This window comes from Plecotus auritus (assembly GCF_963455305.1).
Source record: "Plecotus auritus genome assembly, chromosome: 4".
Taxonomy (NCBI): domain Eukaryota; kingdom Metazoa; phylum Chordata; class Mammalia; order Chiroptera; family Vespertilionidae; genus Plecotus; species Plecotus auritus.
The window spans coordinates 97,163,762-97,451,278 of NC_137775.1; the positions used below are offsets into that span (position 1 = coordinate 97,163,762).

General features: G+C 47.0%; 5 protein-coding genes across 15 annotated transcripts; 3 read left to right on the plus strand and 2 right to left on the minus strand.

Annotated features, from left to right (window-relative positions):
* The first annotated feature begins 35,113 nt into the window (after nucleotides 1-35,113).
* Nucleotides 35,114-158,212, plus strand: STK38 (serine/threonine kinase 38). 6 transcript variants are annotated; one of them, XR_013960425.1, is made up of 16 exons: nucleotides 35,250-35,402; nucleotides 40,981-41,113; nucleotides 48,401-48,452; nucleotides 49,330-49,452; nucleotides 51,455-51,538; nucleotides 55,732-55,855; nucleotides 57,980-58,134; nucleotides 61,854-61,956; nucleotides 64,280-64,341; nucleotides 70,710-70,827; nucleotides 72,125-72,248; nucleotides 72,445-72,540; nucleotides 73,511-73,605; nucleotides 134,049-134,229; nucleotides 150,263-150,393; nucleotides 157,554-158,209. XR_013960425.1 is itself a non-coding variant. In XM_080664955.1 (14 exons), the coding sequence occupies exons 2-14, from the start codon at nucleotides 40,983-40,985 to the stop codon at nucleotides 74,228-74,230; spliced, it is 1,398 nt and encodes a 465-aa protein (XP_080521081.1). In that variant the 5' UTR covers nucleotides 35,114-35,402; nucleotides 40,981-40,982; the 3' UTR covers nucleotides 74,231-76,072. The 6 variants fall into 6 exon arrangements, 5 of the variants coding, with proteins under 5 accessions (XP_080521081.1, XP_080521083.1, XP_080521079.1 ...); XM_080664955.1 differs by lacking the exons at nucleotides 134,049-134,229; nucleotides 150,263-150,393; nucleotides 157,554-158,209 and adding an exon at nucleotides 74,100-76,072 and having other exon boundaries at nucleotides 35,114-35,402; XM_080664957.1 differs by lacking the exons at nucleotides 134,049-134,229; nucleotides 150,263-150,393; nucleotides 157,554-158,209 and adding an exon at nucleotides 74,100-76,072 and having other exon boundaries at nucleotides 35,219-35,402; nucleotides 40,978-41,113.
* Nucleotides 81,667-108,003, minus strand: KCTD20 (potassium channel tetramerization domain containing 20). The gene is made up of 8 exons (XM_080666100.1): nucleotides 107,853-108,003; nucleotides 97,079-97,281; nucleotides 93,758-94,031; nucleotides 89,664-89,766; nucleotides 89,185-89,305; nucleotides 87,891-88,088; nucleotides 86,375-86,485; nucleotides 81,667-85,031 (listed from the first exon to the last, which is right to left on the minus strand). The coding sequence occupies exons 2-8, from the start codon at nucleotides 97,236-97,238 to the stop codon at nucleotides 84,739-84,741; spliced, it is 1,260 nt and encodes a 419-aa protein (XP_080522226.1). The 5' UTR covers nucleotides 97,239-97,281; nucleotides 107,853-108,003; the 3' UTR covers nucleotides 81,667-84,738.
* Nucleotides 158,213-170,497: 12,285 nt separating the features above from the next.
* Nucleotides 170,498-176,803, plus strand: ETV7 (ETS variant transcription factor 7; the record flags this gene model as incomplete). Its single annotated transcript, XM_080664635.1, has 5 exons — nucleotides 170,498-170,561; nucleotides 170,926-171,051; nucleotides 172,706-172,933; nucleotides 174,998-175,140; nucleotides 176,699-176,803. 5 exons carry the CDS (start codon nucleotides 170,498-170,500, stop codon nucleotides 176,801-176,803), a joined length of 666 nt encoding a protein of 221 aa, XP_080520761.1.
* Nucleotides 176,804-203,092: 26,289 nt separating this feature from the next.
* BNIP5 (BCL2 interacting protein 5) lies at nucleotides 203,093-215,435 on the plus strand (the record flags this gene model as incomplete). Its single annotated transcript, XM_080665023.1, has 11 exons — nucleotides 203,093-203,687; nucleotides 204,618-204,737; nucleotides 206,177-206,241; nucleotides 206,491-206,767; nucleotides 207,940-208,071; nucleotides 209,050-209,111; nucleotides 209,419-209,659; nucleotides 210,489-210,620; nucleotides 211,465-211,529; nucleotides 212,910-213,152; nucleotides 215,400-215,435. 11 exons carry the CDS (start codon nucleotides 203,093-203,095, stop codon nucleotides 215,433-215,435), a joined length of 1,968 nt encoding a protein of 655 aa, XP_080521149.1.
* Nucleotides 215,436-218,682: 3,247 nt separating this feature from the next.
* On the minus strand, nucleotides 218,683-264,138 carry PNPLA1 (patatin like domain 1, omega-hydroxyceramide transacylase). Of its 6 annotated transcripts, none has more exons than XM_080665468.1 (10): nucleotides 263,600-264,138; nucleotides 239,522-239,754; nucleotides 238,410-238,475; nucleotides 237,054-237,263; nucleotides 235,725-235,785; nucleotides 228,983-229,573; nucleotides 225,733-225,811; nucleotides 224,330-224,455; nucleotides 221,171-221,275; nucleotides 218,683-220,471 (listed from the first exon to the last, which is right to left on the minus strand). In XM_080665468.1, the coding sequence occupies exons 1-10, from the start codon at nucleotides 263,802-263,804 to the stop codon at nucleotides 220,462-220,464; spliced, it is 1,686 nt and encodes a 561-aa protein (XP_080521594.1). In that variant the 5' UTR covers nucleotides 263,805-264,138; the 3' UTR covers nucleotides 218,683-220,461. The 6 variants fall into 6 exon arrangements, with proteins under 6 accessions (XP_080521594.1, XP_080521597.1, XP_080521593.1 ...); XM_080665471.1 differs by lacking the exon at nucleotides 263,600-264,138 and adding an exon at nucleotides 239,884-240,128; XM_080665467.1 differs by lacking the exon at nucleotides 218,683-220,471 and having other exon boundaries at nucleotides 220,950-221,275.
* Between the last annotated feature and the right edge of the window lie 23,379 nt (nucleotides 264,139-287,517).

The window sequence follows — 287,517 nt, forward strand, 5'->3', positions numbered from 1 at the left end:
GGATTCTTTTTTTTTTTTTTTTTGACTGTGGATTCTTAAGGGAAAAGATGGCAGTCGAATGGCAGACCTTTCTTGTACCTCCTTCCAGGGCCAGACTGGAAATACAACTAAATTGGGGAACATTCACCCGGAATTACCAACTGAGTTCTAGCTGAGGAGGAGACATGAAGGAAGGGCAGAAAACACCTGGAGACCGGTAGGAAAGGCAAGGTCACAAGACAGCCTGACTCAGCTTTCACAGGCAGCAGGCGGAGAGTGAACAGGGGTCTCTCAGTTACTGGAGGGTCTTCTGCCTGAGAAGATCGAGGCCCGGAACCCAGGCTGGGCTCCACAGCCTGGAGCACCAGAGCTGATACCAGCAGCCCACATCACATCCAGTGTGAAAAGCGGCAGGGCTTCTGGCTGCTTGGGAGCCTGCAGTGGGTTGGAGATAAAACTGGTTTCTTTTGTTTGCTTGCTTTTGTTTTTTAAACCCAGAGCACAGGAGTTTTAGTTGCAGCTACTCACCCGAGGTTTCAGTGGAGGGAGGATGGTGCAGACTGAAGGTGCCTGAGGAGAGGGTGTGATAGAAAGCTTTGCAGGGAGACATGGAAAGGAGGCAGCCAGGAGACCTGCAGTCAGTCACACACCCCAAAACAGAAAAAGGCCATTTTTTCCTGAGAGATACTGGCCCCTTCCAGAAGCCACAGCTCAGAAAAAGGAAAAAACCCTGCCCTAGGTGATACAACCCACCCCCACCCCCCAGCACAGGCCTTCAGCCCCTACTGGCTGTGTCCATTGGTTATGCTCATATGCATGCATACAAGTCCTTTGGTTGATCTCTTACCGCCTCCCCGCCCCCCACTCCCCCTGCCATCCCTCTGAGGTTTGACAGTCTGTTCGATGCTTCTCTGTCTCTGGATCTGTTTTTGTTCATCAGTTTATGTTGTTCATTATATTCCACAAATGAGTGAGATCATGTGATATTTACCTTTCTCCGACTAGCTTATTTTGCTCAGCATAATGCTCTCCACGTCCATCCATGCTGTTACAAATGGTAAAAGTTCCTTCTTTTTTACAGCAGTGTAGTATTCCTCTGTGTAGATGTACCATCGTTTTTTAATCCACTCTTCTGCTGATGGGCACTTGGGCTGTTTCCAGATCTTAGCTATGGTAAATTGTGCTGCTATAAACATAGGGGTGCATATATCCTTTCTGATTGTTGTTTCTGGTTTCTTGGGATATATTCCTAGGAGTGGGATCACTGGATCAAATGGGAGTTTCATTTTTAATTTTTTGAGGAAGCTCCATACTGTTTCCCACAGTGACTGCACCAGTCTGCATTCCCACCAGCAGTGCATGAGGGTTCCCTTTTCTCCACATCCTCGCCAGCACTTGTCGTTTGTTGATTTGTTGATAGACATTCTGGCAGGTGTGAGAAGATATCTCATTGTCGTTTTGATTTGCATCTCTCAGATGATAAGTGACTTTGAGCATTTTTTCATATGCCTCTTGGCCTTCGCTATGTCCTCTTTCAAAAAGTGTCCATTTAGGTCCTTTGTCCACTTTTTGATTGGATTGTTTATCTTCCTTTTGTTAAGTTGTATGAGTTCCCTATAAATTTTGGAGGTTAAACCCTTATCAGATGTAACATTGGCAAATATGTTCTCCCATGCAGTGGGCTCTCTTGTTGTTTTGTTGATGGTTTCTTGACTCTACATAGAGTCATAGAAACTTCTCCAAAGAGGACATACAAATGGCCAAGAGACATTTGAAAAAAATGCTCAACCTGACTAATTATCAGAGAGAAGCAAATTAAAACAACAATGAGGTACCACCTCACACCTGTCAAAATGGCTACCATCAATAAATCAACAAACAAGTGCTGGCGAGGATGTGGAGAAAAGGGAACCCTCGGACACTGCTGATGGGAATGCAGACTGGTGCAGCCATTACGGAAAACAGTATGGAGTTTCCTCAAAAAATTAAAAAAGGAACCGTCATTTGATCTGGTGATCCCACTTCTAGGAATATATCCTAAAAAGCCTGAAACACCAGTCAGAAAGAATATATGCACCCTTATGTTCATAGCAGCATTATTTACTAGTACAATAGCTAAGATCTGGAAACAGCTCAAGTGCCCATTAGTAGATGAGTGGATTAAAAAACAGTGGTACATTTACACCATGGAATACTATGAAGTTGTAAAAAAGAAGCATCTCTTACCCTTTGAGACAGCATGGAGGGCTCTGGAGAGTATTATGCTAAGTGAACTAAGCCAGTCAGAGAAAGACAAGTACCACATGATCTCGCTTAGATGTGAAATATAATGAACAAAATAAATGGATAAACAAAATAGATCCAGAGACACTGAAGCATGCAATAGACTGATGTATTTCAGAGGGAAGGGGTGGATAGGGTGAGATTAATCAAGGAACTTATATGCATAATCCATGGACACAGACAATATTGCTGTGAAGGCCTAGGGAGGGGACAGGATGGAGGGGGTCAATAGGGGGAAAAGGAGGACATTTGTAATACTTTCAACAATAAAGATAAATTAAAAAAAAAATAAAAATAAGCCCTTGCCAGTTTGGCTCAATGGATAGAGTGTCGGCCTGTGGACTGAAGGGTCCCTGGTTCGAATCTGGTCAAGGTCACATGCCTGGGTTGCAGGCTGGATCCCCAGTGTGGGGTGTTCGGGAGGCAGCCAATCAATGATTTTCTCTCATCATGGATGTTTCTATCTCTCCCTCTCTCTTCCTCTCTGAAATCAATAAAAAAAATTTTTTTAAATAAAAACAAGATTGACTGTGAGCTGAGAATTATTGAAGCTGGTAATGGGAACACAGGGCTCATTATACTCTCCTGTCTATTTTTGTTTTACGTTTAAAATTTTTTCATCATTAAAAAGTTAAGACAAGGTGGGAGAAGGATGGAGGAGAGAAGCCACAAGAGAAGAGCAGGAAGAAAAGGAGAAAAAGAATAATTATGTTGCTGATGTCATAATGGTGGAGTATTTTATAGATTACTGGGCATTTACATTCAGTAATTCAGAAGAGACCGCTAGCTCCTAGCTTCTTCCCTAACCCCTTTCCTGTCAGCCACAGATCCCTGCCTGCCTAGAGAGGGAGGCCCAGCTGACACTTAGAAGACAATAAATGTTCATGAAAGCTCTCATTCCCAGCCCTGCCCACACTTGCCCAGAAGCTCTGCAGCCACCGTCTCCACCTTGGACTGAGAGCTGGGAGGGGCTGAGCTCTGTGGCCTGCTGGCTACTGTACCTGGTCTCTTTCCAGCCTACCCTAGCAGGTTTTGATTGCTGCTGAATGCTTGCCACGTATTAAAGAGTGAAATATGCCCAGATAAAGCCTTATTCTCCAGACAACGCTCTATAGCTTGCTTCATGAGTTTTTGTTGTTTGTTTTTAAGGTTAAGGGGCAAGACCAGCAAATGAGCGCTTGCTCATGCTGGTTGTAGTTTATGGTTCTAGTCAGGTTATTTCCTCTTGTTCACCATGTTGTGACCTGGAAAAGTTCTGTCCTCTCAAAGTGTGCCACAGAATCAGAAAGGTTGGGAAACACTGAATCAGCAAAGAGGAATTGTGTACCTAAGGAACACCAGTAAGGCTGTTGGCCATTTTGTTAAAACACAACTATTCTTAACTCTTCCCCTCCCCCAAAAAAACACACTCACAAAACCCCACACAGGTAACAGAGCAATGCCAAAATGACCCATTTTGCAAGCATATAAGTAAAAAATAATATATATCTATATATATGAAAGCCTAAGCGACTGTCACAACCGAAACAACTGTCCGGACGACCTTCCAGACAACCTTCCAGACGAAGTCGGGGCTGCCACCACCCTCTGCGGGGCAATCAATGTTGGGGGGGGCTCCACAATCACCCCGCAGAGTGGTGGCAGTCAGGACTGTGAGGGCTGAGGCAGCCAGGGCTACGAGGGCCGAACCCCTCGCACAAATTTTGTGCATCGGGCCGAGAGAGAGAGAGAAAGAAAGAGAGGGAGAGAGAGAGAGAAAGGTTATATATCAAAATAGCATTTACCTTTAGATGGTCAGATGGTTGAGGATTATTTTTAACTATTTGTTTCTCATGTGGTCTAATTTTCCTTAATTATCCTATATAATAAAGAGCTAATATGCTAATTAGACTGAACAGCAGAATGACCGTCCGGACGGCCATCCGGATGACCTTCTGAACAAAGCTGGGGCTGTGAGGGCCAGTGGAGGTAGTTGGGGCAGGACCAGCATACATATAAGTAAAATGCTTCTTCTAATGCGAGGGCCAGCCGAGGCTTGTGATGGGCTGTGAGGGCGGAACCCCTTGCAGGAATTTTGTGCATTGGGCCTCTAGTCCTATATAATAAAGAGGTAATATGCAAATTGACCATCACTACAACACACAAGATGGCCACCCCCATGTGGACACAAGATGGCTGCCACAAGATGGCCAGCAGGGCAGGGCAGTTGGGAGTACCAGGCCTGCAGGGGAGGGCAGTTGGGGGCAACCAGGCCAGCAGGGGAGGGCAGTTAGGGGTGACCAGGCCTGCAGGGGATGGCAGTTGGGGGGGGGACCAGGCCTGCAGGGGAGGATAGTTAGGGGCGACCAGGCCTGCAGGGGAGGGCAGTTGGGGGGGACCAGGCCTGCAGGGGAGGGCAGTTGGGGGCAACCAGGCAAGCAGGGGAGGGCAGTTAGGGGTGACCAGGCCGGCAGGGGAGGGCAGTTAGAGGCAATCAGGCAGGCAGGGGAGCAGTTAGGCGTCCATCAGGCTGACAGGCGAGTGGTTAGGGGGTGATCAGGCTGGCAGGCAGAAGCGGTTAGGGGCAATCAGGCAGGCAGGCAGGCAAGCGGTTGGGAGCCAGCAGTCCTGGAATGTGAGAGAGGTCCCAGATTGGAGAGTGTGCAGGCTGGGCTGAGGGACACCACCCCCCCCCATGCACAAATTTCATGCACCAGGCCTCTAGTATTTTAATAAAAAATAATAAAAGTTCTTTTTACTGAAGAGCCAGAATACCTAAAATATAATTTGGCTTTAAACTTTCATTTTATTTTTTATATATTATTATTTAAAAATTTTTTTTTTTATTGATTTCAGAAAGGAAGGGAGAGGGAGAGAGAGATAGAAACATCAATGGAGAATCACTGATTGGCTACCTCTTGCACACCCCATACTGGGGATTGAGCCTGCAACCTGGGCATGTGCCCTATTCGGGAATCAAACTGTGATCTCCAGTTACATTGGTCAAAGCTCAATCACTGAGCCATGCCATCCAGGCCGAACTTTCATTTTAAATTGGTCCTCCATTTCCAATAATGCTCAGTTAATTATCTAATTTCTTTCTAGTTTGGGGTATCACATTGATACCATTGCAATTAGCTACTTATTAATAGCTAGAGGCCCAGTGCACGAATTTGTGCATGGGTGGGGTCCCTCAGCCTGGCTGGCAATCAGGGCCAATTGGGGCCATCTCGCCCAGTCCCGATTGGGGCCGATCAGGGCTGCCAGCCGGTGGGGAGGGACCATGGGAGGTTGGCCAGCCACAGGAGGTTGGCTGTGGGAGTGCACTGACCACCAGAGGGCAGCTCCTGCATTGAGCATCTGCCCCCTTGTGGTCAGTGCACATCATAGCAACCGGCCTACCAGTCGCTTAGGCTTTTATATATATAGATAGGGAAGGAGCAAGGGGGAAGGCCAGACATTATAGGCATGTCATTTGGGCAGCTTCACCAGGAAGCTGCAATTTTGCACTCCCCAGGGAATCACCAGCCTATTCCCTGCAAAACACTGGGGTGACATAGGGAAAGTACTTGCCTGTCAATCATACCTGGGGACTGAGATAGTTGGCCAGAATGGGCATGGCCACTGCAAGCATGCAAAAATTTGGGAATACATAATCTCCTAAACAAAAGAGCTCTCTCCCTTGCTGCTCTTGGTGCGCTTGACTAGTGACTCTTGGCTTTCTTGCATTCATCTGTATGGCCCATGGCCATCTGGACCCCACATGCAATGGTCTGATGAACTGCAGTGGGGAAACACAAGCTAAGCTAGCCCCATGCTGGAGTGGACCCAGCTCCAACATGGAAAGAGAACTCTGGACACTGGATCTAATTTGAGCTCTACTAAAGCCCTAGTTACACTTCCTCTATGACTGGACCAATGGAAATGGGACTTTGGAAACCCAGGGGTGAAATTCCACGGAAATAAAGCTTTTTACTATATTTCATCCTTCTATGGGGGCCTCCAGAAATGCTTATTCCAGTGGTACCCCCAAGAACCCCACTTCCATGAGCAACCGGGGTAGACAAGGCCATCTCCTATCCTATAACAACATGACCCTGAAGTTTGTCATTTAGCTGAGAGCATTTGAGAAATTCTACTTCCCTGACACTACCCCCAACCAAATACCTTTCTCCACATGCATCAACCCCCACCACCCCCACCACACACAATAATTTTTCCCCTGTGGTGTCCTCTGGAATGTTCCTGATTTATAAAATGTAATTGTAGCACTTGAAACAAATGGAAACTGGGATACAGAGAGGTTAAGTAACTTGCTCAAGGTCACACTTGTAAGGGATGGAGGTGGGATTCACACCCCAAGTCTGGCTCTGCAGCCTGGTGATAAGTTGAGGTTTGGAAAGCCACAATGCTCAGAAATTGTGGCCACTTGGGAAGACTGCGTTTAGATCTCTGGGGTGTGTGTTTGCTTCTCCAGCTTCCCGCACTCTTCCAGGAACCCCAAAGAACTACACGTTATGTGAATAGATGTCCTTCCTCGCTGTGCCTGGCTCTCTGAGGCGGTTCAAGTTCTTGAGCCTCCTTTTCTGATTTCAGCTTTACCCACTTCCCCCCGTGTGGCCCTGAACTTTAATGCCTTCCTCAGTGTGTTACCTTATTTGGTTCTCAGAGCCACAAAGAGGTCTGGAAAAGGATCCGTGCCAGAATAAAAAAAAAAAAAAAAAAATTGCTTGTGCAGTGACTCAGGCTCACTCTCTGAAAATCACAAACACAGGGAAACAAATTTGGCCTCAAAAGCAATGACCAGAAGCAACTGAAGTGGGTGGAGTGGAGGTGTCAAGATGTCACAATGTTTAGTGTGTGCTTAATTCTGTGTTTTGAAATGAGTTCGTCTTTATTCAGCTCCCCCATGGCTGTCCTTCTTTCTTTCTTTCCTTCTTTCCTCAGTTTCTAGAGTTTATACATCAATCCCAAAATTTTAGGTCGCTGGTGCCAGAGCTATGATAATTTAGCATATGTTTAGATGTAGCTCCTACAATCTTTTAAAGCCAATTCAGTGTCTCTCTTCTCCTCCTCCTCCTCTTCTTCCTCCTCCTCCGCCTCCTCCTCCTCCTCCTCTCTCTCCCTCTGTCTTTAATACTGAAACTCTACGAGGTAGATGTTCTTATTATCTCCATTTTGGGGGTGGGGGTGGGAAAGGGGAGCACAAGAGGTTAAGTCACTTGCCCAAGGTTCCAGAACTCAGAATTACCAGAACCAGTTTAGCCCCTTGCAGTCAGGACACTGGCCACAGACTATACTGCTGCTGAGCCCCCAGGTGTCTGGGGTCCTTAGCACTTGACCTATCCCTTCCTCTGGCAGATCCCTTCCTCTTGCATTTCTGTTCTCTCCCTGCCAGTGTTGGAGTTCCCAGCTCTGACTCCTCATCCTCAGTGCCCTTCAGAGTGCTTCTTCTGTACTGCTCGCTGCTGTGGGGAGGCCTCAGTGTCCCTCCTGCTCTCTGCCTGGCTCCCTGTGTATCTCTCTCCATTCGGGACTTAGGTTCTTTGCTTGATCTTTAACGCAGTGCTTATTCTTGCACTCCTGAGCCATACCGCCCCATACCGCCCCCTTTGCCTGGAGTGCCCTGGCCTGGGTTTCTCAACGTTTGATCCCAGACCTAAGAAATACATGTGACATCACGAACCAGTGCCCATAAGCACATGATCCAATGCTAGGCAGTGTCTAGGCTGTCGCAACAGTGGTTGACAACACCATGTTCATGTTCATGTTAGAATACAGGTGCCAGGTCACACCAGTTAGAATTCTAATCCAGTTTGTGTTTACATCCAGAATAGAGTTATTCCAAATATTTAGCCATAGTTCAGCCTGGACCTTAGGAAATCAAAGCAGCCACAGGAAGGTGGCAAGAAAAGAGACTGGGCGCTGTGGGTGGGGGGAAGACAGGCACAGGGGTCGGGGGCGGGGGTCTCAGAGCAGCAGTTATTTACCAAGGAACACAGAAGTAATAGAACATTTAACAACTGCTACCTCTGCTCTAAAGCCTTCCAGCTGACCACCAGCCCTGTCTACCTCTTAGCTAGTGTCCCTCACCCACGCCACCATCTAAAATAAACTTGTTTTCAGATTCCTGGCTTTACTGCCACTTGCTACTTTCTGCCCCATCCTTGTTTGGAAAAGATCCCCAAGGTCACCCCTAATTAATCCTAATTTCCGAAGGAAAAGTAGCATGCTCAGACAGAAGTCAGTGAGGGGGCTCTCATGGCAAAGGAGTGCATTGCAGGATTGTTGGAACACAGCGTTCAGCTTCCGCCCCACACCAGCAGGGCCGGGCGGCAGCACAGCAGCCTGAGACACTGGTCATGAGGGCCTCGCTGCAAAGGAGGGCGTTAGTGGTGGGGCGAGGACAAGTTTCTCAATAGGCTCTGACCACGGTACTAGGAAGCAGGTGCCCAATGCAGGCATATCAGGACAAGTCTTCAGAGTATCTTGGCAACCGAATCCATTTATTTTAGAAGCAAACTCTTATCAGGTTTCTTGATTTTTGACTGAGATTAAGACCTTGAACAACTTCCTCAAGTTTCACTGTCATATTGTTGGAGAGTGGGAATTTTTGCCCATTCCAGAGAGACCGTGGACTATGCCCCAGATAGAGTTGTCAGTGCTGACACCAGGCCAGGCCTTGAGATACGGTCTCATGGCCCCTTCCCAGCACGTAGGCCTTCTCTCATAGAACACTGTCAGCTTTCTGAAGAATAGGATGACCCTGTAAATAACATGGTCCTCAATGGCATGATCCTGACGTTGCTTAGGAAAAACTGTTTTGTCTTGTGTTACTTGTTCTGCAAAAACAGGATGTGGTAAATGTGCTTAAAAGTGGTCCTGCACAAAGGGTCGGGGCTGCTCTCTGGATTCCCTGCGTGGAGAGAGAGCAGTCGCCGGCTGGCTAATAAAGGCTCCCTAAATTTTAATTTGGTCTGGACTCCAGTGGTCGTTCACTCGCGTTCGCTCCACAACAATATCTTTCATATTGCAAAATGGGAAAACAAGAATGACCTACCTGAATCAAAAAGGTGTGTGAGGATTAAAACAACACCCCTCCTCGCCCCCCTGCCCCCCGTTTAAATTGGCAGTTAAAGGGAAAGAATTTTTATTTAATCCTTACTCGAGAATATGTGTGTGTTTAAAATGATTGATTTTTAGAGAGAAAGGAAAGGAGTGTGTGTGTGTGTGTGTGTGTGAGAGAGAGAGAGAGAGAGAGAGAGAGACAGAGAGAGAGAGAGACAGAGAGACAGAGACAGAGTGAGAGATTTGTTGTTCCACTAATTTATGGGACAACACTGGTTGATTCTTTTTTTAAAAATATATTTTATTGATTTTTTACAGAGAGGAAGGGAGAGGGATAGAGATTAGAAACATTGATGAGAGAAACATCGATCAGCTGCCTCCTGCACACTCCCTACTGGGATTGTGCCCACAACCAAGGTACATGCCCTTGACTGGAATCAAACCTGGGACCCTTCAGTCCACAGGCTGACACTCTATCCACTGAGCCATACCGGTTAGGGCAACACTGGTTGATTCTTGTATGTGCCCTGACAGAGATCAAACTAGCAACCCTAGCATATTGGTACAATGGCTCAGCTACCTGGCAGGCCAAGAATTAAACATGTAATCTCTTTTCCAGTGGGAATTACATTTAGAGTAACTATATAATCTCAGTTGATGAGAATGAGAGAAAGCTCTATTTTACTGAAGAATGCCAGCTAGTCAATGTAAAAATAATGTTAGAAATACAAAAGCATTTTGCAAGCTCTAATGAAATTGATTCAAGCAAGGATTGTCAACTGGTGTTAAAATCATTAGTCAGTCCACCTATTAGAATGGTTGAAATTAAAAAGTCCGGCCATACTAAATGTTGGTGGAGATATGGAGGAATTGGAACTCTCATACAATGCTGGTGGGAATGTAAAATGTACAAACACTTTGGAAAGCAGGTTGGCAATTTCTTAAAAAGTTTAACGTATACCCACCATATGACTCAGCCATTTCACTTCTAGGCATTTACCCCAGAGAAATGAAAGCATATGTCCATACAAAGATTTATACATGAATGTTTGTTTACAGCAGCTTTCTTTGTAATAGCTCAAAAGGGCTCTTTGGGGGAGATTAAGGATGTGATTCATAGATTCCCTCAACCAGTTAAAAAAAATATGTTGGGGGTTCCATTCCCATTCAGGGCACACACAAGAATCAACCAATGAATGCATAAGTAAGTGGAACAACAAGTCAACCTCTCTCTCTCTCTCTCTCTCTCTCTCTCTCTCTCTCTCTCTCTCTCTCATCAATAGATAACATTTAAGAAAGTCAAGCCCTAGCCAGTTTGGCTCAGTGGATAGAGCATTGGTCCCAGGTTTGATTCCAGTCAAGGACACATGCCTGGGTTGCAGGCTCGATCCCAGGTAGGGGGCATGCAGGAAGCAGTCGATCAATGATTCTCTCTCTTCCTTTCTCTCTGAAATCAATAAAAATATATTTTAAAAAAAAGAAAGTAGAGATGGGATTATCTAGAAAAGGTAAGTGGAGAAATGTATCTACTGAAGACCCAAAGGCTCTTGAGAACTTTATACCAGCGGCAACACTGACAGGGACAGAGAAAAGACAAAATGAAAGAAGTCTGTTGAACCCCTTCCCCCCAAAATTCTACAGACTTTAGGAAACAGGCTGATAAAACTACTGAGCTACCTTTATGGAAAAGGAAGGATGCCTTGGAGGATGGAGCCTAGAACCCAGAGAACAGAGCTGAGAGCCAGAGAGGATTATTTGCAGACCTTGAAACCTAATGGCGTTTACCTGACTGGGTTTTGGAATTTGGGGGGGACCAGTGATTCCTTTTTATCTCTGTCTTTTTTCCTGTTTTGAATGGGAATGTCTGTAACTGTTATGCTATGCCAGACCACCACTGCCTTTTGGAACAGAAACTTATTTTCTGTTTTCACAGGTCCACAAATAGAGGGGATGCATTATATCCAAATTCTTACACATCTCTAATTTAGATGATTTCAATGGTGAGAGTTAGATGAGATTTTGGACTTTGAGTTAATGCTTTAATGGGTTGAGACTTTTGGGGATCTTGGAGCAAGGCAAATATATTTTGCATATGAGATGGACATAAATCTTTTGAAGATCCCAGAATAGATTGTGGTAGACAGTATAATGGTCCCCCAAAGATTTCCACATCCTAATTCCTGGAACCTATGAACCTGTATATGTTACGTGGCAAAATGGAATCAAGGTAGCGGATGGAATTAAGGTTGCTAATCAGATGACCTTAAAATAGAGACATTATCCTTGATTATATGGGTGGGCCCAAAGTAATCACAGGGGTCCTTAAAAGTGAAACAGAGAGTCATATGACTATGAAGAATGGCCAGAGCCCTGGCCAGGTAGTTCAGTTGGTTAGAGCATCATCCCGATACGCCAAGGTTGCAGATTTGATCCCCGGTCAGGGCACATACAAGAATCAACCAATGAATGCATAAATAAGTGGAACAACAAGTCTCTCTCTCTCTCCCTCTCTCTCTAAAACCAGTAATAATAATAATAATAAGCCCTAACCAGTTTGGCTCAGTGGATAGAGCGTCAGCCTGCAGACTGAAGGGTCCCAGGTTCATTTCCAGTCAAGGGCATGTACCTTGGTTGTGGGCATATCCCCAGTAGGGGGGGTGCAGGAGGCAGCTGATCAATGTTTCTCTCTCATTGACGTTTCTAGCTCTCTATCCCTCTCCCTTCCTTTCTGTAAAAAATCAATAAAATATATTTAAATAATAATAATAAAGAAACAGAAAATGGAACGTTCTGACAGTTGGCCTGATCTCTCTGAAAGTCAATGTCATGAGAAAAGGATGAGAAGATATTCAGGGCCATAACAACCAGCTCAACGAGCAGTCCTGCACCATTAGTTTCAACAAATCTGCTACAAAGGACATTTATAGGGCAATTTGAATATGGCCTGGAAATTAGATAAAATGAAAGTTTACAAGAATAAAAAGAAAGAGATTGTTGACTAAAAAAGGGTTATAACATAATATGAAGGATCTGATGTGATTTGAATTAAAAAGTATGTGAATAGAAAAAAACTCATATTGATATTCACTAAGATATTAACAGTGGTAATCTCTGGTAAGGGGACAATGATATTTTATTTTTGCCTTCTTGCATTTTCTCCCTTTCTACTCTGCACATGCATTATTTTATAATAACAAAACATTATTTTAAAAACATATAAGGATAACCATGGCTGCTGTGGCTTAGTTGGTTGAAGTGTTGTCCCATGTACCGAAAGGCTTCAAATTTGATTCCTGGTCAGGGCACATACCTAGGTTGCAGGTTTGGTCCCCAGTTGGGGCACATACAAGAGGCAACTAATCAATGTTTCTCTCTCACATTAATGTGATTCATAGATTCCCTCAACCAGTTAAACTTCTCTCTCTTTCTCTCTCAAGTCAATAAACATATCTTTGGTTGAGGATTTTTTTTAGAAAGCATCTATACTAATAAAAGAGTAATATGCTAATTAGACAGTAGACCTTCCAGAGACCTTCCGGACATCCTCCGGACAAAGCCATGGTGGCAGGGCAGAGGGAGAGGCGGTTAGGAGGCAATCAGGCCAGCAGAGGAGAGCAGTTGGGGGATCAGGCCAGCAGGGGAGGGCAGTTAGGAGCAATCAGGCAGGCAGGCAGAGGCAGTTAGGGGTGATCAGGCAGGAAGGCAGAGAGGTTAGGGATGATCAGGCAGGCAGGCAGAGGGGTTAGGGGCAATCAGGCAGGCAGGGATTGGGCCTAAACTGGCAGTCGGACATCCCCCAAGGTGTTCCCGATTGGAGAGGGTGCAGGCTGGGCTGAGGGAAACCCTCCACCCCTTCATGAATTTCGTGCACCAGGTCACTGGTATAAGAATAACGAGACAACAGATAATGCAAATAAAGCATTTGCACTATGTTAGGCACACCTGTGGCTGCTTCACAAGGAGGATCTAGCTAGCCCTGTGATAGTAACTAACAAGGTGCCTGGCACACTTCCAATTACTTTGCCTGTATTCATTCAGAGGTTTCAAAACCTTTTGGATGGTGATTTATGGTGAGAAATACATTTCACAGAGCTATGCAGCACACTCATTCATCTGTTATTACTGTACACAATAATAACAAAGCTTTCAAAAATCAATGACCTACCTTGACTGTGACATCTTACATTAGATTGTATTTCATTAAAAATAATTCTGGTTAACCCATTCAATTGATTTTATGACCCACTAATGGGTATTGGCCCACAATTTGAAAAACCCTTTTAACTCATTTAATACATGCACACACAGACACACACAAACTCCTATGAGGTAGGAACTATTTTTTAAAATATATTTTTATTGATTTCAGAGAGGAAGGGAGAGGGAGAGATAGAAACATCAATGATGAGAGAGAATCATTGATTGGCTGCTTCCTGCATGCCCCCCACCAGGGATCCAGCCCACAACCTGTGCCTGTGCCCTTGAGCAGAATCCAACCCAGGACCCTTCAGTCCGAAGACCAATGCTCTATCCACTGAGCCAAACCAGCTAGGGCAGAACTATTTTTTTTATTATTATTGATTTGAGAGCAAGAGAGAGGGAGAGAGAGAGAAACACCAGTCTGTTGTTCCACTTATTTATGCATTCATTGGTTGATTCTTATATGTGCCCTGACCGGGATGGAACCTGCAAACTTGGCATATGTGGACGATATTCTAACCAACTGAGCTATCCGGCCAGGGCCAGAATTGTTATTGTACTAATTTTTCAGAAGAGAAAATTCTGGTCCAGAGAGGTTAAAGAACTTGCCCATGACACACAGCTGAGGGTGAAGTGGGAGGGCCAGGATCCCAGCCCAGGGAGCCAGCTCCAAAGCCTGGCCTCTGGAGCACTCTCCCGGGGCCTCTCTCACCCCCCAGGCATGTGGTGATAAATGATATCTGCTGGTATATGTCTCTGAGTCTCTGAAGGGGTGATTCAAATAGTATTTCCACAGTACACCCTGTTAAGGTTACTGGAGTGTTCAAGGTTACAGCAGATTTAGGGAGAAGTCATATTTTCTGACTCCTGTATTTCATGATGAACAATAGTTCTGTTTAACAGCATAGACTTCAAAGTCAGATCATTCTGAGTTCCAATACTGGCTCCACACCAGGGACAGATCCAGGTTTTGTGGGGACTCAAGCTTATGCAATTTTGAAAGCACCCCCTCCCAGGAGAGGGATATAGAATTAGGTATAGGGCCTTGAAAGGGGCTCATGTAAGAGAGGGCCTGAGGCTTGGGCTTCATTAGCTTCCTGCTTAATTAGCTTCTATCTGCCCTTCCTTAGCACTTTATTTCTGACAGTTTTTTACTTTCTGAAATGGGGCTAAAAGTTCCTGTTTCTCATGGATGCCAGAAAATCAACTGAAAGAACCTAGTTGAAGGGTCTGGTGCAATGTTCACTGGGTAGGTACTCAATAAGTGATTGTTAATTATTATTATAACTAGAGGCCCGGTGCATGAAAATTCATACACTGGAGGGGGGGGTCCCTCAGCCCGGCCTGCCCCCTCTCACAGTCCAGGAGCCCTCAGGGGCGGGAGGTGACCCGGTGATCAGGGGAAGGCGATGCCTCATCACACCTCTGCTGCTGCCACTGCCGACAGCACAAGCCTCGGCCGGCCCTGGTTACCTGAGCCTCGGGTGGCCATGGGCGGCTGGGCAGCCACCATCTGAGGCTTGCCTGAGCCTCGGGCCAGCCCTTGTGGCTGGGGGGCTGAGGGGACTGGGGGGCTCTGGAGGCAGGCGCACGGAGCGGCTGGGCCTGCCTGGGGGTGGGCCTGGCCTTGCCGTGAGCCTGCCACCCCAGCAGGGCTGAGGGGACTGGGCGCCACCATCTTGTGGCTGTGGGTGCTGCCATCTTTGAGGGCGTGACGGTAAATTAGCATATTCCCTCTTTATTGGCTGTGGGTGCCACCATCTTTGCAATGGGGTGATGGTCAATTAGCATATTCCCTCTTATCTGGCCAGCCCACCCCTATCAGGGCCAATTGGGCCAGGCTGGGGGGGGGGAGGGGATGCAGGCAGTTGGCGGGCCAGCCCCATCCCCTGGTTGAACTCCCGGTCAAACTTCGGTCCAGGGGACAATTTGCATATTAGCCTTTTATTATATAGGATAATGATTAAAAAACAGAGCCTTTCACCCTAGCCAGTTTGGCTTAGTAAATAGAGCATCAGGCTGTGGACTGAAGGGTCCTGGGTTCGATTCCGGTCAAGGGCACATGCCTGGGTTGCGGGCTCGATCCCCAGTGTGGGGTGTGCAGGAGGCAGCTGATCAATGGTTCTCTCTCATCATTGATGTTTCTATCTCTCTCTCCCTCTCCCTTCCTCTCTGAAATCAATAAAAATATAAATAAATAAATAAATAAATAAATAAATAAAATAAAATAAAATAAAATAAAATAAAATAAAATAAAAACAGAGCATTTTGCCTGGCTGTTGTGGTTTAGTGGTTGTGTGTCAACTTGTGAGCTAGGGCGTCACGGTTCGATTCCTGGTCAGGACACATGTCCAGGCTGTGGACTCGATCCCCAGTGGGGGGTGTGCAGGAGATAGGGGTGTGCAGGAGGTAGCTGATCAATGATTTGCTCTCATCATTCATCTTTCTGTCTCTCTCTCCCTCTCCCTTCCTTTCTGAAATCAATAAAAAAATATTTTAAAACAATACCAACAACAACAAAAACACAGAGCATCAATTAGAAGCCAGTTTTTAAGCAGGTTTTGAAATAAGAACATGATATGGAGAAATATAATTTTGTCAGTTAATTTAAGCCTCAGCTCTACAACTCAGCTCTCCCTGGAGTTCAATTATTTTGGTTTCTCCAAAGCTATCTCTCCAAAGAGAAGTCTAAGTAAGGATAAGAAAGCAGAGCATCCAAAAACAAGGGCAGCCGAAACCGGTTTGACTCAGTGGATAGAGCGTCAGCCTGCGGACTGAAGGGTCCCAGGTTCGATTCCGGTCAAGGGCATGTACCTTGGTTGCGGGCACATCTCCAGTGGGAGGTGTGCAGGAGGCAGCTGATCGATGTTTCTCTCTCATCGATGTTTCTAACTCTCTATCCCTCTCCTTTCCTCTCTGTAAAAAATCAATAAAATATATTAAAAAAAGAAAAAAAGATTCAAAAACAAGGGCAGATGGAGAGAGTATCATGGGAGTCATCTGTAGGATCCCCAAAGGCCAGATTTCCATTGTGTGGACATCAACAAGAAGAAAAGATATTTAACCATTTTAAGTTTTTCTCAACCAGCCAAAGGAAGATGGATCTCAAGGTGCATTTTGGTGTTGAGAGAGAAGACAACTAGGTGACTCCATCCAGGTAGTGTCACGTTCTAGTCACCTGCAGGCAGACAATTTGTGCTTGGTTCTGTGGTGTCCTGGGGGATTATAAAAAAGCAGGAGGCCTCTGGAGTCAGCTTTCTGCCCCTGAAGAACCAGCAGTGTTTGCAGAAAAGCATGAGGTCACTGCCTTCCACTTGCATCTTACATGCTCCTCGGAGGGATTGAGATTCTAAAAAAAGGAGGTATATTGATGCTGAGTTCCTTGAAAATAGAATGGAATCTTTCTCAAACATGTGTCTTCTCTTGGTTATCTGTGGGCTTTTTGTTTGGGGTGATGGTGTTGTTTTATTTAGATAACAAACAATAGTTGGGCAAATGTGGGAAGAAAAAGGTCAAAAGATGGTAGGAGGAATTGGATTAATTAGGTAATTAGGCAGATATGTGGGTGATTGTTAACTTTCTTGCTAGCTACATTTAGGCACAAGTACATGTTTTATTTTTCTTACTATTTACAAGTGACTCATACCTTTTGCTATTCAACAGTCACAGGATCTTCACATTCCCCCCTCCCCACTCCCCAGAAATTCCTCTGTGCAATGCCTTCTTTTCTGACTCTCTGGCAAAATTGATTTTTTCCTTCTGCTGTTCCTCTTTATCTACTAAGGACATCAGGTGGTTCCGGATTCATCTATAACCTCCAAACCCATCTTTCCCAGATTCCCTACCAACAGTGTTGTGTCAGGAGACTGCTTTGGAATAGCAGCTGAGGGCTTTTGTCCCCCGGATGTTCTCTTCTCCGTGGCCTTTCCTCTGTTTTTTGTCAAACCTTTGTTGTCTCCACTCAGGGAAGGGTGGCTGCAGCTGAAAGGGGAAAGACCCTTCCAGGCTGGGAGCCAGGCCCCTGTGGGAAACAGAAAGGACTCAGCTGCAAGGACCACTCTCAAAACTTGAAGAGTCCCCGCCCCCCCCCCAGCCAATCCCCCCCCCCCAGCACCTCCGGAGGAGGTCAGGGTCCCTGGGATGAGGAGAAGGACCATGAGAACTCGGGGCCCAGTGAATCCAGGCCCAGAGCTGTGCAGGCTGGGAGTTAGCGCCCGGAGGGGAGGAACGCCCTGATAACTGTTCAGGGGCCTTCAGTGGTTGTTAAGTGAAATATCGTACAAAGAGGCTGTGTGGCCATTACCGGGTCACCCTCAGGGACTGCTGTTTTAATTATTTCCAGTAATCCCTTTGGACAAAGTGTGGAAAAACATAAGTAAGAATCATCATGTGAGGAGAATGGAGGGGCACCAGGACTGTGAGCTCCCAGCACATTCCAGCCGGACCAGCATAACAGACGATATTCAGGAGCAGAGAGCTGCCTTCCCCATATCCTGGCAGCACAAAAAGTCCCTGGAAATTAGATACAGTGCAGGAGGAAAGCCGCAGTGTAGAATGGCCATAGCACAGCTAATTGCAGCCTGTGATAATTACCACTCACACTAAGCACAGGAAGCCTTGTGGACTGGTCTGAGGGGACCGGTAAGAGCTCCATGAGCCGGGACCTGAAGGGCAGGTTCGAGATAACTAGGTGTTTGTGAAGGAAGAAAGAAATTATAGTCCCTGGGCTGGCAATTCCCGGGGCCACCCCGAACCACTTATGAAGTCTTGTCTTGGGGAAAACAGCAAGGAAACAAGGAGAAGGGACTGGTTAATTGCAACAAATAACTCAAGCAATGTGAAGACCATTGGACTAAACAATACAGAAGACACTGGTGTTGACTTTGCCGAGAATGGCTTCAGCAGAGTGTGGGAAGAAAGCACAATTGCAGGAGGCTGAGGTGTACCACGAAGACAGTAAACACAACTGGTTCATGAAATTGGACTGCGAAGGGCAGTAGCAGGAGCTGGACATGGGGTCCAAGGAAGAGGCTTTGACCTTGGGGAGCCTTCGAATATGCACAAATGTTGACAGGAAGCAGCAAGTGGAGAGAGCGCTTAGAAGAGAGAGGACGGGCAGGGGGAACACTCAGTAGCAAAGGACCCCTGAGAAACTAGGAAGTGACGGAAGCCAAAGCCCAGATAGGAACCTGGCCTAAAGAGGAGGAGAAAAGGCTGAGGATGCAGATGTCTGTAGATGTGGTGGTTAGGGCGCTGTCTAGTGGCCTCTGTGAAGTGGGAGGGGAGGAGTCTGCTCATTGGGGTGGGTCGGTTCGTGGGAAAGGTTAGCAAACTCAAAGAATTGAAGAAGGTAGAAAAGATTTGAAATGGCTACTAGCGTGGGTACAAATTCTAGATGTGCAAGAAAAACCTTGTATTTCAGCACTTTTCTTCCTTCCTTTCTTTTTCCTTCCTTCTTTCATTTCTTACTCTTTCTCTCTGTCTTTCTACAAAATTACTTTATCTGAAGGAATGGTACAAAGGAAAGAATTAAGTAGATGTTTTGAAACAGCAGTTGCTTATTTTGATTTTCAGCTCTCATTCCTCTAGGGGGCAGATGCTTCATCTCAGTCAACTCAAGAAGAGATGACAGGCAGAACGGGGAAGCTCCGAGGAGGGCTATGAGCTGAAAACATCAATGTGGAGGTCACGAGAATACAGTCCCGGAGGCAGTGACACGGCTCCGGGAGAGAGATGAGGATGAAAACCCAAATTTGAAATTCCAAAATTTAAAGGCCCAGTAAAGGAAAAAGAATCAGGAAATAGAACTGAGAAGACAGAAAGAAAAGCAGGAGCCCTAACCGGTTTGGCTCAGTGGATAGAGCATCAGCCTGGGGACTGAAGGGTCCTGGGTTCGATCCCGGTCAAGGGCATGTACCTTGGCTGCGGGCACATCCCCAGTAGTGGGTGTGCAGGAGGCAGCTGATCGATGTTTCTCTCTCATTGATGTTTCTAACTCTCCCTCTCCCTTCCTCCCTGTAAAAAACCAATAAAATATATTTAAAAAAAAAAAAAAGAAAGAAAAGCAGGAGAATGTCTTATCACAGAACTAAGGGAAGTGAATATTTTAAGTAAAATAAGAGGTCAATTAGAATTAGTAGTATAAAATATCTGAGGCTGTCACATCTGGGGCATAAAAACAGTGTCAAGTTATAATCATAATCATCGTAATACCTGCTATTTATTCATAGTACCTGATTTGATCATTCAACCAACCCATCAATCAATCATACGTTAACACCATGTGCCAAACTCTGCCAGGGACAGTGTTTCCTCTCCTGGTGCTCATCAGGGCTTCTCAACCTTTCTCACTGTCACACATGAAAACAGGATAGTGTGTGTACGTCCCCGGGGGTGAATGGATGATGAGGCTCCCAGGGCTGCTGGAGCCCCTAGGCGTCACTGAGGGCTGGGAGGTCAACATCTCATTATCCCCTGCCTCTGATCCAAGTTCTTTCTATGCCTATAGTGCTATGACTGCACAGCAGCTTTATTGCTACAAGGGCAGAGCGGGGGACCACCCAGGTAAGAGCTGCTAGTGGTCACCAGGGGACTAGTCAGAGCCTTGGAGAATGAGACGGGTTTCAAAAGCTTGGTGCCAAAAAAGAAAGCTAAATTAGATTGTTCAGTTTCCAGTAATGAGGAGGAGGTAGGGGAGGAAAGAGGAAATGAGGGAGAGAGAGAGAAAGAGAGAGAGAGAGAAAGAGAGAAGCTTGTTCCAAAATTAGGAAGATTAAGCAGCTTTGAGGATCTTGGAGCAGTCTGAGATTCAGTCTTAGTATTTAGGAGGTGAAAACATTGTTTGGCACCCGCGGGTCGGTAGGTGCTGATACTGGCCCTGACTGTGCTCAAAGGGAAACACCCGGTGAGAAAATTGTTTCCTGCAGCAGAGCTCAAGGAACGCAAGACTTCTGGGATCATTGCCACGGGATAAAGGAGCTCACTATTAAAAAGAAGGCCTTTCAGCCCTAACCGGTTTGGCTCAGTGGATAGAGCATCAGCCTGCGGACTGAAGGGTCCCAGGTTCGATTCCGGTCAAGGGCATGTACCTTGGTTGCGGGCACATCCCCAGTGGGAGGTGTGCAGGAGGCAGCTGATTGATGTCTCTCTCTCATCGATGTTTCTAATTCTCTATCCCTCTCCCTTCCTCTCTGTAAAAAATCAATAAAATATATTAAAAAAAAAAGAAGGCCTTTCAGATTAATTAATTTGGGCATATACATTATAGGAAAATTATGCAACCCTTAAAAAAAAAAAAAAAAGAACGAGGCAGTTCTATTTGTCCTGATATGGAAGGATTTCCAAGGTGTTTTTAAAAAATATATTTTTATTGATTTCAGAGAGGAAGGGAGAGGGAGATAGAAACATCAATTATGAGAGAGAATCATTGATTGGCTGCCTCCTGCACACCCCGCACTGTGGATCCAGCCCGAAACCTGAGCATGTGCCCTTGACTGGAATCGAACCTGGGACCCTCTGGTCTGCAGGCCGACGCTCTATCCACTGAGCCAAACCAGCTAGGGCTCCAATGTATTTCTTTCAGTGAAAAGTGCAAGGTGCAAAACAGTGTTTAGAGTGCTATTTTGGAGTGCCATCGATGGATATGTTTGCATATTCAAAGGATAGGGAAGGATATGCAAGGAACTGATGGCAAAGGTGACCTTGGATCAAGGTGGAGTCTTTTTATTTTATGCTCTTTTGAATTTTGTACCAAGCACGAGTATACGAACAGCCACTCCCTCATTTGCTTTGGAAACGTTGACATTTGTATACTGGATTTTCTTAAAGCATGAAATGCCAGAGTCTACAAACCACACCCTGAGTGCTCTCAGTTTGAGGCTACTGACTAAACCAGCCACGCAAGTGTGACTTTCCAAAAGGCCAAACACTGTCAAGAGAGACGGGGTGAGTGGCGGGGGCTTGGTGTAATCGCAACCCCTGAGAAGGTCAGGGAGAAGAGACCCTGGAGAGAGCTGGCCTCTTTATAAATGAGGAAACTAAAGGCCTAAAGGGGAAGGGATTTACTTGCCTAATAAAGAGATCCTGCCATGTGTGTAAATAAGGGAGAACAGTAAGTCTCTGTATCCATATTTGTATAATAAACTCTTCGAGGATATACAAAACATTAATATGAATGGCTATGTGCAGAAGGAAGGTGAGAAGTGGGAGACAGAGATAGAAATGAGATTTTCACTTTGAACCTTTTATAATCCTTGATCTATTTTGTTTTAATCCTCACTGGAAGATATTTTTTCCATTGATTTTTATTTTATTATTATTTTTTAAATTCTTTATTGTTTAAAGTATTACATACAGTATTACATGTCTCCTTTTTCCCCCATTGACCTCTCCCTGGCCACCCCCACCCCCCAACACATGTTCTCACCACCACCCACCCCCCACCCCTGGCCCCGCTAGTGTCTATGTCCATTGGTTATGCTCATATGCATGCATACAAGTCCTTTGGTTGATCTCTTACCCCTCCCCCCCACCCCCTGCCCCTGCCTTCTCTCTGAAGTTTGACAGTCTGTTTGATGCTTCTCTATCTCTGCATCTATTTTTGTTCACCAGTAAATGTTGTTCATTTTTCCATTGATTTTTAGAGAAAGTGGGAGGGAGGGAGGAGAGAGGAGAGAGAAACATTGATGTGAGAGAGACACATTGATTGGTTGCCTCCCGTAAGCGCCTGGTGATTGAACCTGCAACCCATGTACGTTCCTCTGACTGGGAATCCAACCTTCAACCCTTAGGTGTGCAGGCTGATGCTCTAACTACTGAGAAACACTGGCCAGGGAAATCCTTGATCTATTTACTGAACAATACAAACCTATTTTAAAACTAAAAAAATATGTTTTTATTGATTTCAGAGAGAGGAAGGGAGAAGGAGTGAGAGATAGGAACATCAATGATGAGAGAAATCCTGCAAGCCCCCCACACTGGGAATTGAGCCTGCAACCGGGCATGTGCCCTGACTGGGAATCGAACCTTGACCTCCTGGTTCATAGGTCGATAACCACTGAGCAATGCCAGCCAGGCTTAAGAACTTTTTAAAGAGGTGGTCCATGACATCTGCATGAATTACAAATCATATTTCAAGGATGACATCATGGTGCTGTGGGCCTAGAGACATCTGAAGGATCTGGTGTTGAAAGTACAGATCAAATCCTGCTGCTTAAAATGCTACTGGCCGAATTATTTCATCATATTAAAATTTGCTTGAAATGACATGGGCTATGAGCTGGGCTTAGATCTCGTTTTTGATTATGGGTAGATTTGTCAAAATCATGCAGTAACAGCCCATTGCTAGTCTGCAAATTTAGTCATGTAGAGAGGCACCGCCGGGCGGGGGAAAGATCAGTGTACAAGAAGTCAGGGAAACCTAGTTTTCACCAAGCATTGCAACTGAATTCCCCTGTGACTTTGGGCAACCTAATTCCTCTCCTTAAGCCAGTTTTCACACCTGTAAAACTGGGGATTTAGATGAAGTGATCTCTAGGTTCCCTTTTAGCTCTGATGTTACTGGATTTTGAAACAGTTATTAGCAATTTAGAACTAAAGGGGAATTTATGAAATCATTTTTCTTTTTTTAAACAATGAACTTTTATTTATTAACTAGAGGCCCAATGCACAAAAGTCATGCAAGAATAAGCCTTCCTTCCCCCGGCTGCTGGCACTGGCTTCCCTCCGGCCACCGACAGGCACTAAGGACCCAGGCTTCCCTCACAGCCCCAGCTTCATCCAGAAGGATGTCTGGTCTAATTAGCATATTACACTTTTATTACTATAGATTACAATTTTTTCCTTTATTTTATTTTATTCTTTTTTTCATCATTTCAACATTTGCCTCCCCCAGCCCTTCCCCATACCCTTTTCTACTCCCTGTGAGGTCATTTTTCAAAGCCAGGAGATAGTAACTGGCTGTTGGGTCTCCTTTTGCTTATTTGACTTGAAGCTACACAAGAACTAGCAAGTGATTTTTTTTTTTTGGCCCCTTTCTCCTACTATCTAGATCTGTGTTCCTCAGAGCTAGTTTAGGTAAACGTTAATCAATGCTCCATGAAATATCTCTAATACATTTGAGAAATCCTATATAATAAATATACTAGAGGCCCAGTGCACAAATTTGTGCACGGGTGGGGTCCGGCCAGCCCCACCCCTGATAGGGGTGGGGTGGAGCTGATCGGGGGCGAGGCTGGCCAAGGGGAGGGGCCACAGGCAGTTGGCCAGCCGGCCCCACCCCCTGGTCAAACTCCCGGTTGAACTCCTGGTTGAACTCCCAGTCGAGGGGACAATTTGCATATTAGCCTTTTATTATATAGGATTCCTGATGGAGAGTCACAATGCTATTAAAGGTCCTGAGAAGTCCTGCAATAAAAAAAAAATCACAGAGCCTGGCTTGTATTGCTCAGTGGTTGAGCTTCAACCCATGAACCAGGAGGTCACAGTTCGATTCCTGTTCAGGGTATTTGCCTGGATTGCAGGCTCGATCCCCAGTAGGGGGTGTTCAGAAGGCAGTAGATCAATGATTGTCTCTCATCATTGATGTTTCTATCTCTCTCTCCCTCTCCCTTCTCTCTGAAATCAATAAAAACATTTTTTAATTGAAAAAACTCACATAACTTTAACTCAGCATCTTTCAAAATTGTGAATATGCAACACACTGGTGTGTCCTATTACCTCTATTTGGAACAGATGAGATTCACATGCCTTCATTTTTAGGGAATTTATGAGATCAGCTCTCAGCTGGCAGTTAGTATATTTCTGGGGCCTCTGCAAATATGGGAAGATTTAGCACATTCCTAAGGGAGCCCGAGAATCTTGTGACTCATATGCTCTCCACCCCACCAGCTGAAAGAAAACCTTTCATCAGTAGGAGCCCCAGAAATGCCCTGGTTTCACAGAAGATTCCCCTCCCAGCACAAAGAAGGCAGTGGACATTACATCCCCCTCGCTTCTGGCTTTCAGATTTATTTTTGCTTTGAAAACTTTTTTCACTCTTTTTGTTCAGAAATTATAGTTCTCTTTCTCTCCTTGCTCCATGAGGTTTGTATGATTTCCTCTCTCCTAGTATTTTCATTCCCAAAGAGGTAGGTGGGAAAAGTTTATGCATGATTTGGGTGCTGGACCTGCCATGCTTCACATCCTCCATTAGTCTGAGGTTTTTCTCCCTCTATTCCCAAAGAAACATTGACTCATCACACACACACACACACACACACACACACACACACACACACAATCATTTGGGAAAAATTTAATTTAAAATCTGCATTTCTTAAGACTTCTCAATTATTTTGGCCCCATCATTAAGCATTCAGTTTAAAAAAAATAAAAATCTCTAAGCAGGCAAAATTGTGTGATCACCCATCATTGTAATATGTGTTGTCATATCTGTAAGTCTGAAACCAAGAAACAATATGAAAAGCTACTTTTGCATTTTGTATTTTCTTTTCTTTGAGGTTTTCAGGTTTGTAGCCTAAGCATTAGGACAAAAATGATCAGACAGCTGTTGCAGACCCAGCTAATTACACGAATGCTTCCCTGAATAAGCTCTCTTTCTCCTGGCCAGGCTTGTTATTGGCAGTTACCGACAACATGTGCTGTCTGAGCCCCCAGGACCCTGGGAAAGAAATGGAGTTGAGAAGGCTGCTGGAGGAGGTGGGGGAAGTACCCACTGACTCTCCTGTACACTTTGTCTACTCCACCACAGTTTTCTGATGGGTTGTCTTAATTCACCTGGGAACTATTTACTGAAAGCTATGGCTGATATTTAAAGGGAGAGCCATGAAATTATGTGGGAGGGCGACACCAAAGAGAAAGAAACAAAATAAAACACGGAGGCTCTGGCCAGGTAGCTCACTTGGTTAGAGCGTTGCCTCATATAACAAGGCTGTGGGTTTGATCTCTGGTCAGGGCATATACACAAAGCAACCAATGAATGCATCAATGGGTGGAACAACAGATCAATGTCTCTCTCTCTCTCTCAAAATCAATAAAAATAAAAAAACATGGAAAGAAGGGAGTATTTAGGAGGATGAAGAGTGTGATGGTTAATTTCATGTGTCAACTGGGCTAGGCTATGGTGTCCCATTTGGTCAAAAACTAGTCTAGATGCGGCAGTGAAGGTATATTTTAGGTGTGATTAACATTTACAATCACTTGACTTTAAATTAAGCAGCCTAGCCTTTATAATGTGGGCGGGCCTCATTCAATCTGCTGAAGGCCTTAAGAGTGAAGACTGAGTTTCCCAAGGAAGAAGGAATTCTGCCTCAAGATGACACCATGGAAACCCTGCCTGAGTTCCCAGCCTGCTGGCCTATGGTGTAGATTTCAGACTCAGGACTGAGCTTCCAGCCGGCTAGCCTGCTTTGCTGATTTTGGCCTTCCTAGCCCCCACAATCGTGTGAGCCAGTTCCTTAAAACAAACCAATTTTGTGGGGGTGGAAAAACACACACACCAACTTCTCTCTCTTCCTATTGGTTCTGTTTCTCTGGAGAACCCGAACATAGAAAGCTCCAGAAGGATGACCTACAGAAAAAAAATGGAGCTGGAGAAACCAAGATGGTGGCATAGGTAAGCACCTAAACTGCTTCCTCGCACAACAATTTCAAAACTACAACTAAAAGACAGAACAGACATCATCCAGAACCACAGGAAGGCTGGCTGAGTGGAAATTCTACAACTAGAAGGAAAGAGGAAAGCTCACTAGGAATCAGAGGAGCGGCAAAGGAGGGCTGAGGTATGGAGACGAGCACAGAGAGGAAGGGCAACTGAGTGCCTGGCTGACTTTCTCTGGCGGGAGGGGGAAGGAAGCCCCTGAATGCACTGAACCCCAGTTTCAACTGCACTGAAACCCAGTTCCGGGCGAGACCCTGTGGACCCAGGCTCATACAGGGGGAGTCTGGACTGTCAGGTAGAGAGAAAGGCACACAGAGACTCAGAGACTCGGAGACCCGGGGGAGCCGTGGCAGGTCTGGAGGCGGCAGAGCAAGCTGAATGCGGAGGTTGCTGCAGGCATTCCCTAGCGGAAGGGAGTCGGAAGCTCCTGACTGCACTGAACCCTAGTTCCGACTGCACTGAACCCCAGTTCTGGGCAAGCCCCTGGGGACCCACGCTCTTACAGGGGGAATCTGGACTGTCAAGCGGAAACTCAGGGGAGTCGCTGAAGGCAGAGGTCTGGAGGTGTGCGCTCAAGGGCAGGGCTGACGGGAAGCTCCGTCCTGAGACTCCACCCCATCCAAGCTGAGCACAGAGGCTTTTGCAATTTTGCAAGTCTAATCCTATAAGGCTGTCTCCAGCACCGAACTTCTCCCAGCGTAGACACAGCTGATCCTCAAAGCCAACTGGCCTGGAGGTCTATTCCTCCCAGTGATACCAACAACAATCAAGACTTAACTACAACAAGGCTGTACACACAGTCCACAAAGGGGTGCACCAAGAGTGTCCACCTCAGGTTAACTGGGGAGGCCGACCCACTGGGCCATATAGGAAACCTAGCACACAAAGCTACCCTACCAACTCAGGGAAGCAGTGAAAATGCGGAGGCAAAGAAACAGATCACAAATGAAAGAAATGGAGGAAAACAAACGACTGGATATAGAATTCAAAACCAGGGTTATAAGGCTTTTCAAGAATTTCCTAGAAAAGGCCGATAAATTTAGCGAGACCCTTGAGGATATGAAAAAGGACCAACTAGAAATTAAACATACACTGACTGAAATAAAAAATATTATACAGAGACCCAACAGCAGACTAGAGGAACACAAGAATCAAGTCAAAGATTTGAAAAACAAAGAAGCAAAAAACACTCAACCGGAAAAGCAAAAAGAAAAAAGAATCCAAAAAGTTGAAGATAGTGTAAGAAGCCTCTGGGACAACTTCAAGCGTACCAACATCAGAATTATGGGGGTGCCAGAGAAGAGAGAGAGCAAGATACTAAAAACCTATTTGAAGAAATAATGACCGAAAACTTCCCCCACCTGGTGAAAGAAATAGACTTACAAGTCCAGGAAGTGCATAGAACCCCAAACAAGAGGAATCCAAAGAGGACCACACCAAGACACATCATAATTAAAATGCCAAGGGCAAAAGACAAAGAGAGAATATTAAAAGCAGCAAGAGAAAAACTGGGAAGGCTCCAAGGAGAAGATCAGGTTTGAACTGAGCTTTAGAGGGAGGTAAGGGGAAAGCAGAAAGAACATTGCTTTTGGAGTCAGAAAATGGGGTTCACTACTTCACTACTAGCTTACTAATTGTGAGAAGTCAGGCAATCATTGTGATTCTCTGAGTGTTACTTTATCTGTAAAAAGTCATCCTAAATTGGACAGAGAAAGACAAATGCTGTATGATTTCACTTACATGTGGACTGTAAAAAACAATACAAATGAGTAAACAAAACAAAACAGAAACAAACTCATACAGAGAACAAACTGATGTTGCCAGAGTGGACAGGGGTTGGGAATGCATGAAAAGGTGAAGGCGGGGGCGATTAAGAAGTACAAACTGCCAGTTATAAATTAAGTCATGAGGATGTAATGTACAGCATAGGGAATCCTATCTAATCTAATAAAAGAGTAATATGCAAATTGACCGTACCCCACTACGCCCACCAGCCACGCCCACCAGCCAATCAGGAGGGAATATGCAAATAAACCCAACCAAGATGGCTGTAACCACAGAGAGCAGGAGGGAGGCTTGGGTTTCCCCGGCAATGGAGGAAGCCAACCTTTCCTCCTGCCCTTGCCAGCCCAGGCCTCCACTCAATGCTACAATGTTTCAATTATAGAAGATAAATAAATCCCAACAGAAATGGTGGCAGCCACGGAGCTGGAGAGAGCAGGAGGCTAGGGTTGCCCGCGGCAATGGAGGAAGCCGAGCTTCTGCAGCCCTGACCTGCTTTGGCCTCTGCTTAAGGCTACAAAGTTTCAATTATAGAAGATAAATAAATCCCAACAGAAATGGCTGCTGCCATGGAGTGAGCAGAAGGCTTGGCTCCACTCCAGGCTACAAAGTTTCAATTGTAGAAGATAAATAAATCCAAGATACCAGGGCCTCCGCTGGGTCGCTGGGGGGTGTGGCCAGCCTGCAAACAACCACAGGCCCCTCATCCAGGCCGCCCCATGCCCCAAGGGAACCCCCACTCAGATCCGGGACACCCTTCAGGGCAAACCAGCTGGCCCCCACCCGTGCACCAGACCTCTATCCTATCTAATAAAAGAGTAATATGCAGCCCTAACTGGTTTGGCTCAGTGCATAGAGCGTCGGCCTGTGGACTCAAGGGTCCCAGGTTCGATTCCAGTCAAGAGCATGTACCTTGGTTGCAGGCACATCCCCAGTAGGGGGTGTGCAAGAGGCAGCTGATTGATGTTTCTCTCTCATCAATGTTTCTAACTCTCTCTCTCCCTTCCTTTCTGTAAAAAATCAATAAAATATATTTTAAAAAAAGAGAGTAATATGCAGATTGACCATCACTCCAACACACAAGATGGCTGCCCCCATGTGGTCAAAGATCCTGCCCCAATGTGGACACAAGATGGCCAACACAAGATGGCCAGCAGGGAAGGGCAGTCGGGAGGAACCAGGCCTGCAAGGGAGGGCAGTTGTGGGCGATCAGGCCAGCATGGGAGGGCAGTTGGGAGGGACCAGGCCTGCAAGGGAGGGCAGTTGGGGGTGACCAGGCTGGCAGAGGAGGGAAGTTGGGGGTGACTGGGTCTGCAGGGAAGGGCAGTTGGGGGGGACCCAGGCCTGCAGGGGAGAGCAGTTGGGGGGACCAGGCATGCAGGGAAGGCTAGTTAGGGGTGACCAGGCCTTCAGGGGAAGGCAGTTAGGGGTGACCAGGCCTGCAGGGGAGGGCAGTTAGGGCTAAACAGGCTGGCAGGGGAGAAGTTAGGCATCAATCAGGCTGGCAGGGGAGTGGTTAGGGGGTGATCAGGCTGGCAGGCAGAAGTGGTTAGGGGCAATCAGGAAGGCAAGCAGGCGAGCAGTTGGGAGCCAGCAGTCCTGGATTGTGAGAGGGATGTCTGACTGCGTGTTTAGGCCCGATCCCACCAGGATCGGGCCTAAACGGGCAGTCGGACATCCCTCGAGGGGTCCCAGATTGGAGAGGGTGCAGGCTGGGCTGAGGAACGCCCCTCCCCCCCCCCCCGGTTCACGAATTTCATGCACTGGGCCTCTAATCTATATATATAACAGGCTAATATGCTAAGTGTCCCTCCAACCATCAGGGGGAAGACGCTCAACGCAGGAGCTGCTGTGATGCACACTGACCATTTACAAAGAAACGGCACCATAGACCTGGCGCTGACAAAGCATCACTCGGCTTCCCCCAAGTGGGTCACAGGTCCCGCCACCACCCTGGAGCAACAGCCCAACAAATCACAGCCAACGCTGCCAAGACCCCATGGTGCAAAATGCGGCCCACAGCCCAGCCCAGCCTGGAAATGGTCACTGTGGGCACTGGGTAATGACATCACGTAGCAATGCCCAGCTTCCTCACCCTAGCGTCTAGCTTCCTTGGAGTTTCTTCAGCCCAGGAACTAGATTTGCTTTATAGCTAGGTGCAAACATTTTACACTTTAACCAAATATCTGTGAAGCATTTTCCTGTGCCTCATCTCATTTGATCCTCACAGAAGTCCTGGAGTAGGTAGATAGGAGACTCAGGAGACTTGGTGGAATCCTATTTTCTTTTCATTAGCCGGAAAATGGAGATTTAGAAAGTTTAGAAACTTGACTGAAAAGAAGAAATGGTAGACCTTGAAAATGACTTCAGGTTTTCTCACTGCACAGAATGTAGTCAAACACTGCTGCAGTTAAATATTTTATCCTATGTTCTCCCTGCATGATCTACAATAATTATCTGCTTCATGTTGATATTTACTGCTATGTTGCTGACAATTACCTGAAAGAGAAGTTGAGGTGCTTCACTGGGCTGGAAAAAGCTTAGCTAAATCAGAAAGCAGATCTAATTAAGCAAGTTTATCTATATATATAAAGCTCTCGCTGGTGCCAATCACATGCGTGTGTTTCCATCTGTCATTGTCGATTGTGAATTTAGTTGACACTTCTATTATAGAGAAAGGGCGAATAGCGATATTAAAATATATCTTCTAATTAATTTCCTTTCAATGTGCATGAATTCATGCACTGGGCCTCTAGTCTATATATATAAAAGCCTGAGCAACCGAACGTCTGGTTGACCGGTTGCTATGACATGCACCACCAGGGAGCAGGCACTCAACGCAGGAGCTGCCCCCTGGTGGTCATTGAGCTCCCACAGCCAACCTCCTCCAGCCCCTCCCCCTAGCTGGCTGGCCAACCGCCGGCGGCCCCGATTGGCCAGATGGCCGGCCAGGCTGAGGGACCCCACCCATGCACGAATTTGTGCACTGGGCCTCTAGTATAGTCAATAATATTGTAATAACTGTGTATGGTGACAGATGGTTACTAGACTTATTGTGATAATCATTTCGTAAGGTATATACTAGTAAATATCCAATGACTACATTGTACACCTGAAACTAATACATGTCAACTATAATTTTAAAATAAAATTTAAAAATTGAATGTAAAAAAACAATCACCTAAAAAACTCATCTGTGTACTTGCCTAAGAGCTGTGAGGATCAACTGAGATAAAAATGAGTGAAAGCCGTTTGTACACTGCAAAGCTCTAGGCAAACATCCTGCACTGTTATTAAGTCGTTAAGGATGTCTAGAACTTTGACAAAAGGCATTGAGGGAGAAGGGCCTCTGGGCAGAGAGAATGAAAGGTGAGGTAATTTGTGTGTGAGACTAGACAAAAGGAAATGGGGCTTTGAAGTTTAGAAAGATCAAAGCAGCCCTGGCCAGGTTGCTCAGTTGGTTAGAGCATTGATTATATACAACAAATTAATGTTTCTCTCTCTCTAGAATCAATTAAAAAAAAAGATGAAAGTAGTCAAGGGAGGCCTATGTTTTTAAGACCATTACGGAAACAAAGCCTGGGATCCCAAGCTTGAAGGGTAAAACCAAGACCTATGGTCTTACAGTTGAGAGAGAGAGAGAGAGCCATAAAATCACAAAACACCCTAATGAATGACTTGCACACAGAATTCTTTCCCTCCCCAGATTGCCTCTTTGAAGGCCAGCAGAGACCCTCTTTGTTTGCAGGAGCCTGACACTTACTGGTTTAGGACAGCTCCTTTCTCAAGGAATGAGTACCCAAAGGCTAGGTAAACTTGGGACCTCTTAACCCCAAAGGGTGGTACAGACTAAGTGGTTGAGTAGCCTTGAAAAGTAGGCTCTTCTGTGCGCACTAGGTCACCCTCCCCATAGCCCTGTGAGAGCTCGCCTGACCCCCCCCCCAATAAGGAATGTTAATCATTACTTTAAGGAAGAGCAGGTGGGATCAATGGCTCCAGTGGACCTTGCTCCAGTGTGCGAAAAATCAGGGAGGGGCGAGGTATAGACTACACAGGTTTTAAAATTTCACAGAACTATAGTTGGGCCCTAACCAGTTTGGCTCAGTGGATAGAGCAATGGCCTGAGGACTGAAGGATCCCAGGTTTGATTCTGGCCAAGGGCATGTACCTTGGTTGCAGGCACATCCCTAGTAGGGGGTGTGCAGGAGGCAGCTGATGGATGTTTCTATCTTATCGATGTTTCTAACTCTCGATCCCTCTCCCTTCCTCTCTGTAAAAAAATCAAGAAATTTATTAAAAAAACAAAAAAGAGGGGGAGAAACCAAGATGGCGGCATAGGTAAACACCTAAACTGCTGCCTCGCACAACAATTTCAAAACTACAACTAAAAGATAGAACGGACACCATCCAGAACCACAGGAAAGCTGGCTGAGTGAAAATTCTACAACTAGAAGGAAAGAGAAAAGCTCACAGAGAATTGGAGGTACGGCAAAGGGTCTTTGTGCACGCAGAGAGGAAGGGCGGCTGAGAGCCTGGCTGACTTTCTCTGGCGGAAGGGGGAACGAAGCCCCCGACCACACTGAGCCCCAGTTCTGACTGCACTGGACCCCAGTTCCAGGCAAGCCCCTGGGGACCCATGCTCTTGTGGGGGGAGTCTGGACTCTCGGGCGGAGACTCCGGAGCCGGGGAAGGCGGAGGACTGAAAGCGCGCGCATGCCAGTGCGCACAAAGGCTGCGGAGGTTGCCACAGACTTTCCCTAGTGGAAGAGAGTCAGAGGCTCCTGACTGCACTGAGCCCCAGTTCTGACTGCAGTGAACCCCAGTTCCAGGCGAGCCCCTGGGGACCCACGCTCTTGTGGGGGGAGTCTGGACTCTCGGGCGGAGACTCGGGAGCCGGGAAGGCAGAGGTCTGAAAGCGCGCACGTGTGCGCAAGGGCAAGGCTGACGGGAAGCCAAGACTAAGACTCCACCCCATCCAAGCTGAGCACAGAGGCTATTGCAATTTGGCAAGTCTAATCCTATAAGGCTGTCTCCAGTACCGAACTTCTCCCAGCATAGACACAGCTGATCCTTACAGCCAACTGGCCTGGAGGTCAATTCTTCCCAGTGATACCAACAACAATCAAGACTTAATTACAACAAGGCTGTACACACAGTCCACAAAGGGGTGCACCAAGAGTGTCCACCTCAGGTTAACTGGGGAGGCAGACCCACTGGGCCATATTGGAAACCTAGCACACAAATCTACCTTACCAACTCAGGGAAGCAGTGAAAATGCGGCGTCAAAGAAACAGATCACAAATGAAAGAAATGGAGGAAAACAAACGACTGGATATAGAATTCAAAACCACGGTTATAAGGCTTTTTAAGAATATCCTAGAAAAGGCCGATAAATATAACGAGACCCTCGAAGATATGAAAAAGGACCAACTAGAAATTAAACATACACTGACTGAAATAAAAAATATTATACAGAGACCCAAAAACAGACAAGAGGAACACAAAAATCAAGTCAAAGAATTGAAATACAAAGAAGCAAAAAACACTCAACCGAAAAAGCAAAAAGCAAAAAAAAAAATTCAAAAAGTTGAAGATAATGTAAGAAGACTCTGGGACAACTTCAAGCGTACCAACATCAGAATTATGGGGGTGCCAGAAGAAGAGAGCGAGCAAGATACTGAAAACCTATTTGAAGAAATAATGACCGAAAACTTCCCCCACCTGGTGAAAGAAATAGACTTACAAGTCCAGGAAGCGTACAGAACCCCAAACAAAAGGAATCCAAAGAGGACCACACCAAGACACATCATAATTAAAATGCCAAGAGCAAAAGACAAAGAGAGAATATTAAAAGCAGCAAGAGAAAAACAGTTAATTACCTACAAGAGAGCACCCATACGACTGTCAGCTGACTTCTCAACAGAAACTATGCAGGCCAGATGGGAGTGGCAAGAAATATTCAAAGTGATGAATAGCAAGAACCTACAACCAAGATTACTCTACCCAGCAAAGCTATCATTCAGAATTGAAGGTCAGATAAAGAGCTTCACAGATAAAAAAAAGCTGAAGGAGTTCATCACCACCAAACCAGTATTATATGAAATGCTGAAAGGTATTCTTTAAGAAGAGGAAGAAGAAAAAAGTAAAGATAAAAATTAGGAACAACAAATACATATCTCTCAACAAGTGAACCTAAAAATCAAGTGAATTAAAAACCTGAGGAACAGAATAATCTGGTGAATATAATAGAATCAGGGGCATAGAAAGGGAGTGGACTGATAATTCTCAGGGGGAAAGGGGTATGGGGGGGTTCATGAAGAGACTGGACAAAAATCATACACCCATGGATGAGGACAGTGGGGGGGAGGTAAGGGCAGAAGGTGGGGTGGGAACTGGGTGGAGGGGAGCTATGGGGGGAAAAAGGAGAAATAATTGTAATAATCTGAATAAAGATTTATTTTTTTAAAAAACAAAACAAAACACACACACACACACAAAAAAGAACTACAGTTGGGCACAGGCATGCGCACATATACTCGCAGAAATGAGTGCATGCCAAACTGGCTAAATTAGAATAAGGGCTGTAATCTAGTTAATTGTATCGGTCTAGTTCAGCCGTGGGCAAACTACGGCCCGGGGGCCGGATCCGGCCCATTTGGCTGTTCTATCTGGCCCGTGGAGCCGAAAGAGCGGAGGGTTCTCTTGCTCTACCCTCCGCTCCTTTACTTTGAATTTATATTAGTTCACACAAACACTCCATCCATGCTTTTGTTCCAGCCCTCCCGTCCAGTTTAAGAACCCATTGTGGCCCTCGAGTCAAAAAGTTTGCCCACCCCTGGAGTTAATTGTATTGTGCCAATGTCAATTTCCTGGTTTTGATAGTGTAGTTTAGTTATGTAAGATGTTGAAGGAAGCTGGGTGGGTGATGGGTATAAGGGACCTCTTTGTAATTAATTTTGCAACTTCTTGTGTGTCTAATTATTTCAAAATAAAAAGTGAAAAATCAAAACACAAAACCCAAAGGGAACCCCCGCCTCTCGCAACGGCCCAGCCACCCGGGGAGCGCCCTCCAACGCCCACTTCTGCCCGCACCGTCGCGCCTGTACCCGCAGGCGCGGAGGGCGTGGGGTGGGTGGGGCTGCGCATGCGCAGTCCTGAATCCCCGCCGCGTCTCCGGGAAGTCGCGCGTGCGCAGTCTCGGCCCCGGGCCGCTCCCCCTGACCCTCTCTGCGCCCGGACCGGCCGCCTTGGCCCCTCCGCGCTGCCGTCTTTTCCGGCAGTTGGGGCGCTTCCTGTTGTTCTCACCCGCAACCGCCCCTGGTCCTCTACCACAGAGCACCTCCGCCGTCCCCTCCCCTCCGCGGGCCGGCTGGCTGCAGCCCTGTCCGCGCGACCAGACCTCGGCGTCTGCGGCTGTCTGTCCGCCGCCAGCCCAGCCTCCCTCGGGGCTCTGGTGAGTGTCCTGCTGCCGCTGCCTTCAGCCCTTCCCAGGCTTTTCCCTTCACCTCTTCTTCCCCGACTCTTTGGGACTCTCCTCTTCCCGCCTGCGCCCTCCTTCCAGCCCGGTCCCCCCGTCGCCGAGGCTCCACGTCGGTCCTCTCCACGGTTCCCAGTCCCGGCTCCCGCCCCGTCTTCTCTCCTTCGTATGCAGTCGGGGCGGGGAGCCAGGCTCTCCTTTCCGTGTTGCCAGCTTTGTCTGCTCGCTGCCATCTGTCTTGTCCGGGGTCTCGCTCATTACCAATCTTCACCTCCGTTTCTCTTTCCTGGAGCATAAGGACCTGAGAGCTGTGGCGCGAGGCAGAAATGTCGAAAGCCCACCGTAGGGTGTGGTACCTTTGAGCCCGCTCCATTCCCCATGGTCAGTCTTTGGGTACTGGGGTTCAGATAACCTTAACATCGCAGGGAAATTTAGTGAGGACTCTTCTTTTAAGAAGAGAGAAAGAAAGGAAAGTTGGTAAGGACTTAGAGGAAAGTCTTTGTCAGAGTGTGCAGAACGGCCCATAGACAGACCAGATCTCCCAGTTGCACTTTGAATCGATTACAAGAGGCAAAGAGAAACTTTTTCTTTTTGGAATGTGCAGAGGAAGGCTGGGTAAGGTAGACCCTGCGCTTTCTCTCCCTTGCAGTTCACCTTGGCTCTGAGTTAGAACTAGCCAGGCAGTAGATGTGGTTTCCCTGAACATGAAACAACCATCACAATTGCAGGCTCCGCTCTGCCCCCAACATTAGCTATCAGCTTGCTCGGAAGAGGATGGGAGCTCTCTCCTCCAGCTCCGTAGAGGAAACCATTCCCCACCACACATATTCTCGACTCCTGGTAATGGACATAAACGATGGCTATTTTCCTAGTAAACTTTTAAAAAGTATATTTTTATTAATTTCAGAGAGGAAGGGAGAGGGAGAGACAGAAATATCAATGATGAGAGAACCATTGATTTGCCGCCTCTGGCACACCCTCCCACTGGGAATCGAACTGCCACTTCCTGGTTCACAGGTGGACCCTCAACCACTGAGCCACACCAGTCCCTAGTAAACTTTTTATAAGGTGCTCACCAAGTGCATAGTGTTGCACCTGAGATGGGGGGAGGATACTAAAAATAGTAGAGGACAGGATGCTTGCTTTCCAGTGGCTTACAGTTTAGTAAGAGAAATTAGATAGGTGACTCTTAAGGAATGGTCTTAGCCCCAATGTTGTATTTATAGAGATAGTTCTACCATTGTAAAGTCAATCAGGTATAAATCTCTATATTGAGTCAAACAATGGTTTTCATTTGATCTCCATTCATTCATTCATATCCTCATCCGAGTTTTTTTTTTCCATTGATTTTTTTTTTCTTTAGAGATAGTGGAGGAGGGGGGAGGGGGAAAGAGTGAAACATAGATCTGAGAGAGACATATCAATTGGTCGCCTCCCCCGTGTGCTCTGACCAGGGTCCGGAATGGAACCTGAAACCCTGGTAGGTGCCCTTGACAGGGAATTGAGCCTGAGACCCTTCAGCGCATGGCCAAAGCTCTAACCACTGACAACACTGGCCAGGGCAGGAGAAAGTTTTGAAGAAAGATCAAAGGGAAGGCCAATGCAACCTTTGCCTTGCATTGGAGACTGTATGTGAAGGTAGAAAACCATTCTGCTGGAAAATTTGTTGGCCTTACTACATAAACATCTTTGAGTGAATTTAATTTAATTTGATCTTTTAAGAAGTTTAGTAAGTCATGACATCCACTTAAATGAGTCAAAACAACCCCCCCCCCCAGTTTTTATATACTCATCAATGTAAATGTAATTTTGTTCTTTTAGCTTTATTGACAACTGAAAAATTACTTAGTTGCTCAACTGACATTTATTAGGTAGATTCCACCTATTATATGGAAGGTAACTGTTTGTCTCAGGCTTAAACACTCTCTAGTTTTATTTTTTTAAGTTTGAAGTAATTTCAGTTGTTAAAATATATAAAGGATCTCCAGAAGTTTAAAGACAAGGAAGGAGTGGGGAAGGAGTGGAGTACAAAGTGCTCACTTGCTTCAGACTTGTTTTTAAATCTGGTTTTTAAATTTCTTCACCAAACTTAGAGTGCATGTGGTTTTCATTGTGGGTGGAGAGAGGATAGGGGCTGACAAATAAGGAACCACACCCAAAACCAAACAGTTTTTTTTAAAAAATCCTCACCCAAGGACATTTTTCACTGATTTTGACAGAGGGGAAGAGAGAGAAAGAGAAAAACATTGATGTGAGAGAAGTATAAATCCGTTGCCTCTCCCACTTAAGTGCCCTGAGCGGCAGGGGAAGGAACCTGCAATCCAGATATGTTCCCTGATGCAGAATCAAACCCGAGACCTTGCTAGTGCATTACTATCTGAGCCACACTGGCCAGGGCCAAACACAGGTGTTTTTTGTTGTTTTTTTTTTTTTGTGTGTGTGTGTATGTGTTTTTAAAAATATATATTTTTATTGATTTTTTTTTTTTTTTTTTTTTAAAGAGGAAGGGAGAAGGATAGAGAGATAGAAACATCTATGAGAGAGGAAGTCATTGATCGGCTGCCTCCTGCACAGCTCCCTCTGGGCATTGAGCTTGCACCCTGGGCATGTGCCCTGACCGGGAATAGAATCGGTGACCTCTTGGTTCCTGGATCGATGCTGAACCATTGAGCCACACCAGCTGGGTTTTTGTGTGTTTTTAGATTCTAATATCCTATAAACACTTGAGTTTGCTTTGGTATTAACAGAAACGTCCCATAAAAAAATATAACATCTATATATATAAAAGCCTAAGCGACCATTACAACCGAACGACCAGTTAACCAGTCGCTATGACGTGCACTGACCACCAGGGGGCAGATGCTCAACACAGGAGCTGCCCCCTGGTGGTCAATGTGCTCCCACAGCCAACCTCCTGTGGACCCTCCCCCCAGCTGGCCAAACTCCCACGGCCCCGCCCCCTGCCCGGCCGGGCCCCAATCAGGGGGCCGGCTGGCCAACTTCCCGGGGTCCCTCCCCCCAGCTGCCTGGCCCCCTGATAGGCCTTGATCACCGGCCAGGCTGAGGGGCCCCACCCGTGCAGGAATTCATGCACTGGGCCTCTAGTTTTATAGTAAGGTAGAGCTGAGTTCAGTGTCTGAATTTGTACTGATCATTTTGGCACATCATGAATCAAAATGTTTGACTCTGAAGTAGAGCCTTGATTTTGAACCTCTTTGCTCTGAAGGGATTATTCTTTGTTTTTTCCCCCTGAGTATACTATCTAATAAAAGAGTAATATGCAAATTGACCATCACTCCAACACACAAGATGGCTGCCCCCATGTGGTCAAAGATGGCTGCCCCCATGTGGACACAAGATGTCCGCGACAAGATGGCCAGCAGGGGAGGACAGTTGGGAGGGACCAGGTCTACAAGGGAGGGCAGTTGTGGGTGATCAGGCCAGCAGGTGAGGGCAGTTGGGAGGGACCAGGCCTGCAAGGGAGAGCAGTTGGGGGCTATCAAGCCTGCAGGGGAGGGCAGTTAGGGGTGACCAGGCTGGCAGAGGAGGGAAGTTGGGGGTGACTGGGCCTGCAGGGAAGGGCAGTTGTGGGGGACCCAGGCCTGCAGGGGAGAGCAGTTGGGGGGACCAGGCCTGCAGGGGAGGTCAGTTAGGGGCAATCAGGCTGGCAGGGGAGCAGTTAGGCATCAATCAGGCTGGCAGGGGAATGGTTAGGGGGTGATCAGGCTGGCAGGCAGAAGCGGTTAGGGGCAATAGGAAGGCAAGCAGGCAAGCAGTTGGGAGCCAGCAGTCCTGGATTGTGAGAGGGATGTCCAACTGCCCATTTAGGCCCGATCCCTTGAGGGGTCCCAGATTGGAGAGGGTGCAGGCTGGGCTGAGGGACACCCCCCCCCCCCCCCGTGCACATATTTTGTGCACCGGGCCTCTAGTATTTTATAAAACTGTTTAATGTTGTCTTTTTTCTTAGTAATAACAAGTATTTGCACATTCCTTAAAAGCCTTAGTTTGATCTACAAAGCAAAAAAGCTACTGAGTATTAAGGGGAGAACCTTGAGAAAACTTTTCATCAAATGCACTACCTTTAAAAGTGGACCTTAGCCTCTCATTTTTTAGCTTTATTTTGGGATGAAAACACTGACTTAGAGTCAGGTTGCATGGGAGGAAGACATGATAAGGATAAAATATAAACATTTTTGCCAGTGCTGGAGCAAGTCAAGGTCAGCGAGCAATCTGGCCAAGTGTGACAATATAGGTTGGCAAAAATTTCCGAGGGGAAATGAGATTTAAATTTAGGGAAAAATGTTCTATCAGCTATTTAAACTGTTAGTATTGGCTTTGTCATATGTAAAACTAGGACCTTAGGGTGCCTTTTTTTTTTTTTTTTTTTTTTTTGGTATTTTCCAGTCACTAAAATTATGGTTTAGCTTTTTTCTTTGTAATATTGTTTCCATCATAGGTCTTTGTTTTAACTAGTAAATTCAAATATATAGTAAATATTTATCAAATAGACATATCAGAGTGCATACTAGTATATACCTATAGATGAGCATTTTAGTCAGATTTTTTTAAACTGTAGAAATTGTAAATTTAAAAGTTATTGGTAACTTAATGGTAATAGTACATAGTCATTGAAGAAAATGTGGAAAGCATAAACAATAAAAGATCTATTGTATTGAGATGGAAAAATTTTGTTTTGTAACATATTCTTTTCTCTTGGATTGAAAACATTTCCCCTGACATTAAACATTTGAACATATTTTATTTATTTTAAATATGTTTTTATTGATTTTAGAGGGTAGGGGAGAGGGAAAGATAGAAACATCAATGATGAGACTCATTGATCCTCTGCCTCCTGCATGCTCCCTATTGGGGATTGAGCCCACAAACAGAGCATGTGCCCTGACAGGGAATCAAACCGTGACCTCCTGGTTCATGGGTAGATGCTGAACCACTGAGCCATGCTGCTGGGCTGAACATATTTTAATTTTCTGCATATTATTTCATTATATGACTTATTATAATGTAATCATTTCTGTTTTTGGATATTCAAGTTATCTGTATTTCTAGTTTTCCTTTGTTTACAATGCTGCCTCGAACTCTCTTGTGTATGAATCTTACGGGTCTTGATTTCTCCAAGGTAGCTTCCTAGATGGCAAAGAATTACACTGTCTATAATATATATTCTTAATTTACACATATGGTATTGTGATCATGTTTTCTTTTTAAAAATGCAAAACTGTTTTAAAGATATATTGATGCCACTTTTCGGTACAAATGATGGCACAGTGAACATCCTCTGTAATGTACATCCTTGTGGATGCTACCTTAAGAGCTGTGTGACAATTTCTCTAGGTCTTTTACCTAGGGATGGTATTTCTGGGTCATGGGACATTAGTATATACTTATTTTCACCAAGTATTTGTCTGGCTTTTGTTATTTACTTGTTTGTCCTCAATAAAAGTACGAATTTACATTCCTACCTATAAGGTAGGAGAGCACATAATTGGTAGATTCTAATTCCAAGATGAAAACCTCTTTTCTTTGTTTCTAGCAGCCATGGCAATGACCGGGTCAACACCTTGCTCGTCCATGAGTAATCACACAAAAGAAAGGGTGACAATGACCAAAGTGACGCTGGAGAATTTTTATAGCAATCTTATCGCTCAACATGAAGAACGAGAAATGAGGTAAAGAATTTTAAGAAAATTGTGTTATGTTTTTGGCATTGACATCTGGTATCATAAAGCACCTTCGTAATATTGTTGAAAGGAGACAAGAATAACAGCAGCCATGTTTATAGCCTATCCCATTACAGTAGAATGACAGTGCTATTGATTTCCAAAGCCCTTGCTATTATAACCCACTCATTTCTACTACTAAGTCAATAACTCAATATTCCATGGTAGGATAAAACAATTAATTGGGCCAAATCCTTGGAGTTCATTAAGGCAGTGTGATGTAATGGAAAGAGCAGCTCTTATGTAGTCAGACTTGGGATTATAATCCTGCCTTTATCATGTAGTAGGCTGTATGAGGTTGGAACAAGTTCCTTTGTCTGTGTATCAGTTTCCCCATTTGGAAAATGGGGATTAGACTTAACATATGTGAGTACCTACCATAGTGCTTCACACATAATAATCACTTAGTTAATGGTGGTAGTAGCAGCTATTGTTACTGATCTGGTGTATATTATTCATGTAGTAACTCATAATTACAGTTTATTCCCAGTATTTTATTATGAAAATATTTAGAAGTGTAGATAAGTTTAAAGAATTGTACAGTGGATACCCATAAATACATCATCTAGATTCTGCAATTAATTGTAGTTTAAAAAAATAATTTGTTGTTTTACCATAAATCCATGTATCCATTCCTCTATCCATTCATTAATCTATGTTAATTTTTTTGCTGTACATGTTTCAGATGTCAGTATATTTTACTTCTGTATATTTCTGCTTGTATAGGAACTAGAGTTCAATATTTTAAGGGAATAAAATTTGCATGCAATGAAATGTACAATCTTAAGGCTTACCATTCAATGAGTTTCGACAAATGCATACTAGTACACCTGTATAACTTAAACCTCTGTCAAGACATAAACCATTGCCATTGTACCTGAAAGTTCGTTCACTCCTGGGATGTTCCTTCATCCCCCAGGAACCATTGCTAACTTTGTTTCTACCATTGATGGTCTTGCCTGTTCCATCAAATGGAACATGTTAATAGGTCCATAGAGTAAGTGCTCATTTGAGTAAGGCATCCTTTGTTCATCCTGATGTTTTCAAGGTACATTCATGTTGCTATTGTGTCAGTAGTTTGTTCCTTTATATTGCTGAGTACCGTTCTGTTTTTTTACTTTACCTCAGTTTGTTTATACATTCTGTTGATAAACACCTGGGCTTTTCTCAGTTTTTTGCTATTTTGAATAAGTTTCTATGCACATTTGTTATAGATCTTTTTGCGAACATTTGTTTTCAGTTCCTGGGTAAATTTAGGAGTGGAGTTGCTGAGTCATAAACATATGTAGGCACATGTTTAGTTTTATAAGAAATTGCTAGACCTTTTTCCAAAATATTACCAACAGTTTATGAGAGTTCTAGTTGCTTTACATTTTTGCTAACATTTGTGTTCTCAGTCTTTTAACTTATAACTGTTCTTGTGGATGTTTAGTGGTATCTCACTGTTGTTTTAATTGCATTTCCCTGATGATTAATGATGCTGAACATTTTTCAGTGTGCTTTTGGCCATTTGTATATTTTCTTGTGAAGTGTTTATTCACATTTTTGACCATAGAGTTGCAGGGAGTTCTTTATATATCCTAGATACTGCCCCTTGGTTATATATAAGTTTTGCAAATAGTTTCTTCCAGTCTGTGACTTTCCAGTTCATTTTCTTAATGATATCTTTAGGTGAGCAGAAGTTTTCAATATTGGCATTTTTTTCTTTTGTAGTTATTACATTCTGTGACCTCTAAGAAACCTTTGCCTACACCCAAGTCATAAGGATGTCCTATGTCCTATGTTTTCTTCTGGAAGTTTTATGGATTTAGTTTTTACATTTAGTACTATGATCCATCTTGAATTAATAAGTGTGTGATATGAAATAGGAATTGAGATGAATTTTTTTTGCATATAGATATCCAGTTATTTTAGCACTATTTGTTGCAAAGATTATTTTTCTCCCCATTAGATTGTTTTGACACTTGTTGAAAATTAAAACCATATAAGTGTCTATCTATTTCTAGGCTCTCTATTCTGTTTCATTGTTCTATTTACCCCTATGCCAGTATCACACTGTCTTGATTACTGTAACCTTGTGGTAAGTTTTGAAGTCAGTAGTGTAAGTACTCAACTTAGTTCTTTTTTTTTTCTTTTTTTCAAGATTGAATTGGATATTTTAGTTTCTTTATATTTCCATATAAATTTTAGAATCATTCATTTGAGAGAGAGAGAAAGGAACATCGACTTGTTGTTCTACTTATTTATGAATTCCTTGGTTGATTCTTGTATGTGTCCTGACCAAGGATCAAAACCGAAACCTTGGCAAATCAGGACGATGCTTTAACCAACTGAGCCACCCAGCCAGGGTCATTAAATACACACATAAGCCTTAGCCAGTTTGGTACTGTGGCTAGAATGTCGGCCTGAGGACTGAAAGGTCCTGGGTTCAGTTCTGGTCAGGGGCATGTACCTCCGTTGTAGGTTCCATCCCTGGCCCTGGTGGGGTGTGTTTAGGAAGCAAACAATCGATGTATATCTCTCACATAGATGTTTCTCTTTCTCTGTCTCTCCCCCTACCTTCCACTCTCTCTAAAATCAATGGAAAAATATCCTTGGATGAGGATTAACAAAAAATAAATAAATACACACATAGATGGAAAGACTAATACAGTGAACCACCATATAGTCATCCTCAGATTCAGTAATTATCAAGACTTCACTAAATTTGTTTCATCAATATTTTATTTTTTCTTGTTATTGTGTTTTAAAGCAAATTTCAAACATCTGCCACTTCAATCCTGTGTACTTCAGTATGCATCTGGAAAAATATGGCCATTTTCTTGTATAATCATAATGCCACCACGAATCTAACAAAGTCCAGTAATTCCATGGTATCATCTCACAGAGGATGTCAAGCCTCCTTTCAGGCTGTGCTTGTCATTTTGTTGTCTTCTAGGTCTTTGTTGACTTGGCCCCAGTAAATCATTACCAGAGATTATTCTGTATGATAGGCCTTTTCTGGATATACTAGGGGCCCAGTGCATGAATTCATGCTCCTTGAAAGGAACTGTATGCTGTGAGGCTGCGGTGGGCACAAGGGCGGGGCCCATCCTCTGCACCCCTGCCTGGCCCCTCCTGCCGCAGTCCCTGGTCTTCTGTCTGCCGGTAGCCCCACTCGTGCCACCTCCGCTCCCACATGCTGATGGCGCAGGGAGATTGGGGCCAGTGTCAGCAGTGGATGTGAGCGGGGCTATCGCTGGCAGCAGGTGCAAGAGGCGGCTGCTGGCCCCGGTCGCCCCTCAGGAGCAGGAGGAGGTGGAGAAGCCCTGAGGGGTGATTGGAGCCAGCAGCTGCTGCTTGCACCTGCTGACAGCGCCAAGCAATCAGGGCCGGCACTGGGCATCAGAAGCGGGTGCGAGTGGTGGGCGGGACCACGGTGCACAGGAGCAAAGAATTTTCAGTAACCACCAGAGGCTTGCCCCAATGACAGCAACCGGCACCTTGCCTTGGTCTGGCACCCCCACTCACCTGCTCCATCATCCCGCCATGGCCAAACACCATGTATCATGCTCTGCCCCCTGCTGTCAACGCCTGCCATGTTCTGCGCATACCCCCTGGTGGTCAGCGCATGTCATAGCAATCGGTTGTTCCACCGTTAGATCTATCTGCATATTAGGGTTTTATATATATACTAGAGGCCAGGTGCACGAAATTTGTGCATGGTGCGGGGGTGTGTCCCTCAGCCCAGACTGCACCCTCTCCAATCTGGGACTGCTGGCTCCCAACTGCTTGCCTGCCTCATTGCCCCTAACTGCTTCTGCCTGCCAGCCTGATCACCCCCTAACTATTCCCCTGCCAGCCTGATCGACGCCTAACTGCCCTCCCTGCTGGCCTGGTCCCCCTCCAACTGCCCTCCCCTACAGGCCTAGTTCCCCCCAACTGCCCTCCCCTGCTGGCCTGGTCGCCCCCAACTGCTCTCCCCTGCAGGCCTGGTCCCCCTCCAACTGCCCTCCCCTACAGGCCTAGTTCCCCCCAACTGCCCTCCCCTGCAGGCCTAGTCCCCCCCAACTGCCCTCCCCTGCTGGCCTGGTTGCCCCCAACTGCCCTCCCCTGCAGGCCTGATCCCCCCGCCCCCAACTGCCCTCCCCTGCAGGCCTGGTTGCTCCCAACTGCCCTCCCCTGCCGGCCTGGTCACCCCTAACTGCCCTCCCTTGCCGGCCATCTTGTGGCGGCCATCTTGTGTCCACATGGGGGCAGCCATCTTTGACCACATGGGGGCGACCATATTGTGTGTTGGAGTGATGGTCAATTTGCATATTACTCTTTTATTAGATGGGATAGATTCTCTAATGAAAGAATCTGATTGTGTTCAAGGGATTGATTCTGACAACTTGACTCTCAGTCAGGTGTTCTGAAACCAATTTAATTACACTTGTAATAAAGCTGTGGAAAACATCTCAGCTTGAATTTAGATTTAAAATATAGTCAGACCTTGTATGCATATATGCATATCCCATGGACACAGACAATAGGGTGCTGAAAGCCTGGGGCGGGGGCAGGCTGGAGGGGATCAGTGGGGGGAAAAAGGGACATATGTAATACTTTCAACAATAAAGAAGTATTAAAAAAAAAAAAAAACAGGTAAAAATCCCAGAATAAAATATAGTCAGAAGGCCCTGGCCAGGGAGCTCAGTTGGTTAGAGCATCATCCCAATTTGCTAAGATTGAGGGCTTGATCCCTAGTCAGCGCACATACAAGAATCAACCAATGAATGCATAAATAAGTGGAACAACAAATTAATGTTTCCCCTTCTCTCTCCCTCCCTCCTTTTCTTTCTTTTTTTTTTTTTTAATATATTTTATTAATTTTTTACAGAGAAGCAGGGAGAGGGATAGAGAGTTAGAAACATCGATGAGAGAGAAACATCAATCAGCTGCCTCCTGCACACCCCCTACTGGGGATGTGCCCACAACCAAGGTACATGCCCTTGACCGGAATCGAACCTGGGACCCTTCAGTCCGCAGGCTGATGCTCTATCCACTGAGCCAAACCGGTTTCGGCCCCTCCCTCCTTTTCTCTCTCGCTCTCTATTTTATTTTATTTTTTGCTTCTCTATCTTATTTTTTGGTTAATCCTCACCCGAGGATATTTTTCCATTGATTTTTTTTTTTTTTTTTTTTTAGAGAGAGAGAGAGTGGAAGGGAGGGGGAGAGACAGAGAGAGAGAAACATCAATGTGAGAGAGACATAGATTGGTTGCCTCCTGCATGCACCCTAACTAGGGCTAGGGGTCCTCTCTCTCTCTCTCTCTCTCAATAAATGTTTTAAAAATTAAAAATAAACTATAGTCAGAAGGAGCTGTCTTTGTGACACACATTGTGTGATGGCACTTTTGACTTCTAGCCCAGTCTGGTGTGGTCATTCAGAAAACATGTAGTTGGAAGATATGATAATATTTGACACTCAAGCCACAAAAAGAGCTGAACATGGTTGAGTTCTTATAGTTCTTGTTATTGATTGTTTGATTCTTATTCTTCTCTACTTCAACTATTTAACCACTGAAATGCAATTAATTTACATTCCTGAAACTACCAGTAGTACAGCCTTCTAACTCCAATACATGAGCACACATAGATACATATCCCCAGATGTCCTCGGAACTGGAAGAAGAAAAGTGGGACAGTAGTCATGCAGATTCTTACTTCTTCCCATCAGGGGCAGAGTAGATCTTTTTACTTCCTGAGTGTTTAGACACAAATTCTTACTCATCATCTGATCCTGTGGGTTTGTAATATGATTTCTAACAATATATTCATTTAAACTAAATATTATTATTGTAATGCATATTCATTGACCAAAAGGAAACTCATTGTCCATGTTCCTCTTCTGTGTTTCTTACCTTGGTTAGTGGCATCATTGTCCTCCCACACGAGTTCTAAGACTTTTCCCTTGACATCTATTGCCCGTTGGTCATCTTTGCAATAGCCCTGTTCACTTCCTTCTAGGTTTCCAGTCCTAGTTCCAGATCTTTACTGCACAGCTGAATCCTTACAATAGCTTTTAATTGCCTGTCTGTCAGTGTTTTTCCTGCTAGTCCATTAGCTCATTACCGCTGGTTGCCATTCTACAATAGAAATCTCATCACATCACTCCTTTGTGCACAAGCCTTTGTCAATTCTTAGTTGTCTGCAGACTAAGAGCCAGGCACGCAGAAGTGATGTGTGCCTCAGCCACGCTAAACTACATGCTATTACTTCATGTACCCTGTACTCTTACTCTTCTTTGCCCTGCTCACATTGCCTGTCTTCTGGAATGCTAAGTGGTGGAGGGGAGATCCCAGCCCATGTGCTTTCATTGATTATGCTGAATAAGTAAAGGTTATAGGGAATTGGTTGTAAGGAAGTTTTAATTGTTTCTTTTGGTTTTATCAAATCAGTATTAAAATAGATAAAAATATTCTTGAATACAGTTTCCAAATTTAGTACTCCAAGGATTTAGAATTCTTAAGGTTTTTCCCTCCCTTTTTATTGAATTTATTGGGGTGACATTGATTAACAAAATTATATAGGTTTCAGGTGCACAATTCCACAACACATCATCTGTATACTGTATTGTGTGTTCACCACCCCAAGTCAAATCTCTGCCCATCTCCATTTATCCTCCCCATACCCTTCTCTACCTTCCTCCATTCCCCCTTTCCCCCAGCAGTCACCACCCTATTGTTGTCTCAATGAGTTTTTTCTCTCTTTTTGGGGGCTTTTTTGCTCAATCTCTCCCCTCTCACCTCTCAGTTCCTCTCCTCCCTCCCCCACCCGCCAATTACCTTCCTTGAATATCCAAATTCTGCATTTTACCTTTGTTATTTATTATTCTTTGTGGCAAGGAGGAGGAAGAAGCTGTGAAAATAAAGGAAGTAGATATCAGGGAGAGGGAGAGAAACACCCTGATATGAGGTTATCAAACACCAGCTGTTTGTGGTTTGTTAAGGAGGAAATACAGTTCTGACAGGAGAAAAAAGAGAGAGAACTTTTCATTTCGAAATAAGATTGTTGCATTAACATCTTATACAGTCTGTTTCAAAATGATGAACTAATGAGTGGGAATCTTTTCACTTGTCTTAGTAACTGTAATTTGTTACTTTAATGAGATCTTTTAAGATTTACCTGTTTTTGTCATAAAAATAATTCTTACGTTTGTATAGACTTACCAGAAAATTACATTCAAATATTATTTCACATCTTTATTTATTTTTAGACAAAAGAAGTTAGAAAAAGTGATGGAAGAAGAAGGCCTAAAGGATGAAGAGGTAATTAAAATCAGAATTTTTTTCTCTTGAAACTCAGCATGGCAGGTTATATCTTGTTCAGCAAATTGTTAGTTTTAGCGCACGGGTAAGACTCTGGCTCAGCAACAGAACCTTAGGCGGCTGGTGTGCTTCTGGATGGAGGTATTCATGCAGAGGGAGAAGTTAATTAGTAAGCAGTCAGGAGATGAACTTCTCCAGGTACAGTCATAGCAGATCAATTAGAATTAATTTAGAATTCCAAGAAAAGGAAGAGATGAAACCAAATTAAAATGTTAAAAAGCAAAGTATAGCATACTTACAGAAATCATTAAAAAGGCTCCATAGAAGTGGGACAACCCTTTCCTCTAATGCCTCAGATGTGGTGGGGGAAAATACAGTTAATAACTGTGCAAGGAACTGAAATGGCAGCGGAAATGCTTTCAAAAGTAGGAATAAATTACAGAACCCAGGAAAATGGTGAAAAATACCCCAGACTTACAGAGATAATAGAAAACTAGATCGCAAAATGAACGGCAATGTGTAAAAATCCTAGAGGGAAATTAAAAACACACACACTTTTATACAACAAAGGTTAAAGGAAAATGTTGGTGATCCCTCCTTCATTAGAAAGGTTAGAATAGTGGATTGCTGTGAGGTTGGTGAGGAGTCCTGAGAGGAAGCACCCACTATCTGTTCGGTGTGGTGTGGTTTTGTTTCTGAAGGCTGGGAAGGGAGAAGGGAGCAGTGAGCATCCTTTTGTGGTGCTTTCATGGGTGAGAAGATTATGCTTAGTCTGGTGTGGTTCTGGTTTCCAGATGGGTAAAGTCACAAATATGACTTCATTGCAGAATTTCAATTCCTCCCCTCCAACCCCTCTCCCCCTTTATTTCGACATTAGAAACGACTCAGGCGATCAGCTCATGCTCGGAAGGAAACAGAGTTTCTTCGTTTGAAGAGAACAAGACTTGGATTGGAAGATTTTGAGTCCTTAAAAGTAATAGGCAGAGGAGCATTTGGTGAGGTAAAAACCCCACAGCTACAGCTACTTATCCAATGCAAAAAGCCCACAGCTCCTCAAAGCTTCTAATATGCCATGAGCTCATGACTGTTGATATAACTGAAATATGGGGTAAATGGGTCCAGCATGTCTGCCCCACACCCTCACGGCTCTGTCTGCCTCCTCTTCCCCGCTCCTCTGACCCAGCTCTCAGATTGTTCTTCTCTGATGATGTTGATGTTTTAAATATTGATATAGGAGAGTTGAAAGGTAGAAGGGAACCAATACTTATTAATATACTGTGTTTTTCTCCTATAATCATGGCAATAACTCATAGGTGACTCAGAGGGGATATAGGTTGCAGTGTCACAGTGCCATTGACACTGCAATATATATCCAGTGGTACCAGAAGTCAGCCCAAGTTTCCTGATTTTAAAGCTCTTGTTTTTCCCAGTATGTAACACATCACCTCTCCAGGAGTGAGCTAAAAGCATATCTTCACCCTTTATTTTTTCCTGCCAGACTGGTACAGCTCTAAAGAGATGGCCCTGAGGGACAGGATTTGTAGAAATGAGTTATATCGAGAGTGGTAAAGAGTTGAGAGAATTTGTAGCTTTGTCCCAGTTGGTCTTTTTATTTTTTTATTTTTATTTTTTTTATTGTTTGAAGTATTACAAATAGTAGTACATATGTCTCCTTTTTTTTTTTCCCCCTGTCCCAGTTGGTCTTGCAGTTGCATCCTGCTTGGTCACAAGAGCAGTCTGGTGGGGAGGGTGTGCATGAGCCCATGCAACATCATTCCCATTAATGGAAAACATCCAGAGTGCCAGTTTCATTATCTATAATAATAAAAGTGTAATATGCTAATTAGACCAGACATCCTTCCGGAAAGCCTTCCCAATGAAGCTGGGGCTGCGAGGGAAGCCCGGGTCCTGGGTGCCAGAGGGAAGCCGGTGCCGGTTCCCGGGGGAAGGAAGGCCTATTCTTGTACGAATTTCATGCATCGGGCCTCTAGTCTTTGTATAAAAGGTATGGAAACCCCGTACCTCGGGGAAATGTTAGTGTATATTCTAAAGCACAGGTGGAAGAGTAAATTGATCCCTCAGCATTCAGAATCCCTGCTGGCCCTTAAGAGAGGGAAACGGACAGTACCACCTCTAAATTGCTTTCTGCTCAGTGAGGAAGGGACATGGGGCTCAAGCAGGAAAACAAAGATGCAGGGAGAAGAAAACATACATGTGTTGGGAGAGGAAGGGAAGGATGTGCAGGGAATTGACAAGAAGTTTTTTGGGGGGGTTGTAGACTATTAATTTTCTTTTCATAGATTTATTTATTCTCTCTAAAAATCATTGGAAAATTAAGAAGAGAAAGGAAAACAGCATAAAACCCCATTTCTCTAGTTATACATTTTAGTTTTTTTCCTTCAAGACATTTTTCCTACGCATGAGCTTTTGCTATTGTTTTAAATGTTGCTGTAATCACTTACTTAGGTTTTCTGAGCTGACTGCATGACATGAGCCACGGGTTTAATGAGTCCTTAAGTTCGAAAGTGAGGGTTCTGGGTTAGATTGTTTTGTTCTACTAGGGAGCCAAAGCAGATGCTTCTAGCACTGACTTCACTGGGTGTAAAATAATCTATTTTGGAACTTCAAAAAGCATCTTATTTTGCTTTGTTCTTGCTAGTTGCTTAAATTAAAATTGTTATACTTTTTGCCCTACTGGCATGGCTCAGTGGTTGAGCGTCGACCTATGAACCAGGAGATCATGGTTCGATTCCCAGTCAGGGCACATACATACCCAGGTTGCGGGCTCAATCCCTAGTGTGGGGGCATGCAGGAGGCAGCTAATCAATGATTCTCTCTCATCATTGATGTTTCTATCTCTCTCTCCCTCTCTGAAATCAATGAAAATACATTTAAAAAATATTTTTATACTTTTTCAGTTTAAGTATTACTTCCTATAACACATGAAAGCATTAGCTTGGCATTGTGAACTTCTAACTTGGCATTCTTTTAATAACTTTTAGGTTCGGCTTGTTCAGAAGAAAGATACAGGGCATGTGTATGCAATGAAAATACTCCGTAAAGCAGATATGCTTGAAAAAGAGCAGGTAAAGCACAATTGTAGTTGGGATTTTAGTTAGCTGATGACCTTTTGTCTCCTAAAACTGTTCTTTTTGCTTATTTGAAATGTATATTCTGATTACAGTTTTCTTTAGCTCTGTCATGTATGAATATATGTAGAGTATTACTTTTTTTAAATCAACAAAGAAGTAGTAGTTACATATATTTTAAAAGTACAAATAATGTTTCTACGTTATATGCAATCTTTTAAAAGTTGAAAGCCTATTAGAGAAGCACCTGCTCTCTGTGAATCCCAGTTGATCAAAAGTTGTCTTTGTCATGAGCCTATTTTGAGGTTACACTTGATGTGGTGGTGTGTTTCTTACTGAAAGCTGAGAGAGAGAAACTGTATATACACCTTGGGACTGAGGCTTAGGCGTTAGAATTTGGGATTTGCCATCTCAGTGTGACTTAGTGTACTTTATTCTGTACTGACACCAAAGTTGGGTCCTCTGAGTAGCTTATCATCACCTAAAAGAGCACAGTCTTCTTTCTGAATGAATTTGATAAAATATGTAAATGGCAGAGCAGTGTAGATTCTTTATTCATGAATAAGAACACTTTCTAAAGCCTAAACCTACTTTGCAAATAGATTTATAAGATACATAAGTAGTTTATGCAAAATAAATTTTAAATATTGGTCAGTGTATTAAGAAAGAGATAGCAGACATTCTGTAAATCTAGTTTAAGTTAGCTGGTTGTTCAACAACAGATTATGGGGGTGATGCCTGCAGATATCCTGTAAAAGGCCCGATGCTACAGGAGGACAAGGAGAGCTCTGGACACAGAGCCCAAGAGCAGGGATGGAGGCTGGCCCCACTCAGCCCTTTCTGCCTCTTGAGAGGAGGTACAGTCACTGAGGCTTCATTTAAATCCCAGCTCGACACTTGGAATTTATATTTTCTCTTTAATTTTCATGTTACCCAGAAGCTTTAGACTCCCAGGAATTTCGATTGAGAGTATCAAATACCCTGGCATAAGTCTTCAGACACTATAATTTATGCTAACACCAACCTATTAAAAATGCACACACCCTATTTATACTATATTACCTAAAAATTTGTGTGTGGTCAGGCTGAGGGCACTGAAAGAGTGTCAGTTGATCCTGAAAAGGAAACTGTAAAACTCTATTGATTAGTCAATATATTTTGTATTTCACAAGTACATTTTATTTTTACCAGACATGTTTCCCATACGTTTATCCAAGGCTCAAAACCCTACTTTATCAAATAATTCACATTCAGTTAACATTGTAAAGAAAACACATCATATTCTCAGTTGTTAGTCCTTCATAGCATGTACCAGTTCCATAGCCTGGTGACAGAGATGATCTGGACACTGTAAACCATTTTCTCAAAGACTATGCCATCTTCAGAATTAAATCCTAAAGTGTTTCTAAATGAAAGTAAAGAAAATGTTGGTTAGAATTAGGATTTGAGTCCATCTTGCCGTTGGACCTAACTCCCTAAGGTTTGACCTCAGTGTGGTCAGTTAAAGTTATGGGCCCAGGCTCTCCCTGGTTAGCCATCGTGAAGGAGGAGCAACTGGTTATGCTGGGTTGGAGTGGAAGTAGACCAGTGCAAGTCCATCACTTTTGAGTGTGGCTGACAAAGTTTAGGTTCAGAGCTTAACTTTGTGCAGGCAGGTAGGTGCCTTATTCAGAGAAAAAGTTTTTTGTTTGCTTTTACCAAACTGAGCAAGAATTAAAGCTGCCCACTGAGAATTCAGGTTGTTATTCTGTCCCACAGGATGGACATTTTTGCTACCTGGGAAATAAATATTAAAGGATAAGAGACCAGCATTTAGCTAGTTTCTTCATGTTTCTCTTCCAGCACAAAAGGAAATCCTCCAATTATGACGCCAATCTAGTGTTAGGATCAGACAAAAGACTGACTTGTATCTCTGCTTTCCTAGTGCCCAGGGTAGCATCTCATTAAATATTTAAGGAACAGGGGAAGGGGAACCTCTGGTGGGAGTTGCACCTCTGGCTCTTATGTCCCTTACCCTATATCCACCTGACTCCACTCCTAGATCTTGAGGTTCCCAGCTGCTGATTCAGCCCCAGGAGAGAAGGGTAAGGTGAGCTCACAGTGACTGTAGCTTTCCCCGTGACACCCAGGGGATGTTGTAGTCACCATTCTGTCCTCCAAGACGAGCGGCTCTCTGCAGTAGGGAGTAGCCTTAGCAGGAGCCAGGGGAAGCAGAGGCAGGTGAGGACCGCCTTGTGTAGTCTTTGTGTCTGGTAATGACCGTGTCGAAGCACGGCTGCTGTTCAGCAAGTGGCATTCGTGTTTTCTAAAAGCGTTGGTCCTGTATGAAGGCTGAGTAAAGGCAGTAGCTTTACTGGGCTTTGTCATGATTCATAGCACTGTTCCTTATCACCCTGTGTTCCATTTTCCCACCCTCATGCTGCAAGTGAGATGTAAAAATGTATGTTTTCTGCTATTTAAAAATGTCTCAAACAATTTTAGTAGCAATTGAAAACTCAAATAGTAAGTAAACTCAATTGCCTCAGGCCCGTGGGAGTTAGCAGGGAAGAAGGAGGCAGGAGAGGTGTAAGACAGGAGAGAGAGGTAGGATTTGTGTCCATAGGGAAGAGTGCCTGGCTTTGCTAACGACATTCCAATAAAACAAACAAGCATATAGAACACTGTACCAAACAAAGCAACACCCATGGGCTGAGTTTGCCAACAGGAGTGCGGTTTGCGAACCGATACATCTTAGCCTATGAACATACTGTAAACCCAAGCCCTGTTAAGACCAAAATGTCTCTTCAAGGATTGGACTGGGTTTAATAAATTTAAATCTTATTCAACCCAACTTTGCATCTTGCGATACTTATATAAGAGGAGAGGGGGTGGGGTTTGATAATATGCAACACTGTTTTAATTACTATTCTATGTTAAAATTAGATAAGGGAAATTTCATAATAAAACATTATTTTAATGAATTCCAATTCTCCCAAACCTTCGGCAACTTAGTTTCCTTAGCTAGATATTTCAGTAAGAGTAGAAAATGGGAAATGTCATAAATTTGAACCTAAAACTTTTCTGAGGTGTTCTCATATTTCAGTTCAGTAAATTTATTGAGCACATCCTGTGTGTATAGCAGTGACCTAAATGCTGTGGTATCACAGTATTCTAGAATTGTCAGCCAGGGCACCATCATTGAAGATACCTTTGCATACCTGAGCCAGGACTTGTTTAGAGAGTCTCATCTTGAGACTTAACTTTGTCATAAAAGATCACATTAGTCGCCCCCTTATCTGCAGTTTCACTTTCCGTGGTTTCAGTTATCTGTGGTCAACTGTGGTCTGAAAACATTAAATGGAAAATTCCAGAAGTAAACACTTTATACATTTTAAATTGAGCACCGTTCTGAGTAGTATGATGAAATCATGCACCATCCTGCTCCATCTGCCTCGGAGATGAATCATCCCTTTGCTCAGTGTATCTACGCTGTGCTGTTAGTCATTTAGTAGCCATCTCGGTGATCAGACTGACTGATGTGGCATAGCGGGGCTTGTATAATGGCCCTAAAGCATAAGAGTAGTGATGCTGGCAAGTCAGGTATGCCAAAGAGAAGCCGTAAAGCGCTTCCTTTAAGTGAAAAGGTGAGTACAGTACAATAGGATATTTGGTGAGAGAGACCATATTCACATAAGTTTTATCACAGATATTGTTATAATTGTTCTATTTTATGATTAGTTATTGTTATTAATCTCTTACTGTGCCTAATTTACAAATTAAGTTTTATCATAAGTATGAAAGCATAGTATATATAAGGTTCCATGCTATCCTCGGTTTCAGGCATCCACTGGGGGTCTTGGAAAGTATCCCTCTCCGGTAAGGAGGGACTACTGTATTAGAACAAAAAGATGCAAAATAATAGTAATTTTAACTAATCAGAGGGTTGATTTTTAGCACTGTTAAAGTTGCCATTTGCATTACAGCCATTCATTTTGCCATTTTTAAAAACTTTCATCACTTAATTTTTCATTATCGAATATCTTCAAGTCAAATGTTGTTAATTTTGAGTTAGTAGGTTTGCCTAAGTATAAATGAGATCTTTTGCATCATCACAATTTAATACTCAAAATAGTATTTAAATTGTTTAAACAAATATACAGTCTAATAAAGCAGAGCAAGTCTTGTCATTAATCAAATGCATATACCTCCAGGTTGGCCACATTCGTGCGGAGCGTGACATTCTAGTGGAGGCAGACAGTTTGTGGGTTGTGAAAATGTTCTATAGTTTTCAGGATAAGCTAAACCTCTACCTAATCATGGAGTTCCTGCCTGGAGGTAATTACTTGATGATGAAAGGTCATTTTTCCTTTTTGTTCTGTGGTTTTCTTTCTCACCTCAATTAACCCTCCTTTCTAATCCGTGCTCACAAAGTTACTTTCTCTATCTTTTTTAGGTCTGTAAAGGAAGTCAGTAACCTGTCTTGTGCTGGGTGCCTTTCTACAGTTCTTAGTGCCATAAAAGTAACCTCATTCATTCTCATGATTTCAGATGGACATTTCTTTCTTTTTCTTCTAAATATATAGGAATAAACTAGGGACTCTGCCTGTTCTCCTGTCAATGGGAATCATGTCTAATCAGTTACCTAAGTGACAAAATTGAAACTATAACATTCTTTGCTTCAATTCTTTTGTTTCCTTTTCTATAACTTATATTAATTAGGAGTGAATTTCTCATTACTTGTATTAGTAGCCAGCATCAATTTCTCATTTCTGAAATTTTAAGTTTTATGTAAACTCAGCATGTGTATCTCCTAAGGCTGCTCCAAACAAACCCAGAACAGGATATACCATTTCTTCTGGGAAACACAGTCTGTTCCCAGAGAGCAGATGAACTGTGAGCAAACTGTTGTGGAAAAAAGAAAAGTTTTTCTTTTTTTGGTTCTACAGTAAAGCAACTATTGTGGTGTAACATTTTGGTCTTATGACAACCTTTAGTTAGATCTAGGGTCATCAGCAATTTTTTTATTAACAATTGATGAAGATTAGAAAGACTGATAGCATGAGGAGAAACTTTATTATTTAGATGCCAATTGTTAAATAGTCACCAGCCCCTGGACATGTGCTCCTCAGACCTTACCTGCACCATCTTCCCTAGCCTCCCATGTCTCCTGGACCCTGCCCTTTGCACTGGGTGGAGCTGGCCTACAGAACCATAGACCATCTGGCCTGAGCTCTCTGATCTGGACAGGCTGGCCCAGGTGAGGCCATTGGCTTCTCTCCTGGGCCAGTGTAAGGCCATGGCGGCTACCTTAGAGCTGGACTGAGGACGCTGTCCCTGTGCCACTAGTGTGTCCCCAGATTGAATGTGTGGCTGCCAGGAGTGAGTAGGGATTCATATTTTTCAAATCTTGGGTTAAAAAAGAGAGCATTTTAATAAAAGGTTTGATTATTTTTGTCTGGGGGTAAAATATCCACTTTTCTCTAAGAATATGAAGTTCCCCAAAAGTTATAAATGAAATTAAATTTAAAAAGCAGCATGATGCTCTGTTAACATCAGGTTTCTTTCTCTTTTCCCTATTTTCTAACATAGACTGCTTTTATGAGATCTAAACTGAACCTTTCCTGTTTCTCTAAGTTTTAACTACTTATATATGTTTGCTTTGCTTTTGTCTAATGGTTGAGTTAGGATCAGAATCTATGTTTTGCCATTTTATGTTGCTGGTATTAAGCAGAAAGAATTAAATTTTGACTTTGCAGAAAACAAGGAGGTTACCTTTAATTGCTGAACTATTGATGCTGTGTTGTAAAAATTGCATAAAGCATGTTAGTGTATATTTAAATACAATAAAACACTGGACGAAAAAACCACACTGATCTTGGGAGATGTTGCACTTTGGGAAGGCAACTCTCACACGGTCTCTATGGAGCATGTTCCAACTTATCTTTAGCTTCTGCGGACTAGCACTTTGCTTCCTTTGAAAGTAGAAATTGGAGAGCTTGTTTTCAGCCTCCCCAGTGTTTACCTTGTTCGGCATTTCAGTCTCTCTCTGTAACAATGGCAATACAACCCATGTGGAAATGCCATTTGGTCCTAGGTATAGAGAAGCTTGCAGATATTTGTGCAAAGTTAAAAGTGAAGTAGCTTTTATTCCCAGTTCAAAAATTTATCGTAAGCAAATTTACTTTTTAATGTGAGAGAAATTTTCTTTTTCTCTCAAAGTAAAGTGGAAACCATAGCTCAGTGGTAAGCATCAGTTAGCTTAGGTGGAAGTGCTATGCTCCCGTGGCTGTGAATTTTACCTTTAGAAACTACTTCCTATTTCTGCCCATAGTGGTAGTGTGTGTCAGGCTCTGGAACACAGCAGAGGCCTTATGTTGGCAGATAGGAGGGCAGGCACACCTGAAAACTGGCTTACTCATGTGCTGTGTGTGTGGTGGTTTTGTATCTTCTTGTTTACAGGGGACATGATGACCCTCCTGATGAAAAAAGATACTTTGACAGAGGAGGAGACTCAGTTTTATATAGCAGAGACAGTGTTAGCCATAGACTCCATTCACCAGCTTGGATTCATCCACAGAGACATCAAACCAGACAACCTTCTCCTGGACAGCAAGGTACCATGAGGGATGGGGCGGGTGGGTAGCAGCATGACCCAGGTGTATTTACCAATCTGAGCAGCCTCTGCTTTAACACCTGCACTGCCCGTGGTAATCACTGTAGGGAAGCTGTGGAGCTGTGAACTACCTTGTACATTTCTCGCTTTCGCTCTTTTAAAATACATTTTTATTTCAGAGAGGAAGGGGAAGAGAGAGAGAGAGAAAGAGAGGGGGAGAGAGAGAGAGAAACAACAATGATACAATGATGAGAGAGAATCATTGATCATCTGCCTCCTGCACACCCCCTACTGGGGATCAAGCCTGCAACCCAGACATGTGCCTGACTGGGAATTGAACTATGACCTCCTGGTTCATAGGTTGACATTCAACCACTGAGCCACACCAGCTGGGCCTCTTTTTTAAAAAACACACACAAAAAAAAAACAGGTAAGTTTGCTGTTACCTCCTTTCTCTGAAAGGTTCATGATTCTATAATTTTTTTAAAGAATTTTATTTATTGATTTGAGAGAGAGAAACATGGATTTGTTGTCCCACTTATATATGCATTCATTGGTTGATTTATTTTTTTAAATATATTTTATTGATTTTTTACAGAGAGGAAGGGAGAAGGATAGAGAGTTAGAAACATCGATGAGAGAGAAACATCGATTCAGCTGCCTCCTGCACATTCCCTACTGGGAATGTGCCTGCAACCAAGGTACATGCCCTTGACCAGAATCGAACCTGAGACCCTTCAGTCCACCGGCCGACTCTCTATCCACTGAGCCAAACCGGTTAGGGCTGGTTGATTCTTGTATGTGCCTTGACTGGGGATTGAACCCACAACCTTGGCATATTGGGATGATGCTCTAACCAACTGAGCTACTCGGCCAGGGCATGATTCTGTTATTTGATTTAATGTTCGTTTTAAAAATAAAGGACATTTTGAAAATGATTAAGAGTAAAATTGATTTAAAGCGTTATTTTGTAATAAAGCCAAAGATCACCATCTTTCCTCAGCAAATATTTATATTGATGCATCACTTACTGAGAACCCTCTGTTGGGCAGCCTCATCAGTTGGGGCACCCAGCCACAAACCAGGAAGTAAAGCACAACAGCAGCCACCACAACACTTGGTCACAAAGTTTAGGTTCCAGATCTTATGCCCTCTGCTTAAAGAGGCTGCTCAGCCCCTGTAATGGCCTTTTTATATTTATCCTTAGACATGCAAATGAGCTTCGTTGCTTGGTTCTTAAGCTCACAGCAAATCCTCAGAGAACCCCCTGTGCTGGGTGGTTGCTGGGTCCTCCTTGGAAGTCTCTCCACCTCTGGGCCTCACCTATAAAGTGAACATATTGATCAAGAGACGCTCCGAAGTTCCTTCCATTCTGTTACATGTAATTGTTTCCTTTTAAGTAGAAAAGTAAATTTGTAACTTCCTTGCTGTGCAAAAAACATGAATTTTTTTCTTTAAAAACCTTTATCTTTCTGTTTCAAGAGGGCAGGAGATTTGTCAGATAATTTATTCTGGTTAATAGCTCTTTCTTCATTATAAGAATAATGCACATACACAGTAGGAATTTGAGCAATACAGAGAGTTACAAAGAAGAAAAATACTAATAATCTCATCGTTCAAAGATAAGCACTGTTTTGGTATATAGCTTCAATATCTTTTCTGTTTGTGTCAATAATTGTTGTACAATTAGATCCTCAAAGTAAATAGCTTGGTATTCTTGGTATTTAAAATGCTAATGTATATGAGAATATTTTTCTGTGTCATTAAGTCCAGATATGTTTTTAATAAGGCACTGGCCCTACTTTGTGGTCTTGGGTTCACAGGCACTGGTCCTGTACCCCAGATGCCTTAGTGCTGACGTAGTTGTACCCTGTAGTCTATGTTCATGTTCAGCAAACAGTGAAGGCTAAATCTTAGGGACTCAATCTAGCTGAGGAGGAATGGGGGACCCTGCTAGGGGCACATTTGCTCTCTGTAATATGCTAGACTAGACTTGTAGAATAAATGTTCTCACAAGCAAGCTCATTTGTGTGTTCAGCCATATAGTTTGTTGAAGTGAAAATGTAGCTGTTTTGAGTTTCTGCTCTATACTAAGAATAGCTACAGAATTCCCTGAAAATGTAGGCTTGCATAACATTTGCTCCAGGCACTGTTCTTTAAGACACACTCCTTTCTTAGAGGTGTCCAGGTAAAACATGTAATTATGAGAACTACAAATTAAACTCTGTTCCTTGACTTGTAGAACAAGTTATTTACAGATCTGAAAACAAAGATATCAGGTTAATAGGCTCAAAGCTGTCTTTGGCAGTTTAACACACACACACACACACACACACCACACAGCCAAACCTATTGGGGTTTATTTCTACCACCCCCCCCCCCCCCCCCCCGCCGCCACTGATTTCAGAGAGGAAGGGAGAGGGAGAGAAAGACAGAAACATCAATGAAGAGAGAGAATCATTGACTGGTTGCCTCCTGCACGCCCCACACTTGGGATTGAGCCAGCAATCCAGGCAAGTGTCCTGATGGAATGGAACGGTGACCTGATTCAAGGTGGACACCCAACCCCTGAGCCATGCCAGCCGGGCGCTAATGGGGTTTCTTTAAAAACAAAACAAAATAGAACCTGATCCTCTGAGCAGGGCTGCTGTAGCCTTGTCCCTTGGGAAATTTTATGTTAGGGCCTGAAGGAAGGTGGTATCAATGACCACACGAGTTGAAGTCATCGGGGCTCAAACGGCCATGCCACTTCTAAGTGTGTGACCTTGAGCAGCACAGATCCCTGAGCATCAGGATTCCCTCCCCTATTTTTGGTTTTACCTCCTCTACTTAAAATTTAACCACTCTCAAGAACACCTACCTCTTTCTTAGGGCTAGTTATGTGCCAGGCACCAAGTTAGGAGACTTGTATGCATTAATTCTCATCGTTCCTGCCAGGCAGATGTCATTGTCCCCCTTTTCAGATGGATCAGAGGTTGCAGAGGTGAGCTAATCCTGGTCTGCGGAGAAAGAGCGTGTTGATTTCTGGTTTGGGTTCTGCCATGTCACCAGCAAGCCGTTTAACAACTCTGAGTCTGAGAGTGTTGCCCCAGAGTTATGAATGAGACAGCACCGGGTGCTTGTAGTCCACATTGCAGTGAGAGGGAAGAATTGGGGGTGAAGTGAGCAACAGTATGAGGGGGATATTAGGTAAGCAGTGATGTACTAAGTCATTTGAGTATTATCTGTAAACATTAAAAATGGTAATTTCTAAGACTATATATATATATATATATATATATATATATATATCTGAAGTAAAATTATCTTTAGATGCTATGGAGGGTTCAGCTATATTTAAAAGTTCATATTTAGACAGAAATAAAGACAATATGCAAAATTGAAAATACTTTTTTTAAAACAATGTATTTTTATTGATTTCAGAGAGGACGGAAGAGGGAGAGAGAGATAGAAACATCAATGATGAGAGAGAATCATTGATCAACTGTCTCCTGCAAGCCCCCCACTGGGGATCAAGCCCACAACCCAGGCATGTGCCCTTGACCGGAATTGCACCTTGGGACCTTTCAGTTTGCAGGCCGATGCTCTATCCACTGAGCCAAACTGGCTAGGGCTGAAAATACTTTTATTAGTGTAATAGAACTTGGGGTGATCTTACGAAGATACTGTGTTTCACATCCATGAATGCTCATCCTTTACCTGGTCTCTTCTTTCCCATAGGGCCATGTGAAACTTTCTGATTTTGGCCTTTGCACAGGCCTGAAAAAAGCACACAGGACAGAATTTTATAGGAATTTGAACCACAGCCTTCCCAGTGATTTCAGTAAGTGTTAACAGTGATGTTAGCCTTTTTATTCCTTACCTGGGCCTAGTAGAGCTGGTCCCCTGGTAACCAGAATATGCTGGACAGATTAGGAGAGTCTCCCTTTGAGTCTTTTTCTTATTTGTATCATCACCTGAGAATATTTTTCCATTGCCTTTTTAGAGAGAGTGGAAGAGAGAGGGAAAGACGGAGAGAAACATTGATGTGAGAGAAACACATCGATTGGTTGCCTCCTATACATGTCCTGACCAGGGCCCGACCAGTGAAGAGCCTGCAACCAAGGTACATGCCCTTGACTGGAATCAAACCCGGGACCATTCATGCCACAAGCCGATGCTCTATCCACTGAGCAAAACTAGCTAGGGCCCTTTGAGTCTTTAGAGAGTTAAATGATTTGCAGAGAAGTGAGGCCAGAGAAGTGCCCCCAAATGTGTTAAGACGGATGTCGTAAAGAGCTTGCCGTGGAGCTCTACTGAGAAGGTTCCTGGGGAGGAATTTGGGGCAGTAGAGGAAAAAGTCCTGGGAACAATTCCTACATGCTTCTTTCTGTCGTGGCGGAAAGAAATTTATCCTTATGAGTGTTACTTTCACTATCAATCAAACCACTGAAATTATATAGTAAAATTACAGTTCAGATTAGAGAGCTTATCCTATCTAATAAAAGAGTAATATGCAAATTAACCATCACTCTGCTACACCCACAAGCCACACCCACCAGCCAATCAGGAGTGAGTATGCATATTAACCAAACCAAGATGGTTGTGCCACCCAGAGAGCAGGAGGGAGGCTTGGGTTTCCCCGGTGATGGAGGAAGCCAAGCTTTCTGCACACCCTGGCTGGCCCAGGCCTGCACTCCAGGCTACAAAGTTTCAATTATAGAAGATAAATAAATCCCAACAGAATTGGCGGCAGCCATGGAGCTGGAGAGAGCAGGAGGCTAGGGTTGCCCCCGGCGATGGAGGAAGCCAAGCTTCTGAAGCCCTGGCATGCCTTGGCCTCTGCTTAAGGCTACAAAGTTTCAATTATAGAAGATAAATAAATCCCAACAGAAATGGCTGCCGTCACAGAGTGAGCAGAGGGCTTGGCTGCGCTCCAGGCTACAAAGTTTCAGTTGTAAAAGATAAATCCCAGATCCCAGGGGCTCCGCTTGGTTCGCCGGGTGGCGTGGTCAGCCTGCAAACAACCACAGGCCCCTCATCCAGGCCGCCCCACGCCCCAAGGGAACCCCCACCCTGATCCGGGACACCCTTCAGGGCAAACCAGCTCATCCCCACCCATGCACCAGGCCTCTATCCTATCTAATAAAAGAGTAATATGCAGATTGACCATCACTCCAACACACAAGATGGCTGCCCCCATATGGTCAAAGATCCTGCCCCCATGTGGACACAAGATGGCCAGCAGGGGAGGGCAGTTGGGAGGGACCAGGCCTGCAAGGGAGGGCAGTTGGGGGTGATCAAGCCTGCAGGAGAGGGCAGTTAGGGGTGACCAGGCCGGCAGAGGAGGGAAATTGGGGGTGACTGGGCCTGCAGGGAAGGGCATTTGGGGGGGACCCAGGCCTGCAGTGGAGAGCATTTGTGGGGGACCAGGCCTGCAGGGGAGGGCAGTTAGGCATCAATCAGGCTGGCAGGGGAGTGGTTAGGGGGTGATCAGGCTGGCAGGCAGAAGCGGTTAGGGGCAATCCGGAAGGCAGGCAGGTGAGCAGTTGGGAGCCAGCAGTCCTGGATTGTGAGAGGGATGTCCGACTGCCCGTTTAGGCCTGATCCCACCAGGATCGGGCCTAAACGGGCAGTCGGACATGTTTAGGCCTGATCCCACCAGGATCGGGCCTAAACGGGCAGTCGGACATCCCTCAAGGGGTCCCAGATTGGAGAGGGTGCAGGCTGGGCTGAGGGACATCCCCCTGTGCACGAATTTTGTGCACTGGGCCTCTAGTATCAAATAATGTATTATAAACCTAGGAGTCTCTGATTAACAATTACTGCTCTTGGAAATTTGATGGTAATTTTGAGAAATTGTAAATGTTTTAGGTCTATTTTGGGACCTTTTTTCTGATGCAACTGAATTTCTGGTAATTCTGATGAAATTCCCTGTAGTTCTGATCAAGGCTTTCCTGTGTTCTCTGTAGCCACATGATCCATATGGAAGTGCTGTTTGATCTCATTGTGTGATTCTTTGAACAAATGCTTGCTGGGAAATGTGTCATCCAAAGTTACTGATGTGTTGGCAGACTTTAGGGCTGATGTGGTTTGAACCAGAGCCTAAAAAAGTAGTAAACATTCCTGTCTGAACTTCGAATAGAACTTTTTTTCTCTACTTTTAGCTTTCCAGAACATGAATTCCAAAAGGAAAGCAGAAACCTGGAAAAGAAATAGACGTCAGCTAGTAAGTAATCTCTGTAGCTTCTTAAATGCTACAAGCCAAGTATGAATATGTTAAAATTTGCACATAAATTTGCATTTGATAAGTTTTTGCCACACATCTCTCCCATGCTTTTAAGATGACCTAACAGCGTGCTGTTGTTATGTCAGTAGCACCAAAGTTGTCATTTGGAAGCAGATGCTACTAGGTTGTTTTGGTTGTGTCATTTTCAGTGGATGACCTCATTCTGACCTTTTACATTGGTGACAACCCCTCTCTTTCCTGTCCCACCATTTCTCTATTTTTATGATGGTAAAGGGGTCATATTTAAGCTCCAGGTCTCTCAAAATGAAACTAAGCACATATATCTATCTACCCAGAGCTTTAAGACAATAATGGTTCACAAACTTCTAAAATTTTGATTAACTTCAGCAAGTCATTACTCCTCAATTTACCTGCCCCACCCTTTTCTATTTTGTGGTTGAAAAAAGAACCAGGTGTTAAAAATTGGAGAGAAATTTAAGGGAAATGCTTATTACTTTATAGATATTTGAGCAAATACACATAAAATTATGTGCCACAAGCTTAAAAAATAACATTGGATTTATCTTGATAGTATGTAGGAATTTATTTAAGTAATACAAATTCACCAGTGAAATATTGCTATCTAGCAAGCTTTTATTCTGATTGATTGGTTTATACTTGAAGTGCAATTGGTTTATACTTGAAGTGTACATGTCCTGCTGTCTAGTTATTGGGAATTAATAGAAATGTGTATCACTGCATACTTAGGCTTTGCTAGAACTGCAGCAAATGAAGTTGGCGATGGTAGAGCTTGAACTAAAAGCTGACCATTAGAAAGCAAGAGCAGCAGCAATGGAAAGCTGTGACTAACTCGGAGTGAGGATCATGCGCATATTACCTAGACATGGTGGCACTTCTGCTTGTGACGTATACAGATACAGTAGTCGCTTGGCAGGTGTGCTGAATGCTGGTTTTCAGCCACATTTCTTGGTAAAATACTGAATTAGAGTTCTCTATAGTGTTTTTAATGACTTACTTAGTAGGTCACTAAGTAAGTAGCTGTTCTGTCATGTGAAAATGGAAGCCTGTAGAATTGTTTAAGAAAGAATCAAAGGAAGGCTTGCTTTTTCTTTTCTTTTTTTAACTTACTTGAGGCCCATATGTGGGCTCAGACTATGCTGAGTATTATGATTTTTATGTTAAACCTGGGCCCTGGGAGAGGCAATAACTTAACCCAAACACTTCTGGAGATACTGTAACTGAAATTAATCTTTGATAATCAGGGATAGTTAGTGACATCGTAGTCTCTTTTGCTTAGGAACTCTGATAGTCTTTAAATGTCTGAATCCTGTGTGAGGTTAAAAACTGTTTCCATAGCTTGGAGAGGGCTAGGGAATGTTGGAACAGATCTGGCCAGGTGCTTCTGTTGTGTCTCTCCATAGAGCAGATCTTAACTCGGCTGCACATCAGGATCACCTGGAACTTCAGAACATCCTGATGTCTGGGTACACCCCCAGAGATTCTGATTGGCTTGGTTTCAGGTATATAGTTTGGGTATCTCATTTTTAAAAGGACTCTGGGTGATTCTACTGTGCAGTAAAGGTTGAGACCCTCTAAGGAAGAGACTATTTCTTAACAATAGCTTCTGCATTATTGGGACATTGACATTTACCTATGTTTTGGAAGCTAACAAAAGGTAAGGAATCTTCTTTGATTTTTAATTTTTTAAAATAAAAGCAAGCCAATATTTAACCTTTGGCCACTATACTAATATTTATTTTTGGAGTAATTAAGCTTAAGTGCCTTAAATTATTCTTGTACTTTGAGACAGGCTTTATGCTCTTTGACACGCACAAAGGTCATGTCAGCTTGCTAGGAACCACTTACAGGTCTATAAGGAAGGGGAATCTCACTGTTGCTGTATTTGGAATTCACTGTCCTTTAATAGTTTAAAATGTTTTGTAGTTTTTTAAAATCTTAGTAAACTAAGGTTCTCATGCTGTGATTAATGTTCAGACCTTTTTATTTTATCTATGGTAGAAATGGAAATATATTAAAGTCATCCTCATATTATCAATTTTGATAACTTGAAGAAAATAAAACCACTTCTCAGTCTTCGAAAGGTCCGTTAACCCTGTGCTTTTGACCTTTCATAGGCGATCCCATTCAGCCAGAACCAAACAGGAGGTTAATATTAGTTAATGCTTAATGTAGATTTACTGCTCTAGGTTAAGCCTATCATATTGTTCACCCACCCTATTACTGTTGTTTCTTTTTCTTTTTAAAAATCTTTATTGTTGACATATTACATATGTCCCCTTTCCCCCACTCCCATTGACCCCTTGTAGCCCGCTCCTGCCCCAGGCCTTCACCACCTTATCTGTGTCCAAGGGTTATGCATATATGCAGACAAGTTCCCACCCACCCACCCTGCCTTCCATCTGGGATTCCATCTTGTTACTTTTCAGTCCATTGAGAATCACTGAATAAAGTAGAGGTTAAGGATCACTCCTTGGCTGCTTAAATTGTATTGTAATGTTTTAAATAGCTATGTGGTCTTGGGTAACCTTAGGCCTAGTAACTGATTAGGAAATAGGTCTGAGTCAGTTTAAGTTATTAACCACAGAGGTAAGAGTTGAAGTGCATCTAGGCATCCGATCTTTGCCAATTTACTTATTTTTTTAAAAATATATTTTATTGATATTTTACAGAGAGGAAGGGAGAGGAAGAGAGAGTTAGAAACATCGATGAGAGAGAAACATCGATCATCTGCCTCTTGCACACCCCCTACTGGGGATGTGCCGCAACCAAGGTACATGCCCTTGACCGGAATTGAACCCGGGACCCTTCAGTCCAGAGGCCGACGCTCTATCCACTGAGCCAAACCGGTTAGGGCAATTTACTTATTTTTTTAGTGCAGAAGTTATTGAAGTGTTTGAGTAGGAAATGAAATTGCTTTATTTCCCCCAAAATCCTAAATGAAATAATAAGTTGGAACATGTCGTGTTTGAAAATGACTATTAACCGACAAAGCTCTTAAAAGTGCAGCTCTAATTAACACTAAAAATACCCAGAGAACAAAAAGAAAAAGGATATAGATTTGAGGTATTAAGAGCTTAGTATGGAGGACACCTTAGTATGGAAAACAGACAAAAGTTTGGGAAATGGGCACTCCCTCGACTAGTTTGTTAAACGGAGGGTGAGCTCCTGAGGCTGGATTCTAGTCCCGAGGGAGAACGCTGCGTACATCACAGGGTTGTGCCTGCTGTTGGCTGTATTTTATAACTCAGGAGTCTTTTAATGCCTTAGTATCTTGAAGAAATTCTTTTCCTATGGCAATAGATCTCTGGTTTCATAATAGAAATCTTTGAACAAATAAGGTTTACTTAATATTCAGCTTCGCTGGAATAAATCTAGTTTCTAAATTGAAGGGTTTATTCTTGGGGCCCAATCCATGTTTCAGACTTGAAGCTTTAAAACAAAATAAAATTGGCATTTATGTTATTTAATATGTGTAGTTAAAGAAAATACTGTGCAATTATGTATGTGGAAAAAGTGGATTTCTGTCTTACAGTATACACAAAATAAATTGTAGATGAAAAGTAAAACTTTGACCATTTTAGAAGCAAATACTTATAATATCTTTAGAACCTCAGAATAAAGGATTTCTCAAATATAAAAGAAGTACAAATAATAAAGAAAAGTGTGTTTTATTTTACTACTTATAAAAACACACCCAACTTTCTGTATGTTGAAAGACATAAATGAGAAGGTAAGTCATGTGGTCCAACTACTTTGGAATTGTCCTGCAGTTCATGTGCATATCCTACAACCCAGCAATTCCACCCCTAGTCGTGTGCCTTGGAGAAAATCTTGTCCCTGTCAACCAGGAGATACGCCAAAGAATGTTTATTGCATTTTCATAATAGCAAAAAAACACACCCCAAAACACGGAAATTACTCAGTGGTTCCTGTCCATCTACAGGAAAATGGTTACATTCTGGAATAGAATATTTTACAGCAGTGAAAATAATTGAACTACAGTTACATGTGACATCATGGATCAATTTTAGAAACAAAACATTCAGAGGACAAATCAAATAGCAGAAGGCTGCATGTAGAATGATGCTGTTTTTACAAAGCTCAGAAACAAAGCTAAAAAAGATTTAGAGAGACCTGTGGCAAAGTTAAATTTCTTTTTAAAAGCAGAGGAATGATAAACATAAAATTGAGCATATAGGGTTTGGGAGAGCCTGAGGATGGGGTGAAATGGGATGGGATGGGATGGGAGGAGTATATGTTTAGTTTCAATGGTATTGGTAATATTTTGGTTCTTCAGTTGAACTCATATTTGTTTTCATTTTTATGCTTTATAATTTAATAATTACACATTTTTGATATGTGACAAATATTGCTTCATTTAAAAAAATCAATAAGTGATAAAGCCTCCAACTGGGAGAAGATATTTGCAATATGTGAAACTATAAAGGATTAATGTCCTGAATCAGGATTAATGCCCTGGATTTATTTTAAAAATTCCTCTGAATCAATAAGAAAAAAGATAATGCAACTAAAAAAAACCTGATGGGCAAAGGATCTGAACTCCAAGGAATTCACAGAAAAAAAAGACCTGAATGGCTAATTAACATAGGAATATGCATCAACCTTACTGAAAATAAGGGAAATGCAAATTAAAACAGTGTGATCCTATATCATATTCATCAGATTGGTAAAAATTAAAAAGTTCAACAGAGCCAAGTATGGGTGAGATATGGAACATCAGGAGCTCCTCCCCCCTGGGGGCGGTTAAATAGGCATAGCCGCACGGAAGGACAATTGGAAGACGGCTAATTAGGTAGAAGACAGTGATACTATTTCTCTTACATTCTCAAATGCCCAGGAAGTGATACAAGAATGTTCATTCAGGTGTTTTTGTTATAGTGAAACATTGGAAGCAATATAAGTATCCATTTACTGGAGAATGAATTAAAAAACATTTGTGTAATGAAAAAGTATCCAGTAGTAAAATGAGTGAAAGAATTATGTGAATTAATCTCGTGTATAATTGAGTAAAACAAGCAAGCCTTGTAAAATAATACAGATCAGTATGAACCTTTTACTAAAAGTTGAAATATACAGGAAGTAGTATGTCATTTACGTGAATATTCACACCAGCATAGCAAGCAATTTCAGGGTGGCTTTAACTGCAGTGAGGGAGGGACCGGGGATCTGGCTTTAGTCTTTCTTTAGTTTCACTTTTTTAAAAAAAGACAAATGATCTAAAACAAATATGGCAGCTTATTTAACCTCTCTTTAATATGGGCAATGGTTACATGTGTGTTGTTTTGTTTCTGTATGTTTGCAGTATTTCACAATAAATACTTTTTAAAAACAACACAGCTGTACTTTTTAATGTTGGAAGTTATATAATAGAAAGCACCTCAAGTGGAGCCTTCCAACTGGTCCACGCTCCAGCGCTGAGCACCCTGGGAGGCGCTGCTGTGCTCCCCCAGGACTGCAGTCTGGGGCATGAGACGAGATTCCTTGCATTTACAAACACTCCTCTAGCAGCTAGTCATATAAATAGTTCAGTTTGGTAAATAGACATTTATAAACCTTTGACCTACAGGATATACCTTTAGCGTTTAATAATAAACTTCCCTTTATGGTTTTCTCAAATCAAAGAATGGATATAGTGGAAAGAGGGATGGTTTGGAGCAAGAGAATTTCCAAACTGCACTTGCCACTTAACTCGTTTTGAGACCTTGGGCAAAGCCATTTGGGGCGTCAGATTTTTTTTTAATCTGCAAAGTTGGATTAATAAAGTCCTAAAGTCCTCTTTGCTAAGTTTTGTCAGGACTAAATAGTCCCATAAGCATATAAGAAGTAAAGAACCTGGCACTTCCTGGCTGCTCAGTAAATTATGACGAGTTGTCATGACAGGCACTAGTAGGCTTTGGGTCCCTCACCTCACTGACAGCTTTATTGTTCATTTTGGAAGTGCTCTGGCAAATCAGGTTTGCCATTAAGCAGCGAGGCCTTGCTGTGTGTTTAGTTTGTGGGTAGCTGTAGACCGGGGGTGGGGAACTTTTTTCTGCCAAGGGCCATTGGATATTTATAACATCATTTGCGGGCCATACAAAATGATCAGCTTAAAAATTAGCCTGCTGTATTTGGTAAAACATTTAATTAACTCACCCCTAATGCCTTGGCAGGCCCAGACCAAATGATTTCATGGGCCTTATGTGGCCTGTGGGCCGACGTTCCCCTCCCCTGCCCTAGATGGTGCTGGGGCCTCTGGTCTGTAGAACAGAACTCTGGCACCCTCCTGCCTGCTGGGCCTCCCTGACGTGTGGTACGTGTTTCAGGCCTTCTCTACAGTAGGGACGCCTGACTACATTGCTCCCGAGGTGTTCATGCAGACCGGGTACAACAAGCTCTGTGACTGGTGGTCGCTTGGCGTGATCATGTATGAGATGCTCATCGGTAAGTTGTATGCTTTCAGTTGGCTTTTTCTGTGTGGCCAGGAAGGAGTCCTACAGTGATAATAAACTCCCATTTCAATTTGAGGTTGATCTGAGTTCTCTTCTCCCCTCCCCATCTTTCAAAGTAGTTTCCCAATTAGAAAACTCTTGGCCAAAAAATGCAACCTACTGTATTTGCTGGCACAGTGATACCCTGTGGTTGCTTTGCTGATCATTTATCATGTTTTTCTTCTGCTTTTTCATCCTCTCCATCTAGCAGCTCTTTCAGTCACTGGCATTTATTAAACATTCATTGTATGCAGAGCTTTACCTGGGTAGTGCCTCACACACTCTTTACTTCCTATTTGCTGTCCCCTTCGTCTCTCGAGGTCTTCAAAGCATGGAACTCTCTGATCTCTCTCCCTCCTATTCAGATAGTATGTCTCCTTTAGGGGACACATCAGGGGGTGGCCCCATGCCCGAGAGCACTAGGAGAGTCAGTATGTCTGTGGTGGCACTGAGTGTGTCTGTGTCTGGACAGCAGGCGTGGCCTCTGTCTGACTGTGTTGTCTCCAGGAGCATTAGATGGAGGCCTGTGGAGTGGATGTCACGTGTGGAGGGCAGGTAGAGGAGTATGTGTGTGAGGATTTATCTTCGTGCCTGTGGTTCTCAAAGTGGGGTGGTGATCTCTCAAAACCCATGCTTTTTTCTTATTCTGCTTGTTTGGATGTTCTTGGAATGGAGTGGTTTCTTTTTTTCTTTTTTTAAAATCCTTACCTGAGGATATGTTTATTGATTTTAGAGAGAGGAAAGGAGAGGGAGGGAGAGAAACATTGATGTGAGAGAGAAACATTGATTGGTTGCCTCCTGTACACTCCCTGACTGGGACAGAAACCGCACCCTAGGTATGTGCCCTGACCAGGAATTAAATCTGAAACCATTTGGTGCTTGGGGCGATGCTCCAACCAACTTAGCCACCCAGCCAGGGTGAGGTGTTTCTTAATAACGTTGTTTCATCCTTTCCTTTCTTCTTTGGGCACAGTGGTTCCCACATCTGTAACTCTACTTCTTTCTTTTTCTAGATCCAGTTATTAGCTGGCTCCCTAGTGGTTCCAAGAGTACAACTTTACTTTGGGTTTAGGAGTTCGGGGAAGATAAAAAGTTGTTTAGGTGCTTTCTGGGATGAGTGGAAATCCTGTCCATGTCATGGAGGGAAGGACATAACAAGATCATTAAAGATATATAGAATTCTATTAAGGAGAATAATCTCATATTCAACGCTCTGCGATGTAAAAGCTCCAGGTTCCTTTTTATTACAGGCTACCCACCTTTCTGTTCTGAGACCCCTCAAGAGACATATAAGAAGGTGATGAACTGGAAAGAAACTCTGACTTTCCCTCCAGAAGTTCCTATCTCTGAGAAAGCCAAGGATCTGATTTTGAGGTATCGGTCAGAGAACATCTCCCCCACCCCCACCCAGGCTTTTTGACATCAGTGAATCCATTTTTTACATCTTTCATGATTTCCTGGGTTTGCACCCTGCTTCCTCCTATTTCTCCTTTTGAAAGGGGGAGGTTATCCCTTTTCTTTTTCAAAAGAAACTACATGAGGTATGCTGAAAGGCCTCTGTCTTTTCCAGATTCTGCTGTGAATGGGAACATAGGATTGGAGCCCCTGGAGTTGAGGAAATCAAAAGTAATTCTTTTTTTGAAGGTGTTGACTGGGAACATATCAGGTATATCCATATAAAAACTTTAGGATTATTTTAGAAATTCTGTAGTTAGCTTAATACTAAGTTGGAAGCACCATTATTGGCAAACCAAGTAAGAGAAGAGATCATTTTAGAAATTCAGGGTATTTCCCTGATTTAAGTTTATGCTGAGGACTGGGAATTGGAGCTTCCTGTTAGCCCTGAGTCATAGGATATGTTAAAGCCAGCAGTTACTTCCAAAGTGAAGTGAACTTTGGGTTCCATGGTGAAGGGAACATCTAAGAAGTGTATTGTCCTTGCTTTTACCTGGAGCACTCCAACCTCTCTGGGGACCACCAGCGTGACCGTCCCTGCCCGAGGGTAGGGACTGCCTCTGGGAGATGGAGGAGGAAGAAGGAGTGGAAGGACTGGGCAGGAAGTGGCCAGAGGGGATGGAGGGAGGGGGAGAGTGTCTGGTTTGTGGAGCACTCCCTGCCTAGCGGGAGCCTGCGCAGCCTGCCGTGGGCCCAGGCCCAGGCCGCTCAGCGTTTGCGGTTGCTGAACAGAAGGTGAAGAAGTTGTCATCTGTTTCATGACTGTGTTCTGACTTGCATCCTTGTGATTTTTACCATTGCCTCCTTTGTGCCGCCTCCTCGTTGGCATCTCGGATGGACGGGCAGAGCCCTACAGGAGGGGACTCTCCGAGGCCCAGGCGCCCTTTCTAGCAGGCAGGGCAGGTCGTCAGGGGGAGTGCATAGCTTGGACTTTAATTTCTCCTTAGTGTTCTTTCTAGCAATGAATAATTGTTATTATAGTTTTCATTGTGATTTATTTTGTTTGGCTGTAGTCAGTTGGCGTGGTTGGTCCGTGGTCAGAAGCTTTTCAGAGAAAATGAGTGCTGCCTGCCAGGGGATAGTCTTCTGCGCCAGATCCGGGTCTTCTCTGCGGAAGGCTGATTAGTTATGACCCATTTGATTACTAACTATAGTAATTTTGGCATGTCTGTTCTTGGCAGAGAGAGACCTGCTGCAATATCTATTGAAATCAAAAGCATTGACGATACCTCAAACTTCGATGAGTTTCCAGAATCTGATATTCTTAAGCCAACAGGTAATACCACCAATTCTCCCTACTGCTGCCTTACAAGTGCATTATTTCCCCCCAGTTTTGGGGTGATGTTTACAGATCAGGGTAGAGGACGTGGAGAGGAACTTCAGGTCTTCGGGTTCTTGGTAAGTATTTCCGGTGCTGTGCTGGGTAGCAGCGAGACCTTGTCACGTGGAAGATGGATACACGCTCCTGGGCTTAGCCTGCCCAGTGGGTGGTTCAGTCACAAGGGTCTGCTCTCTTGTTGCTGTTTATTACAGTAAAGGTTGGGTGACCTGGAATGACAGAAATGGGAAAATAAACCGCTTTAAATATATGTGGAAAAAATAAGGTTCAAGGAACATATAGGCAAGCAAATGTAGAAAATTCACACTGAGTGAAAAATAGCCTTTTCCCAGATAGAAAACTGGTATGTTCTTCAGAACGTCATGTCTTCAGTACCCAGTGGGCTATCAGGTAAGGCAGGGAGTCAACTCTCACATCTATTTCTTTCCCAGTGGCAACAAGTAATCACCCTGAGACTGACTACAAGAACAAGGACTGGGTCTTCATCAATTACACATACAAGCGCTTTGAGGGCCTGACTGCGCGGGGGGCAATACCTTCCTACATGAAAGCAGCAAAATAGTGCCCTTGGATGGAACCCTACGTGGAGCAGAGTTCTGTGTACAACATCACGGTATTCCTCTCACACACTTTTGAAAGAGCTTCCAAGAAGCTTATGGAACCCACCCGTATGTCCTGGAAACTTGCCTGAAATGTGACAGTGAGTGGATTCTCTTCATAGTACATCTGAAGCTGTAGAACAAAGCCAGCCAGTTCCACCACGTCAGCCATAAGCAGCTTCTTCAGAAGTGTCACGAGCCAATTTGATAGATTTTTTTTAAAAAAACAACAACACTTGAGTTTTCCTAAGTTCATCAGAATAAAGGGGAAAAAACAGCCATCATCCAACATTATTGAAACTAACGTATACTTACTGAATATCCGCCAATCCCCATGATTTGTGATATGCTTTCTGCCAAGCCCACCAAGTATTTCCTTTACAGCTAAAAGTTCCACAGTACTAAGGAAATAAAGCAATAAGGAAAGCCTCAGCAGCCAGCATTCTGCTGAAGAAAATGATCCTCCATCCTGTGAGGGGTGATGGTAGTTTCTCCCCAGACAAGAGGCTTTTATAGTCTCCATTCGTGGTGCACTTTATTTATGGTACTAGGATACAGACTCAGTCCATTGATGTATATCCTCCCACCATCTGAAATACTCATGCTGCTTTTTGGAGTGTTGATGGGGGAATACCAGCTTGATCCATTGTTGCTCTTCGAAGGCCCCCAAAGCCATTGGGCATTGCCACAGAGTCCAGGTCACATGGAAAAACCTCATTTTCTCTTCTCGGCTAGCTCAGAAAATCCCTGAGTCGGATGTTGCCGTGGATCAGCAATACCCACAAGTGCTGCCAACAGGAACTTGGCTTATTCCTGGGAACACAGCAAGGAAAGCCAGGCACAGGCAGGAGCCTGGAACCCTCTTGGCTGAGGTGCTGCTCCCACGAGTCTCCAGAACCTGCTTGGAAGTGGGAAGGAGCCAGCCCAGTGGGAAGTGCAAGAGCCAGCCTCAGATCTTTGTCACGTTCACTCCTCAGTCCTTGGTGCAACTCAACTGTGTTTTGTCTTCTCTCTTGGTATTTCTTCTCTCCCATCTTTAAGTACCATTTTGCCTTGGAATCATGATTACAGATATTTCCTTTGCAGATGCCTTCCTGGGGGATGTTCCTCTCCACCCTACAGGGTGGCCTGCAGCTTGGGCTGAGCAGGCCCCTGCTGTGGCATTCTCTCATGAGACACCCTCGGAACTTTAGCACAAAGTGCCTTCTCTTTTACAGCTGCCACCACCTTTAGAGGAAGTTTGCTGTGTCAGAAAATTGTGGAGGCTCCATATTAATGCATTATTACTTTTTAAAATTTTAATAACTTTGAAAGCATCATTTGCACCTGGGTGGTAACTTTACCTGTGCAGAGCATCCTAGCCCAGCTGCAGCAGGGGGGACTGCTTCCTGCCAGTCTTGATGTTATTAATATCAGCTTTGAAAGGAAAGTATGTCCTAGCTTAGCCATTCAGAAAAGAAAAATGGAATTCAAAGTTACAGTAGTAAATGAAATTGCTTTGGGTTTTCATGTTTTAGAGAAAGAAAAAAGAATTATAAGGAAGTATTAACTCTGGATGAAGGTAATGTGTCTGCCCCTAATCTTTCATTCATGGTCTGTTAGTGAAAAGGAAGTAAAGGAAATTCTTTTGTGTAACTTTGTAGTTTCTTTGTATTACCAAATAGTTGGGGTGTTGACCCCCATGTGTTTTGCAAGAGTATGTGGTAAGCATGGGTAAGGAGTGGTGATTGTGTTGGGGAGTGGCGGGAGATAATTTGTTTTTTGGGGAAATGTCCACTTTTTAAACTTTTGAATAAACTGTGTGGAAAAATCAGTGTAATGTGTTCTAACTCAGATATGGCTTCCAATTCAAAGAGGCAGAATGCTAACTGCATTGCCGTCTGTAGACCGGGTGCTTTTCTGTCTCAGGGAAGCTGCGGCTGCATCTTCTGAATTGCTGTCCGTACAAAGAGACTGTCTTCTCTTGGCCCCACGCATGTTCTTTCTACCTGATTCTGTGTCACAGGGCAGTGGGCTCTCCCCTGGCATTAAGGCCAAGGGGAGTCCTTTCTGACAAAGTGCTCTCAACTGGTGAAGCCTTTGTACAACTGTTTACAGCTCAGTCCCATTTATTTTCCCCAGCCTGGGGTTGACCAGGAATCTCAAAAGCTCTCAAGGCAGGACTTCTCAGCCCCCATGTCCACCAGAGCAGGGTTCTGTTTCCAGATCATGTGTAGTTGGGTCCCACTTACCCCTTCTCTAGGTTAGAGAAGGAAGCCTGAGAAAGAGGCAGAAGGAAGGGACCAAAACCAGGGTCAGACCTGCAGGCAGAGGGAAGCTAAATGCAGTTAGAATGTGTACTGTCTTTCCAAGGCTCGTTGTAGACATGTTGGGATTGGCTCAGTATTGGTTCTGTTCACAGATTATTCTGTTTCCTACTTTCTTTTAAAATATATATATATTTTTATTGATTTCAGAGAGGAAGAGAGAGGGAGAGAGAGATACATCAATGATGAGAATCATTGATCGGCTGCCTCTTGCATGCCCCCACACTGGGGATTGAGCCTGCAACCTGGGCATGTGCCCTGACCAGGAATCAACCCGTGACCTCCTGGTTCATAGGTCGATGCTCAAGCACTGAGCCATGCCAGCCGGACACCTATTGCTTTGTAGAATTACTTTCAAAAATAACATACAGGCAAATTCCTTTGGGATTAATATTCAAGGTCTGAATAGTAGATTGCTAATTTTAAAACTCACCTATATGGCATAATAGGATTCCTCTGCTACTTATTACTAATACTTTTTCTCTGAATTGTTTCCTTGAAAAGCATATTTCCTGGATCACCTTCTCCTGTCTGTCTCCTGAGCCTTTGTGTGTAACCTAATGGTGTTTTCAGAACTCAAAAGGATTCAGTGAATGGTCTTTTCCTTTGCTAGGTAGCATACATTTTCCTCGAATTATCTATCAAAGCCAATACTGACTTAAAACTAACCTCCACATGCTTGTTCGGGCATATTTTCAGAGAAAAACATCTTGCCCAAATAACATTTAAGCACCATAATATACGGAGTTCAATACCAGGCACTGGGACAAGGGAGTGAGTGCTGTGTGGTTCTGAACTGCACATCAATGTGGGAAGAATTCCCACCAAGTGGCTAACAATGCAGCATCAGTTGTAAAGTTAGTATTTTAGTGGCGATTTAACAATACTCTTAAACCAACCCGAAGTTGCTGGGAAGCTTAGGGATGCTCCTGGAGATGTTTGCAAACAGCAGTGATTTGGCAGGGAGGAGTGAGCTGTCCAGGATGTTGGCGGCAGGAAGGTATGGTCTTGTGCTGTGGTAGAGGCACGGAGTTGAGTAATTACTGCTTTATGAAGAACACTGCAGTCACTTTTGTTATGTCATTTCCCTCTCCCACTTCAACCCACTCCAGTCTGGTGCCTCTTCCTTGTGTGAAATGTTAGTATTAATTATCCCATGTATAAACCATGCTGGTATTTTTATTATTCCTGTGGTTAATGGGGTCCTGCCATACCCATTGGCTTTTTTTTTTTTAATAAATCTTTATTCAGATTACAATTATTTCTCCTTTTTCCCCCCATAGCTCCCCTCCACCCAGTTCCCACCCCACCTTCTGCCCTTACCTCCCCCCCACTGTCCTCATCCATAGGTGTATGATTTTTGTCCAGTCACTTCATGAACCCCCCCCATACCCCTTTCCCCCTGAGAATTATCAGTCCACTCCCTTTCTATGCCCCTGATTCTATTATATTCACCAGATTATTCTGTTCCTCAGGTTTTTAATTCACTTGATTTTTAGGTTCACTTGTTGATAGATATGTATTTGTTGTTCATAATTTTTCTCTTTACTCTTTTCTTCTTCCTCTTCTTTAAGAATACCTTTCAGCATTTCATATAATACTGGTTTGGTGGTGATGAACTCCTTTAGCTTTTTCTTATCTGTGAAGCTCTTTATCTTCCCTTCAATTCTGAATGATAGCTTTGCTGGGTAGAGTAATCTTGGTTGTAGGTTCTTGCTATTCATCACATTGAAAATTTCTTGCCACTCCCATCTGGCCTGCATAGTTTCTGTTGAGAAGTCAGCTGACAGTCGTATGGGTGCTCCCTTGTAGGTAATTAACTGTTTTTCTCTTGCTGCTTTTAATATTCTCTCTTTGTCTTTTGCTCTTGGCATTTTAATTATAATGTGTCTTGGTGTGGTCCTCTTTGGATTCCTTTTGTTTGGGGTTCTGTGCGCTTCCTGGACTTGTAAGTCTATTTCTTTCACCAGGTGGGGGAAGTTTTCGGTCATTATTTCTTCAAATAGGTTTTCAGTATCTTGCTCTCTCTCTTCTTCTGGCACCCCCATAATTCTGATGTTGGTACGCTTGAAGTTGTCCCAGAGTCTTCTTACACTATCTTCAACTTTTTGGATTTTTTTTTTTTTTGCTTTTTGCTTTTTCGGTTGAGTGTTTTTTGCTTCTTTGTGTTTCAATTCTTTGACTTGATTTTTGTGTTCCTCTTGTCTGTTTTTGGGTCTCTGTATAATATTTTTTATTTCAGTCAGTGTATGTTTAATTTCTAGTTGGTCCTTTTTCATATCTTCGAGGGTCTCGTTATATTTATCGGCCTTTTCTAGGATATTCTTAAAAAGCCTTATAACCGTGGTTTTGAATTCTATATCCAGTCGTTAGTTTTCCTCCATTTCTTTCGTTTGTGATCTGATTCTTTGACGCCGCATTTTCACTGCTTCCCTGAGTTGGTAAGGTAGATTTGTGTGCTAGGTTTCCAATATGGCCCAGTGGGTCTGCCTCCCCAGTTAACCTGAGGTGGACACTCTTGGTGCACCCCTTTGTGGACTGTGTGTACAGCCTTGTTGTAATTAAGTCTTGATTGTTGTTGGTATCACTGGGAAGAATTGACCTCCAGGCCAGTTGGCTGTAAGGATCAGCTGTGTCTATGCTGGGAGAAGTTCGGTGCTGGAGACAGCCTTATAGGATTAGACTTGCCAAATTGCAATAGCCTCTGTGCTCAGCTTGGATGGGGTGGAGTCTCAGTCTTGGCTTCCTGTCAGCCTTACCCTTGCGCGCACGTGCGCGCCTTCAGACCTCCACCTTCCCTGGCTCCCGAGTCTCTGCCCGAGAGTCCAGACTCCCCCCACAAGAGCGTGGGTCCCCAGGGGCTCGCCTGGAACTGGGGTTCAGTGCAGTCAGGAACCTCCCACTCCCTTCCACTAGGGAAAGCCTGTGGCAACCTCCGCAGCCTTTGTGCGCACTGGCGCGCGCGCGCACTTTCAGTCCTCCGCCTTCCCCGGCTCCCGAGTCTCCACCCGAGAGTCCAGACTCCCCCCACAAGAGCGTGGGTCCCCAGGGGCTCGCCTGGAACCGGGGTTCAGTGCAGTCAGAACTGGGGCCCAGTGGAGTCAGGAACCTCCGACTCCCTTCCACTAGGGAAAGCCTGTGGCAACCTCCGCAGCCTTTGTGCGCACTGGCGTGCGCGCGCGCGCACTTTCAGTCCTCCGCCTTCCCCGGCTCCGGAGTCTCCGCCCGAGAGTCCAGGCTCCCCCCACAAGAACGTGGGTCCCCAGGGGCTCGCCTGGAACTGGGGTTCAGTGCAGTCAGAACTGGGGTTCAGTGCGGTCGGGGGCTTCCTTCCCCCTTCCGCCAGAGAAAGTCAGCCAGGCTCTCAGCCGCCCTTCCTCTCTGCGCGCACAAAGACCCTTTGCCGTACCTCCAATTCTCTGTGAGCTTTTCTCTTTCTTTCTAGTTGTAGAATTTTCACTCAGCCAGCTTTCCTGTGGTTCTGGATGGTGTCCGTTCTGTCTTTTAGTTGTAGTTTTGAAATTGTTGTGTGAGGCAGCAGTTTAGGTGCTTACCTATGCCGCCATCTTGGTTTCTCCTCCCCATTGGCTTCTTGACTCTTTATCTTACTTGATCAGCCTGCTGCACTACACTGTTAACTTTAAAAACAGCTCCCACCTCTCCAACTTCCGTCTTGTAGTTCCTCTGCCAGCACTTAAATGCTGGTGCTCTTCAGAGCAATGACTTTTGCCCTCTTTTCACTCGTGATCTTTAGGCCATCTGCCCCATACTGCGGCTTCAACTACCATGTTTTTGTGGTGGTCTTCGAAGTGACGAGCCTACCTAGACCACTCCCCAGATTGCCTGGTCTCATGGAGCCAAGTGCCTACTAGAAATGCCATTTGGATGGCCTTCTCCAGGCTCAGGCCAAGGCTGTCCAAGACTCCTCCTGCCTCCATAGCCTTTTTTCTAGTTCAATCTACTCAGCTATCTAAGCCAGAAACTTCTTACATGCCTCCCAACAGTAAGCATGCCCAGGTCCGGAGCATGGCCACCATCCTACCAGTGCCTTCCTCACTCCGTGCTGAACACATTGCAGTGATCTCGAAGTGACATTTGCCGGGTCCTTCTTTCAAGCCTGTCATCCTCCCTGCTGCCAAAGAAATTCTCCTAAATTTTAAGTCTGACCATGTCTTTCTGCATGAAACCTTGAGGGCTCCCATCCCAATACACCGTTGTCTGAGGTCTGTCTTTACTCACCACACCCACTTCCCTGATGACAGTAAGCAATTATGTCATCTTTGCTTACAGTTGAGTTGGCTTAGCTCCTCCCCTCATACTCATGGATCCAAAACAACTTGTATTCATCCTTCACAATTTGGTTCATGGGTCACCTCTAGAATTCTCATGACCTCTACCCTCAGTCAAAACTGGCTACTCCATCATTATGGGACTCCTGAGTGACCTGGACTGTATACCGATGTCTTCTCCATGTGATCGTAAAAGCCCCTTGATGGGAGGAACCGTGTCCTAGTCAGGGTGTCCCTGTGGCCCAGCAGTGCTCGGCACAGAACATATTCTGCAGGCCATGTTTACAGAGCATGTTCTTAACCTCTGAGCTGATAAAGGCAGGCCTGCTAGGGAGGCACAGGCTTGCTTTAGCACCCCTGAAATTCAGTGTCACCAGCAGTAGGCTCCCAGGCTAACTGAGCTAGGGGCCTCAGTAGACACCAGCCCTGAGTAGGGCTAAAGATGAGAAAGGGGCTCTACTATGATGTCTCCAAGGGACCTTTCACTGATGCTGTGGTTCCTCACTTGCTTAAACCCAAACTAGGACATCAAAGTTTGCGTCCTCTTTCAAACTTACATTTGACTTTGCGAGGTCCTGCTTAGTTGTACTTGAGGGTTCGAGGGGTTTCGAATGCAAGTTAACCAGGAACTAGAGAAGGGAGACCATTAGGGCTCTGGAACCTAGATGTACAAACAGCAGGGTGGGAAATACACAGGCCTGAGGTAAGCCCACAGCTGCTGTAGGAAAGGAGACTGGGCGGCCGGTGCTGCTCCTTTCGGTCCCTTTTTAAACCTAGTTTTATTTTCTGCCAAAAGAACATGGACACAAATTATAATATTTTATTTTAAAAAAAGCATCCCAAATATAGGGTTTCGTAAACACTGGTAGGTAAACATGTGCAACTTTAAATACAAAGTAAAGAGGCAAAACTAAAGGCATTTTGCCTTTAAGAGAGAACGTCCTACAGTGGTGGTCCCACCCAGAGCACGACTGTGGCTCCATCTTCCACGAAGGCATCAGGTTTGCTTTCTGAACTCACTATGCCCTCTAACAATTTCATGATGACATTAAATAGATTACTCGAACCCCTTAACTTTCTATTTTCACCAGATAAAGAAGGCTCCATGTCACACTTCGACAGTGTGAAAGAAAGCCTGTGTTCTGGTTGGTTTTACTTACACAAGGATCTGTTGGAACACTATGCAAATATAGCTATCCTTCCTGGGCTTATTCCACAGGATTTCCTTAGACTGTGTACATTAATTATCACGTCGTTCTCTTGGGATTTTAGTTGAAAATATTGGCTATATTGTGTGCAGTAAATCCAGCTGCTTTACCTTTTGCTGTCATTCTTTCAGCCTGAGAAATCGTTAATATCACATTTTAACACTGTTCCTTGCCCAGTACTCTCCAAGTCTCAATGGCAAATGTTTCCTACTCAACTATACGTGATATGATGCAGACAGGAACTGATTCTAAACTTCAAATGCAGGTTCATCTTGGCTTGCTGAGATACCTCTGAGTAAGACAGTCTGGGTAAAACTATCTCATGAAAATGTTTCTGTATAAATCACCTGGCTTACTTATTTAGGCACTTAGAAGAAAACACCAAACCTGAGTCCTACCTTTTGTATTAGAAATACCTCTTGCCCAGGTGGCCAGTAACTGATTCTACAACCCAGCCTGCGTTGGCTGAGAGGTCCTGCCACAGCAGAATGTCCTGGCCCTAGAAACAGCAGCTCTGACTGAGGGGAACCACCAAATTATAATGATGCCGAGCTCCCGGCTGGGAGGACGTGGCGTGCAGGAGAAGCCTCCCGCTCAGCTTCTTCCTCAGTCACCACCACCTGGTGACACTGGCAGATTTACCTCCCCAGATTTTCCATGGCGTTGGGGCCAAAAGTACATTAACCCAATTTGGGGAAAGAAGATAATAGTTCTTAAAAGTCAGAATAAATTAATCATTTATATAGAAAAAAAATGTTCACTACATGCCGTACTTTCGTAGCTGGCTTTCCAACTAAGCAAAGGACTAGAGTATCAGCGTGTTGACACTTACTAAATGTTACCAATACATTAGCTGTGTAATGGAAGTTATACATATACCACAGACTGCACAGTCAATGCAAATTTCCTTTGTGATGACATGGAAGTCAACTGAAAAGTAAAAGAAGCACCATTAAACAATACTGGGCTGGTCAACTACTAGTGGGCATGAATGTATACTGGTAAGGTCATAGCCAAACCTGACCTCAAATATGAGCCAACAGTTTCACAGAAATGAAACTACCTACTGGCCATAAGCCTTACAAATGGATGCCAATGGTAATCAGAACTCTGCAGTTGGGGGGTGGTTCAGTTTAACCCCAATTACTTTTCAGAGGAAGAGAACATTGATTTCCACTGTGATGCTGACCACATGCAGAGAATACACTTACTAGAAGATACTTGCTCTTCAAGCCTGGAAAGAGCAGCTTTCAACGCCCATCCAACTTCACCCTTGCAGGACTGTGACTAGCATGGTCAAAGCAGAATCAAGCAGCTTGCCCTATAGCATCTATGGGAAAGGAATTTAAGAAAGCCAGTCACGCTCTTAAAGAACTCGAAAACTATGTGCCTCTCTGTAAGTTGTGATGAGTAAATACCCCGAGCAGGTGACTGGAAGGCCAGCCTGTAGCACAAAAGGGGAGATGATCCCATGACACATCTGGCTCTAGCCATGGGGACACTGGGGAAGGCGGTTCAGTGCTGGGGAGGGTGATCTGGTTGTCACACACTGTGCATTAACACGCAGTGACAGAGCAAACAATTTCTAGGTCTCATTTCCCTTCAACTCATCCTTCCTTCGGGGATGATATTAATATGGTTTCTTACTCAGTGTGAGCAGCTGATAGGCTATTTCAAAATGAAAATATCCTGGTATCCAAAGAAATTCCCTAAGCATGAAAGGAATACACAAAGAAGAATCCTGTACTGGGACAAAGCCTGAGCAGGTAATGCTTCCCCACCCAGCTTTCCCCCAAATGTCCCCTCACTGGAGCTCTTACAAGTCTTCCTGTTGAGAAACTGAGCCCTTGTGAGAAATGTCTGCTCACATCTAGAGCCTTTATGTCATATCTAAGGTCGCCCATCCACATCCACAGCAACATGCTGCTCCTGGGTGAAGACCTATGGCTTCTCACCAATTCCAAGCCAGGACAATCAAAGTGGCCCCATCTGGAGAGGTTCTTCTACTTGAGTTTCCTTCTAAATGAATGATCTAAACACCATGATGCTAGGGTTCCATAAACACTGTTATGCCACTTTCCTTCCTGTCACGGAATCCATGTGGTTTTGGATTGTTCTTGCATTAATGAAAAAACAAAACTGAATTTTACCGCCTAAGAGTTTCCTTCTAGACATTTTGAATACGAGCCTAGTTCTTCCCTGATGCAATCTGGGCACAGATGCTACTAGAAATGGCATCTTCATCAACCTCTAATGAGTATGCCATTAGTTCTATTTTAGAAGATAGAGGCTGTCTCCTTTAAGTTTGGTCCCTTTGCTGCTAAGTGATGTGCCTGGTATAAAACAAAACACACAAAAGCCAAGACACAGCATAAAGAATCAGAACTGCTTTGCCGAATGAGGCAACAGGAGTCTTGACTTCCTTTTCTGCTTTGCAGTTATGCAAAGGCTCAGTGAACAGCACCAGACCTAAAATTTCAAGTTACCAGGGCTGCTGCAAAGCTGGGAGCTTCATTACCAGTGAGTGCTTTCTCATCCCCTGCGGAGGTGCAGATATACTGAAAAGGACGCACGTTAATTATGGGAGAAAGGAAAAGGATGGGGAGAACTGGCTTTCGGCAGCCCAGACAGACAAACGCTTCGCAGAGAGGTGGACCCACAGCTGGCCTTAATCCTGAAAGTCGTTAGAAGCCATCTGAGAAAGTGGGGCATTTAGCCGGTCAAGTTCATCCACTTGGGGCGGGTGATGCATCAATATCTCCTGGTCCTCTAAGACATCTTCTCCAGCAGCTACCAGATTAGTGAGGGACTTGCTCCGAACACATTGGAAGTCCACATGGCGACTCTTTCCTTCTTCCTTTTCCCATGACATCTGGATAAAAGGACGCTGCACATAATTATAGATGACTTCAGATCGGCCACCAGGTCTTCTCTTAATTTTTTCTTTACAGGTAGGGTAACCTGAAACAGAAAAAGACCGTTCTCATGACTTCAGCGAATGCTCACTCTGGCTTTCATACTTCCTTACCACATCAATTTCCTCCCAAATCCAAAGACAAAGCATGAAAATTACAGGGGAAGCGACCAGCCTCTGACCATGTCCTCCCAGCCCCAATCACCTACACGCTCTATTCCCTCCTGCTCAGTTAGTCGGTCTTATCCCCAGAAGGGAAGTAACAAAAATTCTATCCCTTCTAATGGAAGTGGGAGAGAAACCTCTTATTAATTTCAGATGCCTTTAGTTCAAGGGTGCGGAACATCCAGTCAGCGGGCCATATAAGGCCTGCAAAATCATTTGGTTTGGTCCTGCCAGGGCAACCGCAGGCAGAACCTGAAATTCAGTAAAGCTAGGAGTTTTTTTCATAGCAACATACATTTATATTAAGTGAATTATATTAAGTGAATGATGTTACAAATACCCAAATGGCCTTTGGCAGAAAAAAGGTTCGCCACTCCTGCTTTAGTTACCGGCAACAACACTACAGAATGAAACTCCTGCTAGGGCATGGCTACTCCACCCTCTAATTCTACTGCTTAGAGGGCACACTGTATGAGAACTAGTTAAGGGAATGTGGAATGTTCAGCCTAAAGAAAAAAACAGAGATGCTGCCTAAGGTATCTGAAAGGCTGTCACATGGAAATGAGAGAAATCTTATTATGTGGAAGAATGTTCTGATGGTAGAGCACCCTGATGTGCTGCTGTGGGAAATGGAGTGATCCCTATCACCCTGTCCCTGAGGTTTCCAAAGAGACAAGGGAAGTACAAGAGGTTTAATAGATGATCTCAAAAATTTCTTCCAACTTTAAATTCTAACCTAATTCAGACACAATGAAGGCCTGATGGGTTCTATGGGCAAGACTGAGACAATAAGAGTAGCAAAACATGAGTCCAAGTCCCGTGGAGGAGAGACCAGGATGGCCTCCAAGGGTTTTCAGAAGGACCCTTCCAGATCCCAGAAAGATCCTCACCAAGACTGCTGGCAGAACGGCTCTCCCCTTGGTGAGCCCTGAGACCTGCTCCATTTACCCCCAGAGGCCTTAGCCCTCACTGCTCTCTTTATACTAAGGCAGGAAATTGGAACTTATTCCTGCAGCTGCTTTAAAGCATTTTCAACTGGAAATAAAGTGAAAAGGAAACATAAGGACAAAACAAAAATAAAGATCCTTGAAACCTGGGTAGAAATGTAGTTTTCATATGTCCACTGTCTAGGTCCTCTGGAAGTTTTAAGGACATAAACTATGACCATAGTTGCAGGCTACCTCCATAAGCTATGCAAGCTGAATACTGACTGGGATGTTTTTACCTTCAATTCCAATGCGTATGTTTTTCAGGCCCCGTTCCTTTAATACTGTTTTAGCAACATCCCGATTCTCAATATACTTGAAGAATCTGTAGAGCTTAGAACTATAAAGAACTGTGGGAAAAATAAAAAACAAAAGATCTGGAGTTAGTTATGGAGCAAAGACTCCATAAGAGGAAGGAGATGAGCTAACAGAATCAGACTAATGAAAGTTGTATTTCTTTTGGCCCTGATGCCAAAAAAATTCACATCGATCACAGATAAATAGGATATGGAAGGCCTTTCTGGGTAGGACATAAAACCTAGAAGCCATAAAAGAAAAGTTGATACACTCAACTACATAAAAATACATCTCTACTTAGTCAAAACCACTATTAAAGCTAAAAAGACAATCAACTGAAATATTTGCAACTCATATTACAAAGGGCTAACTTCCTTAATAAATAGGTCACAAATAGAGATTACACAAATCTCTAAGTAAAAGACTAACAATCCAATTTTGTAATGGGCTAAAGGAAAAAATACAGTTTAACAGGAAATTAAAATGGTTCTTAAAAATTAAGATGGTCAGTCTCATTCATGAAATGAGAAATGAAAACCAAAACTCAAACAGCAAATATAAAACTTTAGTAAAACACTGTGCAGAAAACAAACCTTCTTAATGTTTTATGAGTGTACATTGACTCAACCTTTATGGAGGATAATTTACCAACATGTATCAAAATTATAAAAGCACAAAGCTTTTGACAGAAATTTTATTTCTAGGAATATTATTCTACAGAGATATGCATGTGTGAAAAGATTGTTTTAAAAAGGATATTCACGGACCATTTGAGATCTTGCTCCCTGGCATATGTCTTCAGTTTGACTCAAATAAACTCATAAAAATTCAAATAAATAAATAAATAAATAAATAAATAGCTATTCACTGCAGCATCATTTATAATTTATACCTTAAATGTCCATCAACAGGGCTGGTTAAATCAGTTATGGCACAATCATGCAATGGAATACTATACAGCTATAAACAAGAGCATGGAGGCTTTTAATATAAGAAATTGTATAGAATAGTCTGTATTCTATACAGTATCATTTGAAAGAAAGGAAAAACATGTGCTTATGTATGTGCATTGAAAATGTCTGGAAGAAACTGAGGAGGAAAATTGGATTGATGAGGCAGAGGTGGGAACAAGACTTCTCTACGTACATCCTTTTGTACTTTTTGAATTCTGTATTATCAATTCAAAAGGATTTAAAAATGAAGAATGACACCACCATTTAACATGCTACCTCAGAACTGACACAGTACCAGGCACCAGCAGTAGCATGGAAGGTATAACATTCACTATGTTCCACAGCATAACAGTTAGATCTGCATCACTACACTGAACTGACCATCCAGGCGAGTGTGCTCATCACTGGCTCAACAGTGATATTCACGTTGGTTCTAGCATCTAGCTGCTATTCTGGGTAGCGTGTTTCTTGCAAAAAACATCTACATCATGCAGGTGGCTCCTACTTTGGGAATATTCCTCTCCCATGGGTGGGGGGTGGTCTTCATCCCAGTCCACAGAATCCTCATCTGTCAGCACAACGATGTGGCACTCTCGCTCCCCTTTCTTGGCACAGCCCACCATGATGGGCAGGATCAGTTCTTCGAGGTAGTGATCAAACTGCTTGTGAGCACCGTCATTAGATAGTTCATGCAATAAAGCACCTAAGGAGAGAAACTGCAGGTGAGCATCCTCTCTGCCCAGGTGCAAACTAGTATGTTACTAGAGTGAAAAAGATTATCGGGTAATAGCTGTTATCATTGATAGGGTCCAGAGAAGTGACCCACTTGAAGGCAGAGACTGTTTCCTGCTTCAAGGTGGTAATTAAGCTGATTTTGTTAGATGTGTTTCACATTCTACCATGCTTCCCTTTGCTCATGCTTAATAATCCCTGAGCATTCTGATCAATGAACGTTTTGTTGAACATATAGTGTCATATCATAAACATTAATTCTACAAGAGATAGAACCATCAATTGGGGATGACTCTGTAGTACCGCTTCTGAAGATCCTCTAGACCCCAATTTCATGGAGTTAAGAGTACACAGAAGAAGAAGAATCTGAAGTTTGGAGACACCAAGGGACTTGCTCTAAGTATATACTAGACCCAGTAGAGAATCCACAAGTCCAGAGAACTTCATGGAGTCTGCAGGGAAATGTATCATGAACTTCAAAGAACAATTTAAAAATAATTTCAGGGAGCCTAGTAGGTAATGATAAGAGCATGGGGTTTGTAGTCAGACAATCAGTTCTAATTTCAGCTTTTAATGCTTAGAGCTTTGAACAAGCTAACTTCTCAGTCTCATTTGTTAAATGGGGTTATCACCCATCTTTTAGGATTATAGGATTTATACCAAGTTCACATCTATAAAGCAAGCACTTAACAAACACTAAGTTAATGATAATGATAAATATAATTGTTAAGAATCCAGCCGATTTATGCTGTTTAACTTTCCTAGTGAGACTTCCCACAGATCTGAGAATCAGTATCCTTATTGTTAAAAAGGCTGAGACACCAAGGTCCCAAGAAGGGAAGGAATTAGCTTGGTGATTCACGGGCCAAACTAGGTTTAAAGCCCACTACACATTCTCTTGTTTATTGCACGTCCTCAAAATGCTTTGAAGCGTGAGAGGGAACGGGACAGTAACACCTCTCTGCCCCTGCAGATGATTCTCCACCCGTACTTGAGAATCTCTGGTTAGCAGTAAAAAAATGCCGATCAATTACAGGCAAACTAAGTTCAGCTGCTCCTGTACTTACTCAGATCTTGACATCGGATAGTGTTGAAGTCAAAGTTAATGCAGAGATAATCACACGTATCTCTAAGATCTGGGATAGAGATGCCATCAGGACAATTGATGATACCAGTTTTGTAATAATCCTGTAAATAGATTAGGAGGAAGAAATGTAGGTAAAGAACAAGATGAAAAATTACCTCTTCAACACCTATTCATTGCTGGTTCTGTTAAAGTGATGGGTTACTAGCACTGTTACCAAGTTGGTTGATTCACTAAATGGTAAAGTGGCTCCTGGATGTCCTGACATGGTAAATCACAACTTGATACCTGATTGAGCTCATACAGCAAGAATACTTAAGTTACAGGAATAAAAAGTAAAGCGGGAAAGTCCGTCACTGGAAACTGGAGACCCTTAAGTCAGTAACACAGCCTGGTGGACTCTCAGGACTTCTGATCATGCGGGCCCACGGAAGAGGATATAACAAAAAGGCTCCTGCGCACCAGCACCGTTCGAAAGACAGTTGCGCTGATTCCTTCGGCAATCTCATACTCCCCCTTCTCGTTGGGCCGTGTGAAGTTGTACTCTCTTCCTGGTCCAAACATTCTGAAAGACAGCAGGCAACAACGTGACCTTCTCCAGCAGGATTCTCACTCTCTCCTAGTGTAAGTTAACAGAGCACTGGGACCCAGCCCCCATGACGTACTCAAGTCTTAGGAAATGCCCTTCAGACTGGGAAAGAAGGCAGCGTTGCTTTCAGCGAGGGGCATGAAGCAAGCCCTGGGAAAGTGTCTGGAGCATGTGAGGGCTGCCTCTCCTGCGCTCCCACTGCCGGGAATCTGCCTGTGTATGTGCCAGGCAGCTCAGAGAGACAGTGTCTCATGCTCCTGGTCTTTCCTATTCCTTTCCCTCCTCTATCAGCATTTACCTACCTGGAATGCCAATTCTCAATATTCCTGAATTCTGCTTTTCAACCTCTAATCTGATAGATGAATCTGTATTAATAGGTACAGATATGTTAATGCTTCCCCTTTCCTGGTACATTTCAATGGTGGAGCTCTGGGAGGAAAATGCCCTTCTTCAAGCCAAGGAGTAACTCTAAGGGAATTTCAGGTCCAGTAGAAAAGGAGGGTAGGCATTAGGCTCAGCAGTTTGACATATTTCAGAGAGGCAGGCCTGCTCTGGACATGAACTCAGAGGTCATGAGGGTCTGAGAAGGAGGTTGCTTTTCTGATTCACCTTTTCCCAGTCTTCCTCCTCCTCTCAGATACCATCCAGGAAAACTGGCCCCATGACTATGACTCCTGCAGCATCTGGGATGGGAAGTGAACACAAGGGCGGGCAGATAGTTGCTAGCTGCAGCAGCCTGACTTGAGTTCTCAGTGGGGACGCACTGCTGTTTCCTTCCTTAACCTGCTGGGAAGTCCTGCTGCTCAACTGCTCAAAATCGTTCACCTCCACTCTGAATTGGCTACTTTTAAAGGTCTGAAAAAGACTCCATTCCACATGCTTTCCAAATCACTAGACCATACATAAGAAATCCATCTTGGTAAAAACTGTCTTCAAAGAATGCTGACATTTTTCTGGACCATTCTGGCTAAAATCTAGCTGAGACAGGTATGAATCAAGAGTGAACAAATGCAATATGATCCCCTACCATCAGCAGGACCTAGTTCTCCAATAGTGGCATGGATTTGCATTAGTCCATTCTTGATCTCTCAACTTGTCCCCTCTGTGGGCTAGCGGTCCACATCTGTAAGCACAATGGCTGGGCTTACGAATACTGTTATGTAGCCACAGGACAACAAACCTAAGTAACTCTCAGAATTCATGACCTTGGCACTCAACTGATGAACCATTTAGATAAAGAAATCCGACTCTCTTCTTCTTGGGACAACCCATTCCTAGAATCAAAGAACCACTGTTAGCCAAGAATCTATTACCCAGATAATGCTTGCCTTCTTCTCTTTATCACCACTTTCAGAGGAAACCTACCTCAGCCAGCTTGCCCCGAGGAACACAGGAACACTGTGGGCGGGGGGGGGGGGGGGGGGGGGGTGGCTGGCGGCAGGACATTAATGGTGGTGATACCAAGACTGAGCACAGGAAGTCAAGTCTGATAAAATACAGGGCCAATTTAGAAAATGATTTAATGTTCTCATTTAATCTTAATTCAGATGTTTGAGAAATATATAGGTTTGGTTTTGGTTAAAAATGGCTCACCATAAATTTGTATGTATATGTTCAAGTAAACACATATTTGAATAGCTGGATCCCATTTGTCCTAAGATTCAGGAAAATTAGTGTAGTCACTCTGGTTTCTAATTCAGTTCAAATTAGTTCAATATCCTGAAGTTAAATCTTTAAATAACATCTACTTCTAAGTAGATAAAAATCCTTAAAAGTCAAATGTGTGTGTACACACACACATTATTATTATTTTACTCTGATCCTGTTTGCTACTCCTCATGTTAAGGTCTATGACTGCCAGAAAGAGGTCTCCTAACTTCCAGCCCAGGCTCCAAGAGCACGTGTGGACAGTGCTCCTTTGGGCAGGCTCTTTCCATTCCCGAAATTCTAACCCTGAAAAGCTGGGGCAGTGGGCAGTGAGAGGAGGATAAGACTATAGTCTGAATGAAACATGAAGAATAAAGAAACAACAGTAAAACCAGATGTATAGATTCAGTTTCAGAAAACAAGTAGTGATGGAGGCATCAGAAAATGACAGTAAAACATCTATTTCCAAGCATAACTGGCAATAGACGGCAGGCAAAATACTGCTTTTCAGTGAAATGGCTTTGTTATGTCCTGTGAAACCTTTGTCTAATTCTATCCTATCTAATAAAAGAGTAATATGCAAATTAACCATCACTCCGCTACACTCACAAGCCACGCCCACCAGCCAATCAGGAACGAATATGCAAATAAACCCAACCAAGATGGCTACTGCCACAGAGAGCAGGAGAGAGGCATGGGTTTCCCCGGCAATGGAGGAAGCCAAGCTTTCCGCCTGCCCTTGCCGGCATAGGCCTCCAATCAAGGCTACAAAGTTTCAATGATAGAAGATACATAAATCCAAACAGAAATAGCTGCAGCCACGGAGCTGGAAAGAGCAGGAGGCTAGGGTTGCCCGCGGCGATGGAGGAAGCTAAGCTTCTGCAGCCCTGGCCGGCCCAGGCCTCCGCTTAAGGCTACAAAGTTTCAATAATAGAAGATACATAAATCCCCCCCAAAATGGCTGCTGCCATGGAGCAAGCAGAAGGCTTGGCTCCGCTCCAGGCTAAAAAGTTTCAATTGTAGAAGATAAATAAACCCCAGATACCAGGGCCTCTGCTTGGGTTGCCAGGGGGCATGACCGGCCTGCAAACCACCACAGGCCCCTCGCCCAGGTCGCCTCACGCCCCAAGGGAACACCCACCCTGATCCGGGACACCCTACAGGGTAAACCAGCTGGCCCCCTCCCATGCACCAGGCCTCTATCCTAGCTAATAAAAGAGTAATATGCAGATTGACCATCACTCCAACACACAAGATGGCTGCCCCCATGTGGTCAAAGATCCTGCCATGTGGACACAAGATGGCCACCACAAGATGGCCAGCAGGGGAGGGCAGTTGGGAGGGACCAGTTCTCCAAGAGATGGTAGTTGTGGGCGATCAGGCCAGCAGGGGAGGGCAGTTAGGGGTGAGCAAACCGGCAGAGGAGGGAAGTTGGGGCAACCAGGCCTGCAGGGAAAGGCAGTTGGGAGGGACCCAGGCCTGCAGGGGAGAGCAGTTGGGGGGGACCAGGCCTGCAGGGGAGGGCAGTTAGGGGTGACCAGGCCTGCAGGGGAGGGCAGTTAGGGGCAAACAGGCTGGCAGAAGAGCAGTTAGGCATCAATCAGGCTGGCAGGGGAGTGGTTAGGGGGTGATCAGGCTGGCAGGCAGAAGCGGTTAGGGGCAATCAGGAAGGCAGGCAGGCGAGCAGTTGGGAGCCAGCAGTCCTGGATTGTGAGAGGGATGTCCGACTGCCCGTTTAGGCCCCAGCCTGTGGGATAGGGCCTAAACGGGCAGTCGGACATTCCTCGAGGGGTCCCAGATTGGAGAGGATGCAGGCTGGGCTGAGGGACACCACCCCCCCGCCCCGTGCACGAATTTCGTGCACTGGGCCTCTAGTTTTTTTTTTTTATAAAAAGGCAAAAGACGAAAGAAAGATGAACTCAATTTACAGCTCTCACTTTATCCCAGTATCTTTGACTCGGAGAACTCAGAAAACATTGCTTTTGGGAGGTTATACAAATTGTGAATAAAATAAATTAAGTATCTGACTTCCATTTTAGAGTGAGAGGAATACAGAATGAGATTTAACAGATTATTTCTCACAGTTCTGGCTGCACTCCCTTCTTTTGTTCACTATACTGGCTTTATAAATAAAATACCCAGCCCTCTAAATTACCAACACATGTACGTTTTGTACCAGCTTGCCCTCCATCTCACCAAAGGAGGAAGGCAGAAAATCAGCAATGTAATGCTTTTCATTTTCACGTCTAAAGCAAAATAAACAGCAGGTATTCCAGTCATAGAAACAGAGTGCATTTAGAAGGGAAGTATCATCAATTACCTTCCCAACATGGTATCCGGGTGAGCAGTGAAAATTTGTGGATTCACCACAAAACGTGTGCCGTCTACAAGAAGTGTCACTTTCTCTGGTGCCTGGGAATGAACATTACTGCCAAAGCCCATAGTGCTGTTTCCAAATCGTTCTGGAGCAATAAAAGGTTCATAGCTCCGTTTATTCCCACTTGGGAAGCAAGAGCCTTTGCTGTCTTCGGGAAGTGGCATTATGTGAGGGAACTGGAGACTTGCTGGCTGAGAGGCATAGTCCAGTGAAAGGTCTAAAAGATACAAACAAACCAAAATAACTCAATCGCAAAAGCCTTGGGGGGAAAATAAACCGTTTTCTTTAAAAAACAATGAAAGATTAAACAAAAACTCCATAGATGTTTAGGGGCAAACAGGCAAAAACTCTTGCCTAGAGCAAGTAAAGAAAAAATATAACAAGAGACTTACATTGGATTCCCCTGAGCTTTTTTCAACTCATGCCAAGTGCATGTGTGTGTGGGGAGGGGGGATAAAGGCAGTAATATCCACATTTCAAAATAAAATGATTAAAAACTTTAAAAGTAAACTTCGATATGGTTTAAAAAAATTAAAACACTAGACAACTTTCTGTGGAAAACCAGCAATCCCCTGCCACACCCCATGGCTGCCCCAGTATTGTCAGTATTGTTCCACAGAAGCAGTAACTTTTTACTTCTGTTTTCACTTCTCCAAATAATACTTATATTTCCTGTGTTTTATTTGTGCTACCTCTGGTGTGCCAAAACAATTTACTTTCTACATTTTTTAAAACGTTTCCAAATTTTATTTTCCAGAAAGACAATGATAGAGTCTATTGTCTAATGCATCACTTTTCCTAGAAGTCACAGAAAAATGCATTTTCACTATGCAAAGGAGCATCCTAGCATCACCAACACCACTTCTGAACAGGCAGGTCTTGGTATCAGCTGCAAAATTCCCATGCAAATGGCCTTGGATTAGGATTCATGCTCAGTTATTCTATCACCAAAAAGCTATTTTCTTTAAGTAATTTATTTTTCTAAACCTGGTTCATCATCTCTAAAATGAGAATAACGTTCATTCCACCTACCTCACAGGATTGACTAGCAACTGAAAGAATGTGAGAGCACTTAATAACGAACAATACCACATCATGCAAGAAACTTAAGATGGAATTAATGAACTCTGGGTGTACACAGGAGATAGGGAATGAGACTTAACAGATTATTTCTCATAATTCTGGCTGCAAGGAGCCAGTGCTTACAAAAGGATTCCCAGAGGATGCTCTTATTTTTTATTTATCTTTATTTTTTGTTAATCCTCACATGAGGATATTCCCCCCCCCCGCCCATTGCTTTTCAGAGAGAGTGGAAGGGAAGGGGAGAGAGTGAATGAGAGGAGGGGAGGGGAAAGACACATCGACTGGTTGACTCCTGCATGCAGCCCAACTGGGATGGGAAGCAAACCTGCAACCCAGGTACATGCCCTTGACCAGGAATTGAACCCTCAACCCTTCATTTCCCGTGTCAGTGCTCTAACCATTTAGCAACACTGGCCAGGGCTCAGAGGATGCTCCAATAGGTAGTTTTCCTATTTTATTTTAATATAAAAATATTTTTAATAAAAAATTTCAAATATACCAAAGCATAGAGTTAATACCACATGTATATGCCATTACTTCGATTTGGCAAGCTTAGTTAACATTTTTCTCTCCTTCTTCAAACTGTTTTTGGAAAGAAATAAAATATTATAGATACAACTGAATTTCTCATTCCCACCCTTCCTATATTTTAAATTTGCATACAATATTTCATGAACATGATTACTGCCCATGACCTTTGGGGAATTGGTCTGATTACCGCCCCCCTAACCCCTCCTCCACTTGTTTCTGGAGAAAAGGAAACCAAAATCTAGACCGAAAACCAATTTAGGGTTTACATCCTACAGCTTCTGCAGGACATAAATTTTCAATGTGGCCCTGATTTTGCATACCAAGAGCTAAGTCCCACACAATCCACAGGCAGGTTTGTAGCAAGAAACACCTTAATCACCAAACAGGCTTTCACACTGGCAGTGCCATACTTAAAAATGAAAGTAGGCATCTAAATCACTAATTCAGTTCTCTAGAAAGCTTGATTTGCCCCCAGCAATGAAGCAATTAAATTAGGTCGATTTCTGAAGGATGCCTCAGGTTCCATCCTTAAAACAGGTGAGCAGGAAGAGACTCACTGCACAACTTCTCTCTAATGGTGCACTCTAGGGAGCAGTGACTCCGCTTGTCTATCAGCTGATATATATACAATAGCAGAGCCTGATGCAAAAGACACAGGTTCAAATCTCAGTCCCCCACATCCTAACAGTGCGAACCCGAGCAAGTTACCCACATTTCGTCATTTTTAAAAGGAGGACTAATCTAAGCAGGGATTGGCAAACTTTCTGTCGAGACCCAAAAAGTAAATATTTTAGGCTTAGTGGGTCAGTCTCTACCATTGTAGCAAGAAAGCAGCCATAGACAATATGTAAACAAATGGGCATGATGGCTGTATTTCAAAATTTTATCGACAAAAATAGGCAGTAGTACAGATTTGACCACAGTCTGCCACTCTTGATCTAAAGGGATGTATGTAAACTTCCTAGCACAGTGAGTGCTCAATAAGTGGTGATTGCTATTATTGTTGCTACTGTTTTTATTTAAAAGTTAAAAAGACCCCGGTCGGTATGGGCCAATGGTTGAGCATATAGACCCATGGACCAGGAGTTCCCCGGTTCCACTCCCAATGGAGCACATGCCTGGGTTGCAGGCTCCATCCCCAGTGGGGGGCGTGCGGGAGGCAGCCGATCAGTTTCTTTTTCATTGATGTCTCTGTCTCTCTATACCTCTCCCTCCCTCTCTCTCTAAAATCAAAAGAGAAAAAAGTTTACAAGACCCTTTGCATCCATTAACTCTAATATTCTAGCCTTGTGAAGTCAGAAGAATACTATATCCTTGTTTCCTAGATTAAGAAAGCAGGGCTCAGAAAGATTAAGAATCTTTCCCATGGTTACAACTGATAAGTAGCAGAGCTAGAATTTGAATGGTCTTTTGCTTGCAAACCCATGACTGTTTTTCTCCCACCATTATGCCTAAATTAGATGTTCTAGATTTATTGAATAAGTGGAGATTTTCTGTGATGGTTAGCTTTATGTAATTGTGAAAGGTAAGCTAAGCCAATTAACTGGATATCTTATTTATAAAGATTAAGAACATTTATATCTTCTGGGCAGAGTGGATGCTCAGGTGTCAGAAAGCCCTCTACATTAAGCCAATATCTAGTCTCCGTACCATCACTCCTGGGAGTTAGCGGATAAGCAAGATTTTGAAGACCAGAAGAAGTCAGGCTATTAGTTTCTTTTTCTTGGGCTGCAGCTGAGGTTTCATCCATCAGGCAGCTGGCCTCCTGCAGCAATAACCTGTCACTCTCACTGCCACGATGAACATTCATCCTTGGACTCTATGCTGATCTGTCCACTTGATCAGAAAAAAACCTGCAAGACAGGAATATGCATGGTTTAGAACTCTCTCAAAACAGGTTTCCAAGGACTTCCAAGGCATGAAAGCCAAACTAGAGAACTGACAGGCAGCTCTCATTCTTGTTCTGAGAACAAATGACATCTTAAACATCTCTGTGATTTATATTGAGAGGAATTGGCTGATTTAAATGGTCTGTTGAGAAACCTGTTATTAGAGAATAATGTTAAGCTTTATCCACAGACAGGCATTGAATGCACTCACTGACTTTGCCCACATTCATGATTAATTCCACATATTAAATGGTGGTATTTATACTACAGAGACATAGGAGGGCAAGAGTCCAATTGATCACTTAAAGAAAACCTGCCATATATTTTTAAAAATTGAGACACACATACTCCTGCAACGGTGAAGCACAAAGTAATGCAAAACAATCACAACGATAATGCTAGCATGAGAGCTGAAACTAGACGTCACCCGCACTAAAAAAAGTTCTCGCACTTTCTGTTAATTATGCTCAATCCCCAAGACCCACCTCAAAATTACACCAAGATGTCACTGGACACAAGGCTAACTCCCCCCTCAGCAGTGCACTATCATCATGAATAACACCTACTGGCAAATGCCACGTGCAAGGTATTCGCCAATGAGGCAGAATAGAGACAGGAGGCTTTATACCTTTCCTCCAGGTAGTCATGCCTGGCAGCCCTTCTCCTTGGGGGCTGTCCAACTACTGAAAACATTCCTGAAGTTCACCCTACCCAGTACTTTCACCATTTATACTCTACTAATTTCCACTTGTTTTGGTGGAAGAATCATCTTACATCACCAGCAATTTTTATGCATATGGATTGCAGGCTAACACCAATTTAGGAAGAAGTTTGGTCACGAAGGGCAGTAACATGTTTTAATACTCTGAATTTCCCTGACATGCAAGTATGTAGAGGTGCCAATAAATATTTGTATTGTGAATTGAATTCTTCCTTTCATAGCTTGTATTAATACATTTTTTAGCATAAAGTTGATTGATCAGTTAGTCCTTGTTTTAACTTGGATGAAATATAAAAATGAACACTTTGGAAAGATGAATCAATACATGTGCCTGAAAACAAACTGTTTTAAAGAAGAGATACTTTCAGTTGATGAAATCTTTTCAGACAATGGTTCTTATAACATTAGGCAAATTGAGCCAATAGATGAATGTTCTGACAGAAAACTTGGTATGCGGGTACAGCTTTTTTAGGATTAACCTTTCTTAAAGAAAAAGCATATTTACTAGTACACACAAAAAATGCAGCCACTTAAAATTTATCCTGGAGATTGGTAAAGTCAAAGTCAAACAGAACCACTACTGCTCTCAAGTTCGCTTCAGAAGATGCCAAAATCAGGTCTATAGAACAGGGTAAAGAATAGCCATGGAACTGGAAAGCACATTTCTTACCAACATTGAAAGATCAAAAAAGGATTTGCTTCTTTAAGCTTAACTGGTTTGAACTACAATGTTTCACTCAACCTATAGCTGCTGCTTCTCAACTCTTCACTAACTGCTCAAGAACCAAGTTCAAACTTCTCTTTGTTGCTCTCAAAAGATCTCTTGCACCAAAATATAAGCTTGAATAAACCTATCTCTTGAAAATTTGCAGTGTAGACTGCTTGTATATGTTACTTCATTTATTCCTTATAATGTGTGAAAAATAATTTCATTGTAATGGACTAGAATAAAAATACATTCTTCCTATTTTATAGTACTGAAGCTCAAAACTCAGTTTAACTTGTATACAGTCAATTAATGAATATAAAGATACTAGAGGCCCGATGCACAAAATTCGTGCAAGAGTAGGCATTCGCAGCCCCAGCTGCCTCGGCCCTCGCAGCCCCGGCTTTGTCTGGAAGGTCATCCGGACGGTTGTTACGCTGTTCGGCCGTTTGGTCACTTTGCATATTATACTTTTATTATTATAAACATTTGGAATTAGCAGGGTAGATATCACCAATGAGGGAAAAGAAAGTTAACTTGTTGAGCATTAACAAGCATTTTATTTGTATTTAGTTCATTTTTATTACAAATAATACATGAGTATTCCCTTTCTTAAAAAGGACCCTTTGATCATCATCCCCAACCCTAGTCACTTCTCCAAGTGACTATACCTGGTTGGTATAAACCCTTTTAGACTTTATAAAAATATATTGATATTACACAGATATACTGTTAAAAGCATACTGCTTTTAAACAAACTATAGTCTATATGCATCTCCCATTCTGTAATATTTCTCTAAATTAATGTTTTTGAGATCCATTCATGTTGGAAGAGCATGATCTAGTTCATGCCCCTTTCAACTGCTATATAATATTCTATGAGCCTAGTCTACCTATGAATATTTAAGTTGACCTTACTTAACTATTACAAACAATGCTTCCAAGAACAAGATCAGAGTGTACTATGAAACTCCAAGTCAGGATCCAGTTTTCAGTTTTCCCAACTGGATTTGGTTTCAGAACTCAGTTTTTCAAGAAACTGTCTCAGGATTTATGCTTTAAGAAATAACCTAACCCTAATGTACATTTCCCAAAGTCCACTATGAATGAATTCCTCTATAATCCTAGCATGACCGAACAAAACTCTCTTAACCTATGAAACCTAAAAAGTAAACAGCCTAACACCAAATTGTTCAACATACACCAGAGCAGCCAAGTTAAACTTAATAAATAGTAGGGGTGTATTTTCCTTCCAGGATGGGTGTCTTATTCAACTCTGAATGTATATTTTCATTGTCTACTATGGTTCAATTCTGTAACCATCCCTCAAATGAATCTTGGTCCTCAGAACATATCTAAGGGAAAAAGAAAAAAGAGGGGGAAAAAGAAAAGAACTGAGCAAAGTACTTCAACAATATAGTTCTCTATTGCTACAACACTATTTTTGGCCAACAGTCCTAAAAGTCAAATACAAGAAGCAAAGGATCATGACATCCCTGGCACACCTAACAGTAACTGGAGAGACTGCTTCAGAACACAACTAGGAGTTAGAAATATATTAATGAAACTGTATAGCTAAGAAGCAAGCCAGCTCAAGCTTCACCTCCACATCTCACATAAAAGCATTTTATACACTCTAAAGAGCTACACAAATATACTTATTTATTTCACAGGCCTCCTATGAAGGCCCAAATTTTAAGTCTTAGTTTTGCTGACCCGAAACAGCAAGACATTTAGCATCATAATCTCCCCATCTTGGAAAATTTACATGCAATTTTTGCTAGTGGAATTATCTCCACATATTCCTTGCACCTAAAAACAGGACACACTGGTTTTTCTCTAGAACATTGTCATCTTGAGTATTAATCCAAAATAATCTCTAGATAACAAGTGTATTTTCTTTCTACTTGCAATTTCCTCTATTTCTGAAGAAGATAACAAGATCACTGTTCCATTAAGTTCAATATCTTGCCATTGAACTATTCAGATTTTAAAAATCCAGATGGAATGGGGTTGGGGACAATTAAACTTAACATGGATGCATTTCAAAAGCATTATGCTTTCAGACTGTTATGGTATAGCATCTGATCTTTTACTTCAGGGCCAAGTCTCCTCTCTGTCAGAGCTCGGTGGTGAAGATGTGGTAGAATGCCATAGAAATTGGTAAATAAACAACTCACCCTTCATCTATAATTCATAATTAAATTCAGAAAGTAATTATATCTTTGCCAAATCTTCATTTCAGATACAAATCCTAGTCCTTTTTCAGTCTGCTGTTATGTGAAAACAACTACATTTCTTTTACTACTCTAATGGCCTATTGACTTTGGTCTAGTATGCAGAGCAATGAGAACCCTGCTAATGCTTTCTATTAGAGGTGAACAGATTCCATTTTGCTTCACATATGCTCTCTGGTGATACACAGGATTTCTGGTTAAAAGGGTTCCTGAAAATAGAGGGAGGGAGAGACAACAGAGGTGATAGAATACAATCTAAAATGTCTACATGATCACCTTTTAGGATATTACTAACTGATAGCTAAGAGGCTACCATCTTCAAAATGTACTCTGGGTGCGTGTGTTTAGATATTTATATCTACCTAACTATATCTATCTCGCTATATGTAGTTCATGTATTATTGTTATTTTTGTTAATCCTCCCCCGAGGATATTTTCCCATTGATTTTTAGAGAGAGTGGAAGGGAGGAGGAGAAACAAAGAGAAACATCAATGTGAGAGATCTATAGATATTTTAAAAAATCCAACTCTGCTGAAGCTTTTCTGTCACGTTTCTATTCTCTCCCTTTGCATGTGCAGCCCTAATGTTCCAGTCTCAGAAGAAATTCTGTCTTCTGACTATTTAAGGCCTTCTGATTTTCCTTTTTCCAGATTATTTCTAAAAATATTGAGTAAGACCACTCCAGGATTAAGCCCATACAAACTTTATTCTTAACATTTCTAAATCTTGGAGCTTTCCTATTTTATATCCCCAAACCCCCAGTAACTTAGTTGTTTGACTCTGTAAAGAGAGAAACCCTTGTAAGTAAGTTATTTCCACTGGGTCCTCCCTTCCCACATACTTGCCGTCTTCCTCAAAGAACTCTGGCAGAATGGTGAGACATAACTACTTCCTATAGATTTCTTGCTACATTTCTCCCCCAAGTCTGATCTTCCATTATGGCTCCACCTTTTATAACTCTGGCCCTGGGCAGGTTCCTAAGTCTCTCTGTGTCTCAACTTGCTCACTTGTAAGAGAGGATAAACCACACAGGTTGTTCTAAGAATTAAATGAGTTAATACATTTGAAGTGCTCAGTATGATGCCTGGTATACAGCACTCAATAAATGTTGATTATTGTTATTATTCCTGAACCACAGAGTCTACAAAGATCTCTTACAAACCTAATAGTATTTGTTACTAAAACTACCCCAGGAGAGATATTTTCATTATCTTCACTTTACTGCTGGGGAAAAAAAAAAAAAAAAAGGCTTTAGAGAGGTTAGCAACTTGCCCCAAATCACACTCTAGCTAAGAGGCAAAGATAGATTCAAAATTTAGGTCCTTGGATTATTATATTCTTTCCAACCAATCCCACTGCTTCCCCCAAACCATGTTGCCTTATTGATTGTAGGAATTATTCCTTCTATTACTTGTCAGAGATGAAAGAAAAAACCAGTAGTTTCCAGGGTCATTATTGCTGAAGTTCTTATCAAGTAGGAGTTACGGTAGTGATACAAGAATCCTGTGATAGATGGTTTTATTTTTCCATACATAAAAATAGCATTTTTTTTTTTTTACTGCTTATAAAAGTAATATGTGCTAACAGAAAAAAATTCAGTCAACATAGAAAGATATAAATACTTTAAAAATCAATAGCGTGTGGTGAAACCTTTGCATGCATATTTTTGGGCATCTACCCTATTATATCCTTGGAATAAACTAGAACTAAAACTGCTATGGAGAAAGGTATATATACTACCAGCTTATCCTTTACAAATGTACCAATTTACACTTCTTCCAGCAGCATGGAGTATCCACTCTCCAGAATTCTTGCTAGCAGTGTTTCAGTCTTCCTTATTTTTGCTAATCTGATAAGTGAAATATTATCTCATTCTAATGTGGTCATTTAAAAAGCCATTCCTTTTCAGCAATACTTCCAAAATTTCACCTTTGAGAGCTTTAGAAGTTTTGAGTGGGTGGGGAAAAAGCCCACGCCAGGTGGATATTAGGTAATAGCCGTGATTTATTCCCATCAAGTTTGTCAGGCTTGACTAGAATCACTGGATGTTTCCCAGGACATGCTCACATCTCCCTGAAAGTCTGCGAGATGACAATATGATGATGACAGGGCCACCCAGTAGACTGAAGCAAAGCAGGTTCTGGCTTTGGCTTTGTTATTAACTAGCCAAGTCACCAAGAAAATGTCCTTTAAACTTCAGTGTTTTAAGCATAAAAATGGGATGATATCTACCACTACAAAGTTAAGACAATCCTTTCTCAAATAGAATATATAGGAAAGCCCTCAAAAAGCTGTATCAAAGACATGAGATGAATTTGGGTATGTGAATCTCCCTTGTATGATTACTTAGCATTTATTTGACTCTTTAAATTCATCACGCTCCTCCTCCACTTTTGAATATATTTTTTATGTTCTGATTATTGTATGGTTTTCCTGATTTCAGCTATCTTTCTCATTCTGATTTGGTGAAATTACACACTGCATTGCTTTTGGAGTTCTTTGAATTATTTTTTGCCTCAATTGCCTAACTTTTCATTTGCACCTGACTTTCTGTGTCTTTCCATTCTTCCCTCTGGAAAATGCCATATTCTTTCTCTTCTCCTACCAAACTGTCTATTCTTTTAGCTTTTTTACTGCTGTCAAATTTTAAACAACAAAGACAAATGATAATCCTGCACTGGGTGGTAACATGCTCACTGTTCCTGGCAGAAAACACTGAAAAGACAAAAATCAATCCTAACTCCTCTTCCTAACTTTCTTAATATAAATAAAAACATATATTTCTTTTATCTTTGCAATTTGAAATTCTGCTGTAAATACTATTTTGTATTCCAGCATACAATGAACATGGTTGTATGTCAATAATCACAGCCTTACATCATTTTCAATGGTACGTAATATTCCATTGTATGGTTATATCAAATTTAACTCAATCCACTTCATAGTTACTTTTTCAAAATTTAAACTTTAACCCACATAGAGTTTATTTTGGCATTTAGCATGAGGTAAAGATTTAACAAAATTAAAACGGTTAACCAACTAACTGCTTTAACAATATATTCTGCAGAGTCCATTCCCCCCCCCCCAACACAGTGGTTGAGATGTCAATTTTCTCAAATACTAACATATAATATATGCTTACTCTGATTTTTAAACCCTGTTCCACTGAGCCATCTACTCTGTGTTAATGTCATGCATAATTGTAATTTAACATCTTCCCATTGTTTTTCTATGTCACTTATCTAGAAGTTCTAAGTTTTAAGTTGCCAATAGAGAAATTTTTTCTTCTAATATTTAAAATTGTCTTAACTACTCATTTATACTTTTCTTTTGCAATGAATAACACCAGCTTTATCAGTTTTGGAATTCTTGTGATAACTCTCATAGAACATTAAACTTAATGAAGATGGCCAAAACCGGTTTGGCTCAGTGGATAGAGCATCAGCCTGCGGACTGAAAGGTCCCAGGTTCGATTCCGGTCAAGGGCACGTAACTTGGTTGCGGGCACATCCCCAGTAGGAGGTGTGCAGGAGGCAGCTGATCGATGCTTCTCTCTCATAGATGTTTCTAACTCTCTATCCCTCTTCCTTCCTCACTGTAAAAAAATCAATAAAATATATTAAAAAACAAACAAACAAACAAAAAAAAAACAACTTAATGAAGATGGCAACTGCACACATTCAGATCCCATGTACTAGTTTATGACCCAGAATGCAGTTCTGTTTGTTCCAACTCTTACTATACGGAAGTAAAAATTTCCTTTACTTAAAAATATTACTGTCATAACTCATTCCAGTGAAATGTTAACAAAAATATGTGTGGATAATTTAAACTATTAATACTAGAGAAATTTTGATATTTACTGTTAAGACAGCATTTAATCAAAATTTTAATTCAAGAAGTAAAATGTAAATTTACTTCACCTATATTAACTTACATACATTATATACTTTAAAGATAAATTATATTTCTAGATTAATATCGCAGCTATGCAGAAGACTTTTTTTCTGTGCAGAAAAAGAACTCATGGTACTGCATTTCTTGAATACTGGTCAAGGTTACCACACATGCCTTCCTTACATACTCTCCCTGTGAGCCTAAGCATCTGTATAATTAACCCCGAGTAAAGATCAATCTCCTCTCCTAAACCCTTTCTCTTGTTTCTTTTTCTTTTCAAACAACTGATACTGTAAGTGTTTTTCCATTTGCATTACTAAAAGGGAAGCTATATTTAACCATAAGCTACCCTGCCTCCCATATTTACCAGCAAGTGCTGTGGGACCAGATCACCTGGGTTGGTTCTTAATTCCACCACTTTCTAGCTGTGTTAATCAGGGCACATGACTAACTTCTCTGAGCCTCAATTTTCTTACCTGTAAATTAAGAATAATAATAGTATCTATTTGGGAGAACTATTTTAAAAATTATAAAGACTTCACATAAAGCAGTCTTTGGCATATGTCTCCAACAGAGATACCTAATAACTTTGGTAAGGACAACAATATAGTTATGTGACGTCAAAAGATTCTGGACATTGCTTAAACATCTAATATAATAAAAATTCACCAATGTACTTATCTTAACCTTTACTGAATCTTTAAAAAGAAATCTCTTGGGATTATAACTACCTATTTGCTCTTATTTTTCCTTTTACTACTTTTTTTCAAGCTTAAGAGTTCCGTATTTTAGTACTCCAACTCTTCATGATTTATATAGCTCCATTTTTTCCAAATAATACTGCTTTTATAGACATGTGGAAGTCTTTCCATTTTCCTCATCTCCTTATAACTTAACTTCCTGGACCTTTCCATTTTTGAAGCATTTTTCTGGAGATGACTTAGTGGAGCCAGGAGTACTCATTCTGCCATCTATGTCCTCTCTCAGATTCTTCTGAAAGACTAGAGCATTGCACTAGATATATTTGTAATAGGTTTCTCTTAGCCTCATCTTTCCATGACTCTGGGTATTCCAACTAGAAATCATTCATTTTCCAACAACTTCCCTACACTTTCTACTCCGGTTAGGCAAGGAGGTGCGGGCGTGTTCAGACTTGAGCGCAGAGAATGATGTGATAACCAGGAAGCCCAGGACCATGGAAGGCAACACATGATGCTTTGTGTATCAATAGAAAAAGATGGATTAATAAGAGAAATCAGACACCACAAAGATACCAAAGACAGGAAAATGGTCAGAAACACACAGCCTAGTAACTTTAACCTCCTCCCAACACATCTATTTGAAGAGGGACTAAGAAACAGAAAGAGCTTTTAGCAGCAGAGGTGATCCTCAAGGGAGCCATGTAACAGCGCCATCTTTGCAATGTTGTAGCTACAATGGCCTGCTACAGTGCTTTGCACAAAATAGGCATTACTGGAAGTATTTGATAACTGAACGGAAAGCCCTTATAAGTGCTACTGGTACTGCTACATACCAGGAAATCTGAGAGCTCAAGGCCATGGGAATTACATGGCACTGGCTGCCCTGGTTCTAAGGGAAGGAGACTGGGCTAGTTGAAGGGGGTGTAGCAATTGGGTGTGTTGATACTGAATAGCCCCCAGAAGGAAAAAGGACAGATCTATGGACACTGGCTACCTCTAAACTACCAAGGCAATATTAGAAATATGTATGAAGTCATTTCCTACCCTCGTGTCAGAGTCCAAGAAAACACTATCTTTTTAGAAGTTTCCTTCCGGTCAGGGCTTCCAGGCTAGTTAGGGGGCAGGGGAGAGGAAATCAACAAAGGGGTAAGGGAGCTGGGCGGTCCGAGACATTCCCAGGCCGGCCCTCCGGTGGCGTTTCTCCAAGCGTGGTCCCTGGATCACCAGTACCAGACCAAGAGGGTACTTGCGTAAAAGCATACTCGGGGACCCATCCCAGATCTCTAGTCGGATTTCTGGGAGTGGTACTGGCATTTTTAAGGAGCAACCTTATGTTTGAGAAGCACTGCGCCAGGATTTGGGGGGTGGGGAGCAGTTGAGAGGGAAGCTCTTTGATTCTAGATTCATCATATTTCACTAATATTATACAACACTTTGTTTTGGGAACCATTAAAAAAAACCCTCCATTTCTCAGGTAGTAGCCAACAGAGGCACAATTAGAGGGCTTGGAACACACATTTTCACAAACTGGTCAACAGTTCCTCTGCAGCCTTGTTTATCCTGTTATTTTGCTGGCTGGTTTGTTTATAAACAAATCGTTTCAATCCAGAAATTTTCAGGAAGAATCACAAACTCCAAAACAGAAGAGGTTTTTTGATAGTGCAGAGCTAGGCTTGTAAACCTGAAGACACTGTCTGCTATAAAAAGTAAGGTTTTATGTAAAAGGAAATGACCGATTAAGGCTCTCCCAGCTCTTTTGCAGGCAGAGCCACTGTGAAAGCTGGTTTTTTGTGGGTGACAGAGAAGGAAGGCGGAAGCCAGGGTGAGAGCGAGCAGAATGCGCTCTGCTCCAGTTTGGGAGGAAGTCCGACCAACTACATAATTCTTAATGAATTCAATTAATTGCCAGAAAGAAATCGTGTCTGCAAATGCTCTAACAATAAACACCTCGAAGTTCTCGTCATTTCTGGCGGGATAAAAACACCAAAGGCCTGCAGGAAACACACAAGTTACACTTCCGCGGTCCACGACTGTGTTTACTATTTCCACGCAGGTGACCCCTCCCCGGGTTGTCAGCCCTCACCCTTGGCACGGGGACGGGCGCCCGGAACCCGTCTGCCGACATCTTTCCCGGCGAGGATTTTGGTACCGCGTGGGGGTCGGACCAGGCGGACTTCCGCCGAGCGGCGTCCTGAGGTGACGCCCTCCACCCACCCCAACCACCCACCCGGACACAAAGGCAAATCTTGGGGCCCTGGCCGCCGCCACTTACCTGTCGTTCCCCGCCTCGTTCCGGCGCCGACCCGAATCCGCCCGGGAGGCGAGGCGCGCGCACTCCGCGCCGCGAGGAGCTGCGGCGGGGACCGGCCGTGCCGCAGGGCGCGCGCCCCCTGCCCTGGCCGGCGCGGCCACGCGGCTGAATCACCCGGCGCTTCACGTTAAGAGTCCCCTCGGCGCGCGGGGCACGCTGGGAAAGCCGGACGCGGGCCGTAGCCTCGGCCCCACGCTGCGGGTGGCCCCTTTCCTTCCCTACACGCCCACCCGCCTGAGAAAGGACGCTCTCACGCCCGCACAGCCGGGGTGGATTCCATTTCTGAGCTCCGGATAGCTTCTTTCAATTATTAAAGATATAAAACGGAAAAGGTAGTAGTTACCTGAGTTGTAAAATAAACTCGCGCCGCCCCAGGACAACTGATGCTTATAGAAAATTGTGGAGCCCGGATCTCTCCATAGTTTTGAGGAAAGGAAGTGGTAAGAACAAAGGAATTGTTTAAACACGTTTTGCTTGGAAACCCCTATCCTGGGTATGCATTCTGACCAAAAGAAGGGGGAAAAACACATTTTTTTTTCTCAAACCTGAGTGTAATGAAACTAAATGCTATAGCAAACAAAGTTGAATTACAAATTTTAAATGAACTGGAAGCAAATTATTGGAAAACTGGTTGTTACGAGAAAAATATTTTAACATTCAAAAACATCTAGGTATGACCCTATAAAACTAATGCTAGAAAACATAAAAGGGAAGAAATAGCAACAATCCCTAATTTGATCTTAGAGGTCTAGAGGTCATTCCCCATTTCTACTCTTTCACTTCACTTTAAATGACTGTAAAGTATCCAGTATTGTGTTTGAATCAGGATGGGTAGCTTATGCTGCTGATTAGTAAAATAAACAATTGGAGTGTTAATAGGATTCACACTTCACAACCAAAGTAAAACGGAGGATTATTCAAACGAATGCCTTTATTTCCATTTGTATAACGTACACAGTGTTATGCCCTTCAAGTAAAAAGGAAGAAGGGGGGGGGGGAACACCCCTTCTAATGTTCTTGCAAGAATACTTATTTCAAAATCTTTTCTGGAAAAGTTGCTCTCTGCAGATTTGTAATATGCAAAAATCTGATCCAAAGGTTGGAGAACCAGGTGAACTACTGTCTTTTAATTAATAGTTAAGACTAACTGTTCTACTTTTGTTTGTAATTTTATATAGTGAATGAATAGCATACCAGACATGATACTTTTTTTTTGTTGAGTAGACATCAAGGAGATGGAGTATAACATGTATATTCACAGAAAGCACAGGTGTATGCTGATTTTTATCATTTTATTCCTATTAGTGCATCTCCAAAACCTGAATCTCTCAGATGTACTTATATCTGAAACTGAAACCCTTCCTAAAGTCAGTTGTCTTAATGGCCAATCCATCTCATTAACTGTTATTTAAGTCTCCTTAAATATAACACCTATTAACAGTAATTATTACAAAGTACTTTCCCCAGTATTTTACATCACTTAAATTTCTCAACAACTCTGGGAGATGGATTTGATTACTCAGATTCACAAATGAGGAAAGCAAGACATAAAGTATCTAAGGTCACTAGACTACTAAGTGGTGCTGAAGAACTGAGAACCCAAATCATCTGACTCCAACGTTCTTGCTGGACTTCCCGGAGGTGTGGCCCTTCCACCTAACTGCATCCAGGTAAAATGAGCACCCCAGGAGGCATCTTAAATGCCTTCAGCTGTTAAGCCAAATAAGCAATTTAAGGTTGACTCTAAGAATGGAAATATTTTTAAAACAATAGCTGTTATCAAGGATCTAATAAGAAACTAATTATTTCTACATACTACAGCATATGTGCAGTAGTAAGCATAAAAACAACCCAAAAATCCCAATATTTTTAAACTCTCAAAGTAATTACACTTGCAATTTTTAAACTAAATGTTTGGTTTAGTTGTATGATCTCTAGATCACTGCAGACATATCAAATGAGACTGTTTGAAAGAATAATCATTTTCATTTGAAATCCAAATTGTGCTCAGATATAGATGGAAATAATTATTTAATTTCTGACTTTCTAGAGGGAAGCCAGCCAGAAGCCTGCATACTGAACCCAAATAGATTCAGAAGAATCCCTTTTCACTTCCATCAGTTCATCTTTGTTAACAATTTCTTCATGAAAGTCACAAAGGCTTACTACCAGCAGCAAACAGACTGGACCTTGAATACACGTTCAACCAGAGAATCAAGAATTTTAAGTTTCTTAGTGGCTTGAATTTACTATGGTATCTTCATTAATATACATCTGCTTTACAAACAAATTCAGTGTGCCTCTTAATCTCATTTATAAGGAATGTCTCATATGCAAATTAGTAGCCACAGTTCAACGTTTAAGAACCCAAGAAAACTACGTAGATGATGATGGTGGGATCGCTCCTCTAAAGGAACTTTAAAAAGTTAAGTTTGGTTATTTGGGTAACGAAATAAGAGATAAAGGGAAGTGAATCTACGTAAAAGCATTCCACTATTATGTAAAAGAGAAATGATAGAAGATCCCAATTTTGCAGCCTCCCGTGAATCAGTAGATGTAGGCATTGTACATCAACATTTTCAAAGATCAGAGAGAGAACTAGACATTCTGTGCCTCTTGAGGGACAACCATGCTACCACCTAAAATACTGCTGATGGAATGAAACCCGAATCTCATCTAGACTTGCAATCCATCAGCCAGTTTGTAGGAAACAGGGAGAGAGGAGCATGTTGAACTGCACCATGAACATGCAATTTGCAAAGTCCTGTCTATGGAAGACTGCAGGTCAAAAGGCCTCTTCTCTTTAAAAGATAAACTGTAAAATTAAAAAAAAAAAACAACCTTAAAAGATATGTAAAAAAATTTTAAGCGTGTGTATGTGTGTGGGGGTCAGAGACTATATTGTCCTGGGGTGGACATTTGGGTGGTAAAGCCATTAAAGAAAAAGGGAAGTGAAAGGAATTGTAGCGCTATGAAAGTTAGGTAATGTTACTTATTAGGTGGTAGTGGTAGGGAAGCAGTTTTGATTGAGAAGGGACACGTGAAAGGGGCTTCTAAGGAAGGGTAGTGAAGTTTTGTTTCTTGACCTGGTGGTAGTTACAAGGGTGTTTGCCTTTAAAAAGTTCGCTAAGGCAAACATTTCCTTTGTTTTATTTTATAATAAAAAGATTTCAAAGGAAAAAGTTTGGAGGGTGAGGCCAGTCCTACCTAAGAGCATAAATATATTTTCTCCACACAGAGCTATTTGCAAATATATCCATTTGGTTTCCTGGGACAATATTAAGGTTAAATTACTTTAAAAAGAAAAAATAAATGCTTTAAAAAGAGCAAATCCTTTGAAAGATATTCCACATTGTAATACAATTTGGGAATTTTATTTAGCTACTAGAGGCCCAATGCACGAAATTCATGCAAGGGGCTCGGCCCTCACAGCCGCAGCAGCTTGCCTCAGCCCTCACAGCCCCAGCTTCGTCTGGAAGGCTGTCCGGAAGGTCGTTTGGCTGTCCAGTCTAATTAGCATATTATGCTTTTATTATTATAGATTCTGTCTTTTTTTTTTAGAAACTAAGGGACAAGTAGGTAGTAGAGAGGAAAGCTAAAATGGAATGATGAAAGATAAGGAGACAAGAATAGTTACTTGGAACTTAATGGTTAAATTTCAGTAGCGATCAGGAAAGTAACCCATAAACATTTCCCATTGAGACTTTGATGAGGGCATGAGCTCCCCCACTTTCCCCACCTGCATGCCAGGACAATGTCTCAGGATGGAATGACTTTTTAAAAGTACATAGAATGCTCAGCTTGGAATTCAAGAATCAAATGCACCTCTGTAAATGGTAGTCCTGGGGGCAGTCAGCATGGGGAAGTCAGGAAATGTGGAAGTATGCTGCCATAGGCTCGGCAGCAAGGGTGTAAACTGATAATATGTTTATCTCTCCTTCCTCCTGTTACCAGTTTACAAACAGACTCTGACCTTCCCAGCCCATGCCCCAGCGCTGCCGGCTCAGGTTGCCTGTTTGTGAACACACAAGTCTCATTTTTGAACCCAATGCCGGAAAGTTTTACTAAGAATTCTGGGAAGCTTTTTTTGTGTGTGTTTTTTTAAATGATATATTTTTATTGATTTCAGAGAGGAAGGGAGAGGGAGCGAGAGATAGAAACATCAATGATGAGTGAGAATCATTGATTGGCTGCCTCCTGCACACCCCCCCATCCCGAAACCTAGGCATGTGCCCTGGCCAGGAATTGAACTGTGACACTCAACCACTGAGCCACACTGGCCGGGCTGGGAACTTTTTTTAATATATGAATTTAAAATAAGCTGCACTTGAAAAAAAATAGACAAGCCCCAAAATATGTATTCTTTATACTAGGATTTCAACAGTGGACTATGGGCTTACGATGAAATGGGCTCTAGTCACCCACTGAGCCACTGCAGACAACCAGGAGATTATGTTACCTTGTTCACATCACACCTCCTCCTTTCCCCAAACTTTCAATAATTGAGAAAAGCCAAATCTATTTACCAAAGCATGTGTCCTGGCCCCTTACATCCACTCTTTGAGACATCCTATATAATAAAAGGCTAATATGCAAATAGACCAAACAGCAGAACAACCGAAAAACCGGTTGCTATGACATGCGCTGACCACCAAGGGGCATGCGCAGAACATGGTGAGCATAGGCAGCAGGTGGCAGAGCGCAGAACATGGCAGGTGTTGGCTATGGCAGGATGGTAGAGTAGGTGAGCGGGGGCACCAGACCAAGGCGGGGCACCAGTCACTGTCATCATGGTGAGCCTCTGGTGGTTACTGAAAATTCTTTGCTCACACATACCATGGTCCCGCCCAGTGCTCACACCTGCTGCTAGCACCTGGCACCAGTCCTGATTGCTTGGTGCCGTCAGTGGGTGTGAGTGGCTGCTGCTGGCCCTAATCGCCCCTGAGGGCTTCTCCACCTCCCTGTGCTCCTGAGGGGTGATCGAGGCAGCAGCTGCCACTCATATCAACTGATGGCGCCCACCCCACTTGCACCCACTGCTGGCACCAACCCCAATCCCTCTGCGACAACAGCGGGTGCGAACAGGGCCAGCGCTGTCAGTGCGTGGGAGTGGTGGTGTCAGGAACAAGGATGCCAGCAGACAGGGGACTGGGGAGCGTAGGCGGGAGGGTCTGGGCGGGGGTGCAGAGGATGGGCCCAGACCCGCCCCTGTGCCCAACACAGCCTCACAGCCCACAATTTCTTTGAAGGTGCACAAATTTGTGCATTGGGCCCCTAGTTTTAATAAGCATCCCCATTGATTCTAGAGAAGGTCCAGAGAAAACACTTTTAAAACATTAAGATAGCAAGAGTGTAAGATAGCATGTAAATTAAATATATTCAGGACTTTAAAATGCCAAGGATAATTAGAGAAACTTGGTCTTCATTCATTTTTATTGTGACTTTACCCTTAGCTTCTCTGTAACTACCTTCCTTCAGACCTCTGCTCAAATATTATCTTCTTAGTGAATCCTTCCTGATATATATAATTGTAATCATTCACTTCCCAGCCTCTCCTACTCAGTGTGACTTACTTTAGATCATAGCACAGATGACCATCCAGCATCCTATTTAAAGAGTAATATGCAAATTGATCATACCTCCACCACACCCACAAGCCACGCCCACCAGCCAATCAGGAGCAAGTATGCAAATTAACCCAACCAAGATGGCTGCAGCCACAGAGCGAGCAGGAGGCTTGGGTTTCCCCAGTAATGGAGGAAGCCAAGCTTTCCGCCTGCCCTGGCCAACCCAGGCCTCCGCTCAAGGCTACAAAGTTTCAATTATAGAAGATAAATAAATCCCAACAAAAATGGTGGCAGCCATGGAGCAAGCAGGAGGCTTGGCTTCAGTAAGGCTACAAAGTTTCAATTATAGAAGATAAATAAATCCCGGATACCAGGGCCTCCACTTGGGTTTCTGGGGGGCATGGCCAGACTGCAAACCACCATAGGCCCCTCACCCAGGCCGCCCCATGCCCCAAGGGAACCCCCACCCTGATCTGGGACACCCTTCAGGGCAAACCAGCTGGCCCCCACCTGTACACAAGGCCTCGATCCTATCTAATAAAAGAGTAATATGCAAATTGACCATCACTCCAACACACAAGATTGCTGCCCCCATGTGGTCAAAGATGGCTGCTCCCATGTGGACACAAGATGGCCAGCAGGGGAGGGCAGTTGGGAGGGACCAGGCCTGCAAGGGAGGGCAGTTGTGGGTGATCAAGCCTGCAGGGGAGGGCAGTTAGGGGTGACCAGGCTGGCAGAGGAGGGAAGTTGGGGGCGACTGGGCCTGCAGGGAAAGGCAGTTGGGAGGGCCCCAGGCCTGCAGGGGAGAGCAGTTGGGGGTGACCAGGCCTGCAGGGGAGGGCAGTTAGGGGTGACCAGGCCTGCAGGGGAGGGCAGTTAGGGGCAAACAGGATGGCAGGGGAGCAGTTAGGCATCAATCAGGCTGGCAGGGGAGTGGTTAGGGGGTGATCAGGCTGGCAGGCAGAAGTGGTTAGGGGCAATCAGGAAGGCAGGCAGGCGAGCAGTTGGGAGTCAGCAGTCCTGGATTGTGAGAGGGATGTCCGACTGCCCGTTTAGGCCCGATCCTACCAGGATTGGGCCTAAATGGGCAGTCGGACATCCATCGAGGGGTCCCAGATTGGAGAGGGTGAAGGCTGGGCTGAGGGACACACACCCCTGTGAACGAATTTCGTGCACCGGTCCTCTAGTTTAATAATGAAAAGCAAAGAATGGGAACTAGCAAGTTCAGAAAGGTTTCTCTGAGTGACCAGTGTTCTCCTTGCTCATTTGGAGTTGTGATGCCTTCTTGGAAATAAGTCAGCGTCTGCGAATGTACAAGGCACCTAAAAAGGAAATATAAAAACATGAAGTGGTATCACATTCATACGGCAGTATGATGTAGTGAAAAAAAAATTGGAAAAAGAGCCAAATGACCTTGGTGTAAGGTCATTTCACCACTTACTGACAGAGCAAGCCATGAGTAAGCTTGGGTTTCTTAATCTGTAAGATAATAACTGACCTATCTTTGCTATGAGGTTGTTATGAGGAAGAAAACATAATCAAAATTATGTAAAAGCATTTTCTAACCTCAAAGCACTAGAGATATGTAAGGTACTGTTAGTATTAATGTTATGTACACACTCCATGCAAACCAATATTATCTTTAAAAGGAACACCCAAAGACTTTTTTTATGAGCTAAAACTGCCCTCTTAATGTCATCTATAAGTTGTATATTAAAATATACTAGTTTCCTTAACATTTATTATGCAGTTTAAATGAATATAAAAACATGTTACAGTGATTAAATATTTTCAATATTTTTTCCTTTTATCCATAATCACTGATAACAATAGAGTTACTATGTTAGAGAGAATTTGACATCTTTTCTTAAGGGGACATTTGGTTCTCTATTAAATGTGTTCTTTTTAGTGATTTTTAAAAATGGTACAGTAAGTAATTGTCCTCAAAGATTCTTATTCTTAAAAGGTTGCCAAACACACACACACACACACACACACACACACACTCCTAGGCTAGATCTGGAAGGAATTGCTAACGGTCCTTCCTTATTTGCTCTTTGATTTTTAATCATATGAGAGCAACATCTGAACAAGGTTGAAGAAAGCAATTTCAGGAAGTTCCTCTTTTTGCTCTGAATCTCTATCGCACATAACACCTAAGTTTCACTAGTAATTTGGGTTGTTCTCTCTTGCTCTTTATTTATTATTAGAGGCCCGGTGCATGAAATTCATGCACGGGGGGTGTGTCCCTCAGCTGAGCCTGCATCCTCTCCTATCTGGGACCCCTCGAGGGATGTTCGACTGTCTGTTTAGGCCCGATCCTACTGAGCAGTCGGACATCCCTCTCACAATCCAGGACTGCTGGCTCCCAACTGCTCGCCTGCCTGCCTTCCTGATTGCCCCTAACCGCTTCTGCCTGCCAGTCTGATCACCCCCTAACCACTCCCCTGCCAGTCTGATTGATGCCTAACTGCTCCCTTGCCAGCCCGATTGCCCCTAACTGTCCTCCCCTGAAGGCCTGGTCACCCCTAACTGCCCGCCTCTGCCGACCCGGTCACCCCTAACTGCCCTCCCCTGCCAGCCTTATCGCCCCTAACTGCTTTCCCCTGCTGGTCTGGTCCCCCCCAACTTCCCTCCCCTGCAGGCCTGGGTCCCCTCAAACTGCCCTCCCCTGCAGGCTTAATCGCCCCCAACTGCCCTCCCTTGCAGGCCTGGTCCCTCCCAACTGTCCTCCCCTGCTGGTCTGATTGCCCACAATTGCCCTCCCTTGCAGGCCTGGTCCCTCCCAACTGCCCTCCCCTACTGGACATCTTGTGGCAGCCATCTTGTGTCCACATGTGGGTAGCCATTTTTGACCACATGGGGGCAGCCATCTTGTGTGTTGGAGTGACAGTCAATTTGCATATTACTCTTTTATTAGATAGGACTAGAGACCCGGTGCACGAAATTTGTGCACTGGGGGGTGGGTGGGGTTCCCTCAGCCCAGCCTGCACCCTCTTACAGCCCGGGAGCACTCGGGTGAGTTGGACATCCTTAGCACTGCCATGGAGACGGGAGAGGCTTCCGCCACCGCCGCTGTGCTCACCAGCTGTGAGCCCAGCTCAGGGCTTCTGGCTGAGTGGTGCTCCCCTTGTGGGAGCACACTGACCACCAGGGGGCAGCTCCTGTGTTGAGCATCTGCCTCCTGGTGGTTACTGCATGTCATAGTGACTGGTTGTTCCGCCGTTCGGTCGATTTGCATATTAGCTTCTTATTATGTAGGATCTTTTATTTCTAGAAGTTCCAATTTGCTCTTTTTTTTTAACTTTATATATATTTTTATTTATTTCAGAGAGAAAGGGAGAGGGAAAGAGATAGAAGCATCAATAATGAGGGAGAATCATTGATTGACTGCCTCCTGAATGCCCCCCACTGGCGATCAAGCCAGCAACCCAGGCATATGCCTTTGACTGGAATCGAACCCGGGATCCTTCAGTCCACAGGCCGACGCTCTATCCACTGAGCCAAACCAGCTAGGGCACACTTAGCTCTTTTCTATATCTTCTATTTATCTCATTATGTTCATGCTTTCCTTTAAGTTCCTCAACTTATTTATAATAGCTGTGTAAAATTCTTTTCTGCTTTCGATCATTATTGTGTTTTTTAGTCTATATTTCCTGATTTTGATTCCCACTTTCCTGTTTTTCCCCAGTAATTGCTAAGTGTCTAAATTTGTTGTTCTTTTAAAGAGCAGCTTTACTTGGAAGATAGTTAAATTGCCTACAGATCAGCTTTCAAGACTTGAATGTAAGCTCTGTTGGTATGGACTTACGATGGCCTTTAATCTAGGCTTATTTAGCCTTAATATCAAGGCATGGCCCTTCTGGGATCTGTATTAACTGTACCAGATGTTCAAAAAGGTCTCATTACTGTGTGGGATAAGAACTCTACCATCTCTCAATTCTTTGTTAGTGCTGGGACTTGTTTAGCCTATAGTTTCCTAGTAGTTTGTTCTGTTCTCAGTAATTGTTCTTTGACCAACCACTTGAAATCTCATTCTAAGTATGCAGGGCACAGTATGCAGCTAGAGACTCAATGAGACCCCATGCAGATGTTCGGGGCTCTTTATCTGGGCAATGCCTTCTCTCTGATACACTGGCCCACAAAGTCCAGCCACTGCAGCCTCCCTGATCCCCGATCTGTTTCCCCAACTCAGTGAGCCCACCATGCTCTGTTTAGAATCCCCTTCCATGTACTGTGTATGAGCCAGAAAGTTTCTCCAGGCAGAAAATCAGGGACATACATAGTAGGACTCTCTCCCTTTGTTTCTCTTCTCTCAGTGATCAAAATTCTGCATTGCCTGTTGTCCAATGTTTGCAAACAGATGTTTCATAGACTTTGTCCAGTTCTTTCTTTATTTACAATGAAGAAAGGCACCCGGGACCCTGGCTTGCCTTGCAGCCCCAGCTTCGTCCGGAAGGATGTCCAGAAGGACGTCTGGTCTAATTAGCATATCATGCTTTTATTATTATAGATCAATGGAGGTGGCCCCCTAAGATGCTGAAAATTAGTAGATGTTCTGCCTTGGGGTAGAAATCATATACTTAGAACTTGACTTTGAGAAGGAGTCAGGTGGGAGAAGACTGGACAGGGATTAAGGAGGTATGGCATCAGTACCAGCCTGGCCACCTTTGGGTCAGTCATTAATCACCTTTCTGTCTCATTTCTTTTTATCTAAAAATTAGGAAGTTTGGACCAAATGATAGCTGTCATTTGTTAACTGCCTTCTGTATGGTAGTGTTGAAAGAGAAACTGAGGCATATTAAATATATTAAGAGTTTATTTGAGCAAAAGTCAATTTGAGTAGGACAGCATCCAATCTAGCAGAAAGAAAGGTCTGAGGAGCTGTACAGAATGAAAGACTTTTATAGGCAGAAGGGAGGGCGAACAGGGAAGTTATCCTGGCAAAAAAGCCGGTTAGTTATTGCAAAATTACTTTTTCCTGTAGGGATGGCAGGAGTCTCTATCTGTCAGATTACCTAACTTGTGCTCATCAGGTGGCCAGGCTGATTGGTTTAAGATTCTGTCTCTGGGAGACTCCAAACTGTAGTTAAGTCTCTGTTTGCTGATGTGGGCCTAAGTATAAGCGACATCATTTTGGGCCTCTTGTCTTATTTTTAACAGTAGGCAGGTGCTAGCTCTACTTCTCCGAGTAGCCTGGCAAGATAGGCCTTGTTAGTCCCATATTACAGATATAGAAATCGACTCAAATAGGTAAAGTTATCATTTTAGGTCACATTAAGTGAACGCCATAGAACTATTTCAGTGTTGCAATTCTAGGATTCCATAGAGAGGAAATCCACCCTTTGGGCTTATGTTTCCCTTTTAGAAGTTATGTTTAGGATTCACTTATAAAAGGCCAAATGTGGAAAGAGCCTTTAAGATCATTAGTGCCAAGGTTTTCACTTGTTAAGGGATCTAAAGTCCAAATAGGATAAATGACCACCCCACAGCTTCGATATAGTTTCTCTTACAGTATTGCCCAAAATGCTCATTGTAACCAGATTCTACCTGCATAGAAACATATATAGAAAGTTGGATCAAGAAGTGGTATTTGGCCTGGCCCCCAAAGCTTCCTAAAGACGACCTTGGTTCTGTGTGCAAATACTGTCCATCCAAATAAGTAGAATGTCCAAAACTGGAAGGTCACAGGAGGACCTTCCTTTTCTTTGGAAGGTGTAAAATAAGGGTGGTGAAACTTTTCCACCCAGAACACTGAAAAGTCAAAGGAGATTCACACATAATTAAAAATCAACTTAATTTAGCTTTTAGTGTGTTATTAAAATAGTTCTTTAAAATTAAGCACAAATATAGATACATTTTTACATTATAAAATTATTTAAACACTAAAAACGGATAATTTCTGTAAACAATAAACTTGCAATGAACATAATATGTAAGTATTTATTATGGTAGCGAAGGGGGAGAATCCCATGGAAGGAGAGAAGAAAGGAAGGGGGAAGCAATACCAAATTAAAGGGAAAAAGGAGATGAAAAAAAGGAGAGAAACATGGGAAGAAAAAAGTTAGAGTTGGGGAGAAGGAAAAGAAAAGAGAATCACAAGGAAGAGTTGCGGGGCGGGGGCGGGGGGTGGGGAGGAGTCGGAGGGAGAGAAACTGGGTGTGGTCAAGAAAAGTTGGAAACTGGTCTTAGAAGTGAGAGGAACACTGAGAACAAAGGAGAATCACAGTGGAAGCCTGGAGAGATGAGTTAAGGGAGTTTATTTTTTCGTTCAACAAACATTTATTCCCCACCCACTGTTGCAAGGCACTCTGATAAATTAAGGTCCTGGGAGAAAAAAATATGCTGCAAGAAGAGTTAATGATTTCATTTCTTTAGATACCTTAAAAAATGAGAATGAAAAGTAATTTATGCTCATTTAGGAACTTTGAAAAATAGTGGAATAAAGAATCTCTAATCCTCTTTCTCTGGGTGAAAGAGGAGAGGAAAAAAGGATCTTAATTCTAGGTTATTGACATGTTACTGCTCTTTCTGGTGCTCAGTTTAAAGGGCTGCAGCCACCCAGGGACACCCCTTCTCCCAGGATGCAGAGGTGTAAAGGAGCAAACAGAAACCCACCAGCCTCCTCAGGCCTCGGCTTGGAACTTGCACTGCCACTCCTGTCCCAGCTCATGAAGCCACTGCAGAGATGTGGGTGCAGGTGAAGAAATGGCCAACAACCATGTCCCTAATTGTATATCAGATAAAAAGCATAACTGTCTAAGTAAACATAAATTTAAATCTGTATTTTTACCTCTTCTGGGACAGAACAAGAACCTTAGAACACTTTGAAAGTCACTTTTTAAAACAAATATATTGCCACACCTCTTTTATCCTGGAATGACATGTATGGAACCACATACAAATTCAGTTTAAAAATCTGTATAATGCCCTTCTCATAGAGGAGAATGAAAATGAAGGTGATTTATAATCCTATCTAATAAAGAGGTAATATGCAAATTGACCATCACTCCAACACACAAGATGCTGCCCCCATGTGGTCAAAGATGGCTGCCCCCATGTGGACACAAGATGGCCACCACAAGATGGCCGTCAGGGGAGGGCAGTTGGGGGGGACCAGGCCTGCAGGGGAGGGCAGTTGGGGGTGACCAGGCCTGCAGGGGAGGGCAGTTGGGGGTGACCAGGCCTGCAGGGGAGGGCAGTTGGGGGCGACCAGGTTGGCAAGGGAAGGCAGTTAGGGGTGACCAGGCTATCAGGGGAGCAATTAGGGGTGACCAGGCTGGCAGGGGAGCAGTTAGGCATCGATCAGGCTGGCAGGGGAGTGGTTAGGGGGTGATCAGGCTGGCAGGCAGAAGTGGTTAGGGGCAATTAGGCAAGCAGGCAGGCGAGTGGTTGGGAGCCAGCAGTCCTGGATTGTGAGAGGGGTCCCAGATTGGAGAGCGTGCAGGCTCGGCTGAGGGACACCCCCCCTCCATGCACGAATTTCATGCACCAGGCCTCTAGTAGTTACCATAAAACAATATGTATCTCAGTATGTTAAAACTCAGGCATAATACAAAGTGATGATTCAATTAAGTAGTCATTTGCTTGCACCTATACGTGGATCACTGTGAATGTGAAGACCACAAATACTGTATGTTAAGGTATGTTAAAGTAGTTTTCTAATATAATAAACAAATCTTGGTAGAGTTGAAAAAAACAACAATAAAAGTGTAAGTTTCTCTTGATTTCTTGATTTACACTGTAGATGAATTCCTAGAAAATCCAGTGTATATAAAATTCATACAAAAAAAATCTTTGTGTTTATACATGTGAAACAGATTTAAATTCTACACTCAGATTTTTTCCCCAATTTTTATTTATTGATTTGAGAGAGAGAGAGACATTGATAGACATGTTATTCCACATATTCTTGCATTCACTTGATTCTTGTATGTGCCCTGACTGGGGATTGAACCCGAAACCTTGACATATGGAAACAACACTCACACCAACTGAGCTACCTTGCCAGGGCGGATTTAAAAAAGTAAAAATAAAAATAAATATATCTATCTTTATTGGTTTCAGAGAGGAAGGGAGAGGGAGATAGAAACCTCAATGATGACAGAATCATTGACTAGCTGCCTCCTGCACACCCCACACTGGGGATTGAGCCTGCAACCCGGGCATGTGCCCTGACCGGGAACGGAACCGTGACCTCCTGGTTCATAGGTCGACACTCAACCACTGAGTCACACCAGCCAGGCAGGGTTGTTTTTTTTTTGCCTACATGAATATTCAGAGGAACAGCACAAAGTTATATAGGATGTAGTACAATTTCGGGGGGGGGGGGGCAGAACCTTGACAGGTAGTACCTTGCTATAGGAGTAGGTCTAGGTTACCTTGTTGTACCTATTTAATCTGAATATGCCCCCCTATTAATATAACCATACAAATGCACTACAGCGTTTTCAACAACACCCTCTGTTATTCAACAGCACTGAGGTACTGTCACCACTCTCAGGGAAGCTCACTTACATGTCCTGTACCAATAAGTTTTTGCTTATATTATAACCTAGCACAGTGCCTGGCACACAGTAGGAATTTAATAAAGATGTCTTTAGTGAGTGAACACAAGGGTGTGCTTTGTACTTACACATCTTTCATCTTCTCTACGATAATGACTCACAAATTTAAATTTCCAGTCCTGATCTCTCTTCTGAACTCCAGCTTTGTTCTGGCAAATGCTCACTTATCATCTCCACTGGAATATATCCAACTCCTCATTTCCTGCCACCACACTGCTCTCCCAAGTAAAAGCCACTACCAAACAAAGCCACTACCAAACAATATTCTATGCCGGTATTTTCTGGTTCAGTTAATGCCACAGTAATCTACTTATTTGCTCATAAACCTGGGTATTATCCATGATCATTCTGTTATCATCCCCTTTTCTAACCAATCAATTCTAGTTCTTCAGTCTTTTCAAATGTATACACTTTTCTCCATCTCCAGTGCTACCACCCTAGCGGACTGCTAAATTACTATAATGGCCTCTTGCTTGCTTCCAAACCATCCTCCATCATCCAAAGTGATCTTTTTCAACCGCATGAAAAAGGACATAGAAAACATAAAAAAAGGACCAGCCAGAAGTGAAGAATGCCATATCAGAGTAATCTTTTAAAATAGGAATCTGGTCCTGTCACTCTCCTGTTTAAATCCCTTAAATGATTTTTCACATCTTTTAGGATAAAATGTAAACCCTCAACAGGGCATACATATAACATCCTGTATGATTTGGCCCCTGCCTATGTACTTTTTCTTATTTTGTGCTTACCCACTATTCTTCAGTCACACTGGCTTTCTTTTCCTTTGTTTCTTTTTATTTAAATTAATTTTTATTTTTTTTAAACTGATCTAAACACATAATTTAGAAGCCAATCATTGCTAAATAGTTTATCACAAAAACTCCCCTCCCTCACCCACCCCTCACCCAGATCCCTGCCTTCATCTCTATTGGTTCACTCTTCTTGGTAGAGTCCCTCCCTTCTCCAGTAGTTTCATGAGAAAGGGGGCTAATTTTTTTTAGATGTTGCAGGAAAATAGGGCTTATCCTAGTCTCACTTGCTGATTTAAATAGCTCTGTAGTCCTAGATTAGAAAACATTTTCTCTCAAGATTTCAAAGGTTCTGTTGTCTTCTAGCGTCAGTAGTTCTGCTGAGTCTGTTTTAGTTCATTTTCTTTTTTCAATCTGGAAGTTTTTAGGTTTGAAATTTCACTGATGTTTGAAATTTCAAGACGTGTGTGAACCTTGGCATAGTTCTTTTCATTTGTCATTCTGGGAACTCAGTGGCCTTTTCATTCTGGAGACATGTTTTTTATTTTAGGAAGTTTTCTCTCATTTATTTATATGGCAATTTCTTTTCTAAAGCTTTTGTGGTTTTTTCTTTCCTTTTTTCCCCCTGGACTTACTATTATTTAGGCATTCTGCCTTCTATATCTTCTAGTCTTATCCTTTTCTCCTATTTTCCACATGTTCGTATTCTACACGTGAGTTTTTATTTTATTTTATTTTTTAAAATATATTTTATTGATTTTTTACAGAGGAGAAGGGAGAGGGATAGAGAGGTAGAAACATCGATAAGAGAGAAACATCGATCAGCTGCCTCCTGCACATCTCCTATTGGGGATGTGCCCGCAACCAAGGTACATGCCCTTGACCGGAATCGAACCTGGGACCTTTCAGTCCACAGGCTGATGCTCTATCCACTGAGCCAAACTGGTTAGGGCTACACATGAGTTTTTAAAAACATCTTCAGGGATGGTTTTCAACCGCATAAAAGTTCCATTCAAAAGTTAATCTTCTAAGCTGTTAAAAAAAAGAATAAAGAGAAAATTATAACAATTATTTATTTATTTTTAATCCTCTCTCAAGGATATTTTTACCATTGATTTTTAGAGAGAGTGAAAGGGAAGGAGAGATAGAGAGGGAGGGAAGGAGAGAGGGAGAGAGGGAGGGAGATAAGGAGGGAGAGTGAGAGAGGAAAGAAGGGAGGAAGGAGAGGGAGGAACCTTGATGTGAGAGAGACACATGGATTAGTTGCCTTCCAAATGAGCCCCAACTGAGGCTGGGGATAGAAGCTGTAACACAGGTATGTGCCCTTGACCAGAATCGAACAGAAGACCCGTTGGTGTGTGAGCCGATGCTCTGAACACTATGCCACACTGAACAAGAAAATTATAAGATTTTTGCTGATACATTTTATTATTTTAGTTAAAAGTAGTACATTTTAGCCCTGACCATGGTGCTCAATTGGCTGGAGCGTCATCCTATAAATCAAAAGGTCACGGGTTCAATTCCTGGTCAGGAAGCAACCAATAGATGTTTCTCTCTCTTCCTCTCCCTTCCTTTCTCTCTAAACAAACAAACAAGCAAATAAACAAACATATCCTGGGTGAGGATTTTTTTAAAAAGTAGCAAATTTTAGCAATTAATTGAAAAGGTGCCTTTGCCATGTAACTAAATACAAATCTTTTCAAACCAAAATATTTTATTTCTCTTTTACATACCTTCATTGTCCAACTGACAAACCTTTTCAAGTAGATATTTATAGTAAGCCTAATAAACTTATAAATACTAGTGATTATTAATTCTCTTATGTCAAATTCTCTTGGATTTTACTTGGCCTTTATACACCCAAATCACTCCACCAAAACTAAGGAGGATTTCAGTTATACCATTAATTATTTTTTTTATCGGATTAGAGCCTATAATAGCTACCTCACTTGATTAGATTAAACCAATTTATTTACTGCTTCATTCCATTTTGAATTCTTTTCAAAACAGGCCACAATTCTTGCAGACATTAACATTAAATCCTATAAAATCTTAGATATCTCTCATGACTCCCCCCCGCCAAGTTTTTATTATAAAAAATTTCAAACTAAGGAAAGTTGAAGGTATAGTATATTCAACATTAGTATACCTACTACTAAGATGCAATAATAACCAACATTTTGACATATTTGCTTTTTTTATAGCTTTTTATTATGAACTATTTCAAATATAAAGTGAAGTTGAGAGAAATACTATGATCAAAACTATTCATTTAGCCCTGGCCAGATAGCTCACCTGGTTAGAGTGTCATCCCAATATGCCAAGGTTGGGGTTTGATCCCCGGTCAGGGCACATACAAGAATCAACCAATGAATGCATGAATAAGCAGAACAACAAACTGATGTGTTTCTCTCTCAAAATCAGGGGTCCTCAAACTACGGCCCGCGGGCCACATGCGGCCCGCCGGGTGCCGCTGCCTGTCCTGCTTAGCAGCCGACTCATCCTGGGCCCGCAGTGCGCATAGGAATTTGTTCACAGTTTTTTTTTTTAAACTATAGTCCAGCCCTCCAACGGTCTGAAGGACAGTGAACTGGACCCCTGTTTAAAAAGTTTGAGGACCCCTGCTCAAAATCAATTTTATTTAAACACTATTTAGATTAAACACTTTAAAGTTGTGATCATTTTCCTATGTTTGCTTTATTTATTTAACTATTTTGCTGACCTATTTGAAACTAAGTGACAGACAACATGACATTTTACCGCAACATTCTTCAAAAAATAAAGCCCTAAAAATTAGGATATTCCTTGTATGCCTATAATAATAGCATTATTAGCCTAGAAAGGTAACAATAATTCCTTAATCCCATTTTCTTAGAGCGTTCCCCCCCCCCCCCCTTAAAAAACAAAACAGGATCCAAAGTTGACATATTGTCTTTGGTTGTTTTATCTCTTTAGCTTCTTTTATTCCAATCTCCGCATCTGCCCACCAGTTTATCCCCCTATAATACTAAATTTTTAAAGAGATCAGGCCAGTTATCTTATAGAATGTTCTCATGACTTTTTCTGACTTAAAACAATTCCAAGTTTATTCTTGGAGGATTTCATTGTCTTTATCTTTCAATATATAATTTTTTACTGAATTTTAATTAGTTATACTATTTGTAATTTCCAACTGCTCTTTCTTGCTGTTAGGTTTTTCCTTCTTTTAGCATCTTGATCTTGTTTCATGGATACAGTATTTCTCTGATGATACTTTAGTTTTGTTTTGTTTTTTAAGTATTTTTATGCTCCCTGCATTATTTCTGTTTCCTATGATTCCTTCCCCCCACCTCCATTCTTACATGTTGGAGTGTGTGTGTGTGTGTTTTAATTTTTTCATGTTGAAGGTTTTCCATCAATATCTGGTGATTTTTATTCATTCATATTTTGAGTGATGTCCTAAAAGCCTAGGAAAATCTCTGAGTGTGTTTGAATATTGTCAATTGAAGGTAATCGCTGCATGCTTTTCCTATGGGAACTCCTAAATGTCAGTATGTGTGGCTCATTTTTTCTGGCATGGTTCATTTTCTCCTGAGAAGTGCCCTTTATTTTCTGCTAGAGAGCAGACTGGGCTTCGCGTTCTGTAACTGAGCAGCAGAAGAGGCCTGCGGGCGTTGGGGGGTGGGGGGTGGTGCTGGATGCTTTTTCCATTTTAGATTTACTCTCTCTTCTCAGTAAGATGTCTCACTCCCACTCTGATCTATGCCTGGTGTCTCACATCTAGAACTCCTTTGATTTACTTTCTCCAGAGGTGACATTTCCTGTTTCCGATGGAGGGATATGTAATAGCCTGATTATATCAGGTGGCGTGGGGAGGGGAGGATCTGACCACTTAATAAACAGCTTTTCAAACAAACCCCCCTATTCAATACACTCCTCGCATCCCACTGCTCCAGCTTTCCTCTGCGCTGAACCTGCTTCTGAGTCCCCGAGTCTTTCCGGGGCTCCAGTGTGACCTGCCTTGCTTCTCCTTGGTTTCTCTACGCACTTAGGTTTGACCTTCCTTGCGTCTACCAAGTTCTTTACCATCCTCCATCATTTTCTATTTTCATGCATTGTGGTCTGGAGTGACTCCTAGTGCAGTAAAAATGGAATTTGTGTTTCTTGTTTTTCTTTTCCTACTTGTTATTTTTGGAGCAAAGACCTCGGCTGTCTTGAATTAGAAGGCCCTCGCTGTTATTTTTGTTCTTCAAAAGCCTTGAATTCCATACTGAGCTTGAGCTTTTGTACTCAGTGTTCCAGCTCTCTGAGATACCCTTTCACTTCCTCGACTTCCCTCCTGGCCAATTCCAAGTCATCTTAATGTCTCAGCTTACACATCATTTCTAGATGAGCCCTTCTATACTACCTCACCTAGTTAGGTCCACTCCCCATGATATATTCTAACACCTACCACCACTCTAACTAAGTATATATGCCTATTTCCCCTGCTAGACAGTCACCGCCGTGAGGGAAGGGACTATTTCTATCTTGTTGACTGCTATAGCCCAGTGTCTAGTGCATAGGGATGGAGAACCTTTTTTCTGCCAAGGGCCATTTAGATATTTATATCATCAGTGGGCCATACAAAATTATCACTTTAAAAATTAGCCTTCTATTTTGGTCAAACATTTAATTATCTCACCTCTAATGCCTTGGCAGGGCCAGACCAAATGACTTCGCATGGCCTGCGGGCTGGATGTTCCCCACCCCTGCCGTAGAGAGTCAATATATATTTTTCATTGTTAATCAATATATATTGCTCACTATCAAGATTTATATCTTAGAATATAGTTGCTACCACCAATAAGTAGTTATTTAGAATTCAACAATTCTAGTTATTATTATTGTCATGGATACATTATCTATATAAAACCCTAATATGCAAATCAACCGAACAGCAGAACAACCAGTTGCAATGACATGCACTGACCACCAGAGGGCAGACACTCAACGCAGGAGCTGCCCCCTGGTGGTCAGTGTGCTCCCACAGTGGGAGCACCACTCAGCTAGAAGCCGGGCTCATAGCTGGCGAGCACACAGCTGGTGAGCGCAGTCGTGGTGGTGGGAGCCTCTCCAGCCTCTGTGGCAGCGCAAGGAGCAGCAATCCAAGCAGTAAGGAGCGAGCAGGTGGGTAAGGAGCGAGCAGGCCGGTGGCTAGAAGCAAGGGGTCCCAGATCGTGAGAGGGCACAGGTCGGGCTGAGGGACCCCCACCCCCACCCCGTACATGAATTTCGTGCACCGGGCCTCTAGTACTATAATATGGACTCTTATCTATCTCCAAATTTATTTTACAATGAACACATTTATGTACTCAGATTAATATAGTGTATACATTTTCTATTATTGCTGTAACAAATTACAACAGACTGAGGGACCTAAAACAACACAAATGTATTATCTTACAGTTCTGGAAGTCAGAAGTCTAAAATGGGTTGGCAGGGTTGCATTCCTCAGTTTCCTTGCCTTTTCTAGCTTCAGATTGCCCACATTCCTTGGCTCACAGAGCCTTTCTCACATCACTTTGACCTTTTCTTCCGCTGTTACACTCTGTCTCTGAGTCTGACCCTCTTGCCTCCCTCTTCTAAGGACCCATATGATTAGGTTGGGCCCAGATAATCCAGTATAATCTCTGCTTCTACAGCCTTAATTTAATCACATCTGCACACCTATTTTGCCACATAAGGTAAAATATTCCTAAATCCTGGAGATAAGGATGTGGACATCTTTGGAGGGCCATTATTCAGCCAGTTCACACAGTACAATATGAATCTATAGATGAATTAATTGCTGAAAGAAATGATAAAAACTTCACTCAAATATTATAAACTTTATATTAGAGCAACCTCTAAACAAATAGATAAAAATAACTTTGTTAAGTGAAAAATACAGTCTATATATTGGAACAATAAGACAAGATAACAGCCCTTGCCAGTTTTTCAGTGGTTAGAGCCTCGGCCTGTGGACTGAAGAGTCTCGGGTTCAATTGCGGTCAAGGGCACATACCTCGGTTGCAGGCTCGATTCCTGGACCCAGTTGGGGCGCATGTGGGAGTAACTAGTTGATGTGTCTCTCTCACATATATGTTTCTCTCTCTCTCTCCCCCCTCCCTCCTTTCCACTCTCTCTAAAAAATCAATGAAAAAATATCCTCAGGTAAGGATTAACAACAACAAAAAGACAAGATAGCTAATGGAAACCAATGATTGTTAAATAGACCATAGCTCAATGGTTGCTTAGGCTTCCACATGCAAATCCATTATCTTTTTTTCCCCCCTGAACCCTAGGATTTCCTGGTGTTTTCAGGTAGGTTCACCATTTCCTAAAGGCAATTATCCAATAATACTAATAATTAACAACTACATAAAGAAATATTTTAGTACATATATTTAAAAATAAATTTTAGGTGGCTGTGGGAATGCAGACTGGTGCAGTCTCTGTGGAAAACAGTATGGAGTTTCCTAAAAAAAATTAAAAATGGAACTGCCATTTGACCCAGTGATCTCACTTCTAGGAATATATCCTAGGAAACCAGAAACACCAATCAGAAAGAATATATGCACCCCTATGTTTACAGCACCGAAATTTACAATAGCTAAGATTTGGAAACAGCCCAAGTGCCCATCAGCAGATGAGTGGATAAAAAGCTGTGGTACATCTACACAATAGAATACTACGCTGTGGTAAAAAGGAAGAAACTCTTACCCTTGGAGACAGCATGGAGGGAGCTGGAGAGTATCATGCTAAGTGAAATAAGCCAGTCAGAGAAAGACAAGTATCATATGATCTCACTCATATGTGGACTCTAATGAAAAAATAAACTGAATAATAAACAAACAAAATAGATCTGGAGACATATAAGCATAGGAAAGACTTTCAAACCTTAGAGAGAAGGCAGGGGAGGGTGGGTGGGAAGAGATCAACAAAGAACTTCTATGCATATATGCATACCCATGGACACAGACAATAGGGTGGTGAGGGCCTGAGGTCAATGGGGATGGGGGGGAAAAGGGAACATACGTAATACTTCCTTTAAAAAAATATATAAATATATGTATATACATATATTTTTATTGATTTCAGAGAGGAAGGGAGAGGGAGAGAGAGATAGAAAAATCAATACTTTCAACAATAAAGATGAAAAAAATAAAAATAAATTTTAGGTGAAAAATATAATTAGCATTGATTATTTTTTTCAATAAATACCTCTTAACATTCGGCAAAATTGTTTGGGAAAATTATAATAAAAACCTATTTGGGGAAAATCAAGTCCAACATTCTTTTTTTTTTTTTTTTTTTTTTTTAAATAAATCTTTATTCAGATTATTACAATTATTTCTCCTTTTTTACCCCATAGCTCCCCTCCACCCCTTTCCCACCCCACCTTCTGCCCTTACCTCCCCCCCACTGTCCTCATCCATAGGTGTATAATTTTTGTCCATTCTCTTCATGAACCCCCCCATACCCCTTTCCCCCTGAGAATTATCAGCCCACTCCCTTTCTATGCCCCTGATTCTATTATATTCACCAGATTATTCTGCTCCTCAGGTTTTTAATTCACTTGATTTTTAGGTTGGCTTGTTGATAGATATGTATTTGTTGTTCATAATTTTTTCTCTTTACTTTTTTCTTCTTCCTCTTCTTTAAGAATACCTTTCAGCATTTCATATAGTACTGGTTTGGTGGTGATGAACTCCTTCAGCTTTTTCTTATCTGTGAAGCTCTTTATCTGCCCTTCAATTCTGAATGATAGCTTTGCTGGGTAGAGTAATCTTGGTTGTAGGTTCTTGCTATTCATCACATTGAAAATTTCTTGCCACTCCCGTCTGGCCTGCATAGTTTCTGTTGAGAAGTCAGCTGACAGTCGTATGGGTGCTCCCTTGTAGGTAATTAACTGTTTTTCTCTTGCTGCTTTTAATATTCTCTCTTTGTCTTTTGCTCTTGGCATTTTAATTATGATGTGTCTTGGTGTGGTCCTCTTTGGATTCCTTTTGTTTGGGGTTCTGTGGGCTTCCTGGACTTGTAAGTCTATTTCTTTCACCAGGTGGGGGAAGTTTTCGGTCATTATTTCTTCAAATAGGTTTTCAGTATCTTGCTCTCTCTCTTCTTCTGGCACCCCCATAATTCTGATGTTGGTACGCTTGAAGTTGTCCCAGAGTCTTCTTACATTATCTTCAACTTTTTGGATTTTTTTTTTTTGCTTTTTACTTTTTCGGTTGAGTGTTTTTTGCTTCTTTGTATTTCAATTCTTTGACTTGATTCTTGTGTTCCTCTATTCTGTTTCTGGGTCTCTGTATAATATTTTTTATTTCAGTCAGTGTATGTTTAATTTCTAGTTGGTCCTTTTTCATATCTTCGAGGGTCTCGTTATATTTATCGGCCTTTTCTAGGATATTATTAAAAAGTCTTATAATGGTGGTTTTGAATTCTATATCCAGTCGTTTGTTTTCCTCCATTTCTTTCGTTTGTGATCTGATTCTTTGACCCCGCATTTTCACTGAATCCCTGAGTTGGTAAGGTAGATATTTGTGCTAGGTTTCCAATATGGCCCAGTGGGTCTGCTTCCCCAGTTAACCTGAGGTGGACACTCTTGGTGCACCCCTTTGTGGACTGTGTGTACAGCCTTGTTGTAATTAAGTCTTTATTGTTGTTGGTATCACTGGGAAGAATTGACCTCCGGGCCAGTTGGCTGTAAGGATCAGCTGTGTCTATGCTGGGAGAAGCCCGGTGCTGGAGACAGCCTTATAGGATTAGACTTGCCAAATTGCAATAGCCTCTGTGCTCAGCTTGGATGGGGTGGAGTCTCAGTCTTGGCTTCCTGTCAGCCCCGCCCCTGCGCGCATGTGCGCTTTCAGTCCTCCGCCTTCCCCAGCTCGAGTCTCCGCCTGAGAGTCCAGACTCCCCCCACAAGAGCGTGGGTCCCCAGGGGCTCGCCTGGAACTGGGGTTCACTGCAGTCAGAACTGGGGCTCGGTGCAGTCAGAATCCTCTGACTCCCCTCCACTAGGGAAAGCCTGTGGCAACCCCCGCAGCCTTTGTGCGCACCAGCGCGGCGCGTGTGCGCACTTTCAGTCCTCCGCCTTCCCCGGCTCCCGAGTCTCCGCCCGAGAGTCCAGACTCCCCCTACAAGAGCGTGGGTCCCCAGGGGCTCGCCTGGAACCGGGGTTCACTGCAGTCAGAACTGGGGCTCAGTCAGGATCCTCTGACTCCCTTTCACTAGGGAAAGCCTATGGCTACCTCCGCAGCCTTTGTGCGCACTGGCCCGTGTGCGCCTTCAGACTTCTGCCTTTCCCAGCTCGCGGTCCGAGGTTTCCTTCCCCCTTCCGCCAGAGGAAGTCAGCCAAGCTCTCAGCCGCCCTTCCTCTCTGCGCGCACAAAGCCCCTTTGCCGTACCTCCAATTCTCTGTGAGCTTTTCTCCTTCCTTCTAGTTGTAGAATTTTCACTCAGCCTGCTTTCCTGTGGTTCTGGATGGTGTCCGTTCTGTCTTTTAGTTGTAGTTTTGAAATTGTTGTGCGAGGCAGCAGTTTAGGTGTTTACCTATGCCGCCATCTTGGTTTCTCCCCTCAAGTCCAACATTCTTGATCATTTATTTTAAAAGGCCGTGGTTAGATATTTTCTATTCTGTTATCTAGCAATGCCATCTGAATAGTACAAAGTGACAGTTTCACATGGGCTGATGCTGTCAGCTGGCTCTTTCAGATAAGAACTTCACCTGGTAATTGCATTTTGATTATCACCGTTGCCCATTTAGTAATTTAATAATTTTTTTTTCAGGGCTGATCTGGCTCCGATGCATTAGCTGGAGAGCATCCCCTTTTCTTAATGGAAAGTTTACTTGAAAAATCAAATTAAGGCCAGAAAGTTGCCTGATGAGTATAGTTAAAATGTCAGGCTGTCCAAGGCACCAACAATGCCAAGAAACTCACAACCCTTCATCCCATAGTTCCCTCTTTCCCCTAATCTGGCCCAAATTGCAATAATCACAATATTGAAGTAGCATACTACACTGGAAAATGTGGCACATTTGAAAAATGATGAGTCAGAATTCTATCTGAGGATTTCCCTTGTCTTGGCTTGTATAGCTGAGATAGCTGCTTATTGCCTTTCTCTCAATCTTTTTAATTCTTGCTTCTTCCTCCAAAGCTGACATACAGCCTTACTGTATATACTATCTAATATAGCAGTCACTAGCCACATGTAGCTACTGAGCGTCTGAAATGTGGCCAACCCAAATGGAGATGTAGTGTAAGTGTAAAATACATATGAGATTTAGAAGACTTACTTTAATGAGAATATAAGATATTTCATTAATAATGTTTATATTGATTACCTGTTGAAATGACTTTTGGATTTATTTTGGGATATATTTGGGTAAAACACTATATTATTAAAATGAATTTTGCCTTTCTTTAACTTTTTTAAATGTAGCTACTAGAAAAGTTAAAATTACACATGTGATTCATTTATTTTTGTAAAAAATATATCTTTATTGATTTCAGAGCAAAAGGGAGAGGGGGAAAGAGAGAAAAATCAGTGATGAGAGATAATCATTGGGCAGCTGCCTCCTGCACACCCCCTACCTGGGATTGAGCCTGTAACCGGGTCAAAGCCCTCCCTTGACCGGAATCAAACCTGGGACCCTTCAGTCCACAGGCCAACGTACTATCCACCAAGCCAAATCAGCTAGGGCTGATTCATGTACTTTTATTGGCTAGCACTGATCTAAGGCTCCCCAAACCCTCTCCTGTTACCTTCTTCAGTTGTTCTTTATGGTCCGGCCTCTCATCCATTTCTTTTCTTTCCAGTAACTGCTTAGATTTAGAAGGTAAAATAGAAAGTTGAACTCTGTGGCAAGCCCTAAAGTCAAGAGAATTAAGGGCCCTGGAAGGGTAGATCAGTTGATAAGAGCATCGTCCAGATACACCATTTTGGGTTCTCTTTTTCTGTGTTTACTGATTTAGACTGTTCCATTGAGGGAACGTGGCTATTGAAAGATGAAGAAAAACTGCTGGGAGATGAGGATGTGGGATGGTGGGATGGTGTTGCAGATCTAAAGGCCAAGCAACACAGGGAGATGTTTATCTAAGTTGAAAAAGACCTCAGAGATCACCCTGTTCCATCTTTCACCCAAAATCCATAACCCTTTTATATATGGAATAAAGCTGCTTTGTATTTTTAGAACGTCAATATTCATCTAACATATCAAATATATTCTGAGAAACGGGGGAAATCCTCTGAAAATATATTTTTCAACAGGGAAAAAACATGAAGAAGAAAAAAATTAATGCCATTGTTTGTGAACCTAAAGAACTCCTGAATCCCTCTCCCAAAGTAACAAATTGTTGCAAATCACTGTGTGTGAAATACAGTTTTCAGAAGGAATGCATGACCAGACTTGCCAGCAACCAGCCAGTTTCAGCCATGTCAAGGAACCCAGGTAAGATATTTATATTAAACCAAAAGAAATATTCTACTTAGCATGTATTTTTCTTGGTATTGAGGACACAAATTTGGGCATTAAATAGATCACTTAAACATTAACTGTAAGAAGACAGTGGTAAATCTATTAATCAAAGTTGTATGTGCTAAACTGACTTCGCTCTTTGCTTCATGGTATTGATTTTTTTAGTTTCTGTTAGCCCTGAATCACTGATGTGACAACTAATTAAGATGACCCCAAAGCAATTTAAATAGATCAAGTTTATCTTTTTAGAAAAACTTGTCTTTAAACTTGACCTGCTAATGTCTGCATTCTTAAGGTAAGAAAAATTCAGATTAGATTCCTTCTTGATTTGCCAGTACAGGAAAGAATTGAAGGAAAGATAAACTTGAAATTTTGTTTTGCAAAAATGTATAATTCCTAAATGTCTCAGACTGATGGCAAACTAGTCTTATGTTCTGAACATCATTAAAGTGTTGGTGTCAAATTTATGGGTTTTTAGACTTTTGGATTAAAATATGCTAGACACATGAAAGGTAGTAAAACTAATCTCAAACTATTCTCCAATTTTAAAAGAATCACATGCCACTGAGAAAGTGGAAATTTCAAGCATTGTGACAATCTCTGGCCCCCATATCAAAAACGAAGTCCATTTTCCAGAAAGAACTCAATTGACTTAAATGCTGAACTTTCATCTGTGCAGGTGACAACAATTCTCAAAGCCTGAGGCTCTGTTGCCTGTCAACATATTTTTAATTGAGATGTAATTCATACACGAAAGTTCAGCCTTTTAAAGCGCACGACTCAATAGTTTTTAGTATATTCACAAAGTTGTGCAATCATTCCTATTCTAGAACATAATTTATTGTAAACCTTTCCCGGGATTTCACACTCACTACACCGCTTGATCCTCACAGATTCCTGTAAAGCTGGGAACCTTCCGAGGTGCCAGTGGACGGTTGCCACATTTACCCCAAACGCTTTCCTAATTAGTTTCACCTCACAAGGAGAAACCGGGTGAAGAAGTGATAATGCTACTACCTTTGGCTTATGCAGCAACACCTGCAGCCTAATCTACACGTTTGTTTTCGTGCCTAGAACTCTCGTTGTACTCCGTAGGTCAAATCTTTTTTGTGTCGGGCATCTTAGTTTGGCGGGCGGGTCCCCCAGCCTCCCATTTCTCTGCTCATTATTCCTGGCCCCGGAGGCCGCAGCGCGTTTCTCGCTCAGGTTTCATGATCTCCCAGAAGAAAGGGGGGGGGGGGGGGTGTGCAGGCTGTAAGGGGGGGGGGGCGTGAGCGGGACACGGAGTTATTTAGGCGTCGAGAACGCCGAAGCTGGGGAAATAGGAGGCGCCCAGTGGCGCATTCCGTAATCTGGCCTCCCGCTCCCCTCGGGGGTGCCCCGTCCCCCTTGGGGGGTCTCACGCTCTCTTCCGAATCTCGCGGGAGCCCCGCGCACCGCGGCAGCGCCCGAGACCACCTCCGGCCGTACTCGTTCCCCATTGGCCACAGCTGGCCCACGTGACCGCTAGACCCCGGCGCCCGGCGGAGCGCGGGCTTTCCCCACTGGGAGCCAAGAGCTGGAGGCGTGAGGGCTGTGGGGGATGCGGGGGTTCCCTTTCCGGCAACCTTAAAACCAAAGCCCCCAGTACTGTCCCAGATGAAACTCTTAGTGAGAAACTGATTATCCAGAAGGCCCCCATCGCCTCAGCGGCTTTGCCGCACAGACTGAAAATGGAAATCACAAGCCATTATTGGCCGGAAAGGGGCTTGTGAAATCAGACTGTGTCTGATACTTTGGGGAAGTCTACATGTCTGAGCAACTCTTGGGGGAAAGAAAGCAGAACGTTTGTATGAGGAACTTAAAGCCACGGTTTCTTAGAAAAGTCGAGGGAAGTCCAGAGAAACCATCCTGATTTGTCATTTAAGGGAAATTAGAAACTCTTGGGAAAACGAAAATGAGTAAAAGCAAAAAGAGATTTTGGCCACCGATAAAAATGTAATAACTTATTCGTGTGAAAGGGAAGAATTTTAAAAAGCCGTATCTCTCTATACTTATATGTGTACGTATGTATGTGCATAACTAGTATAGAAGGGGTATATGATTGTAGAATCTGTAGAGTCCCGCGACTCAGCTGCTTTCTTCCTTGCAGAGGCTCGGATGCTCACTTTGCCTCTTTCTTCTCCTAAGGCTCACCAACTCTCCCGCTCCTCCTCTAGGAAACATTCTCTTTTTTCATTCATTCCAAAGCGTACTAGGGCCTCCTCTATTCCAGGCACTGTGCTCGGTCCTGGGTCGACAACCGCGAGCAACGTAGTCACAGCCCCTTCCCCCCTGGAGCTACAGGCTGATCAAGGAGGCAGACAGCAGTGGTGGCACAGACCCATGTTCTAAGAGGTCCAGATGCTATCCGGCGGTTTGACCTAGCAGGGAGGTCAGAGAGGGCTTCCCCGGACCCACACCTGAAGGGGCGAAGGGGAGTGGGAGTTGCAGGCAGCGGGGACAGCTTGGGCAGAGGCTTGCTGGCAGCCTCTCCCTTTCCGTCGACTGCCTGTCTCAGCCATCCCCACTGTACACACATTAGCCTGCCTCTTAGTCTCAGAACACACACTTTCCTCTCTCAACCCAAGTTCTTAGGAAGTAACTTGTAACCTGTAATTATCGCTATAGACAATGTTTTATCCAGTAGGCAAGTATACTTATATATACATCTAATATGCATTATCATTTATGTTTTACATATTAAAAACATGCAGTGATTACAACAAAACGTAGAATATGTATCTCAATAACAGTAAAAGAACAATAGATATTCAAAGTGCTGAGAGATCACATTATTTTGGAAGTCTCAAAAAGGCATCTAAGAGACAGCAATTATAATAAACGAGTTATTACTTCTAAATGGCCTGCAACAGTGGCTGACAGACTGTAAGAGCTGTCTAAGTGTTTGCTTAAAAATACATTTTCATGGTTGGAAAACTAAAGATTATGAAAAAGCATTAGTGAAAACTCTCTCCGGCATTTTTGTCTCCCATTTGCTCAGTTCCCACCATCATCACTCCCTATCATAGGCAACCATTGTCTTTATATCCTTGGATATCCTTCTGGAGGTTTTTTTGTTTGTTTGTTTTTTTTAATCAATTTGGAACAACTGTGAATATAGATTTTTATACTCCCACTTTTTAGGCAAAAGGTAGACTATTAAGTAGACTGTTCTTGCTTGCTTTCTCACTTAGTATGATTTGGAGATCTTTCGACATTAATTTTTAGAGAGCGTCCTCATTCTTACTTTTTAAAAACATTTTTATTGCTTTTTAGGGAGAGGAAGGGGGAAAGAGAAACATGGATGGTTGCCTCCCTTATGGTTGCCTCCCTTACCAGCCCTGACCTGGGCTTGAATCCAAAGCCTAAGTATGTGCTCCGACCGGGGATTGAACCCAAAACCTTTTAGTGTCTGGGACAACACTCCAACCAACCCAGCCACCCATGTTTCATTGTATGGATACACCATCACTTATTTAAATAGTTTCCTATTGATGTATATTTGGGTTGTTTACAACAAATAACCTTGAATGTATTTGCATTTGTAAAATTGGGTAAATACATACATTGCCCCCTAGAGAGGCTGTACCAATTTACACTCTCACCACTAATTGTGAGCGTCTCTCCAGGCTCTATGCCAAGACTTTAAAACACATGAATGTGCATTATTGTTGCCATTTTGCAACTTTAAGTGAAAGGAGAGCTGTTTTCAAAACAAACTAAAAGGTAGGGCTGTTCTTAGGTGAATTTACAGAGTAGCCAACTTCTCATCTGTTACTCTCTTCTCTGCTGCAGTCTCTCCACCCCCCTTCTGCAGCTGCTTGTTTACAATCACAATCAACACTGTCTTTTGAGTACCTTCTATGTGTAGGGAACTGAGTTCGGCCCTAGAGTTCTGAAATAGATACATGTCCTCACGGTTTCATCCTTTGCTTGGTCAGACATGCACAAACTACGAATAGTTATTATGTTGAGTTCCAGAAAGCAAAACACACCAATTGCTTGAGGCACCCTCAGTCCTTTGTTGCATCCCAGCTCCAGCTACTTTCTTCTCTGCCCCACTTGTAATCCATCTTCCTAATGCAAATAATGTACTAGATTTGTATTTCCCAGGTGACTACTAGTTAATCACTTAACTGGTTGCAAATCATTATTCATTTGATTGGCACAAGCAGGGCTGGCCCTAAACTCTTTTTGAAATAGGTGACATTTGTTTGGAGGGTCTCCCTACTTGGTTCTCTCTTCTCTCTGGCACCTTCTCTCCTGGGTGAGTTTTCAGCCCTCACTGGTGCACTCGCCTTTTCTCAGGTAACTGTCAAATAATCCTTGCTGGAGTGTTAAGTAATCATTAATGTGTCATTTCAAAATGGCTTGAGGTGAGATAGTATGTGTCTGTTTCAAGAGCCTCTTGAAAACAAGGATAGAAACCGAAATGATAGGCAGTAAAACCGGTTGCAATTTTGGTCAAAGGGCCATATATCTCACCTACTAGTTAAGCCGCTTATTTAGGGGCTTAGCCTTGGCTGAGGTGGATTAATGCATTGAGACCTTGTTCCTTCCTGTCCTCTCCCTCCTACTCTTTACTCTGTTGTAGGGTCCAGGAGCTCGGGGGACCATCGCCCTCAGAGTTAACTTTCAAACTCAGCAGGCAGCCCTGGCTCAGTGGCATCTGGTGGTCGGAGAGGGGGTGCTGTGAAGTGGGTTGCCCTTAGGCACTCTTCCCAATGTCTTCTCCCAGTCAGCTTGTAACCTGGCTGTCCTGACCCCCCTCCCCCAGTGTAAAAGTTTGTTTTTCCCCCAACTGTATCAACTTGCATAAGTGGTTGCCCTTTCCACTCAGATTGCAGCGGTTCTTGCTAGTTGTTCAGTGTATTTAAAAGTGTGGATTCAGGTAATGATGCTGCTTTTGTGTTGCATTAAAAAATTTAATCAAAACAACTTACATGTTCATGGAAATATGAACTGGAGAGCTTATGATGAAAAGGGTCTAAAGCAGCGCCTGGCACCTAGAAGGGCTTCTATAAATATTTGTCGTATGAATGAATGAATGAATGAATGAATGAATGAATGCAAGGCCAGTATTTGGCCTCTCCCTTTCACCCCCACCTCATCCCACTGTCCCATTCCTAGAAGGGCAACTCTTTAATTGGCTGTGTTTTCCAGTTTTCTGGGTCAGTGGTTCTCAGCCCTGGCTGTGTGTTAGAAGCACCTGGGGAGCTTTTAAAAAATAGCTACATGTTGTTTGATTTCCAGACCAACAAAATTGTCTTTTTAAATTTATTTTATTTTTTATTTTTAGGTCTCTAAGCTGATAGTCATGTGCAGCAGTGTTGGCAACAACTTGTTTTATTGCTCTTCATTTATTGATGTCATCCATCGTTTCCTTGGCATGACAGTGAAGTTTAGCTTATATTATACCCTCTCTTTCATGTTTGATAGTTAAATTATTCTTTTAATATTTCCGCTTTTTGGCTTTGTTAACTTAAATAATTTAAACTTCTATTTTTTATTTCATATATTTTCAGCAATATCACATGACCCAGCATTTTATATAGTGAAGATACTAACGTCCCTGCTTTCTTCTTACTCAGCCTACCACAGCCTGCTGTTGGTCTTGTTTATCTTTTAATTTTTCTGTGGCCAAAGTTGTTAATATTTGCATTCTGCCCTCCAGTCACAACCAACTCCCCCGTACTTTGTCCATCAGTTGATTCTAAAGTTAAAAACCAATAACCCTGGCTTACATTGTTGTATCTATGTAAATATTTCTAACATCAAGTCCAGTAGTAGTAGCTAAGACATATAATGTAGGGCTTTTTGTAAAACCAGGCACTTTATGAATATCACTGTTTAATAGTTATAAGAATATTAAATTCCCTTTTAACAAATGAGGAAACTGAGGCACAAAGAAGTGAAGTAACTTCCCTAAGAACAGGCAATTAGAAAGAAATTGAGCAAGACTTGACCTTCCCTTATGGGAGGATAGGGTACATTTTTCTTTTCTTTAGGTACAAGTTTAGTCCCCTTGCCAGCTGGAAAGACAATGCACATCAAGGTCAAATACATTGTTTCCCCTCTTTTTTTGAGGGGGTGATGGTTGTCTTTAGCTCCTGTTATACAACTCCCATCAGTTTTCTTTCTTCCATTCCTGTTAGTGACTAATTTCAGCCTCTTCGGCATCCCCTTCTGTCTCAGCAGAGGCCTCATTTTCTGCCATGTATGGAGTTGATGTCATCATGGGCAACATGTGGATCTCATTCCCCTTTGCTCCAGACTTCCTGTGTGAGCATCACACCTTGTCTCCTATCCTATCACAAAGAAAGGGGGGCCCCTCTTGTCAAAGCTCATCCTTCCACGTGTTTTCATTCTTTTATTTCCTCACCAGAGGAATGTTTTTATTGATTTTTAGAGGGAGAAGAAGGGAGAGATAGAGAGATAGCGGTACAGAGATAGATAGATAGATGATAGAGATGTGAGAGAGAAACATCGATATATTGCCTCCCATACATGCCCTGACCAGGGATGGAAGTGTTATTATCAGTGATCAGTGGAAGTGGGCTTCTTGATGTGCCGCTGGAATGAGAATTTCCGGAGCCCCCCCCCCCCGCCCCCGCCCACCTCCCTGCCCGGGAGGATGAGGTGTTGTAGAAAGCTTTGTTTCTGTGGAATTACACCCCTGAGTTTCCAAGGCCCCATTTCCCTTTGTCCCACCAAGGAGGAAGTTCCATTTTGCCTTCAGCAGGGCTAAGATCAAAGCCAGTGTCCAGAGTTTCCGCTCCATGGTAGGGCAGAGTCCAGCTTGGTTTGTGTTTCCCATTGCAGTTTGTCAGTCCGTTGCGTGTGGGGTCCACGGGGCTGTGGGCCATGGGCTGTGGAGGGAACACGGGCAGGAGCAAAGCCAAAGGGACCAGAGAGACAAGAGCGAGAGAAAACAAACCCACAACCTAGGTACGTGCCTGACCGGGAATCGAACCTGCAGCCTTCTGGTGTATGAGACGATGCTCCAACCAATTGGGCCTCCCGGCGAGGGCTGTTCTCATTCTTGTTCCTCCTTAACCTCTGAGACTTTGCCTCAACAATTTGACTTACACTATCTTCTACTCTTCATTATTCCTGCTCTAATTTCGCTCCACCTACAAACCTGCTCAAGGCTCTCAACTTGGGAAGTTCCTCCTCTTGCTACAGCCTTTCTCTCTCATTCCTTCATCTGCACCTCTCAGAGGAGTCTACACTTGTGGTGCCACACCTGGTCTGGTAGCTCAGATCCACACTCACTGCCCTGCAAACCTTCTTTTACCCTTCCAGGACCGAATTCAATCCCGGTGACGCCAGCAATCTTCTTTAAAGGATCCGTTTGCCCCTGCTAAGAGACTTGGGTCTTCCCGAGATTGACTAGCAATCCTGCAAGGTTTAAATAAATTACTTTGAAATTGTTATTCAGATTAGGTATTGTTAGGAATTAATAATGTTTGATTATGAGAGGGCATCTCCTTCGAGAGGCGGCCACTACGGCTGATTTTGTATTTGAAAGATTTAAATATTCAGAGTGATTGAATTTGAAGCACTAGCTAACGCCCTCCTAACAGAAGCCACTTTCCTCAACTACAAGCAGAGGCCCACATGACGCCTGGAGGGCTGGGCAGGTGGTTTGTCTCCGAAACAGGAGGAACGCGTTTCCAGTCTGGAAGCAGAGGGTCCTGCCTATGGGGCGGGGGGGGGGGGGGGGAACTTCTAGGACCCTTGTCCTCAGTTCTGTCCACCTTTTGCATCATATTCCAAAAGTAAAAGGTCGTGCAAACTCCCTTAACGCTCTGGGACTAGGGGTGGTGGCTACCAGCAATAAAGACTGTATGCCTCGGAATGATTTTCCCGGAGAATAATCACCTCCCAGTAAACAAGGGATTTAAGCTGCGATTGCTTAAATTATGCCTACTCCTATAGGTCAAATGCCGCTGAGATTTAACACAGATGAATATCGTTTTAGAAAAAAACACGTAAAAACAATTTCTTCAGTTTAAACGTAAACCACATTTTAATTTGCTTCACATATGGACCATAAATTTCCTGTGTGACCTTTTATTGTTTTCTGGATTGTCTCTTTGCCTTTGTAGTTTCCCCAAATTTTCAACCATACTGTCTCTTCTATCAAATCTCCCATCCTTGGGGCTTCCCATCCACAGCTGTTCTGCGCTCCCGTCTGGCTGCTCTCTAGGCCTATTGCACCATTACCACCTGGGGACTCCCCTTCACGTGGGTTGGATCCACCTTTTGCTAAATCTCCCGTCTTTTTTTCTTGGTTTAGTTATACCCTGTTTACTATGTTTTACTGGAATGCTTCCTCAAAAGACTTCCTAAGAAATTGTGTGTGGGAGAAAAACGTTCCGAGTCCATGCATATCTGCAAATGTCTTTATTCACATCTCCCATGCTATTGAGAGTGTAGCTGGGCATAAAATTCTAGTTTAAAAATAATTTTTAGAGGCTATTAATTGTTTTATTATTACTATCTTTCTAGTATCCATTGTTGATGGGAAGTCAGCTGCCCAACTAATCTGTGTTCTTCTTTGGAGATATTTAGCATCTCCTTATGCTTGGAGTTTTGAAATTTCAATATGTTCTAGAGGTGAAGTTTTTATTTCCCTGTTTGTTGTCCTAAAAAATTGGTGGGGATTTTTTTTTAATGGACTTTTATTTATTTTTATTTTTTTAAAACATATTTTATTGATTTTTTACAGAGAGGAAGGGAGAGGGATAGAGAGTTAGAAACATTGATGAGAGAGGGATATCGATCAGCTGCCTCCTGCACACCTCCCACTGGGGATGTGCCCGCAACCAAGGTACATGCCCTTGACCGGAATCGAACCCGGGACCCTTCAGTCCGCAGGCCGACGCTCTATCCACTGAGCCAAACCGGTTAGGGCTTTAATGGACTTTTTAATTTGAAGTTTGGTGTCCTTCAGGTCTGGGAGGCTGTCCTAGGCTGCTCTGATAACTTCCTGTTTTCTCTCTTTCTGGGATGCCTATGAATCAAATGCTGGTCTTTCCATATTGGTACTCTATATCACTTGTCTTTTCTCTCATATTTTTTCTGAGTGATTTCCTTGACTTCATTTTTGCAAGACATCAATTGTATTTTTAATTTTGGCAATTATATTTGGTAAATCTGAAAGAATCTGCTCTAGGATTATTCTTTTTCTCAGCACATCCTTTTTTGTTTCATGGATGTGATATTTTCTTAAATCTATCTAAACATATACATTAGAATTTGCACACATTCTCTTCTGTTCCTGAATTTTGTATGAAATCTTCAGGATTACTGTTTTGTTTATCTGGCATTTCTTTTTCTGTGGTTCTTATCAATTGCCTGGCGATATTTTGTTATTTTAAAGAAATATGGACTGGGTAGCTGGTGAGGTTTTTGCTGCTGTGTGAGCAGCACTGTTTTCTCGGGTGGGACAGTAGCTAACATTTAAATACTGTTTATCCAGGCTCCAGGCACTGTCCTGTGCAGGCTAAACACATCAACTCAGTCATCTCAACAACCCCTCTATGAGGCAGTTACCATGGTTTTTCATTAAGTTTAATTTTTCAGCAATTGTAAGATGTACCATTATTTTGTTTACTACTAAAAAAGGCAGTTAAAATATGATATATCACAGGTTATAAATCACATTCTGACATTGGAGGCATTAAAAAACCATAGATGCCGAAACCGGTTTGGCTCAGTAGATAGGGCGTCGGCCTGCGGACTGAAGGGTCCTGGGTTCGATTCCGGTCAAGGGCATGTACCTTGGTTGCGGGCACATCCCCAGTGGGAGGTGTGCAGGAGGCAGCTGATCGATGTTTCTCTCTCATCGATGTTTCTAGCTCTCTATCCCTCTCCCTTCCTCTCTCTGTGAAATATCAATAAAATATATTTTAAAAACAACAACATAGAATTGATTAAATAACACATCACTATTCACATTTTACAGTTGAAACCGAGGCTTAGAGAGATTAAATAACTTGCCCCAGGTCATCTAGTTTTATATGTAGAAGGTTTTACATTTGAACCCAAGTGATCTGGCTTCAGAATTTTACCGTTGTGCCTGTGCCTCTCCAGGCTCCCAGGTGAGCGGGGACATGCACAGGAGGGCTCTGAGTTGGGGAGGAAAAGCTTTGGGGAGGTGAGTTAGGGGGCTAGCTTTCTGGCCACAGGTTCCTCAAATACCAGAACAAAGAGACATGTAATATGAGGTAGCAGCGTTCATAAAGAAGCTTCAGCTTCCTCCCTAAGATTTATTCTCTTCTACTAGAAAAGAGTGGTCTGGGTTTGATTGATTGTTTGATTGCCTGATATCTGTGCTGGTTGTAGTGGGCTGGGGTGTCCAGGGCACCACGTGGTGCAGTTGATCCCCATCAGACCTCCAGTGAATGGCATGTCTCCCTCTCCCAGCCTCTCGGTCTTGGTGGGTAGACCCGCTTCCAGCCTCCAGACCCACTGGGGTAGGTTCTTGGTGCTTCCTCTGCCTGGCTCATTTGACCATATTTTGTCTCATCTCCCTCTGCCTTTCACAAACGTGTGCAGACCTCTCACCTGCTGTTGACTTTGCCTTCCATTCTCTTCATTGTTGTGGTTTCATTCTTTTTTACTATTTGGTGGGGTTTTGGAGGGATTAGGAGGAATGGAGAGGCCACTGCTTGTCTCAGACTTGAGCCAGAAGTCCCTAGATTTCTCTTTCTTTTTGAAAAAATATTTTTTCATTGATTTCAGAGAGGAAGAGAGAGAGATAGAAACATCAATGATTAGAGAGAATCATTGATCGGCTGCCTCCTGCATGGGGGCTCCCTAACAGGGGTGGAGCCTGAGACACAGGCACATGCCCTGACTGGGAATCAAACTGTGACCTCCTGGTTCATAGGTCGATGCTCACCAACTGAGCCACACCAGCCGGCGAACACAATCAAGAATATAAAAGGATGGCCACCAATGAGAAAACAAAACATTTGTATTATATCTGGCAGTGGAAAAGCACTTAAAAAAACCTTGAGAGCATGTTTGCTGAAAAGTTTCTCTAGATGCAACCAAAGGGACGGCCACGTCACAGAATTCTCAATGTACAACAATATTTTTTAAAGTTCAATGCATTGAGGTTTAATTTATTTTATGAAGGAATTACTAGTATTCTTACAAAATGATTGATCATGAGATTTTTCCAAATTCCCCACTAGACCATTTGGACTGTGGTTTTATATGCAGACCTTTGTGTGTGTATGTGTATATATATATATATATATATATATATATATATATATATATTCACACAATTTTCTAGCATAAAATGAGATACTTTTCCCCTCTGGATATTAAAAATTCAATACTTGGAAACAAATACAGAATTTTGCTTTTTTATTTCATCCATTTTAATGATCTTATCACAAGATTTCCGTTTCAATATATGATCACTTTAGAGCTTTGATTTAATGATTTATTTGCTGTTATAATATTTCTTAGAGTATGGTGGCATAGCTATTTTATTGCATAAATGTCTATAGGACAGGCACACCAAGTCTCGTTAGCCAGCAGATACTGCTATGTGGAGACTAAGCATAACAGAGCTCAATCCATTTGCATTCAACTTATGTTAGGAATGGATTAATGATCAGAACCAAAAATACAAGACACTGTAGTATCAGGAACTTAATTTTTAAATTTTACTTGCAGAGTCTGTTCTGAGGTCGATTTATAGCCTACACAATTTTATCAACATTGGACAGTTCTGGACAATGGTAATTAATATAGTATTTGTGATTATTTGTTTGGTTGCAGGGAGGATGCTTATGAAAAAGAACTGAACTTGGAGGGTTCAGGTTCTGAACCCCTGAGGCAGCTGTGGGGACCTTCCTTCTTTCCTTTTTCTGAATCTTGGTTTCTTTCTGAGTATCTGCTCTGTTTCTATCAGCCAGTTTCCCCTGCCTCTCCTTTAAATGTTTCCTTCCCCTTCATAATTTTCACTTGCAAATGACTTTGACTTATTCTGGACCCAACATAATCTGTGGCATTCCAGTCCCGCTGCGAACTCTGAGTCTACATGGAACAGAGAGGAAGCTGACAGGGACAGAGAGGACGATGCCTGCTCAGATGTCCTCTAGGTGCCTTCAATTTATGAATGAACTCAACATTTGTTTTTTTCTTCCTACACACCTCCTCTGCCTTCCATATCTGTGCTCCCCTGACCCCCATTCTCTGTATAGGCTGATGTGCCATCACCCTTCCAGTCTGCAGAGCTAGAAAAGTGGGAGTTTCCCTCACCCTTCTCATCTAATTTATTACCAAATTCCAGATGATTATGCTTCCTAAATGTTTGTTGGAGCTGTTCTCACCATCCCACCCTTGCTAGTACTGCTTTAGTTCATACCTGGGTTTAAATTCTGCCTTTCACACTCATATCGACTTTCCATCCCTAGACAAGCTACTCGACCATTTTCTAAGCCACTGGTCTTTAAACTTGGCTGCAAACGGGAACCTTGAAAAAGAATACTGATGCTTGGTCCAACTCCCAAGACAGTGATTTCATTGGAATGGACTGAGGCTTGAGCATTTGGGAGTTTTAAAAGCACCCTCCCTCACCCCTGTCAAGGATTCCAAGGTGGAGCCAAGATTGAGGAGCACTCTGTAAACCAGAGCTCTCTCACCGGTAATGCATGGGTGAAAAATGACCCCCCAGGGCTATTGTGAGGGAACAGTCAGTAAAGTCATGCATGTATGGTCTGTCCTGTGGTAAGGTGTCACCTCAGGCAACACCGTATCAGCTCTTCTCAGGACTTTGCAGTCGCTTCTAAACACACTCCCTGCCAATCTTACCATTCTCCACTCTGACCCCAGGAGGAATAGCTAGAAAGCAAATCTGATCATATCATTTCCTGCTTAAAACCCTTCAGTGGGCTCTTGCTCTACTGAACACAGTCCAAGCCTCTTATTGTGCCTTCATGAGTTTGCCCTTGTTGACACTATTCGCTTTGTTTCCCATCACTCCCTGCCAATAGCACTACCTAGAGTCTATGCACAAAACCTCACTGTCTGTCAACCCCATACCGCTGCCCATGTGATCCTCTGCCTGGAATGTTCTGTGTGCCACTCCCTCCCAGCTGGCTCTGGCCCCCATATCTCTCTTCTTTTCTGGCTAATTCTAATGCCTATTTACCCTTTGTCCTTCTGATATCATCTCCATTGGGATGTCTTCCCTGACCTCTGTGTAGAACCTATTCTTTTATTTTTATAAATATACTTTTATTGATTTCAGAGAAGAAGGGAGAGGGAGAGAGAGATGGAAACATCAATGATGAGAGAGAATCATTGATCGGCTGCCTCTTGCACTTCCCCTACTGGGGATCGAGCCCACAATCCAGACATGTGCCCTGAGTGGGAAATGAACCGTGATCTCCTGGTTGACGCTCAACCTCTGAGCCACACTGGCTGGGCTGCAGACCCTGTTCTTACTATAGCATGTTGAACTGTAGTGTGTCTCTCCTACTTTTTGAAGACAGGGCTTATTCTCTGAAAAATCAAAGTCCTCAAATTTTACTGGAACAAAAAAAAGTTTAATGCAAAACTTGCTGTACTTATGAAGCCATTCTTGTGTCTACTTTAGCCCAGATTTATTTCCTTCTCTGTCCTAAAGCACTTGGGAATTGTTTCATCCCTAACCAGTGTGTTGTGAGCAACTTCAGGAGAGGAAACCTTGCCTTTTTATTTTTTACTAGAGGCCCAGTGCATGAAATTTGTGCACTGGTAGGGTCCCTAGTGGCTGCTGGCTGCCAGCTGGGGCCTCACTCCCTTCCCCGGCCGGCCCCACCCCATGGTCAAACTCCAGGAGGAGTCCCCTGGTTGAGGGGACAGTTTGCATGCTACACTTTTATTATATAGGACTAGAGGCCTGGTGCACGAAATTCATGCACAGGGGAGGGGGATGTCCCTCAGCCCAACCTGCACCCTCTCCAATCTGGGACCCCTCGAGGGATGTCCGACTGCCCGTTTAGGCCCGATCCCAACTGCTTGCCTGCCTGCCTTCCTGATTGCCCCTAACCGCTTCTGCCTGCCAGCCTGATCACCCCCTAACCACTCCCCTGCCAGCCTGATTGATGCCTAACTGCTCCCCTGCCAGCCTGTTTGCCCCTAACTGCCCTCCTCTGCAGGCCTGGTCACCCCTAACTGCCCTCCCCTGCAGACCTGGTCCCCCCCAACTGCCCTCCCCTTCAGACCTGGTCCCCCCCAACTGCTCTCCCCTGCATGCCTGGGTTCCCCCCAACTGCCCTCCCCTGCAGGCCTGGTCCCCCCCAACTGCTCTTCCCTGCAAGCCTGGGTCCCCCCAACTGCCCTCCCCTGCAGGCCTGGTCACCCCTAACTACCCTCCCGCACAGGCCTGGTCCCCCCCAACTGCCTTTCCCTGCAGGCCTGGTCGCCCCCAACTTCCCTCCTCTGCCAGCTTGGCCACCCCTAACTGCCCTCCCCTGCAGGCTTGATCGCCCCCAACTGCCCTCCCTTGCAGGCCTGGTCCCTCCCAACTGCCCTCCCCTGCTGGCCATCTTGTGGTGTCCATCTCATGTCCACATGGGGGCAGGATCTTTGACCACATGGGGGCAGCCATCTTGTGTGTTGGAGTGATGGTCAATCTGCATATTACTCTTTTATTAGATAGGGTAGAGGCCTGGTGCACAGGTGGGGGCCAGCTGGTTTGCCCTGAAGGGTGTCCCGGATCAGGGTGGGGGTTCCGTTGGGGCGTGGGGTGGCCTGGGCGAGGGGCCTGTCGTGGTTTGCAGGCCGGCCACGCCCCCTGGCGATCCAAGCGGAGGCCCTGGTATCTGGGGTTTATTTACCTTCTACAATTGAAACTTTGTAGCCTGGAGCGGAGTCAAGCCTTCTGCTTGCTCCGTTGAGGCAGCCATTTTTTGGGGGATTTATGTATCTTCTATAATTGAAACTTTGCAGCCTTAAGCAGAGGCCTGGGCTGGCCAGGGTGTGCGGAAAGCTTGGCTTCCTCCATCGCCAGGGGCAACCCTAGCCTCCTGCTCTTTCCAGCTCCGTGGCTGCCGCCATTTCTGTTTGGGTTTATGTATCTTCTATCATTGAAACTTTGTAGCCTTGAGTGGAGGCCTAGGCCAGCAAGGGCAGGCGGAAAGCTTGGCTCCCTCTATTGCCGGGGAAACCCAAGCCTCCCTCCTGCTCTCTGTGGCATAGCCATCTTGGTTGGGTTTATTTGCATATACTTTCCTGATTGGCTGGTGGGCGTGGCTGGTGGGTGTAGCAGAGTGATGGTTAATTTGCATATTACTCTTTTATTAGATAGAATAAGTTCCCCAGAGCACCCAGCACAGTAGTTTACTCATAATGCTGCTTAAAAACACCCATTGGTTGCTGGAAGCAAGTAGGGTTTGGAAGAGCTCATTCAAGGATCATGGGTTAAAAAAAGGAAAAATCTACTTTATAAAAAAATTGTGAAGATCCAGATCTATCCCATACAGTGACTACTAATCACATTTGTTTTTTGAGCACATGAAATGTAGGCAATGACATTAAGGAACTAAATTTTAAGTTTTATTTACTTTTATTTAATTTAAAAAAACTGATACTTGATTTAATTGTTGGTAAACTTTCAAGTGTGTTTGGGACAAGTTGGATATATGAACCTACTTTTTAAAATGTGAACTTCATGAAATCTAAATGCAGATCAAGGTTTTCCAATGAAAAGTTAGCTTCTGAATTCAGATGTGTTGTAAGAATAAATTAACACTAGATTTCAAAGACCAGAATTGAACCCGTGACCCTTTGGTGCGTGGGCTGACACTCTAACCACTGAGCACACTGGCCAGGGCATGTTTTTGATAATCATTATGATGATGGGTTTTCATCCCTCTCATTGTCTAAGACGCTTTTTAGTAACTAGTGGTAAGTAATTTCACAGACACTTAATGGAATATCTCTTTTGAACTCTCTTCTCTTAATGCAGATCACAATTCACCTTCTCAGCCTAAGGAAAATAGCCTTGGCCAGAACCATCATCAGGAGGAAACAATCCACCAGTTGGCCATGCAGCTGAAGAACATTGGAGACAGCGTTGATCATTGGATGGCTCAAGAGGTGAGGCCTCTGTTTCTCCAGGAAGCGTTGGCAGGAAGGAGAAAAAGCAGGCAGAACAATGGCTGCTAAGTGGCTGGGATGCCCAGAATTAGCAGAACACATGGATTAGTAATGTCTGGATTACCAAGCATTCAATCTGAAAATTGTGAATCTGACTCAAGGTCAGTATTTGACCTCACACTTGCTGCTCAAACTGTGGTCCATGGACTAGGAGCCTCAGCATCACTTAGCAGATGGCCATATGTGCAAGATCCCAGCCCACATGCTGGAATCACCATCTTCCTTTTTGTTGTTGTTAATCTTCACCTGAGGATATCTTTTTCCATTGTTTTTCAGAGAGAGTAGAACGGGGGGCGGGGGGGGGGGTAGGGCAGGAAGATAGAGAGAGAAACATTGATGTGAGAGAGCCACATTGACTGGTTGCATCCCACAAGTACCCCAAATAGGTGCGAGGAGTGAACCTGCAATCAATGTATGTGCCCTTGATCAGGAATAGAACCCACAACCCTTTGGTGTGCAGGCCGACACTCTAACTATTGAGCACACTGGCCAGGGCACCATCTAATTTTTTGCACAGGGGATTTGTGTGCACATTAACGTGTGAGAGACTTGGCTGCACACCCTTAAAGTAGGATGTCTTTTGGAATCACTTAATGGAATCTTAAGAATTATAGATGCCGGCCTGACTGGCTTGGCTCAGTGGTTGAGCATTGACTTAGGAACGAGGAGGCCACGGTTCGACTCCCAGTCAGGGCACATGCCTGGGTTGCGGGCTTGATCCCGAGGAGGCAGCCAGAGATTCTCTCTCATCATTGATGTTTCTATCTCTCCCTCTCCCTTCCTCTCTGAAATCAATAAAAATATTTTAAAATCCTATGTATAAAAGGCTAATATGCAAATAGACTGAACAGTGGAACAACCAAACAACCGAACCACCAGTCACTATGACATGCACTGACCACCAGGGGGTGTGTGCAGAACATGCCGAGCATTGGCTGTGGCGGGATGGTGGAGCAGGTGAGCAGGGGTGCCAGACCAAGGCGGGGCGCCAGCCGCGGTCATTGGGGTGAGCCTCTAGTGGTTACTGAAAATTCTTTGCTTCCGTGTGCTGTGGTCCCATCCAGCGCTCACACCTACTGCTGGCATTGGCCCTGCTCGCACCCACTGCCAGTGTCAGCCCTGCTTGCACCCACAGCTGGCGCTTGAGTCGCTGCTCACACACACTGCCGGTGGCCGGCACCAGTCCCGATCACTCGGTGCTATCAGTGGGTGTGAGCAGCGGCTGCTGGCCCTGATTGCCCTGAGGGCTTCTCCATCTCCCCCTGCTCCTGAGGGGCGATCAGGGGCAGCAACCACTGCTCGCACCCGCTGACGGCGCCGGCCCCACTCACACTGCTGCTGGCACCAGCCCCAGTTGCTCTGTGCCGTCAGCAGGTGTGAGTGGGACTGGTGCCATCAGCACGTGGGAGTGGCGGCGGCAGGAGCGGGGCTGCTGGCAGACAGGGGGGGCCATGGCGGGAAGGGCTGGGCGGGGGCGCAGAGGATGGGCCAAGATCCGCCCCTGTGCCTACCGCAGCCTCAAAGCCCACAGTTCCTTTCAAGGTGCACAAATTTGTGCACTGGGCCCCTAGTGTGTGTGTGTGTATAAAAGAATTACAGATGCCTAGGCCCACCTTGAGAGATTCTGATTTAATTGGCATGAGGTGTGGCCTGGGCACCAGGCATTTTAAAAGCTCCCCTTGTAAACTGAACGGCTCAGTCAGGGAGGACAACCTCTGCCTTAGACTGTACTAATCCTCCTGAACCAACCCCGAGGTATGATCTACAGTAAGCCCCACTCTCATTGATCTCTTAGTTTCTCTTGATTATAAGAGGTATTGGGGGAAACAGGAAAGAATAATGATTGCCATTTGAAATCTTAGGGGTAATGAAATTCACAGCCAACTTAGTTTTCCTCAGAACCACCTGGAGTTGGCAGCAGAGAGAGAATGATCACGTGGGCTCTGGGATAGGAAGGGTGGCTGCCCCTCGGGCCCAACTTCTTGCCCTTCGCTTCACCTCTCCTGTGAGGATTCTTCTCATCACTGCTGCTGCCACTGCACTGGCTCAGGGAGCGCCATGTCTTCTTTCATGTTCTGGTCCAAATGTGGACAGTGTACAGCTTTTCCCTCAAATAAAACATTCCGAGACAAAACATGAATGGGAGGCTCCAACAACAACACTACTAAAAGCAAGAAGGAAACAAAGATGAAATAAACATAGACAGTCAAATAAGCCATTTGATAGACTGATTTCATTAAGGCAAATATTTATTGGACACCTACTATACGCCAGCCAACTGACCCACACTGGCTAGGGCTGTATTAGTTTATTTAATTCTTACAAACACCAACGAAGCTGGGAGTATTACTGTTCTCACATTTCAAATGAGGAAATTAATGACCAGAAGTCAAGTAACTTCTCCTAGGTTACACAGCTGGTAAGTCTCAGAATTAGGACCTGAACCACGTCTGCTGGTTCCAAAACACATGCACCACCCCAATACGATCTCTACTATTCGCCCCCTTTCCTCCCAGGAGTCACCTCTTTTTTACATCTGGACCCAAAAGCCTGAGGCACAGAGAGAGGGCGAGTGCCTTCTGACCTCCATCCATTTTCTGTGTAGGACCCCTTTCAGAGAAGACCTCACCCCACAGCCTCACTCTCTGGCTGCACTGGACAGCCGTGTCCCAGTACCACACCAAAAGCTTAATGTACATAGAAGGGATACTCTCATGGACCCCTGCTCACCGAACCTTCACCTGTGGTCTAAGGGGTTAAAAGTGCTGGCTTTAGGGTCCCAGTACTGGATCCAAAGTATGGCTCACCACGGTTCACTGTGTCTCCTCTGTAACTTGGAGGTTACGCCAGCACCTGCCTCATACATACGGCTGTTGTGAAAATTAAATGAGAGAATCTATGTAAGTCACTTAGAACAGAGCCTGGCCCACAGAAAATGACCAATTAATGTTATCTAAACCAAAAAATTAACCTGCTTTTTGCCTTTGCCCTTCCAGTATTTGGAGTTGAATATCTCTTTACTGTGTGTCTTTTCTTACAGCATACCCATGCTATTTGTCTTCTCCCTTCTAGGCTAGTTTCTTCTGTAGGAACGTTTTCACTTTTCCTTCTAGGAAATTCCTTAGTTCAACTTCCCTGCTTCTTGATCAGCTAATTTTGAATACTCATGGGTCCTGCTAATATTTTTCTCTGAATGGGACAGACCAGGGTGGGCCACAACGAGCCTCCTTTTCCATGTTGCCTCCTTTTTCTTTACCTTTTGTAATTTACTTATAAGTCTTAAATTTGCCTCTGCAGCTGCATAAATCAGTGGTTGGCAAACTGCGGCTCACGAGCCACATGTGGCTCTTTGGCCCCTTGAGTGTGGCTCTTCCACAAAATACCACGGCCTGGGCGAGTCTATTTTGAAGAAGTGGTGTTATAAGAAGTTGAAGTTTAAAAAATTTGGCTCTCAAAAGAAATTTCAGTCGTTGTACTGTTGATATTTGGCTCTGTTGACTAATGAGTTTGCCGACCACTGGCATAAATCAACACTGAATGGCCCCAGCTTTTCTTTCTGTTTTATGTGTAGCACATGTCAGTACTTCTTTTTATTGCTGAATAATATTCCATTGTCTGTATACACTGAGTGGCCAGGTTATTACGATCTCTGAATGCATAATAATCTGGCCACTCACTATATCCTATATAATAAAAGGCTAATATGCAAATTGTCCCCTTGACCAGGAGTTCGACCAGCAGGCAGGCCAGACAACTGCCCATGTCCCCTCCCCCTGGCCAGGCTGGCCGGACCCCACCCATGCACGAATTCATGCACCAGGCCTCATATATATATATATATATATATATATATATATATATATATATATATATATATATACTGAGTGGCCAGATTATTATGCGTTCAGAGAGCATAATAATCTGGCCACTCAGTGTAGATCACATTGTGCTTATTTAGTCACCTGGGGATGGATATTTGGGTTGTTTCCACTTTTGGGTTATTATGAAGAATGATGCTTTGAACATGTGTGTATGTGTTTTTGTGTAGAATATGTTTTCAGTTCTTTTGGGTACATTCCTAGGCATGGAATTGCTGTGCTAGATGCGAATTCTATGTTTAACGGTTGGAGGAGCATCCAGACTGTTTCCCAACGTGACTGACCTACTTTATATTCCCAGGAGCAGCACACAGGTTCCAGTCTCTCCTCATCCTCCTCAACACTTGTTATTAACTGTCTTTTTGGTTATAGCCCGCTTGGTGGGTGTGTGGAGTTATCTCATTCTGGTGTTGATTTGCACTTCCCTGCTGGCTAATGTGTATCTTTTCAAGTGCGTATTGGTCATTTGTGTATCTCCTTGGAGAAATGTTTATTCAGATCCTTTGCCCATTTAAAAAATTGGGTTGTCTCTTATTGAATTGTAGGAGTTCTTTACTAGTATACATTCTAGATGTAAATTCCTTATAAGAAATACTATTTGCAAATGTTTTCTCCTAGTCTGTAGGCTGTCTTTTCACTTCCTGGGTGCTATTCTTTGAAAAACAAAAATTTTTTAATTTAAGGAAGTTCAATTTTCTTTCGTTTCTAGTGCTTTTGGCATCTTGTCTGAGAAATCATTGTCTAATCTAAAGTCATGAAGATTTACACCCATGTTTTCTTCTAAGAGATTTTTAGTTTTAGCTCTTAAATTTAGGTCTCTGATCTATTAGGAGTTAACTTCTGTATGTGGTGTGAGTTAAAAGTCCATCTTTAACCTTTTGCATGTGGGTATCCAGTCGTCCCAGCACCGGTTGTTGAAGACCATTCTTTCCCTGGCACTCATGTTGAAACCAATGGCCTGTAAATGGGGCGTTTATCTCTGGACTCTCAGTTCTCTTCCATCGATCCATATTCTATCCTTCTGCCTGCCCTAGCTCTTCTTGCAGGATTTTACAAACTGGGCTTTGACCTAGACCTTTAAAGATCTCTTGTCCTGTACCACAAAATTGCATTTTAGAACACTTTTAAATAGACCACATCATATTGTTAAAATAATTTTAGAAATGTCTTCTAAGTTTGGTTCTAAAATGCTGGAGCCGTTACTCTGCTGCTTCCAGGCTTAAATCCAGCAACTTCAACAGAATTCCAAACCTGGCACGGTTCATTCCCTTTACGGGTAGTCATTGTGCATCCACCTTTTGCACTCTGTTCGATCAAGTGGTCACACTGACCCGCCAGGTCCCTTCCCGCTCTTGATATTTAAAGAAACTTTCATTCTGCCTTCGGAACGCCGAGCAAGGAGCTCAGCAGGCCATGCTTTGTCTGCTGAACCGACTGCCCTTGAACTGCCACACATCTGCTCTCTTGTTCTTTTCACCGAAGCAAGCATTCTGTACTTTCAAATAGGCCTGGTCCTCAAAATAACATGTTTTGCTATTGAGTTATATAGGGTTTTGATTCAAGGAACTGTTTTTTGTTGTTGTTTTGTTCTGTTTTAAATCCAGGGCATGTCGTTTTCCTAGATATAAAGTATGTTTTATAATAGTCTTCCCATCACTTTTAGGATATTAAATGTTTCTCTACAGGAAGGACTCTTCCCTTCTGGGTTCTAGAAACTGCACCCTCCATGTCCCTATAGGCCTAGGAGTGGCACCAACTCTGTGGTTGCCAGCCCTCGGTACTGTACCGCCCCTGTGGCCCCTACCCACTGTGTAGATCACCTTCTTATTTAAACCACCCTCAATTATCCTAATTTGAGGTGCCACCTGTTTTCTCTGGGACCCTTACTAATACAGTAATGCATAGGGAACTTCTTAGTTTGTTAGAAAGCAGGGAGGGAAACTAACATTTATTAAACAACTAGAGGCCCAGGGCACAACATTCATGCACTGGGGAGGTGGGGGGATCCCTCAGCCTAGCCTGTGCCCTCTTGCAGTCTGGGACCCCTCGGGGGATGTATGACTGCCAGCTTAGGCCCACTCCCCATGGGCCTAAGCCAGCAGTCAGACATCCCCCAGGGGGTCCTTAGCGCTGCTGTGGAGGTGGGAGAGGCTCCCGCCACTGCTGCTGCGTTCACCAGCCATGAGCCTGGCTTCTGGCTGAGCAGTGCTCCCCCTGTGGGAGCACACTGACCACCAGGGAGAAGCTCCTGTGTTGAGCGTCTGCTCCCTGGCGGTCAGTGCGCATCATAGCAACCGGTCGTTGTGCCATTTGGTCGATTTGCATATTAGGGTTTTATTATATAGGATTTCTTTCAGGTATTCTTTGAGAAAACACTCTCAGAGGGCAGAGGGAAAACAGCTTTTCCTTTCATTTAATTCTCACAGGAACCCTATCAATTCGTGGTTCAGCTGTTTCAAGAGAAGCAGCTGAGGCTCAGAGAGATCTGGTCACCTATCCCAGCATCTGGCTCAGCCCTCACTTTCTTGTCTGCCTGGCTGGAAGGACATTCATTCAGCTTCCTAACAGATATAAATTATAAAAGAGAAAAATCCTTTAGTGGTTCCCCGTTACTGTCAGGACAAAGTCTAAAGTCCTTAACCTGCCGCTAATGATTTATTATTCATTCAGTCAGTCAGCTAATGGATACTGAGTACCTGGTGTGTTGGGCTGTTCCCAGACTGCAGACAGGGCCATGATCCAGACAGACACACTCCCTGAGATCAGGGAGCTTATATTCTCAACGGAGACAAGTTATAAATAAATAAAGTATATAGCTTATCAGACAGTCATAAATATTTTGGAGAAAAATAAAGCAAGGAAGGGGATAAGGTGTGTTAAGGGTTTACACCCATCTGAGTCCCATCAGTTCTTCCAACCCCAAAGCAAGCTTCCTTTCTTCTCTGAGAGGACGAAGAAAGTGCTCTGGGAAGTCAGAGGAGGCGGTTATCAGCCCTGAAAAGAGGGTCCCCATTTGCTGGGGGTTAAGATGGAAGAACAGGTGCAGGGGAGAGCTCCTGAGTGGTGCGGAGGGTGTGGGCATCATTCACCCCCAAGGTAGTCAGTCTCCTGCAGCTCGTACACCTCATAAAGCGTGCTCTTGGTATTGATTGAATTAATATTAATACTGAATTTCCAACTTTTGCCTTAAAAAAACAACAACCCTCTCTCTCTTTTAAACAGAATCTTCATTGGGAAGGCAGAGAGGCACTGGCTCACATTGTCGTGGTTTTCCATGCGGGAGGTCACGCGCTGCTGCGCTTTCTCTGGAACAACCATTGGATGTAAGAGGAACGTACACGTCAGGCTCTGCTGTCCTCCTGCGCTGAGAACGAGTCCCTGCACAGGTGGGAGGAAGCCCCTCCTCCGCTCCCTCTGTTTTTACCCGTCGCTGTTGGTTTATGCGGCTTCGTTGGAGAGCTGCAGACTCACTGACCATTTGCCTGTTCAGAGCAATGTCTGTGCGATGTCTGCGAGTGCCTCACCTCGTGGTAGAGCCGCAGGTGCACTCAGGAGGCGCTGGGAGGGTCCCTGGAGCATCTCCTTCCCTGAGGGAACCTGAGCCTCATCCTCAAACCAGAGGTTACAGAAATGAACGCTTCTCCTGGGCCCTCCCTGGGTACCCCAGCCAGCTGTTGGCCCCACTCTGGGTGCCCATGTCCAGATCCGCAGCGCCCCATTCTTCTCATTCCTTTCTGTCCACCTCATGCTCCCTGTCTCCCCCCTTTTAGAAGCATTACGGGTATTAAGGAAGTTTGTTGTTATAAATTATAAGTTCTGTATATGTTTGAGTTATTTGTTATTTAAAAATGAAATAAATATTGTTATTTTATTGATGCATGAAACATCTTCACATATGTCTTTTGTGAGAAAGGGATTCCACTTATTCCTGTTCACCTGGGTTCATAATTTCATAGACTTTATTTTTTAAAATATATTTTTATTAATTTCAGAGAGGAAGGGAGAGGGAGAGAGAGATAGAAACATCAATAATGATCATTGATTGGCTGCCTCCTGCATGTCCCCTACTGGGGATAGAGCCTACAACCCGGGAATGTGCCCTTGACCAGAATCAAACCTGGGCCCCTCATTCCGCAGGCCGACACTCTATCCACTGAGCCAAACCAGCCAGGGCTATAGACTTTAGATCTTATACAGCATCCACTTTGTCCTTCCGAAGGGAAACGCCCGCATTTTTTTAGTCTGCCTCATGCAGCGCCTACTTTTTCCATCATCACCGTGGTTTTGGCTTGCTGACATGGAACAGATCCTGAACTTCTTTCTCTTTTTTACTATTCTGAACAGGTATGTAATCAGATGGTTAAACATGAAAACAATATTAAAAAGTTTGTAATGAAAACGCTTCCTCTTATTTTCTATCTTGAATCTCAATTGTTTGTTTGTTACACATCCTTCCAGATACCACACACACACCACATACACCATACACATGCATCACACACACACACACACACCACACACACACACCACACACACCACACTCACACACACCACATACACACACACCACACACACACCACACACACCACACACACACACACTACACACACACCACACTCACACCCACCACACACACACCCACAAACACACACACCCCCATAAACACACACACCACACACACCACACACACACACACACACACACACACACGGCAGTGTGCAATTCTGTGGTGACTGTGCTAGATCATGCCCCTGCCTCCCTGGGGTGGGGCCACTCTGTACATCCAATGGAGTGCCTGAGCCTCTCCAGCAGATGATGCTATTAAACTTTTGGATTTTTGTTAAGTTAATGGGTGGAAATGGTATTTCAGAGAAGCTTTAACCTGCACGGCTTTTATTAACGAGTGAATCTGCGCATCTTTTCCTGTGTTCAGGGGCCACTGGCCTTTTGTTTCCTGTGGACTGCCGATCACACCCTTCGCTCATGCTCCTTTGTATTCCGGCCTCGTTCTTACTGGCGCTAGGAGCTCATGTCATGCGGTGCTAAGCCTTCGTACCACGGCACCCACCCCTCCGGCGGTCAGCAGAAGGTTGTTAAGGCTTCCTCCCTCCTTTTCTTCCGGGGGATGTTGGTTTGCTTTAGTGCTTACAACCTCTCTGTTTCCCCTCAAGACCCAGGGAGCTGAGGCAGGTGCGCATCACCCCCGGAGCAGCCAGAGGCCTGGGGATAGGTGCCAGTCGGTCCGCTGAGCTCTGAGGTCCGGGTCAGGGGAGCACCACGCCAGCTCTGCTGGTGGTGCCCAGGGCCAGGGTCTGGGGCTCTGCCAGCCAAGTGGCAGGCAGACAAAGTCACCCACCCCCAGGGGAAGCACCTGGTCCTGATGGACAGCTGGAGCGGCCCCCTCCTATCCATCTGCGAAGACGCACAAGACCGATGTGAAGTTGGTCTGCCTTAGTCCCCAGCCCAGGACCAGGGGTCCCTCAGCTCCCCAGAACTGGCAGAACCCCACTTTCATCCCCCTGGGAGCCAAGGCCAGGCTGCCCACAGGCTGTCCACCATGGAGGATGCGAGCGGTACCAACGCCTCCCGCGGAACCGAGCGCCGAGCCCTGCTCCCGCGGGGCCGCCCCTGCCCTCCCCCAGCCCCGCCAGGGGGAGTGGAAGCCGGATCCGCTCTTTCGTTTTCGTTTTCTGGAAGGATAGCGATTACCGGGGCGCCCCGCGAGCCTGCTCCCCGGATCGAGCGCACACTACCCGGCGCGTCTGGAAAGTGATTTCCTCCCACGGAGGAAACCAAGGCATTCCATTCCGTTTTCCAGCCAAGCCTGGGATTGGGGAAGGGAGCGCCAGGCAGCGCGGGCTGTGGAGCGCTGGGGAAGGACAGCGGGCTTCCACGCCTCCACCTGTAATGCAGGTAAGAGCCTGGCGCTGAGCACGCAGCCACCTGCCCCCATCCGCTCTCCACCACCTCATTTCCATACTCATTTTATCAGACCTTCCTTTCCTGGCTGGAATCTCACTTTCCAACACATTCACAACCCTCACCATCCATCCTACTGCCCCTCACTCTCCCCGCCTCACTCACCTCCAGCCCCCCACTCCTCTGCGTGCTCTCCCTCTTCCCTTCTCCTCAGCCATACATCAACCAGGTCTAACGTCTCTGGAAGTTTCTGCACAAGCCAGACCCTCACAGCTGGCCCTCGCAGCCACCGCAGGGCCTCTCTCCGTAGCAGCCCCTCTCCGTTTGCCGTATTTCCCTGGGAGCCTCGGACCGTGCCAGGGGAGCTGGGCCCCCTCCCACCTCCCAGGCCTTTCTCTGCCCCCCTCTCTCCAAGCCCATTTCCATATCTGTGAGTATCACACTCCTCCTGGTCCCTCCTTCAAGGCCAGAGCTCTCACTCAGCAGCTCCGGTGGGCCTTCCCCCCACAGCGGTACCCGGCCTGGACTTCCCATCCTCTTGCTTGGAAGAGGGTGGAGGAGAAAACTAGGATCTTCCTGGAAGTCCTGGGCCAGCTCTAGGCTGAGAGCCCCCTCCAGCCTGGCAAGCCCCCACTGCCTCTGAGGCTGGGTTACCTGAGAGACGGCACCAGCTGGGGCAGGATGGGGGCAGGGAAATGAATGGGAACTACCCCAAAAGGTGATGTTGAACCCGTCTCTGTAGTGACCAAGGCTTGCAGTTTGCTTTGCTGGCTCAAGTCCACAGTCTCTTACTGCAGATTGCCCTCCCCAGACACCAGAGATGACTGTGACCTCCTGAAGGGCCTAGAGGGAGAAGTGACTTGGTTTCACTTTCACTTTTTAGGCGACGGCACCTGTGACTGGGCATGAGCCCCAAGGAGCCTCCTGTTTCTACAAAGCCCTGCCACTTTGCTTTTTCTTTCTTTTTTAAAAAATATAATTTTATTGATTTCAGAGAGGAAGGGAAAGGGAGAGAGAGAGAGAAACATCAATGATGAGAAAGAATCATTGATTGGCTGCCTCCTGCAAGCCTCCTACTGGGGATCAAGCCCACACCTGGGGCATGTGCCCTTGACCAGAATCGAACCTGGGACCCTTCAGTCGCAGGCCGACGCTCTATCCACTGAGCCAAACCAGCCAGGGCCTCTTTTCATTCCCTCATCCTGAGGAGTGAGCCACAGCATCCCTGGGGACTAGGCCGATTGAAAATTGTAAAGATACAGATATCCCTGCTGGGACTCTGGGGTTCAGAAATGTAGCCTGTCTTTTTCTCTGTTGAAAATAGCATTTCATTGTTTGTTTATTCTGATTTAAGGCCTTTTTATCCTGGCCCCTCAGGTTCCCACTGAGTATTACTAGGCCTCCAGATTTCCAGCTTATAAGTCAGGCCCAGGCCTTCTGGTGGGTTAGTCAAGGCACGGAAAGCATACTGGGAACGATGCGTTTCTCAAGCGTCCACTGTGCACAGGATGTTAAGGGCATCGAGTGAAGACACACATGGTCCCACCTCCATGACACATGTGGAGATGGATGCTCCTTCCCTTTGAAAAAGTTCTTCACGCACTTTGGGATGCGGAGCCTACACAAGGGCGCCCACCTCAGACTGCCTGGGTTTCTCCTCTCTAGGAGGGAGCACTGGCCAGTTCTCCCGTGAGCCCCATGGCAGCCACGCCACCTCCCGGCACCCAGGCCCAGGCCAGATGTGACGGCTACGTGGACCTGCTGGGCAAGCGGGGCATCTGCAAGCTGCCAGGAAGACTCCGTGAGTAGAGGGGAGGAGAAAGGGTCATGCTTACAAAGGACATACATGCAATGCAGGGACTTTTCTTATTTAAGGATTTGATGTCCCTGCCTTTGCTGTGGGTTTCTTTATTCCTTGGCGAGGACCGAGGAGGTAAATGTGAATCCTCCCTGCAGAGAACACAGCTTACGTGACCAAGCTTGGGGACGCCAGTCTCCTCACTGGGAAGATGAGGGTTGGGGTCCGATGAGCAATTGGGTCCCTTTCAGCTTAAAGACAAAGAGTTGGGGACGTTGCCAGTGAGGGAGCCAGACAGGGCTAAACAGTGGCCAGTTGTATGTATATAGGATCCTGTTTTAAATAATTGCATTTACTTTTTGTTACAAAAGTAGCATCTGCTTATTATAAAAAATTGGGAAATGAGCAAGAAGCATAAGAATATATATAGGACAGTCACATCCACCCAGAAATACATGGGAAATGTATTTGCTGCGTCCTTTCATTCCATTCTCTGGGCGCTGCTCCTGCCTGAGGAAACTCAGAACCGCCGAGCAGGCTGTGGACCAACATTATTTACGCCTGAATTTCCAATCGCAGAGCTGAGAGGGAGAAAAGCTAAGCACACGTTGAGGCTCACACCGCTCTCCATGTCAGGGCTGATAATCTCCTAAGAGATGTTTAAATGCACTTCCTACACCGTGGGAATCACGGAGAGTCGTCTGGCTGAGGCGGGCGGGCTCTTCGATGGGGCGGGGGGCGGGGCAGCTATGGGGAGGGCCGTCTGGCCATGTCTTGCTCAGCTGGCCCAGGGCGGGAACACTGCTTTGTGGGTTCCACACCCCTCTGATTTCCTGGCCACGGAGTGCTTTCTAGGCGCTGCCAGGACTGAGCAGGATGTGGGGTAGGATTTCACAGGCTTGGGAAGACCCAGCTGCCCACCCAAGTCCTCTGCCTCTGCTGCCTGCCATGTGTAATGGGGAACAGAGCCTAACTTTCCAGGTGGGAGGGCAGGTGGGGACCGAGGCCTGGGCGCACGTGGGCAGGAGAGGAGCCCCGGGTGTGGAGGAGGCTCTGGTGCCTGGAGCAGTGGTGGAGGGACGTGGCGCTGTGTTTGGGGAGAAGGGGGGTGGGGCTCTGTGAGGAACCTCCGTTGTTTCACTTTGTTCAGATGCCAACCCTGACCCGTAGCTTGGGCTCAGGGCTGCTCCAGGGAGATATTTGGCAACAGTGGCATGGAGTTTTGGGCTCCATTCCCAGCCCAAGCCATGGTGATGGGAAGCAGGCCCGGGGGACAGACCTGAAGACCCCGAGTGTTGCTGCTGAGCAGGACCTGGGAGGCCACCTGATCCAGTCCCTCATGGCAGCTGAGGACACTGAGCCTCAGCAGACGGCTTCCCTGCAGGGCCCCCCCTCCCCCGCCCCTCTGATTGTCCCCCAGGGCCTCCTGGTATTCAAAGGCCACTCCCACCCCTGGCTCAGCAAGTCCTAGGATGTCAAAGCTGGTAGAGACCCCAGATGTCACCTCAGGAAACTCCCTCATTTCCAAATAAGGAAACCAAGGCCCAGGAGATTTGTTCTGCCCAAGGTCAAGTGCTCTTCAGTCCCTGCCTCCCATTGTGCCTAGCTCAAGGTTACTGGGTGAGAGGGTGCAGAAGTGGGCACTTAGCCAGGTTCGTCTCCGCCTTGGTAAGTGCAGTTATGCTCGTCTTTTCACTTTTTGAAGCCCCTTCGGTGGGGCCCCTGTGGGACTCGGCGTGTCTCCCTGCACATTTCCAGGGGCAGGAGTCTCCCCCCCCCCCCCCGCCCCCTCCTGATCAGCCTGGTGACTCAGCTCAGAGCACAGGCTCACGTGACCTGTGGTGAGCGCCTGCGGCACTAGGCCTGCCGCCCTGGGTTAGATTCTCTAGAAGACCCCGAATGCTTCACAGAGGAGCGGGAATTCAGTGTCCTCTCAGGCCATCAGCACTGCAGGCACAATGGGGACCTCTCGGGACAATGAGAGCACACCCCGAGCTATCCCAGCCAGGGAGAAGGACGCTGAGTCTCCATCCACTCCCTTCTCATCCTGATGGGATGGCGGCTGCCTCCAGGGGGATGGGCCTCCCCCCCCCCCCCCCCCGCCACTTCCCCCTCCACCCCCTCCCCCGCCCCAGCTTTTCAAGCTGCCCTGACACATGCTGAGTCAGGTGCAGAGTAGAAGCGAGCCGAGGGCCATGGCTGGGGCACAGCACCTTCTGTATCTCTCACCATAGATTTCGTGACTCATACTTCCTTCTAAAAATATCAGCCAGCACAATCTAGCCCTTAGTAAAGATCTAACAGTCTTCAAAGACAGGGTACACGAAATGACTCATTTTCCTGTCAGCAGCATCCCATGTAAGCAAACTGCAGACACCTTATGAGGGTTTGACCTTTCAGCCGCCGGGTGATGTCAGCCCGATGCTTACATTTCTGGAAATTGGGTTTCTATCGCTGGGCATCTCTCTGACATTCATTCCCAGTCACCAGCCCATTCCCCGCTCCCCTCCGCTTCCACTGCCATCAGCAGGGCTGATTTGTCTCCGCAGGAAGGTGAACAAACAACAAACCTGCACAGAGCCCTGGGCCGGGCCTGCAGCTCACTGCGGTCATCTGCCTGATGAGATGTGTGGCGAGCAGTGGGAAGTCCACTCCCGGACCACAGATGTCCTGACAGGGCACGGGCTGGGCGGAGGGATGCGGTTCACAGGGCTCCAGGAGTGACCTCAGCTCATAAAAGGACACTCAAGGCTGTGCAGTGGGGAGAGAGGAGTGTCCCCTGTCAGGTCAGCCCGAGGCCGGGGTCAGGAGCAATGAGGGCGGTGCCAGCCCTGTGACCACGTGCAGGCCCAGCTGAGGCACAGGGGAGCGAGTCTGGGAGGAAGTGATGCCACCTCCAGGGACGGCTGGGGGATTTTGAGAGCAGGCAGTTTTGACGTGATCAGCAGCACAGCCTCCCCCCCAACACCCCCCCCCCCTCACTGATGACAGAGCAACGGAGAATCCTTGAGCGAATCTGCCAATGGTCAGGCGGGGCCTCAACCAGGACCCTCCGGTCTTGGTCCCGAGCCTCCTATCTCCAGGAGCTCAGTGCTGGAGAGAAGCTCTGTGAACTCCCACTGCCGAATGGAGAGGGATCGAGACTTCCTTGTGTTTGACATTGACTTTCAAGCTCCTAGTTGTGGCTCAGCCACAGGAAGAGGCAGAGCGCCACCTCCGATGTTCAGGTGCCACAGGCAGATGGTGGCATCTCTCTGCAGCTCCCTGGCCGGGAACGAGGGACAGGGCCCTCGGGCTCCAGCAGTTCTCACGCCCCTGCCCAAGCTCCCATCCTCTGCGTACAGGGGGTCCTGGGCGCTTGTGTTGATGGACACGGCTCTAACACTGGCTCCCCGGTCCTCGAGCGGGGCTTTCACACTTTAATGTGCTTGTGGGTCCCCTGGGCTCGGTGCGTCTCAGCTGGGCCTGGCTCCTGCATCTCGAATAAACTCCCAGTGCTGCTGCCGCCGCTGCGGGATGTGCATCCGAGGACCGTGTCACACAGCTCAGTCCTAACAGTGGTTTTCAAAGCGCTTGCCAAGGCTCACCGAGGAGGTGGAAGGGATGCTGTGGGAAGAGAGACCCGGTTGGGTGGGGCTGGGGAGCTGGGGAGGGGGTTGGTCAGGATGATCAGAGGCCTTTTTGGCCCTCCCTGATTTGCTCAGCTCCCTCATTTACATGTTTATTGAGCATCTACTGTGTGGCAGGCATTGCTCTTGGTGCTGGAGAGACAGAAATGGCTGAGATGGACAAAGTCTGCCTCATGGAGCTGACGTTCTAGTCAGGGTCCAGCGACTCCATGAGGAAAAACTAAGCTGTGTAAGGGCAGTGAGGGCCATACAGCTCGGGTTGGGGGAGCCCCCATGTCCAGCCCTGTGTGCAGGTGGGGTGGGAGTGTTGACTCTTCCAGGAGGCACCCGAGCCCTCCCACCATGTGCTGGACAGGCAGCTCCTCTGGGGGCCCAGCCAGCGGGGTCTCTGTTCAGATCTGTCCAGGAACTGGGAGCCGGCCAAGCTGGGAACTCCCAGTGAGCAAATCTTGGGGCAGGGAGAGGAAGGGATACCTGGCTGGAGTCTCGAGAGACAAAGATGGCTGGAGGGAGGGAACGGAAAACAGTGGATCACTGCGAGAGAGGGAGGGAGAAGCCGAGAGGGGGAGAAGCCGTGGTCTGGTCTGCAGGTGGGGCCCCCTTGGTTAGGTAGACTGGGAGGGAGACCCGTTAGGCCCATCCAGCCACTAGGTCAGGGGCCTTCTGGGGAAGTCGGCAGCTGAGATAATGCACCAGCACCTGCTGAGCTCTCAGTGTGCAGGCCCTGTGCCCAGCATTTCACACGTGTGGCCTCGTCTAACACTGAGAGCTGCGTTGTCTGGAAGGCGTGTGCCACATGCCCGATGCCGGGCTTTAAGTGGATTCTCTCGGAGTCCTCCCGACCGTCCTGCGTGGCTCATGCCGTTTGTTCTTGCTTTGGTTGCTGACGGCCGGTCCAGATGAGGAAACTGGGACACAGTCATTTAGGTCCGATCGCTGACAGCTGGCCTGGCACCATCATCGGTACTTTTTGTTTTCACTTTTACTTTTTTTTAGGTATAGCTTACGTGCTGTCAAGTGTACTAATCGCAAGTGTACATGAGTATTTATGTATACATACACCGCGTAGCCACCATGTGCATTCCGCTCTAGACCGTTTCCGGGGCCTCCTCCCAGTCATGCCCCCCGGAGGGCGAGCACCCTGGTTTCCCTCCCTGGAGGAGCTCTGTCTATTCTTGCTCAGTTTTACGTCTGGCTTCCTTCCCAGCGTAGCATCTGTAAGCTTTATCCACGTGTCCTGAGGAGAATTCGGTTGTACTTTCTGGTTCATTACCAAGCGGCGTTTATTGCAGGACAATATCACAGACTGATCGTCTCTTCTCTGGCTGGTGGCATGTGGGATGTTTCCAGTTCTCGTCTATTGTGGACGGAGCCATGGTGGACATTTGCATGTGTGTCTTTCAGTGAATGCGGTCACCGTGTCTCTTGGGTCTTTCCTTAGGAGTGGAAACGCTGGGCTCCTAACCTCTGCAGCACCCGGCAGCCCAGAGAGGCAGTGCTATTATCCCACTTCACAGAGCGGGAGACTGAGGCTGAGAGAGGTTGAGCGCTGACTTGGCTAGTAAGGGGCTGAGCTGGAACCCAAACCCTGAGTTTGAGGATTTGGCCCCAAGGTCGGTGGCTGACCCACTGCTTGGAACCTGGTCCTTTCCCAGGCGCCAGTCCTATTCGAAAGCCTTTGACCTTAGTGATCTTTGAAGACACGGGGAACAAGAAGGCCCCGCTTTTTTAAAAAAATAAATTTTTTATTGATTTCAGAGAGAAAGGGAGAGGGAGAGAGAGAGATGAAACTTCAATGATGAGAGAGAATCATCAATCGGCTGCCTCCTGCACGCCCCCCACTGGGGATCGAGCCCGCAACCCGGGCGTGTGCCCTGACCGGGAATCAAACCGTGACCTCCTGGTTCATAGATCCACACTCAACCACTGAGCCATGCCAGCCGGGCAGGTTCCTCTTCTTGATCACTGGAGGGGAGGTGCTGGCAGCAACGGGATGAAAGGCGAGGGTAGGCGTGAGCACGACATACTGAGAGCAAAACCAGATCACACTCCAGCCAGGTGACAGGCTCCAAGGTCTCAGGAGCTGCTGCGGGCGGTGTGTGACCGCAGGGTCCCTGGGAGACAGCTTGGGCAGTCTACTGCCCAGCTCTGTGGACCCGAGCAGGACCATGTGTGTGGCCGAGAATGTCTGCAAGTTCAGGTGTCCCCTCTTACTGTAGTTGTAGTTCTTTTCATGGAGGCAGAACAACCGGGCGGGGGTGCAGAGACGGGTGAGGAAGGTGGGGGAGGAGTGGAATCCATCCTCATGCTCTGGCCAAACACAGGAAAACGGGCCCCTCTGACTCAGGAATCATAGTTTTGAATTTTCAGACTGACAGCCTCAAATATCATGAACTAGGCAATGTTGCAAAAAATGCAATTGCCAGTTGGCTCCGGAGCCCGGCAGCCCTGACCGGCTGTGTGGCCTGGCTGGGCACCTCCTGCGTGCCGCCACCTCGGCCCCGAGTCTCACCCACCAGCTTCTCGTGGCGCACTCTGTCCCCCAGGCTGACCCCGCCGAGGCTCTCCATTCCCATTCCCACCAGCGAGGCTCTTGCTCCGTGCACTCCTGCCAGGGGTGGGTGTCACTAAAACGGCTTCTCGTCCTTCTTCGGTTGCACCTGGCCCTGACGTCTAGTGGGTAGAGGCCAGGGAGCTGCTAAACCTTCTGCAAGCTCTGGACAGGCCCACACGGGAATTCTCAGGCCCAGAGCATCGAGAGTGCTAAGCAGTCCGGCTCCCCTGGGAACCGAGCTAAGATGTTTTGTCTTAAAAGAAGTTAGAGGAGACTCTCTTGACCTACGATGGGCATTAGCCTTTTATTCGTGATTTGCAAGTATTTTCCCGAAATCGGTCCTCTGTTAGCTTGGTTTCTCTTTGCCACACATACAAAAATGGATGTAGTCAAATATGTCCTTCACTTTTATTACAGCCTCTGGGCTTCCTGTCATGGTTGAGGTTTTCATTAGTCCTTATCATCGGTGGGGGGAGGGTCCAAATATATTTTCCACACGGAGAGGCAGTTGTGGCTTTAGCATATCTTAAATGAACTATCCTTTCCCACCGGATTAAAGCCCTGCCTCTGTCCTATTTTACTTTGCACACACACCCTGCCCCCCGGCTCCCCCTTCCTTTCCAATGATTGTCAGTCTAGTTCATTCAATTCCATCACATCTTGATTACATGACTTTGTGGTATGTGTACCAAAGGTCACTTGTCACCTCTATTCGTTTTTTCTCCCTTAAATAACTTTTTGGTCCATTTCAGACATTTCTTCTTCCTTCTTACTCACGCTTAGTTCCCAAAATAAGGAAAGGAAAGCCTCTCTGTCCGTCCGTCCATCCGTCCCCACTGGGCCGCGTTGCCGCCGACTGGGATTGTTATTAGACAGCCCTGCCGGCCTCGCGCTGTGCCCTGCCCCCAGCAGTGCTTGTTTGATGTTGGCTGAATGAAGGAACGAGTAGGTGATGCACATTCTTCTTTTTCTTTTTAACATGAAAACTACTTTTATCTCTTCTGTTGTTTTGGGAGCAGGCAGTCAGAGGCTGGCTCCGTCTTTGTCCCTGCTGGGGGTGGAGGGTCGGGGGGTGGCGTTGGACAGTTGCTTCTCTCCTCTGCCGCGGTTTTCTTACCGGCACACTGGACCCGGTGAGCCCCAAGCTCCCCCACTCCCATGGCCGGGGTGCTAGAGGGACAAAGGAGGAAACTCCAGGTGGGCTCATCACGGGGCACAGTGCCGGACCCAGCACTTTCGGGGGCCCATGAAAATATGCCAATTTCTTTTGAAATCAGAAGAAAAAAACTTTTAGGTAGAAGAAAATGTTTTAATAATAACAGCATACTCACCTTATGCCAATGCAGCCATAAAATATGGTAAACATTTTTAGTGGAGGAAGGGGCCCGAGAGAGCCGTGCTGTGCTGTGGGCCTGCTGAACAGCCCCGTCAGGGAGGCAGTGACGCCTCAGGCAGCCTGGCCAAGGCAGGCCAGATGGCGGGGGATAAGAGAGGGCAGCTGCTTGCTGGGGGCTGCCAGGGAGGAGACACCCGAACTGAAGGTTGGGGAGACTCCTCTGCCCCCTGGCTGTACCCTGAGCAAACCCAGATCTGAGCTGTCTCCACGGAGGGGACAAGAATAGCCACACAGACCTGATTCTGCCCGGCGGGGCCTCATGCTACTGTGTTGCTTACCCTCTGGGAGCCTCAGTTTCCTTATTTGGAAAACAGTGATACTAACACCTTCTTTGTGGGGCTGGTTGGTCATTCATAACATCATTCAGTACGTGTTTATCGAGCACCTGCTATGTTCAGGCCCTGTCCTGGAATACATGCAGCGTGCACACAGTGCCTGGCACAGAGCAGGTCCTCATTGCACATTTGTTGAATGAATAATTGGAACACAGGCTGGGGTGGCGGGTTGGGGGTACCACAAATAAATAAGTGAATACATAAAAAGTACATAGATGATGATCAACATGTAAAGTGCAATTACAAAGAAGGCAAGGTGCCAGGAAGGGGAAGAACAGGACACAATGACAGAGACAATGACAGGGTGTGGGAGTAGGACACCTGCTCAGATAAGTGTTCAGGGTGGGCTTCTTGAAGGAGGTGACATTTAAGTGAGGGCCCCGCTCTGCCCGCGCCGGTGCCTGCCGGCCCCCAGCCCGCGTCCTGTGCCGCAGGGATCCAGCCCGCGCTCTGGAGCCGCGAGGACGTGCTGCACTGGCTGCGCTGGGCCGAGCACGAGTACTCCCTGCAGCGCACCCGGGAGCGTGGCTTCGAGATGAACGGCCGCGCGCTCTGCATCCTCACCAAGGACGACTTCCGGCTCCGCGCGCCCGGCTCAGGTCTGGAAACTCACTGGCTTTCTCTAAACCCCTGGAAGGCCACGTAGGCCCTGGCGTTGGTTGGAAGATCATGCTCACTCCCAGCACCGCGGCCGCCCCTCTTTCCATAAATGTCTGCCAGGCGGTTCCCAGCCAGAGCTGGCCTGCAGCGAAGGACTCCGTTTGGCTGTTGTTTTCAGAGCCGCAGGCAGGCAGGCGTCTGTCCTGCCTGAGCACTGTCCCCTCCCAGCCCCGGTGGCCCTGTCTCCCCCGCCATCTCCATCAGCGTGAAGCCTATGCAGGACATGCCCCCAAGAGGCAGGTGGCTGCAGGGAATGAGGCCAGCCCACGCAGCCTGGTCAGCAGCCCGTCCCGCCCGCCCCAGGTGACGTCCTGTATGAGCTGCTCCAGTACATCAGGACCCAGCGGCAAGCCCTGGTGTGTGGCCCGTTCTTCGGAAGGGCCTGCTGGCAGAAGATGCCCCGTGGGCACTGCCCCTGCCCCCTGGAAGGTGAGGTGCTCTCCTCATTGCTCTGCCTCCTTGCCGGCCAGGGGCTGCTTGCACAGTGTCCCTGTTTCTTTTTCTCCTGATCATTCTTGTCGGTCTCCAGGGACCTGAACTTAGGGATGACCCCATCCACTCACTGTGACCTCTTGCAGCCTCCCCCCAGTGGGTTACCCTCTTCCCCGAACTCCTCCCTTGGCTTCTAGGACACCCCACTGGTCACTGCACCTCAGGCTCCTGGTTCCTAAACGTTGTGGTTCCCAGGGCTTAGGGGGCCTCTTCCCTATCTACATGCAGACCTGGGTGGGCTCCCCTAGTCTCGGGTGCGAAACACCATCTAGTGCCCATGACTCCCATGTACACCCGGAACTCTCTGAACTCCAGACTTGAGCACCCACACTGCCTGCCCCACCCCCACTGGGATGTCCACTCCAACAGCAGCTCAACTCCTAAAGCAAACACCCGACTCCTGCCTCCCCCCGAGTCTTCCTGCCTCCTTCCAACTGCTCTGGCCAGAATGCTGGATGCCATCTTTGATTGCTTTCTTTCTCTCCCAACCTTGAACCTCCTCCCCGGTCTCCTTGCTTCTACTCTTGATGTCCTATGATCTGTTCTCAACAGACCAGCTGGAGAGAATCATTACTTGGGTCATGTGACTTCTCTGCTCAGAATCTTCCAATGGCTCCCTCCTCGCTTGGAGTCAAGGCTACAGTCCTTACACTGACCTCCTGACCCTCTGCCGTCCTCTGCCGCCCCTTTCCTCCTTGCTCACGCTGCTCCAGCCACACTGCCGCAGGGCCTTCGCACTCATTGTTCCCTTTGCCTGGCATTCCCTCTCTAGGTGCCAACAGAGCCCACTCCTCTACCTCCTCAGGTGTCTGCTCAAGTGCCAGCATGTCCGGGAGGCCTGACCAGCATGCATCTGCACCTTGCCCAGGGTTTCCTACCTGCCTCCTGGTGCTTTATTTTCACACACCCCCATATTACATACTGTTTCGATCCCCTTTTTTATTTTAATCATCTATCTCCTTTCACCCCCAACTAGAATGTAAGCTCCTGAGGTGGGCTTCTTGGGGTTCAGTGATATGTCCCCAAACAGGGGTCCTCAAACTTTTTAAACAGGTGGCCAGTTTACTGTCCCTCAGACCGTTGGAGGGCTGGACTATAGTTTAAAAAAAAAACTACGAACAAATTCCTGTGCGCACTGCGGGCCTGGGACGAGTCGGCTGCTAAGCAGGACAGGCAGCAGCACCCGGCGGGCCAAATAAATGTCCTTGGTGGGCCGCATGTGGCCCGCGGGCCGTAGCTTGAGGACGCCTGTAATTTAGAACAATGCTGGCTCATAGGTTCTCAATCAATGTTGATTGGGTGGATGGAGAAGACACTGAGATGCAGGGCACCTGGGCTCTGGCCTGGCTCGCCACCGCTTGGCGTTGTGAACAGTCTTACAGGTGCGGGAATAGGTCTGAGCGATGAGTTACTTGTCTGGAGCTGGGGTTAGCACGGGGCTGTCTGGTCCTCACCCACGCCCTCTGGCACCAGGGCTAGACGCAGGGAGACCGTCAGTAGTGCTGCCCCTCGGGTTCCCGGGCATGCCCTGAAGGAGGCCTGGGCTGGGAGGCTCTGTCCCGCAAAATCAACGGTGCACATTTGCTTGCAGAGGGGACCAGGCCCCCTCAGGTGGCCCGGAGAGGCCTCCTGCAGTGGCCACCTGACCTGGAGCTTACCAACTCCTGGAGCCACCTGGATGCCCCTGGCCTGGCCAGGTGGCCCCCCGGCAGGGAGGAGTCCCTCAGCTCACCTCACTATGGGGAGCTCAGCTGCAGGGCAGAGGGAGTCTGCTCCTCCCCCACGAGGCCGCAGGCCCCCGTCGACGGCAGGATCGCAGGTGGGTAGGGGCTGTGTTATGGGGGATGAGAGGGTCTGTGAGGATGGGCATTAGAAAGGTGCTCTGGCTTTGATCTGGGAGATGAGAGGTCTGTCTGTGCTGGGTGGTAGGGGTGTGGGGTGACTATCCTGTGTGCTGGCCACCTCTGGCCACAGGGAGCAGTGCCGCCCGGGATTGCCAAGCCCAACCCATCTCTAGAGCAGAGACAGTTAAGCCAGTTACAGTCAGACAGTTGGTCAGGTTAGCATCAAAAACCTTACTTATTTTTAGGGGGATGAGAAAAGATAAACCAAAGAACTTATATACTTATATGCATAGCCCATGGACACGGGCAATAGGGTGGTGAAGATCGGGGGTGGGGGTGAGTAGGGGCTGGGAGGAGGGGGGTAAAGGGCAGAAATTGGGAGATATCTGTAATACTATCAACAATAAGACTATATTTTAAAAAAACCCTATTTTAAATAGTTGAGCACTTACTATGTGCCAGGCATGGCTCTTTATTTAATCCCACAACAGCCCTTGAGGTTGGTATCATTATTAGCAACAGTCACAGACAAGGAAAAGGAGGCACAGAAAGGCTGAGTGACTTTCCCATGTTTGCACAGCTGTGAGTGGCAGAGTTGGGATGTGAAGCAGGCTGTCTGGCTCCAGAGCCTGAGCCTACAGGTGATACGCTTCCATTTTACACTTGTTAAAGGATTGACTAATAGACAGGCAAGCAGACAGACTGACTGATAAGCACCAAAGGGTGTTTTCTAGCCATAGTGGGGCCACTATACTTAATCTAAGACACCACTGAGGCAGAAGAAGCATGGCTTCTGGGTTGGAAATGACTGGGAATCACTGAAACAAATTATTTTATTTAAAAATATATACTAGAGGCCTGGTGCACAAATTCATGCACCAGTGGGGTCCCTTGGACTACCCTGCAGGATTGGGCTGAAACTGGCTCTCCGACATCCCCCGAAGGGTCCCGGATTGCGAGAGGGTGCAGACCAGGCTGAGGGACCCCACTGGTGCACAATCTGGGCTGGGGAGGGACTGCAAGAGGGCTCCAGGGCGTGTCCAGCCCATCTCGCTCAGTCCTGATCAGCGAGACCCCAGCAGCAAGCTAACCTACCAGTTGGAGCATCTGCCCACTGGTGGTCAGTGCACGTCATAGTGAGCACTTGAGCAGCCTTAGCATATCATTAGCATATTATGCTTTGATTGGTTGAACTGACAACCAGACGACTGGACACTTAGCATATTAGGCTTTTATTATATAGGATTTTTATGGATTTCAGAGAGGAAGGGAGAGGAAGAGAGGAGAGATAGAAACATCAATGATGAGAATCATTGATTGGCTGCCTCCTGCACTCCCCCTACTGGGGATCAAGCCTGCAATCCGGCATGTGCCCTGACCTGGAATCGAACTGTGACCTCCTGATTCATAGGTCGACGCTCAACCTCTGAGCCACAGTGGCCAGACCACAATTATTTGATTTTTAAAATAATAATGGCTTAACGTTCTTTGAGCACTTACTCTGTGCCAGGCAGTGTGCTAAGGTTTTATTTTGTTTTATCTGTTGTGTTATTTCATGCTCCCATCAGGCCCTGTGAGGCCCAGGTGGTGGGACTGGAGCTCCAGTGCTCCCGAGCTCCCTCTGCTGCTTGCCCTCCGCAAAGGCACATGGGTGTCCTGAATTTGCCTTAAGATGAGAGTGGATGTTGGCACCTGATTTAACAGTCCAGGGGGCTGAGTGACGGGGCCAGGGGCAGAAGGGACCTGGAAGCCGCCTGCCCCAGGGAAGGGCCCTGGCTTTGGTGTCTGCAGAGCTGGGTTAGACCCTGCCTGCCTCTCTGAGCCCATTGCCTCATCTCTTCCTGGGGATAAAGTTAACACCCCTAGAGTTAGTGTGATTGAATGAGACAATGAGTAATGGCCCCCCAGTTCTGTTAATACCGTCGTCGTCTCCATCCTCCTGTACGCTGGGGCCCCAGCCTTGAGGGCCCAGAGCGCCTTCCTAATGGCTGTCCTCACAGTGCCAGGAAAGCCGCCTGCACCCCTGTGCTCCATTGCAGACTGCCGGCTGCTGTGGGACTACGTGTACCAGCTGCTTTCTGACACCAGGTACCAGTCCGTCATCAGGTGGGAAGACGAGAACGCCAGGATCTTCCGAGTTGTGGATCCCAACGGGCTCGCCAGACTCTGGGGAAACCACAAGGTGAGCCTCAGCCAGTGGGCGGGATGGCCTCAGCTTACCCAGAAGCAACCGGGCAGGGGTCAGAGTGGACCCCTCAGCACTAGGGCACAGTCCTTAACTGGGGGGCTTCACCAGCAGCTCCAGAAAGTGTTGGGGTCCTTTTACTTTGGGAGGTCCTGAAGGACAGACAGCTGCTTCCTGAGGAGGGGACTGTCCCTGGAACTTGGGATCTTGCCTTCTAACCGCTTGGTCCCACCTTTGCTTAGCATGGGGACCTTTCAAAGTACGTTTACATGAGTTGCCCATCGGATGCCGTGGGGTGGGTGTGCGAGATGGGAAACGGGTTCCCTGGGGAAAGCCGGGGCAGAAGCCAGGTCTTGGGCCCTGCAGAAGCATCTGCCGTCCGGGCTGGAAAGGCCCGGGAAGGGCTGAGACCAGCATTCTCAGCGCGAGGAGTGCCCACACCTAAATGGATATCTGCAGGGGATTCTAGGCACTAAGTACTTATTTTAGTAAGAATTAGGATTACAAAATCTATCATGTCAGTCTCATGATTTACAGTGGTGATACAAAGCAAGTGTCCTTGTCTATAAATTAATCCACTTAAATGAAAAGTGAGTCTTTTAAAGAAAACTATTAATAATAATAACAATAATTTGCAATATGTAGCGTTTCTTAAAAGGGTATAACATTTGATTGGCAGGCACTGCTCTGAGGGTTATACTTTACTAACTCATTTATTTACTCCTCACAACAGCCACGTGAGGGTAGGTAGATATCAGATGGGGAAACTGAGGTATGGCTTGGTTTATCAACTTGTCCAGGAGTCTGCAGCCAGGAGGTGGCAGAGCAGGGACTTGAACTCAGACTGCAGCTCTGTGCTCCTCTCTATCTTGTGCCTCTCAATACGGCCGGTGGCTGGAAGGGTGCAAATGACTGAAGTTTGGATGTGCTTCTTTGGCCCAACCCCTGCATAGTACAGGGGAGAAACTGAGGCTCAGAGAGTAGAAGTTCATTTAATGAGCACAGCCTACATGCCAAGCACGATGCTAAGTATTCTCACGGATTAGCAATTTCATCCTTGCCACAAACCTGTGAGATGGATGTTCTTGTCCCCATGTCATAGCCGGGCACACGGGCTCAGAGAGGTAACGAAACTCATCAAGGGCACAAGCTGCCAAGGGCACAAGTTGGGGTTTAAATTGACACCGAAGCCCAGCCGCTTTGCCCGGCTCTGCACTGCCCACCCCGCGGAGAGAGGAAAACGTAGCCTGGCCGAAGTCACTTGGCCCCTTGCCAGGCTGTGTCTATGATTGCGTTGCCAACTACGTGTATATTATTTGTTACTGCTTGTGACATTAGCTTTTTAAAAGCAACACGTGACTCGCTCCTGCCCCCTGTTATCAGCCAGGCAGATGAGAGAACCGCCCCAATGTGTCTTCCCCACCTGCCCTTGCCTTTCTCCTTCCAAACTCAAGAGAAATCTCTCAGAACCCTGGCTGCTCCCTTCCAGGCGTGGGACCGAGGCCTGGAAGGAGCAGGTGGGGAGTGAGGGTGATGTGGCTGCTTTGCCTTCCAGAACCGCGTGAACATGACCTACGAGAAGATGTCGCGTGCCCTGCGCCACTACTACAAGCTGAACATCATCAGGAAGGAGCCGGGGCAGAAGCTCCTGTTCAGGTGAGCAGCCTGGGCCGCGGGGCCTGGGAGGCGGGCCGGCGCTGGGTGGGAGGAAGGCCCGTGGCTGGGCAGCGGCTGACTGCCTGGGGCCTGACTCCAGGTTCCTGAAGCTGCCCGGGAAGACGGCCCAGGACCAGGGCAGCCGCCCGGAGCAGCTGCAGAGCCGGGAGCAGGGCCAGGCGGGCTTCAAGGTGGACGTGCTGCCAGTCTCTCCGTGAGGGCACGACCCAGGCCCTGGGCACGATGGGACAGAGAGCGAGTCTCTCATGAGGGCAGCGAGCTGCACGCCTCTGCCAGCCTCCCCAGGAGCAGGGATCCCCGGCCGGTGCACTTCAGGGGACCTGCTGTCGGGGACCTCAAAGCTGCCTGAGGACCTGAGCTGTGAGGACTGGGAGGCTCGCCCAGGACATGGTGGGCAGCACTCTCTGCGTGGGGCAGCCCTGGGCCAAGCGGGGCCACAGGCATGAGCTCTCCCTGCCTTGCCCCTGGCTACCTGCCCAGCGAGGGAGGGGTGGCCGGGCGCTGAGAGCATCCAGCCCCATGCCTCCAGGTCACAGCAGGGAGCGGCCCTCGGCTTCGGCTCGCTCATCAAGGGCGCGTGCCGTGAAAGCCGTCCGCAGGGCTCCTCTGTGGACGGACGAAAGGATTGTTGCTCGGTCAACCTTTGTGATAATGACAACGATGGCACCTGGCGTTTAAGTGCTCACTGTGCAGGGCCTTGCGCTCAGGGTCCCACCTACATGTCATCTCGTTCAGTTCCCACGCCACCCGTGAGGTTGTAAGATCTGGACACAGGCAGACCAGCAGAGCGGGGATGTCCCCCGAACCCAGTGCTGCTGTTTCCTGTCAGTAACTCTGAGGGTCTCGGGCGGGCATGAGGCCTTGGCCCTGCCTCTCTGCCTGCGTCTCCGCGGACAATCCCTGTCCTCAGTGCTGAGTCCTTTGGTGACTGCGCCTTTGCCTGCCAGGTGGCTTTGGGCAAGTTGTTCCACCTCAGGCCCCGCAGGTTTCTCATCTGTAAGGTGTGGCGCTGCCCTGGCTGACCCTCAGGATAGCGGGAAGCTTCCGTAAGACAATACCTGTGAGTCCCAGCGGGTGCCTGCTCCGAAGCGCTTACTCCACCTCAGCTAAGTCAGCTCTGCCAACCCAGAGCTGCTCTAAGCACAAGAAGGCTTCTGACCTGCTGGGCCAGCCTCCCTCCCTGCAGCCCCTGTCCCGGCTGGGCTCCTGGGGGTCGGAGCCTCCCCCTGCACCGGAAAGCGAAGGGAGCATTTTCACTTCATCAAAAACAGAACTTGGATCTGCATCTTCTTCCTTGGGAGGAGGAAACCACCGAGCCTCTTGCCTCCAGCAGGTCAGAAAGCCCTTCTGCTGAACCTGAGTCACCACAGGAGGCAGTCGTCAGGCTTCTTGGACTTTGGGACTCAAAGCTGTGACCGCTCACGAGCAGGGAAACTCGCTCACGCTCAAGAGCAGGGGCTCTGACAGTTCCACCCCCCAAAGGGCTAGGCAGGGGGTCTTGCCCCTCCCATCTTCCCTGGGACTGTTCTGTCTCCTTGACTCTGGCCCAGGAAGTACTCACGCCCCATAGCCTTTCTCATCACCCCCAACCAGAACTGCATACCTGGAGCGGGAGGGATTCCCCCAACCTCTCCCTTTATAGATAACACAACTGAGGCCAGAGATGGGGGTGACTTGCCCAAGGTCACAGAGTCCAGCAGCCTGTTGCCCCTCATGTTGCCTCATTTCTTCTGGTCTCACATCTTTTTCATGGGCCCAAGATGCAGAGGTTTAGACAAGAGGATGGAGTCACAGGCCACTTCCTGCAGTTAGGATGCTGACATTGGTCTGCTGGTGTGTCAGTGGTTGAAAACACCTGCATGTCCTAGGGGCTGTGTCTTCATCCAGCCATGACTCTCACCCCACACTGGGACTCTTGGGGCCAGGAGTGGGCCCTGGGCTTGGGCAGCACTTACCACCCCAGGCCCCAGATCCCTGGACTCTCCACTCAGCCCTGTGCTCAGCTCCACCCTCTCCCCATCTCCCCAGGCCCAGTAGGCTGTGCTCAGTGAGGAACACCTGGTGCAGGAACAGGGATTCTCCAGCCCTTCCTTCCAGGGGCAGTAACTGAGCACCTGCTATGTACCTGGCATCAGGCGAGGCTCTGGGTTTACCTCCACTTTTTACAAATTAGATTCCTGAAAGGTCGTGGGTCACTGACAACACATGTCAAAGGGGACTTCCTCAGACATAATCTTAACAAGCAGAAAGTTCATTCTCATGGTTTGATAAAGTAGACGGTTGTATCCTTTTTTGGGGCCAGATTACATGAATGTCAACAGTAAATAAAGAGTTTATGAAAAAAGTGGTATATTAAGAAGTTTGTGAAATAAATTATACAAGTCACTGTCTCCATCCAGTCAAGCCATTTACAGCATTAACCCTTGCACTTCGCCTTGACACAGATTCTTTATTATTATTATTATTACTAGAGGCCTGGTGCACGAAATTCATGCACTGGCGGGGGGGGTGTCCTTCAGCCCAGCCTGCACCCTCTCCAATCTGGGACTGCTGGCTCCTAGCCACTCACCTGCCTGCCTGCCTGATTGCCCCCTAACTGCTCCCCTGTCGGCCCAGTTGACACCTAACTGCTCCTCTGAGGGCCTGATCGCCCCCAACTGCCCACCCCTGCAGGCCTGGTTGCTCCCAACTGCCCTCCCCTGATGGCCATTTTGTGACAATGTGGGGGTGGCCATCTTGTGATGACGTGGGGCGACCATCTTGTGACGATGTGGGGCGGCCATCTTGTGATGCGAGGGCGTGAGGGTCAATTTGCATATTACCTCTATTATATAGGATTATTTTTAAAATTTTATTTTTCAATTACAGTGATATTCAGTATTATTTTGTATTAGTTCCAGGTGTTCAGCATAGTGGTCGACAATCGTACACTCTGCAAAGTATTCCAGTGCCCACCTGGCACCAGGCCTAGTTATTACAGTATAATTGATACTGATTCCCTGTGCTGCACTTCACATCCCCATGACTGTTCTGTAACTACGACTTGTGCTTCTTAATCCCCTCACCTTTTTCACGCAGCCTCCCAAGCCCCCCCCCCCCCTCTGGCAACCGGCGCTCTGTTCTCTGTATCTCTGAGCACAACACAGAGAAAGTCTTTTTCCCTCACAAAGAAGCTCAGACAGCCCCCCTCCAGCTTTATTGGGATATGACTGACACAGAACACTGTGGAAGGTTAAGGTGTACCATGAGCAGCACTTCCTCCCATCCGGGGCCTGCCAGGTCAGGGGCTCCGTACAGGAAGCCGGGCCAATGCTGTGACACTCGCTGTCCTTCCCATGCCGGATGCTAGTGGTGCCAGCCTTCGTGACTCCTTCCCCTGGTCGCTCCCCATGTGTTTTCTACTCAAGTGCTCTCTCAGTGCTTTCAGAGGTGCGCAGGGAAAACACGTACGTTTCAGAGCGAGGGCTGGGGCCTGCAGAACACCCCACATCTGAGGTAGATGCAGAGGTGCTGGCTAGGCAGGGCCTGGCCACTCCTGGGACCCCTGGCTCTGCGGCCACTGGGACTGCCCCTGGCTAGGGGGAAGAGTTTAAAGTGGGTTGTCCTGAAGTCTGTGCATATTTTAAACATAATCTTAATTTTTTAAATTCCAAAATCCTTGTAAGTTACTGGCTCATGGGGTGGGGGCATACAGAGGAGAGCAGGCCCTGCGCTGGCTGGTGGAGGCAGCACAGCTGATGCAGGCCCGGGAGAGGCAGAGAGGCATCCCGGTCCTGGTGACAAAGTGGCATGGTGCATTCGGATTCGGGTTGGCAGGTGCCAGGGAAAGCATCCCTAAGGAGGAGCATCCAGGCTGCTCTGCCCTCCCCCTTCCTTTGGGAGGGGTGAGGTGTGGGGTTGTGGCAGGTGGTGGGTCTCCCCATCACGAGGGGCCAAGGAAGGGCAGGTGCGGGGACCAGGAGGGGCCGATGGTGGAGGCTGGTCCCTGAGGGGTGAAGGGCTCCTGAGGTTTGTGCTTGCGGGCCTGGCTCCCCAAGTCAGGGCTGGGATCTCCCATGGGAGAGGAGGAGCCTTTAGGGAGAGGGACCCGTGAGGAGCAGCAGGAGGAGACCCAGCAGCCCTACCTGCACATCCCCACGTCACGGGGCAGCTGCTCTGGGGGAAAACCTCGGAGAGCAGTGGGGCGCCCAGCAGCTGTGTTGGAGAGCCGGGCCAGGCCTGTGCTGCAGGCTCCCTGCGCCTTCCCCAGAGCCTGGCTGCCCTGACGCCCAGGTCTAGGCGTGGGGTGATTGCAATCAGGCCCTTTCCTCAGAAAGACATGAAGCCGGAAGGAGGACTGGTGGGAGGAGCAGCTGGCCTGGCCAGGCTCAGGCAGGCAGGGCAGGGTGCCCTCAGGCCCGGTCAGTGTGGGAGCGGCAGCACCCTCTAACCTCAGCTGCGCCCCAGGCCCTCTGGGCTCTCAGTGCTGTTGTTTTCACTCAAATGAAGCAAACTCAGTGAGGAAATGCTCACGCACGAAGCTCACCGTGCTCTCCTGGCAGTGCAAAGGCCTTCAACGACAGCAAATGACACAATCTACACTAATAAAAAAGAAAGATGCAAATTGACTGTACCTCTGAGACGCCCACCAGCCAATCAGGAGTGTGTATGCAAATTAACCCAACAAAGATGGAGGGTTAATTTGCATATGCAGGTGCAGAGCGAAGACTGAAGGCTCTGGCCCAAGCAAAGACTGAAGACTGAAGACGACTGAAGACTGAAGACTGAAGACTGAAGACTGAAGAGGCTTGGCTTCTCCGCTGTGGCCGGATCGAAGGCCTGGGTCCCGGGTGCTGGGGCGAAACCGGTGCCGGCAGCCAGGGGAAGGAAGGCCTGTTGCACGAATCTTCATGCAACGGGCATCTAGTAAGATAATAAACACAGATGACAGTATAATGAAAACATGCACTATGGTAGACAGAATCTTTCAGAATCTGATGTCCATGGGGCAAAAACTAGGAGAGGTTTTTTGGGGAGTCATTTTTGGGGTTGTGGGTGTGGTTCGCTGGAAGCTCCTGCAGAACTGAACACGTTGGGAACTTTTACTTCTGGACAAAGACAGCTCGGGGTCACCACCCCCCCATGCCTCTTCCCATCCTGCCCCCCCCCCCCCTCCCCGTACAGAGACGAACAGGAGGAGCAAACGAGCCTTCTGCCCTCCTCCATCCGGAATGAAGTTAGGGAAGGATGTGTCCCTTCTGATCCCAAGGCACGGCTCAGCAACCCGCGTCCCGTTAACAAACCCTCCCTGTGTAGCCTCTCTGACACCTGCTGGTGCCTGCCCAGTGCAGGGCCCGGCTGAGCTCTCACAAACTGCAGCTCCTCCTGACACTGTTAGGGGCTCTACTCTGGCTTCACAGCCCCGGTTTCTGAGGACACCGGTGCTTCGTTCCATGGAAGGGTCTGTAGTTTAAAACTGTGTCCACCAGGTGGCGCAAAGCCTCCTGTGTTGGCGTTGGGACTGCTGTCTGCCCACAGTGCCTGCTCTGTGACGGAGCATGCCTGCCTCTACTAGGATGTGAGTACTACTCTCCAACTCAGGCAAACTCCATAAATAGACATGCAGCCACGGCTTGAACACCTCCAGTGACAGGGAGCTCACCACCTCTGGGGGCAGGTAAATAGCATCAGTAAGGGTGGAACTGAAGGCACCAGAAAGCCACCTGATGTCACCCTTCCTCTCCCACCCACAGGCCAGTGGTTTCTGAAATGCCTGTCTTCCAAGCCCCTCTGCTGGGAATAACTTACCTCCTTTTCACTGTATCTCTGAGTAGCTTATCTACTTTCTGAGCAGAGGCCCCAACGAGACCTTTTATTTATTTTTTATTGAGTTTATTGGGGTGACATTGGTTAATAAAATTATATAGGTTTCAGGTGTGCAATTCTATAATACATCGTCTGCATATCATATTGTGTGTTCACCGCCCCAAGTCAAGTCTCCTTCCATCACATTTATCCATGAGTAATATCCCACTGTATGAATGTACCACAGCTGTTTATCCACTCATCTACTGATGGGCACTTGGGCTGCCTCCAAATCTTGGCATTGTAAATTACTCTTCAATGTATCCAATATATTCTTGATTTTTTTAAGAGAGAGAGCAAAACATAGACTTATTGTTCCACTTATTCATGCATTCATTGGTTGGTATTTTTATGTGTCCTGACTGGGGATGGAAACCAAAACCTTGGCGTTTTGGGACGATGCTCTAACCAACTGAGCTACCCTGCCAGGGTGCATACATTCTTTTGAATCTTTTGATTCTAAATCATTTTTAGATTTTGGAGAAAACTCCATACTGTCTTCCACAGTGGCTGCACCAGTCTGCATTCCCACCAGCAGTGCACGAGGGTTCCCTTTTCTCCACATCCTCGCCAGCACTTGTTTGTTGATTTATTGATGGTGGCCATTCTGACAGGTGTGAGGAGATGCCTCCTTGTGGTTTGAATCTGCATGTGCCAGTGAGACTTTGCACAGGTCTGGGACCCAGGCCAAGGGTGTGATGAGCCTCTCCACGCCCGTCCCCCACGCAGCCCCTGGTTAGGACTCAGGCCTGAGGCTCCCTCCGTTCCCTGGTGACTTAGCGAAGCCGGACTTCTGGGCCTCAGTTTGCATATCTGGGAAGTAAGGAGCAGCGCCCTCTGCCCTGTGTGCCACATTAAGTTACTGAGAACCTTCAAATAAAGTAATGTGTGCATTTATCTAACAAATATTTATTTAGCGTCTACTACAGGGTGGGGCAAAAGTAGGTCTACTGTTGTTCCAATGGGAAACAACACAATAATAAATGATAATACAAGACTAAACTGTTTGTGTACTCACAGCTGCAGTCCTGCTTTGCCCCACCCTGTATATGCCAGGCAGTGTTCTAGAAACTGGGGAATACAGCAGTAACCCAGTCAGATAAATAAACAATACGTGACGGCATACGTGCCAGGAAGAAAAATAGGAGTCATGTGACGGGGCCAGTGTCAAATGGAGCTGCCAGAGATGTGAGAAGCATGTGAGAGCAGGAGCAAGTCACCTTCACCCGCATCAGTCCCCCGTGCAGTCCGTCTGCCCCTTCTACTTGGCTGTGGCGCCTGCCTGAGATAGCACTATGGTTATGTGCGATCAAGTGCGATCGTAATTGGGCATGAATAATGCAGGCAGGAGGCTGGAGGGAGTCCAACTTGGCCAGGAGCCACCCCCCTCTACACCTGTCCTTTTCCGTGGAGGAGCCACAAGCTAAGACCAAGGAGATCATAGTCTGAACAGACCTCAACACTCCAACGTGAGGGCGTGCCGTGTGTTGTTGAAAGTGCTCCAGCTGGAAAGCCCCAGAATTCCACGTGTGACTCTTGAAATTCCAGCAGTCTGGTCAGAGAGGGATTCCCCTTGGTCATGTGATCGCACTCTCCAGCCGGTGACCTGCTCAGGCTCTCACCCTGTGGGGTAGGGTGGGGTGGGGTGGGTTGGGGTGGGGGGATGCACATCAGATGCTCAGGGGGCAGGTGCCTGGGGGTGGGGCTGGACATGGTGTGTGAATCTCCAGAGATTCTGAAGCCCCTGCTAAGGAACTTTCCTCCCACCAGCCTCCTGGGCATGGCGAGCTGACCTGCCGTAGGGATGGGACTCTGAAGATCAGAGTTGCCAGGGGAGCCGAGGGCTGGCACCCAGCTCCCAGCCAGACCACCTCCCAGCTCTGAGACCTGCCCACAAAGCTCTAGTGATTTGCAGAAAAGAAAATAGTTATGTTCTCCTGGCTGAACAGTGAATAAATAATTCACCAACTTGGGTCTTGTTTAGCCACCAAAAATCAATCAATCAGTAAAGGGAGGAGGTCTGAGTTAGACTCACAGCAGAAGGTCCCAAAGAAATATGTAACAAAAGATGTGGCACAACCACACCTTTATTTTGGGCCAGAAAGTGCCTTTCTGATAACACAGCCGCCTGGGCATGAGGGAGACATGCCCGGGTGGAAATCGAGCTCCTTCTGAGGAAGCCACTCCGCTGACACTGTGCCTGCTGCAGGGTGGAGGTGACCCCTGCATGGCCACGCTGCCCCCTGCAGACAGCACCTCCCCTTCACGGGACAGACGTGTTTCCCAGCCCTGCCAGGCTTGTTGGTGGGCGGGACGGGGTCCCCTCCAAGAAGTCACTCGGGGACCCAGGCTGGTGAGGGTGGTGGGGGCACTACTCGGCCCTTCCTGTGGTTCCCATGTGCCCCTCCAGCCACTGGTGGGGCAGAGACAACAGAGAGGATTGGGAAGGTGTTTACACGGGCCGGACTTCGTTTACAGGGGCAGGCAGCCATCGTTTCTGCCCACATTTCGTTGCCAGAATCAGGAGCTGGAATCCCAGCTATGTTTGTGCTCCTTTGGAAAGACCTGCCATCCTTATTCATACCCCTGTCCGTGGCCAGGAGGCGGCCTGCGTGGATCACACCAGCGGACTCCCTCGTCTTGTGCTTCTGGGGGTTGTCAACGAGGAGAGTGTGGCCAAGCACCCCCAGCCCCGTCCTGCCTTGCCGCTGCCATGGTTGGCTCTGTTCCTGAACAGCAGGGCCGGTTTCTGTCACCGCCCTTGCCTACAGTTGCTCCCTCCGAGCTGTGTCCCTGCTCCTCCCCTTGTCCATTCAGGCACCGGGGCGGCAGCTCCCAGCGCTGCTGGCCGGGAAACTGCACCCTCACTTGTTTTCCCTGCGCCCTGCACCCAGCCTGTAAACTGCCGCGTTATTACTGTGCACGTGCTCAGCATGCGTGAGCCATCGTCTCCTGCTGGGACCAATGCCCACGGGCACACAGACACGCAGAGGCAGGCCAGGAGCCGGGCCTGGGAGCCCCACCTGGGCACACGCTCCCCACAGTGTGGAAGGGACTTGCAGTCACAGCTGGTTGTCTCTGCCCCATTCACTCTGACCTCTGCTTTTTGGCCTCTTTGTCCAGGCGGTTTGTGTGGCCTTGGGCAATGTCTTTTCTCTGCACCCCCTTTTCTCATCTGTAAAATGAGGGGCTGGGCATCAGTTGCCCCTCCAGCTGCAGATGGCACCTCAGTTGCCCTGAGATACTTGGCTCCTTACTGAACTCCCGGGCAGCTTTCTCGTCCTGTCTCCAAAGGAGAGGCAGCCCCACACCCCAGCGGTCACCAACCTTTCGGACCTCACGGACCCCCAGCTTTGCCTAAGGTTTCCTTACTCCATTGCCTGCCACGTATCCTCTCCCAGCTTCATCTTCTGGATGGAGCTGTGTCCCCTCCAATTCCTGTGTTGAAGGCCTAACCCCCCAGCACTTGAGAATGTGACTGTATTTGGAGATAAGGCCTTTAAAGAGGTGATTTAGCTAAAACAAGGCCATTAAGTGTGGGCCCTACTCCAGCTGGACGAGTGTCTTATCAAAAGAGGAGATTAGGACACGAGAGCACCAGGAGTAGGTATGCACACAGAGGAAGGACCATGTGAGGACACAGCCAGAGAGAGAGGCTTCAGAAGAAACTGAACACCTTCGACTTGAACTTCCAGCCTCCAGAATGGTGAGAAAGTACATTTCTGGTGGTAAGCCACCCAGTCTCTGGAACTTTGTTCTGGCAGCCGCAGCAGATGAATATGCCCTGCACTGGGTTCTAGCCCTGCAAGGCTTCCCTGTGGTATGACTCAGTACTTCGATAAATTAACTTGTGACGAGGTTTTAATGGAGGTGACAGAGTCCCTCAGATTTCCCTCAGTAACATATCTGTACTTCAATCTTCAATGCCCACCTAAGAGAGATTGGCAATGAGGTAATACAGGTATCAGCCCAGTACCTGTCTTGACATCCTGCTAGTGTTTGATTTTGCCTCTGGGAGTGGCTCCCCTCCCACTCATCAGTCTTCTGTCCTTGGCAATGGTGAAGGGCCCTATAACCTAGGCAGGGCCGCTGACAGCAGCCCATTCCCCCGAACACAGCCATTGGTCCAGAGATGGCATATGACCTAGGACAGGCCAATCAGAGTACTTCCCTGGGGTTTTTCTAACTGGATCTGGCAGGGAAGTTATCCCCAAGCTGTGGGTGGCCATGCCCTCTGTCATGAGGGGTGCCAGAGAAGCAGGAAGGTGGGGTGAGGTCCCAACAGGGTCTGGTCTCCTAGTTCCAGTTGTTGGAATTTCTGAGCTGTCCTGATCCCCATGGATCTCCCTTCAATTTTTGACAACCCCAACCACTTTCTAACAAAGGTCTTCTCACTTAAGGTGGTCTGAGTTGGGGTTTTGTCTTATGTGAATGAGAAAGCTTTGACTATATTTTGAGAAGGAGCTACAATTTTTAGTCGAAGGATTATTTGGAACCCTTCAAGGTCACTTCCGGGGCCCACCACCTCTCTCTACCCTAGGGGGTGAGTTCCCCATCACTAAAGGTTTTCAAGAGAAGAGAGGATGTCCATCAGGAAGGATCAGAGGGAGTCCACTACATGGGAGCTCAAGAGGTTTAACTGGGTGGCATCGAAGGTCCTCAGTAATAATCACTGGCCCCTGCCTAGCCAGTGTGACTCAGTTGTTGAGCGTCAACCCATGAACCAGGAGGTCATGGTTCGATTCCCTGTTGGGGCACATGCCCGGGTTGTGGGCTCAATCCCCAGTAGGGGCCACGCAGGAGGCACCTAATCAATGTTCTCTCCTCTCTCTCTCTCTCTCTCCCCCTCCCTCTTTCTCTCTCTGAAATCAATATAAACATTTTTTTAAAAATCACTGGCCCCACTGTGTACAGCCTCCTCCTGCTGGGGATTAGAGGCCTGGTGTTTGAATATGGTTCTGGTTTTCTCACACAGGCAGGTCCAAGCGTTTATGAGCATCACAGTAAGACACCATATTCATAAGGGAAAGACATAATCACGACATCACCTCAATAGACACAAAAGAAGTGCTTGACAAAGTCCAAATGCTTTTATGATGAAAATAACCAAAAAGATTTTAAGAAAACTTCCCCAACCTGATAAACCTTGCTAAAAAGAAATAAGAGGCATCCAGATTGTTCCTCGGCAACAGGATATTGTATATAAAAAGTCCTAAGGAAAGCAGTCTATTTGAACCAATGGGTGAGTTCAGCCAGGTTGCAGGATACAAAATTAATCTACAGAAGCCTATTGTACTTCTATACATTAACAATGAACAATCTGAAAATGAAATTTAAAAACAATTCTATTTACAATAGTATCAAAAATCAAAATACTTAGGAATAAACTTAAAACAAAGAACAAAAACTATACTCTGAAAACTGCAAGCATTGTTGAAGGAAATTAAAGAAGCTCTAAATAAATGTACAGACATCCCGTGTTCATGTAACAGAAGAATTAATATTGTTAAGATGGCAACACTTTTCAAACTGATCTACAGATTCAGTGCAATCCCTATCAAAATTCCAACTTCTTTCTGTTCAGAAATAGAAATCCCTATCAAAATTCCAACTTCTTTCTGTTCAGAAACAGAAAAGCTAGTCCTAATACTTATAAGATTGCAAATGACCCTGAACAGCCAAAGCAACCTTGAAAATAAAAAAAAGTTGGAGGACCGACATTTCCCAATGTCAAAGCTTGCTGCAAAGCTATAGTAATCAGAACAAGTGGGACTGGCATAGGATAGACATATAGATTGATAAAATAAAATTGAGAATTCTGAGATAAAACCATATATCTATGGCAATTGATTTTTATTTATTTCTGCCTTTTGTACTTTTCATGTTTTCTTGAATCAGGGATGAGGTACCTGATTAAAGTGTTATAGGAAGCATGATTCATTGCCCTTTGTCTAGACTTTTCTTTTGTATCTTGAATGGCTCAGTCAAGATAAGTATTTGTAAGCTGTACCAGTCTGGTTCAGTTGGAGGAAACAGAAACGTCATCAGCTAATTTTAACAGAAAAGGAGTCAAGGGTGTACAGAGTCATTGGAAGGGTTGGAGGAGTGGGTTCAAGTGGTACCTCAAGGAATATTCTAGAACACCACCACCAGACAGCAGGGGGCCACCCTTGCTCCATGGAGAGGTGCCCACATGCTGGAACGCTGCTGAAAAATACACAGCTTCTCTTGACCTTGCTTGTCCCAGCAAGGTGGTCTGAGTTGGGGTTTTGTCTTATGGGGAAGAGGGCCCCATCTCATTGCTCCTCCCCCTTCTTGGGCCAGAACATCTACTTCTCAGATCCAAGTTCTCATCTGAAACTCTAGCTGCAAAGAAGTCTGGGAAGTTTTCTTTTCAGCTTTCCAGTCCCTGAGAAAGAGGAAGGGACCCAACCCTCGGAGAAGGCTAGCATGGATGTGCATGGGGTCAATCCATCAAGACTGCCTCCTATGTCAAGATTTTTCTTAAAAATATATTTTCATTGATTCCCAGAGAGGAAGGGAGAGGGAGAGAGAGATTCAATATCAATGATGAGAGAGAATCATTGACCAGCTGCTTCCTGCACGCCCCACACTGGGGATGGAGCCTGCAACCCCAGTGCCCTAACCAGGAATTGAACTGTGCCCTCCTGGTTCATAGGTCGACGCTCAACCACTGAGCCACCCCAGCCGGGCGTTGTCAGGATTTTAACATTGAATTTGGTTCAATACTTACTTGAGCTAAACAGCTGATGATCTTTTTCTTTGTATGAAATTTATTTCTGCAGTGTGAGATGACTTTTCCACCCTTTGTGGAGTCTAGAAATTTACCTCTGAAGCCGTGTCTGTGGGCCAAGCCCTGGGAACATGGAGAAGGGGTTTCCTTTGAGGAGTCCTCGCGTTGAACGCCAGGTGCTTTCCCATTGGCCAATGCTGAAGTGAATAATCACTTTCTCTACCGGGAGTGAGAAGCTCCTGTGTGTATAGTAAGCACGGGCTTCCATGTATTCTCTGGAGCATAACGAGCACTTCCTGGAGGAAACAATATACTTGATAAGCTAAATATTTTTTTCAAGAAAGAACCAGCTGCTCAAGAACAAACTCAGAGGCCAGGAAGCATTTGAGAAGTTGCTTACCTTCACTGATAACAAAGAAAGGCACATCAAAATAAGAATGGCTCCTCTGGTCCTGCAAGGAACCGGCTCTGTCGTGGCCACTGTGGGACCCACAGACCACAGCTGGAGGTTAGAGGGGCAAACTTTTGGAAGGGAATTGAAATGTCTCCCCTGCAGCCCAGCCACTCTGTTTCTAAGAATACACCTCCCAGAAACGTTCTCCTATGCACAAAAAACAATACATTTATAGAGATGCTTCCTGAAGCACTGGGTTACGGTTAGAAAATCCTGGGGAAAATCCGAACGTCTGGCAGGGGGTTAGATAAATAAATACAAGGGAGGCTCTGCAGCAACGTAGTCGATCTGCAGGTCCTGATGCGGAAGGACATGTGGACACCCTCGAAGGGGCAGGGCTGGGGACTCTGGACCCTTTGCCAAGTGGTGATGCCACCTTGTCTGTGGACATTTGGAACTGGGAAAACCGTGATTCAGACAACATGGCCCAGCAAGGCTTAGGTCGATGTTGTTCTATAAGATCATTTATGTAAATTATATCAAGGAACTAGGCTAAAGGTGTGGGATGGTGTCTAGTCTTCATGTTTTCCATTGTCAGGAGAATTTTACTTAACTTTCCGTGCCCCTGGCTGTCCTAATCGTCAACCACCCCTGGTTTAAAGAGGCGGCCTCGCTGCGGACCAGCTGGTTTGGGTGCACCTCCTCGCCCCTCCTCACCCGTCTATCTAAGCCAGTGGTTCTCAACCTTCCTAATGCCGTGACCCTTTAATACAGTTCCTCATGTTGTGGTGACCCCCAACCATAACATTATTTTCGTTGCTACTTCATAACTGTAATTTCGCTGCTGTTATGAATCGTAATGTAAATATCTGTGTTTTCCGATGGTCTTAGGCTCCACAGCAGCGGCTCTCAGCCTGAGGTGAGGCAAGGTCCACTCCAGCTTTGAAAGCTTCCAGGACGAAGGTCACCAGCAGAAGGCCGAGAAGCCAGCGTTGGTAAAATGCCATTTTCTCGATGTCGCTTTGCATGGGAAGCACGGGGCGCGGTGACGTCCCTCCTGGGTACTGACTGTCTCTTGGAGTTGGAAGCCTTCCACCACCTCAGTTAAGGAAACTCTTCACGGCTTGGAAGGGAAGGGACTCCCCTGCTCTTCGGTAACAGCCCCCTGAAGACAGTCTTTATTGTGGGACCAACACAAGGACATAAACATAAAAGAAAGGAAGAGCGAACTATGGCCCCGTGTATGCTGAGCTCCCACCTGTGGGAACGATGATGATGATAAGTGATGTTATGCTGTTTCTATGAAAAGGACCCAGAGGAGCTTGTTCAGAACAGGGACAGTCTCCCAGGTGTGGGTGCTGTGGAGCACCCATGTTTCCCGCCACACAGGCGTGTACATTGCGGTGCAGCAGAACAACCCAGTGGGCTTGCCTGTCTGTCCGCAGATAAGACGGGACCTTCCAAGTCCTGGGTCCCTGATGGAGTGACCTTACTTACCCACCAGAGGACCGTCACGCTGCGCAAAGGCCCCCCTCTCCCCTGCACAGGCTCCTCCTGCCACCCGGTCACATTCCCGGGGTCTCGGTGGTCAGCGGGCCCGCCTCCACGGCCACCTGTGGGCAACTTGTGCGGTGGAGACCTGGTCCCACCCTGGACTCGGAAGGATGGCCGTCACTCCGGGCAGAAAAGGCCTGAGCAACGCCCCAGGAATCTACCTGCTTCAGTTTCCTCCATACGGGCCCTGCGGTTCATTTCAAAGGTTAATTAGTGTCTCTTTTACTGCATTTGATTTGTTTATTTTTTTAGGGCCAGGAAGGGAATGCTTTGCAAGTTACATGCACCCCTGCTCCTGGACAGTCCCCGGCAGTGCAGCGGGTGCTCCTGAGCGCTTCCTCCAGCAGGAGGGGGTATCCCAGGGCGTCCCTGACTCACAGGACAGGGGCACCCACAGCTGAGCCGGGTGGGGCGCCAGTCCCCGACACCCACCCTGCTGAACGGCTATGTGGGAAACCGTGTGTACTAGTTTCCTGTCTGTGACAAATTACCGTAAACAGGGGCTTCAGACAACAGACATTTAGTCTTTCTCTTCTCAGGTGGCAGAGGTGCAAACGCAAGATGCTGGCGGGTCGGTGCCCTCGGGGGTTCTGGGGGAGTCCAGGCCGCCTTTCTCCTGGATGTCACACTGCGCAGCCTCGGCGCCCCTGGTGCAGGTGCTTCCCTCCAGCCTCTGCCTGTGTTTCCCCGGCGTCCTCCCTCTGCGTGTCTCCAGCGGGCTCCGTCTCCTGCCTGCCTCCTGCGAGGACATCTGCCCTTGGACTCAGGGCCCTCTAAACCCAGGATGGTCTTACCACGAGGCCCTTAATCTAATTACCTCTGCAAAGACCTTTTTCAAACAAAGTCACATTTAGATCCTGGGGGTTCAGCCTTGGCCCTATTGTTCTGGGGTCATTCATCAGCCCACTGCAGGGAGGGGCCAGGGGACTGAGTCCAGCGCAGCTCTAGCTAGTCACAGCACGTTGCACATCTCTGTGTCTGATCATTTGCATAGCCCATATCTGTGACAGGTCAGCGGACTTAGCTGCAGCCTGCCCCTGAGACCTGGCTGGAAGATGGGTGTGATGAAACCCACATTTGCAGGAGAAACCGATGCTCGATGGAAGGAGGAGTAGAGGGGAACTTGGGGCAGGTGGTCCACCCCCAGGAACGTGCAGGCAACCAGTCCCGGGTAATTTGTCTCCAGTTTCCCAGGGTTACTTTCATTCCCTAAATAATAGTTTGGATATTATTTAAGATAAATAATATTTTTATTATGAAAAAGAAATGTTCTTCGCTGCCTGGTTTGAAAGCCTGCCATCAGGGTTGCATACAGGAATGGTCAGTTTTGGTTAAGCATATTGGCAGGGTTCCCTGACAGTAACAGTTCCTTAATCTTGATTTCTGAAAACACTGTCTGTGGATGCTGGCTACGTCACTTAATGTGCTTTCCAGTTTGATTTACCCTTGATTTTAAGAAATGCTGTTATATTACTGCTCTAGGTGATCCCGCTATACCCAGAGAGGGACCCGAAACACCCAAGCACGTGACTCTAAGATAACCAAATATTTCATGACGTGTGGAATTTATATGAAATTCAAATTCAGTGCCCATCAATAGAGTTTTGTGGGAAGACCGCCTCACTCATTTGTTTACACGTGATCTATGGCTGTGTTCTCACTCCAGCAACAGAATTAAGTAGTGGCAACAGAGGTCATATGGCCCACAGAGCTGAAAATATTGCCGTCTGTCCCCTTACATAAAAGCTTTGCTTTTGACCCCTGGCATGAATGATTCAATCAACAAGCGGTTATGGAGAACCTACTAATGAAGGGCGTGATCTTCTGGTTCCCCTGGGAGTTTAATGTCCTGCAGGGAGACAGTCACCACCCGGAGTGACAAGTGCTAGGAGGGGGATCAGGAGGACAAGCAGAGGCCTCTGAGCCACACTGGGAAATCAGGGAAAGCTGCTCAGAGGCGGTGACGTCCCAGCAGAGACCTAAAGAGTGAGAAGGAGCTGGCATGTGCAAATGGGTGAGGGAGGTTAGAGATGGCAGAAGAATATTCTGGGGCAGGAAGAATGTTCTAGCCAGTTTGGCTCAGTGGATAGAGTGTGTTGGCCTGTGGACTGAAAGGTCACAAGTCCGGTTCCAATCAAGGGCATATACCTTGTTTGCAGGCTTGATCCCGGGCCCCGGCCCCCTGGGCATGTGTGGGAGCCAAACAATCAATGTGTCTCTCTCACATCAATGTTTCTCTCTCTGTCTCTCCCCCTCCCTTCTATGCTCTCTAAAAATCAATGGGAAAATAACCTCAGGTGAGGATTAACAACAATAACAACAACAAGAAAGAATGTTCTAGGCAAAGAAAACAGCATATCTAATGACCAGAGGTAGCATGGGTTGTTGGAGGAACTGGGAGATGTTTGCATTATGGTTTGCATTATAGGGTTATTTGTAGATAACTCAAGTTTAGTTTGCACGTGAATAAATAATGGCCTATATAAGCGCTCTTGGTGGGGTGGTATAAGCAAGGAGGGGGGGGGGTTAAATATTGATTGATTCACTTCCTCCTTCATTCAATCATTTATTTATTCATTCATTCAATGAGAATTTATTGAGCACCTTCTGAGTGCTGAGCACTGGGCTAAGGATACGGAGGTCCTGCAGCTTCTCATGGTCTAGTGAGGAAAACAGAGACATAATCTCCACAGTATGAGAACTGCCCACACTGCATGGCAGGGAGGACCCACTCCATTCTAACCCTCTTCCCCTGGCTACCTAATCATTTTCCCAGCCTGCCTTGCAGCTGCTGGTGACATATAACCAGTTTTAACCAATAAGACAGGAGAGATCTGCTGAGAAAAGTCTGGGAAAACTCTTCAGATGAAGGTAAAGCCACAGGACTCCATCGCGCTGCCCCTCTTGCTGCCTTTGAACGGGGTTGTGATGGTGACAGAGGGGTCTGGGCAGCCGTCTGTGCTCATGAGGAGATGAGCATCAGCACAAGACTGGTTCTTGTTGGCCTCATCGGGCTGCTTCCCCCAACCTGGAGCTGCCTACCTTCAGGGACCCCTGTAGGATGAGACCATTACACGTCATTATAACATAAGTTCTCAGCTGGGAGGAGTTCACCCTCCATGGAACATTGGGCAATGTCTGCAGACATTTTTGGGTTTCACTACTGGCATCTGGTGGACAGAAGCCAGGGATGATGCTAAACATCCTAAACTACACAGGCCAGGCCACATAATGAATAATTATCTGGTCCAAAATGTCAACAGAGCCAATGTGAGACACCCCGGCTTCAGCCATTGCCGACCAAGTGCTGTCCTTATTCACACAGACAGCTGAGAGCCTGGCCCGAGCCCTGCAGGGTGAGCAGACCAATGTCCTCCTTGGGGCACAGGAAAGAGGAGGGCAGGGATTATTCCAGCTGGTCTTACTCATGCAACACTGTTAGGCTTGGACCAAGTTTTGTGGGCCCCAGGCCCTCAGGTGAGACCTAAGTGTGGGCTCCTCTAAACCTGATGCTGCCACTGCCCGCATGCCTAATATGTGCCTTGGGATGGTGTTCATGAGACTTGCCTCCTAGAAGTTTCCTAGCAATCCTGCAAGGTTGATATCATTTATTCCCATTGTACAGCTGTGAAAACTGAGGTCCAGATGAACAATGGAGTGCCATGGCTAATGACGTCTTAACCTGCCATTTAGCAGTGTCAATTAAGCATTTTATTTTATCTTTTTGAACATCACTTTCCAAATCTGAAGAATAAAACAATATCTACTTTATAATTATTATGGGAGTGAAAATAGAAAATGCATGTAAAAGCTCTTGGTATAGGGCCTGATAGAGTAAACACTTCACAAATGACTGTTGTTGTTAAACTATCACTAGTGTGCCCGCTGGGGTGAGGAGCTGGGGACAGTGCAGCTCTGGCCAATGTCAAAGCTGCTAGCTATCATGATGGTCACTGAGTGTCCACTTGCCATGGGGACCCGGGAACTACTGAGGGAGGGGGAGGTTCTGGGAGCCACCGGCGGGACAGGAAAAGTCGCCGAGGCAGGAGAGTGTGGACGGGGATTGAGATTCATTGAGCACGTTGGGCACGAGACCTAAATTCAGTCATCTGGCACAGGAACCAGAAGAACGTCTGAGACTCCCTTCTGGCCAGACAGCTCTTCAGGCGGCCCCTTGGTGGAAGCCCGTACACAGGGTGGGGGCTGGACCTTGAGCTGGTGGATCCAAGCAGAGGGTGTGGCCCTGGGAAGGAGGCCTGTTCTCCTACTTGCTCTTTGCTCCTGGGAGTCATGACGCGTGCTAATTTCCATTATGCAAATTGTCTTGCTAGAATGGAGGCAGACTTCTGGGAAATGGGGTTCCAACCTCAGAGGGGTTCGAGTGTCTCTTGTGAAAATTCTCCCTCTCTTAAATATATCACTGGCAAGTGCCCACCCATGGCTCCTGAGACGGGGCCTTCTCTTAAACTGATGCCTTCATTTCCACTCAAGACCAAGTTTATCCTCTATGCCCCCATGTTGCACACCCAGGTCACCCAAGGGGGTAAACAGTCTTTCTAAACAAACACACAGGCTCTCAGGGAAAGAACGTCTCCATTTTGTGAACATGCCACCGTTTGCTCAATGTGTTGTTACTGGACGTTTGAGCAGTTTCAAGTGTTTGGGTTTGGGGCTGTTATAAACAGTGCTGATCTATTGCTCTCATAAATGTTGGTTTGGGGGCGTGCGCATGTGTTTCGGTCCTGTGTGTATCCAGGAGTGAAATGCTGGCTCGTGGGTACGTGTCTGCTCAGCTTTGGCAGATGTTGCCACTCCATTTTCCCGCGTGTCTGCACCCCCTGCACGCCCACTAGCGGGGGAGCATTCTGTCGCCCCACATCCCCTTCTACAGTTGGTATTGTCAGTCTGAGAATTTACCACGACAGCGCCACACAGCGGCGTGGCGGATCTCATAAACATGAAATATAGTGGGGGCGGGGCAGACATAGAAGAAAACAGTCTGATTCCCATCTGTATACAACCCGAAACGGGAAAAATAACCTACACGTTTACAAGTCAGGAGAACAGTGCCCCGAGGAGCGCTGGGGCTGTGGTACAGGGAGTGCGTCATTACTTAGTCCGGGCGCCAGGGACTCAGGTTTCTTTATTCCCTTTGTGGGAATTCATCAGGCTGTGTACTGACGACTTGTGCACTTTTATATGTCAGGCTTAAGTAAAAATTTTTAAAAAAGATGTTCTCTCAATCTTCCTCTCACCCGTCTGTGGCCTTTCCCATAGCACCTGGCTAGGAACCGTCCCGTCCATGCCCTGGTGGCCCGGGGACCTGTGCAAACTGCGCAGGCGCACTCAGCAGGGCCTGCGGTTGGTCTCGGGCTCTGCTGTCTGTCTTGAAATTCTTCACACCTTCTGAACAGGGCCCTTCGTTTTGTTTGGCTCCGGGCTGCACACACATCAGCAGCCAGCCCTGGCCATAGGCCACGCGTGTCTCCACAGATCCCTGCCCAAGGCTTGGTTTTTTTTTTGTTGTTTTTTTTTAATATATGTTATTGATTTTAGAGAGGAAGGAAGAGGGAGAGAGAGATAGAAACATCAATGATGAGAGAGAATCATTGATTGGCTGCCTCCTGCACACGCCCTACTGGGGATCAAGCCCGCAACCCAGGCATGTGCCCTTGGCTGGAATCAAACCTGGGACCCTTCAGTCCGCAGGCCAATGCTCTATCCACTGAGCCAAACCAGCTAGGGCCCGAGGCTTGGTTTTTGACAGGCACGGAGGCCAGGGCCAGGTGGCCCCTCTGCCTGGTAAGAGAAGGTGCCCAGTGCCCACGACGGCCCCAGGATGTACTAGCCCAAGAGCCATGACGGGACTTAGAAAAAGCCTGGCACTTGGTACATTTTCTTCTTTTCTTTCAAATACAATACATAGCTATGTGTTTTTATAATATAAACAGGAGGAGTCAGGGTTTTTTGGTTAATCCTCACCAGAGGATATTTTTTCCATTGGTTTTTAGGGAGAGTGGATTTGGGAAACTTGTCCCTTATCAACTCCTTCTGAGTTTCCTCTCCAGGTCAAAGAATGTATGCGTTCCATTCAGCGGCCTTTCTCTCTAGATCCTTCTTTCTTTGGTGTGCTTCAGAGTGGGGTGTGGAGATGATAAAACCGCGGCCTCCTTCTTCCCCATGACCTGTGCTTCCCATAAGGGCTTGTTTTTCACTCCGAGCATTGGCCTCTGGCCAGGCAGGGCCGTGTTCTGAGCGTTGGTTTCTGGTTGGGTTTGAGTGTAATGAGGAAGTTGTCAGGCGAAACTGTTTTCCAGAGTGGCTGAGGTAAGCCTCCTATCTCCGTGGAGCGGGAAGCAGCCTGGGACGGGACAGGGCGGCGTAGTGGGTGGCCACTGGATCAGGGGCCATGAGCTCAGCTATATATGACCGTGACCGAGCATCTCTGAGACACTCGGGGGACTGGCGGCGGCGGCAGCAGCAGCAGCAGCAGCATCAGCAGCATCCTCTCCCTGGGGAAGCTGGGCCCATCATCCCTCATTGGATACAACTTCTGGCAGACGGGGCGGTGCTTCTCAGCGGCCCCATCCAGAGCCCTCTGGTCCAAGGGACAGGAGTGACTTCGTGGTCCAAGGTTGGTTGAATGATACTCTCTCCTTAGGGGCTGGAGCAGTGGGTGGGTTTCTTGGGGTTCTGAAAAGAGTATAGACCCAGAAGGCAAACCCTGAGTCCAGTCCCAATATTGCCTCTAGGTGGCTGGGCCTCCCTGGGCCCCGTTTCTTCATCTCTGTGAGAGAGCAGGGCTCAGTGACGAGATCTCAATCCGGTTTCCTGCGAGGAGCTCTGAACTAACTGGGACCTATAAGCTCTGAACCCAAGTCAAGGAACTTCACTTTCTTGGGCCTCAGCTCCTCATTTGCAAAATCGGTGGTGCTCCACACTTCACTGACTTTACGTGAAGATGCAGAGTAAAGGGAAACTCCCCATCGGTGGGAGGTGATACTATCATCTATGGCTGGACTAAGGTTTAGATGTTAAGGTTTTTGGAAGTTGGTCCAAGAACAGGGACATCTTCTGCTGCCCTGACTGGAGTTGGAGGGGGATCATCTAACATCTGGGAGCTGGGCCTGGGAGCAAGACGGGTCCAGTGTTGAGGGGAGAGGAGACCACCTTGTCCCCCACAAGACTCAGGCCAGGGGAGGTTGAGTGTCTCCCCAGGAGGCCCCCGCTCCCTGCATGTGGGAGGTGTGACCTGTGATGGACTAGCACTGTTGAGAGAGCCCAGGTTGAAGGCTTTGAGCTTGGAAGAGAATGGCTTTCGCCAAGGGGCTTGGAGTGCCCATGGGCTGCCTGTGCTGAAAGGAAAGCTCAGGGTGCAGCCCTTGACCCTCCAGCCCACTGACCGGCTTCCTGCCCGGTGTCTGTGCGCCCCGCCCGGAGGTGACCGTCTCTGCCTCTGGCGCATAAGTGTGTGTGGGTCACAGTGGGTGTGGGCAGACATCCTTCTCTCCCTCGTGTGAAACAGACCTTCGCTCACCTCTCAGGCCGTCTGGACGCGTCTCCATTTACTGGAGGCCCCTTGGCGTAGGAGACAGAATGAAGAAGTTAGAATCCAGAAAAATGGGTGCAAGCTCCACTCTCTCTGATTCCCAGCAGAGGCGGGGGCGGGGGGCGCCTTGGGCAAGTCTCTTAGCCCTTCGGAGCCTCCGTTCCCCTCGCAGCCCATCTGATTGACAGGCATGGCCGGGGCGGGGGGTGGGGGGGGTGCGGGGTGGGACTGAGATGTGTAGATGAGAGGCTTTCTGGGTGCCCGGCGCTGGCCATGCCTGTGCCGCCTGAGTGTCATTCATTCATTCCCCAAGCACCAAGGGCCTCTAGGCCGTGTGGGCGCTGCGGGAACCACGCGGCTCCGTCCTCTCTCTGGGACTTGGAGTTTGGGAGGGCAGACGGCACACAGATGCTCAGATAATTACTCCTGGCATGTGGGTCGGGGAGAATACAAGGTGCTCTGAATCCCTATAGGTTTGCGGTGTGTGTGCGTGTTCCTGTGACACGCGAGGGTCTGAGCCCATGCGGGCTGTGGCAGAGAGCACAGGAATTTCTTCCTCATGGTTCTGGAAGTGGAAGATTGAGGGCGAGGTGCGGCAGGTTCAGTGTTTGGTGAAGGTTTCCTGGTTCATAGACAGTCAGCCACCTGCTCTCGGTGCCCCCACGTGGCGGGAGCGGCAAGGGAGCCCCGGCGTCTTCATGAGGGACGCTGACCTGGTTCAGGAGGCTGTGCTCCTGGCCTAATCACCCCCCAGAGGCCCCGCCTCCTAACACCATCACTTGGGGCCTTAGGAGTCAACAATGAATTGGGGGCACAGATGTTCAGTCTACAGCAGTGAGCGTCCGTGGGTGCTGGCTCCGGCCCACACGTGTGTGCCATACTCACGGTGCTGGCTATTGGTTAAATTCTATCGTGTGGCGTCCAGGGTGGAGAGGCAGGGCAAAGGGGTCTGTGAAACAGTGCCCGGCACCCGAGCAGTGACAGAGTCCCCAGCGGGTAAGTGAGGGACGGGATAGAGAGGAGGTCATTGTATACTCAGGTAACCAGAAGCAGCAGCAGGCTCGGGGAACTCGCAGACTCCGCTCCGGCTCCGCAGTCACTCGCGCCAGCTGTGCGCTCTCTGGGGTGTTGGGATGTGTCACGTCTGACCTGAGGTCCCGTGACCAGCAGATCACTTGGGCGTTTCTGAGCAGACTGGACTTTGCTCTGAAACCACTCTCTGCCAAGGTGATAAACACGTTTACAGGAGCGGCTGGGTTTCCGTGCAGTGAGGGGGTGCTGTGTCTCGGGGGGACTGGCTGGAAGCACGTCCTCCTGAACACCCAGGCTGCATGGGGTGGTCCCCTAGGCAAAGTGGGGGCACAGAACAAGGAACAGAGAATGAAGAGAACGTCTCGCTCAGAGGGACTCTGGACAGACAGTGCTTACAGCTCTGAGTCTGAAGGGTCTCCTTTCCGCTCCCATAGAACTTGGTGTGTGGGAGGGCAAACACAGTCTTCTCTGGGCCTAGTCTGAGGACACCTGGGTGGGTGGGTTTGCCCTCCAGCCACATTCTCTTAACCCCAGCCTAATGCTCAGCATTGGGGTTTTAAAGAGGAGGAGCCGGGAAAGGTGGGTGGGGACCCTGGCTGAGCCAGTCAGCTGCCCAGAGAGGAAGGAGTTTGCAGAAGGCAGGGTGTGGGCTGTAGCCAGTGCTGCAGCGCCTCAATGGAGGAGGGGAGGGAAAAGTCCCTGGATTTGGAACGAAGAGGCCTTGGGAGACCCTGGAGTCTCTCCTCACTGGGAAGCGCTCTTGCATGGCTAAGGCCGCACATCGCACATCGAGGTCCTGCCCTCCCTGCCTCTGGGGCTGCAGCCCGCCTCCCCTACCCCGCCTGCCTCTGGGCTCAGAGCACTGCTGTGCCGGGAGGGGCGGCCAGAGCAAGGCCATCTTCCTGAGAAACCTTGTTGCCCGCGAGGCACTGGTGCTCTGATTGGAAGGAGCAGTGTGGCCTTCGAATGGGGCAGGAGGACACTGAGACCAAAGATTCCCTAGCAACGACAGGCTTTGAAAAGACCCCTGCCCCTCATTTCCATTAGCTCAGGTGGGGTGCTCAGCCCTCCGTGCCACAGGCCCCTCAGCCAAGTCAGCGCAGGAAGGGGAGGGGCTGAGCCGACAAGGGCGTCCTGTATGTCTGGCTGGTTCTGTGGTTTTCTCTGCCAACTCCGTCCAACTGCCCTGAGCACAGGAACACGCAGGAAAACCAGAGAGGGCCTTGACACCATTCAGTCAATGTTTCTGGCTCAGCTTGCTTAGATTTTAAAATCAAATAGAGCTTCGACCTGCCTTTTCCATCTCTTTGGACCATGTGTTACTGAAGCGAGAGCAGGTCAGCGGAAGAGGGTTACTGCCATCGCCACTCACCTCCCACCCGGCCCCTTGTAGACCAGAGCGTTCTCTTGAAGGGGCCTCCTGCCTCTTGTTCATCATTACTTCCCAAGCCCTGAGCATGATTCCTGGTACATAGTAGGTGCTTATTAAGTGTTTGTGGAAAGAAATGAACGAGAAGAAAGAAAGCTATTTTCTTCTATGACTTCTTATCCCACCTACTGTGTATCTTGAGAGCACAGCCCTGAGGCAGGCCCGAGGCTTTCGGAAAGTTAGTCTGCGCCTCACACAGGGCACAGCCATGCAATGCGAAAGGTTTTTGTGTAACGCAGACGCTCCATTTAAGGGCTATTAAACAATAAATCAAACCTTCCAAATTGCCTGGGAGGAGCGGGTCCTGGCTTCCACGCGACTGCATTCCGGGGGAGAATGGGAGGGCCTCGGCTGTAAGATGGGGCGGGTCCGAGGCGTTTATTGTGGCACCTCACACCCCATGTATCGTACAGTTTGCTGTTACACGTTTTGTGTTACACGTTTATTCATTTGTGTCGTAAACAGTTATTGAGGGTTCCTGATGCCGGGCACAAGGCCTAGCACAGCAGACAAAGGGGCGGGAGAGAGACTCAGACAAACAATTAAACCTCCAGTGACAGGTAAGGGAGAGGACGTACTAATGGGGGGGGGAGCGGTGCAGAGGGAGGATCTCTATGGGAAGGTGACATTGGAGCAGAGCCTGAAGGAAGCGAGGGACATGATAAGGCTGTCTAGGGCAGTGGTCGGCAAACTCATTAGTCAACAGAGCCAAATATCAACAGTACAACGATTGAAATTTCTTTTGAGAGCTGAAAACCGACTTCTGCGCATGGGCCACGAAGTTTCAATTGCACTGTATGTGCGCGCCCGCACGTGGTATTTTGTGGAAGAGCCACACTCAAGGGGCCAAAGAGCCGCATGTGGCTTGCGAGCTGCAGTTTGCCGACCACTGGTCTAGGGGAAGAAAGTTCTAGAAAGAGGGGACAGCCCGTGTGAGGGCCCGAGGCAGAGCGGGCCTGAGGGATGGAGAGCAGGGCTGGGTGACTGGCGTGAGTGAGTGAGAGGTGACTGGGGGAATGAGACCAGTCAGGGTGTTGCCAGCCACTGTAGGGCCTCTGAGCCGAAGGGGCGCCGTTGGAGGCAGGAGAGTGGCCTGCTGTAGCAGGTGCTGGAAACCAAGAGGACAGAGGGGGGCAGGAGAGCAGCGAGGAGGTGGCTGAAATAGTCCCGCTGAGCGGAGGAGGCGGCGAGGAGCCTGGGTGGGTTGAGGCCTGGCCATGGTTGAAAGTGCAGCCAGCAGGCTGTGCTGGTGGGCGGATGTGGGGAGTGAGCGAGAAAGGAGACGGGCGACTTCACATCTTTGTCTTGAGCAACTGGAGGAACTCAGCTGCCATTTGCTGAGCTGTCTGGTGAAACACTCTTAGCCTGTGGGTAGATGGGCAGGTGCTGGTCCAGTTCAGATGAGAGCACTGAGCTGCCGGGGGGAGGGGGAGGACCACAGTGAGATCTGGGGCATGACCTCCTGTGCCTCAGCTTCCTCCTCTGGGAAATGGAGACAGTACCCCGCTTCCTCCCAGGGGTGTTGAAGAATGAAAGTGGGATGACAGCTTTGAGAGCTGAGGCCGTTGGCGTTCGGGGCAGGGGTGGGGGGTTGGATGCTGAAGCCGCTGGTGTTTGGGGCGGGGATGGATGGCACTGGGCGGCATGCAGCCCCCGGCAAGCCCCCGCAGGCCTGGCAGGCCTCTCCTAGGAGCTGTTTGTCTTGGTTGCAGCGCGATGGAGCTTCCGCAGGGCCCGGGAAAGCCTCCCTCACAGAGGAGAGCCCGGTCCTGGGACAGGTCGCAGAAGCCCAGGAAGGACCCCGAGTCCCGGGAAGGCCAGTACCTCTCCCTGCCCGCCACGCCCCCCAGGCGGGCCTCTGCGGGGAGGGCCCGCGATGGCAGCCAGCACCTCCACAGCCCAGGGTCTCCGGAGGCTCCGGGCGCCGAGGCCCTCAGCCTGGAGGCGGCCAGGGAGTTCCTCCCCAGCGAGCAGGGGCCTCCGCGGGACAAGAAGGACAAGGCCCAGAGTCGGAGCCAGCAGGGGTGGCTGAAGACGGTGCTGAACTTCTTCCTGAGGACAGGCCCCGAGGAAGCCAAGGACAAGGCCGGCAGGAGGGCCAGGGCGAAGGAGGGCCTGCCCCCGCCCGCAGAAACCTCGGAGCCTGCGCCCAGGAAGAAAGCCCACGACAAGAAGGCCGGCCGCAAGAAGCATGGCCACAGGAAGCACGGTGATGGGGACGCCAAGGGGGCCCCAGGCCAGGAAGCCGGAGGCCGGGAGACGGCCGCTGCCTGGCGCTCCCAGGAGGCCGACCTGGGCCCAGGACCCAGAGGTGAGCAGACCTGCCCGTTTCTGTGGTAACCCCATTGCCCCCCCCCCCCCCCCAGGGCTAGGGTGCTCTAAGTGGCTCCTCCAACCTCTCAGCAGAGGGGACAGACGGAAAGGTGGGACAGCTGTCAGGAACCCCAGCCCTGGGAGCTCCCTCAGACCTGCTCCACCGCCAACCAGCCGTGTGGCCTGGGGCGGCCCCTTTCCTCTCTGAGCCTTAATTTTTTTCATCGATAAAGTGGAGATGATGAGAGTTGCTGTGTCATGGGGTGGCCGTGGCCCAGAGCTGGCAGGCAGAAAGTGCTCCATAATGATAGCTGTTCCTGTGAAGTGCTCTTGTTTGAGGAACATGGACCAGGGAGGCCGGGAGGGAGGCGAGGGTGGACGCCCCACCCTCCGCACTAGTCCACAGCTGAGCACTGGGGGGTGTCAGGGAAGTGGCAGGGCCAGAGCTAGGGGCTGGGTGTAGACGCGGCTCCATCAGGAGAAACGCGCTGTGTGATCTTGAGCAGGTTGCTGCCCCTCTCTGGAGCCTTTGATTCCTCATTTGTAAAATGAGGGAGCGGTCCAGAGGTGCCTTCCTTTCCTGACTCCAGCTCCTGGAGTTGAGTGCCCCCCAGGCATCTGGAGGGGAGGGCTCTGCCCTGCAGCATCCCAAAGTCGCCATGTTTTGTGGGGAGAAGAGATGCAGGGAGACCCAGGATGCTTTGGGAGCAGGGGAAGGAGGTCTGGGTTGAGGCAGCCTCTTTTCAAATGGAAACCTTGTTGGGTTTCTGGTTTTTGGTTAGGCCCAGAGCTGGCTACAGCAGGGCCCTCCTGCTGGGAATTCGGAGCTGTTTCCTTGTGCCCATTAACAACGTCAGGCGAATGTCACTGACATGCCCCTCTCCCCCCCACACACACCTCCCCACACTTGCTTCTGTCTTCACTCCAGGCGGGGAGGATGCTGATCCCCACCAGTCCGTGCGCATCGAAGGCCAGGATGCTGGGGCCTCGGAGCCTTCTTCCCAAGCCCCGGGCCCCTTGACGGAGGAGAAGCTCCAGAAGCTTGACCGTGAGTCAGACTCGACTGTCCTCTGGCCGCAGCTGGGGACTGCCTGGGGGACGGCTAGGCCTTGGTTGCTCTCTGGCTGCACTGATCTGCCCCCTGGGGCTTCTGGCCACACTTACTTTAGGGAGTCACAGGAATTAGAACGGCTGCTGGCAAATACTCCTGCTTATGTGCTAATGAGCATGGGACTCTTTGTTATTCTCTTTAAACTTATAAAAGGAATTTAGAAGAGAGGAAGATAGAATTTATGCATATATTTAAATATATCAAAGAGTGGACAGAATAGTTCTATGCACACTCATATACTCACAGTTGTTAACAGTTGGCCATATTTGCTGTGTGTGTGTACTTTCATTGCTGAACCATTTTAAGTAAAATAATGCTTCATCCTTAAATACTCGAGCACAGGTCCGCAAGAAATAAGGACAGTCTCACACACAACCACACCCCTGGTATTGCCCCTAATAAAATCAATGCTGCTCCATTAATCTACTTCCCTGTACAGAATGGGCATATTTTTAAAGCTATGAAACAGGAGATCTCCGTCCATCAAAGGATAAGTAAAAGGCATTCAGCTGGTCATTGTGCCAGATGTTTATTTTACATGCTAACTGTTTCTCACCTGAGAGGGAATCAGCAGGTAGACAGTCCGGGAGTAAAAGCCAAGCAGGGTTTCTAAATGAGAACGAAATTAGGGGGAGCGGGTGGGGGGGAAAGAGAGTCTGCGGACACCCTGGGACCAGCTGTCAGCTAGCAGGGGCCACTGTGGGCACGCTGTGCTTGCAGAGTGGCCGGGGCAGCAAAGAAGACCCTTGAGGTTTCTCGTGGCTTCTCTGCAAAGACTGGGTAGTGTGGTTGATGCATCAACTCGGCAGGCTGTCTGTCTTGTGGGCTGCAGTCCCTTCATCCTCTGACCCCACCTGAGGCCAGGCCCGCACCATTTCAACCGTTTCTCCGATGGTATTTTGCAGGTTGGGAGGTCAGCGTTAGCCTTGAAAACTATTTCCAAGCACAGCTCATCATTTGATAGCTTGACATCCTTCTGAGGGGAAGCAGAACAGGGATTATGATCCACATTTCACAGGGAGAGATGAAGGCCCAGAGAGATTAAGAAATGTACCCAAGGTTGCACAGCTTGCTCAGCCCAAAGCAGATATTCACAGATCTGTGAGTTCTGAGGAAATAGCAGGGCACCAGGTGAACGTCTGAAGGACTGAAATGTCATGCCTTGGCCTAGTATCCCTCCCCCGTGGACCTCCCAGCCTCTCTCAGAAGGATCAGCCCTGGGATGTGGTGCTTCCGGCACTTCTGAGGCCTAAGGAGCTGTTTTAGGGGTCCCCATTTAAAACAGAAGGCCCATGTTGGTCTCAAAGTCCAGCACAGTCATTAGGAAGCATTCTCTGTGCATCTAGAAAGATTCACTGTAATCCACTCTCTTCCAGAGGATGCAATCATTCAGATGATAGTGCAGCTGCTCCGAGACGTGGGAGACGAGTGGGATGAAGAGGTGAGGAGCCAAGGAGAGGTGGAGGTCCCCGGGGGGATGCTTCCTCCCCCTCCTCCTCATGCTCCCACTCCCCCTCTTCTTCACTCTCTCCTCCCCCTCTCCCCCTTCTCCTCCTTCTACCTGCCCTACCTGCCCTCCAGGCCTCCCAGCCCCCCTGCTCTGGACTCTGTCACCCCCTTGCCTGGGGACACCCTGTAGCCCTTGGTTGCTATTGAGTTGCTTCTCAGGGAGCTCTCCTCTCTCCTCAAGGTCAGGGACCTGGCCCAGTTTCTCGCATGCCCGCTACAACTTCAAGGCTCTCAGCGAGAAGTGGCTCCACAAAACCCAGCCCCAGCCGTCAGGAAGAAATCCCAGGAGAGAAAGTCTAACCTCAAGAGATCCTCTTCTCATAAGAAGCATGGCTCTGAGGAGCCCAGGAGAGCGGGGGCTGTAGATGCTTCCAGCCCAGAGTCCCGGCCGTCCAAGAGGCCCAGCTTTCTATACCTGTGTGTTGGGGGCCATCGGGCCTCCATCTCCAGCAGCGTTGGTGAGCAGGCTCACGGTTACCATAGCAACACTGTGGCTGCCTCCAGCTCTGGAAGCTTCCCCAGGGCTGGAGTTGGCCATGAAGAGCAGCCAGCTCAGTTGACCTTTGCTCTTCCCTGAGCAACATTGGAAGGAGAAGGATAGGGAGGAGAGGGGTGTCAGCGGGCCACCTCCACACACCAGATCTCCCTGCCTAGGCAACCCGGTGAAGCCCCCATTGGGAATTGTATTCAGGGACCCCCATTGTCCTCATCTCTGCACCTCAGCTTCCACACCCTGGCAGTGGGGAGCTGTGCAGGTCGGAGGAAACTGGGAGGCGGGAGACCTGGGTTCTGAGCTGTACTTCCTATGTCGTTCTCCAACTTCGTGCCTCAGTCTCCTCGCCTGTAAAATAGGACACCTACCCACTGTGTGTCTAGACCAGTGGTCGGCAAACCGCAGCTCTTTGGCCCCTTGAGTGTGGCTTGGCGTTAGAACCACTTCTTCAAAATAGACTCGCCCAGGCTGAAAACCGACTTCTGCACATGGGCCACGAAGTTTCAATCGCACCTGTATGTGCGCGCCCACACGTGGTATTTTGTAGAAGAGCTACACTCAAAGGGCCAAAGAGCCGCATGTGGCTTGCGAGCCGCGGTTTGCCGACCACTGGTCTATACTCAATGAGCCCTCGGCCATTTTCTTACCTCCATTTTACAGATGAGGGAACTGATCGTTAGGGTGGTAAAACAGTGTTCAAGATCATGGCCCGTCAATGATGGAGCCAGAGACAGAGGGAGAAGGATCTCCTGGGTGTCAAGGGGGAGCAGCCTAGCAGGTCGCCCTGGCCAGGGTAATTTTCATTTTAAAAAGGAGGGGCAATGCTTTGTACCAAAGAGTGGGTTTTCCTGCAGGGGATTCTGGCCTGAAGTGCCGACTCATTCTACGCACTTATTCTCCAACTAGTGGATCAAGCCAAGCTGGGGGAGGGGAGGGAGGCGAGGGAGCAAAGCCCAGGAAGTCAGGGGTTCACGTGCAAGGCCCTGCCAGCAGCTCACCTCCACCCTGGCTCACTCCCCCGGCTCACTCCCCTGTGATCTGGCCACAGAGTGTACGGTGGAGGCTCTGTAGTATCTGTGCAGTAGGTAACAGCCTCGAACTAACAAAACACACTCACCATTTCATTTTGCTTCTCAGACTTGGAAGAACCTGAAGTCCAAGAGACCTCGTCTGCAGACTGTGGGGGTCCAAGTCCCTTCGAGCTTTCCACCCACGCAGGAAGCCGGGAACCCGGAGAGGACTTGCAGCCTGACAAAGCCTCGGAGTGCAGTCAGTACCCCGCGCCTTTTCTCCCGGGTCCCTTCTCAACGGCTCTTCCACCTGCAGAAGAGAAACTGAACCAGAGAGGCAGAGACCTGTCCTGACTTCTGAGTGCGGCAGACGCCCAGCCACACTGTGGTCACCCCTCTGTCTGAGCCTCTGCTGTGAAACGCCCTCCTTGCGGTGGGGGCGGAAGGGAGGGCGCATAAGGCACTTCGAGGAAGCCATTGGCTCACAGCACGTGCTGGGTAGACGGTGTGATTTAGGGCCTGGGTTTGAATTTGGGTTCTGACCTCTTCCAGCCGCATTAACTTGGACAAGTTGCTTCTTCTCTGGCCGCAGTTTCCTCATCAGTATAATGGGGATAATAATAGTACCAACCACATAGAGCTGTCAGACGCACTAAAGGAATGGATGCCGATGCAGCATTGAGAGCAGTGCCCCTTAGCAGCTAATAAGTATTAGCTGTCATTTGTTGTGATCACTATTGTTGAGGCTGTTCAGAGCCGCAGGAGAAGCAAAGAGGATAGGAAGGGGTAAGAAGCTCAACAAATGGTAGCTGCCCTCTCGATTATTACTGTTTCGTCACTGGTGGGGCCGAGCTTAGAATCAGAATCCTGTCAGTTCTGGGTGTTGAAGATCCTCATAAAGACCTGCTCCCACCCCCTCTGCCTTGTTTGCTTTTCACCAAAAAAATGTGCCTGGAAGGGGAATGGGGAGGGGCCCAGGGCCGTTTTCCTGTTTTCCTCACACCTCTAGGTCCTCCCTGGGGAATGATCACCACTATGTCCCCTTGAAACTGGCTCTGCCTCGGGCCCCGCCTGAGGGATCTGTGAATCCCTGTGGGTCAGGACTGGGACAGCCGCAAATGCAAGCTCCTTAGCACCTAGGAGACCGGAGAATCACCCACCCAGGGCCTTAGGAAATGAAGACTGACCCACACTCTGTCTGCACTGGAGTGTAAGCAACCACTCTGTTCTTTTTTAGAAGAATTTATCCAGAAGATCATCGCCCTCCTCCAAGATGCAGAGGAGCAGGAGGGAGAGAAGGTGAGGAGGACGTTCCCCGCCTAGACCCTGACCCTCACTATGGACCGGGTCCCTGCCTGGCATCATCGCTTCCCTGCCCTCCCCCAGCTCTACATCCTGCCAGAGCCCTGCTCGGCCTCTCCTTCCCTGACACTGCAGGACTCCCTCTCCCCACCTGAGCATCAGTGGCTCTTCTCTTTGGGCCACACACACCCTCTGGTCCGCAGTGGGACTCTTTGTTTCAGGGGATGCTGGTCTCTTTTCCCAGCTCACTTGCCGTTTCCTCAAAGTCAAGGGCCTGACTCGGTCTCTCTCGTCTCACCTGCAGCAGCTCCAAGTCCAGGAGCCAGAGGTGGCCTTAGAAAACCCGGCCCCACCCTGCAGGAAGAAATCCCAAGAGAAAAAGTCGAGTTTCCGAAAAGCCTTTTCTCATAAGAAGCATGGCTCCAAGGAGCCCAAGAGAGCGGGGGCTGCAGGTGCCGCCAGCCCCGAGTCCCGGCGACCCAGGAGGCCCAGCCATCTGCCCCTGTGTGTCGGGGGCCATCGGCCCTCCATCTCCAGCAGCGTTGGTGAGTAGGCCTGCTGTTGTCATGGTAACAGAGGCTGCCTCTGACCCCTGGCTTCCTCCAGGGCAGGGGCTAGCCAGCTGTGTGGCCTCTGGTTCAGTCTTGACTTTTGCTCTCTGCTCTGAACAGAGTGGGAAGGTGCGGGAGGACCATAGGGAAGAGAGTGGGGCAGGTTGCTGGCAGGACCCACCACTCCCCACACTCCCCGCATCCCACACACGCACTCCAGCATCTGAAAGCAGAGGTGGTAGGAGAGCAGTGCCTCTGTGCATTAGGCAAGTGCGCCCGCATCACCGGGACAGCTAATGCCGAAGCACAGGCCGAGGTCTGATGAAGGAGGACACGCCCGGGGCTGTCTTTCGCTGCTCTGGTGTGAGGACTGCTGGCACGCAGTGATTACCTGACCTCTGGAGTGACACTCCATGCCACGCGCACACAGAGTATCTCATTTAACCAGCTCACCACCTGTGAGGCCAGTCTTTCTACTCCCATTGGACAGATGGAGAAAGTGAGGTTCCCACAGGCTAAGGGACTGCAGGGTTACAGGGAAAGTGCGTCCACCTGGTGGGACCTGTTGGCAGGCCTGCTTGTTTCCCTCCCGGGCAGAGAGGAGGTCGAGGGGGTGGTGTGAGAAAGAAAGATCTCGGGAGCGGGCAGGTAGAGTCCCGTGAACTCCTCTGAAGTGGGCCCAGGGGGTGGGGCTCAGCCAGGAGCCTGGAACAGCAGGGCCCCACTCCTGCCAGTGCCTGTGGACACTACTGTCAGCCCTGGGTGCAGTGACATGTTTGAGGACTTGGTGCAAACACATTCACACCAGCTCCTTTTGCCCCAGATCCGGAGGGTCCCGAGTTCCGGGAGTCTTCGCCTGCAGAAGGGGGACGAGTTGGATCCTCAGAATCACCCTCCCAGGCCAGAAGCCACGAGTCAGAAGGGAGACCTCTGCCGGACGGAGCGTGTGAATCTAGTTAGTACCACCTGCTCTCACCTGGGACGGTGCCCGTGGACTTACCAGGCTGAGCCCGAGTCGGGAACTGGAGGGCAGCTGGCAAATACCCAGGAGACTGGAAGGCAGGGGGGTAGGGTAGCCTTTCAGCTGGGGCTGCCGGGGCAGAGTTGGAGACTGCGAGCCTTCTTCAGGCAGAGGACACCAGTCCATTCTAAGGGATGTAACTTCACCCCACCCCACCCCATTGGTGTGCTCGAAGGTTTAATTAATTCCTAGCTTGCTCTGGGTCCCATAGGGAGAGGTGTACTGGCAAGCAGGCTGGGCGGGGGCGCAGGGGGGGGTGCGCGGGGGAGGGGTGGTGTTCAGAAGGGAAGCCCGAGCTGCAGCCTTTGCAGATTTCTGTGGTATAAATATCCCCACTGTGGCCAATTTCAACTGTTGCAGTTGGTAACCAGGGCCCACACCCTCCCCGACCATTTGCAATGAGCCCTTGGGATGAGCAGCCCTGCACACTGCTGCTTATAGCCTGGCCCATGGGGACGTTCCCTGCTCCATCCGTAGCCAGGAAGTCCCCCTCCCCCTTTCTGGTCCCAGCTCCCATTCCTGACCCTGCTGCTCTGAAGCCTGGGTGAGGGACATCCGAGGGCTCAGCTTTCATATCTGTCAAGTGGTTGCGGGTGAAGTGTGGCAGCCCAAAGTCCCTTCTGTTTCCATAAAGCAACCAGGCCCAGCTCTTAGGCCCAGCACTAGCTCGGGGAAGACGCTCTCTGCCCTTCACGACTAATCTGTGCTGTGTGTTAGACACAGTCGTCTGTAAGCCACATGTGACGGCAGAACGTGCCAATTCTTCTTTATCTTCCAGAGGAGCTGGTCATCCAGCAGCTGGTGGCGCTCCTCCCAGGAGTGGACGGCCATTTGGGGGAGCAGGTAAGAGCACTCAGTCCCTCCCCACCCCACAAGGCCAACCCCGGGGCCTCATCAACCCATGGCTGAGACCTGAGTTCACCCCCATCTTTGTGTCTGGGTGACCTTGGGCGTGTCCCTTAACCTCTCTGAGCCTCACTTTCCTCTTTTGCAAACTGGGGGACAAATACCCACTTAGTAAAGTTTAGTGCATACATAGAAAGTGCCACACACGTAGCAGATGAGATACAGGTTAGTTTAAAATAATAGAAAGCTCGTGGGGCTCCCTGCCAGCCCGGACCACCCCATCCAAGTCCTCCCTGAAGCTCAGCTCAAGTCCCACCTCCCGGGAAGCCTCCTTCGAGTCTGGATGGACTTGATTGGGGGACGTCCTGGCACACCCTCAGCACCTGTATGACCTCCAGTTCGTTCAGGCTTTCAGATGTGCCTCCCCTGCTAGACAGCCTCTATGGACGGTTCCCTGCCCTGGAAACCTCAGTCTCCTCGGAGAGACACACACAGATCGCTCACTGGGGGTCATTGGGTGGGAGGGCAGGTCCAGATGAGTGAGTCGTGTGGCGGATGCTGTAGGTACCTGACCTTACCGTGTAGCCTGGCCCAACTGCCCTCGGCCAGCACCTGCATCCTTTTGCCTGAGGACTGGCCCCCAGAGCCACTTTGCCACCCACGTGGTAGGTTAGAATGAACACCCTCCACCTCACCAGGAGCTGTCCTCAACCAATGGCTGATGGGAGCTGGTGGGTACACACCCCAGCCCCTCGCAGGGTTGGGGTAGGGCAGAACTTGGAGGAACTGGTTTCTTGAGTGCCGGAGGGGACTGCGTGGCTGCTCTCCCATCCGGCCCCAGCTCTTCATTTCCCATCAGTGTTTCCCCGGATCACTTCCCGCATAAGAGGTCTGCACCCCGGACCTTGTCTCTGCGCCGCCTTGGGGCGGGGGGGGGGGGGGGGGGTGGCCTAAGACATTTAGGTAGTAAGAGGAGGAGGCTTAGGGTGGGAACTAAAATTCATCAACACTAGGCCGGCACAACATTTTGCATAAACCACCTCATCAACGCCTCCCCAGATAATCAGGGCGGGGCCATCACCCTTCCATTTTCTACAGACCAAGCAGAGGCTCTGAGAGCTCACACAGCCTGAGGTGAGGTTAAACCGAGCTGTCCGGCCCAAGCACCTGCCCCTTCCCCCAGGTTGTCCTGCTGTTTGCAGCTGGACCTTGCAGACAGATTCTGAGCGGCTGTGGTGGCGGAGGAATGGAACCCGGGAGCTTATCCCAGAGACAATGAGGCGGCCCGGCCTGGCTGCACGGAGTTGAGGGCTAGGCCATGGGTGGGAGGGTCGCCTGCCAGCAGCACTGATGGCCTGCCTTCATTTCTGCTTCCAGATCAGGCGACACCCCAGCCTTAAGAAGTTTTTTTACCAGCTCCCAGACTCGTCCCTCAGAAAGCTGGCGGAAACTCTGCGCAGACAGGGTACCCGCTCCCCTGTGCCCCGCAGAGGCCTCTCGGAGAGGCCTTACCAGTTTGCCTTCGACTTGGCCAACAAGTTTGCTGGCAGCAATGGTCACACCGCCCTCAGCCTGATGGGTCTGCGCTACCCCCAGCTCCCGCACACGGAGGCCCACCAGGTGAGACAGGGCGATGTGGCGCAAGTGACGGAAAGGTTGACAAGGTCGGGGTCACGACAGGATCTACTCACTGTCCCCTCCCTCACTGCCTAGTTCAGGACTTTTGGGGTCCAGCTGAAATGCCACCTCCTTGCTGAGGCCTTCTGAGACAGGGTTACACCACGGTGACCTTTTTCTTTCCCCAAACCCTCACTGGTTTTACTTGATAATTAGCATCTTCTTTATTTGGCTCCGGTCTCTAACTGTGTGCATATCCATACTTTTTGTTAAAGGAATTCATCTTTTTTTTAAAATATGTTTTTTAAAGTATATTTTTATTGATTTCAGAGAGGGAGAGAGAGAGAGAAACATTAATGATGAGAATCATTGATTGGCTGCCTCCTGCACGCCCCCTATTGGGGATCGAGCCCACAACCTGGGCAGGTGCCCTTGACTGGAGTCGAACCCAGGACCTTCAGTCCTCGGGCCAATGCTCTATCCACTGAGCTAAACCAGCTAGGGCTTTAAATATGTTTTTATTGACTTTAGAGAGAGAGGAAGGGAGAGAGAGATAGAAACATTGATGAGAGAGAAACATTGATGATCAGCTGCCTCCTGCACGTCCCCTACTGGAGATCGAGCCTGCAACCCAGACATGTGCCCTGCCTGGGAATCAAATGGCGACTTGGTGGAAGGGACAACACTCAACCAACTGAGCCACACCGGCCGGGTCACTTTCATGCTTTTTGATATCAGCATGGGATATGGGACTGGCTGCTATCTTAGCTTACCCTCTTACTATTCCATGGGTTCTGCTGCGTGGCTTCCCAATCTGAGACTATCATAAAATTGAAATAACGAAGCAGGGTAAGATTGCATATCAAACAAGGGCTGGAGGACTGAGGACTGGGAGGCACTCCTTCACAGGCCTGGGTCCTTGATTAGGAGCCTCTCCCCTGCCCCACGCTCACTCTTCTGATTGCCTCATGCTCCCCCCTCCCCCAAGACTCTGAGATTTCCATTTAGAAATAATAGTCACCACTGATTTTTTAAAGTCTGAGTTTTCACATGTATTCTGGAGGACTCAGATAAACAGTTTCCCCCACTCCTTTCAAATCCACTTAAATAACCTGCTTATAAACACTGGACCCAGATCTGTAGAGCAGAAGCTACTGAATGAGGGTGTGACTTTAAAGGAAAGAAATGTTGTTTGTTGGTGTTGGACACACAGAACCAGAACTTCTACATCCTAATGCCCGCCCACCCCCCACCCCCCGGGAAACCGGAGCGTCATAGCAATGTTGTCACCATCACTCAAACACTCTGTCTTCCTCTCCTGGAATTATATACCCTTGGAAGCCATGTGCTAAGTCTTACAAGCTACAAATATTTGCTGCTTGTTATTCAAATGCTCTGCCCAACATTGGCTTGTTCTCCCGGTGAAAACTCCTTGTGACTTCACACCTCTCCTTTCTCAGCCTTACTGTCTTCTCCCGAGAATGGGGATATTACAGGTCATTTGCCCTCTAAGATGGCCTGGGTAATAGTTTATAGAGCGATCTGAGTTCTTTGTGGAAGATGTTAGAAACATCAGTTCTGACATCCTCAGTAGCCCTAATTCCATCCTCTGGTTTTATCATTTGTTCACTCATTCATTCATCCACTTATCCATTCAACCAGTAGATAGTGTGCAAGGTGCTGTGAGGGCCTGTGGGAGGTTCTGCTAGGGCAGTGGTCGGCAAACTCATTAGTCAACAGAGCCAAATATCAACAGTACAACGATTGAAATTTCTTTTGAGAGCCGAAAACCGACTTCTGCGCATGGGCCATGAAGTTTCGCAATGTACGTGCGCGCCTGCACGTGGTATTTTGTGGAAGAGCCACACTCAAGGGGCCAAAGAGCCGCATGTGGCTTGCGAGCCGCAGTTTGCCGACCACTGTGCTAGTGGAAAAGACAGACTGATCCCTGCTGACAAAGTTAAATATCAATTAAATGCCAAATTAGTGGTAACTGAGGCCAATAAAGCAAGTTGGCTCTGGGAGACTTCCAGGAGGTGGCAGGCATTGATTTTTACTTTCGAGAACGGAGAGACTGGAGATGGGGAGAAAGGACCAGGAGGACACTGTGGGCAGAAGGTACTGTGTGAGCAGAGACCCAGAGGGGCAGCTGGTATGGTGTGTTGATGAGTTAAGGGACGTCTATTGTTATCAGAGTGGAACCCACAATAATTGGGCTCTGGCTAACACCCATGTTCTTTTTCTCCTCAGAACATCACAAGTCTTGACTTCCAAAGTCCAGATTGAAAGATGTGCCTTGCACTCAAGTGCCCTTGAACTAGCCAAACAATTGGTGGCTTTAGCCAGGAGACCCTGAAGATGCTCCAGGATTGTCCCAATCTGCTGCTTCCCAGACATGACTGCAGACAGAGGACAGCCATTCCGTGTCCTCACATCGCCGTGGGCTTGAGACTGAGAACGCACGACGCATTCTCCCACAGAACGAGAGGCAGACACACCATGCTGGGAGAAATAGTGCTGGACTGGGAGTTAGGAGACGCCGGGCTTCAACTGCTGACCCACTTCAAACTTGCTGCAAGGCCCTGTATGTCCCTGTCCTCTCAGACCTTGGATTCTGGGTGGAGGTGACCCACTGTGTCCCTTCTGGTTCTGTGTTCCGAAATCTGTCTAAAGAGGGGTGGTGAGTGCTTTTACGCTGCGGCTAAACATAGCCTCCCCACTGAGTTGGAGGCACTCACCAAGTGAATGAATGAATGAGTTAATGAATGGACAAAAAGGCAGAGAACTCCTAAGATCCAGGCAGCTTGTCAGGCATTCCTGGAGGCCTTGCTCCTCAGCTGAAATTGTACAACCAGCGGTTCTGTCTCTACGCTGTGGGGTGGGGGGAAGTGGAGGAGCCACCTCGACAAGCACTGGACTGGAGTCTGCATGCTGGGGACAACCCTGGTGCCGACTTGTGCCCTTGAGTGTCTCCTGCTTTTCACTTTCATTTAAGAGTTACCAAGTCCTTAATCTTATTATTATTATTATTATTTTTGCTGGCATGTATTTTATTGATCCACAGAGCTAAAAATATGGCCACTATCATCTAGAACACCCGCTGACATTTTTTCAGATGCTAGTTTTAAATGGGTCTTAGTTTCCAAAGTACATTTAACCTCTCACCAGAGCATCCACATGCATTTAGACAGATGTGCCTCTATGTACGACACATCACTTATTCAGTTGACAGGGCCCTCAGGGACTTGTAGACGCCGCCCAGGAGCTCTGCAGGCCAGATAGGGAAGACCTATGTCTCAGACCTTCCAGCCCTGCGTCCTGTAATTCTACAGGCAGAGCAAGGAAGCCGACGCCTGGCAGCTCTCCCATCTCATGGGCGTTTGCCGAGAGTGAGAGAGAAGTGAATGTGAAGGATCTGAAGATGACACAGTGCCGTGTCCACTATGTCATCGTCAGATATTATTGTTAGAGCCACAGTGTGGTGGTTTTCAGGAAATGGGGAGGGTTCCAGCTGGCTCACCATGGGCTGCACGGCACGCTGCTCAGGGGCACCTGGCCCAGGAAGTGCCAGCCACCTCTGGGCACTGCACATTTGTAGATTTATGAGGACAATTTTCCAGCTCACGCAGGGTCTTGTTTTTGTCCAAAGGTGAAGTGTGGGCCGTCAGGGGCTCTGTCTTCTACACAACTGAACAGTTTCAACAGGTTGGCCCCAGGGAACATTTCCTCCTGCCATCCCCTACATGCACGCCCGCAGGGCTGTGACCACAGCCTGATCAGTGCCCGGAGCACCGGCCACAGGGGAGGGCTGCTAACACCTGGATGGCAAACTCAGTCTTGTCAATCCTGAGCACCAGGGGGTGGGGCTGGGGTGGAGAAGCCCCAGGCAGAGAGGCCTTGGGTGTTCAGATGGGACTGACCCCAAACCTGAGGCAAAGTTTAGGAATCGCAACTAATCACATTCTGAAAGTCATTTCTTGTTATTGCTGCTAAGAAGGAGGTGGGGGTGGTGAGCTATTTATGGGTTTATTTTAGGTGGTGTGGAGGCAAACAGCACCAAATGTGAAGGATGGGAATCCGTTTTAAATGGGGGTCAGGAACCTTCCGTTCGTAGTTTCTTATCTGGAAAGATGCTCTTTAAGCTGTATGAGTATTTGGTATGAGCTCCTGATGCTGGCATCTGTCTCATTTTTACACTGTGTTATTTGGACAAATAAAGAAACAACTTGCACTGCGGTCTCAGGTGGATCATTCACAGTGGAGACAAGACTGGGGTCCACGGGCCGCATCCAGGCCCATCATGTGCCTGCAAGGCTATGGGGTTCAGCCTCCTTGTCCAGCCTGGGACCCTGTCTGGACGCTTCCCAGGTGTCCCATCCTTGGGTGCCACCTTGCTGAGGCAGTGACAAAAGTGCTCCGGGCTGGGCCTCGGGCGGGAGAGGCTGCACACAGGCTGAGGACCTTGGAGACAAGACACTTGCCCTCCAGGCCTGACATTCTACACCTCTGTGGCTCTCAGGGTGACAGTTCATTGTTACGTCCAGGAAAATGTGGGCCAGTCCTCATTCTCAATCATCTGTTTTATCTGTCCTTAAATTCTGGTGCCCAAAGTCTGTCACTCAGAACCAGAATAGAAGTGGCAGAACCCAGTGCCTGGTTTGGGTCTGGAAATGTGGTCTCCATTGGAAGGCATCGAAGGCCTCCTTTCCCAGCTCAGATCACATGGGAGTTCTGTCCGTGGCTGCTGGGGAAGGCGACCCTGTTGTGCGGTGGCTTGTGTTCTTTTCAAACCACATTTCCATTCCCCGAGCCCGGATGCTCATGGGAATGCTCTGTGGAGGGAGAGGGCAGTACTAGTATCCTAAGGCTCAGAGTGGGCGGTGCCTAGTTCAAGGTCACACAGCCAACTGCAGACAGACAGGCCAGGACCCAGCTCCGAGAACCCCTGTTTTAATGCCCCCCTTACTGTCTAATCCAGAGGTCGCCAACCTTATGGACCTCTAACCCATTAACTCATCTATCAAACGAGCATTTTTCAAGCACTTACCATGTGCCAGGGCTGATGTAAAAGACACAATCCCGCCCTCGGGATGCTAATGGACCTCACTGGCTATGGGACTTCTGTGCCATTGGGAATACAGGATGGTGGACACCGTATGAGGGTGGGCCTCCCTCAATTCAGACCACGGAGGTTTGCAAGAGCCCTGCAGGGCACGGGAGACCCTGCTGCTTTGAAGGCTTTTAAAGGTGGGCAAGTAACATCAGGACATAATTAACCTAATTTCTCACCCGAGCAGTCAGGAGGCTAAGCAGGTGAGTCAGAGATAACGGGGTCAGAGGAGGACTGGTCGAGTTCGGGGTGTTAGCCGGTCACAGAGAGGGCCACACCACCGCTGTCATTCTGATTCGCTTGTTTGGAAAACCAAAGTATGCTGGCCTTGGCCTTGGCACCAGAGAGACCTCCCAGTTTCAAAGGAGGGTGACTGGCTTCAAAAAAAAATCCATTCTTGTGTTTTTTATTGTTTTTGTTTTTAAAAGAATAAAAAGGAGAAAGGAACTAATTAGCACGCAAAAATATGGTGGCCCTTTTGAATTTCAGATATATAAAAAAAAATAATTGCAATATTGGGAACATACTTATACTAAATAAATATTCATTATTTATCTGAAATGCAAATTTAACAAAGCTTCCAGTGTTTTATCTGGCAACACTGAAAGAAACTATTGCAAGAAGAATTCTCTTGATTACCTCAAAATGGGGGAAAAGGAAATCAAGCAAAATGAAGGAAATATACAAGGGGACTTACTGGTACTTGTAACGATAGCATGAGAGCAGCTGGGCTCTGCATCCGGGCTTTGAGCTAAGACAGCAGGTACCACCCTGTGCAGTTCTCCCTTGCACACTAGGGACATGCTCTCCTGGGCTGTGCACACGGGCCCTCCCTCCCCCACCCAAGGCTCAGGCCTCTGGGCCCAGCCATCTGCACAGGAAAGGCCTGCAGGGAGGCTGGGTTCCCAGAACCAGGCGCTCCCTGGGCCACAGAGCCAGGCAGGCAGGGGTCCAAGCACACCTGAGATTTGACTCTGCTCAGGCCTCTCCAAGGCACATCCGGGTCTTCCAGGCAGAAGCTTCTGAGGGGTCTCACGCAGACTCGTATTCCCCAACGTGGTCCCAGTTACACACAGGCTCCACCAGGGCCTCCTTCCATATGGCCCCCGTCCCCCACGGCTAAATCTGCTCCGTCCTCCTGGTGCCCAGCCCCGGTCAGGACCACCTCCCACCCAGCCTCTGGGTTTGGGGGCCTGTTAGGCAAACGCACCTGAGGCTTTGGACAGCCTGGGCTTCCTCACGGGCCCGGCGGGGCTGGAGGTCACGCCACCCGGGGCTGGAGGGGCTCGTTTTTCAGGACAGGCTGGGGAAACTGAGGCTGAAGGTGTGTTTCTTGTGGAACATTTCACTTCGCTGTGAGTTGTGGAATCTGCCCTCATTCAGGCTGGGGGAGGGGAGGACGTCTGGCCCATTTCCTCTACAGCCACTGACTCAGGGAGGCCAAAGCCACCAGCCCCACTTGCTGGTCCCCAGTCCCCGGAGCCCAGGAGGCTGCTGCCGCCTCAGCTCCATCGGGGGTTCCAGTGGCGGTCGAGGCGGAGGCCAGTGCACATAGAGCCTTTAGGTGGCTGTGTGAATGAAAAACAAAACTCAAGAACTTGGTTTCTTGACCCCACAGGAAACAGGGAAGTGTCCATGGCTCAGCCCTGCTGGACCCTCCAGAGTTTTGCACCGCGGACTAGATCTTGCAGCTGGGACCCATCTGGCCCAAGCTGGGGCTGGGGTGGGAGCAAGGTCCCGGGCCCTCCAGCAGGGGGGCTACGCTGCATGCTCCCCAGTTCCCGTCCTTGTCCGCCCGTCTGTCCAGAGCAGGATAGTGGAAGCTGAGAGGATGTTAAGACAAGAAGGTGCTCGCCCGGGGGAAGCAGGACCCTCTATACCAGGGGTGGGCAAACTTTTTGACTCGAGGGCCACAATGGGTTCTTAAACTGGACCGGAGGGCCGGAACAAAAGCATGGATGGAGTGTTTGTGTGAACTAATATAAATTCAAAGTAAAGGAGGGGAGGGGAGAGCAAGAGAACCCTCCGCTCTTTCGGCTCCGCGGGCCGTAGTTTGCCCACGACTGCAGTCTATACCAACAGGCTTGATAGTGAGTGTCACCCTGGTCCCCAAAAGGCCAAGGGCGAGGGGACAGCATCTGAGAACAGTGGGGAGAAGGCTCGGCTGGGTTCGTCAGGTTCTCTCCCGTTCTCTCTCTCGGCTCACAACTTCCTGGAAAAAGGACACAGATTCATCATTGCTAAGTCCCTCACCTCCGACTTCCCCTCCCCGACTCCCACTGAGAACATTCTCACAGCGTCATGCCCTTGGGCGTCCTGGGCACGTGGCCAGGCCACACCGTAGCCGCCTGACGCGTCCAAATGGAAACTCTCCCTTTACATCCAAAGCCAGTTAGAAGGTCACTTCGTTATACAAGGTCTTTTGCAAATGGAGATGCCACTTGCAGAACAGGAGTCACTAGCGTGTTTGAAACAGCCCTGCGTTTACAAAAGTCCCGTTAATATTTGGGTTTTCCGGAAGGGGAAGAGGCAGAGGCCCTGCACGCTGTCCAAGGACACACTGCCAACACAGGCGTAGGCACTGCGCCAGCCTTATGTCACATTCTATTGTGCTGCTTCCCATGCCATTTACACCGATCTGTCGCTTTGTGTCACTCATACAGATTTCTAGCAGTTAGCAGTCAATTGTTCTAACAAAGCAGTGTATTATGACAACCTTCCGGCAGCTGGCAGTCAAGTTCTCATGGAAGGGAAGATGTTTTCTTAGTGCACAGGCATTACATGGGCTAGTGTTGGCCTTGACTGCGGGAGGTGAGGGGGACTGGGTTGAGTGTGCTCAGGGGTCACCACAGCATCCTGGGACAGGGCAGGCTGTGTCTGGCCCCCAGGGACACCCTGGGGAGTTCCACACCTCGGGCTGCTGCATTCCTGGATCCCGCTGGGGTGAGGCCTGTAGGTGACCCACACAGTCTTGGGAGTGGAGACCACAGAGAAGTCGAGTGGGCAGGGAGCAGACCTGGGTGTGAGAAGCCAAGGAAGCACATGTGAGGAGAAAGAAGACAAAAATTGGGGATGGGAAGACCTGAGTTCCAAACGCTCCTCTACCTGCTGTGTGACCCTGGGCAAGTCACTTGCCCTCTCTGGGACACTGCAGGAAGAGACCCGCTGAGCTCCCTTGGAGAAATGCTGGGTGTGAGTGTGCCTATTCCTGGACACTTTTCCGATCTGACTGTGTCATTCTGGTGTTTAGACCTTGTGATGACTCCCCAGCGCCACAGGCAAAGCCCAACCTCCTCAGCACAGCACCCTGCCCCGCCACGTCTCCTGTGCACCTCCGCGTGCACTTCCAGGCCTCTCCCTGCCCGAATGGAGAAACAGGACTAGACCCTGCGACTTCCGACTCTGACTCCAGCTCTGGTGGCTACCCTGGGTGGTCAACACCTGGTGACAGACACCTGGATGCGGATCCGAGCTCTGCCACCTACCAGCTGGGTGACTTTGAGGATGTTACTTAACCTCTCGGCACCTCAGTGCTAGAACATAATAACTGCCATATAAATTTTAGCTGTTATTACTACATTCACATTTGAACAGGTGGAAATTCCATAGTAACTCAAAGGAGAGGCTCTCAAGTGGTGGAAATCTGGGGAGTCTGACAGACTTGGTAGCAATTAGGAAAATCTGAGTAGCAAGTAGCAAGATGGACCTCTTCCCATTTCACTTGCAGCCTGCAGGCAGACTCTCCATTTCTCCTCTTTCCACTTGGAGGCCAGCTACACAACCCGAGTGAAATGACCACTGAACTCTACTGGAGAACAGACAAGGCCAGCAGAGGAAAACTATGCTGATACATGTATCTGGCCATGCTCAGAGAAGGACAGTTCTGGCAAAACTGCTGGTCCGTGCCCTAACCGGTTTGGCTCAGTGGATAGAGTGTCGGCCTGCGGACTGAAAGGTCCCAGATTTGATTCTGGTCAGGGGCATGTACCTTGGTTGCGGGCCCATACCCAGTAGGGAGTGTGCAGGAGGCAGCTGATCGATGTTTCTCTCTGATCGATGTTTCTAACTCTCTAACCCTCTCCCTTCCTCTCTGTAAAAAAATCAATAAAATACATTAAAACAAAACAAACCAACAAACAAAAACCTGCTGGTCCTGGGATGAAAGGGCCAGGGAGCAGGCTTGACCCCAGCCTGTGGCCTGAGTAGAGCTATTCCATCCAACCCATAGGCCCAGAAAGAGAAAAACCAACGTTTGCTTTGTAATGCATTGAGATCTGGGGTCGGTTGTTTGTTATGCAGCATTATCATAGCCCCAATAACTGACTAATACAACTGCATCATAGTGTGTATGGAACACCCCCACCGTAGCTTTCATTCTAGCCTCTCTCGTTTTTGGTGGGAGGAATATCAGCTGGGGACCAGGAGCTCACACAGGATTGGCCCATGGGTGTGACAGTGTCCCTGTGATTCTAGGTTGGGAGAAAATGAGCAGATCATGCCTTCTTCTCTATGCCTGACATTTTTGAGCTTCTCTTTTCTGCGCCCTACCCTGGTCTCTGAAGCTCAGAGCAGGAAAGCTGTGTCGGATTACTTAAGCCCAATTGGTGAACTGCCTCCAGGCAGTTTCATAACCTGTTCTGTAAAGGAGCATTGCAGACAGAACAGCACGTGGGACCCACCGACCACAGAGTCTCTGTTGTTTTCTTTGTCTTATCCCAGCCCGCTTTTTCATAAAGCACCTTGATTCCTAGAAGTTCGTCAACCAAGCAGCTCTGGCTGAACTGCATAGTTCCCACTGCTCTGACGTGTGGGGAGAGGCCTCCCGGGAATCAAGGACCCCAGTCTGGGCTGGCTCCCAGATGGCACTCCCACGCCTCCTGCAGACCTGCCCACATGCTCATGACCTGAGCTTCTAGGGACAGAGATGTAGACACTCAAGGTCAGGGAAGTCTTGGAGTTGGACACCAAGGAACAGAGTGAGACTCCCAGGCTGCACTGACCCAGTGGCCACCAGGGGCCGCCAGCTGCTTGCTGGGTCCTGAATCCTCCCTGCCCAACCAGAGGGTGCCTGGGGGTCTGCCCGCTTCCTGTGGCAGTTCTGAGAACCTCCTCCCCACAATACTGCTTCCCACAACCCACCAGGTTCCTACCCGCCCCAATCCCTCTGCCTACCCAGGGACCCCTCCCAGGACAGGAGCAACCTGGAAGGATGTCCCTTAGAATGATTTGGGATTTTTTTTTTCTAAGCAATAAACGCTTGAAGAAAATTAAATGGCAGCACAGGCCTGTTCCTTTCAGAAAATACTTGGATAATCCAGCAAAGTAATTACAGGTGATACCAGCTTGGTTTGTGTTTGAGGCTGGTGTGCAGAATTTGCCAGTGTGTATGTATGGACACACGTGCCTGAAAGAGAAGCTTGGTAAAAAAAAATGAAGGCTTGGTTTCTATGGGGCTCATAGTTCGTCAGATCAGTAGGTTTTATTCTTGTCTTTGGCCTGAAGTTCCAAGTTCAGGAGAAACTCTTGAAAGTTGGAGATTGAGTTTAATTCACCTTTGACTTCCCCAGAGCCCAGGAGAGTGCTGGGCACTTATTGGGTGCTCCGTAAATGTCGATCAATTAAATCAATGACAATATAATATAGTCAAGAAGCTATGAGAAGCCGGCCTATGCAGGCGACGGCTTTTAGCTGTAGGGTGGGAACAGTTAGGAGCTCTACATGTTGAGGATCACGTGGGCATCGACCTGTCTAGTTTGGTTTCCTAGTGGAGTTCTATCCAGGAGCTGAGAGGTAGCTGCTCCACCTCCGGAGTTATATAACCTCGGCGTCTGCTGGTTATTGGCTGCTGCTGCACATCTTGCTCCCTTCGAAGCAATGTACATAGTTGACTTCACTAAACGCTCACTGAGTGAGACCGTGGCAGATTGTGGATCTCATGTTGGGTGCATCCTATTCCAAAGCCCAGCTCCTAACCCCACTCCTGACCCCTCTCCAGCCCTGTAATCTTCCTGCAGCCCGTGCCCCATGCCGCTCCTGCCCGTGGGATGTAAGAAACGTTAGCCATGCTCACTGCACTTTGCTGCCTGGCTTTTTGGATCGTGGATGTCTCGGGAAGCCTCTTCTGGTGCCACTTGTCTTTGGTTTGTTCTTATTGAATGCCTTGTTCACGCAGCTGGAGTCTCCGGCAGGGCTCGCCCTGGGCAGAGAGAGGCGGTAGCGGTTTGTTAGTGACCGTCCTGCGTCCCCCTGTCAGGGCCCTGCTCCAGCTGAGGAGGTGTCAGACACACCAGAGCGTGGCTCTCGGCCTGGGAGCGTCAGAGTTCCCAGCGGCCTTTATTTTATAATCAATTAATATTTGTCTGAGTAACATGCCAGCTAGTTAACAGAAACTTTTATATGGTTATATGTCAATGCAATAAAGGGTAAATCATGTGAACAAAATGCATAATTTATGCCCAAGCACAAAATTATTAAATGTATGCAAACTCTGCCCTGGCCAGTTTGGCTCAGTGGATAGAGTGTCAGCCTGCGGACTGAGCGGTCCCGGGTTCAATTCTGGTCAAGGGCATATGCCCGGGTTGCAGGCTCCATCCCCAGTAGGGGGTATGCAGAAGGCAGCCAATCAATGATTCTCTCTCATCATTGATGTTTCTGTCTCTCTCTCCCTCTCCCTTCCTCTTTGACATCAATAAAAATATATTTAAAAAAATTTATGCAGTCATTCAAAAAGCTGTATAATTGAAATTACCCTGGGAGAAGGAATCAGGTCTGTTTTAATGTGTTTGCTACGACATGATATGGAGGGGCAGCATGGAAAGTAAGGGGCCTGCTCTCCCAACCCCTGTGGCTGTGGCCAGAGAAGCCCAGCCACCACCAGAGCTGCCCAGCAGCAGGGAGGGGTGAGGCCGGGGAAAGACCCCCAGTCCACCCTCTGACATCCTGCTGGTGCCTTGCCCTGGCTTGCCCACTGTGAGGGAGCCCAGGAGCTTAAAAACATAGAGATCCCCAGACCGCCTCGGAACGACTGCAAAGATAAACATGGAGACATGTGACACGACCCCGACCGTTGATGTATATCATAAGAAAGGTTTTCTGGGGCCCATCCACAACACAGGAACGTTAGCCCCCTTATCATGCTGCAGCAATGATGTGGGTGAAGGGAGGCCCTCAATTCATAACGTGCAGAGGCTGCTGGGGCTGGGATGCAGCACGCCTGCTTGCTCTCTTGAGTGGAGCCGTCACCAGTGTCCCTCTGCACGTGAGGAGGTGCATGCCCAGTGCGCGGAGCAGGGAGCTGAGGAGAATGGCCCGACCGTGAATAAGGCCCCTCCCACACATTGTCCCACTGAGCGGACAGAGAGGGTGGTGCTCTGCAACCACACAAACTGGAAAGGGTCCCAGGTACCGAGGTGGACGTGTCCCTTAACTCCCCCACCAAAGGGAGAACGCCTTCTCAGCGGAGGGGAAACGTACACGGCGTCCGGCCTGCTGCTGGTCTCCTTCACGTTCGCCAGAGACACCATGCTTTGCGGATTCAAAGAGGCCAGAGGAACTGCAGCCAAAAGGAAAAATGCAGGAGACAGAAGTGAGATGGCGTGGGGGAGGGGTGCTTAGTCTTTTTTTAATTTTTTTTTTGTCACCCATCACTTCACTGTCATGCTGCTCAGCCAATAGGAGGCAGGACATTTCGTGCACAGCGCAAAGGCAGGGGAATTTTCCCATGCAAAAGCTACTGTCTGTACAGTATTTTGTAGGTTACAAAGCATTTCCATCTATATTTCCTCATTCAGGGCAGGCTTGCCTGTCTCCTCCCTTTCCCCGTTTTAAAGAAAGACACAGTGAAATGATATGACCAAGTTTTAGACAGGAGCCGAGGGAAGACCAAACCCTTCTCTAACCCCAAAAGTTGATAAGGGGTCCCTAAATCTTAAAACATGAAAAACAAAACAAATCTGTCTCCATTTCTATTTTACTTTTTTTAAAAAATTATATTTTTACTGATTTCAGAGAGGAAGGGAGAGAGAGAAACATCACTGATCAGAGAGAATCACTGATTGGCTGCCTCCTGCACGCCCCCTACTGGGGATCCAGCCCACAACTTGGGCATGTGCCCTTGACTGGAATCGAACCTGGGACCTTCAGTCTGCAGGCCGACGCCCTATCCACTGAGCCAAACCGGCTGCGGCCATTTTACTTTTTGCCAGTTTTCCTCTTTTGTCCTGAACTACCTGGGCCATTGTGTCTTCCTCATTTTTTGTTAGTGTGAACCTGGAAATTGACGAGGTGCTAGGTAGTGCTGCCCAGTGGTTAACAGCGTGACATCGGAAGTGTTTAGTCTTTTTTGATATAACAATCGGAAGTAAGCGAGAGTGTTTGAAAAGAACAGCGAACTGTCTCGTTCTCAAATTCTCACCTGTGGGACCAAAATCTTACTGTGGCCTTGACCGCGATGCAGTGGAAGGCTGAGGCTGACCCTCCATGTACCATCATAACGTCCCTCACGCAGAGCAGCGTGCGAGGGAAAGAGCCAGAAAAACCCACAGGGGCCCGGACCTTCCATCACCGGTTCCATGTACTGCTTTTCTCATTTTTTTAAATAAAAAACATTAATAGTTTTATGACTATGCTCTGAAGTAAGGGCACTGCATGTTTTCAGAGTATGGGGAGATATAAAATGTGAAGATTAACATATAATAATATAATACATGTAACTAAAGATAACAGGGAATCTATTTAGATTCCCGTACCTGAAGTTCTTTCATTTGGGGGCCTGGTGGATATCTCAAATCTATTAGCAGTTCCTTTGTTGGGGGATTTTCCTACAGCTTCTGGCAACACCCCACCCCCTGCCACATGGCCCTCACTGTAGGACTGACAACACTGAACCGGGGAGATTCCTCCCTGCCCAACTCCCACCGCTGGCTTAGGGTGTCACAGCGGCTCGGCGGAGGCAACACAGGGGTCTCGCCTTAGCACGACTGAATGAAGGGCTGTCCTGTGCACTGTAGGATGTTCAGCAGCATCTGGCCTCCAGGCATTGCCAACGTCTCCTGGGGGTAATCGCCCCAGTTGAGAACCACTGGGCTCTCTGTACCTCTGCCCACCCCCAGGAGGAGTGAGGATGCCTGGGATGGCTCAGGCACCTGTGGATGGCTACCTTTAGGCACAGGTGTGGTATACAAATAAATGCATTTTATTTAACAGGAAATAAGAGAGCATGTGAAACACCTTCACCAATTTTCTGACTTTTAATATCTTTACATTTTTTCTCATTGCTAATCTGTGCTACTGTTTACCCTAATACTATGGAAGTTTGGCTGCTGGACCATAAGGATCCTTCATCCCATGATCTGGGCCCTGTCCTTTTGCCCCCCTGACCATCCATCGCGGCCAAGCCGGTATCCTCTTTATCCCAAATGTACTTTGCACTTTCCTGCTTTGCACCTGAGCTTCTAGAATAAACAAAACCTGACCTGTTCATTTCATTCCGTCCAATCCCATCCCACAGACCAGGATGGTCAATATCCCGCCCATGTCAACCCACCTGTCATCTCCCAGAGCCTTCCTCCCTCCCCCGAGAGCAGTGATCTTATTCTCCAGGAACACCCGCAATAGGTCTAGAACCTAATCATGTATCTTGTATTTTGAGTTGGTTTCCCGCCATCCCCTCTGGCGGAGGGGAGACTCCCCGAGGCGAGGAAGTGAGAACTGCTCCTCTTTGCAGCCCCTAGAATGGCGCTTCTCAAACTATCTGCAGCAAAGAGCCAGTTTTTTAAAAAATCTTATTTACAACCCACATAGACTAGGGCAGTGGTCGGCAAACTCATTAGTCAACAGAGCCAAATATCAACAGTACAACGATTGAAATTTCTTTTGAGAGCCAAATTTTTAAAACTTAAACTTCTTCTAACACCACTTCTTCAAAATAGACTCGCCCAGGCCATGGTATTTTGTGGGAGAGCCACACTCAAGGGGCCAAAGAGCCGCATGTGGCTCGCGAGCTGCAGTTTGCCCACCACGGGACTAGTGTGTTTGTGGGATGAGGGAAGCCCTTCCCCGCCATGGCTCCGTCTCATTGCCACCAGGAGTGGGGAACATCCAGCCGAGGGCCTTACACGGCCCGAGAAATCACTTGGTCTGGCCCTGCCAAGACATTAATTAAATGTTTGACCAAACATAGCAGGTTCATTTTTAAGTGATAATTTTGAATGGCCTGCGAATGATGTGATAAATATCCAAATGGCCGTTGGCAGAAAAAAGGTTCCCCACCCCACCCCGCTACACATTTCTAAACGCTTCTCTCAATTTCCGTGCCCATTTCATTGTGATCTAGTGACAGCTAGTTAGGAGACCGGCAGTGTCCACAGACCACCCTTTGAGTAGCACCGTCCTGGACACAAGAGCATTTACCAGGAAGCAGTCCCAGAGGAAAGCAGCCAGGGAGCCACTTGAGGCCTTGAAGGAAGGACAACTGGCCCCACCCCCAGAGTCTGCCACTTAGCGGGTATGTGGTAGGGCCTGAACATTCTCATTGCTGCTGCTTGGAAACCTCACTTGGAGACTCACTGGGCTACAGAAATGAACAACTCTCAGGTACACTGCCCCCTTGTGGCTGCCTGCCCTCGGAAGCAATGGTGTGGGCCACCATGTTGTCATATACTTGCTAAAGGGTTGCAGACAAGAGGAAACCTTGAGGAGCCCTGAGAAGCCAGAGGGTCCCTACCTTGGGGCTGTGCTGAGCCCAGCTCCTCCACCGGTGGCTGTGCAGGTGATGTCGAAGAACATCGAGGCCACGTGTGAGGTGCCCCCCCAGCTGAAGGCCCCGGACGTGGCCTGAGTGACAGAGATGGCTGGGAGGGTGGGGACTCGGGTGGTGATTCAGTCAGTTGTACCTGCTTCTGTGGTGACACAGGTGACAGACCAGGTGTTGAGCTGGGCGGTGAGGGCACAGCTGGGAGTGATACAGGTGGCAAGTCAGCTGGAGAGCATGATGATGAAGAGCCCAGTGTCGATGCAGGCGACTGCTCAGATGAAGAGACAGGTGGTGAAGCGGGTGACTCCACAGGCCACTCCTGTGTGGATTCAGGTGTCTGTATAGGTGGGGACACAAGTGGACCATGGCCACCGCTTTCTTGCTCTTTGGGATCCCATTGTGTGGGAAGCTGCGTGGATTCTTCCAGACGGGCCTGCTCTGATTGGAGGCTTGGCTTACTCTGTTCCGGGCACTCGTTGCCAAGGGCGAGTTCTATCTGGCAGTACACTTCTACCCGGGGGAAAATCACCCTCTTGGAGGGAGAATTGAGGTAAGCAGCATCTAGGAAAAACAAGCATGGGTCACAGGTGGCATTTCTAACCTCTGACATCAGCGTGGTGTTTGCAAAGAATGCTTTTCCAAGTTACTGTCATAAATAGGATTATGTCTCACCAGTGGCCTTTCTTTACTTACTTGGATTGACATTGAGTATTTGTCTGTGGATTAATCCACATATTCAGTGGATATTTATTGAGCATCTCTGTGTGCCAGGCACTATACCTGGCACTGAGGAGGTGAAGGAGACAGAAACAGGTGTGATGGTTCCTCCCCTGGAGCTTACAGCCCTGGGTGGGGACAGGCCCTGACCACCCAAATAATCTCAAGTTTTAATCAAGACAAGTGATAGGCAGGGGAGGAACATGGCACTAGGAGAGAAGGAGGCAGGAAGGACTTAACTGTGGCTGGAGCCTGGGGGGGGGGGGGGGGTGGGCACTGTGGCTGGGGATGGGACTGAGGTTCAGGGACCAGATCGCTCAAGGGCTGGTAGGCAGCACTGAGGACTCTTAATTTCCATGGAGACCATGAAGACTTCTAGGCAGGGAGGGGCCCACCTGACTCTGGCTTTGACAAGGTCACTGTGGCTGTGGTGTGGAAACTCACTGACAAGGGCATAGGGGGCCAGGGAAACCTGTCAGGTTGCTGCGGAGAGGTGTGTGGGGCTTGTGCCTGGAAGAAGGTAGAAGGAAGTAGAAGTTCTGTTTAGGAGGTAAGTGGATGAGGATTGGTGAGGGATTGATCGGGGGCTGAGGGGAGGTAGGTGGCTCACACAGTCTAATGGATGCTGGCGCTGTCTGCTGAGAATAGGCCATGGGAGGGATAGGCCAGTGGGGAGGGAGGAGAGCTTAGGTTAGGAGCTTGTTTTGGGACATGTTGAATTTAGGGGGCCTTGGAGATGCCCAAGGAGAGACAAGTGGGCAGTGTGCATGTGGATTTGGATCCCAGAGACGAGAAGGGTGTTAGAGATACATATGTATTGGGAGCCCACCCGGGCAGTCACTGGGGCTGTGATGGTGGCTGTGCAGGAGACTCCCAGGGAGGGAAAGCAGAGTGAGAAGAGGGGGCCAGGATTGAGGCAGACAAGTAGAGGGGCCCAGGGCAAGTTGTCTAAAACAGGCAAAACTGGGTAGATTCCAAAGCTGCTCATCAGAGGAATCGCAGCCTAGGAGAAAATATTTACAAATAGTATTCCTGACAAAGGGCATTTATCTAGAATTCGTTAATGCTCTTACATGAGAAACAAGCAATTCCGTTTTTTAAATGGGCCAAGAGCCAACTGCAAGAGCTCCCAATGGCCAAAGCTGGGACAATTTGAGTAAAAAATTAGAGTTGAATAATAACCCAAAGTATAAAATAAGTGCCCAGGAGTTCATACATAAACCAACAAACGATTGCGTAAGTGACGCAGGCAAGACCCATCTCCCACGCAGAAGCAGCCCACACACTATGTGGACGTCCGGACCTTCAGGGTGTGGAGAAGGGCTCCTGGCCTTTTCCGTGTGAGCTATGCGTAGACCTCCTTCCGGAAAGCAGTGCGTGGGAAGAGGAGAAGAGTGACGTCACAAGGGGAGCCTCGCAAGCAGCGCTACAGCCAGGTGACCACGGTCACACCATCAGTGACCTGTCGGGTGGACGGCAGGCGCCCTTGATAGAACGTGCTGAGAACGGCACTTTGCCTCTTCGGTCTTCCTTCCTCCAACCCATGACCCCGTCTAATCATGGGGCAAACATCAGACAAACCCCACCTGAGGGACATTCTACGAAGTACCTGGCCAGGACTCACACCTGCCAGTCATTAAAAACAAGGGGAGTCTGAGGGAACATGACACGCTCTCCTGGATGGGGTCCTGCGTCAGAGTAAGGACGTCAGGCAGCAACTCAGGAAATCTGAGCAAAGTATAGATTTTGGTTAATAAGCATACTATAGCATCTAACAATAGGGAAACCTGGATGTGGCATGTGTAGAAACTCTGTACTATTTTTATATTTTTCTGTAAATCTAAAACTGTCCTGAAAATAAAGCGTATTAAAGGTCTAGGGGGAAATGGGCAAAAGAGTCGAACAGACACGTCCAAAGAAGCTATTTGGACAACGAATAAGCAAATGAAAAGATGCTCAGCATCATCAGCCACCAGGGAAAGGCAAATTCGAACCAGCGAGACACCCTGCACGCCTCTCAGAACGGCTCAGGCTTAAAAGACCTGCCACACCAAGTGCTGGTGAAAAGTGGGGGAAACTGGAGCTCTCATACACAGCTGGAGAGAATGGAAAATGATACAGCCACTGTGGAAGACCGTGTGGTGGTTTCCCAAAAAGTTAAATCTACATTCTGGGAATGTGCCTCAATCTGTACATATCCAAACGAATTGAACATCAAATCTCAAAGAGATATTTGCATGCCCTCCCATTGCAGCATTATTTACAATAGCTAAGAGGTAGAAGCAACCATATGTCCATTGTTGAATAAATGGATAAATAAAATGTGGTATATACACACGCTGGAATATTATTCAGCCTTAAAAATCCTGTCACATGCTACAATATGGATAAACCTTGAGAACATTATAAGTGAACTAAAAGGCAAATACTATATGTGAGGAACGTAAAGTAGTCAAACCCGTAGAAATACAAAGAGGAGCGGTGGTTGCCAGGGCCTGGGCGGGGGAGAAATAGGGAGTTTGGGGCCAGTGGGTATAGTTTCAGTTTTGCAAGATAAAAAGTTCTGGAGGTTAGCTGCACAGCAAAGTAAATATGCTTAGCACTACTGAGCTGTCCATTGCAAGTGTTTGAGATGGTACATTTATGTTATGTGTTCTTATCACGATTTTATATATGCAAATTATATGTAATTATATAATACAACATAATTATCATAATTATATATGTAACACATCTACCATGTGATCTAATCATTCCTCTCCTGGGTATTTACCCAAGAGAAATAAGAGCATATGTCCATACTAAGACACATATATGAGTATTTATAGCAGCTTTATTCATAATAGCCTGAGATGCATACAACTTAAATGTCCATTAACAGGTGAATGGCTAAATGAGCGGTGGTATAGTCATACAAGGGAATGGAATGTAAAAAGGAATGAACTATTTATATCACGCAACGACATGGGTGAATCTTTGAATAATTTACGCTGAGTGAGAGAATGCAGCCAAAAATAAGGTTTCACACTATACGATTCCATTTATCAAAAACTCTAGAAAATGCAATTAATCTATAATGACAGAAAGCAGATCAGAGGTTGCTTGGGGGTTGGGGGTGGTTGAGGGGAGGTGCGAGGAGTCACTGAGGGGCACAAGGAAACTAGGCATGATAGATTGCTCACCATTCCGATGGGGGAGCCGTTTCACAGGGGTGTGTGTGTGTGTGTGTGTGTGTGTATGTCTGTGTGTGTGTGTGTGTCTGTGTCTGTGTATATAACTGTGTGTGTGTGTGTGTGTGTGTGTGTGTAACTGTGTGTGTGTACACATCAAATTATGAGAGGCAGGGAGGGAGCAAGAAGGAAGAATGGCAGGAAGGCAGGAAGGAGGGAAGAAGGAAGGTAGGTTTGGCTGGATAGGTCTGGATGCCATGTGGCTATTTTTAGACATGGCATCCTCTGAGCTCCAACCTCACTCAGTGTCCAGGTGCACAGCCCCTGTTTCACAGGTGTGTGTGTGTGTGTGTGTGTGTCTGTGTGTGTAACTGTGTGTGTCTGTGTCTGTGTATATAACTGTGTGTGTGTCTGTGTGTGTATTTGTGTATGTCTGTGTCTGTGTATATAACTGTGTGTGTGTGTGTGTCTGTGTGTAAGTGTGTGTATATGTGTATGTGTGTGTGTGTGTGTGTGAGATGTGGGTCCTTAAGCACACGGCAAGCATGCCCTTCCCTTTGGCAGGAGGCCGCTGCAGGGAGGCAGATGGAGGGAGACTTGCCCAGCAGCAGGGATAGTGAGGTGGAGGTGAGCCCTCAGGAGGGAGGGGGTGACACCTGTGGGTGCAGCTTCCTGCGGAGCTGACCACCCTCCGGTTGGGCGGGAGGCTGGAGTGGACTGGATGGCGGGTGGGGATTAAAACCGCACTTCCTCAGGCTGGGTGGGTACTCCGCGCTCTCTGTGAAGGAGGCAACTCCAGCCCAACTAAACCCCAGGGGCTTTGGGGGGGGGCCTGAAACCTGCGCTGAGAAAGCCCCGAACTGGCAGATGGAAGAGGAAGCAACCCTGGCCGGTGGCCAGCATGAGACAGCGTCTCCTTTAGCGTCTTTCCTACTGGGAGTGGTGCCAGGGCCCCTGGGGAATCCTGCCACCCTCCACATACTGCCCTAGTCAGGAGTGGAGGCCTGAAATGCAGGGTTTCAGCCTTGTGCTTAGGACACCATTCATGTCCCCACCAGCTAAGGGGAAGGGAGGGGGGATGGCGCTGGGTTCCCCCCGCAGGCAGAAGGGTTGGAGAAGGTGCTACTGAGAAATGGGGGACATGTTCCCCAGGGCCTGCCCTGAGAGAAAGAGAAGGAAAAGTTCAGGGGAGAGACGAGTATGGAGTAGCCTGGTAGCCAGGCTGGAACCGGGGTGTAGAGGGGTCTCCTGGGGCAGGGAGTTGGTGTCTTCTCCAAGATCTGAGCCCCAAATCAGGGGGTCTCCCTAAACCCCAAGTCCCCAGCCTATACCATCATTGAGGAGAGTGGAAGGGCTCCCCAGCTGGTAGCAGAAAGGACCCTAGGCCCCAGCCAGCACCTCCTATTCCTGAGGCCCCATCTCTATCCCCCCATGACATCCCTCATGTTGTTCACCTTTTGGATACTTGGGGCTCACTTTTCATAGCTGTCACCTGTGTAAATGAGGATGGGGGAGTTGTCAGAGGAGGCAGGGTTAGAAGGAGTCTGTCCTACAGAGGGGTGAGAGGAGGGGCCTGTCTCTGAGCTCAGAGAGGGCAGTGACTGGCTTGACACGGCAAGGACATGGGACTCTGATGTCCTCAGTAAGAACTGCCAGCTACTGGAGAATTGTGCTGAGGGCTGTCCGTGGCTTTGCTCCCCTCATCTTCACAATACCCTCTGAGGAGGTTCCCTGGTCCGCCTCTTACACAGATGAGAAAACTGAGGCCCCAGGAGATTATTTACCTGCTCAGATGGCACAGTTGGTAGGTGTCAGGAATCAGGATCTCAACCCTTTTTACAGATTAGGAAACCAAGACTCAGAGAGGGGAGTGTTTTCCCTGAGCTCACACAGCTGGAGGGATGGAATCCTGGCCCAGGCTGTTTGCCTCGGAGCCCCCATCTCTCCCACCCTCGACCCTTGTTGGGAGAAAGGACCCAGGAGAAGGTAGAGTCAGGACAATGGGAGCTTGGGAAAACAGGAAGCAATTGTGAAGGGGAAAAAGTGAATATATCCTGGGGAAAAAAACCTCATTTAACACCTTAATCTCACTTTCAAAATATTTCTTAAATCTGCACACACAATAAGTACATCACAGCATTGCTGATAACAGTGAACATTTGGAAACTCCAAGGGATGGTCAAACAGTGTTCTGTGCAGCTAACTGCCCAGAGGACAATCATGAAGACCCTGGGGCACTATGGGAAAACTTGTGGTAGAACGTTGGGGAAACGCCCTTTGAGCCAAGAATCCCTTCTCTTGGAAATTAACTCTAAATATGGAGAAGCTTTTTTCTTTCCATTTAACAGAGATGTTTGTCATGACCTTCCTCATGGTAAAGTGTGTTATACATGTCATCAGAGTCTTCCTTCTACCAAATCACAGAGGAAACATGGGTGCGGGACCACGACTTCCAAACCAACACAGGCCGAGGCACATGTCCTTCAGAGTCTTAGATAAACATAAACCTGTCGCATGTAGTTTCTACATTAACAATACGGCTCTTTTGGAAAATAATGAAATGACATGAAAATGGAAGATACGAGCTATGTATTTCCTAAACATAGTTTTTATATCCAGAACTGTCCCATCAGTTAACCTAAACACTGCTTTTGCACGGAGATCCTCATTTCTGGCCGCAGTGGCCTGTCCTGGACAATGCATGCTGTCAGTCCTGCACCCACTTCTGGCTCTCCAGGTCACATGCTCCCCTATTCAACTCTCCTACGTCCTACCTTTGCCCACCCTCCGGGCCTCCCTTCCTTGGGGCTCCACGTGGTACTTACTCAGCCGCCTCAAGTACAGAACGGCATCTTCGTACCCTCGGTAGTAGTAATTGTGCAGGACCTGCAAGGTGGGCACACCAGGAGGAGACTCAGGCTGCAGCGACAGCAACAGCCATGGTCCCCTCACCAAAGCATCTACTTTCACCTATTTGATGGGCTCTTCAAAATGTGCCTGTCCAGTTCCCATCCCTCACTCTCTGCCAAGGACTGGGAGCAGTTCCTGTGTCCATAGTGACACTACATCAGTGTGCTAAACCTTGCGCAGCTGCCCACCAGCTTCCTCTGGCGGGAGACACCGAGATGTTTATAGCAGAAGCAGGGAAAGTGCATTTGGACCATATGAGAAGCAAAGTTTGGAGACTGGGTTCAAATCCCAGTGCTGCCACTTACTGGCTGTGTGGCTCTGTGGATGTAACCTCTCACAGCCTCAGTTTCTTCATCTGTAAAATGGGGTAATAATAGCATCTATCGCAGAGGATGCTGAAGGATCACATGAGATATTGCCCGCAAAGCCTTTTCTGTAAAGGGCCAGGTAGTAAATATTTGGGGCTTTGCAGGCCTTACATAGTCTGCCATTTCTCTTCTTCTCCTTCTTCTTCTTCTTCTTCTTCTTCTTCTTCTTCTTCTTCTTCTTCTTCTTCTTCTTCTTCTCCTTCTCCTTCTCCTTCTCCTTCTCCTTCTCCTTCTCCTTCTCCTTCTCCTTCTCCTTCTCCTTCTCCTTCTCCTTCTCCTTCTTCTCCTTCTCCTTCTCCTTCTCCTTCTCCTTCTCCTTCTCCTCCTCATCCCCTCCTCCTCCTCATTCTTCTTCATCATCATCATCTTTTTTTTACAGTCATTTGTTTTATTTTATTTTATGTTTTCTTTTTACTGAATATATTGGGGTGACACTGGTTAACAAAATTATATAGGTTTCCGGTGCACAACTCTACACACATCATCTGTACACTGTATTGTGTGTTCACCGCCCATTTTACAGCCTTTAGCGGTGGAAAGCCCACACTTAGCTCACAGGTTGTACAAAAACCAGGGGTGAGGGTTGGAGCCCCTGGGCCACAGTTTGCTGACCTGACATCATACATCAGAGTGGATGTCATCCCATCAGTGATTCTGACATCACCTTATTTACAGGGGAGGACATTAAGGCTGGCAGCCCTTAGGGGACTTGTTCAAGGCCACACAGCTCATTAGCGAAAAGGCCAGGACGCAGGTCTAGGAGGAAGTTTAAGGGAACATTCGAGGGGAGGAAACATGGAAACTGAGTGGGCCCCACTGGCTTCCCTGTTGCATTCCCCACCCCCACCCCTGCCCCTCCAGGCCCCTCTCTCTCACCATCAGGTCTGGGGGGAACAGGGCGTGGGTCATCCTGGTGATGTTCTCCAGGGAGAACTGGAAGGAGCAGTTGAACATGCGGAAGTCGTGGAAGATGGCGGGGCAGTCCCTGGGGCAGATGTCCTGCTGGCCACTGAAGGTGGAGATGGTGATGGAGTCCGTCCAGAAGGCGCAGGGCTGCATGCCCGTGAAGCCGCCGTCGATGTACCGCTGTGGGGGCAGAGTGAGAAATGCACCCCTGGCCGGAGGTCCCCTCCCCACGTGGGGAGGACACAAGGACAAGCCCTACACTGAGGCCCGGGGCTGAGTGACAGGTCCAAGGTCACTCAGGGAACCCGGTGGCCTCTGGACTCCTGCCCAGGGCTCTGTCCCTACGGGCTTCCCCCAGCCATCTTCCTGGGGCTGAGGAGGGGCTCCCAGGCCTCTGTGGGGAGGGGCAGCCACACCCTGGATGAAGCAGAAGCGAGTGCCCCCGGTCACAGCCACCCCTCCCAGGCCGCCCCCCGGAGCCCCTCAACTGCTGAGGCCAGACGGGAACAGAGCCTTCTAAGGAGGAGCACGCGTGGCGGGCTGAGCAGGTATGAAACAGCTCCTCCCAGACGCTGCGGTCCAAGCTGCCCCTCTGCCGAGGCCAGGCACCTGGACTGGCCATGCGTCCACCCTCCAGGCCCTTCCCCTCTGGGGTTTTGGTTCTTCAGCTGAGAACAAAGGCGCCGACCCTCTGGGGTCACTGAGAACTACACCGACATGCAAGCTGGGCTCCAGCTAGAGCTGAGCCTTGTCCGGACCTCATTTTCTCCATAAGATGAGGAGGTGGTGGGCTAGACCTTCTGACTCAGAGTGTGGTCTGGGGACCAGCAGCGCCGGCTCAGTGGAAGCCCATTCCAGGCGCAGTCTCAGGCCCTGCCCGAGACCTTACTGGGGCAGGATTTGCATTATTTTACAAGACCCCTGAGTGACTCGTGGGCACATGGAAGTTTGCGAGGCACTAGCCTAGATGACCTCAAAGGTCCCCATCACTCAAGATTCCAGGTCCCCAGGGTGCAGGGCCTGCGTCCTAGGCTCCCTGTCAAGCCCGGGAAGGTCTGTAAAGTCGGAGGCATCTTGATTTGCTGGGCTCAGTAATGGATCGGTGCATCCACAGAGAAGCCCAGCCTCGTTGGGAAAGTTCCTCTGAAGGCCCCAGAAGTCCATCTACTAGTATGTGGGCATTCTGAGTGGGAAAACATAAGAACCTTTCCAACTCCTGGTCTTCCAGCTGAACTCTGAGACCACCCCTTCCTGTCCCAGCTGTGGTCTGAGGGCCTGAGGCACCCCTGGGCCCTGGCTCAGCCCCACCCACGCCGCAGCACTCACCACTCCGCGGTAGGTCGGGGGGATGAGGCCGCAGTACACAGGGACAAAGCAGCTGCAGTACAGAGCCTGCGGGGGGAGAAGAGGGCTGAGACGCCTGAGGCCCTGGGTGCTGGGGGCACCTGCAAGCAAACCCCAGGGCACAGCCAGCCTCGCCTTCCTTAAACCCAAGGTGGATGCCCTGCTTTCCTCCCAAGTTCAGCCCTTGTCCTGGCCCTGACTAGCTGGGTCCTTGGTCCCAGCTTTAAAGGGAGAGGGTGACCTCCGTGATCTCCAGGGTCCCTTCTGGCACCAAAGTTCCACAAACTCAATGGGATTCAACAGCCATCATTGTGCATCCGGCTTGGGCCAGGTCCTGGCATCAAAGGAGGGTGAGATGCCCACCCTTGGGAATGCTGCAAGAGGGGGAGTAAGCAAGTAGGTGACAGTATAGGGTGACAGGTGCTGTGATGGAAGTGAGCATGGGCATTGTGGCCGCAAAGGAGGAGCACCCAGCTCAGGGGGGTTGGGGCGGGCAGATGGAAAGTTCCAGCAGGAATGACTGGAGTCTTTTCAGGCAGGTGAAGGGGAGTGATAAGGACACAGCAGGTGCAAAGGTGGTTGGCACGGGTAGACGAGGAAGGTGGTAGAAGGCTGGAGAGGAAAGTCTTGAAGAGTTGGTGTAACAAACCCAGGGACATGAGGTGGCGGAGGAGGTATCCACAGGCATTGCCTATTCACCCTCCACCCCAGGATCATGGCCAGGCCAGTGTGGGGCTGTGAGGATGGGTGGCAAGGGCCTTGTCTTCAGAGGAGGGGAGGGGAAGAGAAATATGGGACAGAGTCATGCAGCGTAACCCCTTTGTCATGAAAGAAAATTGGGTATACCCCAGCCCTCCCCAGCAAGAGCAACTCAGCTAAGAGCTATGTTAATGAGGCTAGAACAGTGCAGCTTTGTGTGTGGTTTGCTCTTGTTGGCACAGGTAGATGAGGAAGGTGGTAGAAGGCTGGAGAAGCAGGACCAGCCGGCCCTCCAACCCTCCCACCTGCCCTTCCCCACTGCACTCCACAGCCCTGCCCCCACTTCAAGCCCCGCCCTACACCAGGCCCCGCCCCATGCCGCGCTGCCCTCTTGCCTCGATGAGTTCCTCTTTGGACGTGTACTCTGAAACCACTACACTCTCTCCATCGGTGAAGCGGGTGAGGCTCACGTGCAGCTTCCCGTTGGCAGCCTTGTAGGAGTCCTCAGGCAGGGCCTGGTACAGAAACTGCCGCATCATCTGCACCATCCTGCAGGAGGGCGCCAGGGGCCCCAGGAAGGACTTCTTCGCCTCAGCCACACCCACATTGAGGACTCGCAGGTACTCATCTGTGGAGGAAGCAGAGAGGAGCGGGAGGTCAGCGGCCGTGGCCAAGCGAGGTCAACGGTGATTTCCCATCTCATCCTGCAGCCAACAAATGGGAAGACCTAGAATTCTGAGGCAGAGAAGGGACCCACCTGTCGTTCTGCTCAGGAGGAGAGCAGACACGGTAGAACTGAGTCGCTGGCCCCAGAGATCCCAGGGCAGAGGGAGACAAAGGACCACTTTCCTACCCCAAGGAGCTTCCCCAGCTCCTGTCACAAGCCTGCTGTCCCCCACCAGACAACATTCTTTTGGAGTCTGAGAGACCTTTTGTCCTATCTGAGATTCCCATCAAAACACACACACACACACACACACACACACACACACACACACACACACCACTGACACAGTTGAAAGCCTTCACCAGTGACACCTGGGGCACTGGCTTAGTGCCAGCTGCATCTGTGTGCAGGGAGGGCGTGCTGGCCTTGGGGCAGATGAATTTCAGGGAGGGGTGAACTTTGTCCTAAAACTATTACATCATCTTCCCTTTCTGGCCCCTGACAGGCCCGAAAGGGAGAAGGTCCTGAACCCTGGAGACGGCTGTGCCAGGCTGTCCCACAGGCGCCCAGGAGGAGGTCACCTTCTCCTCCTTCTGAGAGGAGCACAGCCAGGGAGGGCGGACGTGTCGTTCAGGGGGTGGCAGAGGGAGGTGTAAGTTGCCTCCCGGATCCTGAGAATCCCACCAGGGAAGTTCGGGTTGTAGACTTGCTAAGATGTGCGATGGTGCTGGAGTCGCACAGCAGTGCTCTGAGGCAGGTATCTCTCTCCTCATCCCACTGGTCAGGAAACTGAGGCCCGGAGAGGTAATATAACTTGCCCAGGTCAACTATGTGCTATGTGGACAAAGTGGGATTTTAACCTCGAGTGACCCCGGAACCCATACTCCTTCCACTAAACTAAGCCGCAGGCTTCCAGGGTCCGGCCTGAACCTGCTTCCTGCCTGTTGTTGCTACCTTCTACCTTGTGGGAGCTCCCTGGGCAAATCAGGAGTGGAAATGGCTCTGAAAAGGACCGCTAAAGTTTTAAACAGACATTTCATTGTAAAACCTCCCACACAGGAGAGCGGCCTCACCATCAGCATCACGTAGCGATGGCTACTTGGGAAGTTGTGTGGTCATGAGCTCTCTGCCACTGCAGGTAATCAAGCAGAGGCAGGAAAAGCTCCCCAGCCAGAGAGCTTACCAAAGGGACTCCTGGGTGGACCATTAGGGCTAAGATCCCTCCTAAGGTTGCGATTCCGGGATTCTCACCAGAGCCCGACCATGTCTCCGGGAAATTATGGTGGTGAACCTTTTCGTTTATAAATACAGCAGCTGAGGCACAGAGGCCTTAAGTGATTTGCAGCAATCTGGGGACAAACCAAAGCTGGTGATGCTCTGCTCCTCCTGTGTTTTACAGGTCACTGGTCATTCTCACTGATCCTGGAGATGGAGAGGATAAGGAGCGTCCGCATCATTTCTCCGCTCTAGAAACTGAATCAGGGAAACCCTAAGTGTCTTCCTGAGGTGAGAGAGCCAGGCGGTGTTTGCTCTGACTCCCGCCCACCTGTCTTTCCCTGGGTGTTGGACTGATCCCAGAGGCTGGGGAGCCTGGGTTGCCATGGTGACAGCCTTTTCTCACCAACATGTAGAATCCCAGCTGCATATGTGCAGTAGGGACTGACCTGAGCAGCAGGGCATCTCAGCTGTCTCCCTGTAGGGGGGAAGGCCCGCAGTTGTGGCGAGGTGAGCGTTACGGTGTGTTGACTGATACAAACAGCGTTTTTCCTGAAGGGAGGGTGGCAGCCAACCCACCAGCAGGTTACGAAACAGCTGGGCATTCGGATACCATGGTTTGGGGTCACTGAGCTCTCTCCTACAAGACCAGTGGGAAGGGGAGTCGGATGCGAGTGGGGACATGCTGTTTTTAGAAATGTTTTTCAATCCTCACTTGAGGATATGTTTTCATTGGTTTTAGAGAGAGAAGAAGGGAGAGGGAGGAAGAGAGGGGGGGAGAAACAGTGATCGGTTGCCTCCTGCATGCGCCCCGAAAGGGGATCAAACCCGCAACCTGGGTATGTGCCCTGATCAGGAACCGGATCTGCAGCCTTTCCGTGTACAGGACCATGCTCCAACCAGCTGAACCACCGGCCAGGCTGCTTTTGGAATTCTCAATGAGCAACCTGAAGTGGTCAGAAAGGAGTTGGTGGCCTTCCCACAATGCTGGGAGCCAGGAGCACCCACAGCAGTTTGCCCAAACGCCCCTGGACTCCCAGCAAGAGGAGCTCACCGGGACCGATGGAAGGACGTTTGTTCTTATTGCACAAGAAACACATGTTCATTGTGGGGAAATTGTTTTAAGTGCAGATAAGCAAAAGGAAAAAATTAAAATGACTCGGAATCCCTCCGCCCAGAGATTAACATTTGGTACATGTCTTCCTACACTATATATTTTATATTTATTCTTACTGACAAAATACTTTTATGGAGTCAATCTATTTACATTATTTTGTAACTTGCTTTTTTCACCTAGTAAATCATGTCTTTCCCATCAATAAGTACCCACTTATAACCTCATTTACAAGCAGCGTGGAAAGTACTGTAAGGCTATGAGATTATTGACTGAGCAGGTCCCCTGAAGGAGTTGGCTATTAGTTTGTTTCCTTGCTTTTATAAGCCATGCTGCAATTAATAATCTCATGCTAAATTCTTTGCCTGTGTCCTTCCTTATTTTCCTTAGGGTGGGGACAGAGGTGGGGGTGCTAACTCAAAAGCATGCACACATTTAGCCTCATAATGCTTATTTTGACCATGGCTTTTGTGTATTATCCATTTACAGTCAACTCAGCTGTTCAGAGGGGGTGGTGGGTGACAGGGACTGAGCAGTGGCCAGATAATAGAAATAGCATCGACATCTCCAATATACTTACCTCTGATAATAGTGCCCCCTGGAAACTAGCAATGCTCTAGCCAGGATCTCGTACCCAGGGAGGGAGGGGGCAGGAGATTGTCTGATTTCTCCCACTCAGGCGCCAGTTTAATATTCTTTCCTGCTGCTCACGGGGGACTCATACCACAGGATGCCTTTATCTCCGCTTCTCCTTGCTTCTCTTCAGGTCCGTCTGTGTGTCTCTGTCTTCAGAGCCTCTCACTGCCCACCCCCCGCCCCCGCCCCCCTTCTCTCTCTTCCTAGCTGAGGCAAAAGCAACTAATCTTCTGGTTAACAAGTCTCTGTTGGTAGCAAGTCACATGCTAAGCATAGCAATTGCTGGGTGCTGTGAGGAGGGATAAATTTAGCTTGCTTCTCTATGCATCTCTGTCCTTTCCAGCACCTTCTCCCAGTTAAAGGGCTCCTTCCAAGCTGCTGGGCTCTGAGACACAGTGTCCCACACTGACCACAGCCAGGCGGGATTTAAAAGCAGCACAGCAGGAAACTCAAGGTTGGCTGCTCTCACCCCCAGCCCACACTCGCCATGTCCTTTCACAACTTTGTATTAGCTAAGCATGGTGACTATGTCTCCCAAGCCAAGAAGGAGATTGTCTGAGGGCTGGTCCTTCCCTCCCTCTGTGGCTGATCGTGGCGCTCTGCCCATAGAAGGCCCTTGAGAAGCCTTTGTTATAAGCTGGGAGCTCCTCAAGGGCAGGGATGGGCCATGCTCACCTACGCCCACCAGGCCTCCCACCACACTTGGTGAGCCCAGTGATTGCTCAGTGTGTGAACAGAGGAAAATAAGAACCTACAGGGAGGAAAAGCAAATGATGGAGATGCTCACAAGGAAAGGCTTCTTGACTTAATGACCCAATAAAAGCCTGAAAGCCAGATCACCCCAGACAGATGCTAGATAACAGAGTTAGCTTTGGCCAGTGTGGCCCATCCCGCAGGTTTTATGAATCCACGCTCCTAAAAGCTTCGGTAGGAAAATAAATAACCCAGATCCTGGGACTGGGAGGTTTTGAGGCCATTTGGAAGCTGCTCCAAATCTTAGTCACTCTTTTCTAAGATCAGATCCATTTCTTGGAAAGAGCTCTGACTTTGAAGCCAGACAGATTAGGTTCAAACCCCAGCTTTGCCGCATCCTATCTGGGCAGCCACATAACTTCTTCCAGCCTCAATTTGCCACCTATAAAATGGGACTAATAATACTTACGTTACGGGGTTGTTATGAGGCGGGCATTTTTAAAGTCCCCGCACACAGAAGCGCTGGATATCAGTAGGCCAGCAGCTCCCAGGTGGCCATGGAAAAGCCTTCGTCTTGTTTCTGCCTTTCAGCTTTCTCATCTGAATGGGGGCAGTGATTCCTGCCCCACGCCTCACCCACGTGTGCACAGGCTCCGTGTGGGTGAGGAGAGCAGGTAAAAGCACTGTGCAGAGGAGGGGTGCACCGGCTTCAGGGCTTGGGGGGGGATGGTGAGATGTAGGATAGGCATGGTTGGCCACAGCACTCCTCCCTGTCAACTTGGGGGCCTACAGATCTAGTCGGTAAAGGGGGGAGGTAGAAAAACCATTGAAGGGAAGGATGTGAATGATTAGATATGCATTTATCTTATTTATCTGCTAAGTGCCTAAAGTTTCTTCTCTTCATGAGAGCAAGGATGGTCTCTGTCTTGTTCATCTCTTTGTCCCTAGCACCTGATAAAGTGCTGGGACATGATAGACTTAATAAACACGGATACATACGTGAATAGTGAATAAGTGAATGAACCCCCGCCATTGAAGGAGGACACTGAGGTCCAGACAGAGAAGCAGCTATTCAAGGTGACCCAGACTAAAGGCGGCTTCCCTTCCCATCCTCCACGAGGCCTCTCGCTGAGCGAAAAATCCTAGAAAGATAGGCACCTGTCAGCTGACGATTTAAATAGCTGGGGATCCCGTTCAGGAGGTGCCCGAATAAGGTCTCTGCGGAGGAGGATGGGACTGAGCGGGGTAGCCTAGCAACAACCTTCGGCTCAGCCAATCACTGTGAGGCGCCTCCTGCCGTGAGCAGCAGGGACCACGGTGGGGGCCGGGAGCTGGGAGCAGCACCCTGGGGAGGCGCCTGAAGCAGAGCCGGGTTCCCAGGGAAGCCCTGCGGGTCTCGGTCTCCAGCCTAGAAGCCTGCTGCTCCCGCCTGGTCCCTGTTGTAACCTGGATTATAGGCTGCGTGACCCTGTGGGTGAATTTTGATGCCCAACTCCACTGTAATAGCAATTATTGTCTTATCAGCAGTCCTTCACTCAAGCAGGTTTCACACTTATCATCTCAATTTATCCTCACAGTGACAGCGCGCGCGAGGGGCAGTGCCCCGCTGTTATTCGTTATTTCTGTGCCGCCCCTGCAGGGGCATTGACGGAAAACAATGGCTTCAGGCTGCAGTGTCCCCCTGGACGGCCCACAGAGACCCTCTGGGCAGTGGTTTTTCCGTCAGGGGGCCTTTGTTCAAAAGAAGATCTCCATTGAAAACCCGTACACAGAACAGCTCATCACAGGCTGTTCCGGTTGAAGCCAAGCGGGGTCTCAGACCTGTCGGGTTGTCCACTGCACCCCAGAAGGAAGCCCTGAATGCTCAGCCCTGAAGCCCCTAAGACTCTAGGAGCCTCGGTCACACCAAAAATACAAGACCAGGCTAATTCTCTCCGTTTACGGGCAAGAAAACCAGCTCAGGATAGAGGTTACGCTCAATAACTATGGCCGAATGGCTGGAGAAGTGAGTAAAGGCTGGGTGTGCCCTCGGTCTCACAGTCGATGCCAGCATGAGCCAGAATTAGAATATCTAGAAAACTCCTTTTCTACTCTGTTCTGAATGCACTGCAGGCGTTAGCCAAAAGCAAAACAACTGTGACCTAGTAATTACGTAAAAACACAAACTAACCCCCCAGTACTTTGTATGGGTAATCATCATCTTCCATGCGTACCCTTCAACCCTAAGAGTTACTACAGAACTGGCTTTAAAAGTTCAGATTGTTGTATATCGTGTTGTCATGGAAACGGCAGTGCCTGCTGCTGGGTCATCACCTGGATTCCCATAATGGCGCCGTGGCTGCTCTTCCCCAGGCCCTGGGCCCTCACCCTGCCCCTGCGTACCTCCCCCCGGAGCCAGGCACCATCTCCCCAGCTTTCCACCGAAGGATCTAGTAATCACCTTGAGAAACAGGCAGAGAGGATATGTGTCTAGAAAGTTCTCTGGAACCTCACGGTGTTCTCAGGGCCATTGCCCCTGTCTGTTCTTTCTGACTGTCTTCTTTGGTGGGCCCAGAATTCCCTTTAAGATTCTGCTTCAAGATGGAAACCACACCCCCTTCCAGGCGGTGGCCGTCCCACCATCTACCACCCCACTGATGCCCTGCACTACTGAGGGGACACGGGTCTAGCACAGAGCTGGGCTAGTCACACTCCAGTCTTCCGTCTTCAGAGTTGTTTTCGGAAGGGGTGTCGGCGGGGCGGGGGAGGGACCTCCAGGTGAGGCTCTGCTACACAGAATAAAGGCCATCTCAGAGCACCTCCTCATTTGGGATTTCCCAAATCAGTTCACCACTGCGCAGGGACACCCATGCCGCCCTCTTCCAGAACCATGGTCATTGAATGCATGTCTGCTGACTGGCGTTGTTCACTGTCCCCTCTGTCCAAGACTTCAGCCAGTTGGATCCTTTAACCACGTCGCTCTCCGTCCATGTCTCATGAGTCTTGAAGTTCCCATGAAGCCACCGCGCCGGTTACTGCTCTTACAAGCTACCCCCGTTTGGTTGCTCCTTGGTGCTAGGCGCTGGGCCAGGCCCGGAGGCCTCATTGTCTATTTAATCTTCAGGAACGCCTTGGAGGTAAGTGCTATGTCATCTCCTCTCTACAGATGGGGAAACTGAGACTCAGCCAGTAACTTGCTCAAGGTCACACAGCTGGACACAGCAGAGCCAGCCTCGAGTCCTGAGGGTCCCAGAGCCAAGGTTCTTTAGACCACAGTTCTCTGCTCCGCCAGGGACAGCACCTGTCCATCTCTCAGAGCTCTGCCTCACTGCACGGCCAGGGGCTGGTCTGTCTAGTTTAGGCCACCTCCTAAGGGCTCAGATGTCCCTGGGAGACAGGAAGTCTCCCTTTAGAGCAACAGAACCCAAGTCGCATCTTCACACACATGCTCCTCTGCCCCTGACCCAAAGCCCCTTTTCAAGCCAGGTCAGTCTCTTCTCTTACAGTAAACACACCGTTCACAATCCCGCTTTCTGCCCTTACTCACGCTTTGTTGTTGTTGTTGTTAATCCTCACCTGAGGATATTTTTCCCATTGAGAGAGAGTGGAAGAAAGGGGCGGGGGGGGGGGGTGGGGGGAAAGAAACATCAATGTGAGAGAGACACATAGATTGGTTGCCTCCTGCACACACCCCGACCGGGTCTGGGCAGCGAACCCATAACCCAGGTACATGCTCTTGATGGGAATGGAACCTGAGACCCTTGGGTGCAGAGGCCGATGCTCTAACCACTGAGCAACACTGTCCAGGGCTCACTTTTATTTTTTTAACCATCTGTGCAGACCTCACTGTAAAGCCCAGCTTAAGATCTGGGCGTCCTCCTGAAAGCCTTCCCTGATCACCCCGCTGTTAGCTTCTTCTGACCCCTACAGTGTGCACCAGTCACCTCAGGCTCTGGCCAGCTGCAGTCCTTGAGGACAGGGAGCACCTGTAACAAGAACACCCTTCTCCCCTATTATTGCCTAGCTCAGTGTCAAACTGAGTAGGTATTCTTAGTAGGTATTCAAGAATGAATAAATGAGCCCTTGCTGGTTTGGCTCAGTGGATAGAGTGTCAGCCTGTGGACTGAAGGATCCCAGGTGCAATTTTGGCCACATGCCCAGGTTGCGGGCTTGATCCCCAGTGGGGGGTGCGCAGGAGGCAGTTGATCAATGGTTCTCTTATCATTGATGCTTCTGTCTCTCTCTCCCTCTCCCTTACTCTCTGAAATCAACCAAAATATATATTTTTTTAAATAATAAATAAATGAACTGTAGGGACTATTTCTTTTTTATTCCCACAGGGATGGATGCAGACCCTGAGCTGTGTCTCTCTCACGTCGATTTTTCTCTCTCTTTCTCTCTCACCCCTTCCCCCTTCTCTCTCCCTTCCATTCTCTCTAAAAAATCAATGGAAAAATATCCTCACTCCTCAGGTGATGATTAAAAAGAATAATAATTAAAAAAATAAAAGACCAAGAAAATTAAAAAAGAAAAGAAAAAACAAATCTTTGTGCCAATTAAAGCCCACAATTACGGATCAGAGAAGGGAATAATGGCGGCGGAATAGACAGACGTGTTCCGAGCCTTGTCCCGGAGCAGAAAGAAAGAACAGCTGAGGGTCGCACAAGGAGTGTTTGTTGGCCGGTTGGGAGACAGCTGAATTCCAGAAGGAGGTGGGGGACTGCTGAACGGGGTTCCCCTGACCTGGCAGCACCAACTGCGGCTGGGTCCCCTCCCGGAGCTGCGGGGTTGGACGCGGAGTCTGCGCCATCTTGATCCGGAAAGTGGAGCTTATCTGAAGCCTGAGAATCCACAACTGCGGCACCCCAGGAACAGCTGCGAGCCCCAGAACAACGCTCCCCAACTGGCGCAAGCACACGGGTTCAGAGGAGCTCTACACTCCACCACGGAAAGGTCAGATTTCGCCTGGGATAAGGAGAGAAAGAACTACATAACCAGACACCCAGAGAAGAGAGACCATGGGGAGACAAAGAGGCAGCCCGCATATGAAAGAAAAGCAGGCATCACCAGAAAAGGAAGTAAACGAAATGGAGGCAAGCAACCTTCCAGAAAAAGAATTCAGAGAAATGGTCATAAGGTGGCTGAAAAGAATGGAAGACAAATTCGACAATATGAGCAAGAACCAAGAGGAAATGAAGAAGAACCAAGAAGAAATGAAAAATGACATCGCTGCTGTAAAGAACTCAATAGAAAGCATCAAGAGTAGACTAGAAGAAGCAGAGGACCGCATCAGTGAGCTAGAAGACAAGATGGAAAAAAATACCCAAGAAAAGCAACTTCTAGAAAAAAAAATTAAAAGGCAAGAGGAGAGTCTAAGGGAACTTTGGGACAACACGAAACAAAACAACATCCGCATAATAGGGGTTCCAGAAGGAAAGGAAGCTGAGCAAGGAATAGAAAACCTCTTTGAAGAAATAATGACAGAAAATTTCCCAGATATAGGGAAGAAAAAACACACACAAATCCAAGAAGCTCACAGAGTCCCAAGCAAAATGAACCCCAAAAGACCGACGCCAAGGCACATTATAATTAAATTGGCAAACACCAACGACAAAGTAAGAATCTTAAAAGCAGCAAGAGAGAGACAGAAAGTTACATACAAAGGAACCCCCATCAGACTAGCAACTGATTTCTCAACAGAAACTCATCAAGCCAGAAGGGAATGGAATGAAATATACAAAGTCATGCAAAGGAAGGGGCTGAATCCAAGAATACTGTACCCAGCAAGGCTGTCAATCAAAATTGAAGGTGAAATCAGGAGCTTCACAGACAAAAAAGGACTAAGGGAATTTATTACCACCAAACCAGCAATGCAAGAAATGCTAAAGGGTCTGCTGTAAAAAAAAAGAAATAGGAAGTGAAGAAGTAACACAGGGGTAAAGAATAGGAATGGTGACAAATAAGTACCTATCAATAATAACTTTAAATGTAAATGGATTAAATGCCCCAATCAAAAGACATAGGGTAACGGATTGGATAAGAAAACACGACCCATATATCTGCTGTCTACAAGAAACCCACCTCAGAAAAAAAGACGCACACAGACTGAGGGTGAAGGGATGGAAAAAGGTTTTCCAGGCAAATGGAACTGAAAAAAAAGCTGGGGTAGCAATACTTATTTCTGACAAATTAGATCTCAAACTGAAGGACATAACAAGAGATAAGGAAGGCCATTTCATAATACTAAAGGGAGCAATCCAACAAGAAGAAATAACTCTGGTAAACATATATGCACCCAATACAGGAGCACCCAAATACATAAAAAAACTCCTGGAGGATATCAAGGGAGAGATTGACAGCAATACAATCATAGTAGGAGACTTTAATACCCCACTATCACCATTGGACAAATCCTCTAAACAAAACATCAGCAAAGAAACATCAATCCTAAATGACTCACTAGACCAGATGGAATTAATTGACATCTTCAGAACATTTCACCCCAAAGCCACAGAATATACATTCTTCTCAAGTGCACATGGGTCATTTTCAAAGATAGACCATATGTTGGGACATAGGCAAAGTCTCTTCAAATTCAAGAAGATAGAAATCATATCAAGCATCTTCTCAGACCACAGTGGCATAAAACTGGAAATCAACTACAATAAAAACAACCCAAAGAAATCAAACACATGGAGACTAAACAGCATGCTATTAAACCATGACTGGGTTACCAGAGAGATCAAAGAAGAAATAAAAAACATCATGACAACAAATGACAATGAAAACACTACAATCCAAAATCTATGGGACACAGCGAAAGCAGTCTTGAGAGGGAAGTTCATAGCTCTACAAGCCTACTGCAAAAAACAAGAAACAGGGGTAATAAATTACCTAACCCAACAACTCAAAGAGTTAGAAAAAGAGCAACAAGAAAAGCCCAGTGTAAGCAGAAGGAAGGAAATAATAAAGATCAGAGCACAGATAAACGACATAGAGACCAAAGAAACAATTCAAAAGATCAACAAGACCAAGAGCTGGTTCTTTGAAAGGATAAACAAGATTGATGAACCTCTAGCCAGGCTCACCAAGAAGCAAAGAGAGAGGACCCAAATAAACAAGATCAGAAATGAAAGAGGTGAAATAACAACAGATCCCGCTGAAATACAAAGGATTGTTAAAAAATACTACGAACAACTCTATTCCAACAAACTGGACAACCTGGAGGAAATGGACATATTCCTAGAAAAATATAACCTTCCAAAACTCAATCAGGAAGAATCTAAACAGCTCAACATGCCAGTAACTATGGAAGAAATTGAAGCAGTCATCAAAGAGCTTCCGGCAAACAAAAGCCCGGGGCCAGACGGCTTCACAGGAGAGTTCTACCAAACATTCAAGGAAGAACTAAAACCTATCCTCCTCAGACTATTCCAAAAAATTCAAGAGGAAGGAACACTTCCAAGCTCCTTCTATGAAGCCAGCATCACCCTAATACCAAAACCAGATAAAGACAACACAATGACGGAGAATTACAGGCCAATATCCCTCATGAATGTAGATGCCAAAATCCTCAATAAAATTCTAGCAAATAGGATCCAGCAGTACATCAGAAAGATCATACACCATGACCAAGTAGGATTTATCCCAGGAATGCAAGGATGGTTCAATATCCGCAAATCAATAAATGTGATACATCACATAAACAAATTGAGAGATAAAAATCACATAGTCATATCAATTGAGGCAGAAAAAGCATTTGACAAAATCCAACACCCTTTCTTGATAAAAACTCTCAACAAGGTGGGAATAGAAGGATCATACCTCAACATAATAAAAGCTATATATGATAAACCCACAGCTAACATCATACTCAATGGGCAAAAACTAAAACCATTTCCCCTAAGAACAGGAACAAGACAGGGATGCCCACTCTCACCACTCCTGTTTGACATAGTACTGGAAGTATTAGCCACTGCAATTAGACAAGAAGAAGAAATAAAAGGCATCCAAATTGGAAAAGAAGAAGTAAAGCTGTCCTTATTTGCAGATGACATGATATTGTACATAAAAAACCCGAAAGACTCCATAAAAAAACTAACAGACTTAATAAATGAATTCGGCAATGTAGCAGGATACAAAATTAATGCCAAGAAATCTATGGCATTTCTATACACCAACAATGAACTTACAGAAAGAGAGACTAAAAAAGCAATCCCATTTTCCATTGCACCAAAAAAATTAAGATACTTAGGAATAAACCTAACCAAGGAGGTAAAAGACCTATATGCGGAAAACTACAGGACCCTGAAAAAAGAGATAGAGGAAGATGTAAACAGATGGAAGAACATACCATGTTCATGGATTGGTAGAATCAACATCATTAAAATGTCCATACTACCCAAAGCAATCTATAGATTCAATGCACTCCCCATTAAAATACCAACGGCGTATTTCACAGACCTAGAAAGAACTCTCCAAAAATTCATCTGGAATAAAAAAAGACCCCGAATAGCCACAGCAATCCTGAGAAAGAAGAATAAAGTAGGAGGGATCTCAATACCAGATTTCAAGCTGTATTACAAAGCCACTGTCCTCAAAACAGCCTGGTACTGGCACAAGAACAGACATATAGATCAATGGAACAGAATAGAGAATCCAGATATCGACCCAAACCAATATGCGCATTTAATATTTGACAAAGGAGGCATGAGCATACAATGGAGTCACGACAGTCTCTTTAATAAATGGTGTTGGGAAAATTGGACAGATACATGCAAAAAAATGAAACTTGATCACCAACTTAAACCATACACAAAAATAAACTCAAAATGGGTACAGGACTTAAATATAAGACGGGAAACCATAAAAATACTAGAGGAATCCACAGGCAGCAAAATCTCAGACATATGCCAAAAGAACTTTTTCAGTGATACTGCCCCTAGGGCAATGGAAGCCAAACAGAAAATAAACAAATGGGACTACATCAAAATAAAAAGCTTTTGCACAGCAAAAGAAACCATCAACAAAACAACAAGAAACCCCACTGTATGGGAGAACATATTTGCAAATGGTATCACTGATAAAGGTTTAATTTCCAACATCTACAGGCAGCTTATACAACTTAATAAAAGGAAGATAAAGGATCCAATAAAAAAATGGGCAACGGACCTAAATAGAATCTTTTCGAAAGAAGACAGAAGGAAGGCCAAGAGACACATGAAAACATGCTCAAAGTCACTAATTATCCGAGAGATGCAAATCAAAACGACAATGCGATACCATCTCACACCTGTCAGAATGGCTATCATCAACAAATCAACAAACGACAAGTGTTGGCGAGGATGCGGAGAAAAAGGAACCCTCGTGCACTGCTGGTGGGAATGCAGACTGGTGCAGCCACTGTGGAGAACAGTATGGAGTTTCCTCAAAAAACTGAAAATGGAACTCCCATTTGACCCAGTAATCCCACTCCTAGGAATATATCCTAAGAAACCAGAAACACCAATCAGAAAGGATATATGCACCCCTATGTTCATAGCAGCACAATTTACAATAGCTAAGATTTGGAAACAGCCTAGGTGCCCATCAGCAGATGACTGGATCAGAAAACTATGGTACATCTACACAATGGAATACTATGCTGCCGTAAAAAAGAAGGAATTACTACCATTTGTAGGCACTTGGATGGAATTAGAGAACATTATGCTAAGTGAAATAAGCCAGTCAATGAAAGAAAAATACCACATGATCCCACTCATTTGGGGATAATGAAAAACATTATAAACTGATGAACAAAAAAATAGTTACAGAGGCAGTAAAGCATCAAACAGACTGTCAAATTACAGTGGTAAGGTTAGGGAGAGGTGGGGGAAATAAGAGATCAACTGAAGGACTTATATGCATGTATATAAGAGTAAGCAACGGATACAAAACATTGGGGGGTGAGGGCATGTATGGGAGTGGGGTGGGGGTGGGGGGCAATGGTAAGATATGTACACATATAATACCTTAATAAAAATTTGAAAAAAAAAAAAAAAAAAAGCCCACAATTACGTATTAAAAATATTAATCAGACCAGGTCAGAGTCCAGTGATCTTTGTTTTAATAAGCTTGGTAAGTTCCATAGGGCATTCTTTAATTAAATGAAAAAGGCTGCTTTACCTAACCTATGCTTTTCTATTTCAAGGTGATTTTCTTTTCACTTATTCATCCACTCATTCAACATTCGTTCATCAGACTTACTGTGTGACTAGTATTTGCCAGGCACTGTGCCAGAAACACCCATGACTCCTCTTGTCCCTCACCGTAATGACCAAGGGATGTGGGCCCACCCCGAGCTACAGGTGGAAAAACGAGTGTGCGGCAGGTCTCTGGCTGGTGGAGGACCCGCGGTGACAAGGAGCAGAGCCATTTCCTTCCTGAGAGCACGGGCACATCGCTCCGCAGGGATGGCACACCTGCACATCTCCTTCCCGGGAGCTGCATCCTCACCAGCCCTGGGGTGGCTTATTCCTCGACTGTGTGACAAAGGCAGGCACATGGGTGACCGAGGGAAAGAATTACTGAGCCAAGGTTCTTGCAGAGGTCGCCTTGTCCTCCCAGCACTGGCTCCTGAGTCCCAGTCGGCCCACTGCCCGGAAACACCTGACCGCCTGCCAATGACAATAACTCCAGCTGCCCATGGCTCCAGGGCCCAGCAAGCCTTCAGTCCCTGGATGGCAGCAGCTGCCCGAGGCAGCGCCCGACCAGGTGTGCGAGGCCAACAAAACACCTGTGGCCTCCTCCATCCCCAGAGGAGGAGTCGTGCTGGGTCCTGTGGCACCCACATTTGAGGGGTGGGGCCCCTGCTCCTGGCCCTGCCGCGTGCTTGGCAAGGTCCTTGAGAGGCCCAGTTCCCGCCCACGAGGACAAGGCAGGCACGTTCGTGCCCAGGGCTGCTGCCCCTGCTGGTCTCAGCCTGTCCCCTCCTCCCTCTCAGGGAGGCCTCCCACCAGCCCACCGGAAGGTCACCTTAACCGCCCACCACGCCTTCTCCTGCTCTGTTTCCCGCTTTGCGCATGCATGCTGACACTGTTCTGTATGTTTGGTTATTTGTGGCTTGATTTCCCCAGGAGAATGTCAGCGCCACGAGGGCAGACCCTGGTCTTGGCCACTGCGGGCTCCCAGGACCTAGAGGGGGCGGCGGGCAGGGGACAAGGTGGGGGCTGTCTGATTTCTGTAAGTCAGCCAGAACCTGGTCCTTGACTTCTTTGTCTGCACACTAAGGGGATTAGGCTCAAACAGTGGCTTTCAAATTCAAATTCAAATAAAAAATCCCTGCCACGCTTTTTTTAAAATGAAATTTTAGACAGTAACTCATGTGAAAGATGGACAATAGACTTGCTGGCCCCAAGGCTTTGGCGTGTGTCCTCTCCCCGCTCCCCTGCTCCTGCTCCCCCTGCCCCACGGGACCCTGGGGCTCCTTGGAACACAGTTCGGAAACCACTGGCCTGAGTTCCACCTCCAGCTAGTCACTTCCTCTCCCAAAGACAAAACACAATTATTTGTAAAACGAAGGAGTTGGACTCACTGACCTTCCTTCTCTGACGTTCTAGTATTGTAGTCAGACCCATAACTGCAGAGAACTATCTGAGAGCCAGTTAACCCCAAAATAGACATGGCAAAGACATTCCATGGCATGCCTGCCAGCAGACAGCAACTGTCAGGAGTTTGTCAAGCGCTCTTATTTGAAGAGCAATCTGTGGCAGCCATGGGACCATAAGATCTCTGTTGGCTCAACCAATCCAGCTGATGAGACGAGAAGCGACGTCTGAAACCATCAGGCAGCAAAGCATCCGGCGCTAGGACGGCAGCCAGGTGCCAGGCCAGGGACACAGCGAGGGGGCAGAACGGGAGGCTGCTTGGGAGGAGGTTCCACCTCTGGAGAAGAGAACAGAGGTCGTTCCTGGGAGGGGACACCATGGGTGCTGTGGCCACTGCCCAGGCCCCTGCAGTACTGGGGCGCCTACCGATGGCTCAGAGCCCAGCCCTCCCCAGCCAGCAGACTGGACTTGACCTTAGGGATATGAGGTCATGCTTTCGGTCCCAGGCAGAGGGAGAATCTGTCCATCATCATCACGTCACCAGTTATGGTCATTGTGGCAGAGTCTGCTAGTCGTTCCCAATAGCCATCCTTTCCTTTTTCCTTAGTGATCAAACCTCCCCTTTGTAGCTGAACATGCCTCCCAACATAAAGTCTACATCCATGTCCCAGCCTCCCCTGCAGTCAGGTGTGGCCATGTGACAAAGTTCTGATCCATGGGACATAAGGTGACGAGGTGTGTGTCACTCCAAGGCTGCCCTTAGAGGAGAGAAGCGTGCCCTCCCCTCCCCTTCCCACTGGAATGCAGACATGGTTGGGGAGTTCCTTGAGCAACAGGATGGGAGGGCCCAGTCCTAACTCTGTGGGGCCACCACACAGCCTGGGGGGGTGGGGTGCACAGCCACATGTGTCAGCAGTGCTCCTCTGTCTTGGGGAAGCCCCCGCTGTGCCCCCAGTGCAGCTACAGTATCAACCCCGCAGCTTGCAAAGCTCGTTCCCGGGGCCCCTGCAGTTCCCAGGGCCGGCCCGGGTGGGGAGGCAGGCACCCTCCTCCCACACTGCACAGGAGCTGAGGCTCACGGTGGCTGGCCCAAGGTCACTCACTGCTGAGTGGATTCCCAGGACCAGCTTGGTCTGAACTCCACTGCGGTCCTTCCTAAGCCCCACTCGGAAGGACCACGTGAGGAGAATCTGACTGGAGGACACTTCCACAGCCTTTGTTCCCAGGCGCCTGCCTCCTGGTCAGGGTTCTTTCCCACGGAGATTCTGGTCTCTGTGGCCAGGGGGGCGTCAAGGATTTAGCACCGGCTGGAGTCAAGAGAGGCTCTCAGGGGAGTGACGTCTCAGGTTGGCCTTGCAGAATGGGGGAGCATAACAGAGGGAGAGGAGAAAGGGGACAGGCTCCCGGGAGAGGGAAGGCTGGAGCAAAGACACCGAGATCGGACACATCTGCGCAGGGGAGAGCTCCCTGGCCCTGCCTAACCCTCAGCCCCGCCCTTGTACGATGTGACTTGGTGGTGTGGGTGTCTGTCGGAGGGCTGAGGTTGGTGTTGTTGGGAAGGCAGGGTGAGAGGCACTGGGAAATAATGGCTGTTAGAGGTCTACACAAAGTCATGATGAGCTCAGCTGAAGGTCAGCTCAGTCCCTCCAACCCCCCTCACCCAGCAGGTCCTGGCTGTGAGGTCGGCCAGCCTGCTCCCTGGCTCTCGGCTCTCAGACTCAGTCCTCATCTGCAGGGAGGTGCCCACGCTGACCCTCCCGCTAAACAAGGCCAGGGAGCATGCCCGCACCTTCTGTGGGAGTTGAAATATTTCAAATAAAAATCACAAGAGATAAAACCAAGCACGGTGGGGAGTGTACAAATGAAACCCAGTAGGTAAATGCTGTCATTGTTTGTTAGATGATGGGTTCTTGGAGGTTCATTATGTCATTCTTTCCAACATGTTTATATGTTCCCATTAAAAAGCTATTACAAAGTTTTTAAATGTTCATAATAGCCCAGACTCTCATCGTAAGAGTGGGATAAGTAGAATGTGATCTACCCACGCAATGGAATGGCACTCGGCAGCGAGGAGTGAGCCACCACACGGAGTGAGAGAGGTCAGGGCAAAGGACCTCGCGTGCGTGGCCCCTTACAGGCAAGGTGCGGAGGAGGCAACTCCACAGACAGAAAGTGCGATCGCGCTGCCAGGTGCTTGGGGGAATGAAGGGATTGAGAGGTGACGGCTAAGGGGCACGGGGTTCCTTTGGGGATAATTGAAATGTTCTATAGTTGATAGTGATGTTGGAGGGACAACTTTGTGAATATATTAAAAGCCATTGAGTTGTATGCTTCAAATGGTGAACTGTCTGATACGTGAAGGAGATCTCAAAAAGCTGGTCTAAGAAACTAAAAAGCAGAAGGTGGGGGGAGAAAAACACCAGGAGAGGCTGTGGGCCCAGGGTCGTCACCCCTTCTCTGAAAGGTGGGTTGGGTGTGGGGATGGGCCACGGGGAAGACAGACCAGCCCTAACCAAGGTCAGTCTTCCTCATTTACGGCCCAGCCAGAGGCCGTCATAGAACCGAATCCAGCCTAAAGCCCTGTGGTGAAGCCCCTCTCCGCCCTGGGGAAAGCCGTTCCCCATGAGCAATCAGATCCGAGTTTTCATTAGCGCCGTCCGCGACGGGCATTTTGCAGGTTTCCATGTGAAATGCTGGACCCGTTTGTTTCCGCTGCCTGCCCACACACCATGGCATCTGAGGTGGTTCTGCCTCTTAGTTTTCCAAAGGGCATGGGTCTCAACCAGGGCTGCCACCGAAATTCCCCGGCTCCACCCTGGAAATCCTGACAATGTGTTTGGGGAGAAGCCTGGGCGATGAACATTTTAAAGCTCCCCAGGTGATGTGAATGTGCAACTGAGATTAAGGACCTTTAATTTAATGCAGGTTTTTTTTTTTTCCAACAACTAGAAGAAAATATCAAAATCATGGCATAGCAGGGGTAGGGGAGCCATTTTTTCTGCCAAGCCCATTTGGATATTTATAACATCATTCGTGGGCCATACACAATTGTCAACTTAAAAATTAGCCTGCTGCATTTAATTAACTCACCCCTAATGCCTTGGCAGGGCCAGTCCAAATGATTTCTCGGGCCTCCTACAGCCTGCTGGCCGAGCGTTTCCCACCCCTGGCATAGAATGAATAAGTATTCTATCACGAGACTTTCCACATGGACCCCCGACACCCGTGGGCTGCACTCTTCACGCCCTCTGGAGGCCACGCCCCTGTGTGACTGTGTTTGTTGTCATGCCCGTTCTCATCAGAAGCCTAGGCTCCTGCCCAACCTGTCCCTACCTGTCAGACGTCTACTCACCTTTCAAGCACCAGCTCAAATGCCACTTCCATGGGGCCTTCCATGATTGCAGGCATTTGCTCCCTCCCTCTGCACTTCTGTGCCTTTTCATTTGCTAGCATTCAGTGGGGGCCTTCTTGTATTATGATTACCTGGCTGCCGTGGAGCTTGAGTAGAATGGAAGCTTCTTGAGGGCAAGGGCAGAGTTGTATGCTATCTCTGTGTCCTCTGCAGGCCCTAGTATATGCTCAGCAAGCACTTGTTGAATGAATGAATGAATGAGTGAATGAATGAATATGAATGACTGCCTTGCCATGCAGTTTTTATAGAGGAAAGTGCCTAGTAGCTTAAATGGGGATGGGGTTTTAAGTCCACCAAATCCCCATTCTTTGATAAGAAAAATTTCATTTTTTCAAAATTATGCAAATTCCCATCCCCACTTCTGCCAGATTGGAAATCCTGAGTCCCCACTGGTTGTCATGGAGAGCACCTCGCCTTGGAGGAGTGACTCGGTCAACAAACGTTTACTGCATCTAATAAAAGCCAGGCACTGTGTTGGTTTTAGCATTTTCACGTGGCCCCAAGTCGGCCCTATCACAGAGCCAGGCACGCATCTCCAGATGAGCACACTGCTGCTTGGCTTCCACAGAACAAAACATAATCTCAGGACAGGGGATCCCAGGCTGAGAGGAGGAGGAGGGAGGCCCTGGGACCCACGAGCTGAAGAATACTGTTAAAAAGAGGCAAACCTCTGGTTATATGCAGATGGTCTGCTTGTTTACACATGAAATATGAGATAATCTACCAACAAACTTTTAGCACTATTAAGAAGTTCCACAAGGTTGCTCAAAACAAAATTAATATCCAAAAGAGTCAACATTCTTATATCAGCAATAATCAGATTAGAAAATGCCATAGAAAAAAGATCCCATCGCCCACAGCAACAAAAACTAACACATCTAATAAAAGACCTACACAGCCTTTATTAAAGGGCAAAAAAGGTCAGAAGAGATAGAGAGATAGATGTCATTTCAATCAAAATCCCAACAGAGCTTCTCAATGAGGGCGGGGCGAAGATAGGAGGGTCAAGAATAACAGAGACAGTATTTGAAGGAGAAACTGAAGAGGAGGAGGAGGAGAAGGATCGCCATATGTGAGGTGCTATATAAGGCTCCAGTGATTGAAACTTCGGGGTGGTGCAGAGGTAGACAAGTTAGCCAGAGGAAGAGGAAGAGACTCAGGGGCAGACTCGAGAATCCAGGAGCTGGAATAAGCCGGAGGCAGCATGTCAAACCGGTGCACAAAGGGCTGCCTGTAAATGGGGTGGGACGATTGGTTAGCTTAGCACATGGCAAAATCATTAAAAATGTGGATTTCTACCTCAAACTAGCCACAACATAAATTCCAGCCTAAATATGAAAGAGCAAAACTTAAAAACCTTTGAAAGAAAATATAGGAGAAATCATTACAACAAAGTCAAGATACTAAAAAAACACAAGTTGTAAGAGGAAACGACTGATACATTTGACTCATTAAAATTTTCTGAATGACAAAAGACCTCATAATCAAAATAACAACAAACCGTGAAGTGGAATAAGACAGCCACAATGCCTGTAACTGACAAATGGTTAATGTACAGACGATGGAAAGAACATCTCCAAATTAAAGAGAAAAAGCTCACTCCGTAGAAAAAACAGGGAAAGGTCACGAACAGGCAAGTTACACAAGAGCAAACACAAGTGATCAATGAACACAGAGATGCTTGACATCACTAGTAATCAGGATATGCAGATTAGATAAAGTGAGACATCATTTACATTCATTAAATTGAATTAATACTTTGCAGTCTGACAGCACCAAGGCCTGATGATTTGTGGGGAAATTAGTGGTTAAATTGGGACAACCACTTGGGAGAGTAATTAAGCCAAGTCTGGCATCGTTAATGCGATGCATACCAGAGGGAAACATTCCATGTGGGCATGGCCAACACAAACACAGATGCTCGATGCAGTGCTGTTTATAACAACAAACACGGGGCCGTGTCTATCAGTGGAATGGCTGAAGGGACCCTGGGACAATCTTCATGGAATATATACTGAGAGAGGTCAAGAGCCCCAAAGACGGTCAGGAGACCAAGTCCCGGTTCTTGGTGTGCTTCTGACTGATGACAGATGTTATACACGTCCCTTGTCCCTTTGAGTAGAGAATATCTCCCCAGGTCTGAGTGCAAATCCCACCTGCTCAGAAAGACTTCCCTGACCTCACTAGTGACACAACCAGCATCTGCAGAGCAGTTTAAAGGGTGAGCGTGGAGACTCTGGCCAAACGGGGTTCAAACCCCAGCTTTACCGAGTACTGTCTGTGTGACCGTAGGCAAGTTAGCGAAGCTCTCTGTGACTCAGTTCCCTCCTCTGTAAATGGAGATAATAATAGTTTCGCCTCAGAGGGCTGTTGTGAGGGCTGAATGAGTTGATACCCCAAAGCCTTAGAACTGCCTGAAATAAGGAAGTGCTGGGTAGTAGGAAACGCCATGGCGGGGAAGTGGCGTGAAGTGGGCTCGAGTGACGTGGCTCAGCGAGTAAACAGGCTGCTGAGTGAGAAGCGCAAGCCCCCCTGCATCTCACCCCTCCCTGAACTGCCCTCCTAATCACAGCAGCACGAGGCCCAGCCCCCCCCCAGCCCCCCCTCCCCCCCTCTCCAGTCCAGCCAGCTGCCCCTCTCCTGGCCTCGATTCCTCTCCCCTGCTGTCCAGGCCCATCACAGCCTGGCCAAGTGGGTTTGGGGCAGTATTTATGGAGTTGATTGAATTGGATTAATTCTGTAAAGTCCTCGAATGCCAGAGGAAGTAGACATCATGGATTCTCTCAGATGGTTATTTTAAGTTGAAACATGACATGAGGAGGGTGGGTGCAATGGACCAGGTGAGCGACACAGACATCGGAAAGGGAGGAAATCTGAGGCAGGAATCTGTGAGCCCAGTCAGGGAGAGGGGCTCCCCCTGCCCCTCTCTGCAGGCCTATCCCAGGGCCCATTGGGTGACTGAAGCATTAACTGCCTCATTCACAGGATTCTGTGTGTAAAAAAAGATCTAGAGCAGCGGTTCCCAACAATTCTTTGGCCAGGCCCCACCTAAGCATCTCTAAAATCATGATGCCCTCCCCCCGCCGTGACATATAATCCTTATTATTCAAAAAGTGAACTCCTATTCACATGGAGGAAGCCTAAAAGGCCATCAGCTTGGTCTAAACAAGCTTCCAAAGAACATGGCATCCATGAAAGAGAAAAATAAAAGAACAAAAGGACAGTTGAAGTACTGAGGAAGAAATCACTAAGAAATTGTTAAAAAAATAATATGAAAATATAACAAATAAAGTTTTAAAACATATCATAGAGAACTGAAATGCATAAATATGTCACTATATATTTATATACTGTATTTGAGGCTTTAAGAACCATAAGAAATACAAAACATTCACTGTTAATAACTCACTCTCGAATTGCCTCCCTTAAAAATCAAATTGCCCCCCTGTGGGGTGTGTGCCCCCCGTTGGGAACCACTGATCTAGAAGGATCCAGGCAGAGCCCTTAGCTCTGGCTACAGAAGGGAGAGGGGATTGTGGTGAGTGGCGTGGGGGTGGGAGGTCAGTGGAGGATTTTTTACTCTATATACTTTGGCATTGCTTGAATTCTGTGCAGTGAGAGAGGATTTGTTTATTACATGTGAATATTCAAAAGAAAAATTAACTTTGCCCATAAGAGGTACTCGGTGAAGGGCATCACTATTATCCTTTAAAACAAAGACGAAGACCTCCTGCCCAGCACACAGGACGGGGCCGGGGCATCTCCTCCTCACACGCCGGCCCCTCAGCCAGGCTCACCGGCTCCACCTTCAGAGTGCATCCTGAATCCAGCCACCCAGGCGCTTCTCTCCGCCCTCCCCTCCCTCCACCTGCCACGCTTCCTTGTTTCCACCCTGGGGATGGGGTACCGGTAGAACCCCCACTTTACAGACGCAGAAACTGAGGCACAGAGCATGCAGTAATTTCCCCAGGTCCACATTGTGAAATGGCAGGGCTGGGTCCAACACACGGGCGTGTATGCCCTTAGCCGCCCCACATCGCCCTCACAGTCTCTGTGCCTCGCCAATCGCCTCTCGGGGAGGGATCAGAGCTTGTCCTCTGTCTCAGGCCCTTGGAGATCTGGTCCCTGCCGGCCTCTCAGCCTCCCCCACCCCCTCCTCACCCACCCTCCAGTCCCACCAGCTCCCTGGCTGCTCCTTGCCTAGAACATTCTTTCCTGCCTGACCTTCGAATGGCTTCTTCTCTCAGTCTCTACTTGAATGCCGCCTCCTCCAAGAGGGCTTCCCTGATCACTCTTTCTGAAATAGTCCCCACTTTATTCTCTGACCTCTTCCTGCTGTCATTTTATTCATGGATCTTGCACTTCCTGCGGTGACATCAGGTTGCTGTGTGGTTGTCTATTATGTGTCTCCTTCCCTAGCATTTCTGTTCCATGAGGACAGGGACTCTGTCCCTTGTGCCTGGAGCAGAGCTGGGCACAGGGCAGGAGCTCAGTACACGAATAACTGTGCCCAGGGTGCCCGTGTGGATGGACTCTGGGCCTCCAGTGCCAGGTCGAGGCCTGCTGTCTGGGCTGCTGGGAACGTGTATCCCCCACCCCCACCCCCCACATGAATGGGGCTTCTGCCCTGGGGATCAGCAATGTGGTCCACCTTTCTCTCTGGACCCTGGACTAGCCGGCGGAAGGTGAAATGAGAGCGGCACATTCCTTCCCAGTTCCTCCCATCCTGCCCTGCACCCACCGCAGCCCCAAGGCTCCCCCGCTCCAGCACCTGGAAGCAGCCCGGCCAACCCATCCCCACCCAGGCAGTACAGACACGGGCCGTTCACATGTGCCAGGCAGGGGACCCTTCACCACGTCTGACTGTGCCCTGCTGTAAGTCCCCAGACCAGAATGTTTGGGGGACCTCCTGCCTCAAACTGAGGGAGACGGGGCATCACAGGTGAGGCAGGAGCGAGAGAGATGGGGCCAAGCTCCCGGCAGGTCAGAGACTGGTACCCGGCAGACTCCAGCCTCAAACACCACAGGCGCCCACCATCCCACTCGACCCACCTCCTCCTCCCCTGTCTCCCGGAAGCCCTGTCTTTGCTCCCCTAAGCATCCCTGAGCAACCCGGAGGCTCCACCTTGGGGGATCCCCCCAGAGGCTCAGGGAGCAGAACCAAGGCCTTACCCATCTCAATGCCGCAGATGACCAGGGCGGCGATCACCGCGCCCGCCGACGTCCCAGCGAAGCGATGGGCGGTCTCCAGCATCCGGGGGGCCAGGTCCCGCAGGGCGTCCACCACCCCAGCCTGGTAGAAGGAGAGGAAGCCGCTGCCCGAGAAGGAGATGGAGTGGGGCGTGTCCGGGTCCCCCTTGAACACCTGTTCTTCCATCTCCTCAGCCTGGGCTCGGGTGGGGTGGAGTCACCCCTCAGCTTGTCTGCCCGAGTGGGGCCGGCCCTCCCCGTGGGAACCAGCTGCCAAGCTTCCCTGCCGGCCGGCGCCTGGAATGGGGCGGCTCTCCCAGCGGCGGGACACCCGTGGCGGCGCGCCTGGGCCTGCTGCGCTGCGCTGCGCCAGGACGGGGTGAAGGAGGCCCAGGTGTGAGCAGGTCCCCAGGCCCCCTGGTTTCATGGCGCAGCTCGCTTCATCTCCGGCGGAGTCCTCGCCTCTGCCCGCCGGCTGCACCTGGGAGCCTTCCAGCTGCCTGGCCAGGCCGGCCCACGGGGCGGGCACTGCTCAGCCCTCGGCCCAGAAGGCTTTGCACACTGAGTTGCAAAACTTCCGTGATGGTATCAGAGGGCCTCTCCCCCGGCTGCGAGGCCACGAGGCTGCGAGGCTGCGGCAGCCCAGGAATTCAATGCTGGCTCCCTCCCGGGGACGCGTCCCCTCCCACTGCAGGCCTGGCAGGCTGGCTCTGCTTTTGGGGGACACACTCCCACCACCCTGCCCCTACCGTGACGCCCTCCCTGGCTCCTCTTCCAGACCCCCGTGGTGTGTGGCACGGGGTGCGGGGCGCGAGTGTTGCTCACTTGTTTCATTGTTCCTCTCACATAAGCTCCCTGTGCTTACTCACTTCTTTGCTCACATGTTAGTCCTGGCCGTGGGCAGAACCCTGAAGGAAGACACGTTGGGCTTCGGGCCCACCCATCGCCCTCTCCATCCTCACCACCTTTCTCTCCGGCCCTTCACTGACCCCCTGACCCTTTGTCACACCCTCTCACCAAACCAAACCTTCATGCTGTCTCCAAGGTGTCCAGGAAAGAATTCCGCTGAAACCTAGAACATTCTAAGTGTTGGGGTTGGACCCGCCTCTTCCCACTTTGGGATGAGAAGTTGGAGAGGCACCATTTAGCCCCAAGGATGAACAGCTTGGGGGACAGACATGGCATTGGGACCAGGGCAGAGATGGTTTGAAGCCCAGGAAGTGGGGCATGGGACCAGGGGAGTGCGGGGGGGGGGGGGGGGGAGGGGCGGGGGCTGTGGCCCACGGCTCTGGAGAGGGGAGTCTTCCTCACACCTATAATTTTCACAGTACCCCCCTCCCCCGCTCTCCCACCCTTCCAACTCCCCATCCCCTGCCAGTCCTCAGACCCTCCAGAGGCAGGACCAGAATTAGAACTGAGACACCAACTACCCCGCCCCAAGTGGCCAGTCCAGCTCTCGCTCCGTGGGGGTGTGACAGCCATGCCTCAGGGTCCCCGGAGCTCCCAGCACCTCTGCGGCCTCACTGACCCAATGGATTCCCGCAGCGAGGGTGGCGCCCAGGATTCAGGGAGCAAGGGGTTCTCTCACTTGGGTAGGTAGCTTCAGGTATAGAATTGCCTCCTCTGGAAAGAGACTTTGGATTAAATGTGTGTGTAAGCAGAGAACGTGTGTGTGTGTGTGTGTGTGTGTGTACACACGCAGAGATTTGAGGCTTGCGGCTGGGGGGAGGGGGGAACCCGTCAGCATCGGAGCATCTCCCGCCTCCTTCCTGGGAAAGCAGGTCAGCCCCGCTGAGCATGGCACACCCAGCTCCGGGGCCTGGGGACAGGAGTGCGTGGAAGTGCCAGTCTGAACGCAGACACTTCCGGTTTTCTTGGGAACAAAACAGGCGACTGTGAAGCAACCAGAGAGCCAGGCAAGGCGCCTGTGGTTCGGCAGGCTGCGATTCCCGCCAGAAAGGCTGCCGGTGAGCAGCAGGAGCCACAGGGAAGCTCCGCGGTAGGGCTGCGGGCTGCGGCTGAAGGGAAGAGGGCCGGTGCAGTGGCAGGGAGCACCAGCTCCTTACGGAGGAGGGGTGGGCGGGATGGGGCGGTCACACGGGATTTGACAGACACAGGTTGAATCCCAGCTCTGCTATTCACAGGCAGTGTGCCCTGTGTAACCGCTCTAGGCCTCAGTTTTCCTCATCTGTAAAAGGGACAATAATACCTAAGCTGCACAGCAGTTTAAAGGTTACAGATGTGGCTGTAAAATGCCTGGCATGCCGAGGCCGGTTTGGCTCCGTGGATGGAGCGTCGGCCTGGGGACTCAAGGGTCCCGGGTTCGATTCCGGTCAAGGGCATGTGCCTTGGTTGCGGGCACGTCCCCAGTGGGGGGTGTGCAGGGGGCAGCTGATCGATGTATCTCTCTCATCGATGTTTCTGGCTCTCTATCCCTCTCCTTTCCTCTCTGTGAAATATCAATAAAATATATTTAAAATAAAATAAAATAAAATAAAATGCCAGGCATGTGGGGTTTCTATTGTTATCCACGTGGAGAAGGGCCCAGGCTTCTGGAAAGGTGGGCCAGGGAGCTGAGGTGGAACAGAAAGGTGCCCTTTGTGGACACTGGGGAGGAGCTGGGTGAGCTGTCAGAGGGAGAGCCGGCTGGAGGACGAGGGGGGGGGGGGATGCGGGGGGAGGGGGGAGGAGGAGGGGGGACCGTGCTGCATCCTCAGGGATGCGGGCAGCCTGGCCAGGGCGGTGGCTGCGGAAGACAGGATCGTGAAGCCATTGCTGCCGAGACTGGCAGGACCAGGGGCCGGGCTGGCTGGGCAGGATGAGCCAAGGCGATGCCTTGGGGGCTGGGAGGAGTAGGGCTGCTTTTTGCTGACTTGGGGAACCTGGGTGGAGGGTGAGTTACCTTGAAGACAAGTCTGAGAGGACAGCGAGACATGAGCTGGAACACCAGCTGCCTCCAGCTCGGAGCTGCCGCCAAAGGAGGAGGGTAAGTAAAGGGGTCTCTACCCGGGCTCCCTACAGGCCCAAACCAACCAGGGGTCAAGCACCAGCAGTAGCTCGAGCGAGCGAGTGCGCCCTCTACTGGAGGGGTGAAGAAACCTCATCCTCGCAGGCCTGGTCCTGGGCGCTGGGGGAAATTACATTGCACTTTTCCGCAAGCTTCCCTCCCAGCGTCTGGTGCGAGAAACTGCTCAGATTTCAAACCGGGTCTGCCTCAGATTTCAAACCGGGTCTGGCTTTTGGGCCGACCCAACCTGTGCGCTATCCACCCCAACGTGTAACAGCTATGCCAAAGACACCCAGCTAGCATGCCACGTTCACGGAGCAGGGCTTCAGAATCCCCTGTGATGGGGAACATTTCATTCTTTGAAAAATGTATCTTCCTCACCAGGCTGGTGTGGCTCAGTGGTTGAGCGTCAACCTAGGAACCAAGAGGTCACGGTTCCATTCCTGGTCAGGGCACATGCCCAGGTTGCGGGCTCGACCCCCAGCAGGGCGTGTGCAGGAGGCAGCCAATCAATGATTCTCTCTCATCATTGATGTTTCTATCTCTCTCTCTCTCCCTCTCCCTTCCTCTCTGAAATCAATAAAAATATATTTTAAATTTTTTTTTATTATTTCTCTTCCTGAACATTAAAATTTTTTTCCATGGGGTCAAGAGGCACCTGAGTATATGACTGCAGGTGGAAAATAGGGGACAGAAATCAGATATTGGCAGTTTTTCCATTTTCATTTGTGTGTGAATTTTTTAATATAAATGCGGGAACATAAAGCATTAATGCAAGACAAACTGTTTCAGGAACAAGTTGCAGCAGCTCCACTTTATAACAACATAAATAAACCTGTTAATTTTTCTGGACAATGCCAGCATTTGGATTTTTTAAAAATACATTTCTTACTGATGGCAACTGCATGGTGTTTGTAGCATTTTTATCACACGGTAGATTTTCCCCACTCACTGTACTTTCCAGCTGAGCTGTCCTACAGGAATGCACGTGGCCCTAATGTTGTCTGTCTTCCCTGCTGTTACTGTATCTTTGCTATTAAAATACAAAGACCAAAAAAAAGACATTGGAGCTGGAAGGTGGGGGGAGGGGAGCTCCAGAGAGGGAGACAGAGGCTCCTTACCCACTGGGGATGCAGAGAAGGGTAAGCAGCTAGAGGTGGCACGGGGTCCTGTTGGAGAAAGACAGCCTTGGACCTGTACTCCCCTTCTGTGTCATCTCGCTACGCCCAGTGAAATGGGAAGCAAGCCCACCCGCTCTACATGGGTGGCAGGGCTGGAAGGCCGGGGCCCACACCCTCTCAAGGACAGTGCCTTGTCCTGACACGGTCCCTGGCATCCCCGATTCTCAGGCTGGGCTGTCAGATGAGGCCCAGTCTTCATTGAGAGAACATCTTCAGTTCCATGGAGACGGGACAGTGGAGATCACGCAAACTCAAAACTCACAACTGCATGCAAGAAGGTCCCTTCGGGGCTGTTAGCGTGTTCACCAAGCGCTGACCTTGACAGCAGGCTCTGCCCATCTGACCACAGTGTCCGCCTGCCCTGGGCCTCGGTGTTACACGATGGAGTTCTCCTCCTGCCCCCTTGCTCCTGGCATTTACCTAAACTTATGAACTTCAAGTGGACAGCATCATGAGAGGATCCATCTCAACATTTCTGCATTTGATTTTTTTTAATGTATCAAATTGTAGCCTTACATGTTTGATACACTTATTAATGTAGAAACATCGATGATGAGAGAGATTCATTGATCAGTTGCCTCCCACAGGGGATCGAGCCTGCATGTGTCCTGACCAGAAATCCAATGTTGACCTCCTGGTTCATAGGTTGACGCTCAACCACTGAACCACGCCGGTCGGGCTCTGCATTTGATTTTGTTTTTGATATATTTTTATTGATTTCAGAGAGGAAGGGAGAGGGAGAGAGAGACCTAGAAACATCAATGATGAGAGAGAATCATTGATCGGCTGCCTCCTGCACACCCCACACGGGGGATCACGCCCACACCCTGGGCATGTGCCCTTGACTGGAATCGAACCTGGGACCCTTCAGTCCTCAGGCCGACGCTCTATCCACTGAGCCAAACCAGCCAGGGTTGCATTTGATTTTTAAAGTCAGCTCATATCTTCTCAGGTGTTTATATATCAAGTTAACTCTGCTCATATGACTCGTCAGCCCGTGAGGAGATAACATGCAAATAACTGAGACTGCTTATCACACACAGTTCCGGCAACATGGCCCGAAATGAATTTATAGAAGAACGTGGAGTTTCCACACACGTGAGACAAGTCACCCGCCCAGGACACAGCCTTCTGGGTTCCGGGTTAGCCTGTCATTGACGGGGACCACTCTGCTTAAGTCTTGTAAAGGTTTATTCAGCGAAGATCCTGGTGGCTTCCTGATGTGAGAGTAGGAAGGTCCCCATAATGTGTAACCTGACTCTAACTGAGGCCTCACCTCCAGTTTGCAGTGACTACAAAGTACGAGGGAACCAGTGAAACGATCCAGGTGGTTCGTTCCGAGCCCACTTCCCCACAGAGCAGCTGAAAGGCCCACTTTTTTTTCCATTACAGTTTGCACTCCATGTTTTTTTGTATTAGTTTCAGGTGGTTAGACAATCGTATACTTTACACAGTGTTCCCCCCGGTATCTCCAGCGCCCACTTGGCACCACACATAGCTATCACAATATTACTGACTTCCCAGCCTCCCTTGCAGCTACAGGCTATCAGAGACCCAGTTCTGGCCCATGAGAAGCGAGGGGACATCTGCTGGGTGGCTCCTAAGAAAGATTTCCTCCGTGATAAAAGGAGGAAGGAGCATGAGGGGAGCCCCTTCTCCCCATCACACTTTCTTTCTGACTGAGAGGCTGTTGGGTGAGAACCTGGCGTTGAGAGGTAGGGCGGTCGTCTTTAGGGGAACATGGCAGACCCTGAGGGCATTAGTATCTATGCTGTGCCACAAATTACCTAAAAGCTAAGGCCCTAAAATAGCAAACATTTCTCATCGCACACAGTTTCTGTGGATTGGGACCCAGAAATGGCTTAGCCGGGTCATCCTGGCTCGGGGTGTCTGTCTCAGCAGGCAAGCTGGCAGCAAGGTAGCAGACATCTCAAGGTCACTGGGGTGGAAGAAGCCATTTCCAGACCACTGTCGGCATTGTGGGTGGGCATCCATGCTCAGCTGGCTGCGGACGCAAGCTCAGTGCCTCTCCATCGGGCGGCTCGCAAGATGACAGCTTGTTTTTCCCAGAATAGGAGATGCAAGGGAGAGAGAGAGAGAGAGAGAGAGAGAGAGAGAGAGAGAGAGAGAACAAGAGAAGTGTGAACTCAGGATGGAAGCCAGTCTTTTTATAACTTAATCTCAGAAGTGATGCTGAAGCATAGTAACCTCCATCTTGTATATAAAGCTGCTGTTGAATTCTCTGCTATTGTTAGATAGTCCCTAGTCCTATAAACTCTGTCACTTTAAGACAGTCTGTTATTCTGTAAAATGACTTTGTTTTTAGTTCAAATAATAGAAAAAGATAAACTTAACTGTCTGACCTTGCAGTTAGCCATCCAATGTAATAGACTAAAATAGACTAATACTGATAACAATTCTCATATTCTTATGCCAAACACTAACTCATTATGTATTCAAGGTTACAACTGTCTATAACAATAACTCACACAGAGCTCTTTGTAATATCTGCAAACAAAGAGGCTTGAAAAGTATAAATACGGGAGACTTCCTGTATGTGGTGCTCAGAGATTTGGAAGAGACACCTCCCTCTGGGCCACGCAGTAAACGACTCCTAATTAATTGGCTCATTAAGGCGCCTTGTATCTCATTCGCTGATTTACGATACAACAATGCCACCCCTTCTGCCATATCCACATCCCTCCCACATTTTACCAGGGCCAAGGCCACGCAGACCAACCCTGGTAAACGGTGGAGGGGTGAATACCAGAAGGTGGAGATCATTAAGGGCCAATTTGGGAGAGTGGCTACGAACTCCTGAGGAGAGCAGCCGAGGAAGAGTGAGCCTGGGTCCTTGAGAGATTGTTGAGTGACCACACCAAGCCCCACACCATTGTCCTCTCCTGCTATAGCAGCTAATTGAATGTCCTTATTGTTTAACCTACTGTTCATTGATAGTTGCTGCTGAAAACCTCAGGACTAATGCAAGGGCTATGAAATATTTATAGTGATGTGTAGAAATATTGAGAGGAGCAAATAAAGTATGCCCTTTGCTTTTAGTAAAAACCAAAGAAATACTTGCAGGCGTCCTCAAACTACGGCCCACGGGCCACATGCGGCCCGCCGAGGACATTTATCCGGCCCACCAGGTGCCGCTGCCTGTCCTGCTTAGCAGCCGACTCATCCCGGGCCCGCAGTGCGCATAGGAATATGTTCATAGTTATTTTTTAAACTATAGTCTGGCCCTCCAACGGTCTGAGGGACAGTGAACTGGCCCCCTGTTTAAAAAGTTTGAGGACCCCTGCTAAGGTATAGATAGTTTGTTATTATAGGTGAAGTAATTCTGATTCATGCAGATTCTGAAAAACTTAATCAGAAAACTTGTATTATACTTTTTAGAAATTGTTAAACAACTATTACTTCCGTTAGAAGAGAAAGAATATTTCTCTCTTTCTTATTCCTCCTGAGAAATAAAGTGGGGTCCTGCTATTAATTGAACTTGCCTTTTGAGGTGTGCGACATCATTTTTCATATCCTCTGTGGGGTGTGAGTGTTCACCCCTTTTCTAAAAAGTCAGCAATTAAAAAGAACAAGATGTCAGGAGAGAAGAAAACTGGACAGGTCGATGTGGGGACAGAGCTGGCTGGCACCCTTTCCTGTTGTCCTTGAATATGACCTTGAGGTCATTCATGCAGCCTAAGTCATGTCTTCTTCTCATTATGAAATGGCTCAAATATGCAGTAAAGTGTCAAAAATGGAACAGCAGGAGAAACCAAGATGGCGGCATAGGTAAGCACCTAAACTGCTGCCTTGCACAACAATTTCAAAACTACAACTAAAAGACAGAACGGACACCATCCAGAACCACAGGAAAGCTGGCTGAGTGGAAATTCTACAACTAGAAGGAAAGAGAAAAGCTCACAGAGAATTGGAGGTACGGCAAAGGGTCTTTGTGCGCGCAGAGGGAAGGGCGGCTGAGAGCCTGGCTGACTTTCTCTGGCGGAAGGGGGAAGGAAGCCCCCGACTGCACTGAACCCCAGTTCTGACTGCACTGAACCCCCAGTCCCGGGTGAAACCCCGTGGACCCAGGCTCATACAGGGGGCGTCTGGACTGTCAGGTAGAGAGAAAGGCACCTGGAGACTCGGAGACCCGGGGGAGCCCCGGTGGGCAGGGGTCTGGAGACGAGCGTGCCAGTGCACACAAAGGCTGCGGAGGTTGCCACAGGCTTTCCCTAGTGGAAGGGAGTCAGAAGCTCCTGACTGCACTGAGCCCCAGTTCTGACTGCATTGAACCCCAGTTCCAGGCGAGCCCCTGGGGACCCATGCTCTTACTGGGGGAAATCTGGACTCTCGGGCGGAGACTCGGGAGCCGGGGAAGGCAGAGGTCTGAAGGCGCGCGTGCGCGCAAGGGCAAGGCTGACTGGAAGCCAAGACTGTCTGCTCCGCCCTGAGACTCCGCCCCATCCAAACTGAGCACAGAGGCTATTGCAATTTGGCAAGTCTAATCCTATAAGGCTGTCTCCAACACCGAACTTCTCCCAGCATAGACACAGCTGGTCCTTACAGCCAACTGGCCTGGAGGTCAATTCCTCCCAGTGATACCAACAACAATCAAGACTTAACTACAACAAGGCTGTACACACAGTCCACAAAGGGGTGTACCAAGAGTGTCCACCTCAGGTTAACTGGGGAGGCAGACCCACTGGGCCATATAGGAAACCTAGCACACAAATCTACCCTACCAACTCAGGGAAGCAGTGAAAATGTGGCGTCAAAGAAACAGATCACAAACGAAAGAAATGGAGGAAAACAAATGACTGGATATAGAATTCAAAACCACGGTTATAAGGCTTTTCAAGAATATCCTAGAAAAGGCCGATAAATATAATGAGACCCTTGAAGATATGAAAAAGGACCAACTAGAAATTAAACATACACTGACTGAAATAAAAAATATTATACAGAGACCCAACAACAGACTAGAGGAACACAAGAATCAAGTCAAAGAATTGAAATATAAAGAAGCAAAAAACACTCAACTGAAAAAGCAAAAAGCAAAAAAAATCCAAAAAGTTGAAGATAGTGTAAGAAGCCTCTGGGACAACTTCAAGCGTACCAACATCAGAATTATGGGGGTGCCAGAAGAAGAGAGAGAGCAAGATACTGAAAACCTATTTGAAGAAATAATGACTGAAAACTTCCCCACCTGGTGAAAGAAATAGACTTACAAGTCCAGGAAGCACACAGAACCCCAAACAAAAGGAATCCAAAGAGGACCACACCAAGACACATCATCATTAAAATGCCAAGAGCAAAAGACAAAGAGAAAATCTTAAAAGCAGCAAGAGAAAAACAGTTAATTACCTACAAGGGAGCACCCATACGATTGTCAGCTGATTTCTCAACAGAAACTATGCAGGCCAGACGGGAGTGGCAAGAAATTTTCAAAGTGATGAATAGCAAGAACCTACAACCAAAATTACGCTACCCAGCAAAGCTATCATTCAGAATTGAAGGTCAGATAAAGAGCTTCACAGATAAAAAGAAAAAGCTAAAGGAGTTCATCACCACCAAACCAGTATTATATGAAATGCTGAAAGGTATTCTTTAAGAAGAGGAAGAAGAAAAAAGTAAAGATAAAAATTATGAACAACAAATACATATCTCTCAACAAGTGAACCTAAAAATCAAGTGAATTAAAAACCTGAGGAACAGAATAATCTGGTGAATATAATAGAATCAGGGGCATAGAAAGGGAGTGGACTGATAATTCTCAGGGGGAAAGGGGAATGGGGGGGTTCAGGAAGAGATGGGACAAAAATCATACACCCATGGATGAGGACAGTGGGGGGGGGGTAAGGGCAGAAGGTGGGGTGGGAACCAGGTGGAGGGGAGCTATGGGGGGGAAAAGGAGAAACAATTGTAATAATCTGAATAAAGATTTATTTTTTTAAATAAAAATGGAACAGCAAACATCTGTGTACCTACCAGGCAGACGGAACAAACCTCAACATTTCATTGCCTCTCAATCAAATATTTGTTTGGTTTTAAAGAAATAAAACATCACAAGTTGAGGTGGAAAAGAAATGCAACATCGTGGATGCAGGTGAAACCTCCTTTGAATCCTCTCCTAACCTTCCCCATGCCCCCTACCCCCTGTGGGAAACCATGTCCCAGATTGGAGAGAATCTTTCCCTTCCGTGTCTTTATGTTTTTATTACTAGTATATGAGTATTATAAATAATGCATAGTATTATCTTATAAACATTCTCACATTTCATGTAAGCAAACCCTGATTTATTCTGCAACCTGCCGCGTTCATTCGCTATGGTGAGCCATGGCTCTAGTCCTTCCCATTTTACCACTTCGGTCACCCGCTATGAGACCGTGGGACAGCGTAATCATCATTGACTCGCTGATGGACATTTGAGTCCTTTCCAGCGTTTCACTAGAACCAACCAACCTGGTATGCATCTCCCTTTGCATCTTGTAGGAATTTCTCAGGCCACAATGTGAGTGTGTGAATTGCACCCACGGAATTTTAATTTATGGAGGTGACTGAGTGACGACATGGAGAGGCTAATGCCACTGGAAGGAGATTTTGTTGTTGTTGTTACTTATATTTCTGGAGACAAGGCCAGGCCACACAGGGCCACTTGGGAAAGCACCAGGTCTGGGCAGGAGGCAGAGGGCTGAGGGGAGCGCGTGGCCCAGACCCTCTATTTTCCTTTCCGTGGGAAAGGCAAGGCAGAGCTTGGGACCGGCTGGTTTGAACAATGTCTGCAGGGTTGCCTGGTACCTGGCCCAACTATTAGGGCAGAGAAACACTGCTTCCTGGAGTGTAGGAGCCAGGCGAGAAGTGGGCTCTGCGGGGTCAATCTGCATATGAAAGGCGCCTGGCCCCTGCTGTCACTGAGAACTGGAAGGCCCTAGAAGGGGCCTCTCCTTCCAGCCCGACGCCAGAGCACCAGGAACACACCAAACGAGAAAAGGCAGTCCATTCAGTGGGCACTTCCTCCGCTTGACCAGGTGTTAGCAAATCGCTCGCAGAGTGGCTGGGCCCAGGGACACCCACCACGAGCTTATAGGAGACCTAATCGCGTTACTTAATAAAAAGCTTTGCCAATCTGAGGGCTGTGAAATGCTACTCTGTTGTTTAATTGAGATTATCCCGATTAGTCATGAAACTGGGTATCATGCCATTCATCCTCTCGTCATGTGCTGGCATATGGGAAGTGCTTCCCCACAATTCTTTCTCTACCGCCCCCACGAATGGCCACGGCTGGGGCCCTGGGCAGTGACCTGGCCACAGGTGGAGATTGGATCTGTGTGTGAGGTGAGCACACTAACCAAGCTCACACGCTTACACCTCACACGCTCGCACCTCACACACTCACAAGCCTGATGACTAAGCCAGGCTTGCTCATTTCCAGGCCGGAGCCTGGGCAGATCCATCAACACCTCTTCTCCTTTCTCCCAGGCGGAAGCCCAGGCTGCACCAGAGGCTCGGGGCAGGGGAGAGGAGGGGTTTGTGCTCTCATTCCCCCGGCTGCTCCCCCGCATGACTGTCAGCCCCTCAGGGAAGACACTGGTACATGGGAGGATCGCAAGTCACGTCTGCCTGTCCCTGTCATGGAAACACTAGATGTGACCTAAACGCTCAACAAGAGTAAGTTGTCATTAAACTGTGGCCCTGTCACCCTACAAAACCGAAGTCATTGAAAGGGGTAATTCTAATGATTCTGTGGAAAGCTAGAGAAATGCTTGGGATGTAACCTTAGAAAAACAAAAGAAATCAGAACAGTCTAGACACGATGGGGACCCATCCCTATATTTTAAGTGCAAAAGCAAAGTTTAGAAAAGGGGGTACAGTAGGCTATCATTTGTGTAAAAGGGGGAACGTGACTTCACTTGCAGTTGGGAGCATGAAATACCTCTGAACGACGCACAGGGACTCTCGGGAGGGGGCCCAGCGTGTTCAGTCGGGACAAGTCACGGACAACACCACAGTCCCTTCTGAATGTTGAAATGTGAGTATGTTTCCAATTTAAAAATCAAGTAGTTTAAAGCACTGCCTGGCACATAGAAAGTGAAATAGATGCGTATATGTTTTCTCTACTGCGTTCCTCAATTCTAAGGTCCTTACTTCCTCCCCCCACCCCACACACACGCATGCACTTTAATTCCTGACACTGGGACATACCTCAGCCAGTGGGCAATCTCGCCAGTTTCTGTGGTGTTTTCTCTAACTGGGCTGGACAGCTGTGGTGGCCAAGTAAGTGTTGTCTCAGTTTTTGATAAACTGTCCCAGGAAGGTGAGTAACTCAGAAAAAATCCAAGGAAGATGAGCCTTTCCTGTAACCAGGGCTAAACGTAGGGCCAGGGCTTTGGTCTGATCATTAATTCAGCTACACTGAGCCGAGGAAGAGGTTGTTTGCATGGGCTTACGGCGTAGCCGGTTCCCAGACCCTGTGGGGCGGTGGGGGGCGGGGCGGGGGGGATGCCTTTCTCTAAAACCAATGATTGTCCCCTAAAAACAGTGAAAAATCTCTTTTTAAAATACGATGGAAAAGATGACGTAAACCAGTTAAGGCCCTTTTTGAAAAAGAAGGATCCCTACAATCCCACCACATGTGGTTGCGTTGTTACAGCCCATCACACGCCACGTTTTCCTGTGCTGCGCTTCCTTGGTCCTGAAATTCCATCCCGTTTAGGACTCGGCATCGATTTAGTAAAAGCTTAGCCACGAGCTTTTTAGTCGGTTTGGCTCAGTGGATACAGTGTCAGCCAGCAGACTGAAGGGTCTCGGATTTGATTCCGGTCAAGGGCATGTACCTCGGCCGCAGGCTCGATCCCGGCCCTGGTGGGGGGCATGTGCAGGAGGCAACCAATCAATGTGTCTCTCTCACATCGATAGTTCTCTCTCTTTGTTTCTCCCCCTCCCTCCCACCTTCTCTAGAAATCAATGGGAAAATACCCTCCGGTGAGGATTTTTTTAAAAAAGCTTTAACCTTGAGTTTTGGTCCAAACCATTGCCATGGCCACAGCCTGGCTGTTGAGTTGGGAACACTGATGGAGCCAGTGCTGCTGGTCAGGCTGCCCTGAGTGTTGTGACCACAACGAGGCCTGGCATCTCGCTGCTTCCTGACCACCCAGTGTCCTGAGTGTCCCGGTGCGGACACATGCCTGTGGGTAAAGGATTTCTTAATCAGATGAACAGGTGTAAGACCCATGTGGGTAAGCGAGTGGGATAAATCGGAGATCAACAATGCACACCTTCCTATGAAAGGCACTGAAAAGTCCTGTGTGGCAAGATCCAGTGGTTTCCAGTTGTTCCCACCTCTTTCCTGGCTAATCAAACCCTAATTCTGTTTACCCTCTTCAGGGCAAACAAACAAGTCCCAGAACAAAGGCGTTAAGACAGAGCAGATGAACACAATTCTGGCCAATAAGACAGAACAATCTGCTGGGGTTCTGAGAAAGCCTTTGCTCTTTCAGAGAGACTAACAAACGTGCTGCGTCGGTGAGGGCGGAGCCGCTCCTGTGAACCAAGGCCTCCCGCGTGCAGGATGACGAAAAGCAGCCACGCTCCTGGAGAGCGGCCAACACACACGGAGCGTAGAACAGTCAACACTGGAAAGGGGAAAGCCCGGGATAAGTTTTCTATTTTTTGTAGCTTTTTGCCTGAGGGGAGGCCCTAGCCGGGTCAGGTGGGGTGGTTGGAACAGGATAGAAGCCCACAGTTGCGCTGGTGTGAAAGGCCAGAGGGCAGAGCTCTGGGGACCTCGCAGGGGAACTGGAGGAGAGAGGCCCTGGGAAGGAGAAGGAACCCGAAGGCAGAGCCCCACGCTCCGTGTGGACTCCGCTCAGGTCCCTGGGCCCCCCACGAGCAGGACGGACGCTGAGGTCTCAGCTCCCGTGCACCAGAGAGGCGCCAATGCGTGCAGCCAGAGAGTTCAGCCAAGTGAGCTGACAGCTCAAACAAATAAGCAAATCAAAACAAGTTAAAAGGCAATACTCTTCAGAAGAACAAAAGGAGTCCAGAGTGTCTGCAACATATTATGCAATGTTCACAATACAACCCAAAGGCCCCTGACATTCGATTCAGAGAGTAAAGTAACACTTACACCGAGTGCTGCTGGTCCTATAGCTGGGGGAAAGGTTGCCCGTTCATTGCCATATGCCACCGGTTCTGATGCTGCAGACATCTGATGTCTAGCCAAACTGGGAGGGAAGGCCCCAAGGGTTCTTTTGAGCGTCCCTTCTCAGTCTCTCTAGGACTGTGCTCCTCTCTCTCTCTCTCTTTTTTAAATATATTTTATTGTTTTTTTACAGAGAGCAAGGGAGAGGGATAGAGAGTTAGAAACATTAATCAGCTGCCTCCCACACGCCCCCCACTGGGGATGTGCCCACAACCAAGGTACATGCCCTTGACCGGAATTGCACCTGGGACCCTTCAGTCTGCAGGCTGACGCTCTATCCACTGAGCCAAACCGGTTAGGCCTGTGCTCCTCTCTTAAGGTCCAGGGCTGTCCTGTTCCTCAGGAGGAGAGAGATGGCAGTCCAGTTCATACGCCAGCCCCTCCTGTCTGCTTATCCAGGGTCCAGAGAGGTCCAGCTCGGGGTTAAGTACACTCAAGAGCCAGAATAATGGACCCTGGTGTGGGAAGCCAGACACGTCCTCACATCAACCCGCAAGGACTTTTTAATTCCACTCCAGCTAGAATGGCCCATTCGAATTGACTCGGGTGTGTGGGTATGTTGTTGTTGTTTTTGGTGAGCAGGGTGCAAAGGTGATTTCTTCCCCAGGTTCTTGTCCAGATAGATTCAAAGAATGAAGCTGAAGCATCCATCTTATATAAAAACTGATGTTTAAAATTTTAACCCTGCTATTTGGCTTCTGTAAATGCTTGCTTGCTTAAATAATAAGGAAAATAAGACTACTTCCACTTCAGAGAGGCCATTAAACCTTCCCCAGACGAAGTTATCAGTGCTGGCACCAGGCCAGGCCTTTGGTCGAGGTCTCAAAGCCCCAGCACATAGGGGCTCTTTAAGAACTTGCAAAGGGGACCAGAACAGAACCCCATATTTGGGAGACAAAGAAGGTAAAAACATATAAATAGGGAAAGTTTCTCCATGTTGGGGCCCAGAATTTGAGAGACATTTTCCTCTGGGCCCGTGTGTAATAATAATAATAATAATAATAAATGGAACTCCATCTCTCTAAGCGTTGCTTGGTTCTTCTCCGGTTTTCTGTAACAAAGCCATGGACAAAAGGTGGTAGGTGAGAAGTACAGAAACGTTATTGCAAGCAGATTCTATCTCTAAAACTCCTAATTCTAAGTTTCTATTCCTAAGACTGTCTCTCCTGGCTAAAGAGAGACAGGGATGTCCCCTAAAGAGTGTGCCACTGCTCTCTTTGTCTTGAGGTATGAGATATTCTAGCGACCCCTCCCTCAGCCTAGGACCCCCGTGCTTTTCTCATTGGTCAATCTGCTACATAGTACCAGTTTCAAAGGCCAAGCCCACATGGTGCCTGCCCCCCCTTTCTTTTCCCTAATTTCGCAGAGTTCTCCTATCCTCTGCAACCTACCAACCTTATCTTGCCAAGCCTTGAGACTGAAACCGCTGGCTTCTCTGCTCAAAGAGTAAAACGACCTCTTTTTCCTGTGACTTTTCTTTATTCTCTGTGAATGTGTGTCTTCCTCCCCACTTATCTTACTGGTTCGAGTTGCTTTGATCTCCCTTATGGCTCTCCCAGCTGCTCAGGCCCGAGATACCTCTGTCCTTGGTTTATGGCTGCTTTTGATCTAACTTATGGCTGCTTTAATTGTTCAGGCCAAGATGCCTCTACCCTCTCTGGACACAGACACACACACACACACACACGCGCACACGCACACGCACACGCACACGCACACACACCCACCTTCCTGTCTACCTAATTAAACTAGCTAGCCACCCTGACCATAATCAGAGGACCAAGACTAGGATAACAATAGACTGTGATTGACAATAATTGGGGATTATTAAGAAAAGAACAGAGACATTTATTTATTTTTTTTTCAAATTTTTATTAAGGTATTATATGTGTACATATCTTACCATTGCCTCCCCACCCCACTCCCATACATGCCCTCACCCCCCAATGTTTTGCATCCGTTGGTTACTCTTATATGCATGCATACAAGTCCTTCAGTTGATCTCTTATTTCCCCCACCTCTCCCTAACCTTACCGCTGTAATTAGACAGTCTATTTGATGCTTTACTGCCTCTGTAACTATCTTTTGGTTCATCAGTTTATAATGTTTTTCATTATCACCAAATGAGTGAGATCATGTGGTATTTTTCTTTCATTGACTGGTTTATTTCACTTAGCATAATGTTCTCTAATTCCATCCAGGTGCCTACAAATGGTAGTAATTCCTTCTTTTTTATGGCAGCATAGTATTCCATTGTGTAGATGTACCATAGTTTTCTGATCCAGTCATCTGCTGACGGGCACCTAGGCTGTTTCCAAATCTTAGCTATTGTAAATTGTGCTGCTATGAACATAGGGGTGCATATATCCTTTCTGATTGGTGTTTCTGGTTTCTTAGGATATATTCCTAGGAGTGGGATTACTGGGTCGAATGGGAGTTCCATTTTCAGTTTTTTGAGGAAACTCCATTCTGTTCTCCACAGTGGCTGCACCAGTCTGCATTCCCACCAGCAGTGCACGAGGGTTCCTTTTTCTGCGCATCCTCACCAACACTTGTCGTTTGTTGATTTGTTGATGATAGCCATTCTGACAGGTGTGAGATGGTATCGCATTGTCGTTTTGATTTGCATCTCTCGGATAATTAGTGACTTTGAGCATGTTTTCATGTGTCTCTTGGCCTTCCTTCTGTCTTCTTTCGAAAAGATTCTATTTAGATCCGTTGCCCATTTTTTTACTGGATCATTTATCTTCCTTTTATTAAGTTGTATAAGCTGCCTGTAGATGTTGGAAATTAAACCTTTATCAGTGATACCATTTGCAAATATGTTCTCCCATACAGTGGGGTTTCTTGTTGTTTTGTTGATGGTTTCTTTTGCTGTGCAAAAGCTTTTTATTTTGATGTAGTCCCATTTGTTTATTTTCTCTTTGGCTTCCATTGCCCTAGGGGCAGTATCACTGAAAAAGTTCTTTTGGCATATGTCTGAGATTTTGCTGCCTGTGGATTCCTCTAGTATTTTTATGGTTTCCCGTCTTATATTTAAGTCCTGTATCCATTTTGAGTTTATTTTTGTGTATGGTGTAAGTTGGTGATCTAGTTTCATTTTTTTGCATGTATCTGTCCAATTTTCCCAACACCATTTATTGAAGAGACTGTCGTGACTCCATTGTATGCTCATGCCTCCTTTGTCAAATATTAATTGCGCATATTGGTTTGGGTCGATATCTGGATTCTCTATTCTATTCCATTGATCTATATGTCTGTTCTTGTGCCAGTACCAGGCTGTTTTGAGGACAGTGGCTTTGTAATACAGCTTGAAATCTGGTATTGAGATCCCTCCTACTTTATTCTTCTTTCTCAGGATTGCTGTGGCTATTCGGGGTCTTTTTAATTCCAGATGAATTTTTGGAGAGTTCTTTCTAGGTCTGTGAAATATGCTGCTGGTATTTTAATGGGGAGTGCATTGAATCTATAGATTGCTTTGGGTAGTATGGACATTTTGATGATGTTGATTCTACCAATCCATGAACATGGTATGTTCTTCCATCTGTTTACATCTTCCTCTATCCCTTTTTTTCAGTGTCCTATAGTTTTCCGCATATAGGTCTTTTACCTCCTTGGTTAGGTTTATTCCTAAGTATGTTAATTTTTTTGGTGCGATGGAAAATGGGATTGCTTTTTTAGTCTCTCTTTCTGTAAGTTCACTGTTGGTGTATAGAAATGCCATAGATTTCTTGGCGTTAATTTTGTATCCTGCTACATTGCCGAATTCATTTATTAAGTCTGTTAGTTTTTTGATGGAGTCTTTCGGGTTTTTTATGTACAATATCATGTCATCTGCAAATAAGGACAGCTTTACTTCTTCTTTTCCAATTTGAATGCCTTTTATTTCTTCTTCTTGTCTAATTGCAATGGCTAATACTTCCAGTACTATGTCAAACAGGAGTGGTGATAGTGGGCATCCCTGTCTTGTTCCTGTTCTTAGGGGAAATGGTTTTAGTTTTTGCCCATTGAGTATGATGTTAGCTGTGGATTAATCATATATAGCTTTTATTATGTTGAGGTATGATCCTTCTATTCCCACCTTGTTGAGAGTTTTTATCAAGAAAGGGTGTTGGATTTTGTCAAATGCTTTTTCTGCATCAATTTATATGACTATGTGATTTTTATCTTTCAATTTGTTTATGTGATGTATCACATTTATTGATTTTTGGATATTGTACCATCCTTGCATTCCCGGGATAAACCCTACTTGGTCATGGTGTATGATCTTTCTGATGTACTGCTGGATCCGATTTGCTAGAATTTTGTTGAGGATTTTGGCATCTACGTTCATGAGGGATATTGGCCTGTAATTCCCCTTCATTGTGTTGTCTTTATCTGGTTTTGGTATTAGGGTGATGCTGGCTTCATAGAAGGAGCTTGGAAGTGTTCCTTCCTCTTGAATTTTTTGGAATAGTCTGAGGAGGATAGGTTTTAGTTCTTCCTTGAATGTTTGGTAAAACTCTCCTGTGAAGCCGTCTGGCCCTGGGCTTTTGTTTGCCGGAAGCTCTTTGATGACTGCTTCAATTTCTTCCATAGTGACTGGCATATTGAGCTGTTTAGATTCTTCTTGATTGAGTTTTGGAAGGTTATATTTTTCTAGGAATATGTCCATTTCCTCCAGGTTGTCCAGTTTGTTGGAATAGAGTTGTTCATAGTATTTTTTAACAATCCTTTGTATTTCGGCAGGATCTGTTGTTATTTCACCTCTTTCATTTCTGATTTTGTTTATTTGGGTCCTCTCTCTTTGCTTCTTGGTGAGCCTGGCTAGAGGTTCATCAATCTTGTTTATCCTTTCAAAGAACCAGCTCTTGGTTTTGTTGATCTTTTGTATTGTTTCTTTGGTCTCTATGTCGTTTATCTCTGCTCTGATCTTTATTATTTCCTTCCTTCTGCTTACACTGGGCTTTTCTTGTTGCTCTTTTTCTAACTCTTTGAGTTGTTGGGTTAGGTAATTTATTACCATTGTTTCTTGTTTTTTGCAGTAGGCTTGTAGAGCTATGAACTTCCCTCTCAAGACTGCTTTCGCTGTGTCCCATAGATTTTGGATTGTAGTGTTTTCATTGTCATTTGTTGCCATGATTTTTTTATTTCTTCTTTGATCTCTCTGGTAACCCAGTCATGGTTTAATAGCATGCTATTTAGCCTCCATGTGTTTGATTTCTTTGGATTGTTTTTATTGTAGTTGATTTCCAGTTTTATGCCACTGTGGTCTGAGAAGATGCTTGATATGATTTCTATCTTCTTGAATTTGAAGAGACTTTGCCTATGTCCCAACATATGGTCTATCTTTGAAAATGACCCATGTGCACTTGAGAAGAATGTATATTCTGTGGCTTTGGGGTGAAATGTTCTGAAGATGTCAATTAATTCCATCTGGTCTAGTGAGTCATTTAGGATTGATGTTTCTTTGCTGATTTTTTGTTTAGAGGATTTGTCCAATGGTGATAGTGGGGTATTAAAGTCTCCTACTATGATTGTATTGCTGTCAGTCTCTCCCTTGATATCCTCCAGGAGTTTTTTTATGTATTTGGATGCTCCTGTATTGGGTGCATATAAGTTTACCAGAGTTATTTCTTCTTGTTGGATTGCTCCCTTTAGTATTATGAAGTGGCCTTCCTTATCTCTTGTTATGTCCTTCAGTTTGAGATCTAATTTGTCAGATATAAGTATTGCTACCCCAGCTTTTTTTTCAGTTCCATTTGCCTGGAAAACCTTTTTCCATCCCTTCACCCTCAGTCTGTGTGCATCTTTTTTTCTGAGGTGGGTTTCTTGTAGACAGCAGATATATGGGTCATGTTTTCTTATCCAATCCATTACCCTATGTCTTTTGATTGGGGCATTTAATCCATTTACATTTAAAGTCATTATTGATAGGTACTTATTTGTCACCATTCCTATTCTTTACACCTGTGTTCCTTCCTCGCTTCCTATTTCTTATTTTTTTACAGCAGACCCTTTAGCATTTCTTGCATTGCTGGTTTGGTGGTAATAAATTCCCTTAGTCCTTTTTTATCTGTGAAGCTCCTGATTTCACCTTCAATTTTGATTGATAGCCTTGCTGGGTACAGTATTCTTGGATTCAGACCCCTCCTTTGCATGACTTTGTATATTTCATTCCATTCCCTTCTGGCCTGATGAGTTTCTGTTGAGAAATCAGTTGCTAGTCTGATGGGGGTTCCTTTGTATGTAACTTTCTGTCTCTCTCTTGCCGCTTTTAAGATTCTTACTTTGTCATTGGTGTTTGCCAATTTAATTATAATGTGCCTTGGCGTCGGTCTTTTGGGGTTCATTTTGCTTGGGACTCTGTGAGCTTCTTGGATTTGTGTGGGTTTTTTCTTCTCTATATCAGGGAAATTTTCTGTCATTATTTCTTCAAAGAGGTTTTCTATTCCTTGCTCAGCTTCCTTTCCTTCTGGAACCCCTATTATGTGGATGCTGTTTTGTTTCGTGTTGTCCCAAATTTCCCTTAGACTCTTGTCCTGCCTTTTAATTTTTTTTTCTAGGAGTTGCTCTACTTGGGTATTTTTTCCCATCTTGTCTTCTAGCTCACTGATGCGGTCCTCTGCTTCTTCTAGTCTACTCTTGATGCTTTCTATTGAGTTCTTTACAGCAGCGATGTCATTTTTCATTTCTTCTTGGTTCTTCTTCATTTCCTCTTGGTTCTTGCTCATATTGTCGAATTTGTCTTCCATTCTTTTCAGCCACCTTATGACCATTTCTCTGAATTCTTTTTCTGGAAGGTTGCTTGCCTCCATTTCGTTTACTTCCTTTTCTGGTGATGCCTGCTTTTCTTTCATATGCGGGCTGTGTCTTTGTCTCCCCATGGTCTCTCTTCTCTGGGTGTCTGGTTATGTAGTTCTCTCTCTCCTGTGTTGATTTAAAGGCACAAAATACAGCACTACCAGGTACAACACACAAGGCACTGAACAGAAATGTACTCACGATATTAATAACCTCCAATAAAGGTGACCACCAGAGAAAGGCAAATTATGGGATAGGAGAGAAAGAAGAAGAGGAAAAAGAAAGAAAGAAGAAGAAAAAAAAAGGAGTGTCAAAATGAAATTGGGAAAAGGGAAAAAAAGAAGAAAAAAAAAGTAAGAGAGACAAGAAAGAGACTAAGAGAGAAAGGGAAACAGACTATATATATTGGGGATAAAGCTCCAATAGAACAATCACTTATCCCAGCAAATGCCAGCAACAAGTACCTGGGGATTAATACAAACTACAACACCAACTAATATTGAGTGCAGCAAGGGAAAACAGAAGCACTAAACAAACAAAAAAATAAACAAAAGAAGAATAAGCAAAACAATCTCACAAAAAAAGCATAAAAATTCGATATAATCTACATTCAAGCGAACAACAACAAAAGGACAGAGAGAAAAACAATTTTTTGGATAGTTAAGACAGCGAAGAGAGAGGTGTGTATGGACTTGGAGCAGGGGATTGGAGATTAGATATATAAGTAGGGTGAAATTTTAACAGGGGGTAAACAGAAAGAATAGGGAAAATCTAAAGCAGGAAAGGGGTAAGATAAACAGGACACCAAAAAGGAAAAAGTGAGGAAGAGAGTGATGGCATAAAGGTAGAGTTGAGATAGAGTAAAATGATGCTAAAGGAAAGATAAAAATAGAATGTAGAACATTAATCTTAAAACAAAATGAAGAGAAAATAAAATGACACTTAAAAAAAAAGATAAAATAGCAGTAGTAATAATACGGATTGAAAATAAAAATGTAATAATTAAAAAGGTAAAATCAAGTGAGGAAAGAAGAAAAAAAATTAGTTTCTTGAGTAAAAGATGCAAAAAATGAAAATAAAAAAAATAAAAAATAAAAATAAAATGTGGAGTAGTGAAGGTCATTCACTTCCTCTGTTGTTCTGTTTGGCACGCCTGTTTCTCAGTCCGGACAGTATTGCAGTTCCCTGCGTTCCACTGCTCTTCAGTGATGTAAGCCAGTCCTGATTTTAAGTAGGCGGTGTGTCTTAATTCGTATTCCTTTATTTTTGATTACACAAGAGTCAATTTGTGATTCAGCCCCTGGGTGGCAGTGTTTCTGGATTGACTTCCGGGTTTATCTATGGCCTCTCTAGGCAGTGTTAGAGCCTTCTTTCCCTGTGGCACTCACTACCGGTTTGTGGGAGTGGGCTGCCTCAGAGCTGGCTCTCTGATGGTCACTCCCCGCTCCAATCCCCAGGTTCCAGAAAAACAACTTTCCCCTGCAGTCTCCCAGGGTGTCCCCAACTGGGTGATCCTATGTATTGGGCTTAGTAATCAGAAGCAAGAATTTCAAGAGGAAAAAGCCCAAGTGTGCGCACTCCGTCGCTGCGCGTAAGTCTAGCACACCCCTGAAATTCTTAGGGTGTCCCTGCACTTCAGATCAAAATGGGTTGCTTTTTGGAGAGCCCTTCTGTTAGCAGCTCTGAGGACCCCCTTCCACATTCACAGATCACGCCAGCCCCAACAGCCACGGATTTTTCTAGGCACAGACTTCCCTGGTCCTCCAGCTCCCGCAAAACGCGCGTTCCTCTCTCGCGCTGGGACCAGAGACCTCACCTTATCCCAGGCGAAATCTGACCTTTCCGTGGTGGAGTGTAGAGCTCCTCTGAACCCATGTGTTTGCGCCAATTGGGGAACGTCGTTCTGGGGCTCGCAGCTGTTCCGTGGGTGCCGCAGTTGTGGATTCTCAGGCTTCCGATAAGCTCCACTTTCCGGTTCCAGATGGCGGAGACTCCGCGTCCAAGCCCGCAGCTCCAGGAGGGGACCCAGCCGCAGTGGGAGCTGCCAGGTCAGGGGAACCCCGTCTAGCAGTCTCCCACCTTCTTCTGGAGTTCAGCTGTCCCCCAACTTGCCAACAAACACTCCTAGTGCGACCCTCAGCTGTTCTTTCTTTCTGCTCCGGGACAAGGCTCGGAACACGTCTGTCTATTCCGCCGCCATTTTTCTGTCCTCGGCATTATCTTGATATGTATCTGGCCTTGATTTATCCTTGAGGTTATTTGACTTCATGTGTCTCTATGATGGTTATAAAATAAAAAGTAACCACACAGTTCATAGAGGCAAGAACACTTGTCTCCCTACCTCACACAATAAATGCCCATGTGTGGTTATATGATCATAAAGAAAAAAAAAAGAACAGAAAAATACAAAGTAGTTTGTTGCTGTGGGTATGTGTGTGGTGGGATGGGACAGGGAGATAAAAAATCCAATGGGACAGGAAGGGGAAGAGAAGGGGAGCCAAACAAACAAAAAAATAACTTTGTCCTCACTATGGTCTGAATGTTTAAAACTCCCGACATTTATTTCTTAAGAACCTAAATTATTACTTAAATCTAAGAGTTTATTATTTTAAATAATTCATGGGTTGGATTATTTACTTTTTTACTGTTTAATGGTTACTTTGTTTAGCTGTTTGGTAAAGGGCTGTGACTTTGTTTTTTTGGAAAGATGAGGAGCATAATGCTTTC

What these genes read in the sequence shown, in the direction of transcription:
- STK38 (XM_080664953.1), top strand. Translation starts at nt 40,983, where the DNA reads ATGGCAATGACCGGGTCAACACCTTGCTCGTCCATGAGTAATCACACA. An exon ending in CATGGAGTTCCTGCCTGGAG is followed by an intron (nt 55,856 to 57,979) that starts GTAATTACTTGA and finishes TCTTGTTTACAG; the next exon opens with GGGACATGATGACCCTCCTG. An exon ending in CATGTATGAGATGCTCATCG is followed by an intron (nt 70,828 to 72,124) that starts GTAAGTTGTATG and finishes TTTTTATTACAG; the next exon opens with GCTACCCACCTTTCTGTTCT.
- KCTD20 (XM_080666100.1), bottom strand. Translation starts at nt 97,238, where the DNA reads ATGAATGTTCATCGTGGCAGTGAGAGTGACAGGTTATTGCTGCAGGAG. An exon ending in CTGTCTTTCGAACGGTGCTG is followed by an intron (nt 89,306 to 89,663) that starts GTGCGCAGGAGC and finishes ATCTATTTACAG; the next exon opens with GATTATTACAAAACTGGTAT. An exon ending in GGGAGAGGAATATTCCCAAA is followed by an intron (nt 86,486 to 87,890) that starts GTAGGAGCCACC and finishes TTTTTCCCACAG; the next exon opens with TTCTTTATAGTTCTAAGCTC.
- PNPLA1 (XM_080665467.1), bottom strand. Translation starts at nt 263,804, where the DNA reads ATGGAAGAACAGGTGTTCAAGGGGGACCCGGACACGCCCCACTCCATC. An exon ending in CCCCGACCTACCGCGGAGTG is followed by an intron (nt 237,264 to 238,409) that starts GTGAGTGCTGCG and finishes CTGCCCCCACAG; the next exon opens with CGGTACATCGACGGCGGCTT. An exon ending in AAGCCAGGCAGCAAAGTGCA is followed by an intron (nt 221,276 to 224,329) that starts GTGAGCATGGCT and finishes TCTCACACCCAG; the next exon opens with GTCTGCTCCCTGCCCACTCG.